Source organism: Stegodyphus dumicola, chromosome 7, assembly GCF_044657685.1.
Source record: "Stegodyphus dumicola isolate Sdum_Otavi_A_Nest chromosome 7, ASM4465768v1".
Taxonomy (NCBI): domain Eukaryota; kingdom Metazoa; phylum Arthropoda; class Arachnida; order Araneae; family Eresidae; genus Stegodyphus; species Stegodyphus dumicola.
This window is the reverse complement of record NC_140774.1, coordinates 41129179-41417536: the sequence shown is the minus strand read 5'-3', so window position 1 is coordinate 41417536 and position 288358 is coordinate 41129179. Positions and strand designations below refer to the sequence as shown.

Below are 288358 nucleotides of genomic sequence, written 5' to 3'. Positions count from 1 at the left end.
AAATATACGTAGCAGTTTTACTAGATTTCATGGCGATACACTCCACGTAAATACAAAATATCCGCGGTCTATAGGTATAGAAGAAAAGCAGTATTTACTGAAATTTTACGCAGAGTGTATTTTTAAAATTCACGCGAAGTTGAAACTTATTTAAGGACATTAACGCGAGCGAAGCCGTGGATAAAAGCTAGTAAAACTATAAAACATGAAGCCACATTAAATTAATTAACTGGAAAACAAGGTGCCCACCAGCGGCCGAGCGGTAACGTCGCTGAACACTGGTAGTTCGGTCCGAGGTTCGAATCCCGCGAACGGGCTGGCTGCATGGGTGTTTTCGTGGTTTTCCCCATGTGTGACGTGTATACGAGCCAGTTGCCCTTAAAAAGTCCTCCACGAAGGCATCCCTCCCTTAATGCAGATAGCCCTCGAGTGCTTTGCCGTAATTTAATAAGCCAAACGAAGTCTGAGAAAAACTAATCATTATTAATAGGAAGAGTTATAGGTATTTTTTCCTCTTTAAAGCGGTCTTTAATGGTATAATCGGAAGCCCGCCCGCCTAGAAATCATGAGGTTAGGAGTTCGAAACTCGGCGAGGGCAACGTATATTTTCCCTGCCTATTTGCGCCTGAAGTAAAATGTGGTAGCCTATAATATGTCACTATCAGGATTTAGCAACTGATCCTTACCTTCCTTGTCGTCCTAGAAGTGGGGGAGAATGCAAGGAATTTTCTCCTTTATTACCGCAATGGAAAATTTGGCTAGGGTATTGCACCTTTTTCATATTCTGGCTAGGCAGAAGAGTACCAGGGGGAGCAGAACAGCCAGGCCACTGATTAAGAGGAGAGGCCTCCGAAGAACCTTAAGTTTTTAAGTATATATTAAAAAAAAATGAAGCTAAAATGTGGTCTGTATTGGGAGAATCAATCCCTAACTCATAATTGGCACTAAAGATATCTTTGGGACGGTGTATGTTTCAGTTGCTCCATGCTAGAGAAGCTTTTTGAAGTTGAAGTGGATTAAAAGCTATCTTCGATCAACAAGGTGCCAAGATTTAATGGCTTGTCAGTCTTTTTGCATTGAACATACGGTAGCTAAACATGTTAATGAATTTTTGACAAAACTATAAACAAACTTTCGTAAGTCAAAATTCACTAAAAACAGTTATAGCTTTTTTATTTTTAGAAAAGTTAACAATATTTTTTAAATCATCAAAAATAGCTGATTAATAAGCATTTTTAAATATAAATTTGTTTTCTAAATGTAATTTTCCCCCTTAATCTTAAGACTTGCTTTTCAAATCAATTCAAATATTTAATTTTAATTAAATAAATGTTAATTTTATATTTGTGTTGACATTTTGTATGGTGATCATTCCGATATAGGGTGACCAAGTGAGATTTCCATCCTGAGCATCGATAATTAAGTCTGGCACTGCAGATAGAATTTTGCATATTTGCCCTATTTCTTACTTTGACAAATGTAATGATTTTACAAAATTACATGTTCTATTTGTACAACTTTTCCATCCTTAGATCAGTCAATATACTACGCATAAAACCTATTTTAAAGATTCTGCGTGTGTGTATTTATGTTTTATTTAAGCTAATAGAAAATATTTAATAATGGAAATTTCCTTCATCCAGAGTCAGTTTACAATCCATAAAAGATAATAAGATTAATACCAGTAATAATGTATAAATAATGTAAATAATGAGTAAAATGCATAATATATTTTAATAAATGAAGCTGGAAATTGCAGATGTGTGAATCTTGAAATAAATACTGATAATCAAAAAAAACAGAATAGAAATTTGTGCTTATTTTAAAAGTGAATAATACAGGCAAAGTTAAAATAAAAATAAACATTATCAATGAAGAGTAACATTACTTATACTACATTAAGGGGAAGCAAATGTGTATATGTAAATGTGTGCATTAGTGGTATTTATGACTTTACACTGAAATTCTGATTCCCCCATGAGGGGGGGGATCAGAATTTTTTTAATAGGTAAAGAAGCTAATGGGATAAATGAAACTAAGGGAATTATTGATATGTTGTCCTCTATTAAAGACATATGTGTTATTTTGTTCCATTGGCTAATTCATTTTCACATTGGACTTGTAATTGAATTTTAAATTAAGAATGAATCTGTGTGCTTTTTCAGGGAAGGGAAGTTATGCTTTATAAAATTATAAGTATGCAATATTTACAATTAAACAGAAAATGAGAGGTGTATGAAAAAATTACAAGAAAAAAAGGGAATTTTAAATTTTTTGACAGGATGAAATTTAAAATGCTTATCAGTCATGGTTAATAAAACTTAGCTGAATATTAAATATATGTATCAAATTTATTGAGAATAAAAATTGAAGCTAACAGAATGATAATAATAAATTAAAAAATTTATTTACATGCATACAATTTTATGTTAAATATACAGAAAATTTTCATACGAGAATACAAGAATAAAGAATTGTTTTATTAAAGAGTCTTGAAATAACTGTAGCTTTTTCTTTCACTTTTAAATTCAATAACTCTTAAAATTATAGTGATATTTATAAAAGCATAATAAAAATAATTTGATTAAACATTCCTTTTACATATTAGGCCAACTAATATTACATATTACAGCTCATGAAATGTTTCTGGTATGGAAAAAAGGATCCTTCTAAAAAATTTTCTTTACATATATATAACTAAAAATGTATCAGTTCATTTTTTCTATAATTATGTTTTATGAAAATATTCTTAAACTATTGAAAAGAATGAAGTTTCCTTCATTTTCAAATGATTATGAGATGGATTTTAATGTAATGCTGATAAAGAAGATATTTTTAACATTAAAACAGAAAAATCTAAAATAGCTAAAACATATACACCTTGGATAAAAATTTGCGAGGAAAAAATTATAAATATTAATGAAAATAAAATTTTCATAGCACATAATTTTAGCATTTTAGTAAAAAATTATAAAAATTGCATCATTATACTTTACATACAGCCACTTTACTGAGATATTTATTTCAATATTAAATATATAAATTTCATGTTTCATTTCCTATTTATCTATTTCACTATCTTCTAATTTGACAAATTTTGTCTCAAATCTCAGATAATGCATTAATTCTAGATTCAGCAGCAATTACTTTCACAAAACATATATGAAATTAACAAGATGCTATTAATTTTGCACGAAGGCTTTCCATATAAAATTAACTTCTCAGATTTTCTACATTTATATAGTTCTATATAAAAAGAGCATTTATTTTGGAACATAATGACCAATATGAAGTAATAATACATAATTTATAATTTTAATAGTCACAGCATACTGAGATATTACATTTGGCTCCATGTAGAACCATAGCCTGCATACCCAGCAATGCAATCATTACCATCCAATGATACAATCATTTTGCTTATCATATGATAAGCTTGCTTTAAATTGATTTCATTAAAGGGTACAATAGAATACCTGCCATAGCTTTTCAGTTTATTGCCATATAACTTTATCGCACTAAGCACAGCAACTGAAAAATTGGTCACAAGATTTGTGGCTTAATTGTCTGATTTTCCGAGATTTAGGTATTAAGTTTTTATTTTGACTGACATTCCTCTTTGGAATGTCACTGGGTTTGCTTGATGCAGCTACTTGCCCTGAAGATGGTTAGCTTGGCTGTTCACAGCTTTAATGAAGCTTGCCGCAGGGTGGTGAATTCTACTGCATAACTAAGCAAATAGCTCCTTCACATTTACAAGTCTGCTGCTTCTGCACACCTAATCAGCTGGAAGGGATAAAAATTATAAACATAAATAATTACAAAATCGATTCACAATAAATTTTATATTTTAGTTAATTTATTTATTGAATAAAATAAACGTGAAAGTAATTAGAAAGCAGCACTGAATTAAAATATTAGTAATACTCATAGTGTAACAACGCTGATACTGCAAATGCTAAATTAAACGAGTATTGGGACTTTAAAGCATTAGAAATGAGTGAGTGTTGCATACAAAGGTTAGCATTTTGGATGCATAAATTCATGTCACACATAGAGAAAATTATGAAAACTTCCATGCAGCCAGTCTATTTGGCAGGATACACAAGTAATAAACATGTTTAATAATGAAACATAATAAAAATATTAATAATTAATGAGGGAAAATTTATAGTTTTGTTCTTTTTATTTAAGTTAATATTTCTATTGTGAAAACTATCTAACTTAATACACTATTCACTTTCTCTTTGCCAGTACTAAACATTAATTCTGAATTATAATAAATTTTCTAACTGCTCTGTTATTCATTCACAATAGTAATGGCTTGAGTTAATTTCTTCTGCGTTTATTTCATTTATAACCTCCCAAAGTTTTCAACTACATTTTATCCTATAGTTCTAATCTGAGGTAATGTGCTGCAAATATCAAGTGTTAAACTGTCATAATAATAATACTATAGACAACTGAAGTTAACAAGCACATATTGTAAAGCTTCAATCATATGCAGAAGTGATTTATATGCAAGTACAGTCAAAAGTCGTTAATCCGGACTCGTCGGGACTTCGGCGATTCCGGATTATCGATTTTTCTGGATTATAGATCATCAGTTTAAATCTGGTAAGATGGCATGCAGAAATTATAAAATTAAAAATATGAAACCATAATTTATGAAATAAAGAACAATTATGATCTAAAGGGTATCAAAATTTACAAAAAGAAAAAGCTTAATATTTATTTGTTTACTTTATTAAACATTTATTTCAATGTAAGTTGCTTCGTTTCATGTGATAACACTTTCTCTTTAATTCTATTAAACAGACATAATTTCTCGTTTAGTTACAAAGTTACACTGTTCAAGTCCTATAGTTGCTGTGTTGAGAATACCGACTAATTTGTCAATGGAAATGTTTTCGTTTTCAATAACCTCTGGGTCACTTTCTTCACTATCGAAAGCAAATTATAATGACGAGGAACTTGATTTAAATCATATCAAAGACGGAGTACATAGACATGAAATACTATACTTAGTAAGGAATTATAAGCCAAATAAAATAAAAACATCTGCCCTGAAGATAAGGATAGTGCTGACAGATCAACTTCCAATCCGTGGCGTGAAATTGATAAACAGATTTCGAATTTCAGAACATACTTTCGCTTTGTAGATATAAATTACATATTAGTAAATATATATCGGAAATTCTATTTGACATAATCGAAAGTTCAAGCTTACTTTTATGAAATTGTTCTAAAAGTCTGCAAAAAATAATAAGCAGGATCCAATTCAAAGATTAAGGAGCAACGCAATGTGCAACATTAACTGAATCAGATAATTTTAGCTTAGCTTATACCTCCGTTACGCATTAAACGCGCATGTGCACAAACATATTCGCAGCCGTAAAGGTCTTACGCGCACTCTTAAACGCCTGTGCGCATGCGTGAACGCAACGCATGCGCAGAAAGTTTGTAGCTTTGAGGTCCGGATTATAGATCATTCCGGATTATGGGTGTCCGAATTAACGACTTTTGACTGTATATCTTTATCATTTGGCCAATTTGAATTCAACAAAATAATCTAATTTTCATAACTTTCTCAATTTTTATTGTCTGCAGATAATCAAAACCATTTTTAAAGAGGGACTACTGCACATTATTGTTAAGAAATATATCACATTGACATTCTTCAGCTTTATTACTTTTTAACTTTAACAAATTAATATTTAAGTACTAAAAATTAAATATAACACAGTTACAGCTCTGAAGCTATGTGACAGATGCAACGAGCGAAAGCTCTGAAGTCAGATTCCAATCAGTCTGGGTTGTATTTATTTTGCATATAAAACAATACATGTGAATTCTAGTTAAATAGAACCAATGACTAAAAAGCACTTGTTTTAAAAAATACATAATAAAAATGTATTTTTCATATTACATATCAATAGAAAATAGCATATTAAAATAAAGTCGTAGCTGCCCGGATGGTATAGTGATTAGGGAAGCCTGAGTACAATACTGAGGGACCCGGGTTCGAATAACGAACAAGGCATGGATGTAAATTATCTGTCCCTTCATAGGAGGCAAAGGTGGCCTGCCTATTAGGTGCCTCCATAATAGATCACCATATCTGATTTTAGGAGTGGCCAATGCCGGCATAGGCAAGCATCCACCATTGGAAACAAAAAGTACATGTGCAAGAAATGGAGTTATTCTGATGCTAATGGTTTCATAAAATTATTCTTTTCTGATAACTCGATTCATAATTATAATGTGGGGAAAAAAGAAGAAATATAGAATATCAAATCCCATTTACTTTCCTGAACCAAAGTATGAAAGTAACAGCACAGTGTATAAAAATGTTGAACAACTGCATCGTTTGTTAACACAGTTATAACTGAAGTACTGTTTTGAAGAAGGGTATGGAGTTTTAGGGCAATTAGCATATACTTTGATGCTTCTTATTTCATTAAAGCTAATTCTTATATATAGGCATAGTAATGTTTTGCTCATCAGCATTTTATGAATTATTGACAATTTCAAAACAACAAGTATAAATATGCAAAATAAAATAAGGAGCTGTATGACTTAAAGCTCATATAAATTGGAATACCTTATGTTGGAGCATTGCTGAACTCATACTTAAAACAGAATAAAATGATAAATGAAAATCAAAACACTACTATATATGCACTGTATGTTACTTCCTTATTAAAGCAGACAGTCTAGATATATTTAAAAGTTACAAGTTACAAATTTGGTGATTCAATCAGCTTATTTTGTTATGGTGTCTTTATTAAACAATAATCAAATGTCACCTATGGATATTCTAATATACTTTAAGAACATTAGGCTTAAATAAAAAGTTAAACTTTACCTTTCTGGATTTTGGAAAGCCTAACAGATTTCAGTTCACAAAAGTCCCATTTATTGCTATTACAGGCCACACATCGAGCAAAAGCTTTCATTGAAGGGCAGTTCAACCTGAAAAAAGAAATTAAATCACAATTTAAAATTTCATGATCAGGGTAACAATACAAAGGTTTAGCACTTGGCTTATAAATAATCCTGCTCTTTCAGAAAAATTTAATTGCCATGGCAATAGATTTAGGTTGGTAACTTATTTCTGTAAAAAAATGTTATGCCCTTTCCAGGAAAAACATGAGCACACATATTTACCATATAACATATTCCTCGAAGTATAACACAATGGCTTCAAATCACATTAATTAGAAAGTTTGATTTCATTTCTACTTTAACCAGGTTGCCTTCATGGCCATATGACATACAATATATTCTTTAAAATAAAGACTAATGTAACAGATTCAAATAACAAATTTAAAAGTTTTGCCCCATAAGTGAAAACATAACTTTGTGAAATAAATCTTGCATCCAATTTAAGGCCATGAGAACTGATGTTTGACAAATACTAAAGAAGGTTTATTTATATTTTTGATGCATTAGACATGAACCTGATTTAATCAAAAAAACTTTAATATGGGGGATAGGTTGGAATAGCTTTAACTTCTTTGATAAGCTGAAGCATGTTTAGAACAAAATGCTTTAATGACAGGTAAATTTCCATCATTTGCAAATCATTATATTATTAGAAAATACATTTTAATGAGATACTAACAACTATGACATTTTATGCATAAAAAGAGTAAAAATTAAACCAGTTATCATTTGGCTTTGTGGTGTCATCGAAGCTTTGCTTCTTCTCCCAGCATAAATTCTTTGGTGGTACACTACTATACTGTCAACAATATTATTTTCATATTAGTTCCACAACAGTAAATTAGCATGTTCCAGTTCAGAGTTTGAATGCATCTGAAATGTTTTGTGCACAGTTTGAATTTAAGAAAAATCTCTTTCCTTCAGACTTATATTTTCAGCTTAATATTCTAATGATTTACTTTTTTTGAAATCATATACTACAGCTATATCCATTTGACTTTGAAGATTAATAATTTTTATCTTCTTATATTCTACCCATATATCTTTCTTTCTGAGTAGCTATGTGCAGAGTTAAAAAATGTATAGATATATAAAAATAAGGATAGCTTAATAATTTTTATTGAGAAAAATTAAATGGGCATAGCTATATATGTAAGAATACATAATTAAATTAGTCCAAATCATATTTAATGCATCTCCATATTTATTTTAATATTTTCATTTAATATGTATTTAAATGCACTAATCATTTTATCATTAGAATTCTAGTAAAAGTAAGAAAAAAGCTATAATAAATTAAATGCTGTTGTTGTTGGTTTCATTTTAACTTTGCCCAGTTTGTCTTCATGGCAATAGCAATATTTATAACATATATAATACTTAAAAAAGGAACTTTTTGTTATGTTAATAATAATAATTTGCTTCATTTTTTAACTCCCAAAACCCCATAAACGTTTTGCGAAAATATAAAAAACTTTATTTTCTTTTACCGTAATGTTCGAAAAATAAACCCCATAAACGTTTTGCGAAAATATGAACTAATAATGATACTCCCAAAACCCCATAAACGTTTTGCGAAAATATAAAAAACTTTATTTTCTTTTACCGTAATGTTTGAAAAATAAACCCCATAAACGTTTTGCGAAAATATGAACTAATAATGATTTGCGACTTTCAAACTTTATTTTCTCTTACCGTAATGTTCGAAAAGTAAACAGAAAATTTCCCTTTTCCTCCTTCAGGAAAATTCCCTGTGTGGGTTGCAACAATTATCAGGGTTACCATATTCTGGCGCACGTACGCTCACTTCCGATGTAAACAAATCCGCAATTTCGCCAAGTGCCGGTTATGGAAACATCCCCTTTGCTTTTACCTCATTTTTTTTTTCGTTATATACATTTACTTCAGTTTTTTTATATGCATTTACTTAATTTTATTTTGTTATATTCATCTGTTAGTCTTTTTGAAAAATTTTTAGATTTTTTGAGTATGGCAAAGGAAACGAGATCTATCAGCCGAAGGCAATGAATGTCTCCATGGACGACTTTCTAAGTAAAACGTACTCATGTTCATGTTACACATAGGGGAAATCACAAAATACAACCAGTTCGTTTGTTTGGGTTCGAATATGAGTCGAAATAGCTATAATCAGATATCTTAGCCAGGAGGGTATTGATTGGGTTTGAATTCCAAAATTCAGAAGAACACGAAGAATTAATATCATGCTTTGATATTAAAAAAATAACAATTTATACAAATAGAAAAAAGAAAATTGTACTTACATTAGTAAATCTCGATTAAGTAGTAACTAAAAAATTTATTAGGAAACATAAAACAAGAACTTAATGTTACACAAAAAAATTATTGCAATGAATTTACAGTGAATTTTTTTGGCTTTAGCCAAAAATTCTTTGGAAAATTTCCTGTCATAACAATTAGTTTTCTCATAACATTTAGCAATTAAAATGTTTTCTAGAGTTTTTGGTGAAATTGAAGAACGAAACATAGTTTTGTTTTTCTTCACAGCACTGAAGACTCTCTCGCACTCAGCATTACTGTGTGGAATTACGGGAATAGCACATAAAACTCTTGCTAGTCTATCATATTTTGGTGTTCCATCAGCTCTTTTATTCTTTTCAAGGTACCAACGAGGACATCAAGTCTGGCAAAGTCTTCAAACTGTGCAGCAGAAAATTGGTTCTGTAGTTCATCTAAAGCATCATTATGGCACCAAATGAAATGCAGTCTGATATTGGGATGTTAAGTTGTTTCAACTCATTAATTACCACGGAGGCAATATTTTCCCCCGTAGCGTTTCCATTTAACAATGGAAGACGCAAAAGATGAGTTTTCATTTCATTAGAAACATCACAGAAATATGTGACAACGATGGGGTAAAGCTTCCAATCGCTGTCGTTGCTGCCATCGATAGACACCGAAAATGCTAAATTCTGGAGTGCAGCTATCGTTTTACTTTGTGCATCGCAAGCAATTTCGTTCACAATAGAAGATGTTTTCGTACGAGCACAAGCATATTTCTGAGCAATCTTGGAGTCAGAAACAGAATGCGACAATCCACGCTCGCTGAGTAATTCCCTTGCTGCTGAAGCGAACGCGAAAAAAATAATCTGGCGTTCCCAAAGAAAATAGTCGGAGAAACAAGTTCAGCGCATTGGATTGGCTGGTTAATCGGCGATTTGGGAGAAACCGCAGGTTACTGGATTCGAAGTAGTCGGTAGTTGGGGGTAAAAGACGATGCAATTGGCGAAAATCGCTGAATTGGCGAAAAATTCTAGAATTTCGACAAAAATCACTAAAAACACTTGAAAAAGGAAAAAAAATCTTAAAAAATGGATTACGATCGTAAAATCGTAAAGACAAACGCATTTTCGTAAAAATTACGAAAAATTCGTAAAAGTTGGCAGGTATGCGTACCTTGCTTTCCCCACAGCAGCACGTGCAAGCAAAATGGTGAAAACCTGTATTGCTTACTTCGAAAAATTACATTTGGCTTCATTTTTTAATTTTGGCGCAAATTACGGTAACCTCTTAGTGTTGCCATCGGTCACGTGAGACCCGCTAACTTCCGTAAACTCTCAGCGTTTGTCGTCGCATATATCTGCAAACCTCTTTCCTTTTCCACGAACATGAAAAAGGGGCATTCATATATGAGGCTAAAATTTTTCTATAAATTTTAACGTGTGAGCTAAATCTTTAGGTGCATTTTTGCAAAAAATTATATTTTCTTAATTTAAAGATCTTCAACATAACTTATTTATTTTCTTACATCAAATTTGTTATTTTTATTCATATCAACACTTACATTAATTTACACAATTTAATTTCTTTTATGAAAATCCTATTACCCATTTAACTGGAATAAGCTGTATATTAAATTTGTGTACTTACTGAGTTTGTTACAATACTCGCCTTATTTTATTTAGCAAATGTGGGCAATTAAATTGGAATAAGACTAGCAAATTTTTCATGTCGAGGAATAGAATAATAAATAGAGCAGAAGATGCTTGAAAATGTTTAACTTCTTGAACAATAGTTTAATGTAAACCAAAGGATCATTAATTATAATCAAAGATATACTAATATTTTTATTTAATAATAATAATAATAACTCTACGAAATTACAAGCTGAATCCTGATATTTTGCATATATTTCAGTTCCTCTAATCTTTGTTATAAAAATCACATGAGGCTAACATTTTTTAATTTTGTTTAATGTACGGGAAAAATGATATAGCGATTTGAATAATTTTTATATGAGGAAAAATTAAATAATGTAAATAAATAATTATATTATATTTTATATTTTTCCCGAAAGAGTTAAAGACATTCTTTATATGGAGATCTACAGAATAAGTACAAGGGTCCAGTTAAATGAACTCAAAATTTACATAGTTAATTTTATGCTAACTTATAAAAATTAATCGGATTTACGATACACTGAGCATGCGCATACACAGACATTTCTATTTTTCGTAGAAAAATTGAATTATTACCTTAATACAGAGATGCTGTGAATATAAATTTATATAATGCAAAAGTAAGTTTATTTCATATGCTAATTTAGAGGCTTTCTTAATATGTTTAATTACAAAGAAAAAAAAAAAAAAGAAAAAAAAAAGAAAAAAAAAGGCGTTGCAATTCTTGTTCACTGACCAATGGCAAAGCAGACACTTTCTACTTCCGGTTGTGGCGGGATATTTGTGAAGTCAGCAATGGCGGTCGAAAAGAATGGTAAATTCGCAAAGAATACTGTTTGTTCGTGGATTGGCGTTTGTGACTGAATCCATTGATGTTACTAAATATTTCAAGAAAGTAAGTGAATATTTTATAGGAAGCACTTCCGCAGAGAACCCGGTAAGTGTAAACATCGCCAACTTTGGCGATAATAGTTCAAACCTGGTAACCCAGCCGATTTATCGTTTTCGCTTTTTCGAAGTTTGCAACCATTTCTCTTGCGTTCATTTTGTTGAAATATCACTGTTGTTGTTCGCATTTGCAGATTTACATTATTCTTCTCTTATTTATTATTATTTTTTCTGAAATTTTAACAACGAATAGATAGAAATATTTTCGTAGATAGAGACCAGTTCTCGGTTCGGGATGAAAGGAAGAAAATACGGCGGGAGGGGTTAATGCTAATTTGTAACACGGCTGTTCACGTTGTGCGTTCTTAATTATTAACAGCTCTAAGAACGATGAGGTTTCCAACCTCTAAAATAATTTGTTTCCGTAGGCCGCAAAAATATGCATGTGCATTTTAAATAATTAAATAATGCTTTTATTTTTATTATTGGTTATTGTCATCTAAAATTATGAGAATAAATCAATTTTTATGGCGTAAAATTTTAACAAGATAATATATTGTTAATGCTTTTCTAACAATAACCTTTCAGAGGATGGTAGGTGTGACATAAATAGATGATTAAATTGAAATAAAAAATATTATTGATTATGTAAGATGACAGAATAGTTTGATGCATCACCATGGTCATCAAAATTAGCAAACCACTGCTGATGTAAGGAATATATTGTTTTCTGTGTTAATTGGAATTTAAGACAAATTTTTTTCGTTTCTCACGTTTAACCGGTTAATTTCAATACATTAATAATAATTTATAATTTTAAATGAATTTTTATTTTCCTTATAAATGCTTATATATTGTCTTATGCTTAATATATTCTTTTCTGTGCTAACTTGAATTTAATTCAAATTTATTTTCGTATATCACGTTTAACCGGTTAGTTTTACATCTACATGCTTATTATCTGTGAATTTTTACTACCATATGCTTGTTTTGTCTGCTAACTTGAATTTACTTGCACTAAAAATCACGTTTACAAAATATCACATTTACGGCATTACGGCTCGGCTCATCGTCGATGAACCGCGAGCTTGGCGAGTAAAAATGCAACGGCGCCAACGGATTCTTTCCCGAAGCGCCAACGGGTTCTCTGCGGATGAAAACCTGAAATGTTTAATACTCGTACTTTCTTCACTTATATAAAATTTTATAAATAGCGTCTGTGTAGGAAATGTGATTTTCCATGTGTTGTTCTTTTGTGTACGTGCCTAATGATTCATTTTCAGGATTTGGTACTGTTAATGACATAGAATACCAAATCAATAAATTGAAAAAATTTTACACTAGTCTGTTTCTTACTGTTTGTGTCACTCCTGTTTGCATGTGTCTCACCTTTTTATAGTTATATTATTTTTACTCAAACGTTTTAATATTTATCTTAAAGCATACTGTAATTAAGCAGGAAATAGCTTTTAATGGAAAAAGAAAGGCAATATTAACATGACTAATTATTCAGAAATCTGTTCTGGAAATATTATACAGTCAAAAGTCGTTAATTCGGACACCCATAATCCGGAATGATCTATAATCCGAACCTCAAAGCTACAAACTTTCTGCGCATGCGTCGCTTTGACGCATGCGCGTAAGACCTTTACCGCCGCGAATTTGCGTGTGCGCAAAATACGTTTACGAATGCGCGTTTAATGTATAACGGACGGGATAAGCTAAGCTAAAATTATCTAATTATCTATTTCAGTTAATGTTGCAGATTGCGTTGTTCCTTAATCTTCGAATTGGATCCGGATTATTATTTTTCGCAGACTGTTAGAGCAATTTTATAAAAGTAAGCTTGAACTTTCGATTATGTCAAATAGAATTTCCGATATATATTTACTAATATGTAAAGGATATACAAAGCGAAAGTATTCTTCGGAGTCCATTAAACAAAAAGTAGAATTGCTGCAAAAAATGAATAAAGGCATATCCTTTGTTTATGTAAACTTTAACGTTTGTTTATCTAAACATTGTTTATCTTTAACACCGGGCGGCGTGCAATGAATTGGAAGTTGATCCAGCACTATCCTTATCTTAAGAGCAGATGTTTTTATTTTATTTGGCTTATAATTGCTTACTCAATGTAGTATTTCATCTCCATGTTTCTTTGATATGATTTAAATCAAATGCCTCGTCATTATAATTCGCTTCGGATAGCGAAGAAAATGATAGAGGTTATTGAAAACGAAAAAATTTCGATTGACAAATTAGTCGGTATTCTTGACACAGCAATTATAGGACTTGAACAGCGGAACTTTGAAACTGAACACGAAATTATGTCTGTTTATAGAATTAAAGAGAATGTATTATCACATAAAAAACGAAGCAACTTAAACAACTTACATTGAAAGAAATGTTTAATAAAGTAAACAAATAAATATTAAGCTTTTTTTTTGTAAATTTTGATACCCTTTAGATCATAATTGTTCTTTATTTCGTAAATTACGGTTTCATATTTTTAATTTTATAATTTCTGCATGCCATTTTACCAGATTTAAACTGATGATCTATAATTCGGAATCGCCGAAGTCCCGACGAGTCCGGATTAACGACTTTTGACTGTATATTTTATGCCAAAAAATAAAGCATGTAACTTTCATATTTATGAAATTCAAAATTTTTTATTTGCTTAGTGTTTTCCCTAAAAATAATTTAATTTCTTATTTTTGAATTTAGTTTTATAAATTTGCTTTAATATATAATCTTTAACTCAAAGATATTGTGCTATTAAAACAGGAAATTTTTTGGGATAGAAACACAGGTACTTTGTTCCAAATCTTTGTTCATTTTATTTTATATGTACTGAATTTTCGTGTACTTGTAATTACTGAAATATATCCTTTCATGAATAATAAGTAAGTCCTTTCATGAATGCATTTCTTTTTTGTTTGTTTGATTTTTTTTTTTTTTTTTTTTTAAAGATCTGCCGTAGTTAAAGAAAGAAAATAAAGTAAGAATGCTTTACTTTCAGTTTTGAATAAATTTATTACTATTTACTGCACCTTCAGGTTTCTCTAAACATAATTTTCAAAGTCAAAACTTGATAGTTATGTTGATTATTAGACTTGCATGAAAAAATTTATTGAAAAGTTAGTATTTGATCTAAAATACCTTAAATTATTTGAATTATAATTTACTAAATCATGTATTTTGATATAACTAGATAGTTAAAAAAATGAAAATTGTAAATGTGCAGAAATGCTTATATAAAACCAAGAAATTGTTTATATTTTTGTTGCTTTTTTCCTTGTAAATTAAATCTATATATATATATTACAGTCTGGGGAGTCGGCACCCTGCTGAATTGTACTAAACGAGACGTCCAATCTACTAGACCATCAAAGACGCAGATTTGGATTTTCTATTTCATAGTTATTGAAATCATAATGGTATGTTTGTTTAAATTAGTACTGTTTATGAATGTGATAAAAATAAATTCTGATAAGCTAAGAAATTATTTATTTTCTATTAATTATGAACTGTAAATAATGTAGCCAGTTTTCTTCATAGTATTTACTAAACATTTTTTTTCTTAAAAAGGGAGGTAGTCTTATTTATACAATTCTTGCACAGTGAGATACCAAGAAATAAAAACATTTCAGGAATTTTCACTCAGTATATCTTGATGTGTAAAATCATGTTGTTCAACGCCATATTACTTTTTCACAGGAAAGTAATTTTATTGATCTAACATCTGCATAAATGAAACTTTTTAAAGGATGATTACAGTTTCTAAGCTAACTTAAAATTTTCAGATTTAGAAAATATATGTTTAATTTAGCATTAGTTTTCCATGGAATAGAAAAAGTTTTTAAAATGTTCAGTTGTTAGAGGGAAATAATATAAATGAGATTGTCCTGATATAGTTTCAGCTGGAAATGAAACTGAATTTTCGGATAGTGAAGATGAAATTCTCTGGATTTAAGAATTCTAATAAAACTGATTAATGTAAATCCTCTGCATTTAAGAATTCTAATAAAACTGATTAATGTAAATCCTATGATTCATGTAGGTATTCTTCTGTTATCAGGACCAGATTCAGAAATGTGTGTCTATATGCATGCATTTTTAAATGTAGGTGCTCGTGTGTGCATGTGTATATTCTTTATGTATGTATGTGTATACTCATACACATACATGCATATACACATGTTTGTATGTGTATACTCATAAGCATACATGCATATACACATGCTTACATATCTGCAGTGGAACCTCGAGATACGAGTTTAATTCGTTCCAGCATTCAACTGGTATAGCGAATTTCTCATATCTAGAAACAAGCTTCCCCATTGAAAATAATGGAAATTCAGTTAACCCGTTTCACACCCTAAAAATATCAACATTTTAATATCAAGTCAATTTTTCCTAATAAATAACACTGGTAAGTAATATAACCATAGTTTAACTTTGTTACCAACTTTTAACTCCTCATTAATCCACACCAACAACAGCTTCTCAACATCTAGGAATACTTTTATGGTGCTTGGAAGCAACGATAATTCCTTTGGCTAAATCAAGTTTCTTAATTTCTTCCTGCTTCTTCAGAATAGTGTAGATTTTCGATGTTGAAAGGCCGCAAGTCTTCACCAATTCCCTCACCATGCTTATGTTTATCTATGATTTCTTTCTTGATATCGATGGCCATAGCCTCCTTATTTTTCTTTTTTCAGCACTATCTGAGGCAACAATCTCCTTGCGAGGCATCTTGAAATAATTATTTTCATGTTAAATGTCAAAACAATTAACTTGCAAGTACACAAACACGTATATATAAGAACACTGAGTGATCTGACGAGCCGGATAGGGAAATGGCGCCACCCATACCAACAGCCTGGCTCATTGTTCGTTACTCGAGTGAATGCTCGTATTTTGCTCATACTTTCCTCGTATCTCGAGGTTTCATTGTACATTTCTGAATCCCGTCCTAATAACAGAGGAGTACCTTTGCCAGTATTGCAACAGAGCTAGAATGAATTATTGTGTTAAATATTTGGAAAATGCATGCTTAAAGTACTGTTATTTTCTAAAAATATTCTGTATGTCTATTTTTTACAAGAAAAAAATAGCTAAAAGCTGTTTATTTATTAGTCCAAAGTGGCTTTGTCCCTAAAGGACTATTGTTTTTGTTTTGCGTTGGTTGACTATAAATATCCGTTTCACTTTTCAAACTGTTCCCACCAAATGTTAAGAGTCCCTAGTGTGGGATTAATACTCTCTATCTTAGTGCCCTCTATAATTATGTTAGGGTTAACCTGTATAACCTACAAGGATTGCCAGTTTAGGCAAGGTATCTAGGTAGTCATCAGAATACGTACCTTATTTTTTATTATTTTAAAATTAAATTGAAAGTAATAAACTAGTTTTCAACAATCTAGTTAAACTAGATTTGCATTCAACTCTGGTTTATTGTATTAATGATGTTTTGCTGTAACAAATATGAATTTTTTGTTTAAGTATAATAATTTAAAATGTTTTTTCTAGAGAATGAAGTACTGCCACTAAGTCGTATTGGATATGTTGCAAGGTAATTTTCTATTCTACATTAACTCAATCTTTATGTTCTGTTACAGATATATTGGCAGAAATAATGAAAACCTGACATTCAAAAAGAAAAATAATAACGTTGAATGTAGTATATTAGATGGTTAACTGCGGTTTGGCAGCTCATTAATAATCTTGCACATATTGAATACGAATAATTTTGACAATTACTGGTATTTTCAATAGTATAAAATTAGGCAAGAAAGCAGCTTTAGTTTAGCACCGATTTTAAATACAACTCTCTTAATTTCGAAGGTGATCCTGCACACACAGGTCCTGTGTAATAGAAGGCTTGACAATAGCCCAGCGGTAAAGTTGCTGAACACTGGTAGTTCGGTTCGACGTTCGAATCCCTCGAACGGTCTGGCTGTATGGCCGTTTCCGTGGTTTTCCCCATGTGTAACATGTATACGAGCCAGTTTCCCTTCACGAAGGCATTCCTCACATTAGACAGATAGCCCTATTGTGCTATGCAGTAATAAAATAAACCTAAACCAAACCTGTTACAGATGTGTTTTTATGTTATTAAAATAGTAAAACTTAAAACTAAACTGGATGGCACAAACAGCCCTTCGAGAGCCATGGCCTTGATATCTACTTTCTAGATGGTGAGCTCTGTGGTTTTTGTGCATAAGTGGTCAGCTTGTTGCAGGCCCCCCGGTATTAAGTCCCCAATGGAACTTGGTACTAAATTTATCGACCCACTCAAGGGATGAAAGGCTGTTTCAACCTTGCCCAGCCTGGGAATCAAACGCCAGACCTCTGGTGCTGCTGCGTGACGCACTAGCCTCTGTGCTACCGAGCCTCCCTAAAATAGTAAATTTATGAAAATTATAAAAAAAATTCAAACTATCAGGGTACTTTTCCGTTTCGCCGGCGCAAATCTTGCCAAGCAGACTTTATTGGCGACAACACACAGTATACACATAAAAAATTTTAACAAATGTTAGTTCTAAGAAATTTTTATTTTAAAGGCATAAACATTTTAATATCGTTTAAAATTTTGTAAAATGGTAATAAATAAAGACAATAAATTTGTAGAAAGACATTAATTTGTATTTGTAAAAGGAGATTAATTTAAGAATTTACTACGCTTTCATGGTACAACATTCTGATTCGCCATTTCGTATCACGTGACCCCCAAGTGATCTCATCTCATGTTAAACTACGCTAATTCTCTCAGTAATTATCTACATTAATTTCAAGTTAAATCTTAATTTGAAATACAAGTTTAAATGCAAGAATTATTTCATTTCGTATGAATAGCTTACTCAGAAATTATGTAAAACCGCAGTGCTTTACTTTGCTAGTGCATTCTCATTAGAATTGATGAATTTAACCCTTGATTTTGCCTTTTCTATATTTTTGGGTGAGCGTTTGATTGCATCCTAATTGATTTAATTACCGCGAATGGCCTTAGGACATAAAATTGAACTATCTGGTAAAAATTCTACGTCATTGTATCCCAGTATTGAAAGAAACATTCAGTCTGATAGAAATAGCTGCGACGTGTTTTGAAAATGAAACGTAAAAGGTTGCCAGCGAGGATATTCTGTTTGGTATCGGTTGTACCATTTTGGGCGACTTTGTCGCTTGCACCGGCAAAATGGAAGAGTATTGGTTTGACAAAGCTAAGATGTAATTGAATTTAATAAGTTGGAAATACTGTCTGTCTTTCCATGAGTTAGAAAAAAAAAATTCAAATAAAATTTCTTTTTTCAGTTTTTCATGTTATTTGTTTAATGTTATTGTAATCTGATTTATCATATTTAGTCACATATTCCATCTCTATTTGCACTATAGTATATAATTCAAAGGACTTATCAGTTTCAGCAATATTTTTTTTTTTTGCCAGCACACATTTTTACCATAACTCTGTTTCTAAATCATATCCTGAAAAATTAAGGAGTAAAGTACACAAAGAAGGAAAATATGCAAGTAAATAATGGCATTTAGTGTTGTTTATGTGTCTAATATTTGTACTAGATCGTAAAAGTTATAAAATTCTATTAGCTTTTATTCTTTTTTAAATTGAGATGCTTCTTTGCACCCAAATGGTTAAAGCCTTCCAGAACTGGTACTTTGATCTAACTTCTATTCCTAATGCATAATCCAGCTGCATACAGTTTACTCAATTTCTGCCATGTGTAAGGTAAACAGTATTAGCTTTTTTTAAATATATCTTTTACAACTATTCCATCAGGTAGATTTCTTTCATATTTTGCCTTAATTGAGTCATCCTGCTAATTAAGAATTTATTAAAGTTAATATGTTAAGTTTTTGTGTGTATAATTCATTATACATTAACAGTTACGTAGAATTATGTTTTGGGTATCAAATTCAGAAATTTTTGGGCTGTTTTTAGAAGATTTATTAATGATTTATACCATATTAATATTGGTAAAAAAATTCTGTGGCTTTTATATGAGAGTATATATTTTAAAATAGCTGCATGATATGGTAGAGGTAAAAAGCTTCATGTGGATCATAAATTAATATTACGTGGGAATTTTTCATTTATTTAATAAAGAAAATATTCAAGCCACAATAAAATTTTTTTTCACTGGATTATTTGCATACAAAGTTTGCAGCAAATATTTCCTGCAACAGAAGTGACAATTTTTATTTTGCCAAGACAGGAAATTTAGTTAGTGAAAGCAGTAACCCTATTTTGGGATGTTAAATAGAAAGGCAAATTTTTTAATTTAAATTGATTTTTGAAGGAAGACTTCATTTAGTCTTGCTATCATTCTACGTGGCTTTTAACTTTTTTATGGTATTTATAATTTTATTGTTATTCAGCTTTCTGTTTGCTTAGAATGCACATGAATGTAGACTTGAAATACTTTATATTGCAAACTGAGATGCCATTGTTATCATGATTAAAGATTTGTGTTCTGATTTTGGAGGAATTTACTGATAACACTTTTGATTGTGTATTGGTTTATTGAAATGTGTAAAATAGCCAGTCAATGCATATACATATGTTAATGACATGTACAGTCAAAAGTCGTTAATCCGGACTCGTCGGGACTTCGGCGATTCCGGATTATCGATTTTTCCGGATTATAGATCATCAGTTTAAATCTGGTAAAATGGCATGCAGAAATTATAAAATTAAAAATATGAAACCGTAATTTACGAAATAAAGAACAATTATGATCTAAAGGGTATCAAAATTTACAAAAAAAAAAGCTTAATATTTATTTGTTTACTTTATTAAACATTTCTTTCAATGTAAGTTGTTTAAGTTGCTTCGTTTTTTATGTGATAATACATTCTCTTTAATTCTATAAACAGACATAATTTCGTGTTCAGTTACAAAGTTCCGCTGTTCAAGTCCTATAATTGCTGTGTCAAGAATACCGACTAATTTGTCAATCGAAATTTTTTCGTTTTCAATAACCTCTATCACTTTCTTCGCTATCCGAAGCAAACTATAATGACGAGGCATTTGATTTAAATCATATCAAAGACACATCGAGATGAAATACTACATTGAGTAAGCAATTATAAGCCAAATAAAATAAAAACATCTGCTCTTAAGATAAGGATAGTGCTGGATCAACTTCCAATTCATTGCACGCCGCCCGGTGTTAAAGATAAACAATGTTTAGATAAACAAACGTTAAAGTTTACATAAACAAAGGATATGCCTTTATCCATTTTTTGCAGCAATTCTACTTTTTGTTTAATGGACTCCGAAAGATACTTTCGCTTTGTATATCCTTTACATATTAGTAAATATATATCGGAAATTCTATTTGACATAATCGAAAGTTCAAGCTTACTTTTATAAAATTGCTCTAACAGTCTGCAAAAAATAATAATCCGGATCCAATTCGAAAATTAAGGAACAACGCAATCTGCAACATTAACTGAAATAGATAATTAGATAATTTTAGCTTAGCTTATCCCGTCCGTTATACATTAAACGCGCATTCGTAAACGTATTTTGCGCACGCGCACACGCAAATTCGCAGCGGTAAAGGTCTTACGCGCATGCGTCAAAGCGACGCATGCGCAGAAAGTTTGTAGCTTTGAGGTCCGGATTATAGATCATTCCGGATTATGGGTGTCCGAATTAACGACTTTTGACTGTATATGTTTCTGAAGTATTTTGTTATATGTATATAGTGTTGTGATTAGTTTTCTGCTTACTCTTTATTTAAGAAAAAGTTATCTGTAAGAAAGCGAATATTCTTTACTATATGTAGGAGTAAAATTGGAAAGGCTAATGCAATATAATTAAGACAAAATTAAGTTTTTTATCGTGTACTTAAATACAAACATAGCCAATAAAGTCTTTCTTAACCTTGCAGTTCTAAACAAATTTTTAGGTATTTTTTACTTGAAATTATAGGCATTGTGTAAGGTATATAATTGAAGTTTAATGTGTGATAGTATGAACTTAAATTCTTAATTACTGAAATGTAAATTTTTAAATATGAAATACTCTGCATTTTATATGCATCTTTTAATACTTCAACTATACTTAAAAACTGAAAACATCTGAAGTGTGAAATTATTACAAATTTTTCTTTTTCTTGTTTAGGAGCTGTTCTCAAAACATTGGGTGACAAAGAATTCACTTTTACAAAAATCGAGCAGGATATTAAAGACAGCGAACTATAGAACAAATATGGCGAAGCTGAATGAAATCTATGTTGAATTTTATTATTGAAAAAGATAATGCTCTCCAGATTTAATGTTAGTTTTTATTGTTTAACAGTAATTGCAGTTTTCGAATACCTGTAAAATAAATCTAATTCTTAAATTAATTTCATGTGTATTTCTTTTGCAAGTGTTACAGTTCATAATACTTCAAACAACTTGAAATTTTATACTTGTTAATTTATGTGGGATATGTTCATAATAATTTTATAATTTAAATAACTCATTGTCATCATATGAGCATAATCTAAAATGCACAGCATTTGACAACAAATTAATCAAAAATTAGCCAACTTCTAATTGATTTCTTTTGTCCAGTTGCCTCCTTTTAAATCATTTAATACCATAAGGCTATTTGATGAAAAAAAATAATTGGCATGTCCACATGAACATGTACATTTATAATGACGTTATAGAAAAAGTCACATGAGATAAATATTAAAAAATTCAATATTCCTAAACAAATTAACTTTTTAAAATTTTATCTGGTATATAAGATAAAATAAATAACATAGATAAAGATAAAATAAAATAAATAACATAAATAACAAGATAAAATAAATAACATATTTAGGTAATTTTGAATTTGCATAATTTTATGAACGTATTTATGAAATTAACAGTTACATTCTAAAAGGGAACTTTTTAAAAATGCCTTGATAAAGCATTTCTTTTGTAGAGGTCAACTTTTAGTACTGATCTAATATATTTATAAGATTTTAAACTGAGAAAGATAACAATAATAGATTACAATACATTGCAAGATTGGCTGATAAATGTAAAATTTTTACATATCATAATTATGTCTGTAATTAAAACAGAAATTACTCGATTAGCTTACATGCAAATTAATATTTTCTTTAACATGTTTTGGATAAACTTAATTTTAATAAATAAATATGTATATATCTGTGTATTATCTGAAGATATGAATGCAATATTTGTGACATTAAACATTCATCTTCAAGGAAAATAAAGTCAACTTCGTAACTAATGGAAAAGGTAAGTTTTCTACACTTTCCTGGTCTATATCTAACAATTTTAAAAGTTAGCACACTCATTCAAATAATCTAAATATATGATGTTTACTGAATTTGGTAATTAATTATATTGTACTTTAGATAGAAATTAACGTAGATATTCCCCGTATTTTATGGTACAAAAACTTATATATTTGATAATAATTGACCTAAATCTTCCCTATGTTTTCTTTGCATATGCGAATGACTTTGGTAAAAATTTAGTCCGATGTCTTCTCCTCTTTACTGTGTATAAGTGCACATTTTTGGTAAAAAATATGCATAAATCTCCAATTACTTATTTACTGTATTTTTCATAAAATGTGCTTATTTTAATCTCATATTTTTTATATAAATCTATGCAAAAATGTTCTGCATATTATGATTAAAAGATAAAATATTAATTTGATATCAAATTTTTACATATCCATCTTTTAGGTATGTACAGCAATATGGAATATATATAACTGGAAAATTTAAATGCAAAAAAATTAATTTCTATTAAAAAATTACGTAACACTTAAAGGCTGAAAATCACTTTTAATATTTCATTTCAAAGTGACTACAAAATATGCAATAAATTTTGTAAACCTGAGTTCTATGTTTTAAATCAATTAATGCTATCGTTCATTTACATGGCATAAGAAAATGTCCTTCGGAAAAGCAAATAATTTATTTAATAATAACAGTTGTTTACTAAATTTAAATTTATGAAATGAATTTAGTAAAAAAAACGTAAATGAATGATAGCATTAATTGATTTAAAACATAGAATTGATGTTTACGAAATTTATTGCATATTCTGTAGTTGCTTTGAAATGAAATATTAAAAGTGATTTTCAGCCTTTAAGTGTTATGTAATTTTTGAATAGAAATTTATTTATTTATTTTTTTTTTTTTTGCATTTACTAGTACATTTAAATTTTCCAGTTATATATATTCCATATTGTTGTACATAACTAAAAGGAGATATGTAAGAATTTGATATAAAAATGACATTTTACCTTTTAATCATAGCATGCAGAAAGTTTTTGCATAGATTTATATAAAAAATATGAGATTAAAATAAGTACATTTTACGAAAAATGCAGTGAAAACGTAACTGGAGATTTATGCAAATTTTTTACCAAAAAATGTGCATTTATACACAGTAAAGTGGAGAAGACAGCGGATTAAATTTTTACCAGTCATTCGCATATGCAAAGAAAACATAGGGAAGATTTAGGTCAATTACTATCAAATATATACGTTTTTGTACCGTAAAATACGGGAAATATATACGTTAATTTCTATCAAATATATATGTTTTTGTACCGTAAAATAGGGCAATATCTATCTTAATTTTTGCCTAATATATACGTTTATATACAGTAAAAAATCTGGGAAATTTACGTAAATTTTTACTAAATATATACGCATACATGAAGCAAAAAATTGAGATTTAGGTATATGCGATAAATACACGTAAATTTTTACTAAAAATACGTAAATCCCTGAAATTTACGTATTATACGTAAAAGTTGCGAATGAACAGCAGTCTCTCGCGTAAATATACCTAAATAATACGTAAAATTTACGTATAGTATAACGTAAAATATACGTAAATATATAGTGGACACTTTTTATGATATTTTTACCTTCAACTTGAACGTTTTTTATACGAAAGACCATTCGTAAATTGCACGTATTTTTCTCGTGCAATTTACGAATGCATGCTGCCTGGGTGTACAGTGATGTACAGCTACATAATTAAAATTATTTATGCATGTAATTCAGTGCTTCATTAAAAAAGGATTAGACTATCCTTTTATTACACAAACAGATCTCTCAGTGCATATGTATGACTAAGATATCAAGAATTGTTAAAATCTTTATTAAAGAACTGGAAACCTTCAATTGTAAATTTAGCAGCATAATGATAGACACATATTTTATTATATGTCAATGAAGCTTAAAATTTACTATATATTATTTTAAAACTACTTAAATGAAATAAAGAAATTTAATCAATGTATTAAAGTTTTAATGAGCTGTACACATTGTATTAATTATTAGAAAATATGTTACAATTTTTTTTTACATTAGACATAAGCCAGATACATTCATGTTATGGATAATGTCTGATGATAATTGTCTCTAAGAATAAATTTCTTGCATTATTATACAACTTTGGGGAATATGTTTTAAGTCTATTTAGCTGGAACACTAGTATTAGTAACTGTCAAATAGAAAGAAAAATATGCCAATGTATAACTTAAAATTAGGCAACTTTAATTGTGTAGATTTTAAATAAAACTGTCAGTTTTTAGAGCAATTGGACACAGGTCCCTCTTCTTCAAGAGGAAAAAAATTCTGCTAAAGGGATCAGTAGCTATTTAAAATCAGTGCCAAAATAAGGTTGTTGTATATAAAATAATCTGTAAATATAAATTAAAATAGACTAAGATAAATTAAAAAAGTATATAAAATACAATGCTCTTAATCTTATCACTACTTCATCCTGTGATAAGGTTACATAAAAGAAGAAGAGACTGAAGATTTATATGGACAAGGATGTCTCGTGAGCATAAGCTGAAAATTATTATTTCTTTTAACTTACAAATACGTTTTCAATAGTTATTAAAATAGTCTTTATTAAAATAATTAAATCGTTGGCAATGTTAAAAACGAAAGCTCGAGAGCCACGAATTGCTCTCGCACGTAAAATATATAGAATTTGATTTTTGAAATAGATAGGTTTTTCTCTGTAGAATTGTATGTAGCCATTTTTTTTTAGCATTCAATAAATTTTATTATGCTGTGTTTCGTTTTCAAACTGATGTCACAACCTAGGTTTTGCATAGCGGTTTCGGCTAAGGCTCCTCTAAACCAGGCTGAATCACCAACTTTTCTCTCTTGGCGAGGGAGGGAACGCGCTACCAATTTTGGCGCGTTTATCACACACGCTGGCTGAATGTCTGCTGTTTTTTTAAAGATTTATTTTATAGACGCGCGGCATTCAGCGCACATAAACTTTTCGGATAATTTATTAATTCTCGAATAGTATATAGACGTTTTCACTTAAATAAAAATTTCGCGTATATTTTGTAAGCATATTCAAAATAACGTATTCTTTAGATGTTTCAGTTTTGTTAGCAGACTAAAATAAATGTCTTTTATAGCAATAAAAGACACAAGTTTCAATAGTGTCAAATGGAGAAATAGTTAAAGCGTAGAGTGTGCAAATAAATTTATCTTAATGACATTTTAACAAAAATTTCCATAAAAACACTGTAAATTCATACTAAAAAAATAACTTAAGAATATGTTGTCATTTTAGTCTGAGGTATATGGAAATAATTGTGCAAAACTCTGAAGAAACACTTTCTTTTAAATGTGTGAAATATTTCATAACATATATGGAAGAAGAAAGTACAGCATTCTGTGTTTTGGATGATTTTCACCAAATGTAATATAAATACGAACTAGAAACCGTAATAAAAAGTCCTTCTTCTCCAATCAGATCACCTTTGTGTTGCATTGTATTTGTAATACTTCTAAAAATCCAATTTTTACCTAAATTAAAAAAATTCATTATTCCATAAAAGATAATAAATTTGAACGTATATAGAATGAATTTTGTAATTTGAGTTATGTTACAAAATAATTCATAGTTTATATATTTTATACTAATAATTTAGATAAAACCTGTCCAATTTAAGAATGTGTGTTAACCACATTCTTAAATTGTAAAAGGATGACTTAATCTCACGTAATTCATTTCAAAGCATAAAAGAAAGCTTATTTTTTATTTTACACAGCAACAGCATTTTCATGCAGTCAAGGTTTTTTAATTGCTAGTTATTATACATAATACTTAATTTTTAACACATTCTTATTAGAAAGCATAACTAAGAAACTTCTTTTTAAAGCACCACAGTGATTGCAAAGAATGTCGTTAAATTTACAAAAGTATTGAAGATATATTGAACAGCATTATAACAAGAAACTACTGTACAAAATATGTAAATTTAGCATAACTTCTTTTTTAGTATTTGCATAGTTTCCTCCAAATGAACCTTAATGGGAAGTTATCTTGCGAAAATTTAAAAGTATTAAAATGGCCTCTATTTAAGATGTAACTGCATTTATAATTATTTTGTAATTGTGAATAGATTATATTATTGCAATTAGATTATGCACTTACAACATAATTGCATAAAGTAATGAAATTAAGAGTTCACAGATACAATGTAATATAATTACAATGCAATTATCTAAATTGTAATTATAATCACTTATTTAATATCACAATGTAATTTAAATTGGGTACTATATTTGTATACCCTCCACTCAAAAGGAGGTACTGATAAGCCTGGAAGTTATTATCAACAAAAAGACTGTTCAGGACAGTTTGATGACAATTTCCACCGGGCGAAAAGTACATTCTTAAGCCCAGGCAAATCATGACAATAAAAATCATTTAGTCTCACGATTCACTATATTTCAAACCCTAAATTTGAATTCTGCACCAAATTATTTACCTGTATTTTAACATACTTTATGAATTATTAGAAGCGATATGGCAAATATCTTCTAAAAATAACTGTAAAATATTTGTATCCATTAATTGATTCAGATGCACACTTTTATTATTTAAGTATATCAAAATAACAGTTTCATGTTCCTGAAATACAAAAATTATGAAAAAAGTTAAAGTAATATTCTTAGAAGCATATATTAGTCACCAGGTGCAAAATAGTTAATTTTTTGCCCTAAATATAAGTTTATTACACAGTAGTCAAACGTGTAACTTAATAACATGTTATATAAAAAATTAATGATAATAAGTTTATCATAAATGAATTAATTCTGCAAATAAACTTTCTGCATTTGAAAATTTTCTACACCTGAGGGGAGGGAGAGATCTAGTAAAATTAGATTTATTATAACTTCAGTTGGACCAAATACCTTCTCTCTATATATATGCATCACTAAAGAAATAAATAAAATTATCATGCTTAAAAAACAGATGTACCATATCAGTTTTTTTCCCTTTGTTACCCTTTACATTGAGAAATAACAAACAGTACAACGCTGAAAAATACTATCCTTGAAATTTTGTTTAAATGAAGAAACACACACCATCTTTTTATTTAAGCATTACACTTCAAAAACAGATACACATACCAATTTATTTTCACTAGCCTTTATACTGATAACATGCAATATAAAAATGAAAAGAATTATCCTTGAAATTTAGATAAAATGAAGTAACACAATGGGAAAATTTATGCACACGGACATATTTTTTCTATTGCATGTTGTCTGACATGATCCACAAGTGCCTAAAAATGTACCCAAAGAAACACACTTCAATATTAACAAAAAATTGTTTACAGATTAAAATTTATTTATTTCATACCAGTATTATAAAGATCATGCATGAAACAAATCTGCTTTCCCATACTTTTAAGTAAAACTTAACTGAAATTTTATACTGGAAAATATGCTATATTTCTATATACAGTCAAAAGTCTTTACTCCGGACTCGTCGGGACTTCGGCGATTCCGGATTATCGATTTTTCCGAATTATAGATCATCAGTTTAAATCTGGTAAGATGGCATGCAGAAATTATAAAATTAAAAATATGAAACCGTAATTTATAAAATAATGAGCAATTATGATCTAAAGGGTATCAAAATTTACCAAAAAAGAAGCCTAATATTTATTTGTTTACTTTATTAAACATTTCTTTCAACGCGCGGATGCGTAAAGCATACCTTACGCATAGCCGAAATCAGAAAATTGCAACCAGAAAACTATTTGATTTGTATTCGTGGTATTTATAATGACGAGGAATTTGATTTAAATCATATCAAAGACGGAGTACATCGAAATTAAATACTACATTTAGTAAGGAATTATAAGCCGAATAAAATAAAAACATCTGCTCTGAAGATAACGATAGTGTTGACAAATCAACTTCCAGTTCATTGCGCGCCGGGACGTCTTCCCCCCCCGCGCAGAGCAACGTGAAATTGATAAACAGATTTCGGAACGGTTAGATAAACAAAGAATATGCCTTTATCCATTTTTTGTAGCAATTCGTTTTTTGTTTGATGGACATGGAAACATACTTTCGTTTTCTAGATCCTTTGGGAGCTCCAGCATCGGAAATTCTATTTGACATAATCAAAAGTTCAAGCTTACTTTTAGAAAATTGCTCTTACAGTCTGCAAAAAATAATAAGCCGGATCCAATTCGAAGATTAAGGAACAACGCAATCATCAACATTAACTGAAATAGATAATTAGATAATTTTAGCTTATACCGTCCGTTATACATTAAACGCGCACGCGAAAACGTATTCTGAACTTGCGCAGACGCATATGCGCAGTCGTAAATGTCTTGGGCGCACGAGTAAAACGCCTATGCGCATGCGTCAATGCGGCGCACGCGCAGAAAAATTTTAGCTTTGATGTCCGGATTATAGATCATTCCGGATTATGGGTGTCCGAATTAACGACTTTTGACTGTATTAGAAACAAGAAAATAATACCATAATAATATACTCATAGCCTAGCAGAAAGTAACATATATAACATCAAACACAGAAATTTATATACTCATAGCCTAGGAAAAAGTAATACATATTACACAAAACACATAAATTATTTAATATAAAACATACATACCTTCTAAAATTATTTTACTTTTTGTTTCTTATTGGCCGATGCTGATGAATATGAAACGTTATGGGCTCTTTTGTTGATAAGATGCTGTGTAAGGCCTTTGCATCTAGTAATAAAAAAATTATCAATAATTACTTTCTTAAGATTACAGCATTCTGGCATGGCCACATGCGTACATTTATCAATTATTCTTTCAACTAATTCTTTTGTGATGGCTGATTGTAAACGAAGGAGTACATCTTTACATTTTTGAAATTCTCGTTCAGCTTCCCTACATATTCGATACATTCCTGAAGAGATGACCTTCAGTCCACCTTTATTGCTGTGTTTTGTAAGAATTGTGCGATGCTCGGGTATGTCAGGTTCCAGCATGTCCTCTGAAATGGTCATAGCTGTTTTACAATTTTCACATATGCTTTTTTTTTTCAACAACTTATTATATATGGCTCCTGCGATGTAATGTATATCATTTTCTTCCACAGCTGGGGGCAAGCGACGTTTCACTGCCACTGCAGAAGAGGTAGATGGCACTACAGAATTGGAGATAGGATGCAAGACCTTTCTGATAGCAACGTCTAATTCAGAAGCATCAAAGGGGCTGTGGTCACTTTCAGAACAATAATTTGGATTATTGATATCTGAAATGAACTGTGATAGGCACACTAATTTCAGTGCTCTCTTGGCTTGCAAAGCAGTAGGCTTTGCGCTCGACTTTCGTCTAATATGTGAAAAGGCATTTTCCAGCGCATCTTGTGTCAACCTGCCTGATAAGAAAAATGTAAACCCCTCGGAAAATAATTCTTTTGAGAGTTTCACAACACTCAATGTGCTCATAATAATGCCAGTTTGAAATGGCTTCCATGCTTTCCCAAACTGAACAGTTTCAGTCACATGAATGAATTTCAATAAAATATTAAATTTCTCATCTTGATTTTTGATAGTGATGCCTTTTTTTGGATGCCTTGCAGTCATAATTGTAAACCATTCTGCTACAAGTCTCAGCCACCATGCAGAAGTTAATGCTTCTTTTGCAGTTATTTTGGTGTAAAATAACTGCTTTTTCAATAGCAGCAGCTGTTTTTACAGAAAACAATTGCACAGCAGATGCCACATTCATCGAGGAAAAGTGTGTTGGGAAGAGATGAACTCTGTTCAAGTGATGTAGAGATCTCAGGGCAGCATCTGATTCTATCTCACTTGACCAGAGTCGTTTCACATACACCGAAGATACTATCCTCGATGGCAAGGCATGCTGCTGGCGAAATTCCTCTGGTAATATTATAATACTTGAAAGAAATGCATATCTCATGTTTTTAATGAGATGTGGTACATCTGCAAGACTGTGAATGAAAACATCAGGTCCTCCAATATCGTAATTTGTCTTCCGATCTGTCCTAGAGACAGATACATCCAATGACGACCACATTGCTCTGTTATTGCTTCCCATATCAGAAACAGAGGCTCTTAAAGTTAAACCTATTTCTGTAGCTGCTACTACAGTTCTATGAATTAGATCTTTCATGTCAGAACCTGATGTTGAAGGCCCTGTTAATTCATTGGCAACAATCTGTTTCCATGATGTTTTAAGGCCTCTAAGCATTACAATAGTGTAATGCTTAGCAAGTGCAGGTTTTCCTAACATAACATTTCCTATGAATGACTTAGACGATGTATCAAAGTCTTGATATGAAGCTATTTCCATTTCGTCAACTAAAAGGCAGCAGTTCCTATCAAGAGCATCCAATGAATGAACTTTTGTCTTGAGGGAAAAAAACAAATTTTCTAAAATGCCGAAATTTATTTTTATGTCCCTAATCCTCCTGTTCAAGGTACTGTTCGATGGTGCTGGATATCCAGTACTTCTGAGGTAATTATATCCATGTTTGACCAAAGCAAATCGCATCTTCAGTTCTTTTATAATGGACTTTTCTGACCAGTTCCTTTTTGACTGCACAGCAAGGGCTCCTACTTGCTCATTGGACAAAAATGATGTCAATTTTGCATCTTTTTCTTGAAGCTGTTGCTCAAGAAATTCTATTTTTTTTAACAACTCTTCATTTGAAACAGGTAGAGTTTCCTAAATTCAAAAAGAAATAGTAAACATGTTATGCTGTGATTATTTTTTTAAACAATGATTGGATGAATTAATATATTTGTAATAACAATGATTTTTTCAACAATTTTTTTTGGAAAATATTAAATAATTTACCACTTCAGTATTTGGCTTAGGACATCTTACTTCTCTTATCCTCTTGTCAGTTACAGATGGTGGTGGATTTGGAATGCTAAAGAGTGTTGGTACTGCAGTTTTTCTTAGTTTTTTTCTATCTTTCCATAGTGACTCAAATTGAGATTCCTCAAAATGATCCTGTAAATACATAAAGTAATAAAAAAAAAGTATACAAAATAAATAAAAGTACAAAAAACAAACCACACAGTGAGGTTGTGCCAAAGGCAGCAAGCATGAACTGTAAGTAAGTATAGGCAATAAATAAATATGCAGGTAATTAAATTAAACCCAGTATTATAAAAAACTGAAACAATAAACAAACCATGTCTAACATATCAGCAGCAGCATCTTGTAAGCTTGGGCAGAATTTAATTATCCAATATTTATTTTTTGCCTATAATTTAAAGTGTTCTTTAGAACATTATCCCAAAATTAAATGAAGTAGTGTTTTGCTATAACATTAAAAACAACTAAAATAAAACTTTATATTTCTTGCTATAGTGCTCTTACAATAGATAAGAAAATAAGAGTTCACTTCACCCAACTTTTAAGATACTAGGCCGATAAATACATTTATAATTAGAGCAGACTATGATTCTTGTTATAATTGTACTAGTAATGTTTATTGCTTTAATTGAAATATTTAATTTTTAATTCTCTAATCATTCAAAACATAGCCCTAATTTCGGAGCACAGTGCCAACATGCATTTTAAAAAGCATCAAGGCCAGTTTAAACGACAAATTTTTAAATTACATCGGCACAGACATATCCAGTTAAAGTTATTAAAAACTCTAGAATGTAGTTCAGTAGCTTTCTGAATTTGTAGGCAATTTCTTATTTAGAGATGACAACACAAAATAACGCTTCAGAAAATATTATTTATCATGTATAAAAATCTGTTTTGTAACACAGATCAGTAATAACTGCTTATCAATGTCATGAGGTTTTAATTTGACGAGATCACATTCTTTAGAAGTATCAAATTCATGAAAGGATTTTGGCTTGGCCTTTGAAATTCATCATTACAGGCAGATTTATTTGATTGTTATGCATGCATTAAACACTACACATGCATTAAAAACACTACAATTATTTTTGAAAAATACACATGCAGTTTCACAAGTTTTCTGTGCTTATTTGAATGTTCTGCATCCATTTCTAAATCTTTACTCCATTGCCAAATTGCATAATACTGCGATTATAAATATATGGTACTTGCAATTATTGAAGTCAGACTATATATATTTTGTCTCATACTATCCAATTTATTCTATTGACTTCAGATGTCAATGTCAAAATTCTGGAAGTTATTTTAACCAAGAAACAGCACCGTGCATAAACAACTCATCTAACTTTTTAACAATAGTGATTATAAAATAAAGAAAAAAATTATATATCATTCCAACGATATTGCAACTATAGTATAATGTTACATATATCTTTAGCAAACATTCAGATTTTATCTTGACTTAAATTATTATTTATTTTTAATAAATTTCAATATGCTAATGATTTTCATGTTACATTAGTATAAATTCCACAATTAGCACAGGAAAACAAAATCTGCGCTTTATATTAGAAGAGAAATTTCTTTTCCACATTCAAAACATCCACATTGGCGATGTTTGGCGACGGGTACATTAACCCTAGACTAATTTAATTATAGCTATTATTACAGAAATTAGCAGAGACTTAGGTTATTGTACACAAGAATTTCAGGTAAAATCCTAGTATACGGTGCAGCCTTGGCGCGATTTTGAAAATTATCGCCAACACCAAAAATGACCCAAAGAACGTCTATGTATATATTATACACTATCACTACATAGTACATACTATATAACTATGTATAACTATATACATTCTTTGAATGACCCGTTTACTACTCATCGTATATGTTTCGTTTTTACTGCTCATCATAAAGTCGCCAAAAGTAGCCAAATCCCGTATGCACCGGATACTAGGATTAAGCCCCACTGGTAAAAGTTCAGCGCTTGGACCAGGTTTCCAATTGTCTCTTCGGCAATTATTTACCCATATTCTTCTTCTTTCTTCATTTTTAGGAAATTTTACCAATGTATGACCTTTCCGTGAATGATTTGAACAATTAATAGCTGCACATCCGCCCATTTTACACAAAAAAACACAAAAAATTGTTGCACCGTAACTACACAGCCGCCATTTAATCTCCCACTTGGGATAGCGAATGCCTGATGATTCAGCCTGGTATATAGGAGCCTTAGTTTCGGCCACTACACCACAGCAGTAAATATTAAAAGTTGGTGGCAGCTTTTAGGGATTGTTCCTAAATTTATATCAGTTTTCACCCTGAGATGGAATCCCAAGAAAAATATTGTTAATGATGGGCTAGATCAAAGTAGTGATATAGAGAAAGCACACGTGGGATATTTTCCTTTACTGAATAACATTTTCCAGTCAATTTACAGCAAAATATATATGCCTACAGTCCATTAAATTAAATATAACCTTTGAATCGCTCTTAATATTATTCTTGTTTTAAAAGTAACTGTTGTCAGTTAATTCTATCAGTAACCTTTAGTATGCATTAGGTAGTAAGGAATATACTTTTTAGACATATAAACATTGCTTGGATTATCCTAAATTTTCACTTATATTTTAAAATACACAGTGTCATTTCCATTACCTATTTCTACTTCATTACCTTTTTTTTTTTTTTTCTTTTTTCTTTTTTCTTTTTTTTCCCCCCTAAAGATGGGGATGATCTAGTGTGAAAATTTGCACTTTGAATGTATTTTAAATTTACCATTAATATTTTAAACTACTTTTTGCACCAATATTTATGTTTGCTCTCCCATTAAGGGAAACATAGAAATAAGTTTTTGTATTTAAATATAAGTTATTAAATTAAAATTCCTGTGTTTAATTCCATCTTTAACAAGAGCCATAAAATATATGGAATTTACATTCTTACCACAGATGTGATAAGTCATGAACTCATTGGCACTGAAAAGTCATGAACTCATTGGCAACGTTGAAGAGCATTTGCAAACTTCTTGGTGAGTTAGGAGAGGAATGTTTGTTTGCATATCTTTAAATTTATTTCAATGATGCATCCACCACCACCTATTGTTTTACATTCTTCTTCTTCAATACAAGACACGCACAATTCTAGGCTTTTTTTCACCGTTGTTTTCCCTATAAATCTTTTTAATATAAAGAAATCAGAAAATTGCAAAATTTTGGCACCAGAATCCTAAAATAAGAAAGGAAAGAGAGGCATGTGATGACTTTTATGTTGTATGCATGCAGAAAGCTACGTCACCAAAGATTTTACCACAGACAACAGAAACTGTGGTATGTGGTCCACCCCAATGCTGAAGTACTGAAATTCCCATAGGAGGGATTATAATCTGCAACCACACTGGTGAAAATATCTGGAGAAGTGCTGTCTGGGATAATGCTATGTGTATACTTGGGTTGCCATATAAATGAATTTTAGTGACAGTTTAGACCATCAATACTTTTTCACAGCATTCTGGTGAGGTTCAGAAAATTAGAAAGTACGAAAATTCATCATTTTAGAATTATTTTGAGTAAGTTATACACTTTGTGAACTGTGATGAACAAAAATTAATAAGCTGTGCTTCCCTCAAACCAATTTCCTTTCTTCCACATAATGATTTATTTGCATATATCAGAACTTTACTATTGCAATATGCTTTTGGAATGATTATTATTTCATTCTATGAGATTTTTTCTATCCCATGACATATTCTAGACTGAAACTAGAAAAAACAAATAGTTTTCTGTTTTCATTATTTTTAGCAAATCAAAAAGACCCATATTTATAAAATGAGAACATAGCTAACAAAAATGAAATATAAAATTACATACACAATTATCAGAAGTCAGTTATGATTATACATTACTGTTACAGTTAAATATTTATTCGCACTTTACCACCAAAGAAAACATGCAGGCATCATTGCTGGGAAATAGCTACCTCTAAAAATCTGAGATATAGTAAATAATCAATAGATACCTTAGTCACAATTTGAAGTATCATTTTTAAAGCACATTGATTCTTTATTAAAAAAAAATAGCACTACCTTACTTGATCTTGTTTTCCTAAAGCTGGGGAATGCTTAAGCATTGAACTTACTAGTTTGACTCATTGATTAAGATAACATACTATCTATATGTATGGCTGTTACAGTTATATTATTCTTCAGCTCAGAACTAAGGGGGTGCTACAGAGCAACTAGTCTTCATATGTACTGGTCATTGTTATCTGCATCATCAAGGAGTTTTTTAAAGTGACCATTGTTTCAGCTACCTTTGTTAGAAAAAATAAGCAGCCCTCGTGTGCTTTGCCATATTCAAATAACCTAACCAAACCCTTGTTAGAACATTATAAGTGATTACAGCTATAGTTATGCATAGAACTTTGCAAATGGAAGGATAAATAATATAAATTCATTTTTTCCAGATAAATCTTAATACATCAACACCATCAAGGATCACATCCATGGGTATGCATCAACAAAATGGCACATTATGTCACGCATTATGCATCCCCATACAGGTACGAAACCAAGTGCAATCGTATGGTGCCATTACATTCCAATTTAATGCTCATCGGTGGACAGGGCAACCTGTATGACTGCAATGGGTGGCAGGACATAGGAGAGTCAAAATTTTTAGAATTTAGGCAGGCATTGGACGGCATAATTTGCAAGCAGCAGTTATTGCATTAGGTGATAAAATGTCTAGCTCTGGCTTCGTTAGCAGCCAAGCAGTAAAGTAGTTGAATACTGATGATTCGACCTGGGTTCACATCCTTGCGAACGGGTTGACTGCATGTGTGTTTTCGTAGTTTTCCTCATATATGAAATAGATATAAGCTAATTTCACTTTGAAAGTATCTCTACCCTTAGCAAAGTTACTACACTGTAATCAAATAAATTAACCCCCCCAAAAAAAAAACATGTTTAATGTGCAGTTGAACGGTCACCATTGTTTCGGGCTACTGTAAATGATTTATCAGATTTAAAAATTCTAATATTGAAAATATTACACATATTATAATGATTGAATCCAAGTAAAGAATGAGAAGTTATCCAGATTTTCTTTACGTACAACAAATGTTTTGCTATGTATGTTATGCGAGCATCAGGTATGAACAAAAATGGACTCCTTAACGTTTGCCCAATGGAAGACTTCAAATGTATTAGATGATGCAGTATGAAAACTCAGGGTACAAAAAATGTGAAATCAATAACCATTTAAAAGTGTACTATGTGATCAATGTTCATAAAATGTTTGTAGCATGCAAGGTAATTTTTTTAGTTTCTAGTTCATTTCATAAATTGATTATTATACGTATACAGTCAAAAGTCTTTAATCCGGACTCGTCGGGACTTCGGCGATTCCGGATTATCGATTTTTCCGGATTATAGATCATCAGTTTAAATCTGGTAAGATGGCATGCAGAAATTATAAAATTAAAAATATGAAACCGTAATTTATAAAATAATGAGCAATTATGATCTAAAGGGTATCAAAATTTACCAAAAAAGAAGCCTAATATTTATTTGTTTACTTTATTAAACATTTCTTTAACGCGCGGATGCGTAAAGCATACCTTACGCATAGCCGAAATTAGAAAATTGCAACCAGAAAACTATTTGATTTGTATTCGTGGTATTTATAATGACGAGGAATTTGATTTAAATCATATCAAAGACGGAGTACATCGAAATTAAATACTACATTTAGTAAGGAATTATAAGCCGAATAAAATAAAAACATCTGCTCTGAAGATAACGATAGTGTTGACAAATCAACTTCCAGTTCATTGCGCGCCGGGACGTCTTCCCCCCCCCGCGCAGAGCAGCGTGAAATTGATAAACAGATTTCGGAACGGTTAGATAAACAAAGAATATGCCTTTATCCATTTTTTGTAGCAATTCGTTTTTTGTTTGATGGACATCGAAACATACTTTCGTTTTCTAGATCCTTTGGGAGCTCCAGCATCGGAAATTCTATTTGACATAATCTTACTTTTAGAAAAAATCTTTAGAAAAAATCTTTTAGAATCTTACTTTTAGTTCAAGCTTACTTTTAGAAAATTGCTCTTACAGTCTGTAAAAAATAATAAGCCGGATCCAATTCGAAGATTAAGGAACAACGCAATCATCAACATTAACTGAAATAGATAATTAGATAATTTTAGCTTATACCGTCCGTTATACATTAAACGCGCACGCGAAAACGTATTCTGCACTTGCGCAGACGCATATGCGCAGTCGTAAATGTCTTGGGCGCACGAGTAAAACGCCTATGCGCATGCGTCAATGCGGCGCATGCGCAGAAAGATTTTTGTTTTGAAGTCCGGATTATAGATCATTCCGGATTATGGGTGTCCGAATTTACGACTTTTGACAGTACTAATAAAAAAGCAGTGTTTTAAAATTTGAATAATTTATTATTGCTCTGAGGTTTTCGAAGCTTACTGCTGTCTAGAATTAGTGATCAACAAAGAATGTCTGGCACATAACAGAGAACAACTCCTAAATTCCCACCATTTTTTTATTGATCTATTTATCCCTCGATCTATGATTTCATCAGTTCTGCTATCTACTGAATATATCAGGCCTATGATTATAAAAAAACTAACGCACCACAGTCTACCCATGGCTACATCAGCTGAACACTGGTAATTGAAATCTCATTTTATCACATATTCTAGGTGCACATCCAGTATCTTTATCTTCATGCAGCAGTTTTATGCAATGGCTGTATAAGGTGGTATATTCAAAGTCTGTTTTCTAAACCATATACTTCAAGTCTAACTGATATTGCTTACACATGTACAGTTAAGTCATGTATTAAAAGTTATCTGTATAATAAATATGATTTTACCTACTGTCTTCTGTAATGTTATGCTTCTAATGGCTGTCAGTGTTTTATGATTATAATAGTTATTTATATTAATGTTAACCAAAAAAAATTTAATCACTGTGGAAATCTACAAATTAGACAAATTGCAATTATCATTTTCTTCTAATATTTAATCTAAAGCATAGGTTCTCAACCTTTTGACTAACGCGTACCATCTAAACAAAAATTAAAAACCTTTAATACCACCACCACTCCTGAACAAAGCTCAAATCACATAAATTTACGAGTGTTAGAAAAAAAAAAAAAAAAAAAAAAAAAAAAAAAAAACTCGGTTAATATTTGGATTATGGTAACTTGGTGATTTTTTGGCGAAAATTTGGCGACCAACCCTGCTACAGCAACCTGCTAGATTTTGTTTGGACGCCATTTTGTTTTCACGAAGTAAAGGGCTTTTTTTTACTCAACATTTTTTTCCCAATAATCTGCTACCCGAATTATGCTTATGCTAGAACTTTTATGGAACAAAAGTGCTTAATCATGACGAAGATTAGGTGCGAAATTGGGACAATGTGCAGAATCGCCCACTGCTTGCCGCGTTTTTAAGAATTGCACATACACGGTATCAGCCATGTACACGTCGACCTATTTTCACTTAAAAAAACATCCCAGAATTGCACAAAAATGACATTGCGCACACTCTTGACTTTATCTATGTACACTGCTAAGTCCTAGTTAGTAACCTTTATCGCCTTACCAAAATGTCGCCAAACTACCGGTTACCATATTCCAAAGATTAACCAAAAACTCAATCAGGATGTTGGGTTTTAATTTTTTAATTTAATAGTTAAAAATACTTTGCTTCTTTGCATACCACCGGTTGAGAACACCTGATCTAAAGAAATGTTCCTATGTTGTTTAGATTCATTCTGCAAATAAATTGTGGAAATTTTTATATTTTTGTCTATTAACAGTCAAATGGTAAGTGCGTTAAGTGATAATATCAGTACAACATATTCGCTGTACTGATGATTTTCATACTTTTTCTCAAATGTACACATAACTACTAATAATTTATTCATAGTAAATCATTAATAGAAGATTTTACTCTTTGATGAAACACATTTTACCTAACTTGTTATCTTTTATGCACTTTTGTAACATACATGTTAAACGTCAGTTTACATATTTTCTAATTAATATTTCTTTCACTTAAATCATCATTTCCTAGAAACTGGTATTGCTGTTTGTTATTAATTTTTCATTAAAATGCATTCATAAGTTTTTTTTCTTCTCAGAATTTTACTTCATGTGATGAATAAGCATTATTTCCATTAAGTTGGAAAATTTGGATCTAGGAAAATATAAATTTTGTCCAGTTTTGTCTGACATCATTCTAAATCTCAAAACAAAGCTATAGCACATTACTTCAGAGACAATTTTGATTAAAAAATCTGTGCAAAATAACATCAACAAGAGAAGTTATCCTAGCTGTATCTAAGCAAATGTTCTGTGATACATATTTATGTAGGTATAATAAATTTATGATATATTTTATTATAAAGATTAAGAGTTTTACTAAACATACATCACTTAACCTAGCTTCATATTTAAAGACACAAAACATTTGTACGCTGATCTCAGGCAGGTCATAACTGGCTTGGTCTTTCTAATCGGAAAAGCAGGTAAGAGACAAATATCATTTAGTAGCTTCCATGAGAGCATCTCTCAAGCAAAATACTTGTCAAAATTAATTAATTAGCTTTTAAAGGTATATTAAAAGCATAATGTTATGAAGAAGAGAAAAGTTCCACAAAGCAGAAAAAAAAATCTAAAGTACAAATTAGCAGGAAATCCAGCCTTACTCCTACAAAGCTTTATTATAGCACTATTATATTTATCGTTTTAAACTCTAATTCATTTACTCAGAAAAACCATTCTATTAAGAAATTTTATATAACCATCTATTAAGAAAAATATATTGTTTTTAATATGTTTTTATACGACTACTTCATTTTAGACAACATATTACTTTATGAAGCCAAATAATAGATATGCAAGACTTAGTTGAATATCAATTGTGTAGATCTTTTGAAATTTTAATATATAATTAAGTGCTTTATTAGTGTTGGAAACATGATTTTGTAAGTAATTATTTTATTCTCAGAAGACATGCTGTATTTTTATCTTAAATCTGGCTGGTATTTTCCAGGGAAGATAATCTTTTAGAAGACTTTTGCTTACATTTTTGTTTGATTTATCCCTCAGAAAATTTCATGAATATCATGATGTTGACTGAGCAATGCTACTAAGGCACTAGTTTTATATCATTATTCACAATGGCAAATGGTATGAGAGCGACTAAATGGCTAGTCAATAAGACAGTGATTATTTCTGGTGCTTTTTATTAAACAAGATCTGTAGCTTTCATAAGTATAATAAAATCTGAGATAGAGTTACTAATTCATCACGAATCAACTTAGACTGCTTTATGTAATCTTAAACAATGCCTGAGACCTATGGAAAAGCCACTTTAATAAGGGAGTATACCAAGTGTCTTTCTAAATTTGCAGCTGATATCACTCAAAACAGTTTTATGTATCGTATCATGCACATAAATTATGTCATGATGCAAAATATTTTCCCAACATGATGATAATGTAAGTCGAGCCTCTAGCAATGGACACTTCACATTATCAGATAATTCCCATTAATAGAGAGTTCCTGATTTCGAAGCAGAGAACCACTGTACACATATATAGCGATCCTGTAACTGTCTAGTAGCGGGTGGTTTTACTATACTATGTAATGATGCCATTAATTATATCTTCACAGATATCCCTGCCACTATGATAATGAAAAACTGCAGTTGCTTATGATAGTGTCAAGCTTAATTTTTCATCTCTTAAAATATTAATTTGATCCAAGACACTCTGATATTTATTAGTAACAAAGTGCTATGCACATATTATGAGAATATAATTATTATGGCTTTGTATATATTGTTAATGTTTATTTCAGGACAGTCTGGCTATGTTGTAATTGTAAGTCACTTTGTTTTTTATTTGCAATCTACTGGTGGTTGGGAAAAGTATAAAAGAAAATCATCTAACAAGAATGTGTTGTCAACTTCATTGATGGCTGCATGAAGTCTTTAAGCGCTATCTATCCTGCATCAATAATTTTTTATACAGAAATATGCAATAGTTTATAAAACTATAAGAAATATGCAATAGTTTTAAAACTATTGCATATTTCTAAGACTTCAAGATATTATGTAAGAGACTTCAAGGTGGTGGTGGTGGTGTATTTAATTATGGCAAAGCACACTAGGGCTATCTGCCTAAGAGGAGCGATGCCTTTCGTGGAGGACTTTCTAAGGAAAACTGGCTCGTATACACGTTACGCATGGGGAAAACCACGAAAACACCCATGCAGCCAGCCCGTTCGCGGGATTCGAACCTCGGACCGAACTACCAGTGTTCAGCGACTTTACCGCTCGGCCGCTGGTGGGCAAGAGACTTCAAGAGTAAGTACTTTACTTACTCTTGAAGTCTCTTAGATAACTGTTAATCAATAGTACACTAATAGCCATTAAAATTGCTACAGCATGAAGGAAAGCAAATTAAAAAAATATTTGTTGTACGTAAATAGTATGGCATGAAGACAAAATGATTAAATTTGTATGCAGTTTAGGGGTTTACAAGGGTGCAAAATCAGTCGAAACAACTGCTCCACCTGGCAGCTAAAACGGCCCTTATCCGGTTAGGCACTGAGTAGAATTTCGCTTGAATGACAGAAATCGGCATCTCATTCCATTCTGATTCAAGTCTATGCCACACTTCATCAATCGTATTAAATGGAGAGGCTTGCTAGCCCAGTCCTCAGCAAACCATGAGCAGGTGTTTTCAATGGGTGACAGATCTGGAGACCGTACAGGCCAGGGAGCAATCAAATACACTGCATACCGAGGAAGGTCAGAACACAATGTGCAACATGTGGTCTCGAATTATCCTGTTGGAAGATTGCGTTTGGCAGGCCTCAAAGATAGGGCACAACCACTGGATGTAAGATGTCACAAATATACCGATCTGGCATTCAAATTACCATCGATCCGAACTAAAGATGTGTGTGCCATGTGCTCAGTGGCTGCCTATACCATCACATTAGGATTCCTATGCCGATATTGAATGCAACCAGGCGATGTGCGGTCTCCTTGGAGCCTCTAGACACTTATACGACCATCAGAATAATGCACACAGAAACGGAACTCGTCTGTAAAGAAGACATTGTGCCCCTCTTATATCCAGCTTTGTTGTTGGACACACCACAGTAGACATCTCTCTCTGTGCTGCATTGTCAAGGAAAGCTAAAGTAATGGGCACTGTGCTGATAGTCCATGTTGATACAAACGTTGACACACCGTATGAGCAGATACTGGGCATGCTGCAAACATGCCCATTTTCTGACTAATGGTCTGTGATGTGGTTGTAAATTTGGAGGGCTGACCTCACAATATGCCTGTCCTCTCGGGTATTAATTATGAGACGGCATTGAGATCCTGCATGCCGTTCAGTATAATCCTCAGCATTCCATACATGCTGTTCAGGAACGTGCACGAACTCAGTTAATACACAATAATTTAATATGTTCATTATAATGTAAATTTTTTGTGGCAACAGTGATGTTGTTTTATATATTACTTCAAGCGTGATAATGCATGGAATGTTATTCTTTTTGTAAAGTTTAGAATTCTAAATAAATAAGTTCGTTGTTAATTAAAAAGGTTTTCTCTGCGAAATATATTACCATTCGTCCGAAGTTATTAAATAAGTCAAGAAATGGATTAATTTCAAACACATACCATATTCGCTTAACAGTGGTTGGATGTCGACTAGTGCAACGGGCGATATCACAGTACGATGATCCACACTGAGAATATCATGGTATTCAAGGCATACCATGATATTCTCAGCACATTCCAACCTTACAAAGTGCTTTCCGAATGACAAATCCACTACACAACGTTTTGAAATTATTAATTCATCATGCCAAACTCTGCCTAGAAATACCATAGTGACTGTTTCCAAGTTTTTGAATGCTTATTTTTTCCTGTGATTCACATAAACTAGTACGCAGCTGAATACCCACATCCAAAACTGAAACAATGTTTTTTGATACATTACTGGTGACAATGACAAAGTAGTGTTCTAGTTTGCCTTTTTGTACCTTTTTAAAAGACGGACATCATCAGAAGTTGCTCTATATTTTTAAATAATCGAAAACAATATTCTTTTTCAGAATATCGGTTATTACTGCAAATATTAACAGTTCTCCATTTTTTAATTTTAGTTCCAGAAAATATTAACATACCAATGAAATAGTAAAAGATTAAACTGTTCTTCTTCCAAAAATTTTCAAAAATACAAAACCAATCTTGTTTTATTATAAAATAAATAAAAAATCCCTTCATGACAAGCTCCAACTCCCTCAAAATTGAATCTCTTATGTTACATCAAAATTCTCTTACATTATTTCACAACCTCTGATATTTGAAAATCTAAAGTACAATAATAGATACTTTTATGCTACGGTAACGAAATTTCTTTTGCATAATTATATATTTTGTTTGATGAAATTTGTCTCCCTTGTAAACGTATCTTATGCCGTCCAAACAAAATACTTCAAGCGTTATGTCTGAAGAGGTTTGTGTTCTATATTCTTTACCAGCTGTACCTTTTAGTGGTTTATTATTAATTCAGAATTGTATATGCATACAAAATTTATTACGTTTTATACAGCAAACTACAAATTACACTTCCATAACACTTCAGAATCCATGCAATCGGCTTGTCAAGTGACAAAACAAGTGACTTTTTTACGTAGCAAGTCGGGCAGCCAATAGTGATTCAGCATTGTCACAGCAGTGGGTAGGGCGAGTACGTTTTAGGAACATGCAAGCGTGATCTAGTGCCGCAAAATAGTGAAATTTCCCGGAAGAATATCCAAGTAGTGCCAGAAGAGTCAATCGAAGGCGTCTTCAAAATTGGTGAGTACCATTTTTGTGATTTTGGAGAGGTTATGCCAGTTATTCGAGACTAGGCTTATTTTGGATATAGAGCAGGAAAAGGTTGCCTCTTAATTAGCATTTTTTTATATACGCTTTGTTTGTAGGCATAGGTATTATCATTAAGTGTTGTAAGGCAATTTGTGTTCAGAATTGTTAGGGAATTATTCAGTTTTGGAGAGATAGACTTGTGGCGCTCCGACAGATACTTCAACTTCTATTCATGAGATGGCGCCACGTGTAAAATCCAGTTCTTAATCGAAGCAGCAAAGCGACATCATTACTCACTCAGACAACTGTACGCGGCGGTAGCATGAACTGTGTTCCGAGCTCTGCGTTGATCTCTGCAATGTAATTTAAATTGTAATTTAGTACTTAATATATTCTTTTGTTATAGGAGATTGTCTACTCTTATTTTCTTTAATTATATCATGCATTAAGCACACGACCACCAAAAGTGGTGACCTTTTGACTGAGCACGCTACTGACAATGGATTTTCAACGACCCTAAGCCACGTGCATCCAAGGCATTCTGAAGAACTGACTAAAAATAACAACGAATATGGACATTAAATGTATGCTACAACGTACCCCTTCAATTATTTCTAGAAGTATTGATATACAGGGGTTGGACAAAAGTATGGAAACACCTTTAAAAAAACATGTTTCTTTGCTTAATATGGTGTAGGAAACCCGCTGGCATCCAACACAGCTTGCAGTCTTCTCGGAATTTATAAATTCAGTTCATGTATGTTTGCCAAGGGAATATTATACCATTCTTCCTGCAAAACGGTGGCAAGTTCAGATAACGATGTTGGTGGTGGATGACGAGAACGCACTTTCCGTTCCAATGTAGACCACAAAGGTTCGATAATATTCAGGTCTGTTGAATGTGGTGGTCAGGGAAGATGGGACAACTCATCCTCGTGCTCAGAAAACCAGTCCTGGACAATGTGAGCTGTGTGAACAGGTGCTTTGTCGTCTTGGAAGACACCATCACCATCGGGGTACAAAGTTTGTACCATGGGATGAACTTGATCGGCCAAAATGTTCACATAAGTCTTGGCAGTCATGTACCCTGACACAGTTATCATGGGGCTAGCAGAGAACCACGATATGGCTGCCCAAACCATAACAGAACCCCCGCCATGTTTCACTCTTGGCAACAAGCAGTCTGTATTATAGGCTTGAGATGGCATTCTTCAGACATAAACTCGGCCAGAAGTGGGAAACAATGTAAAAGAAGACTCGTCAGACCATATTACTCGCTTCCACTGCTCTATAGTCCAGGCTTTATGACTTAAACACCACCTTTTCCTGTTACGGGCATTAGCATCACTGATGAGTGGCTTCTCAATTGCAGCACGGCCAGCAATTCCCTGTTTATGAAGCTCCCTTCTAATTGTTTTGGTACTCACAGGGTTCGGTAACACAACATTCATTTCAGCAGTAACTTTTGCAGCTGTGGTCTTCTTATTTTTCGTCACAATTGCCCTTAATGATCGTCTGTCACGATCACTCAGGACACACTTTCGTCCGCGCTGTGATTTAGCAGATGATGTTTTTCCGCTTTTCAAATATGCGGAATAAATCTTCGATACAGTACCTCTTGAAACACTAAACACCTCGGCTACCTTACTTACGGAAGCACCTACCATACTTGCTCCAACAATTTGCCCACGTTCGAAGTCTGTTAACTCTGACATAATGCAATAACCTCACATAACAGTACTCCGACAACAACTGAACTGTTTAGCACATTTACGAAGTTGTATAGGTGGCGTCAGTAGTCAAAAACGCCAGCGCCACCTACATATTTCATTAAAATCAATCTTTCTTTTCAAACATGCATTTCACAAGGTGTTTCCATATTTTTGTCCATCCACTGTATATTGCTTGTGTTTTTTTCAAAGTCGTGCATATCATCGCAAGGAGCTTCAGCAAATCATCAATGTGATCTGTTCCGTTCCGCTGACTTCTCCAGTCGTGCAATAATTCTTCGATCATTCAACTTTTGTGACAAATGTGATACAATAGTGATTTTCGCTAAATGTGCTACATCAGTAATTTTTCTGCAACGTGCTACGGCAAAATTCTTCCCTCAGTGTTCGAAAGTAGTGAATTTTTTTCCCCATGTGCTACAGGAGTGATTTCCTTTTTTCCTTCGAAAGTGCCTTAGCAGTGTGAAGTGGTGATTTTGTCTGTGCGCAATACAAAATGAACGCATCATTTTTTTTTCTCAAATAGGGGTTTCTTTTCAAATGCATTTCGGTAAAATATTATTTGTGTGTGTAATTGCTGACCCTGTCTTATTTGTGTGTGTATCGTTACTAAATTTTTTCTGCATGGTTAAAATATTTATTGTTATCATGGTAAAATATCCTCATACTACAATATTTGTGTATATGTATCCTCATACTACAATATTTGTGCTGTTAAGTGTTTATTAATTAAAGTGAAAATTATCTATCAGTATGCCCGACGATATTCCAATAGAGCCACAAATCACACGCGTTGCGGTGAAGCCACCGCCTTTCTGGAAAAATAATCCTTCTTTGTGGTTCGCTCAGATCGAAGCACAATTTTCTATCGCTCGCATTAGTGAGGATTCTACAAAATTCAACCATGTAGTTGCAGCAATTGAGTCTGATATTCTGAATTCAGTGCATGACTCAAACCACCTCATTCTGATAAATACTCCAAACTGAAACAGTGGCTCATTGAAATCTATTCAGAAAGTGAATCTTCAAAAATACGTACTTTACTACAAGGACTTGAACTTGGAGATCAGCGACCTTCATACTTGCTGTCACGAATGCGTGCTCTGACAGGAAGCCATTTTAGTGACGACTTGTTGAAGTCACTATGGCTTTCGTGTCTCCCTAATAACATACAAATAATTCTTGCTGCTTCCAATGAAGATCTAACCCGTTTAGCAGCAATGGATGACAAAATTAATAAACTTGTTACTCCAGCTTATGTCAGTGCTGCTAATGCTGCACCTTCCAGTTCATCCCTCGAACAACAAGTGGCTGAATTGACCAAAAAAGTATCTGAACTCTCTACAAGTCTTCATGCTTCACGGAGATACAATCGATCAAATCAGGGCCCACGTAATAAATTTCGTGCCCGAAGCAGGAGTCAATCTCGTCACAATACTCGAACGTAGAACAAAGAACCCACAAGTGGCATATGTTTTTATCATATGAATTTTGGCGCTCAAGCTCGCAAGTGTGCCCCTCCATGCACTTTTGAACAAGCGGGAAACTAAATGGGCGGTCTTCTGCTGGCCAACAGAATGTCCGCCACATCGACAGAATAGTACTGGCTGATCGTTCAACTCAGTTATGTTTTCTAGTAGATACTGGAGCTGACATATCAGTGCTCCCGAGAACTAAAACAAATGCTCACCAACTTAATAAACTTGTACTGTATGCAGCCAATGGTACCCAAATTGCAACCTACGGCACCAAACTATTGAAACTTGATTTAAACTTGCGCGGACTTTCAACTGGCCTTTTATTATTGCGGATGTAACTCAAGCAATTATTGGTGTCGACTTCTTGACACATTTCCACCTTCTAGTGGATGTCAAGAATAATTGCTTAATTGATGCTACAACTCAGCTGACATCACAGGGCCAAGCTTCTCACATATCGAACGTACCTACCAACATAAGTGTTGTATTGGCAGCACACGGTTTCATCGGTTATTAGCAGAATTCCCTGACATTTTAAACCCATCCAAATCAGGGCAGCACACTCATCAGCCAGAAATGTGTCATCACATTGAAACACATGGCCTACCTGTATTTTCCAAGCCTCGTCGTCTTTCTCCAGAGATGCTAAAAGCTGCTCGCAGAGAATTTGAATTCATGCTAGCACAGGGAACCATTCGCCCATCTAAAAGTCCATGGGCCAGTCCACTTCACATGGTTAAAAAGTCTAATGGTGACTGGCGGCCTTGTGGAGATTATCGTCGACTTAATGCCGTCACAGTCCCTGACAGATATCCAGTCCCACATATCCAAGACTGTACCCATCTTTTTCATGGAACAAACATATTTTCTACCCTCGATCTTGACAGAGCATATCATCAGATCCCAGTGCATGCTGAAGATGTGCCCAAGACCGCAGTGACTACGCCATTTGGTCTCTTAGAGTACTTATATATGCCATTTGGCCTTCGCAATGATGGCCAAACATTTCAGCGTTTCATACACCAAGTACTGTCTGGCCTCGATTTCTGCATCTCATATTTTGATGATATCCTGGTTGCATCTACAGATGCGGAAGAACATTTTCAACATCTGCGTCAGATTTTCACTCGCCTTAAAGATCATGGATTAAAACTAAATCCATCCAAACGTGTACTTGTTCAATCCTCAGTTTCCTTTCTTGGATGTCTTATCACCCAGAATGGAGTCAAACCTTTACCGGAAAGAGTCAAAGCAATTAACGACCTACTTCAGCCCAAAACCATCTCTGAACTGAAGCGTTTTCTAGCAATGTTAAATTTCTACCGACGCTTTCTGCCAAATGCCGCAAAAACACAAGCCTGCCTACATGAGTTTCTGAAGAATAGCAAAAAAAGAAAAAAAACGATCAACGAGCTGTCCCTTGGACTGAATGTGCATCTGCAGCATTCGTGCAATGCAAACACGATCTGGCAAATGCAGCCACACTTTGTTATCACTCACCTAGTGATCAGCTCTCTATAATGGTAGATGCATCTGACACAGCCATAGGAGCAGTGCTTCAAGCCCATACCACTAAAGGACTTTCCCCAATGGCATTCTTCTCCAGAAAACTTACTACTGCAGAAAGGAAATACAGCACATATGACAGGGAGCTACTTGCTGTGTACTGTGCTGTTAAATACTTCCGGCACAACTTGGAAGGACACGACTTCATCATTTTCACCGATCATCGATCGTTAACCTTCGCTTTTAGAAAAAACTCTGACTCATGTTCTCCTCGTCAGCTTCGACATCTGGATTTCATCGCCCAGTTTAGTACAGATATCAGATATGTCTCTGGTATTGATAATTGTGTCGCTGATGCCTTGTCTCGGGTAAACAATATCAACCTCACTACCCCAGATTTCTCTGAAATTGCAAAAGCTCAATTGCATGATGAGGAACTCAAGAACCTAATCTCAAATCCACAAACCTCCCTTCAGTTACAACCGCTGCATATTGATCCAACGCTTAAAATTTACTGTGACATAGAGAACAATAGAATACGTCCCTATATTCCTGTCAATTTTAGACGTGAAGTGTTTAATGCCTTGCACAATTTGGCACATCCTGGAATCCGTGCCACCAAAAAGCTGATGGCAGACAGATTTGTGTGGCTAGCAATGAATCAAGACATCACAGAATGGACTCGTTCATGTATTAGATGTCAACGGTGTAAGGTATCCCGAAACACTCACAGCCCCATTCAACAATTTAACCGTCCAGCAAGACGCTTTGATCATGTGCACTTAGACTTGGTTGGCCCATTGCCGCCTTCAAATGGTTACACTTACCTCCTCACTTGTATTGATCGGTACACAAGATGGCCTGAAGCCATTCCTATTGAAAATATATGCGCTGAAACTGTAGCTCGAGCATTCATCTCCCAGTGGCTTTCAAGATTTGGCATGCCTACCACCATCACTACTGACCAAGGCCGACAATTTCAATGTCACTTGTTCGCATCTCTCACCTCTCTTCTTGGCATTCGCCATATTCGCACAACACCATACCATCCATCTGGAAATGGGATGGTGGAACGCTTTCACCGATCTCTCAAACAAGGTCTGAAGTGCCACAGTAGCACACACTGGACAGAAGCCTTACCCCTAGTCTTGCTTGGTCTTCGCACAGCATTCAAAAAGACATTGGTAGCCCTTGTGCTGAAATGTTATATGGTGCAACCCTCCGTCTGCCAGCTGAATTCTTTCACCCAGAATCTACTCCAGTTATCGACCCTCCAACATTCCTTCAACGTTTACGTGAGACCATGAGCAATATCTCGCCAACCCCAGCATCTTCGCATAACCAGCCAAGCTATTTTGTACATCCTGCGCTTGAGACATCTTCGCACGTATTCGTGCGCAACGATGCAATTAAGCCAACTGTAACACCTTCATATGATGGTCCATTCAAAGTTGTCAAACGAACACCGAAACATTTCACCATCATCTGCAATGGCAAACAATCTGTGATTGGAATCGATCGTCTCAAACCAGCATTTCTAATGCAAGATCCAACAACTTCCTCATCAACATCACTCCCGGAAGAAAGCTTACATCCCGTTAAAGAGCAACCTAAAACTACCAGATCTGGAAGAAAGGTTAAATTTAACCCAAAGTACTTATAACGTACCGATGGTACTTGGGGGGGGAGTACTGTGGCGTTCCGACAGATACTTCAACTTCTATTCATGAGATGGCGCCACGTGTAAAATCCAGTTCTTAATCGGAGCAGCAAAGCGACGTCATTACTCACTCAGACTTCTCGTCAGACAACTGTACGCGGCGGTAGCATGAACTGTGTTTCGAGCTCTGCGTTGATCTCTGCAATGTAATTTAAATTGTAATTTAGTACTTAATATATTCTTTTGTTACAGGAGATTGTCTACTCTTATTTTCTTATATTATATCATGCAGTAAGCACACGACCACCAAAGACCTGTTGTTGTTTTTGTATTATTGTTTTTCGGGGTAGGTTATTTTTCTTTAATTTTCCATAATGGGTGAGTTTATGAGGAAATTTACTAAAGCTTTGCTATTGGAGTTAGCGGAGGAGTTTGAAACAAATGTGTCTCAGGCAAATAGAGTAAGAGAAATTAGGCAGGCTATTCTAAATGCCAAGGACTATGAAGAAGAAGCTGCGAAAGAATACGCGGCGAGAATTTGGGCTGCGGCTGAGCAGAGAAAAGCAGAAGAAATAGCCGAACAAGAGAGAGCAGAACGGGAACGTGAACAAGAGAGAGCAGAACGGGAACGTGAACAAGAGAGAGCAGAACGGGAACGTAAACAAGAGAGAGCAGAACGGGAACGGGAGCGGAAGCGAGTTTTTGAATTGGAAAGGTTAAAACTGATGAATGTGGTTCAGACTAATAGCCTAGCCCACGGTTTCGAAAGTTGAACAATCTAGAGAAAAAAAGGTTAATTTGAAAGATCTAGTACCGCGTTTTGAACCGAGTAATATAGATATTTCATTATTCTTTACGCTATTTGAGAAACAAGCTCAAAAAGAGAACGTTAATGAGATTGATTGGGTCTCGCAATTAATTCCTTTATTACCTTACGATGTAGCCCAGTTAATAGTGAAAGAACCAGCCGATAAAGGGGATGATTATCAGCATGTTAAGAAATTACTCATGCAGAGTTTCAAGCTTAGTTCTTGGGCACTAAAAACAAAATTTGGAGAACATTCTAGAAAAACGGAATGTTATGGGTGGATTTAGTGTATGAATTGAGAGTGTATTTAGAGAGTTGGTTGGATTCAGTAGAAGTTCAAGATTTTGAAAGTCTTAAGGAACTTATGCTCACTGAGCAAATTAAGCGGCGAGTCCCTCTAGAAATAAGAGAGCACTACTTAGACAATTGGGAAGAATTTAAAACAGCTTCCATTTTAGCAGAGAAATGCGACAAGTATGAGGCTTTGCGAAGAGATACGAGGAAGTTAGAACAGAGAGCGGGGTTAAAGAAACCATTTGAGAAAGATAGAGAGCGGTATGTAATTCTAACTGTAATTATAATCAGAAAAGTAGTGGTCATCAAAGAATTAAATCAGAAGAGCATAGAAAAGTGGAGGCTCCTAAAAAAAAGCAAGTTTTCAATGAAGCAGGTTTCGAGAAACAGCGGAAAATAAGGTGTTACCAATGTGGAAAGGACGAACATATCCGATCTAACTGTCCATCGCTGGAAAAGAATAAGGCTAATCTGGTGAATAATCTAGGAACGGAGAGTTTAGGAAAATGTTTTGAGCCGTATTTCAAGAAAGCAGTAATTAATGGGATAGAGAGAGAATATCTGAGAGATACTGGAGCTGGTATAGATCTGTGTAATAGTACTTGGATTAATACTAATGACTTATTAGGGGAAACTGTATGGGTGAAACAGCCTTTGGACACAGAATGTAAATGTTTACCTTTGGCGAAAGTCACCATTGAAGGTGATTTTGGTGTGGTCACCACAAAGGCTGCGGTTACTCCGGTAGAGTTAGATAAAGAGTACTATTTGTTAGGGAATAAAACTGCACAGTTGATTGAGGAAATTAGGGAACGACCGGTTCTCTTGAATGCTGTGGAGACTCGTAGTCAGGCGCATGCGCGCAGGAGTTTAGAGAGAGCGAGTGCAAAAGACTTAGATTCCAGATCGGAAGAAAAGAAAGAGATAGAAAATGAAAGGGCCGTCAATAATGAGCATTCGGAAGAAAGAAATTTAACCAGTAATACGGAGGAGACAATTAAAATTGCAGACATCAGTTTAGAAGAAAGGTCTATCCTTGCGGATGTTTCGTCAGCAGAATTCTTGGAAGCACAAAAAACTTGCGCTAGTTTAGCGACCCTGTGGAAGAAAGGGGAAAGTGAAAATGAAAAAGAGTTTATAACAGTCAAGGAAAGACTATTCAGAGTGGCAGATTCTAAAAAAGGGGAAGATAAGCGTCAGCTGTGTGTGCCTCTCGTTTTTAGGAAAGGGATCTTGAAGTTATGCCACGAGGAAATCTCTGGTCATTTAGGGGTAACAAAAACCAAGGATAGAGTTTTGACACACTATTTCTGGCCTAATTGCTACCAGGAAATTGAAGAATTTGTGAGGACGTGCGATATTTGTCAGCGTGTAGGTCACAATAAGGATAAAAAGAAAGCCCCTATGAAGATTGTGCCTGTTATATCAGAAGTGTTTAGCAGATTAAATATTGATGCAGTAGGACCTCTGATCCCTAGTTCGCATGAAAATAAATACTTAATTAAGTCTATTTGTGTTGCTTCCAAATATCCAGATGCCATTCCTGTACAGAATTTAAACTCTAAATGTGTGATTCAAGCCTTGATACAAATCTTTTCTAGATCAGGTTACCCTAAGGAAATTCAGTGTGATTTGGGTAGATCGTTTACCAGTGAACTTACATCTGAGGCTTTTAGCAAGTTCGGAATTAAGGTGTATCAATTAATTAAGGTGTGTCACCCTCAAAGCAATTCTGTTGAAAGGTTGCATTCCACCTTGAAAAGGGTATTGAAGTCTTTGTGCTTGGAAAGCGGGAAGGACTAGGAAGAATGTTTGCCATGTGCTTTGTTCGCCCTCAGAGCACAGGTTTTAGTCCCTGCGAGTTAGTACATGGAAAAAATTTGAGAATGCCTCAAACGATTGTGTATGAAAACTGGCTAGAGGAAGAAAGTTCAGACCCCACTGTGGTTGAGTATGTTCTAGACTTAATAGACAGATTAAAGAAATGTCAGGAGCTGGCTGTAGAGAGGATGAAAGGGTGTCAGAGTAAAAGGAAACTCTGGTATGATCGCAACACTGTTACGAGAAGGTTTAAGGTCGGAGATCTTGTGCTTGTTTTAGCCACGTCTAAACCACACAAAATGGCTCTGAACTGGATAGAGCCAGGTAAAGTAACTAGTGTGATTTCCGAAACCGATTATACGGTAGAGATTCCGGGTAAGCGTAACAGTGATACCAATTGTCATGTCAATTTGATTAAACCTTATTACCAGCTCCTAGTGTTTGTGAATTTGATGAAAGAGGAAGTCGTGGAGGATATCGAAAGAGAAGTTGATATTCCTTATCCTTTGGCTGATTCAACGCAGACTGATTCGAGGAAAATGATAGTTGTCGTAAAAGATTTTTGTAGTGTTCTGTCATTATACTATTTTAACTTCAAAATTGTTTGCATCGTGTGTTTCATTTTCAAAACGGTTAGAATCAAATGTTTTATGTTTAAGTATTAGCATTTTGTAAACTGAAAAGGTTCTTTGTGTAGATTCAAAATTTAAATCTTTTTGTTGTATTTTAGCATTTATGTTATCTAGAAATAAGTGCAGGGTAATGTAACTGGCTTCTCTATTATCACTTAAATGGTTACCACTTGTGTTTTGAAAGCAGTGAAATGTATTTAGAATTTTTCCTTCCATAGTCAAGAAAAATTTCTTTATGAGGGGAGGAGCTGTGATAAGGTTACATAAAAGAAGAAGAGACTGAAGATTTATATGGACAAGGGTGTCTCGTGAGCATAAGCTGAAAATTATTATTTTTTTTAACTTACAAATACGTTTTCAATAGTTATTAAAATAGTCTTTATTAAAATAATTAAATCGTTGGCAATGTTAAAAACGCAAGCTCGAGAGCCACGAATTGCTCTCGCACGTAAAATATATAGAATTTGATTTTTGAAATAGATAGGTTTTTCTCTGTAGAATTGTATGTAGCCATTTTTTTAGCATTCAATAAATTTTATTATGCTGTGTTTCGTTTTCAAACTGATGTCACAACCCAGGTTTTGCATAGCGGTTTCGGCCACTACACCACAATCCCTACTAGTTACACAATTAATTTATTAATTAGTTTTGATCTGAATATTCTATCGCAGTAGTTCACTAGCAATTTGTTAGTGTAAAGTTCTCCAGCTGATGGTACATATACAGTACAGTTAGCAAGATTATTTTACATAGCATCAACATATAATATGTTTATTAGGACATATCACAACAATATGTGCAAAAGAACTAAAAGTTTCAGCATGAAATATGCAGCCAAATAGCATATGACAGATAGAGAACATAATAACATAATACGAATAACAATAGCACTTGATTATTACAAAGGAAAATCATAATTCAGTATCTGTTGACAAACTAGAGTGTGCTGATATTTCTCTAAGTAAATGATTAAAAATGCCACAAAAATATAGTTAGTGCTTTAAAATTCTTAAATTAATATAAGTGTAAATCTCAGAAATTTTGAAAATGCTACTATATTGTTACGAAATGTACAGGCGCGTAAGATGGCTTTCCCGCAAAGCAGTTTTAGGGTTGCATGGCAAAGGAAGGCAGGGTTGCCACATATGGCGAGAAATCGCCCATTTGGCGACATTCGGTGATAAAATTGGCGATATACCATGGACAGATGGAGAACCTTCTGGAACGAATTCTTACCGGTTTAGCCCAGAATGTTCTCGAACACAAGCCGAAAGCTATTAAAACCCTGCTGGTCCGCAGTCAGTTAGTATCGAGTGTGTGCCTTGTGGAGAGGGCGAGTCAGAGTGCCTAGTCTAGAGTGCAAGATAGTTATCGAGTTGCTGTCTCGTCTAGCGAGTCAATCCCTGCGGAGTCGATCGAGTTGACAACCGGCAGCGAGTGCCGCGTGGGTGGTCGAGTGCATCGAAGAGTCTCTTAGTGTATCGCGGTTAGTGCATCGTCGAGAGAGCGTGTTAAGCACCAGGAACGACTGAACCGAAGAGTCGGGAGCTGTGCTCTGCGTGTCGTCGAGTGCATCGCTAGTTGTAGCGTGGAGAGTCTCGAGAGTAAGTGGAGTTCCGAGAACGATGGAGCAGAGTCGGAAGCTGTACTCTGGTGCTTTGCAGTGAAGCTGTCTCCACCGTGATAGCCTGATAACCTGAAGGCTGTGTCGCTGATTGTGTCAGCGTGTTTTCAGTAGTTCTTCAACGACTGTAACGTAATTTCGGAGCTGTCCTGATTAGTACTGGCTAAATAAAGTGTGTTTTGATATTTCATAAAGTGTCGTCGTTATTCACTTCAAATCTACGAACTCCGTACGAACGTTCAGGAAGAAAATAACGTAACAACTGGTGTCAGAAGGAAGAAGAACGTAACAATATTTTGTTACTGAGCATTTTTGAACTGTTAGTGATTACAATGACAATTTCTGAATAGTGAAAACTTAAACTATTATAAGAGAATTGATTAATAAATTTCATACAGTAAATAAATTGTTGGGCTACAAAAGTACAGACTGTCAGATATATGAAGACCAATAACAGAAATAAAAATAAAATCTTTAGAAATTTTACAAAGTGGTGAAGGATGTGAGATCTATTTATCTTGTAAACAACACATTTTCAGTAGAATCAGTATGTTCTTTAAAAAATTGAGATACTTAGGAAACATGCTGCGATGTAGTTGTTTTGTGATGAAACTGTTGATAGGGCTGCTGTGATAATGCTTTTGATGATTTTCTGCACACAGTAAAACTGTAGAATTTAGAACCAGTATATGGCTGTCATAATCCCTAAGGAAGCATATTAGAAAAACAAAAGGGCCTGCTATACGGATATGTATCTTGATAAAGCAAGATACGAATCCATCTTTGGTCATGACCAAACATGGCGCATGACGAGTTTATTGTAAATCATGTGAGAGGCGGAGTTTAAATACGTCAGAATGACTTCACCAGAGCCAACCAATCAAAATTTCCTTCCAAGTTGAAATTTAGTCTCACCCCTTATTATGGCGTTTCTATCACATAACTCTTTTTAATTATTAAATGTGATACGTTGTATAGTGATGAGATTATGAAAGCCACAGTTTTTTCCAAATAGAATTTAATATATCTCATTAAAGCACTTTTTACTGCATTTCGCGCATTTCTTTCACCCGTAATTATTGTACAAACATCTTTACTTTGGTAAAACGGTAAATACTCTAAGCATAACATTTATGAACTTAATTTTGCGTACAAATAACGTAAAATTAAATAAGATTGATAGTACGTGATGCTTTGAAATAAACCAGATAAAATTAAACAAGATGTGATAATTTTTTTTTAAATTTAATGGCGATTTTCAGGCAGTGACTTTCAAAACTATAAGAACATTACAAAACAATCATTTATTTGATTATATCATCATTAACTTAATAACATTAAAGTGGAATATTTATTTTAGTAATTTATAAAATTCGGAGTATAAAATTTTCTGATTGTAATGAAGGGGAAAAAAAGGTAAAATTAAATCTAGAAGCACTCAGATTTTATATTACGTCCAAAAGGAACTTTTTTTTAACGTTTTGTGTGTTACCTATGTTTATTGAATATCATGTTCTTTGCCCGTAAACCACATACACTTGAAAACAGCATATCTTTAGAATTTCCTCACTGAAGATAAAACTGTTATTTTCCCTACAATACTCGCTCTGAACTCGTTGAGTTTGTTAATCAAAAATTCGTTAAAGTTTTACAAAATATGAAATAGATTAAAACAAATTCGGCCCATGTTCTGGTGGAAAATTTACATTATTCAAAATCTGATGGCTCTAGATACTGTCGTTTTTGTCACAGTGCGAGAAACATACACGTATTCATGCAGATTCTTCATTATTGAATTTCTTTAAATATAATACAGGGCGATAATATTTGGTAACAACAATTTGCAAGGAGACACGGACATTTATAGTAAAACACCGCAAAATGCCGCTTCGAAACTAACAGCCTTTCTAGTCTACCGCCCTTTGGGCTAATAAATTAAATTAACAGTAAATAAAAAAAATAAAATCTTATGCAGAACTAAAAATAAATTTTAAGAAATAATCACTATAAAATACAAGCAAAATTAATTATTATGGTTAAATATAATTTGAATATTAGAATTAAATGTATAAAAATTTTTAAGGCGTCAAAAGTGTTTATCACTATGATGTATTATGAAATGTAATTGAAATAAAATTCCTTTATAGAAATTGTGCTATAATACTCATCTATAATTTTAAAAAAGCAACACAATTTAGAATTTTAAACAAAACTTTCAAAAATTTCTTTTTTAAATATTTTAGTATTTTTTACTTATTTACACCAATAAAAAGCATAAAAATTGTAAGAGAAAATTGCCGGTTTGAAATTTTCTTTTAGTTCAAATTTAAAATATTATTTTCTAAAAGAAGTAGTTACAAATTTCCTTACAGCACAGGAAAAGCTAAAAAAATGTCCAGCCCTGAAAGCATGCAATAGCTTTATAATTATTTGGAACGTTAATTATGCTTGATAAATATACTAAATTTTTAAAAAATCAATCTCAATTTCAAAAATAAAAATATATAGAAATTCTAATTTGTGAAATGAGGCGCTACAACCAGCTTTTTCTTCACAATTATACACGCTGCAATAGGCAACCACTGTTAAATTTCTGCAAGTTGTCCCTACTCCTCCGGATGTGATCAAGGTGACAGCCGGGAACGCCTCAGACGAGAGAGAAAACCCGTTTCGGTTAGTCTGACTAACCCAGTGGGCGGGGCGAGCGTCACCAACATGTCGGCAAGAAAGAGTAGGGACGATCTGGTTTACTTTAACACTGAAACCTACGGCGTTTGTATCACATAACTCTTTTTAATTATTAAATGTGATACGTTGTATAGTGATGAGATTATGAAAACCATAGTTTTTTCCAAATAGGATTTAATATATCTCATTAAAGCACTTTTTACTGCATTTCGCGCATTTTTTTCACGTGTAATTCTTGTACAAGCATCTTTACTTTGGTAAAACGGTAAAAACTCTAAGCACAAAATTTATTTACTTAATTTTGCGTAAAAATAAAGTAAAATTAAATAAGATTGATAGTACGTGATGCTTTGAAATAAATAAGGAAAAATAAAACAAGATCTGATACTTTTTTTTTAAAATTTAATTAACATTTTCAGGCAGTGATTTTCTAAACTATAATAACATTACGAAACGATCATATTTATTTGATTATATGATCATTAAATTATTAACATTAAAGTGGATTAGTTAGTTTAATAGTTCATAAATTTTGGAGCTTAACATTTTCTGAGCGTAATGAAGGGAAAGAAAAAAGATAAAATAAAAACTAGAAGCACTCAGATTTTATATTGCGCCTAAAAGGAACCTTTTTTAAACGTTTTGTGTGTTACCTAAATTTATTGAATATCATGTTCTTCGCCAGTAAACCACATACATTTGAAAACAGCATATCTTTAGAATTTCCGCACTGGAGATAAATCTGTTATTTTCCGTACAGTGCTCGCTCTGTTGAGTTTGTTAATCAAAAATTCGTTAAAGTTTTACAAAATATGAAATAGATTGAAACAAATTCGAAATTCGGCCGTTAAGATGCCCATGTTCGGGTGGAGGATTACATTATTCAAAATTTGATGTCTCTAGATACTGTCGTTTTTGTCACAGTGCGAGAAACATGCATGTTTTCATGCAGATTCTTCATTATTTAATTTCTTTACATATAATACAGGGCGATAATATTTGGTAACAACAATTTGCAAGAAGACACGGACATTTATAGTAAAACAGCGCAAAATGCCGCTTCGAAACTAACAGCCTTTCTAGGCTACCGCCGCTTTGGGCAAATAAATTAAATTAACAGTAAATAAAAAAATCTTATGCAGAACTAAAAATAAATTTTAAGAAATAATCACTATAAAATACAAGCAAAATTAATTATTACGGTTAAATACAATTTTAATATTGGAATTAAATGTATAGAAATTTTTAAGGAATCAAAAATGTTTATCACTATGATGTATTATAATATAATTGAAATATAATTTAAATAAAATTCCTTTATAGAAATTGTGCTATAATACTCATCTATAATTTTAAAAAAGCAGCACAATTTAGAATTAAAAAAAAAACTTTCAAAAATTCGTTTTTAAATATTGTAGTATTTTTTTATTTACACAAATAAAAAGCATAAAATTGCAAGAGAAAATCGCCTGTTTGAAATTTTATAATTGTTCAGATTTAAAATATTATTTTCTAAAAGAAGTAGTTACAAATTTCCTTACAGCACAGGAAAAGCTAAAAAAATGTCCAGCGCTGAAAGCATGCAATAGCTTTATAATTATTTGGAACGTTAATTATGCTTGATAAATATGCTAAATTTTTTAAAATCAATCTCAGTTTCAAAAATAAAAATATATAGAAATTCTAATTTGTAAAATGAGGCGCAACAACCAGCTTTTCCTTTATACACGCTGCAATAGGCAACCATGGTTAAATTTCTGCAAGTCGGTGCCTACTCCTCCGGATGTGATTAAGGTGACAGCCGGGAACGCCTCAGACGAGGGAGGAAACCCGTTTGGGTTAGTCTATTTCTTATAAGGCATGGACCTTATAAGAGATAGACTAACCCAGTGGGCGGGGCGCGCGTCACCGACATGTCGGCAAGAAAGAGTAGGGAAGATCTGGTTTACTTTAACACTGAAACCTATGGCGTTTGTATCACATAACTCTTTTTAATTATTAAATGTGATACGTTGTATAGTGATGAGATTATGAAAGCCACAGCTTTTTCCAAATATGATTTAATATACTTATTAAAGCACTTTTTACTGCATTTCGCGCATTTGTTTCACGCGTAATTCTTGTACAAACATTTTTACTTTGGTAAAACGGTAAAAACTCTAGCACAAAATTTATGAACTTCATTTTACGTAAAAATAAAGTAAAATTCAATAATATTGATAGTACGGGATGCTTTGAAATAAATAAGGTAAAATTAAACAAGATCTGATATATTTTTTTTTAAAATTTAAGGAACATTTATTTTTTTTTAAAATTTAAGGAACATTTTCAGGCAGTGATTTTCAAACCTATAATAACATTACAAAACGATTATTTAGTTGATTATATCATCATTAAATTATTAACATTAAAATGGAATATTTATTTTAGTAATTTATAAAATTCGGAGTATAAAATTTTCTGATTGTAATGAAGGGGAAAAAAAGGTAAAATTAAATCTAGAAGCACTCAGATTTTATATTACGCCCAAAAGGAACCTTTTTTTTAACGTTTTGTGTGGTACCTATAATTATTGAATATCATGTTCTTCGCCCGTAAACAACATACATTTGAAAACACCATATCAATAGAATTTCCGCAGTGGAGATAAAAATGTTACTTTCCGTACAGTGTTACCATTGCTCGCTTTGAACTCGTTGAGTTTGTTAATAAAAAATTTGTTAAAGTTTTACAAAATATGAAATAGATTAAAATAAATTCAAAATTCGACCGTCCAGATGCCCATGTTTGGGAGAGGATTACATTATTCAAAATTTGATGGCTCTAGATTCCGACGTTTTCGTTACAGTACGAGAAACATATATGTATTCATGTATATTCTTCATTATTTAATTTCTTTAAATATAATACAGGGCGGTTATATTTGGTAACAACAATTTGCAAGGAGACACGGACATTTATTTATAGTGAAACAGCGCAAAATGCCGTTTCGAGCTAATAAAATAAATTAACAGTAAATAAAAAAAATCTTACGCAGAACTAAAAATAAATTAAAAAAATAATCACTATAAAGTACAAGCAAAATTAATTATTACGGTTAAATACGATTTTAATATTAAGTGTATAAAAATTAAGGAGTTAAAAGTGTTTATCACTATAATGCATTATGAAATATGATTGAAATAAATTCCTTTATAGAAATTGTACTATAATACTCATCTATAATTTTAAAAAAGCAGCACAATTTGGAATTTTAAACAAAACTTTCAAAAATTCGTTTTAAATATTTTAGTATTTTTTACTTATTTACACCAATAAAAAGCATAAAAATTGCAAGAGAAAATTGCTTGTTTGAAATTTTCTATTAGTTCAGATTTAAAATATTATTTTCTAAAAGAAGTAGTTACGAATTTCCTTACAGCATAGGAAAAGCTAAAAAAATATCCAGCCCTGAAATCATGCAATAGCTTTAGAATTATTTGGAACGTTAATTATGCTTGATAAATATGCTAAATTTTTAAAAATCAATCTCAATTTCAAAAATAAAAATATATAGAAATTCTAATTTGTGAAATGTGGCGCTACAACTAGCTTTTTCTTGAGAATTATACACGCTGCAATAGGCAACCAATGTTAAATTTCTGCAAGTCGGTGCCTACTCCTCCGGATGTGATCAAAGTGACAGCCAGCAACGCCTCCGACGAGGGAGAAAACCCGTTTGGGTTAGTCTATTTCTTATAAGGTCCATGACGTCAGAAATGTGACATCACTCATGTGGGCGGAGTTAATGGTGACCCTTATCTGGATTGTCATTGGCCAAACTCAAGCCGTTGTCCTAGCAATGTACATTTTGCTTATATGCCGCCGGGAATCGAAACACGAACCTCTCAATAACGCGCTGAGCGTGCAGACAACGAAGGCTCGCTAAGAAGGCGAGAGAAATACCGTATATACTACCCCTTTTAAACGGCGGCTGGAGTTTTTTAGGGGGCCCAGTCGCCAGCCTGGCGTTTGGGCCCCCTAAAAACCCAAAATCATCATGCAACAGCCTTTTTAGTTCGGGAGCCACTGTAGAGAGATTAGATATTTTTGGAAGCAGGCAAGATGAAAAATAAGCAACCGCCTTCGCCGGGAATCGAATAGCGGACCTCTCAATTACGCCCTGAGCGTGCAGACCACTACATCACGAAGGCTCGCCAGGAAGGCGAGAGAAATACCTTATAACATTTTCAATTTTAATTTCAGTTCCTGTTCGTGAAGAATATCTTAAAACTGCTCAAGGAATACTACCGGAAATACCAATGAATTTTGAATGATAACAATAAAATGGTTTGCTTTTCGCACTTACTGCGGAGATAGAGTGTCAACAGTTATAAAGCAGAAAGATACTTCAAGATTTTAAGATCTGAATGATCAACAAAAAGTAATCGGGCTGATTTTGCACTGCCTAAGACGTTTACCAGTTAAAATTTTTTTGCAGTTCACAGAAATGACTGTTTTATGGCAAAGCATGCTACAGCATTTGCGATCATGATTAGCCTGCTAGGCTTCGAATTCTTAGATCTTGTATTTGATGATCAATTCCCAAGTCTCTAATTTTGTGACGTCTTCTGAGCCTCAAAATAGTTTAGAGAAGACATTAAACCGTTAATTATATATAAATGCATTTACGATTTTGACACTTTTCTCATCAATACATTGATAATTTGTGTTTTCCTTAGGGCATGCAAAGATATAAGAAACGGTTTTCACATAAAATTCTGGAAAGCGATTCTCCATGCTTTGAAACTAATAAATATAAAGATCAATATGTAATAATGACTAGTAACAACATTTTAAAATAAACATTTTATTTAGGGTTGATATTAAAATTGTATTTTTATTTATGTAGTTTCCTCAAGAATCATCAGAATGTGTTCTTAAAATATATCAGTCTCTTTGGCTGAGTGGAAAAAATTATAAAATGGTCCAAGTGTATCAACACTGCCTCCTACGGTAAGTGGAAGTAAAAGTTTTAATTAGCGGCCTTTAACATAAACTCTTCTAGTCAAAAAAAGCTCTCATTTGCTAAAGAAAAGAAAATTATTTGTAAGAGTCACGGTTCAGGAAACACATTTGATTAATGAAATGCAACTTATAGTTCTTTTCCTTCAATTAAAAATACAAGCTACATCTCCAGAGAAACGTTTGTCTTTATACTTCAATAACTTTCCCCTCTCGATTCTCGAGAGCAAAGTTTAATGCAACTTAAATTAATTAGGGCTTTCGGGTCACCTGCATTTGCAGTTAAATTAACTTTTAAATTGTATTTTAATAAGAGAAATAAATAAATATTAGAAAAGCTCGAATTTATAGCAAAGAATGATAAGCGGTTTGAAATTAAGGATAAAATTCTTATCTTTATCCCATCACCTATTAGTCTTTTATAAATTTAAGGATTGAAAAAGCATTACTCCTTTAAATCCATAATTTACTTTGTTCAGTAACACGCAAATAAAGTAGAATTCCAGTTGTAGAGACATTAAGTATTTTTGAAGCAGGAAAGATGAAAAATGAGCAACGCCCTCGCCGAGAATCGAGCCACGGACCTCTAGAATACGCACCCAGCGTGTGCAGACTACTACACTACGAAGGCATGCTAAGAAGGCGGGAGAAATACCTTATATACGCCCTCTTTTAAAGGGAGACTGGGGGTTTAGGGACCTGGATCCTGTTTGGAGAGAATCATTATCCACCACCCTTTTAGTTCCTTTCAGTTCGAACGCCACTGTAGACATATTAGGTCTTTTTGAAGCAGGAAAGATGAAAAATGAGCAACGCCTTCACCGGGAATCGAACCACGGACCTCTGGAATACGCACCCAGGGAGCAGACCACTACACTACGAAGTATTGTTAAGAAGGCAGGAGAAATACCTTATACAGTTACTTGGGATAACTGGGACCACAAGCAATTCAAGTCATTTATATTTTTTCCCCTTTTTTTAAACCAAAAGGTTTTTAATGTGATGCAAGTGACGGATATATTCATTTATGCAATTTATTTCAACAAAATTCATAATTTTAAAAATAATTTTATTTCTTTAAAGTCAAATGCGAAACACAGTATTTTTCCTATAAAATTAAATAACGAAATTTTTTCCCCTTCATAAACACAGCCCTTTCTGACAATTCTAAAACTTATCCTTGTTAACTAAACTAAAAATCTTTTGCTTTCATAAACGCATGCATTTCAAACAACTTGTCAACTAAACTTAAAAAAAAAAAAAAAAAAAAAAAAAAAAAAAAACCCTTTTTGTAAAATTTAGCACGTGATTTCCTATGTTAAATTCGTAAAGAAATTACTTTTGTTGAATAATAATTAATGTAAATCGGAGCAAAATAATAAAAAATTATTCTTTTGCATTATATTTTAATCAATGAAGCATTAGAGGACAAGTAGTAAATAAATTGACAACAAACTGAAATTTACTTTGACAGAAAAAATAAAAATCCATCAATCGTAACTACAAACGACTTTCCCTTCGAAAGTCTTCAAAGAAAACACTGCTCTCCTTAGGCAGATGGTCTTTGTGTTTATTACCTTTCTAAAATAAAAACTGTAATTGGTAAACTTTGTAAATGATGGTTTAATACAAAGAGTAACCTATGAGACACATGCTTCTCATTTATCCGACTGTCTCGGTTATGTGACTATTTTTTCAAGTCACTTTATTAAAATATATTATTTCTAACTTTGCATTAAAATTTGTGTACATAAAAGATAAACCATTACATGTTTTTGAGCTTAGACTTTTTTATATTTGCTAATGGTTTATTGCTACACGAAATTTTTCAACCAGCTCTGTGCTATCGATCTCCTCAATATTAAGTTCTTCCAGTGACTTAATTCTGTTTAAAGCAATGTATGCTTGATCTTCTGCGAATAATGTGCAATCTTCTGCGATAAATTAATAAATAATCTAAAGTGCTCTCGCTTGTACACTATGCATACAAAAAAAAAAAAAAAAAAAAAGACAGTTCTTGTATTTCCCTTTTTACTGGGCCGATTGATGAAATTTAACTTGCTTTTCATGTCTCGAAAGCGCTATAGGTTTACTAATTTAGATTAATACATGACAAGATTAGATATTTTAGATTTATATATTATTCTAGCATAGGTATTTTGACACAAAATCGGACTTTTTCTTAAATGACATAATGAGTTTTTTCCATATTTCGATTCTATGACACAAATTATGCCACAAGTTTCGTAAAAATCAATAAGCAGTTTTCAAAAATTAGCTCTCAAAATTTTAGCTTCTCATTGTTAATTGAATTTGGTATATATTTAATAATACCTCTTTGTTTATTTAACTTTCTTGATTCCTTCTTTCACAGTTCGAAATTTAAGTTCAAGCCAAATAAAATACGCACAGATTTATTGATTTAATTTTAAAACTTGTATTTTTTAGTAATTTTTATAAATTTTTCGAAACATTTTTGAATTATAACTTATAAATTTCTTACCATCACCCATAAGATATATATGAATTTAAATATTGGCTCGTTTTTAAATTTGGCATGTTTGTTCTAAGTGATAATAACGCCAATTGTGATTTAGGCACTTTATTAAAATTATTTGAAAGAAAGAATGATTCACCTTTTTTTCCTTTCATCCAGAGTGAAAGGGAAAGGAAAATAGGTTATTAAAAATTAAAAAGTTAGCCAAGTCATTTATTCTTGTTGCAAACTGAAGATAGTGCGCCAAGATAAATTTTTAAATTTCTCGGGAAGTTTCAAACTAAATTTTACAAAATTTAAGATTTAGACATAAATTGAGTCATAGAATCGAAATATGGAAAAAGGTTGGCATTTCAGAAAAATTTTATGTCAAAATACCTATGTTAGAACAATGCTATATATAAATCAAATATATATCATAAGTTTCGTTTTCGAGACATGAAAAATGAAATTTAAATTTAGTCAATAAGTCCTGTCGAACGGGAGCTGTCCCTCTTTTGTGCAGCATGTATCTTGTGCTGTAGCAGACTGAGATTAAACTTCGGGAAGCACTCTTCTTTCAATTGCACCATAAATGTATTTAACAAGATATTACTTTCATCTGGGTTCAAGAATTTGTAACTCAACTTCATCAAAATCCACATGAGATGGCAGTAAGCCTGTATTGTACATTACTTTTCGACAAAAAGCATTTAAATTCTATTATAAACCCATTAGCTCCATTGACAATTCGTTTGCTAACATCTAATTTAGATTTCAGAATTATTTTAGCTCTTATAAAAACCTCTAATTTTGTTTGCATATCTCTTATTTTATTCATATCATTCGTCTAAATTTATCTTATCAGCGTTTCATGTAGCATCCAGAAAATGATCATGAGTTTTATTTTAGATATTTCTATTCCTTACTTTTGAAGGTATCCTCTGATTATATCTAAAAAAGTCATCATGCATTGGATTAAAATCGTGTGTTGGATAAATTCATGAATTAATGAGATGAGTGAATGCAGAAAAGAAGGGCGAGTTCCCCGTAGAAAATACTGAGAATTTGCCATTTTGTTCTACATTCACTCTCTTCATTAATTTAGAAATATGTTTAGCTCTGAGTTCGTTTAACTTCAAAGCAGTCAGAATGTCAGTGAAAGTAATTCTTCCTACTGTCGCATATTCTGTGTAAGTTTAATAGGGAAAACAATTAGTATAAAAGTATTGCTGGTGCTAAATGATCAGGCTGATGGAATACTTGGCCTTGACTTGACAGGTGGTAGTTACAGCAGATCTTCAGATTTTTGAAACTTTCTTTTAAAGTTCACATAAATTAAAAATTTCGGCTAAAGTTTTTTTTTTTTTTTTTTTTTCCTACGACAAGCATTTTTTGTTGTAATGGACGATTTCCATCTTAAGATTTTCACCTTCTGTCATTTTTCTAAAACCTTGAATTTAAAACCACTTAATAATTTTTAGAAAATTTTCTTACACATTACAACTTACCCATACGCATTCTGTTATAAGCACCTAATAAATATCGAAGAAAGGGTTAAATACTACATTCAGCCTGATCAGTAAAACGAATGGGTAAGAAAAGCAAATGAGTAATTGAGGGCAAGGGTATTTCTTTTTTCTACACGGTTTTATTTTGTATGTAAACTTAGCAATAGGTAGTTAGTTTGACAAAAATTTAAGGAATAAAATATCTCAGTTAATGTGTCCTTTTCTAGGCTAGACTTTCATCTTTTAAACGATTTCATTAAAATTATTTAATCTAAGTATTTCGAATTTTGGTGAAATAATCTTAGAATTCTAACATACATTTTAATACATTTTAATGAACATTTTAATTTCATAGATTTTAAAATGCATAAGCAAAATAATAAAAATTAAATGTTCAAAATTTCTTCTTTAAAACCTTTAGAAGAGGATCATATATTAGGAAGAGAATCACCACCGACAAAAATAACCTGATAACAAAAGGGCTATTGAAGATATTTACAGTTATACAACGAATCTATTAAAAATTTAGTGCTTATCAATGTAAATCTATAAGTTACAACGATAAGCACTAAATTTTTAATAGATTCTTTGTATAACTGTAAACATTTCTTTTAAACTATACTGATTGCAAATAGTGGTTTTGCTTACAATAATTTTGAGAAAAAATAAATCAGATTTAGTTTTCTTTATAACATATAGTATCAGAATATGTATTAATGAATGTGTATGAGTGCGTTGCCCGAATTTCTCTAAAATTATAAAATCATTTTATATGGGTGAATGGATACCTTTAAAGAGAAGATGACATAGGTATATTTGCTCTGATTTTTTGTTTCTAATCAAAAATATGGCATAGAAACAGCACATATTTTTACTTCTTTTAGACTTTGAATACTTTTGCTCTAATCCATATTTTGTCCAAGATTTTTATTGTGGGTATTTCTCGAAAGAAATTAATTTAAAATAGAAAAACAGGAATAAAACAACTAAGTGGCCTTCAGTTAAGAAAAAATACTTTTTCATTTTTACATACTTATGTTAACTTCAGGTTAATGATTATAAAATTTCAACTGAATTTTCTAACTACAATAATCAAAAAATTTGTGACACAAATATTTATGTACATTTCTCTTTCGCCATAAATTGGAATATAATATAATTTCTTAAACATTAGAAGAGTATCTCTTTTCTTCATTTAAAGTCTCGATATCTTGTCTTTTCACAGTAAGTATTCCCAAGTTCACTTACTTTAAATATTCAAGCTAAGAAAGAAGTTTAAGCATTTAAAAGCAATATTTTTTGTACACTTCATGTAGAAGTTCTTATCTTGCACACTTCCTGTTCTCAAATATATACTAGCTGGTCCGTAAATAGTAGATAGCAATTCAGTATTTCCGTGAAGTTAACATGTACCCAAAATATCATTGGTAAATAGCGAGTTTTCGAAGAATCACCTGCTATGGGTTTCGATCTTCGAAGCAGCGGAAGTTTTCATTTCAGATATGAGTTTTATTTTCAATGTCTGTTCCTTGAAAGACAACGGGATTTTTAAAAATTTGATTCACATTTCTTCTATATATTGTGCTTCTAATGCTGGGATTTCTGAATTAATACCCTGGGTATTAAGAACACAAAAATGCTCCATAAGGAATCAAGTGTTGTAGGCTTCAAACTACTTTTGTTCGACACTGAAATGAAATAGAATGTGTGTCAGAATCAATTTGGACCATACAAATTTTCTAGTAGTAAACATGGTTTAAGAAATATTTTTAACACACAGTTATAAATGTTGCATAAATCAAAACATGCACTATACAAATGCAAACAATTTATATAGACGAAAATATATAACTATTTTATAAATTTCTGCCCTTTTATCATTTTGCACACCATTAAACGTAAATGTTAATAAGCTTTATTTTAAAATTTGATTTCGAAGATGAACTGTATATTTCTCAGTTCATACACATTCGAAGTTATTCGCTTTATATCTGCAGTTAGAGAAAACCAGAATTTAAAGAAGGAATTAAAATATTATTAAAAGACAGTATTAAAATATTTGAAATATTATCGAATATCGATTAAAAAAGCACTTCAAATATAACCGAAAGGGCTTAAAATGCTACTGAAAGTTACCACTTAACTCTAATAATTCCTACTATAATGTACTACTCTTAAGGTGTATTTCTCTTAAGGAGAACTCAGTTAATTCTTTATCAGGTAAAATGTTCTGTCAGTATCTCGTTTCAAATAACTGAGCAATCCTAAAATTGCTTCGAATGAGGAAATGAAAAATTCATTCATCTCAAATGAAAAATGATAACACTCATTAGAATTTGGTGCCATATAAAAGTAACGTTAAATCTTTTTTTAGGAGAACAAGACGGATACCTAATCATTTTGTTGCTTAAACATCATTCATCTTTTCGATACAACTGAAGACATTTGTATCGCATACCTAGACTACTTATACACAATAAAGATTTTAATAATATTTCTACTAACGCCATTTTAATTTCTCAAACATAAAATTTATTGTTAGATGGAGCGTGAAAGATTATTCCGCAGGGAAGTATGTAACATAAGCTAATTTTAGAATAACCGTTTATTATGTAGTAAAATGATGTAAATATTTATGTAAATTACCAGAAAAAGTTTCATAAATCCCTTGAATTAATTGTATAATAAATGAAATTTATTAATTATAATCAAATGAAATAAAAATATAAACCATTGAGAAGTGTGTTTATTGATTTTAAACTGCTCAGTTAAATAATATTTTATTTTATATTAAAAAATAAAGATCTTACGGAATAGCGAATGGCAACATTTTTATGTGCCAGCAGTTTACCAGGCTTTGTGAATGATTAACAAAAATAATATAATTTGTAAAATTTTCTAATATGGCCTGCACGGAAAATAAAAGCATTAGGAGGATGGCTAAGCTATGGATATTTTTAACGTGAAGATTCACTAATTATGGTAAAGACCAAAACGTCTACAATCAGTCATTACTAAATCTTAAAAATAGTGTGTCGAATTGTTGTACGACGATAAACTGTATACAAAAGGTCTAAAGCCCTGTTTCCATTAGTGCGTTACCAACGAGTAGCGTATTGGGAGAAATGCATTACGCAGATGGACGACCGTTTACACTATTGCGTTGGATTTATTACACTTACGGAAATTCGGTGGTTAATTGCATTCATTGCCACCAGATGTCTCTGATTTAACTTACGGGACTCGGACTCTTAACATAATTAAATTCGATGTTATTGGAAATATTTAGTTCTGCTTATGAACTGTGAAAGTCAAGCTAGCAATTTTTAGATAAGTACGGTTATAATGCATATTATGAACATCTCAAATTGCATAGAAGCTGGAGTATTTTAAAAAATTTCTTTGCGTTTCCAGAAGCCTTAAATATTAGCGAAATAACATATAATTAAAACTAAAAAGTATTGTTACTGCAAAACAAATAAAAAAGTTAAAAACATTTAAAAATAGCTGGTACTTTAAAAATACAGAGCAACTGTAAAGAAAGTTTCGTAATGTTTACACAAAATTTTCTATGCTTGTATACCGCTGACTGCTATGTGAGATTGTATATTTTTAGAAATTTTAGCATCAATTTCTTCATTGTCATAGCTGGATAATTTATTAGAAATCTTATTTGTTTTAAAATGCACTATGCTCAGTTATATTTTATGAATACCGTAAAATATTAGTAACTAAATATTAGTCCGTAAGGTAACTAAAATGGAAATATTTAATTAATTAATTCCTGTGCTTCAGCTGGAGGTGACTGAATTTTAAAGCAATACGTTTTAAAAAAATCCTTTATTAAAAATATTAAGGGCATTAATACTATCTCATGTTGACTGGTATTGAAAGTTTAGAGCTGGAAACATCCCAGTCTCATCACATGTATGTACATTCACATAAAAGTGAAACGAAAAAAAAATATTTATATATATATGCAGGGATGATACTTTAAATTAGTATTATATTATAACTCTCAAAATAAATTCTTGAGGGGAAATTTTAAATAAATAAGAGCATAAAAAACATTATATATAATGCCCATAATAATAGAAATAATTTTAAAAGACAAATATTGATCAATTTGGAACACGGAGTTAAGAAAGTTCCAAACAAGGTGTAAAAGAGGATGACATTAGAATTCACGACCCCAAAAGTCAAATTTAGTTACTCTCAGCTTTACCACTACGCTATCATCACACTGAGGGAATTAGCAATTTTAGCTTTTATACATCATCAAGTAAATGAATTCTTAAAACTAAATTTTTTGGTCCTATTTCAGTGTGTTATCGTCGAAACAATTCACTAGAGTTTGTTCTTCAGCTTCTAGGACATTTCTTACAAAAAACATTATTTTTTAAAGTGGCGTTCCGATTGAAGTAACGAAAAAAGTGACTGTCTTCTCTCCTCTCTAACTTTTAAACGAGCTGGAAAAAATAATTGAGACATCTAGATCTTTGTTTCTTATTAAAGTGTTCCGATGCATTTTGTTGAATTAGGATTTTTAATTTCAAAATTCTTGAAAAATGTTCCTAAATTTTGTCTAATATCGAACTTACATACACACCTGAGCTCGTATTGAGGTCCACATGTAAATCAGATTTCTGTTGCTCTGAGAGTACCGCTTCTAACGGCTCACTAGTCATTCTCTTCACTTCTGAAAGAGTTGCGGTGCATCGCAGACGCATTTCTTGCTTCTGGAAATGTCTTTGCCTCACTGTGAATTTAAGGCCAAGTACCGTGAGTTCTTCCCCGTCAGGACCCACTGCAGGAGGTCTGTTCACCAAGTAATCATTACGGGCCTAAAAAACAATAAATGTAAACAGGATCTTCTGCATAATTAAAAGACATTCATATTCATGTCAATTTTAGCACTGCTGTTTTAAGAGAAGTTGAATATTTTTGATTTTCTTAAATACTTAGAAACTACAAGAACATTTGGCAAACTTAAAATTAATATCGTTTAATATTAATGAGATAGCAAGAGCATATGGTCATGTAAGGATAGTCTGAACTCAATTTCCATTCAGAAACTAGTTCTTCAAAAAGTAATACAGAGAATCGGCTAATGACCACTGCCTCCCATCTCTAAAATTGCCCAGTACTTTAAAAAATGCAAATAAACATCGGAGTTGATCATCACTTCCACAGAAAATGAATGACATTTGAAGCCATAGATGTAAGTTAGAACGGGTTTGCTAAATAAAAAATCTCTGAAGCTAAAATATAGAAGTAATAAAGAGCAAAGTACTAGAAAATTACTTAAATGTATAATTATATTATTATTTGTTTTATATGTGTAATTTGCATAATAGTTATGCCATTTGGAAGTCTAACTGATTATATTATTTGGTATGTTACTACAAGTAAATATTTAATAATAATAAATACAAAAATTTTTTTTAAAAGATTAAAAAAAAAAACTGAAAGCTTTCAGATTTTACATTACGCCCAGAGGGCGTTTTTTTAACGTTTGCTTAATATGATTTTGTGTGTTACCTTTATCTATTAAATATCACGTTCTTCGCATTTAAACCATAAAATTCAATTCAACAGCAATATTGCATGAGCATATCTTTAGAATTTCCGATAATAAATTCTTGAGGGGAAATTTTAAGTCTCACGGGCTGGAGATAAAAATGTTTTTTTTTTCGTACAGTATTGCCATTGCTAGCTTTGAAATCGTTGAGTTTGTTAATAAAAAATTCGTTAAAGTGTTATAAAATATGAAATCGATAATGCAACAAATTTCAATTTCCAAATTCGGGCTTCCAGATACCTATATTCAGTGGAAGATTACATTATTTAAATTTGATGGCTCTAGGTATCGTTGTTTTATCATAATGCGAGAAACATACATAGATTTTGGCAGATTCTTCATCATTTAATTTCTTTAAGTGTAACATAAAGATCTAATATTTGGTGGCAACAATTTGAAAAGTGAATCGACATTTATAGTGAACCAACGCGAAGTGCCAAAACGAAATTAATAGCCTTTCTGAGCTAACGCCTATTGGGCTAAAAATACTAACTTCAAAGACACTGTACTGAAATTAGGGGACTTGTGCGACGAAAATTTAGGAAAAGTTGTAAATTAGCTGTGAGAGCGGAATCTTTACGACTGCATAACGTAGACAGATACTAGTCATTCAAGAATTGCTAACATAAAAATAAAGCCTCATGCATCGGAACAACATAAATAGAATGACGATGAAGATAATTCGGATACTTAATAAATTTTAACGTAACATAGAAATTGTAAAATTATTTGTTGCAATGAGTTTGAGTTGCTGATTATGAGAAATCTAAACTTTCGAAACGAGACAGCAAGAAAATAATCCACTGGAGTCTTCTATCATGAAGAAAATATATTATTTTTTCAGTATATGGTATTGTCATTATTTGTTTCTGTGTATTTTAATTTTCAAAAATAAATAAATAAATAAATAAAAATAAAAATAAATTTGCTTGATGTAAATTTTCTTGTTCACATAAATTTCCTTATGATTTTAAATTAGTATCTTCAAGAACCAAACGAAAAATTAGGTGAAGTCTGACTCAGAAATGTTAAAAGGAATTTGTATTAAGATTTAAAATCATAACAAGAACTTGATCACAAAAGTAAAAGGAAATCTTAGACACTAGATATATGATCTTAACAACTTGAAAATATTGAAAATTTCGTATACTTTTCTTTAACATATAAATGTTTATTTTCTCGAAAAATATTCATTATTAAAAGAAAACTTGCTTTTTAATACCATTTTTTAATCTGGCTGAAAAAATAAATGGAATCATATGAGTTTGTTTTATAATATGAGTAATCACACGAATTTATTAATTTTGTAGTGTAATTAAATTTGGAATACTGTAATATCAAGTAACGAAATATCATACCTTCTTTTTATTTCCTCTATAAAAATTGAAACTACTTTAGTAAAGAGAAAACTAAAAGAGTAAGATACTGTACAAAATGATAAATGACAATAATTTGTTTTTACATAAAATACTAAAGAGATGGCTGAGGAAGCATCCTTATGAAATATTTCAAGCAATATAAAAGTAATCAATGCACAGAAATCTATAAAACTGTGACATTTATTAACATTGTTTAACTTTCATGACGAAACCTATGTAATAAAACATTTTTATTGAGAATTAAATTTTTAATTTGAACCATTTCAATATTAACAATATTAAGAAATATAAAGGCATTAAAGCATTTGAACGAAGACTTTTATAAAATATGAGAAAAGAAAGTAAAATTTTCACAATTTAGAAAATGCTATTTTGAAATTTAGAAGAATGTTATTATGTTATGTTATTAAGACACAATAACACGCCGAATAAATACTAATTCAGAAGTCAAACAACAAAAATCAGCGTTATACCTACAAAATTTTCACAGGACTAGTTTCGATGGTTTTACCGAACCATCATCTTCAGCTGCAAAACCGCAAATGAACAAGATAGGAAATAATGATTAGATAAGATAAGAAAGCCTGGACAAGAATAAGCAAGTGGCGCCATCTGTTGGCGAAACCAGAACTAAAACATAATTTCTCTAAAAGCCGAAGGCAAATTTGGATTGGAATTAGGATCGTTAACTAGAACAGAAAGATTTTTATTAATGTGAAATGCCTCTAGAAAATCCAGTTCTCCAATGGAAGATGTTTTTTGAATAATTTTGGCAGCAGAAAAATTGAAAGTGTGATTTTCGGACCAACAATGTTGAGCAACAGAAGACTTCTGTGTTTCCTTTTTTCTAACATATGCCTCATGTTCTTTGACGCGAAATTTTAAGGCTCTCCTAGTTTGGCCAATGTAAATTAAACCACACTGGCAAGGAATCCTATAAATACCCCAGGAATTCATATCCGGAATGGGGTCCTTGAGTATAGAAGTTGGAATTTTATTGATGGGAGAATAAACAACCCGAAAGTTAAACTTCTGCAAAATATGTGCAACTTTATAGCTAATTGATGGAAAGAAGGGAATGACAACAGAATTTTTATAATCTCCTAAAATAAGAGTGTGGCTTTTAGTGTGTTGAGATGAGAATTTTTTAACTGCTTGATTAATAATGTTGGGTGAAAAGCCCCTGTCAATAGCTATTGCTTTTAAATAATTTAGTTCTTCATCAAGGGCTAGTTTGGAGGAGCAAACTTGAAGAGCACGGAAAACATAGGAATAAAATGAAGCTAACTTTTGTTTAGTCGGATGACATGATTTAAAGTGTGGTGGAAGGCAAACCGATGAAGGTTTACGGTAAACTGTAGTACTGAAGTTGGATGTGTTACGTGTGACCAGAATGTCGAGAAACGGAAGAGAATTGCAAGTCTCAAGTTCAAAAGTGAACTGAATAGCAGGATCAATAGAATTCATTGTTGAAAGAACTTTATTTAAATCATCTTTATTACCTTCAAACAGGGTAAAAGTATCGTCTACATAGCGGAACCATGCCGGGAAGTTTAAAGTTTCAAACAATTTTGATTCATAATAATGCATGTAGATATCAGCCAGGATGGGACTGAGGGGGCTTCCCATGGCTAATCCCTCAGTTTGCTTGTAATATTTATTTTGGAAAACAAAATGTGTTTGTTTCAAACAGAGTTGAGTGAGAGAAATTAGCTCATCAATTTCGATGCAAGAGAAATGAAATTCGCGAAGTCTGGTTTCTAGACATCTTAATGCACCCTCCACTGGGACATTGGTGAATAATGATTTTACATCAAAAGAAACCATGAGTAAATTACTAGGAGAAATGTTTTTAACCTTTTTTACAAACTCTATTGAATTTTTTATGGTGTAAATGTTATTGTCTAAGAGAGTGGAAAATCTAGAAACTAAATATTCAGCTAAAGGATACGAGGCAGTACCTAAATTTGATACAATAGGGCGGAAAGGAATACCACTTTTATGAATTTTGGGAAGAGCATATAATCTGGCACAATTCGCAACAGATGGGATAAGCGAATGTTTTAAGTTGCTTGAAATGATTTGCGAAGATTTGATCGCAGTTTTTATTTTGGATAAGTCCGAAGGTGAAGGATCTTTAGGGATCGGATTATATGGTCCTTCGTTTAAGAGTTTAGTGACACCATCGATGTAAGTGTTCTTATCCATGACGACTATCTGGCCGCCTTTGTCAGCCTTTGAAAGGATAATATCCGGGTTAGAATGAATTTCGCGCATTGTAGCTCTTTCTCTCGCAGTTAGATTTGGTTTCAAAGGTTTATTATTGAATTTCACATTATGAGCGATAAGATGCCTAATCATTTCTTTCTGTGAATCTGAAACTTTACTGAACTTGAAAGCTTTTTCGATAGGAGCCAAAATCTTTGGAATCGAGGGTTTACAGGTTTGTGAGAAGTTAAAATTATATTTTAGAATTCTCTCTTGTTCTTCTGAAAGACTAACATTAGAAATATTAACTATTGGCTTGATGTTTACAATGGGAAGATTTTTTGAACTACTTGAAATGGAAGACCGCAAAAGAAGTTTTTCGAATTTAACTGCAAGGGTGTTTTTATGAAGGTTAACTGCATTCTCCGTTCTAGACCAAGACTTTTGTTCAAGGGCAGTGAATTTTGGATATGATTTAGCGAGTTCCAGATGAAGCTTATAGAGTTCATGTTCAATTTTGGACAATTGTTGACGTGTATCCCTTATCACGGACCGAAGTAAGGCAAGCTTGCAATTTAACAGAATTCTTGAAACGCGACTCGAAGGTTTTTGATTACATTTGATTTGAATAAAATTAGGGATCAATTTTTTACATTTACATTTAAGTAAAAAGTCAAGATGATTCAGGAATTTTTGCCGTTTCAGGCGTAATTTAGTGAAACGATTAACGGATGAAGGCATGATAAACAATGCAGAAAATCAAACCAAATTAACTGAGCAATAATAAAGTACACACAAAACAGCAGAAAAATCCCTCACTGAAATGAATAGAAAACAAAACGTTTGTAAGCAAAATGCATGAAATCAGACAAGCAAAGCACAATATCCAAATGTACAAAACATAAACACTTGAAAATTGCAAAAATGTACTCACCGAAACTCCTACAATCACAAAGACTTAGACAATAACATTTACACCATAAAAAATTCAATAGAGTTTGTAAAAAAGGTTAAAAACATTTCTCCTAGTAATTTACTCATGGTTTCTTTTGATGTAAAATCATTATTCACCAATGTCCCAGTGGAGGGTGCATTAAGATGTCTAGAAACCAGACTTCGCGAATTTCATTTCTCTTGCATCGAAATTGATGAGCTAATTTCTCTCACTCAACTCTGTTTGAAACAAACACATTTTGTTTTCCAAAATAAATATTACAAGCAAACTGAGGGATTAGCCATGGGAAGCCCCCTCAGTCCCATCCTGGCTGATATCTACATGCATTATTATGAATCAAAATTGTTTGAAACTTTAAACTTCCCGGCATGGTTCCGCTATGTAGACGATACTTTTACCCTGTTTGAAGGTAATAAAGATGATTTAAATAAAGTTCTTTCAACAATGAATTCTATTGATCCTGCTATTCAGTTCACTTTTGAACTTGAGACTTGCAATTCTCTTCCGTTTCTCGACATTCTGGTCACACGTAACACATCCAACTTCAGTACTACAGTTTACCGTAAACCTTCATCGGTTTGCCTTCCACCACACTTTAAATCATGTCATCCGACTAAACAAAAGTTAGCTTCATTTTATTCCTATGTTTTCCGTGCTCTTCAAGTTTGCTCCTCCAAACTAGCCCTTGATGAAGAACTAAATTATTTAAAAGCAATAGCTATTGACAGGGGCTTTTCACCCAACATTATTAATCAAGCAGTTAAAAAATTCTCATCTCAACACACTAAAAGCCACACTCTTATTTTAGGAGATTATAAAAATTCTGTTGTCATTCCCTTCTTTCCATCAATTAGCTATAAAGTTGCACATATTTTGCAGAAGTTTAACTTTCGGGTTGTTTATTCTCCCATCAATAAAATTCCAACTTCTATACTCAAGGACCCCATTCCGGATATGAATTCCTGGGGTATTTATAGGATTCCTTGCCAGTGTGGTTTAATTTACATTGGCCAAACTAGGAGAGCCTTAAAATTTCGCGTCAAAGAACATGAGGCATATGTTAGAAAAAAGGAAACACAGAAGTCTTCTGTTGCTCAACATTGTTGGTCCGAAAATCACACTTTCAATTTTTCTGCTGCCAAAATTATTCAAAAAACATCTTCCATTGGAGAACTGGATTTTCTAGAGGCATTTCACATTCATAAAAATCTTTCTGTTCTAGTTAACGATCCTAATTCCAATCCAAATTTGCCTTCGGCTTTTAGAGAAATTATGTTTTAGTTCTGGTTTCGCCAACAGATGGCGCCACTTGCTTATTCTTGTCCAGGCTTTCTTATCTTATCTAATCATTATTTCCTATCTTGTTCATTTGCGGTTTTGCAGCTGAAGATGATGGTTCGGTAAAACCATCGAAACTAGTCCTGTGAAAATTTTGTAGGTATAACGCTGATTTTTGTTGTTTGACTTCTGAATTAGTATGTTATGTTATGTTATGTAGAAGTGAGGGGGGCTTACTAATATTTACCTTAAGTAAGCAGGTATTAGCCCCACACACTAACTAAAAAACTAACAACATTCTGGCATCATTCCTTGAGTCGTGATGGAAATTGTGACTCCAGTGAGCACTACAAGTACTGCCACCGGCAGCGGCATCAACGGTACTCCTCACTTTCAGCTTTAAATTAGATCAAGTAAAAGGGATTAAATTACATGATATACATTGCGATATACATAGTTGTGCAGGTGCATATTTAAGATGTTATCTATTGTAGTGGCTACAGGCAACATGTTTCAGGACATTATATATTGCATTAAAAAGCTGGCATGATGTTCCCACATAACAAATCATTTTTGTAAACATGATCTGTTTACTATCAAAATTAATTAAGAACTATAAAATTGTTTACAAAGCTTACATTTAAGTACTGTTGTAAAGTTGCGCTGAAACTTTAGCAGCTCAATTTTGACGATTCATTATTTGCTGTAACGTACGTTTTTATGTTAATTGATTTTCAGAAATTATGTTATTGTCTAGCAGTACATTGTTATTTGCATGTAAAAATTGATTTTGACATTATAATATGGTGGCTAGAAGCAACTTATTTCTAGTATACAGATCATGCCTACAATCATGACTGTGTTTACATCATTTTTTACAAACAGCTGTCAAAATTTGAGAAGAATATAAAATAATAAAAAAGACATAAATAAATAAGTCTGAAAACAAAAGAAAAAAAAGCTTCATCTGCATACTTAATGCGTACTACGTACTTTTAGATATATCTGCATACATATGCTGATAGATTGCCAACTTATTTTTGTCAGTTCATTGTACGCAATTACGTGTGTTTTTACAATAATTAGTTTACTTGAATTACATTCTATGATACATTACATACATTGTTGATACTTTACCAACTCAGTGCTGGCTATTTATTATATGTGTTAACTTATCAGGTAATTGATGACCTTATGTTATAGAAATGTAGGGGTCATCTATTATTTACCTGAAGTAAACAGAGAGGAGTCCCTTACCCTACTTGTGAGTGACCTATTTTGTGCTTCATATGTTTTTGCGATGCTTATTTCTTCCTATAAAGGTAAGCCCGCGTATTTATCTGCACTTAATTGCTTTATTTTCCTATTGCTGGAACATTTCTTTGAAGGTTAAATTACACTACATAGCTCTTGACTTCTAGCTGCCAAAAAGTCAATAACCTTCGTAATTTTATTCCTCAAGTGCTTATTCTTGACTGCATATCTTAGAAATGGGAATAAATCGTCTTCTGAATTTGGCTTCTTTAGATGAAGGGAATCTGTTAATGGGTAGGAAAATAGACAATTCTCAGGGTGACCCTTTTCACCACTTGCACAGGAGTCTGATGAAGAGAGATTTCTTGCATAGAGGTACGTGGAAAAGGGGACCGTACCCCGTGATAAACCACGTGATATATCTGGAGAGATGGATTGGAGGAGAGTCAACTGTGGGGAAGAGGTTATAAACTCTTCTGGTTGTATTTGCAGCGCCCCACCATTGTTGCCATAAGTCTTTAGGTGTGATCTGAAGTTTTAGTTTGAGGTGAGAAGCTGGCCAAGGGATGCTTATTTTCTTTGCATTGATTCCCTGTGCTGCCTCCTTAGGCATGAGTTCATATTTATCTCAGGGAAAAGACTTGCGTCACTTTTGAGGTATTTTAATGCTGATTGAGCATTCGAACATTAAATAAAATCCTGTGTAAGTTGACTTCAAATCACTTAAAGCATTTTTTATTCTGTGAACTATTCTTGATGGAAATCTAGACCAATTATACAATTTAAAAGAAGTCGCAGGATATTTCTTACTTCACAGGCTACTATTCAGCAGTATCAGAATTTTCTTGCATTTTTGCAATTTCTAGTAATTCTAATTCATTGCTGTACTGTATGATTTGTTTTAAAGTTTAGCTTAGGTTACGAAACTTTAGAAAGTTATAATACAATTATAGATGGAAAAAAATGGTTAATACATTCACAGTTCATAATAATTTTTCTATTTTCATTATTCATATCCTTTATAGTTTATAAAAACTACAAAAAGATGAAACATGAAATATAATTTGTTAGTATATATAGGGATTACCCAAATGAAAAAATGGAAATGTGCGACTGCAGAATGACTGCAGCTGTAGCAGCGCCAACGAATAGGGATATGAAGAGTGGTAGGAGGTGGGTAACGCATATTTCTGCGGTTCACCCATATGTGGTACATAATTGAGGTTAATTATCCAAGGTTTCCCTAACCGGGGTTATCTGAAGTGCTGGTACAAGCGTGATAAATTTCGCGCTAATTCCATCACAAGTATGAAAGTATCAAAGCACCAGCTTCGGCGTTCAATAGTGAAACCTGCTGGAAGAAGAGGAAACTGATCGAAAGTGCAGTCGAACTGTACGGTCACTATCTATCTCGATGCTGACGACTGTGTGACACACAACATTACCTCCGGTAAGGGATAGCTCGCGGTAGTACGGTTTCTGATTGCCAAAGATGAGCGTAATGCGGACATCTATCGGCGAATGGTTGCATTTGATGGTGAGCACTATTTAGGTCGAACAGCTGTGAGCAATGGGTGTAAAAGTTTTCGTGAAGGGCACTAAACGATATTGGATCTACCAAGACCACTCTATGCAAACATCGTCATCACCAACGACTCCACTACCGCCGTTTATGGAATTATCAGAGCTAATCGAAGAGCTCGGACCTGTGATATCGGTGGCGAACTCAACCTGAGTAAAGGAACGGTTCACACCATCATCCAGCAATAGCTGCTGTACAGTAAAGAGTGTGCGGAATGGGTAACAATACGCCTTCCTTTGATCATATAAGAAACAACGAATGGGCTTCAGTCTCCACTTAATCCGTTATAAGGAGGATCCCGCATTTCTGGAATGCATCGTTGCGGATGTCGAGTCATTGTGTCGCTACTACACTCCCGAATCCAAGAAAACGAGCATGCTATGGTGACACACAACATTACCTCCTATAAGGAAATCGAAAGCGATGACCACTGCTCGGAAAGTGATGCTTTCGTTTTTCTTCGATCACCGTGAACCACTATTGATTGATTTCCTGTTCCAAGGGAGCATTATCAATTCAACACAGTACTGCAGTATTTTGACGAAACTACGGAGAACAATCAAAAGCACACGGTCAGGCCTTCTAACACTACAGGTGATCCTTCTCCATGACATTGCCCACCCACATCCACATGTCTCCCGCGAAACTTAGACGACCTTAAACAAATTTTGTAGGGAAGTCCTGGAACACCCTTCGTACAGAGCGGATTTGTCACCCTGTGACTTTCATATTTTTGGGACACTTAAGAGAGCATTACAGGGGAAACACTGGAAACATTTCCATTCGGATGATGAAGTGAAGGAAGTTGTGCAGGACTTCCTCAATTAACCACGATTTCTTAACAAAGACTGCTGCCGAAAGAATCGGACATCTGTTACAACGTCCATGGTGATTTCCTTGATTTCCAATAAAGGTATTCCTTTTATTCAACTTGTGCACTTTTTGTTTGGGTAGCCATTATATAAGCACACGAAATTCAATGCAACTTGTTCCTAGTGTAATATTACAATACCTATTGGCTCTGAATTTAAAAAATACAGATGAGAAATATTTCTTTCAATTGTATTGAAAATTGTATAGCTTCTTTAATTTTTGTTGTAAAAACGTAACACTGTTTTTACTTCCTTGTACGAAGTAAAGAAAGTATTGCAATTGAGAAAAATTTCGAGCATCATATTTTAGCGAAAATATCCATTTTAATCACTCTCGAATCCATTTGAACTATATTTTTGTGTAACATGTATACCTGTTGACTCTTTCGTTCCAAAAGGGTTGTAAAATTGATTTAAAATGGAATCATAAGGGACTTTTTAATGACGTCTGCACATACGTACGTGCCTATGTATGTATCTCGCATAACTGAAAAATCGATTAGCTGTAGATCGATTATCGATTAGCTCTTCAACTTAGTTTTAAGAGGGAGAGCTCTGCATCGCCACAGGTAAGTTTTTTCTGTTTCTTTTGTTACAATTTTTTCTTGGTCTTAGCAAGACCCACTGTGTTCGTTTTCATCTTAATTTTCACTTAAATTTAATTACAGGTTTCTAAAATCTATAAAAGAATAAATCTTTAAGCTTGCAGGCCCAGCCCGTATGTTTTTGTATATTTAGGACTAATAGCAGACAGCTATTTATTTTTATTTTTATTTTTATTTTTGTCTTGATTTTAGATGTAATCGGAATTGTTTTTACATATTTTCACACCTTAATGTGTCATTTTGTGCGGACGCGTCGGGAAATTGGAACAGAGAATTGAGACTAATAAATTTTTCCAAGACACTTTGTGTAAATTAAAAATTTTGTAGCGAAAAAGTTTCAGTTGTCTGTTTCGGCGAAACTCGTAATGGAGTTAGCTTGATTCGACGTTCAAATCAGATATTTCCCTTGAAAAGCCAGTTTGGAAGCCGAGTTCAGCTAATTTACCATTTTTCGCTTTCTATTTTTATCTGATTTTGTTTGTTTTATGTTTTACTTGTTACTTGGTTTGAATTTCATATGTATTAATTTTTCAAATGGCACATTCATAGGTATTTTACTGTATTTTTTGCCATTACTAGTTTCCAACACTGAGTATTTTACTATGTTTTTTTCCTTTCTCGTGTAGCATATTTCTCACCCTTCAATGACATTGTTTTTGAAAAACGTGTTGAACTTTTTGGAGCCACAGCTCCTGGTAACTTTTAGGCGAGCTTACTACTATTTCTATATATATATACATACACCGACCCTTTACCCGGCTCGGTGAGCTCTATTTGTTTTCTTATAGGCTGGTAAATTGTGCCTTTTTTGTTTAAAAAGTGATTGAATTATGTTGTTGTTACGTTCAATTAAGGTTTTCATGCATTTAGTTAATCTGCATGCAGCAGTTCTAGAATTATCCCCAATTTAAAAATGTAAGTTGCGCTAGGCCTAACGTGGCGGCTATTTGTTTACATTTGAAACTCGTAGTAAAATAGTGAATTAAGACAGTTTCTGCACCAACTTCAGTGCCTTTTTACTCTTTGCGGCCAAAAGTTAACATAAAAAATTTGTGCTCCGAAGATTTTGTCTTTCTGCCAGTTGGCCGAATTTTTGCATAGGGATTCTAATTTTGTTTTTAAATATTTTTAAATGTATTCGAGGTTTTAGGTTTTGCTGTATCTTAAAGTTTTTAATGAAGATGTTTTGAGATTTTATGTATTTTTCCCTTGCCACGAAGTGAGGACTGAATTGATTGAGTTAGAAATATATGTCTAATTAAATAAGTTTAAATGTAGTGCAGCAAAAAATGGGTACAATTAAGTATGCCCTAGAAGGAAGTCATGTGGTACAAGGAAGTCATAACAGATTTCTTTTTCTTGCTTATAAAAAGCAGGATATTGAGGAAATGAATCATCTGACTACTCACTTCTTTGTCATTAATATACCAGTGTAACTCTGCAGGAGGTGTAGATTTGGCCACCGTACAATTGATATCCACTGTATCTCCCACTTTGTAAGCACGTTTACCTCCTGTGATGCTTGGACCGTCCTTCTGCTGATCTAGTAATAAACAGAATATAAACATTTTGGGACAGCAATGTTAAAATTGTTCAGGAAATACAATCATTTCATAGCTAATTCATCAGAAAAAGATAAAAATAGTATATCAGGTAAGGTGAAAATAGAAATTGAACATAAATCTCGCTCTCCCATATTTTTTTCTAACGTAAAATGTGCATTATTCTATAACTCTGGCATGTATCTTGTCCAGTGTTTAATTTGCACCTATATAAATAATGAAGGATACTATTTTGCATTTCTGTCACATCTAAGTGCTTTGTAAGTCAAAGAACATGCTATCCAACTAATCTAAAAATAACAATGAACCTTCATTATTGGGTAAGATTTATTAAAATTTCCTTTCCTCGAACAAAGTTGAAGTGGAAGACCTTCTGCTGTATGAAGATTATTTTCAATAAATATGTCGAAAATTGTCTTGGAGATTTGGCAGTACATTTGAAAAACTATGAAGGGGGAAGGGAGCTACGAAATACTGGCGAATCCCTGCGAAGTAGAATCGATATGCGATAAATAAATAAAATGACTATTCCATTATTGAGTACTTTAGCACTTTAAAACAACTGTAGTAGAAAGTGAACTTCTGTTGAACTTAAGATTGCGCTAAAAGGAATTTCTCAATTTCATATGATAATTCATTCGTAAAAAATACGATATGCTTAGGTCTAGTTAAAAAGGCGAGTTTCTTAGAAAAGGGCCACAATTCTTAAAAGATATTTTACTAGGCTATATTTTGCTAGGACATATGTGGCATACACAACAATCATTAATAACTGACGAATTTATTCTAACTAAAAATGAAACAAGATGCTCTTAAATAAAATTACAAAGTTTAACAACCAAAAGTTTTCATTGCGAATCAAAGTAAAAAGCTTCTAGGTTTTGAATGTTGGACTAAAATGTTGCTTAAACGGCAGTTCTCTCGCCTCCGTATTTAGAAGGAAACGATAATTTTACTCAGAAAGCCTTGTAAAAAATAGGATATCCCTTTAATGTAAAGATAAGAAATGCTGCGGTTTTTAGCATCTCGTTTCGAAAAAAAAATTAAAAGATGTTTGCAGTTCAACAAAATTCAGATCTGGCTTAATGTTAATTTACAGGGAAAAAAAAAAAAAAAAAAAAAAAAAAAAAAAAAAAAAGAAGGCATTTCAAAGACACGTTCTTTTTTTCCAAGACCAAACGAATTCAAACATATTCATGGTCTTTTAAGTAATTTCATGCAAGCAAGGTTTGTCAGATAATCAGGTAGTCGAATTACAAATTTTCCACACAGAAATTATCATTTTCCACCCAGTTTTTTCCAATATAAGTTTAAAGTTTTTCGAAATGTAGATTTCAAATTAAAGTGCTACTTTTTCATATTTATTTAAGATTTCTGTAGTAGTTAAAGTCCGAGGTATCATTTTCTAAACTAATATTTGAAAAGAGAAATTCAGATAAATTGAGTGAACTGAACGAACCACATCGTGAATGTAAAATATTTTGTAGTTTATTTAGGGTAATTAGAGCTCCTGTTCGCTATTACGAAAATCTCAGATTTACTGACGAAAGTTAACACAACCGCCAATAGATGGCGGCAGTTACCGCAAGTATTCTTTGAAACGAAGTGATGTCTGAATCATACTTTGTTATAATAGTACAATTTCTTACCAGGTTTACTGCGAATTTTATCTGTTTACTTCGCTTTCATGACTTAGATTTAAATAATATTCATAATGCATCTGGATATTCAGCAATACTGCCAGGTTTATGAAAGACTTTGATGTAAAAAAACTTAAGTTTTTGAGTTCGTTAGTTTTATTCACTTAAACAGGGGAAAGAAAACTTACGATTAGGCACAGCAACAAGCTTGTGTTTCGCGTAAATTCTAGCCAAAACTCTATCAATTTCGAGGGCGACCAGACACAGGTTCCTCTTCATCGGGAGCAGAAAATTCTACAGAATTTCTTTCTGCACCTGTCCGTCTTCAAAATCGATAAAGTCTTGGTTAAAATCTACGCCAAAACTGTTAAAAATCTACGTCAGAGTCGTAGCTAGGGTTTTCAGCGTCCAGGGACAACTGAAGATCTCGCGCCTCCTACTGGTTGCCAAGGGTGGAAAACATTTAATTCTAAAATGTTGTAACATCAGTTTGGCGCCCCTTGGATTCCGCGTCCGGGGACAGATGCCCCCCTTGCCCCCCTCTAGCTACGCCCCTGATCTACGCCAAACCTGGTTAAAATCTACGCCATACACAAGGTCTTTGTTTTGTTTAATTGTATATGATACTCTAGAGTTATTAACACATTTTACACGGATATTATGGATTATTTAAGAAAATATCATATAGAGTGACTCAACTGACCGTAAGCTCCCGTGGCAGTAGTGGCACTGTTGTTCGTAATAATGATCTCTTCACTTCTCAAGGTGTGAGCCTGCGATATAATCGCTTCGCACTGCACCTTCATCTTGCCTTCCCAGAAGTGTCCAGGTCTGGCGACGAATTTCAGGATGAGTTTTGAGGTGAAGAGACCATCTGGAGATTCCTGGGGTTCGAGTCTGATTATTTGGTCCATACTTGCCTATGAAAAGACAGATATTACGAGCATTGCATTGGATTTAAATAATAATTCCGCATCGAATGATTAAATTGTTATATAATATCGCTTGAAGGAAAATGATATAAATATAAAGAAATTTTATATGGAATACAATATAAGAATTCATAAATTATTTACAGAGAATAAAATTATTAAAATAATAAAAATCTGAAAGTTTTCAGATTTTTTATTACGATCAAGAGGACTTTTTTTAGTGTTTTGCGTGTTACCTTTACTTATTAAATATCATGTATTAATCATAATCGCATTTGAACCATAAATTCAATTCAACAGCAATATCACAAAATATTTAAAAGAGCATATCAGATACACAGTCTGGCGGGCTGGAGATGTTGTTTTCTTTCTTTTTTCCGTATAGTGTTGCCATTGCTCGCTTTGAAATCGTTGAGTTTGTTAATCAAAAATTCGTTAAAATGTTACAAAATATGCAGTCGATAATAAAACAAATTCCAAATTAGGGCTTCTAGATGCCCATATTGTATGGAAGATTACGTTATTCAAAATTTGATGGCTCTAGGTACCGTTGTTTTATCACAATGTGAGAAACATATATACACTCATGCAGATTGTTCATTATTTAATTTCTTTAAATGTAATACAGGGCGATAATATTTGGTGGCAACAATTTGAAAAGTGAAACAACGCTTATCGTGAATCAACGCAAAACGCTAAAACGAAACGAATAGTCCTTCTGGACAAATTGCCCATTTGGACTAATAATAAGTTGCTGTAATTTTATATTAGAAATTTAAATGTCAGTATTCAGTTTGTGGGGAATTATTAGTTGAATTTGACTAATCGTTTAATTTTAACTAAAGCAGCTTTCCTTTCGTTCTCGTTTTCACCCACGTTTTCAATCCAGAATGTTAATCAGGTAGCGCCCGTGTATTGAAATTAAGGGAGAAGTGCTATTTAAGCGAAGGTTTTGGAAGGTGATTTTAGTGCGTGTTATGCCTGTTTGAAGGACACGTTGTTACTTTGAATTACTGGCAATTTGATTTTGTGGTGTTGAGTGCTTCTCGCCATTAAGCTTGTTTCCACCGGCTTCTACGAGTCAGAGCCTTCCTGCACGTTTAAATTATCCTGTGAGCCATTAGGCTAGTTTAATTACATTTAATTTTAAGCTCAACATTACTTGTTTGAGTTAAGCCAGATTTGTTGGCTTATGTAAGCCCAAGTGGGGTCGTCTGCTCAACTTTACGTGATTGAATAAAGGGTTGTTTACACTTTTCTTCTGACTTTGTATGGTGATTTCGAGACTCAGGGATAATTCCTCATACAATCTTTTGAAAGTTCGTTAGTTCTGCTACCAAAACGAATGGAACTCTATAAGTTATTTCAAAGAAATCAAATTGTATATTAATGTTCGCAAAAGCAAAGCGTGATCTGAAAATTTTAGTGGAAGAATTGGGAGGATTTACTGATAGTCGTAAAATGGATGAGTTGAAGAGAATAATTTGAAGAGCAAAGCATACGATGAGAATTGTGTTGACGAGTTATTGAAGACTACTATGGAAGAAAGAAAAAAAAAGGATGTACGTTAATTATGATAAATATGACATGTATTAAGCATTTTCTCTTTTCCCTATGCTGTTATTGCAATTACTCTCTGAAGTAATTTGATTAAAAACATAGAACGCTTTGTGCATTTACAAAGGTATATTATATGTAACTGTTCTTAGTCTACGGTACTGCATATACTGCTATTATTCTATTATATACGATTGTTGAATTTGCTGCTGTTATCTTATTATTATTATTGCATTGAAAAATATTCATTAATATTGCAACTAATTGTTATTTATGACATTTATATTTATTATCATTATTGTACGTTTATTGTATGTTTAGTAAATATCAATTAGTGCTATTATTAATTGTGTACTTACTGTTATCGTATCTTTATTACTTTTATTTTGCATTGCTGCTATATAGTACGTTGATTATTAAACTTATTGTTACTACCATTTTATGGTAAATGTATTCTAAAATTATTACAATAGTTATAGAACAATAAGCAGTAGTTATGAGCGATGAAGATCATAGACTGGTAGAGTAATGAGAATCTAGGAGGTGAGAGTTTAGCAGTAAACGTAGATGAGTTAGAAAATACAGTACGTCAGGCAGCGTAGCCGAAGTTCAAATGAATGAATGTTATCTTTTGTATCATATACTGACCGGGAGGGGGAAAAACAAATTTAATTTAAATTTCTTATGAAAAACTCTTTTACTCTGTTTACATTCTTTTATTAAGCTGTCATTACATTTTTCTTACCTTAGTTATTAAATTTTAATCTTGGTCTAACTTTAATAGATTTCCGTATTTAAATACTCATAATTGCTTTGTCTTAAATCTTAAATTAAAACTAGAAAAACGTATCATGCATTAAATGCCTTTCTAACACTCTCAAGTAATTTATCTTCATAGCAGATTTCCGGTTATCAAGCATAAATATATAAACAGTACATTTCGAATTAATAGTTGCAGTTAAAAGGAGTGTATAACAGTAAAATTTTGGAGTAATAAGGGTTGGTTGAGCATCTTACTTCCAGTCCGTTGATCCACCATTTAAGAAAGGCCGCCGGTCTGGAGGGCGCCGAAATGCACGTCACATTCACCAACTCCCCTGGTGCATAGTAATTCTTTGTGCCTTTTATAATGGGCCTCGTGCTGGGGTTCACTGGAAACAGCAACAAAGCGAAAATGAATATATATTAGAACAGTTACGAAAGAGAACGTTGAAATTAGGAGACGTTATTTAATGCTGCAGAGGAGCTCAGTTCCTTTGTTTAATCATTAACTGGGGCAAAAGGAATATCTTGAGTCACATTTCATAGAAGATGTAAGCCAGAGTTTCTCAAACATTTCGAGTCATTGCCCTCTTATCTGAGCAGTTGTTTTGTAATACCTAAGTAATTTAATACAATAGAGTTTTGATTATCCGTCAGCCCTAGAACCGTCATAGTGATACATAATAGAAACTTCTTCCATCACCGTCATCATATATGTGCAGTAGATAGCAATTTCTTTTTATAGCATAATACATTCTATAATATTAAGGAAGGCATGATTAGAATTGAAAATTGGTCTCAATATAGCTCACTGTGATGCTTAAAAGGAAAATGAAACAGTTAAAGCCACAATTAAAGAACATCAAATATCTTTTGCTTTCTTAGAGTGTTCTTATAGCTCTCTTTTTTTTTCAACTTAATATCAAGTAAAACATGCACTGTATTTTTACCGAACATATACATAGATATGCATATACAGGGTGGTCCTAAAATAACTTCTCCGATATATGAACTACTAGCAGCCTATCTGCGTAACCAATCAAAATGAAATTTCAGATAATAAATGTTTGAAAGTGTGTGCGTTCAAGATTTGATGACTTTAAACAATATTCTCACGGTTATGGATACAGTGGAAACATTTTAAAATTTATGAATAGCAACCATAATTTTTTTCCTGCACAAATTGATTAGCACATTTAAAAACCATATATCGCGTTAGAAGGATACAATGCATGAAAAATATTGGTGGCGCAAAACATTTGAAATGAAAAGCATTTTAAAGTATCACTAACAACACAAAGAGAAAATACGTGTTGAATTATGAAAATTCACTCAGATAGACAGTAGAACGCCATTCACAGACTACCATGTGCAAAGTATTGCTTATAGAAAACCTTTAACCCTTTGCGGCACAGTGTGTCCGGTCTGATCGCACCTAAAAATTTCCTTCTGTACGCACAGAAAAATTGAATGAAAAAGGATTTATAGGTTACTCTGAACCTTCTTTATTTATAATAGATGGCAGCTCAACACAAACCAGTCCATATATTTTACCAAGTTTAGTTTTATAAGACCCTCATTTTTTCAAAGAAATCTTCCAGATTTTTTTTAGGGTATGAAAGAAATTGTTGGAAAAGAAATTTCTATGATTTTTTGGCTGTATGCTAATTTCCTTATTCTACTTTAGTTTTAAATTTTTACCTTGAAATCTTACCTAAAATCAAACGGCGAACCCTAGGTGTGCCCAGACCGAGCTCACCGATAATCTAGGACAACTGAGAGTCTGTATTCTTTGTTTCTCCGCATCTCATCGGTCAGTTCATTGACAACAATGCTCTTTTCAGCACTCTTTTCGAAGCTCTATTCAATCAGTGGGCCCATTTTGGGCACACCCACAGAATTAAAACGATAAATGGTATCTTCACAAAATTTTACTTCTGTACTCCTCTAGGCCTAATTAGACTTCCTAGCTTTTTTTTTTTTAAATCAAAACTAAGAATTTAAAAGGTAGCGTGCCGGAAAGGGTTAATAAGCAATGCGAAAAAAGTGTTATTTCAGTCAGGTGTTCGAACGTGCTGACAAAGTAACAAACAGGCAAACAAAAAGGTAAATAAATAAACTTGGGTTATTTGAATGAGAAATATCCTACCGAAGCAATGCAAGTTTATCAGCGATATCTTAAGCTAAGACGAGGCCCATTTTTCGTACAAAATGTATGTGATATTTGAAGAAATTGGATGCACGTAGGATAGACTGCGATCCGGACTAGCATGTGCTCTTGTTGAAGTTGTTGCGGAAGTGCATAATACGATTAATGTAGGTCCATTACATACTGAAAGAAGTGTTGCCCGGTGTTTGGATGTACCAAAAACGACAGTCCCCAAGCTTGTGCGCTTTATTCTACCGATATTTTCCTTACTGATTCTAGTGCGTCCAGATGTTCCAATCTGGATACGAGCAACAGGTAAAAGTGAGTTTACGAATTTCTTTCTCATCAGATATAATGAAGAGAGAAGACGCCTGTTGCGGATATTATGGATGGATGAGGCACATTTTTTCTTAACTCGTAACGTAAAAACCAAGAAGTGGCTCTGGAGTGTGGCACCAGCGCCTTTACACGAAGTCACAAGCAGTCGCTTTCGTTCTAGGTTAATATTCTTCGAAGAGGTCACTTCCTCAGATATGAAAATGTGTCCATCACAAGTGCTTGCTGTACAACAATGTTGCAGAATTACGCCATTCCAGAAGTGAAGGAGCGAAATGTTAATGACATTGTATGGATAGACGTGGTTTTCCTCCACTCGTCGTCTCATGTGTTCGGCAAGTGCTGCAACAGCACTTTGGAGAGAAGAGTCATTTCCTGTAACTTTGCAAATTCGTGCCCACCGAGATTTTCCGACTTCATTCCAATGGATTTCTGCTTTTGGGATTATCTGTTATCTAAGGTGTGCATATCAAATCCAAGAGATTTGTCAGAATTGAAAGACGCCATAAAATTTGAAGCTTCTGATTCTTCCTGTGATGTTACGTTCGTCATTATTGTTAATAATCTCCTGTATGCAATGCGTTATCATCTGCGAAGTTAGCCACGTTGAAAACTTGTATTTCCTGTAAAAGGAAATACAAGTTTTCTTCCATTTCTTCTCTTGTGTTGTCACTGGCCCTTGACAATGCTATTCTTTTCAAATGTTTTAAACCCGAAGTTTCCGTTCCATGTTTATCGTTTCAACGCCTTTTATGGTTTCTCACTGTGCTGATAATTTTCGTCTTTGTATTGATATTAAAAACTTTCTAAAGTTTTCACTATAATCGTAACCATGAGAGCTGTATTGTTTTAAATTATCAAAATCTTGAGCGCATACTTACAAATAATATCTGAAGTTACATTTCGATTGGTTGAGCAGAGGGACCACTGAGGGTTCATATACCAGGGAAGTCTTTTATACCCTCTATATCCTGTATATATAAAGAAAGTACAGAGTAATAAAACAGTTCCATTACTTGATACAGGTACAGCGTAATTAAATTAACAATACGTAATTGAAATACATACAGAAACTAAATACAATATGCATTTAATGTTACGGCACGTTTAACAGAAATTGTTCTGCGATTTTTAAAGCAAAGTTTTAGTTTTCTGTTTAGTTTTTTTTAACAGTACGATATTGTATTCTTTAAAAACGTTTAGCTTTAGGCACCAGAAGAAAACTTTCGTATTTTATTTTATAATAAGGTCTATTTTAAATTAAGACGTTTTTCCTTGCTTATTTCCCCCCTTTTTTATAGTACTGTATCGTATTTCCTAAACAAGTGATGAAAAATGTTTTTCATACCTGAAGTCAAGCATCTTAAATTCTAAAACACATACTTTACAAAAGCGTTCTAAATAACACACAACTCGGATTTCAAAATAGAAACAAATATTAAGATAAAAGGTATATTGAATTTCAGACACTTGAGAGCTATCAGAAATATGTACATTTACAAGCGCTGAATAAGCAGCTGACATCCATATATCGTATTTTGTTATCATTAAAACTTTCAGAGTGATGATTTTAAAAGTAGATAATCGGTCGCTTATATTAAAAATTCTTGAACAATTTCAATTGGAACAGAGATAGTTATCTCACCAAGCCAACTTTCACTTTTTGGAGTGAGTGAGATTTTTGGCGCAAAACCAAAGATGATTATAATGAGCCAAACACGAGGTAGGATGATCTAATTTGATGAAATCAAAATTCATTAATAAATAAAAAAGCAGACAAATGTACCAAATCCAAAGGATGAAGTCATATAAAAAAACCAGGTAAAAGCACACATTAAAATACAATACACAATCTTCAGAACAGATTACATTAGGTAATAAAAGCCAGTCTTACGGTACTCAAAATATGCGGCTAGCCGAAAGTTGCCTCGGCTAGCCGAGGTTGGTAGTAGGGTAAGAGGGGTGAGAGACCCTCGGACTCGTCTTCCCGGGGGTGCTGTACTTCAAAATCGGGGGGGGGACTGTGCAAAGTCATACTGTCACGTGTATGTGCCCAAGGCTCTTGCCAACAACAGGCGCAATCTTGCCTCCTTGCCAAGATGAATTTCGTGGACTTGTTCTAATTTCAGGCAAGAGAAATTAGTTACAACAGCAGACATAATGAAGTTGTACATTTTTCAAGAGATACTATAGTTATAATTTAATCCTGTGATCAAGGGGTTATAAGAGAGATGAAAAAAGAATGCTGCTGTGAAATGACCATTACAGTTCTTTATAAAACAGATGATACAGATATAAGCATAAATGAATTAGCAAGGAAAACTAGTTTTCTTGATGCACTGCATTCGCTTAACATGCCTTAGAACAGGGTTTTAGAAACGGCAATAAAGAATTGCTCTAATGGTGCCAGTCTTTTTATAAAGGAAGAAATAGGAGAAGCTCAAGAACTTAAAGTCTCCAACTAGCACGATTTGTGAAGAATTTAACAAGTGTGTCGATATTAGTGAAAACACTCAAGTTCGAGCATCAATGGCAGAAGAGGATATCTACCGGTCGTTTCCTGAAACAAATCGAAGCACACCATGTGATAAACGTTTTGAAAAAATGATGATAAAATCAGCCAGTTTCATACAAGAACTGAGATAAGGGTTGCTAGACGACTATTAAGATTAGTGTTAGAGAATCAATCAAATAATTACAGAAACATTATTAATATGAATAGCTCATAAGTGAACTTTTGCGTAACAATTGCAGGCAATCAACTATTCATGATTTTTCCTTAATTAAAATGCTAAGAAAGTAAATATTTACACGTTTTAGTTATACTTGCAATAAATTAGTTAAATTCTGTTGATATTTTAAAGGATATGTTTCTCAACACTTAACAATGCTATAACTTGGTTAACGTTATTGAAATAGTCCTGCGCAAACACGATTACATTAAGCGGCACATACTATATTACATTTTCTTCAGTAACTGAAGCATGACTTAAAAGTAGGCAAAATATCAACCTTATGTTTGGAATAGATTTTAATCAAAACTCTGTCTATTTCGAGGGCGATCAGACATTCTTTTCATTTCATCAGACAGAGGTTCCTTTTCATTTCCTTTTTATTATGATTAGACATATGTAGGTTCCTTTTCATCGATTTAGGCACAGCTCCCTTTTCGAAAAAAGGTACCTATGCCTAAATCGCGCTCGAAATCAATAGAGTTTTGATTAAAATCTATGTCAAACATAAGGTTGCTGTTTCGCCTACTTTTAGGTTTTTCAATCGTATAGTTTTTCTTTTCTCTTAACTGAAGCATTTTTATTCGATGGTATTGCTCTGAAGAAACCATGTAACAAATTATATTTTATACTACCCAAACGTTTTCACTACAGAAGTAAAATTGTTTTCATGAAATGTTTTATCTTATTTTAAGAAATTTTACACATCACTATTTAAGGAAATAATTCCTTATAGTCACCTTATGGGTGTTTTCGTGGTTTTCCCCATGTGTAACGTGTACACGAGCCAGTTCCCCTTAGAAAGTCCTCCACGAAGGCATCCTTCCCCTTAGGCAGATAGCCCTAGTATGCTTTGCCATAATTAAATACACCACACCACCACACCACTTATAGTCACCTTTTACTTCCTCTAAAGCAGCGCTTCTCAGACTTTTTTTCAAGAGGGCACCCCTTTTGTAAATTAAAATAATCTGCAGAATATCTTATTAAAGTTCTCTAGAAAGCAATGTTTTAGCATATGTTACTACCAGTACACTTATATTTAAAAATATAATTAATTAAAGTTAATTTAGTTTTACAATTGTACTAATTCGAGTAATTTGCATTAAGAAATTAATAGAAGAACATTTGTATCTATTTTTAATAATTTAAGGCTCTTAGATTTTGGATAAAAGTTATTTAATTAACTGAAATAAATTCACATTAATGATATAGATAATCCTGTCGATTCTTGCGTAGCTATTATATGTTTGGACTGTGCTGTCAAGCAACAACATGACTATAGTACTTTAAATACCTGTTTTATTGCAGGATAACTAGTAAAAGATTTCATAATCCGTCATTGGGAGAAAAAGTGATTGACTATTTCTATTGCAAGTTTCAGTCTCTGAGATTTATAGCTATAGTATGCTATAAACAGTTAATTTGAATTTAAGTTTTGTCTTTTTTGGAAATCTAGATGGAGCACAAGGCTTCAAAGATCACTTATGATTTGCGGACCACAAACTGAAAAACAGTGCTCTAGAGAAATAAATATATTAATTAACATTTTGAGGGTCATCTGCGAGGTCAGCTCGCATTTCTCTTACTCATCATAGTGGGCGCAAACGAACACAGCGCGAATTTACGACCGACAGATCGCGCGTATTTGGGAAAAAAAGGCATTGCTTAATCTTGCAGCCGCCAAAAGGTTAACAATCAAGTATTTCATTTGCATTATTAAGATATATATTCACTTAGCTCTTTTATCTAATTATTAATCTGCTAAAATAAGAAATACTGAAATTATCCAACTGTATATATTTAATCTAAGATGCAACTATTTAGCATTTCTTTCTTAGTAATTAAAAACATGAAGTTGTCACTCTAAAGAAAGAAACAAGAACTAAAGTAAGCAACCTAAAATAAAAAAGAACTGCATTCAACAAAACTGCTTTGAAGTAATTTCGGACACTTTTTTAAAAACATTTCTGAAATAGTTAAAAATGTTTAGATGCCAGAAGCACGCTTCCTTCAAAAATTTTTCCTGTAGCGTCATAATAACAGTTTTCCCCTATCGACCATACAGCCATCAGCAAAAAGTTTAATATCTGGAAACTAAATAAGCAGTATCTTAAGAAAGAATATTAGTAGCATGGTTAAATATTTTCATCTTTTGAAAAACAGATTTTCTTCAAGGAAAATATTTCTAGGCTCATTATTTTAAACTTTTTTCACAAGCAAAGTATTTTAATTCTTTTAACGATGGATGTTTTTGTATAAATATTTTTAACATTCCAAATCAAATATTTTTTCTTAGAAGAATTTTTTTTTTATCTCTGGATCATTTGACAGCTGGAAAGTGCGTGGTTACATTTTTTTCCTTACCTTTCCCTAGAGTTACTTTTGTTCTTTTAATTATAAGTCTTCTTTTATTTATATAATAAGACATGAATTTGTTTGAATTTAAAAACCATACATTCAGTTGTAATACATGCCATCGTAAATTTACGAATTACACTTATTTCGTTTTTAATTTCAGATAAAATTTAAGTTCCTTTAAAAATATTTTATCAAACTAGTTACAACACATGTGATTGTGAAAATTGCTGAATGTTGAATATTTTCTTCTTGATTAAGTTTTCTGATCTGTAATAAATGTAAATGCCATAATAAGACATACTTTCAATAAATTTCATCATTTTCATAGTATCGATTTCGATAAAAGATAGGATAAAAGCATTTAAAAGATGAATATGTCTTTTTTTTAGTACGTAACAAAAAATATGCAATGCAAATACATTGATCTATAAGGAGTAAGACACTGCATGTGATCGTATCACTCTGTTCTAAGAGAGAATAATTTACTAGATCGGAAGTACGAAAACATTTGGACAGGGAGACATAGAACTAGGTAATTAATAAAATAGAATAAAATAGGTGTAGAAAATATTTATTATCTCCCATATTCAGAGAGGTATACTAAATTTAGAAAGAAATTTATTATTTAATTATAACTGAGCATCTTCTCTGAGTGTGTAAAAGGAACTGTCTCCCTTTCCCCCCAAAAAACATAATGAAATTTCAGTAAATGAAGATTTCAGTTTTATTAAAAAAATGAGGAAGCATTTCATCATTACAAAAGCGCCCATATATTTGTATGAAATGCATTTTCTATACTGCTAGGCACAAAAATTGAGATTCAAAAATGTTTGTGCGCTAAATACATAAGTAAAATTCTTTCGTATACTGGAAGAACTTGAAAATCAAGGGTGGGTATTATATGCTCGAGGGCGGTACGTTACATAAACATATACGACTATACTGGCAGTTTAAATTTTCTGTTAAGCCAGAAAAGCGAAAGGAATAATTTATTAATAACGTTTTTCTGTTAATTTAAATCATTTTCTGCTCAAGTCAGCTTAAAATGTTCCATTTAAAATAATTAATTTGATGTGAGTCTGGGTTAATTAATATATAATTTTTCGGATATGTAGTAGAGTATGTATTTCGACTTTGTTAAAAGAAGGAAAGTTCCAAAGTTCGAGAAGGAAAATTTTTAAAAGAATTTTGTGGGAAATATACTATGAAAAAATATTATAATTAACAGCATTTTGTATAATAAATGTACAAAGTTACAGTTTGAACCTTGTTTGGATATTTAATACTTTACCTAAAAGGTACTTACGTATTATCGCAACCAGGTTGGCGCGATTTGTAAGTTTGAGTAAAAAAGTATGAATAGAAAGAAAATGTACATTTATTAATTACAGATAATTTTTAATACAGTTTTTTATATTACTTTGTTTTAAAAAATAAAATAACAATTAAACCCTTCCGGTTTCGAATTTGAATAAGTTGCAGAATTATTTTTTCGGCGGAAATCTTTTGGCTATTGCTTTTAGCACTGATTGAAAACCGTCTTCGCCATTAACAGCTTGAGCTTGGCGCCATATAAATTTGATAAGGTACGAGTGAAGATGATGACGGGCTGTTCCTCTCTGTTTTTTGTTGCGCCATTTGGCTGAGCCCCACATGCGCTCTACATGTTGTGTGTGAACGCCCGTGTTGGGATCCACAAAGTTATATTTGTGATTAACAGTTCCATGCAGAAATCCAGCATTTTCGAAATCACTTGTATTCAAACTCATTGTATTTACGAAAAACTACGTATAACACGTAGGGTTGCCGTAAGTAGGGTCGCCAAATTTGGTGATTTATGCAAATTTTGGCCTGGTTGCGTTAATACGTAAGTACCAATTAAAATTGCAGTTATTTTGGCATTCTTCGTTAGTTATATTTAACTCGGTAGGTTTCTTTGAAAGAGTCTATCAAATATTAATAATGACATCATATTTTCATAAAAATCATTTTTTATGCGCTATTTCTCATTTCTTCAAAACCTGAATTAAAACTTTTTATTTTTAAATGCTACATACCATTGTAAAGCTAAATGATTAACTATTAGAATTTCAGATTTAATTATAATAAAGTTAGATGAATGAAAATAACCTCTTTTAAATGAAAATAACTCAAATAAGAGGCAGTTATTACAATAAGATATGATATTTGTTTAATTACTTTGAAAAACAATTTTATACTGGTTTTAGAACACTTTGAAACTTCTGTTTGTACTAGTGTTAGTAAGACGTGGAGTTCTCTGTCGAGAAAAAATTTTTACAGTATAATAAGAGCTTCCAGTCATCAGATTAGCTACGACATGAGCATTTCTGTATTAGCGAAATATTAAATTCCCACCCTCAGGTTGAACTGGACTAACAGAAGCCAAGTTGTTAAGACTGTTGAATACTGATAGTTCGACCTGGGCTCGAAATCACGTGAATGTAATGATATATAGGTGGTTGTAGCATGCAACTTGAATACGAGCAGATTTCTATTAGAAAGTCAGGCGGAGCGATTTTTGTGCTTAGCCATATTCAAATAACATAATTTAATCCAAGCTAGAACTTAACAAAACGACGCACGTACACAAGGAATTGCAGCGAGTTGCCGAATTTTTTAGATTTATTCATTTGGTTATTTGTTATTTAGTGTTGCCTAACATTTAAGATTTATCTACTCCAGGAGAAATGCCTTTCTAATAGAATTCGAAAGTTAACTTTCTTACGTTATATGGCATCTCCTCTCTCCTTTCAGCATGCCTTGGTGGTGAAACGGTACCAGCCTCGACACATATTCGAGAGGTTCAGGGTTCCATTTCCAGCGAGAGCACTGCACAAATTTCTTCGAGTCTTAGCGAGGCCACTTTACATCTTTCACGCCTCCTGCTTCAAAATAACCTAATGGCTTCACAACGTTTAACCTGAATGCGAGAAAACCATAAAAACTTCAATTGACAATGTCCACTTGACTACCGGATGTTAATGAATCTGAGAAAAAATAACGATGTTCTGTTTTGGTATAACTATGGCTTTCAGAACAGTCTTCTTGACTAATTTAACTCAGTAAATGAATTGACAAGTATAGTTAGCGATATTTAAATTATAGTTTCAAATTATTTATGAAAATTTTAAAATTTACTTCAAGACTGTTGTAGATAATGAGTTTAAAAACAATATCTTTATGCTTAGTAACAATCTTATTTTTGAACTTTGCACATCTTCAGATGCCGAAGTACCAGCAGTTAAAATACTTTTATTTAAGGGACCATAGATAACAATTATTTTCTACAGTTTGCAGTTTTAGAGCCCAATGATTTGTTAAATTCATTGTATATTTTGTTCCAAATGGCTTTTATGAGACTTTTCACTAGATTAGATTTAAAACTATTTATTTCTAAAACTAATACTTACATCCCATTCACCATTAATTCCCCAAGTCATTATCATTCTTATTGTTTTTAAATTATTCAAGCACTAAACGAAAGTCCAAAAAGTATTTAATCCTATCCCGTTTAAAGGATTTAAATAATATCGTAATAGATTTTTTTCAAATAAACGCTTCCTTTATATCCCTAGTAATTAAACTCACTTCATACACTCGCATAAAACTCTCGTAAAAGAAAATAACAATGAAAAAAATGCAAATAAAATCCTAGCTTTAACGAACGAAGCAGTAAAACCGTTCGCCGAAAATTTAAAGTAGAGGACGTAGAGGCGGATGAGAATCCGTGGCATTAACAATGCATCTACACTTTATTATTCTTCACCTCCTTCATCTTTTTCACCCCTTTTAAGAGAATTTTCAAAAAGGTACAAACATCGAAACGTTTTCGCTCACCTAAAATATGTAACCATGGAGTTCATACTATAAATGACTTCCATCCCTCCCCCTCTTTCATACATCTGGTTGCCCCCTACCTTCCCGGTGTTTGGAAGCAAATGGAGACAATTATGAAGGAACGAAACAAAGTATGAAAATTACCAGGCCTTTCTACATTATTCATGAAGGGTGCTCGGATGAAAAGCGGTAGTCAGAAGAGCTTTGGTGCGGTTGAAGCAATTAAGAACTTCAGGAGGCAAAAGGAGTTAAGGAGAAAGAGGGGGGGGGGAGTCTGAGAAAGAGCACCTCAATTCATTTCGGACGCTGTCTGCTCAACGCATTTCAGGCGGTGGGAATCGTTTAGCATTTGATTTTTATTTATTGGCGAGCGTTAAAATGAGCGTTAGTGTTTGTGCTCGACGGCGGTAGGAACGCCAACATTATATCAGTAATTGTTCAGGAATGCTTGGGAACGTTGGCGGAGTGGCACAGGATGATTTTGGGTGATTTGGAGAGTGTATGTATTTTTGTTTTGTTTGCTTGTTTTTGTTAATTTAAATTTGGCGATGATAATGCACCAGATAAGTGAGTTGGCTTCTCAAATGGCATCTGGGAATCTTTTAAAGGAAGATAAGCTGTTTGATGCGGAACATTTCAATTACACACTTTTAAGGCTGTGATTATGGAATGGGATGTTGCATGAAACAGAATGGATAAAAGGATTAAGGATTAGAAAATGGATGCTTTTAAAAGAAATTAAGAGATTTAAAAAGTGAAGTTCTCTCTTCTGTGTTGATGAATGAAGTGATTTAGTTGTTAAATATTCGGGTATTAGAAATTTCCTAGGAAGCACATTACAGTTTAAAGTTTCAATAATTCTTTCCTTTTAAGTTGCTTGAACTTGTCCATTTTAATTTTTATGATTAATGTCATTCACTTCTGAAATTAAACACTCTACTCAAAAAATTAAACGTAGTGATCTAAGGGGAGGGCACGCAGAAAAGTTTAGGATTATACAAATTGTTATTTTTGCTCTTCTGTCATGTTGCGCTATTAGCGCTGATCACCTTGCGTTCTTGTGTATAGATGTAAACTAGTCGAAGAGGAACTGGAGACAGTAGTGATAAAATAATTGCTGTCAAGTTTACTTTTAAAACCAAATTACGTCTTTTATTTAAACCTTCACTTGAATTTTATTTTAAATTAACGTTACCTCAATAAAAATATTTTTTGTATTTGCTGTTGTACTTAGTTGGAAGGCAAACATGTAGTTACATTTGAAGGCTTAATAGTTACTTTGTTGGACATCCTTTCTGATTGCCAGCTAAGTATTTATTTATACAGCTTAATTTTGGTTACCTGCGTTATTACCATAAGTAGTAGAACTTAGTGAATATTTATTAATTACCAGTAAGATTTACGTTGTGTTCAGTGAAATAGTTTCTCTCTTATATTTTACGGTACTTAATCTATGTTAAGCCTAACTGTCTTTGGCAAATTAAAGAATAGCCAAACTAAGAGAAAGGGTTAAGACGACAATTTTATAATTTATTGTTCTTAAGAATTATAATTAATTACATACTATTGTAATGGAGTATATTATGTATCCTTTTATTTAAACTGATAATAGAAAAGAAGTACAGTACAACTCCAATTATCCGAACTCCGGATATCCGAGTCGCTGATTATCAGAATCGCTTTCAGAATTGAAGAAAAAAATTAAGACTAAAAAAATTAAGAGTGTGGCCACATGCAACTTCTCATTGTCAAACGGATGCATAATTTGGCCGCCCGAAAACGGATGAAGACAGTCAAACAGCTTACGTTGAACAAGATGTTCAGCAAGCAATAGCTTTCAGCATTTATAAGTACTCTACAGTATGCTATATGACATGTACGTAAAAATGTTGCCGTTTCATTTTAATTAATTAAAACCATTTTTTCTTAAAAAATAGCTTTTTTTTTTCTCCCATTTTCAACATACACAGTAATTAATTAAAGTGTACATAGACCCTTTCTTCGGAAAAAAAATGCAATTATCCGAATTTTTGATTATCCGAAAAGGATCTGGTCCCAGTTAATTCGGATAATTTGAGTTCTACTGTTAGAAGAGTTTGGGTTGAAGAAGAAAAAGAAGGAAATGCTTTCTGATAAGCACATCTTACATTTAGGTCAGGAGATAATGCAATAAATAAGAAAACGTAACTCTTGGATCTATATAAAATGACCTTAATGTGTTACACATTTAATTGATAATTAATAATTAATTTACAAGGAAAATTTAACCCATTTGTACAACACTATTATGTAGACTAAGTTTATTAACAACAGTTAACGGGCAAAAATTATTTTCTATTATCCAGCTAACGTTTTCAGAACACAGGTTAATCACAGAAAAAGGATTGTGCAATAAAAGTTATTTCTTTTGTGACAGTTTCAAGAGATTGTCATTTTTAGACATAATTCTTAGATGATTATTAATAAGTTTAAAGCAAGAAATAAGATCATATATATTTGAATTACAAAAATGAATATAAGTGCATGAATTCTAATGAAACTCCGGATTTCCATTTTAACATTCTTCTTGAGTTCTTATTAATACTATAGATAATATTAGTATATTAGTATTTAATCATTTTATTAAATAAAATTATTTTATGAAGTAAAATAATTTGATCCAGCAATAAAAACTTTAAAAATTTAAATCAAAAATTCATAATTTTTAGACAACAGTACAATTTTTAAAGCTTAAGACTTGCTTATGTATAGAAAATTAAGATAATTGGTGTCAGATAATTCCAGTCAAATTAGTCTAATGGTTCTTAAAGACATAGGTTACATCAGGGGCTATCAATAAGGGGGTGTATTACCCCTAGGGGATTTTATACTTTTAGGGGGAATGTGGCCAGCCTTTTATTTACCTTATAAGTGTTTAGTTTTATTTTTCTAATAAAAAAGATACTTTTATTCAAGTTAAAGATACTTTTATTTATTAGCATTTTCTATACTTTTTCTTTTTTTAATTTATAAAACATATTAAAAAATAGAAAGGAATACATATATTATTATTTTCAGTCCAGTCATCAGCTTTGTGTTCTTCTCTTAGTTGATTATCATACTATGCATTATTCCCACACGCATTCTTTCCATACGTAATGTTAGATTATGGTATTATTAGATTATGGTAATGTTAGATTTTAGAGAACCAGTGGTTGGTAAAGGGGAATTAATTTTTCACTTTTCCTGCTCAGTAAAACCATTTCTATGCTTGTACCAATTAGTAATATTTTTTTATACCTACATATTACCACTTGTTGCATTTGTGAGTTATGTTCACTGCTTAATTATCAGAATATTTCCTTTTATTCATTTTGATCAGTTTTCAGAGAGTTTAAAGAAAATGGGGGAGAAAAACAGGAGATAGATAAAGGCAAATATAAATAAAGACGGAATAAAAATGTTCTAATAAAAGTCAAAATACTTGTTATTAAAATATAGAATATTAGTATTTGGGCATTTTAATATACATGAAACGCTCTCAAAAAGCAATTTGATTTCCTTAATCCGAAATCCTAGAAACTGTCATATGTAAGTCTAAAATGCAGGAAAGATAATAAAACCAAAATACCGAGAATGACGACGAAACACAATAGAAAACTATTTTTTTGTGCATTTTTTGACGTATATCATTTTAACTTGCACAGTTAAGAAACTTAACTGAGAAATATTGTAAGAGAACAACGAAGGAAAAGTAATATGAGCCAATAATAAAGACGAAGCATTTCATACGTTAATATTGCAAACAGAAAAGACTAAAATAACACTCCGAGTGTAACGGGTTTAGCTCTGAAATTTAAAAGTCCTCAAAATGTCGTAAATAAATGGTATTTTCTTGATTATAATTAAAAGATGACTCTCTCTCTTTGTACCTTAATTCCTTTTCTTCTGATATACATCTAATCAGAAATCGGATACATTAAAAGCTGGCAGAAATTTTCATATGTACTGAACACGAAAGCCACCCTTCTGTAAGGAATTTTACGTTCTATAGCGTGTAGAGACATTAGGTTATGTGAAAGCAGGAGAGATGAAAAATGAGCAATGCCCTCGTCGGGACTCCAACCATGGATCTCTCGAATACGCATCGAGCGTGCTGATCACTACACCACGAAGGCATGTTAAGAAGGCGGGAGAAATACCTTATAAGCGCTCAAAGGGTTAAATCTCACATAATAGTTATATATTGTAAAATATTAGAAATATTATATATATATTGTAAAATAAAAGTAAATCATTCTCATTTCTCACTCGGAGTAAACAATTCGAAATAATATCGAGAAGCACAGTGACTAACTGAAAGAAAAGGTGCAAAAACAGCGTATAACAAATATGAAAACAGCAAAAGAAAAGAACTTATTTACGTATTTCGCCGCATCGTCGCCATACGGTTGGTGTTAAGAAAAAGTAAATAAATCAGCCTGTTTCAGAACTGATGACTAGAAATTAGAATTTAATACTTCAATAAGCCATAGAAAATTAATCATAGAAATTTTTGCCTTTATCAGTCCAACGGCTATAGGCTGGTGTGGGTAGAGTAAAACTGTAGAACATTTCAAGAGAACCAAAACTGTATGTATGTAGCATCAAAACAATAAATTTATTTTAAAACTGAATTTAAAAAAAATTCGAACAGAACTGAATTTAAATAACAAGCCCAACTAAACATAAGCAAAAAAACACATGAAATATGTGATAAATAATAAATATAAGATACTGTTGCATACGTACGGGCTCGTAATTAATTGAACACACGTAGAACCGACGATAGCTTGATAAAATTTATTTTCACAAAAGAAACACTTTACAGTTCTGGAACTTTCCATAAAAGTACTTGTACAGCATTTCTGAGCATAATCAGTAGTTACACTACAAACTACTACGAACGCTTAACACAATGCAATGAAAAGCGCATCTAAAGAGCGAAGCTCGTACGGAGATCCCTCAGCACTCCAAAGCCAACTCTGAACTAAAAACTGAGAACTGATGCTCTCTCCCGTTTTATACGGTTTTCCTCTGGTCGCCGAGAAGTTTCCAGTACCTTCCATTTCTGGAAATTGCTGGAAGTACATAGTTACAGTTACATAGGCATTTAAGCCAATTATAGTTATATGGGAACTAGACCTAAATATCAACGAATGGTTGCCAAGATGGCGACGTTTTGGAGATTTCTCGCCGAATTCGGCAAGTCTCGAAAACTATCTCCAGCTTTGGGATATCTCGCCAATTTAGAGAGAAAGCCTCGGTGTTAAATAGACTTGCCCCTGTAATCTTATTTTTCCGGCAAAGCTTTACTTTTCTTAAAGTTATTCATGTTATATTATACAAAATTCGTAACAATAAAATAAACATAGAAAGAAAGGGGCAATCAGTTCTCGAAACTGTATGGCAACAATTCTTTTGAAAATTATTATATTTTTAACCATTAAACAATATTATTAAGCAATATAATTTCTGATGGTTTGTTCCTTAGAAACAAGCTTCTAATGGTATATGGGTTGGATTTTAAAGATTTTTTTTTAAAATTTTACAATATTACCACCAACTGTTGCTTTCACAGCATTGCTGTGAAAGCAACAGTTGGTGGATTAGGTTTTGAACTGCGTTTAGATGCTATTATATTAATAATATTTCAGTTAACTTTCAGTTTAGTTACATGATAGGTACTACCATTTTACCATTTATGATCAATATTAGTACGAAAAAAGATTTCGAGACAAAAATAATACTAGCCCACCAGCGGCCGAGCGGTCTAAGTCACTGAACATTGGTAGTTTGGTCCAGGCCTTGAATTTCGAACGAGCTACCCGCATGGTTTTGATATTTTTCCCACGGTTAACTTCTATTAGAATCACTTTCCCTAAGAAAGCGTTCGATGAAGATCCCTTAGTCAGATAGCCCTCGTGGTTTGCCATAATTGAATAAATCAAAAAATAATTCTCTTATAAAACCATGGTTAAACCAACTACATAACACATGCCGTTAAAAATTTTTTTTCGTCAATTAAAACAACGCTGCAAATATTCATTATCACAAATTAAAGATACTTTAAATTATTTAAAAAAAAATGAAATCAAAGTTTAAATTATTCAGAGGTATGCTTACTGTTTCAAATAGCTCAGCTTACCAAACAACTACAAACTCCTTGCATTTAAAAAATAAATTATCGATATCTTTTATGCTTTGTCGAATGGCAACACGGTGAGATTTGGCTATTTGAGAAACCAAGGGAAAAGTAACTTAAAGATGTTATGTTTCTAGCAATGGAAATAATTCAGATTTTGCATGGAGATAATAGATAGCAGCGTAACAAAATGTATTGCAATATCATGTAATATAACATTTCAATCGAAAATATTTGGGAACATTTCCACTAAAGTTTTTAACATTCTTACATAAAAAAATTAGGGATGAAGAATATTCCGCCAGTTTATATCGTACTTTTGCATTTTAAAGTTTTCTTTCATATCTTAAATAACGTAATGATCTGCAAAAGAAATATACGTTCAAATATACGTAGAAACAAACAAGCCTTCGCTCTAAGTACATTATTTGTTAACATAATCTAAGAACTACAGTTTTAACATTTACAATAGATTTAGGAACAGAAATATGTAGTATTATTATTGCAGAAATTCATTGCAGAAATTTTGTTTTTCGTTGACCATAAAACCCGAGAAAGGATTCTGCGATATACGTTTTTTAAGGTTTTCGGTTGAATTGTTTACCTCTTAAAAATTTTTGTTTTTTTTAATAGAGCTCCTTACTAATCTGCCACTCGTCTTAGCACCAAGTCATCATCTGGTAGAGTGAAAAAGTGGTGAAGTGATCGCATGCATATCATGTGTAAGAAAAAGTTATAACGATTTTCTGAGAACTTAAGAGATATTTAACAGGAAATTTTAATGCTTTATAAAAAATAATATATTACGTCTATAGATTTGCCTCGGAGATCGCTTAAAAAGGACTACATCTTCATCATGAAATAATCACGTCATTATTTCATGATGAAGATGTAGTCCTTTTTATCTTCAAAGGTCTGCCTTGGGCAAAACGTAGAGATTTCCCTGGCATAACATTTACAGATTTGTCTCAGGTAATGATGAACAAGTAATCGAGGTCCAGTTAATCATAGTTCCGTGTAACGTAATTTTGTATTCACAATATGTTTGTGCCAAGATATTATAGGCCAAGAGTAAATTATTTATAATCAAACTATAAAAACTTTAAAAATCTGAAAATTGAATGCATGTACTAGAAGCATAAATGTTGATGAACTTTCGATGCAGAAAATGTGCGTGTCACAAAAGAATGCATTCAACATTTACAGAGGTTGATGGTTAAATGTTTATTAACCGCTCAGTTAACAACTACTAGATTTCCAACCAATGGATAAATAAAAAGAACGCATTTTAAGAAATATCCTTTCAAGCAATCGAAACTCCTTTACGTTAACGATTTTCTGGGTGTCCGCTTACCTAATTAGCTCTCTATATTTTTATATTTTATTTTACGTTTCCTTTTCTTTTCCTTTTTTTCAGTCTTCGCTTTTCCAATAAGAAAATCGTTGAATCCTCATTTGGATATGACACGCAACATTCATCAACAATATTTCTTACCTCAATATCGGTATCGGTAAACATTATAGGAAGGTTCTTACCGGCTTGAAAGTCCACATTTCGACGAATAAAGACTACGTATGTTATTGTCTGCTGCTGACAAGTTGCTGATAAGCAGTTTTAAGCACCCTCGTTATAGATAAAAGCGTAATAATAATTGCTTTCGTTTGAGGTCATATATGGGAGCTTTGAAACCATAAATAGGAAAGAGAAGCAATCGGACGTCATTCTGAAATGGTGAATATTATGTCGATAAATTTTAATAATAAACTGAAGTACATGGTAAAACCAGGAGAGAAATTGTAATCATATTATTGACGTTTTAATGTGCCAGTCTGTGGTGAAGTTTGTAATGAAGTTTGTAAAGGGAGAAATTTTATAATTATACTAAAACTAATGAAATTTAAAGAATATTTTAAACTTATTATTAAATTTATCCTTATGTTTGATGATAAGAAGTGATAAATAAAAAGTAAACGTTGAAAATGCAATTTAGAGAAAATAAAAAATTTTCAGTGTTTTACTTCTTACTGCACACTGACGAAGGGCCGGATTTACGTATAAGCTATATGAGTTATAGCTTTGGGACCCCATGTTCTTGAGGGCTGCCCCCAAATTAAAATATAGTATAAATAGTATTAAAATACAAGGTGTTTATAAAGTCCCGGACCCATTTTGATGTTTAATAACTCATAAAATAATAAAGGTAGATTAAAATTAATAACGTAAATGGTTAGATAGACTCAAAAGTTTCATGACCCTTGTCAATGAACTTTCACGTGTGCCCCCTTTGTCGTACGGAGAATATCAAGTCTATATTCAATTTCACTCCAGGTACCGGCAAGCATGTTAGGCATCTACAGAGGCTATTGCGGTTGTAATTCTGGCTTTTAGGCCATCAATGTTCGACACTCTCCTGCTGTAAACGTTGTCCTTTATAAATCCTTAAAGGAAAATGTCCAGCGGCGTTATGTCAAGTGATCTGGGTGACGAAGGAACTGGACCTTCTCGCCAAATTCATCTTCCTGTAAAATGCTCATTCAAAAGAATTACGAACGATGGTACTCCAATGAGGTGGTGCACCATCTTGTTGCAAAAAGACATGTGGCTGAAGCTCTTCTAGTTGTGCAAATATTTAGTTTTCCAACATGTCTAAGTATACGACTGATGAGACCGTCTTTTCTGTAAAAAAGAAAGGTCCAATGACTCGGTCTGCATTAGTCCACACCACACATTAACCTTTGCGGAATCCCTTTGTGCCTCACGGTATTATGGGGGTTTTCAGGTTGCCAAAAACAAAAGAGAGGAAAATGCAATTAATAAGCAGACGATATTTAGACTGGAAAATGAAATTATCTGAAATTAACCACACGCGCAGACGATATTTACAAAAGTAAAGATATTCAAACCTGAATAGGAAAATATATAAGTTATTTCATCAATAAATGCCATAAGTTTGTTTATATCTTCATTATTAAACATCAAAATGGGTCATGGACTTCATAAACACCCTGTATATTATAACAGACTTATAAAGGGCCCCATATCTCAAATAACTTAGGGCCTTATTAATCTTTCAAACACTTTTAACATCTTTTTTGCCAATCTTTCAAACACTTTTAACATCTTTTTTGTCGTCGCCCATTGTATCCATGCGCCCCAAATGATTCTTTAAAAAGCTTCAGCATTAACTTTTATTGAAAATCTTTCTTCTAAATTTGTTGAACCTCTTATAGTACTAATTTTTGATTCTCGCTTGAATTTTCATAGAATAAATTTGCGATTTCGTGGTTTTAGCTTGGAACGCGGTACAGATTTCAGTGCATTATCAACAGTTTCACTCCATTTTCCATCGTTTTATTATAAAAAGGTAGTTAAAAGGTAGTTTATATCAAGGTTTTTTTGGACATTTCGAACACTTAAATTTCTAACAGAACTGGCTGAATTTGTTAATTTGCAGCGTCTTGCCATGATTATTTCAGATACGGAAGACGCCTGACTTACTATGGATATGCACTTATTTTCTAGGTTCATTATTGGCTACTCGATGATTTGGACCAGTGAGCTGCGCCCCTGACCATCCTACTCAGACTCTGATACTCCTCTGCCATTTGGAACTATCGCCGTCAAGCAGTATGCACGCCATTTCATCTTGTGCCATTAATTGCTGATTACAGTAGTTTTATTGCCATTACATTTTCGACATCGTAGCCCGGAGTAACTTAATTACGAAGACTTATCTACGCATCACAAGAGAAATTTATTCTCAATTAAGAACTTTAGATATGTCGTGCTATAAAAAGTTATGCGATTGCTGTCTGTTACACTCAGGATGCGGCTTTAGCCTAGAGCCTGAATCAAGTGACTTTTGTAACTAAGTCTTCAGATATGGAACTTTTAGTATATTTTGCAAAACAAATAATCTCCAAACGCAGATAACAACTTTTGTAATGTATTTTTATTTTAAACAAAAAATATACGACAAGAAACATTCTCTGCCAAAACATTGTAACAAGTATTTGGACGGCATGAATTGTTATCTAAGTTATTAAGCTCATTTATAAGGTATTTTCTCTCTCCTTCCAGCATGCCTTCGCGGTGTAACGGAATCACACTCTGCACGTATTCAAGAGATCCACGTTCGAGTCCCGGTAAGGCACTACCGAATGTTTACATCTCCTGAATCAAAATAACCGAATGATTCTACAGTGGCAACCGAATTAAGAGGCGGTGGACGATAATTCGTCACCACCAGGATTTGGTGATTGGGTCCTTTAATCCCCACTAGCCCTTTAAAAGGGGGTATGCAAGGTATTTTCTCCCTCCCTTCCGCATGCGTTCGTGGTGTTATTGGAAGCATACTCAACGCGCATTCGAGAGATCCAGGGCTCCGGTGAGGGAACTGTGGATTTCTTCAGTTTTTCTCACATCGAAAAATTTTACATATGGCGCCGACCGAAATAAAATCTAGTGGATGATAATTCCTTAAGTATAGCATTTGGTCCCCTAATCCTCAATCGCTCTATAAAGGAAGGAGTATGTAAAACGTTTTCTCCTTCCTTTCAGAATGCCTTCGTGGTGTAATGGTTAGCACACTCGGGGCGTATTCGAGAGATCCAAGTTCAAGTAGCGGCGATAGCATTGCTCACTAATCACTTCTCTGCTTTAAAATAACCTCATATTTCTACAGTGGAGCCCGAACTGAAGAAAGGTGTTGGATGATGATTCTTCACTACCAGGATTTGGCGATTGGGTCTCCTCACCTCCAGTCACCCTTTAAAAAGGGAAGTGTATAAGGTATTTTCTTCCCATTTCAGCATTACAACAAGCAAAACTTAAAATAGAGAAAAAATAATATTTTAGAAAACATAGAAATCTGAACTTTAATATTTAATACAAGATCTATGTAAGAAAATTTCAAAAATATTAAGCGTTCGAAAACAAATGTACGATACATTATTGTAGTTCTTCCTATGTATACGCGATCTGTGGTCGCTAAAAAAGATCAGATCAGTGAACTCCGCAAGCTCGCCTTCTTACGTAACTTTGGTATTGCCCACAGGCCATGATCACGATCTCTTAGCACAGTTGAAATTTCAACGTATCATGCTTTACAAATCATGCTTTACAAATATCTGATTGTAACAAAAATTTTCATCCAAAAAAGTTCCTAATAATGTTAGGGAAAAAAAGCATGAAAGCAATACCTTTAGTGCGGGTAAAATAAAACAGGGTTTTTGTTTTCAAAGTTTGAAAATAAGCTGCTTTACAAATATCTGATTGTAACAAAAGTTTTCAGATAAAAAGGTTCTTAATAAAGTTAGAAAAAAAAGCATGAAAGCAATATCATTAGTGTGGGTAGACCTAAATTTAAGATTTCCTGCCAAACTTTTGGTAGTTTTTCAAAGCCTTCAGCCCAGAAACTTAGTGGGCACGAGTCCAAAAACAGATCAGCCTCATTTCGGACGTCGTGTACAGAATGGAAGATAGCACTAGCAAGATGTAGCTGCAGGTGTAAAAAAAGAGTAGAAGTCCGAAGGAGAGATGTCGAGGCTATATGGTGGGTCTGGCAAAAGATTTCATTTGAATCCGTACAGAGTTTAGACGGTGAAGGCAGACTGCATACGACAGCAATCAAACCAGATATAAAGCATGCTCTTTTTGTTAGTCAAATTGCGCTTTGCGACGCTAACGACGTGCTCAGCGGGCTAAGACCAACCCTCTTTTCGGCCTGTATTGTTAAAGAAAATCAACTTTTCATCACAAATGACGATCCAGTCCAGAATTTTGTCCTTGCTTTGATATTCGAGCAGATTAGTGCAGGCCCGAACACGTCTGTCCTCATCTGCTTGAGTCAGACCATGTGGCATTAACGTCTAACTCCTTAGTAAGCTTGCGGGCCTCATCAACACCAGGCCGTTCAGAGCGCTCTGCTTCTTGAATGTCATAGTCCTTGTTTTTGAACTTTCAATACCAAACCCTGACACTGTCATACGATACAACATTAGTGACTAAGGCTATACACATGATTTGATGACATTCTGTAGCTGACTTTTTGTGACAGAACTGGAAGTAAATCATGCTTCTTATCTGGTAGCATGATAATTCCATTTCAGACGTCTTGTACTTAATGATAATAATATTTTTGTCACAACACTGTGTTCTAAAGCAAGTCTCTTTCTTTCAAATGCCAGAAATCGTTTGACAAAATATGAGTAAACACGCCAACGTGAACTAATTGCGTAGACGATATTTGCGGTGGTGGGGAAACTTTCGTTAAAACCTGATACTAAATAGCAATCAAAAATAAAAAATAAGTGACCGAGGGAGAAATATATTACAAATCCGTTTATTCGGCCAGTAATCCGTTGTTGAGAATAATGACCCTATCGACAAAAATAAGGTGATCGGCATAAAGTTATTATCTAACAATGAAATCACTAAATTTGGTGTGCACCCAATACTTCACTCAAGCCATTAACATTAAACTAAACTTTTTTTTTAGGTCCTACCGTTTTGCAGAATATACTGCTGAGACCTCACGTAGAAATACACTCATGTCCATAAATTAAGGATAATGCAAAATCAGGCAAAGGAAGAGTTAGAAGCAAAACGATTTTGACTTATTTGTAAAGCTTATTTTTTAAACAAAAGGTAAAGAGCAAACAAAGATGCTATACGTTTGATATTATTTAAAAATTAGCAACCTTTTATCCCTGGAGCAAATTACAAAAAAAAAAAACCTATTTACAAAAAACCAATATTACATGGTTGATATGATTGTTAATACATTGTATGTCTCCCAGACAACGCAATACAGTCAGTACAACACATAGGCATCTGAGTATCAAATTATCGATCTGATTTTGGGGGATATTACACCACTCAAAAAGCAATGCTCTCCAAAGTTCCGGTAGACATATAGGAGGAGGTTGACGGGCTGCAACTCGTCGGCCAAGTATGTCCCACACGTGCTCTACTGGATTCAAGTCCGGTGAGAATGCTGGCCAGTCCATACGGGTGATGTCCTCCGATTGAAGGCATTCGCTTACGATGTTTGCACGGTGAGGACGGGCGTTGTCATCCATAAACACAAATTGTGCGCCCATGGCGCCCCGAAACAAACGTACATGTTGTGCCAGAGTGAAGTCCCGATAAATATGGCTTGTCATGGTTCCAATTTGAACATGCAGGTAAGTTTTGGAACCCAGAATAATTCCACCCCAAACGAGCACTGCTGCACTACCATAACGGTGTCGTTCAATGATGTTTTCTTGCTGGTAACGGGTACCTGGAGCTCTCCATATGAAAGTCCGGCGAGAATCAGAATGCAAGCTAAACCTGCACTCGTCGGAAAACAAAACACAAGCCCACTGTTGCGGTGTCCACAATGCATGCTCTCAACTCCAGGCTAACCGCAGGCGACAGTCAGTTGCAGTAAGTGGAACGCGTCTGACAGGTCTACGAGCATGTAGACCAATCTGCCTAAGCGTCTGTACACGGTCTGCCTTGAAATTGTCGTACCAGTGGCTGAAGAGAGCTGACGAGACAGGTCTGAGGCTGTGCTCCGCCTGTTTCATTTGGCAGTAACTGCCGAATACCGGTCCTCATTCGACGTTGTAACTCTGGGGCGACCTGTGCTGTAACGTCTACTCACATTACCATTATCTTGGAATCGTTGCCAAAGCCTGGAGATGACGCTCTGGGCAATTCCAAGTTCATCTGATACTTCCAGTTGGGTACGCCCACATTCCAGACGGCCGATAATTCTATGAAGTAAAAAATCATCCAAATGCGTCCTTTGAGTCATAACTATTCGGTTATTGCACTGAAATGCTTATAAAGCGCCTGCGAACAATTTTACTTCTTTGCCTGTATTCCTTATATATCACTCTCTTACACTCTCGTCATTTTGACGTACCATCGGTGTCATCTGGTTACTTCCTGAAATTTGCATATGAATCTTGAAGATGTGTGTAGTGATTTTACAGGTGATATATTTATTTTAGAGTTCGATTTCCGCGTGACTCCGAAATATCCTTAATTTATGGACATGAGTGTATTTTCTTTAACTTGAAAGTGTTCGATTTCTTCTACTGGCGTCTCTACATGTACTTGGCCAGGATACGAATAAAATTGCTCTGTTACTTCCCAAATAGTGTGGAGGCTTCTTTTAATACGCTGCCGACCATTAAAATATCATCACTAGGAAGGAATGATCTGACGAGAGTCAAAATCATGTAAAAGGAAGGAGAGGTTGTGATATGCGAATGATTAGTATTTCAGTGCTTTAGACGATGCTGGATGGAGGACGAGACTTAGGCGATGCAGGATTCTCTTAAAATTTCAGGAACCAGGCTTTGATTATTATCAAATTTAACAAACACGGTGTCATATTTGCATGAAAAATATGAATCGTACATTAACTGAGTTTCTTTGCATTGTATAAGTTTTCAATATTATAGTGCCAGAGTTTAACCACTTTTGTTTCCAGCGTAATAATATAGTTTGCCTTTAAGTATTATGGTATAATTAATAAAGAAAGAGAAATCGATACTGGAATTATGCTCTATTTTATAACACCTAGACTGTAAAATATTTCCCAGTTCTCGGAAACTGTAAACAACAGCATCAAACTTAGGACCTTCTGAAAAAAAAAAAAAAAAAAAAAAAAAAAAAAAAAAAAAAAACTTGAAACAAGAAACTTTTCTTATGAGATCTCTTGATGAAGCTGTCAAATGCAGTTATTTATATCTGTAATAAAAAAACACCACCGTATTACGCGAAATACTAAGGTCAGTACAAAATACATTGCACTTAAAAGTAAAATAAGTATTTTACGCATCATCTCACAAAAGCAACACTCTTGTTGCGCTCTTTATTTGTTTTGCTAAATTTTTATTCATCCTATGGCAACGTTTCCTCTTTTGGTTTTTATAACACGCTGGGAGAAATTTAATTAATTCACTCGTTTTCCTCTAATCCTATGATGTTCCGTGCACATTTTTAAATAAAAGGCTTGTTGAAAGAAAAAATTAATTTTATGAATTTTTTTACTTTAGATCTTTCCCTTTTAATATATCATCTTTGGTTGAATATCAAGAAATTTGCAGGCTAATAGATAAAAAATTTTAATAAAATTCTTCTGGGTACTGGCATTAGAAACAACATTAAAGTTGATTTTGGAACATATTATATCATAATAATATATTCGTACATAAAAGAAAGAGTTCTTGATCATGGATGGTAGAAGAAATTACTAAAGTATTTATAAGATCTTACTATATAAGAGACATATGTTGGCGTATTTTTCCAACTAAATAACTGTTTATTGAAAGCTCAACTGTGATTTTTGCTGTAATAATTGACTTTGATAAAAGTCAAGTAATTAAAATTTGTATAACAATGTAGTTAACCCCGTTATTTAGTTAACTATTAATTAATTCCTAATGTAATTAATGTAATCAATGATTATTTTCCTCTTAACCATTAGTTAATCATATTCTCTAATTTTAATTTTTAATTAATCTAGTTCAATTAAATATGTGATAAATAATTTATTTCATTTTGGACTTCCTTTTCATCATAGTGATAATAAAGTTTTAATCTAATATAAGACTCATATGTAAGTATTATTTTATGAACTAGAAACTTCAGTTTACTATTAAGACTGTCTCTAAATATGACTAAAGGAATAAGTTCTAACTAATTTTAAAATAATTAAAATTATAACACTTAAGTTAAAATGCCACTACATAAATTATGAAATACATAATTATATTACTTAAATTAAAAAAAGTGTGTTCGCAGCCCAAAACTTAAAAGTGAATCTTTTCCTTTTATGCTGCCAGAGCTTCATTAAGAAATATACAAAAAACCTATTCTAAAATATTTCCAATTTTAAAAGCTAAGGATTAACGCCTTGATACAAATCCAGAGTTCTATTACTTTACAAAAACTTTATTATCACTTTACAAAGAGTGAAAGTTTAAAATAGAAATAAACATTTATCCCTTTTTCAGAAGTAGAATTCCGTTAAGTTCTAGACGGTAATTATAATTAACAAAAAAATCTAAAAAATCTAAAATTTATTTTTTCTTTATTATATTGTTACGAACTTGGTAATTAAATAGTTAATGTTAGTAGAATTATAACTTTATTCTCCGTACAGTGCAGCGCGTGACGAATATTAAAAGAAAGCTAAGCCGGAAAAATTAAAAGTATAACAGCACGTGCATTTAACATTTAATAAATAAATACCTCTTTTTGATTTCGAGAAATTGTTAGAATTAGCGCATGATTTAAAAAGTTTATGAAAAGGAGGAAAATCTCGCAATTCAGTTAGTTGCTGTTTTAAGAGTTTGTTTAGAAAACTACTCTTGTTGAATGTAGTGAATTCGCGGATTAGCTTTCTCTAGCTGTTCAATTTTGAACTAAGTCCTGTTGAACGTTTGAGTAGGTAAAAGATAACTACTGTGTAATATTGAGATACTGTAAGATTATCTCTGAAGAAGTTTAAGCATTTTGTTTTATTTGTTATGATAATAATAAATGTTTGTTCATTTTTCATCGGACTTGTGCATTCAATTCATAACGAACCCGCACGCACCCAACAATTTTTTGTGTCAGGAGTGGTGTTTGAATGCCAATAACAAGAACAATGGAAGAACGACAAAGGCAGTTGATATCAGCCTTTGTATCGTTTAAAGAAGAAATCAAAGCGGGCCAAGAAGAAATGAAAGCGGGACAGGAAACCTTTAAAGAAAGATGGAATCGTTTCAGGAAAAGATGGAAGCTGTTAAAGATAAAATGAAAGTGGGTCAACAGGAAATAAAGAGAGGAATTATTTGCGTAATAGAAAACAAATTTGAGGCTATAGAAGGCAGAATAGACGCGTTGAAAATAAAGTGGGACAAATTAAAGAAAAAGTTTCTTCTGTGAAAGAGCAAATAGAAGAGAAGAGTTTCGGCCGTGGAACAACAAATAGGTTACAGAGTTTCTTCTTTCAAAGAAGAAATCGAAGGAAGAGTTTGTTCCTTTCAACAGCAAATCGAACAACAAATTGATAACCGGGTTTCTGCGGTTGACAAAAAACGTGATACTGTAAAGAAATTCGTAGCGACGGCAGGGAGCAATTCGGATGGTTTTAAATTTTTACCGATGCCTGCTCGTCCGTCTCTGAAGCTATCCAAGTACGATGGGAAGACCTCCTGTCAAGTATATAAGACACAATTTTCTATAATTGCGGATGCGAATGGATGGGATTTCCAAGCTAAGGAGCGTGATCTCGCCGCTTCTCTGAGAGCAGACGCTGCGAATATCCTTCAGACTCTTCCGGAAAACCAAAGGCTGGATTTCGAAACTCTCTTCGGCGCGTTGGAGCTGCGCTTTGGGGAGAATTGTTTAAAAGATACAGCAGGCTTCAATTAAAATCCCGTCAACAGAAGCCCACTGAAACACTTCAGGAGCTCGCCACGGATGTAGAAAGGCTGTTCCAACTGGCCTTTTCGGAGTGCCCGACAGAAACAAGGGAAATCCTGTCCCTGCAATACTTCATCGACGGCATCCGGGATCCTGAAATGCAGAAAGCTCTGCGAATGACAGATGTTAAAGATTTGAAAAGCGCTCTAGTGTACGTCCTGAAATTCGAGGCAGCCCAGCAAGCAACTCATAGAGATCGCTACCCAGTCAGAGCTGTGCGAGTCCACGTGCCAGTGGATCAATTAACGGCTCGTTTAGATGATTTATCCAGACAAGTCGATAGTAGGAGTAAGAACGAACTGGCTCTAACGTGTTGGAGATATGGTGCTGAAGGTCACATGCGACGGCATTGCAGAACACCCCAGGGTACGGAAAATAAAACGAATGATTTGGCAAGACCAGTGAATGCCTTGAGACGGTATATTGGTGGAAAGAAACCGACCCTAAAGTGCTGAAATTGCTACGAACTGCGGTTCGTAGGTGTCTTTCAGGATACCTACGAAGGAACTGCAGAACACACTAGAGCACGGAAAATAAGACAGACAAGTTAAACTGACAATTAAATGCCATGGGACGGAAAATGAGTGACAAGAAACCAAAGTGCTAGAACTGCGGAGCTGAAAGCCACGTGCGAAGGAGCTGCAGAACACCCAAGAACTCGGAAATTGAGACAATTTCTCAGTAACGATGCAGGAAACAAATTATTGATCATATCGAGGAACGGAGGTTGCCAGATAATGAAAAACCATGCTTTAAAGCACTCAGGATTTCTACAGTGAGTGGCAATAGTAACGGACTGTCCATCAACGGGCATATCGATGGAGTTCATTGCAATATGGTTATTAACACAGGGGCTAATCTAACCATCATTCGGAGATTTAACAGTTTAAAGATAAAACTTATTCGGACGCCTTCCTTTGCTATCCTTCAGACTGTGTCTGGAGATAAGATAGACATAGCTGGGAAGACAAACTTGAACATCACGTTTGGAAGTGCCGCCTACCATCACACGACATATGTGGCAGATATTACAGATCCATGCATACTCGGATTTTATTTTCTAAAGAAATACGAATTTTCCTTTAAAAACAACAAACTGCCTTATCATCTGAGGACATGACTATCCATCCTCAAAAGGAATCCTCGCCTGGAACGCAGACGTTTCATGTGAAAGACCCTACACAGCAAGCTGACGAAATCATAGGGTCAAAGAAAAACACCAGAATACCGGCTATTCTCCATCCCAGATGCTCTTCAATCGAGACCTTCGTCTGCTTGTGACCGCCTGTTTGGTCGCCTGTTTGGCCTGAGGAATACATCCAAGATGTCCAGGCCCGGTTTGAAGTAATGCACCGTTCTGCAAGAAAGCGAGTCAACTTGGCGACGGAGAAGATGAAGACCCGATACGACACAAGAGCTACTGAACATCAATTCCACGAATGAATGGAACCCTATTCGACGAAAAGGATTCAGTCCGAAGTTACAGTCCACATGGATGGTCCATATACAGTCCTAAACAGGCTGAATGACGTCGTGGTTCGGATCCGTAAGTCATCGAACTCTAAATCTAAAGTCCTTCATTACGACAGGTTCGCTCATTGTGCTACTTTGGTAGACGGTTGTATGGATTTTTGCGATTTGCATTGGCGCAATTGTTAGCGCGGTTTTTACAGTCGTCAGCCATCTTGAAAAATGCTGTTTTTTCGTATTTTACGCATATAGTAAAGTATTCGAAATTAAAAAAAATAAATATCGTTAAAAATAATGGATTAATTTTTTGTTGAAAACGTTGTTTTTTAAGATGTCTGGCAAATGTAAATAAATACATTTACTAAGAGTATAAAATGCTAAAGTAAGGTTAAATTATTACTTTCATATAATAGAATAAAAACACCGCTATAAAAACATTGCGCCAACATTTAATTCGATTAAAATATTACTTAAATTGAATATCGAATTAAAAGCATCATACCAACGTTTAAAAGAATTGAAATATTAAATTCAAATACTTTAAAATAAGTTTTATAGGATATAATTATTTAACATTAAAAAATATGGGGCAATAAATATCTCAAGAATATTTAAAAACAATGTATTAATTTTTTAATAAAAATTGAAGTATACAATTATAAAATAAAATAAAAATATGTACTTACATTTTTTTAAAGTATTTTACCTGTCGTATATTCATAAGTACAAAAAAAAAAAAAAAAAAAAAAAAAAAAAAAAAAAACGATCTTCTAACAATCTTTCTTCGTCTGTGATCCACATCTCTCGCACTTCGTTGAAGAAGCAATTAGCGAGGTTCCTCCAAAAATTTAAAATAAATTTCCTCTGACGCTTGTAACAATTTATAAATAAATCTTTGATTAGGAAAGCCAGGTTGGCCAAAATAAGGTCTCAAAGGGCAATTGTTTTATTCCGATATCAATAATTCTTAGTAATTACCAATAACAACATTCATCTTCGAAACGGACATATCCATTCCATTTGAAATCTGAGCAATTCGAAGAGATCAATAATGAAATTTTAAAATGGCGCGGTAATGCGCAAATATTCAGTAACCAATCAGGGAGCTGATTACATCACGCACAGAATTAAAATTATTTAAATAACCATTCATAATAAAATCATTTAAAAAACGCAAAATTAAATTGTATTTTAATATTTAACAACCATAAATACTGTTTAAAACATTAGATTAAATTTATAGATATTAATAAAACCAATTACTTTTTAAGTAAGGTGACGTCATTGATTACATCATCCACAACATAAAATTATATCAAATATCATAAACAACAAAATTTTTATTTCAAATAAAAATGCAAAATTAAATTGATTTTTAATATTTTAAACAATTTATGCATAATAAAACGCATTATTTTAAAAATAAAATGACAGCAAAGTATCGGTTACCATAAATAATTTGTCCAGCAATGGGTTTACCATAAATCATATCGCTCGCCAAAAAAAAAAAAAAAAAAAAAAAAAAAAAAACGCCAAAATCCGTGCAACCGTCTACTAAAGTAGCACCTAGCTCATTACTATGGTGATAGTACGTACTGTAAATAATTGTAAATAGTGTAAGACCTTGGTGCATTTTGTTTCGAAATGTGTATTTGATTTGACTTGTATTTAATCGCATATGATTTGTTTAAGTTAGTTATTGCATTTATTGTAATGTTTATTATTGCATTTACATTAGTTGTAAGTTTGGCTTCCTGTCCAGGGACTGTACTGCCTAGGATGTGTAGTACTTGGGGAAGGGGGCAGTGTTACGGATGATTTGGTAATTAAATAGTTAATGTTAGTAGAATTATAAATAAAATTGTTTTATTTCCTGTGAGTGCAGCGCGTGACGAATATTAAAAGAAAGCTAAGCCGGAAAAATTAAAAATACTAGAGCATTTGCATTTAACTTTTAATAAATAAATATCTCGTTTTGATTTCGAGAAATTGCTAGAACAATCTAGCACGTGATTTAAAAAGCTTATAAAAAGGAGGAAAACCTCTCAATTCAGTTAGTTGTTGTTTTAAGCGTTTGTTTAGAAAACTGCTATTGTTGACTGTAGTGAATTTGTGGATTAGCTTTCTCTAACTGTTTTGAACTAAGTTCTCTTGAACGTGAGTAGTTAAAAGATAACTACTGTGTAATATTGAGATATTGTACGATTATCTCTGAAGAAGTTTAAGCATTTTGTTTTATTTGTTGTGATAATAATAAACTTTGTTAATTTTTCATCGGATTTGTGCATTCAATTCATAACGAACTCGTACGCACGCAACAATATTTTACAGAACTCGGTCTGAGCCCACCAGCGGCCGAGCGGTAAAGACGCTGAACACTGGTAGTTCGGTCTGAGGTTCGAATCCCGCGAACGGGCTGACTGCATGGGCGTTTTCGTGGTTTTCCCCATGTGTAACGTATATACGAGCCAGTTTCCCTTAGAAAGTCCTCCACGAAAGGCATCCCTCCCATTAGGCAGATAGCCCTCTTGTGCTTTGCCATAATTAAATACACACACAGAACTCGGTCTGTTTTTTAATCTAGATTTCCATAAGAATAATCTCAAATTGTATAATTGAACACATTTGTTTTCCTATTTATTTTTCTATTCATTATAATGAAAGTAGGCCAAATGCATATTCAAAGATCAGAAAACCGAGAAAATTATTTACCAGTTAAAACACGAAAAACGTTCATTACGTCACGTAAATCACTTTCTGAAACAGAAAATTTTAACATACAAAAATACATTTTGTAAAATATTCCAAACAACATTTGTATAATTTATATTTTAAATGATATGTGAAAATAGAAAAAAGTATGTGAAAATATATTTTTATGATATAGAGTTCCATTTCCAAAGAGGATTTGGCTCTTCTTAGTCTGCTTAGGCTCTTCTGCCAACCTGATCTTGATAATAGAAATTTATGATAAATGTTCTCGTTCGATTTTTTTTTATTTTCTTAACGAAAATCTAAATTTGAAGTCTTTGTCAATACTCAGAATCCCACAAAAATAATAAAATTTAGGTCAGAAATTAATGTAAGCCTTTGAAATATTTACTAACTAATTTAAACGTAATAACTAAGGTTTATTTTAAACATCGTAACGGAAATAATTCTTATGAAAGAGCTCATATGACGGTGTAATAAGAAAGTGAATATATTCTTACCGTATATCCTCATTTCTCTCTCTCCCTTTACTGTCCGGAAAGTGGGAGCGTCGGTAGAAACTTCGCATCTGTAGGATCCCTCGGAATCCACATCGGTCCTTGGCATGAAGATATTGCCCCGATCTGTTTTGCTGAGCTGCCAAAGACATCATTAAGAATAAAAAATATTGCAGTAGAACTCACGTGCCATTCGACATCAGGTCAATGCATCAATACAACTCTTATTTGCTTGTCATCTGTGCTGTTTTTATCAACCACTTGACTTATAGCAGAGACTGCTGTTCAGACAACTCTGAACACAATTACCGATAAATTAACTAATAAAGAATGCATGTTTAGTTTAACAATAAAACTCGTTGTGGGAAAAATACTATCGTATTTGGAATAAATTACATTTTTTATTTTATTAAATACTAGCTGATATCCGCTTGCTTTGCTGGGCATACTCTCTATTTGAATGTAAACCTAGACTTCTTATATAGACGAAATGTCTAATTTCGAATTGATAATTAATGTAAATTTTTTAAATTTAAAAGTCGGGAAATATAGTGCCAGTCAGTGAATCTGTCATAAACAGATTTCCACATCACCCCTGAGGTACTGTGCATTGGGATGCGTCCCCATTATTTAACGTGGTGGGATCCCTAGTAGGCCTACACCACGAAAAATTACCAACATGAAACTAAGGTTTATATATATTTAACTGTTATCATAAGTTTCCAGAAAATAAATTTTATTATCTTTGTTATCAAATTTTTTAATCGACTGTAATTATTAGTCCTTGAATTTTTATGTATGGTAATTTTTATAAATAACAACAACATTTTTATTTTTCATCACAATAATTTATTTCTCTCAATAACAACATTTAATTTCATGAAACTTAGGGTAACAGTTAAATATAAATATTATTATTAACCTTATCATTTAAATGTCGTTTGTATTCATTCCATAGCTGCAAGTTACTTACTGGTTTAATAATTTTAAAGGAAAATGCATTCATTGGCAACATTGTATTTTATATCTAGTTTTGGCAATAATAAAAGACAATTCTGAATTTGGATTTGAAAACCAAATGTGTGACTGGAGGAAACGGCGTTCGCCAAAGTCTTCATCTCCTTTCTTCTTGCTTAAAAGCAAGATTGCTACAGAAATGACTACAAATGTATGAGAAACTTCTATTGTGTAACAAAAATTCATTTTGGACAGGATTTAACGTAAAGTCCGTTCTTAGTGCGCGTCTACATCGTGGAATATGTAAAATTTTAAGTCAATCGGATGTGTAGTTTTGGAGATCTCGTGATGAGTCAGTGGTATTGCGCTTATATATACTATATAGATTTATGCTCCCGTTTTGTTCTACTTTGGGAGTTTTCTGTGTAATAAAGAAAAATTTCGTAAAATTTGTTTATTTTTAATTTCAGTCAGTTATATAGTAGTTGATTCAACAGGTTATAATTATTTGAAATAGATATCAGGGTAAAAGCACAAAATAGGTTGCATCAACAAAGTTCAGTAGGCGGAGCTGTGTGACATCCATAAATGAGTGGGACTAAGCTTGTGACGTCACGATGTAAGTCTCGCATTTACACTACGCCTACTTTCTATTTTTTCTTAAAAACAATAATAATAAATTGTTATTATTGTAAATTAATATCAAATTCTTTACTTTTAATTTACATTTATAATATTTAAGCTTAGGCGTTACTGATAATAAGTATAATAAATTGTTTATATTTAAAATTACCATGATACAGTGAGCGAATTCTACCAATTATTAAAACGATAAACAACGTCGCAGTTTCTAATACTTGTAGAGCTTCAATATTTTCAGAGACTTTTATTAAAGCATTTATACAAATAAAAAAAAATAATTTAAATTCATATTGTGGAACATTTCAATTTTATCATTTTTACAAATTACCTTCTTGCTACGTAACGACATAATTCCTGACATACCAATAATTAGACAATTTTCATTATTTTCTAAAAATTTAAAACTTTGTATTAATAAAAAAAGAAGAATATTTTTTATTGCCTATGAACATCATTACACAGCTTTCATATCAGTTTCTAAAATTCCTAAATCACGCCATATTCTGTGTAGGCATACTAAAATTCTACGCATTAATAAATAAAAAAAATCTAATTTCTCAGAATGAAAGAAAATAATATAATAAAATAAATACTACAAACTTGGAACACTAAGTAATACTTCACATACGCACACACACATATTATCAATGAGCTCATATTATCAAGTGGAATTACGATACCAAACACTACGTATTAAAATATGAGGTAAAACGTTACTTAAAGGGTCAAGTTTATAGTTTTGCCACTGTTGAGTAGATCGTCGGGCTATCGATATATATCGTAAGTCGGAAAGCGTTTAAACATATCAAAGCCAAAAAATTAAAAATACAATTTAAATGAAAAATGACGTCTTAAATATAATACACAATTAGAACAACAATACAAATTTAAAATACACTAACGATATGTTAAACATTGAACATAAATAAAGTTACGAGGGCTATCCAGAAAGTAGATTACGTTTTGGAATAAAAAAATAAACAAAGTATAGGAAACAAATTTTATTATATACAGATGAAAGCCACACTCAAATACTACTTTTCTACATAGTCACCATACAAATTAAGGCATTTATCGTAGCGATGTACGAGCTTGGAAATTCCTTCGTCGAAAAATTCGGCCGCCTGCGCCTTCAACCACTTCGTTACCTCTTCTTGCCTTCCATCTTGCACAAAACTTGTGGTAACCAAGCTTTTCGCTGATGATTTCGTGCAACAAACTTCGCGAAATTTGTGGAAAACTCAAAGAAAGTTCCGTTATTGTGAAATTTCGATTTTCACGGACTTTAGCATCGACTTTTTCGAGAAGTTCGGCGGTCACTATGCTGGGTCTCCCACTTCGATCTTCGTCGTGAACATTGGTTCGGCCATTTTGAAATCTTATGACCCACTGACGCACTCCACCTTCAGTGATAATGTTGTCCCCATACACTTCACGAAGCTGCCGATAGATTTCTATCGGTTTACAGTTTTTTGCAGTCAGAAACCTTATTACTGAGCGCACCTCGCAGCTCGCGGGATTTTCAATTAACGCAGACATTTCAAACCGTCACAGTATCTGAACGGAGCACAGCACGAACCTCTCACTAGCACGGCTAGATGCAGACTGAACGCTCTGACCCCAAGATGGCCGCGCTAGCCCCGCCCCTAGCGGACACAGACGGAAACGTAATCTACTTCCTGGATGGCCCTCGTACATTACTGCTCGGCATCACACACAACCTCGTTTTCCCTTTTACACAACGATCAGTATTCGCTCGAAAAACATCAAAGAATTCCACAAACTCGGTGTCCATGTGCTCATTTTTAAAGAAACATCCCAGAGTCGCACAAACTTGGCATTGCGCACCACATTGGCTTTGCCCATGTGCATATCGATCTATTTTCACTTAAAAACATCTCAGATTTGCACAAACTCGGCATCGCGCACAACATCGGCATTGCGCACCACATTGGCTTCGTCCATGTGCACATCGATCTATTTTCACTTAAAAAACATCCCAGAATTGCACAACCTCGGCATTGCGCACCACATTGGCTTTGCCCATGTGTACATCGATCTATTTTCACTTAAAAAACATCCCAGAATTGCACAAACTCGGCAGTGCGCACCGCATTCGCTTAGCCAATGTGCACATCGATCTATTTTCATATAAAAACATAACAGAATTGCACAAACTCGGCATCGCGCACCACCTCGGCATTGAGCACCACATTGGCTTTGCCCATGTGCACATCGATCTACACTCATGTCCATAAATTAAGGATAATGCAAAATTAGGCAAAGGAAGAGTTAGAAGCAAAACAAATTTGACTTATTTGTAAAGCTTATTTATTAAACAAAAGGTAAAGAGCAAAAACAGATGCTATATGTTTGATATTATTAAAAAAATTAGCGATTTTTTCTCCCTGGAGCAAATTACAAAAAAAAAAAAAAAAAAAAAAAAAAAAAAAAAAAAAGTATTTACAAAAAACCAATATTACATGGTTGGTATAATTGTTAATATATTGTATGTCTCCCAGACGATGCAATACAGTCCGTACAACGCCTAGGCATGGCGAGTATCAAATTATCGATCTGATCTTGGGAGATATTACACCACTCAAAAAGCAATGCTCTCCGAAGTTCCGGTAGACATGTAGGAGGAGGTTGCCGGGCTGCAACTCATCGGCCAAGCATATCCCACATGTGCTCTACTGGATTCAAGTCCGGTGAGAATGCTGGCTAGTCCATACGGGTGATATCTTCCGATTGAAGGCATTCGCTTACGATGTTTGCACGGTGAGGACGGGCGTTGTCATCCATAAACACAAATTGTGCGCCCATGGCGCCCCGAAACAAACATACATGTTGTTCCAGAATGACGTCCCGATAGATTTGGCTTGTCATGGTTCCAATTTGAACATGCAGGTCAGTTCTGGAACCCAGAATAATTCCACCCCAAACGAGCACTGCTGCACCACCGTAACGGTGTCGGTTCAATGATGTTTTCTTGGTGGTAACGGGTACCTGGAGCTCTCCATATGAAGGTCCGGCGAGAATCAGACTGCAAGCTAAACTTTGGCTCGTCGGAAAACATCACACAAGCCCACTGTTGCGGTGTCCACAATGCATGCTCTCTACTCCAGGCTAACCGCAGACGACAGTGAGTTGCAGTAAGCGGAACGCATCTGACAGGTCTACGAACATATAAACCAATCCGCCCTAAGCGTCTGTACACGGTCTGCCTTGAAATTGTCGTACCAGTGGCTGAAGACAGCCGACCAGACAGTCTGAGGCTGTGCTCCGTATGTTTCATTTGGCAGTAACTGCCGAATACCGGTCCTCATTTGACGTTGTAGCTCTGGGGCGACCTGTGCTGTAACGTCTACTCACATTACCATCATCTTGGAATCGTTGCCAAATCCTGGAGATGACGCTCTGGGCAATTCCAAGTTCATCTGATACTTCCAGTTGGGTACGCCCACATTCCAGACGGCCGATAATTCTACCACGTAAAAAGTCATCCAAATGCGTCCTTTGTGTCATAACTATTCGGTTATTGCACTGAAATGCTTATAAAGCGCCTGTGAACAATTTTACTTCTTTGCCTGTATTCCTTATATATCACTCTCGTCATTGTGACGTACCATCGGTGTCATCTGGTTACTTCCTGAAATTTGCATATGATTCTTGAAGATGTGCGTAGTAATTTTACACGTGATATATTTATTTTAGAGTTCGATTTCCGAGTGAATTATCCTTAATTTATGGAGATGAGTGTATTTTCACTTAAAAAACATCCCAGAGTTGCACAAACTCGGCATCGAGCACAACCTCGGCATTGCGCACCACATTGGCTTTGCTCATGTGCACATCGATCTATTTTCACTTAAAATAATCCCAGAATTGCACAAACTCGGCATTGCGCACCACATTGGCTCTGCCCATGTGCACATCGATCTATTTTCACTTAAAAAAAATCAGACATTGAATAAATTATCCGTTGCTTATATACTCAGAAATCTGCTTTCACTTAAAGAAATCAGAGAATTGCAGAAACTCACGCGGAACCAACTCCATTGATTCGAGTTGCAAAAAAATGTGTCCAGAAAAATGATAGAAAACAAAAATAAAGGTGCCAGAATAAAGCAACTACCGAACATCCAAACTATAATATTAGAAAAAGCACCAAATATTTTACTTAAGTCAATAATAATAAATGAAACGTACCTTCAAGTCCTCTCCTTTTGCAGAATATACGGCTGTGATCTCCCTGAGAAATATATGCATCAGTTGGCTGGCGTCGGATTTCTTGTGCTTCCTTCTCCAAATATATTCCTCAAGATAGGAATCAAACTGTTCTTTTGCCTTACTAGAGCCACGGAAACTTCTTTTGATTGCCGCCCAAGTTCCCTCAATACTATTGGTATACGCCCCTGTTTCTGGATCTTTAAATTGCAAGCTATGATTGACTTTCAGGTGCGCATACCCTTCGAACTCTAGACAGTCGTACGCTTTCCAACAATCCGATATAACAATCGATCCTGGTAGAACATTCTCTTTAATGATTTCTAGCAATGTTTCGGCACCTCTGTTTTCAACAACTCTAAAGACGCATTTATCTGTCCCTCTCTCAACCAAACCAAAAACCCATCTTCCTTCGATTCTTTTCCCTCTATGATACTTTTGCTTGCCAAACTTGCTTTCGTCGATTTCGACAATGACACCTTCCCCACCCAACATCACATTCTCCTTCAAACATAACTCCATGCATACTTCCATACAAAAACTTTTCCAATCTGTCACCGTATTTTTAGCAATACGTAATTCCGTTCGTATAAAATCGTTCCCGCACTTACCCAACCACATATAGGTAACTCGCAAAACATCACACATGCTCAATTTACTCTTCGCAAACCAGGAGTTCTTTCGAACAGACCTTGAAATTCGATGCTTACATTCGTCTCCAGTAACTCTGCACATCTACTCAAAACCGTCTACACGGTTTTTTCGCTCTACTAGTTTCCTATTTGTTCCACAAATTGGGCACTTATACGATATTGCAATCAAACCTTTCTCCATACACCACTCAATAACGCTTTTTTTATCTCTTCGCTCCAACTGATAAAAAAAATATCCAGATTCAGATACTCATCCATTCTGCAGTAAGCACCGAATTAGACACACTCATCAATAATCAAAACATTAAGCAAAAGAATTCTTTTCTGTATTTTCAGAAGTTACGGTTATAATTTTTAATTCATTCATTCAATATTTTCATTCGTTTGCTAATGATCGTTTTCAATCGTTTGGTATTTTAATAATACATTTGTGTGAGATAATTCGTTGCGTTAAATGCTAACACAACCACACAACACATAATAGTAGATTTATAATTAAAAAAATCTCGCGCAGAACATTATAAACCTACCATTTCAACTCAGTTAAAATATAATTTAAGTTTTCTTTAACTACGAAGCTATAGCATACTTATAACTTGTTTTTAAGAAGAGGCGTAACCAATATTACGTCATAGAAAGGCGTGTCCAAGCATAAGAGAAGTAAACACAGCATCGACTGATGCAGCCTATTCTGCGATTTAGCCCATATCAGTTCGAAAATTTAACATTTAGCTGTCAATACACTTGAATTGCACAGTGTAACCAAGAGAAATTTCTTGTACGTATCAAAATGTAGATTTCAGATAGAAAATAAATTTGAAATTTTTCCCTTTCGGTATTATTGCCTTTGATGTTTTAATATGAATTTAGTTATTATTTTTTATTACGTTTTGATAAACATCTGTGAAGAAACAGGCATCTAAAGAGAACAGAGAATAAATTAACCGAAAGAAAGTATCTCATAATGTTTGAGAAATAAAAAGGAAGTACAGGTAAAAAATATTGTATAAAATACTACAATATTATTCAAATAAATGTTCAACTAAGCCATGTTAGAGACAACTTTAATTTTAAAATAAAATTTGCAAATGTATTATAAAGTTACATACAAAACACAACACGTCACGCGTAACATCAGATTATAAAGGAGTGATATCCATACATTCATGGTATATAACGGCTCAATATGTGTATTTAAATTCGTTCTCATTTTTTCATTTTCTTAAAAAAGTGCAACTCGTTAGCTAGTTTCAGATTGTTCAACCATTGGTGATATTACATCGACGTTACAGCCAATTTTTTATCTAATGCAAGTATGCCATGTATAAGTTTGACCTCTATATCCTGTTTTTACCGTTTTTCTTCGGAAACTTGGGATTTGGCCAAGTTTGATTTGTTTTGCTTGGATTTGACCAAGCAAAACTTGTGTGGTATTTTCCTTTGAGGTTCCGAACTCTGCTGTCGAGATTTATTTTAAATTTTTAATGTGCTTCCGCAGATAAAACAAATTGTGCATAAGATTTTGTTAATGTTTTATTTTTAAAAAACCTTTCAATTAATCATCATTAAAAATTAGTTTCTTTTTCTAGCCTTTATTCCAATAAACTAACTGACATTAACTGACTTTTAGTAACCTGAGAAACCTATTACAAAAGTCGTACTGTGATGTTGCAATATAACCCGCAATTCTAGTCTGGAAGTAAAAATGTAATAATCTGTAAATTGTAATGAAACCTAAAATGACAATTTGTTTCTTCAACTATTTTTGCTTGTGATATAAGTACTATATTTACCAGTTTTTCAGAAGCAGGAAAAAAATCCTTAGAGGTAAATGCAACCTGTTACTGATTTTGTATCTTCATGTGAAAATACTATGATAGAGTAATGTTTTTTTTCTAATGCCCTTATAATAGAAACTAGACAAGTTAGCTTTTACAGTTCTATTATGACACATGAAAAGTTAAGTCTTTAATGTAAGGAAGAAGATTTTCTTGATAATAGTATGTTATGCCTCACTAAAAATCCTTAAACATGTCATATTTCTTTACGAAAGCTTTTAAATATTAAAACTGCATTATTAAGGAAAAAATATGAAATTTGATTCACATTGCACGTGTTCTTTCATAATATAAGTAACAGATATTTCTAAGTAACTTAGTTTTGCTTTGAATATATTCTTGGGAAAGAAATGAGAATCTTGCACTCACGCAACTGTAAATCAACTTTCAGAGCATGCGTGCAGACACATTCTGTTTAAACTTTTATATCAATTTCCTAAAAGCTAATGGAAAGCTTATCGATTAGTTATTGATTCTAAACATACAAAACGTAAATATTTACAGAATGACAAAGGAAAGTTTACGCAATTCTAAGCCTAACATGAGAAAGGTGAAACTGTAAATGTATAAAAATATAACACTCCCCTTCCCGAGTGGTGTTACGAGTGTTGATGTAAAGACTTTACCTAAATTTTATGTTTATCAGTTTTTAGTCAAACAAACACACATATTTTATAAAATCTAATCATCTTATTTGCGATACTTTTCTATGATAAAAACTAACACAATAACGACAGAAAACTGCTTCAGTGACAACTGTTAATTTTGCAACACTGAGTTTTAATTCTGTGTCATTAAACAATTGAACACTAAATTTTGCGAGAATATTTTATCTTTATAAATATAGGACAATTTATTACTGTTTTAAAATGCGGGACTGCAAAAAATCTGTAACCTTCAAACTAAATCAAAATAGTTGATTAACTTTTAATTTAACGAGAAATTTAATAAATTTAAAAACATTAACTTAATAATTATGGATTCTGGTAAGTGCTTTAAAAACACTTATTACTGAAAATCAAGGTTTTATATTCTCTTAATTTTTTTGTTGAAAATCCTGACAAACACAATTTCATTTGTGGCAGTCATATAAGATTAACATCCGTCTTAAAACTAATTTCTTTCGCTGGATAATTAAATTTTGTTTCAGTTAGACATTTAATTTGAATTAATATTTTCTGTTTATATTGACACTGAACTAGACTATATTTTATGTTGTTGTTGTTTTGACTAATCTCACTTGTCTGATATCGGAGCAAGCCTCCGAAATTCATTTTGGCAAGAAGGCACGATTGCGTCTGTCGTTGGCAAGAGCCTTGGGCACCATACAGCTGACATTACGACTTGATTCAGCTCCGCCCCCTATTTTGAAGGAAAGCAACCGCGGATGACGGGTCCGAGGATCTCCTACTCTTTTCCCCTACCTTCAAGCTTTCGAGAGGACATTCGGCTCGTCACGTATTTTGAGTGTCCCCAAGCCGCACAGAAACTATACATTTACAGACTCCATGCCTTCTCTGGGATTCGTACCCAGGTCCTTCGGTACGGCAATTAGAGTCGCTAACCACTACCTTAGATGGGCGGTAGACTATATTTTATTCAATTATACCGCCAACGAAGAAATTATTTTACTTGATTTCTTTCACTTTTATTATAATTTAGTTAACTAACTTAACCTCTGCCCTTTCTTTGATTATACTAAACTACAGTCAAATTTGCATGATGGTCAAAGGTTGATTAATAGTATTAAGATTACATGTGACGAAACCTATAATGATGCTAGTTTTTATTTAAAATTATTTTACGCGTAATTTTTGATAGTAGCTCAATTAAAATCACAAAGTGTATGTAAACATCCAGACAACAAGGAACTATTCTTCCAGACAACTCCATTCAGGCAACAAGGTCTCTTTTTGGTGTGTTTTTTTGATTTCCATCTTGATATATTTCGAAGACATATTGAAATTTTAACATTGTTCTTATTCAGTTGTTCGTTAAGGTATCCCCGGCAATTAACAGTTCCGACATGGAACATTAAGTGAAGGTGGTAGCCATATGTAAGGAGGCAGATAATTGATTATTCTGTTATTAAGCCATTTACAGCGGACACAGATGTGTCAGATAAAGAAAAGTTTTAATGCAATATATAATTCTTACATGCGTAAATTTTTTAAATTCTAAAATCATAGGAGGCACAAAAATTTAATTTGATAGCATGACTATTAATTTCACATTTCTTTTGGCAAATCTAGTATTTATTGGGATCTTGTGACAAGATACGGAACTACACAACAGCAGATGATCAACATTTTTGTTGCGTCTGTTCTTTCCTCTATGCTTTTTACGTACCTAATGTTTCTTTAGCTATCTAGAAAGGCTATAAAAAGTCCTTCTCCTGATATGATGAAATTTTTATATCTACTGTTGCTTAATAATACCTGTAAAACATAAGACAATTTTTATATTTTTCTTTAGCTGCAACTGCTAGCTATTGATAAATGAATTTTTTAATCGCAAACATTTCACATAACACTGTAAACTGTATTGACTGATATTATACCATTTACAAATAACTTTTCAGGCAAGGGATTTCCTACGAAAAGAGAATGGGAATTAATTTTTTTATCTGATTTTAGCATTTGCATTCATTTACATTTCAACTTTAGTTGTAAGTAATATTTCAGATATTTAATGTAATTTAGAAAGATAACTTCTAGAAAAGATCTCTTTTGGTCATTTATTTAATAGTAATTTGAAATATTCAAGCTTAAGATGTCGAAAAATCTCTTATTTCAAACATGGTTTGTGTTTAAGCCCATGATTACTTTGCAAAGTTAAAAGGTGACTAATTTGAAAATTGGAAGTTCTACGACTTCACTGTTTTAAGCGCAGAGATTTTCGTGATATTTTACGAGTCTCATATCTACTTGTGATTTAGGAAATAAGTTACTGCTTAAATGCGATATTATGCATTAGGTAACAAGCTATAAATACATCTAAAGTATATGCATAACTCAGCAATCTAATAGACCCTAAAACATCTGGAAGAACGACTAGTACAGTTGTAGTGTCTATGAGGCATTTTATTTCGGATCAAGAGGCGTGAAAAATATGAACTGGTCTCGCTGAGCTTCGAATTTCGGACTTTTCGATTGTTATCAGGGCGTGTTTTCCATTCACATCAGAAATACACGCAGTAAGGAGTGACATTAGAAACCTTTAGAGTAACCTGTAGTAAAGTTTCACAATTTAATTCAACATGAGGAGGAACAGATGACCCATAACATCTGTGAGAAGACGCATGTAAGGAAAGACAAACTCATTACAATACCAGTCCCCGGTGACTGAATATCCTTGGAAGATGTGAAGGTCGGTACGGCTACCAAGTATTATGTCTCTCCCAAAAACGAACTCCGTGACCTCCAAACCGGTCCCTTTTGATGATGTTGAAGGGATTATTTCTTGTTCCCCGCTCTCTCCAGGTGTGTATGCGTCTAGAATCACAACTCAGTCTAAATCTGCTCTCATCCCTAAAGAGTACTCGACCTCATTAATTATCTGTCCAGTTCTGGTGTTCTCTGCACCAGAGAAAACGCCTTCTCTAATGAGCAGGCGTTAATAGTATATACCGTACAGGTCGTCGTGCAAACAGTACAGAATTATGCAGCCTTCTGGCCATGATAAAATGCAAATGTACCATGTATCTTGAGATTTCTCCCGCTGTTTGGTGAATGTTCGTTCTTGCCTATAGGGCAATATAACCGGTCGTCCGCTGCTATGGTTTGCTCATGGACGACCACTGCTGAACCTTCAGATAGCTGTTCCTGTAGTTTAAAATGCTCTCCAAAGTCGTGAAACAATTCTGTGATCAATCTCGATTTCCCCAGCCACACTTCGACGTTCGTATTTCCAATGATTCGACCTCGGGTAAAAGCATATAGATGTCGTCTAACAGGTTTATTGTTCGACATTTCACTCTGATGCAGGAACTCGAAGTCACTCAAACTGATATATGCCGTGCAATAGCATCTCCAAAATGCTGAGCTCACACCTCCAGCGATTTTTATACCATTCCAACACTCTCCCAATACACCTAGCTGCATATATGCGCATGTGGTAATGTACCTGACGATACTAGATCTCCTGATTAGCCTTCCAGTCCTCTCTGCCTTTTCGTTCCACTGATAAGCTGATTTTTTCAACTTCGTCCTTAATGTTTGCACACCAGTGTACTTAGAGATGCTTAAGAGATTGATTAGAAAGTTTAGCTTTTGAAACGGAAGGTTGAATTCACGTTATTGCCAAACCATTCTCAGAAAGGCAGAAAGGTACGAGTATAATCCTTCTGAAATAAAGACCTGCCTCAAAAGTTTGAGAAGTTTATTTTATTGCTATTTTAATGAAGCAATAAAGATATAATGAGCCATACACCCATACTTCTGATACATAAGCCCATACTTCATGACCCATACTTCTGATACATACGCCCATACTTCATGATCCATACCTCTGATACATAAGCCCATACTTCTGACGTTTAGAACTCAGGATTGTAAGTCTTCTGAACGGCTATAATTTTCTGTCAGTGCTAAATTCCTAAAGAGTTCATAAGTGTCAGGTTATAAAGCAAGAGTCTCCAACTGAAATCAAATTTAAGCTCTATTCATTGAATCAGATAAGTGATTATGTCATCTTTTCTTTCAATCTTCCTTCATTTATGAGAACAGAGGTCTATAAATAAGTAATTATATATATATATATATATATATATTTTACTAAAGAAATATTGATTATATTATCTCCTAATATTAATTTAAGTAGAAGTATCTAAAAAGAGTGAGCGCATAGGTAGGAAGTTTAATGCCGAAAATTGTTTTAAAGTAACTTGAATGTAAATTGTTAAAAATGTTTTACGGGGACTTGAAGTAAATCATGAATAACAAAATTTCAATTGGAAAAAGAAATTAAATTAGAAGCAAGTAATTATTGATATTGATCGGAAATTAGTTGACTCCTCAAGGAGAACAAACCAACTGCCGTTTAATGAACAATAATTAATAAATAAATATTAAACTGCGCAAGTATTAGAATAACCTGTTTTCGAACTAAGTGAATTTAAGATCATACAATATATATATATATATATGTGTGTGTGTGTGTGTTAGCGTAAGTGGTACTTGAATGTCATACGACATTTCAAGTTTAAAGAGTAATAAAATGAACAAGAATATTCATTTTATTGTCCTTTTCTGTCTAAATATTTATGGATCTACAAGTGGCCGAAAGAATAAGACTACCGAACAGTTGCAATTTGTTCCGGTTTCCTTTTAGAAAATAAGATAGCTACTCAGGAGTTTCGAGGTTTCCTACATATACACTTGAATGTGATCGAAATTTCATAAATATTCCTCTTAAGGCAAGTAGTGAAGAGTTTCCTCAAGAATAATCTCATTTTACCCAATTATTTACATTAAACTCCTGAATTAAATATTACACAATATATACAGTAAAATAATAATATTTAACCTGTTATTTTTATGTAGATCAATGTTAGCGCTAGCAAAACCATTGTCGATTCAAACAAACACTCTGTTAGTTTCTATTTGTGAGAAAACTTGTATTCAATAGCTATCATTTGTGCTACATATATTTTAACAAGCTATTTTATTAGTATCTTTGCATGGGTTAATAACCGACTTGATGTAAGGACTTGAATTATTTATGGCAAACATAGTCAGACGGAACAAAGGTTAGCTTATGAAACCCTAATGTGTAATTTTTTTGTTGCTCTATAAACTGAATAAAGAGCTTACATCCATCAAGTCATCTGTTCGTGACCGTAGCTATTAAGTTTTATGTCCTTGGTTCTCCATTAAAAGTAGTTATTTTTGTAATTTCCTATTGTACTTTGCTGTGTTGGAGTTTTGCAAAAAAAATGTAAGCAATTGGTAGCAATAAACTGATATTTTTGCTAAAAAGAATCAGTTTGCTACAAAAAATGGTCTGTTTAATTATTAGAATTTTACTTGTAAAAGTTTTGTATCAAACAATAAGTGGCTTGGAAGCTTCCTCTTTTTACAATATTAATTTTATAGTATATTAAATTTACGTACAGTCACATCAGCATATGTCTGGATATCAGGAGGTATAATTTAGAGATTATTTCGATTAACTTATTACGCTTATGTATTTTAGACCTAATGTGACATAAATCTTATGCAGTTATGCCTCGTTTTATACCTGTGCTGCATTCTTTTAGTGGAAAAGTATAGAGTAATAGTTTTATTATTTTTAAGGTTGCTGTTTATAATGGTTTTAATTTCAACTTTGCACTAAATGACATGTGACTGAACAGTATTATTCAGAAAGTTACATCTTCGCTTGGGCTACGACAATGAAATAAAGTTTTCAAAGATAATGGAAAACGAGGTTCCAACAGATTGAGGGCGAAAATGAATCTATGGACGAAGGTGGTGAAGAAATATTAGTAGATAAAGGTTACACATTAACGACTTCGTATATTGGTACTCAGAAGATAAATTGAAATCTCTGAATGGGTGAACCCAAATAAATATGCCAGTTTTTTATATAGTGATTAAGAAAATTTCAAGAAATATATGCTGTTCTATTGATTAAGGATAATTCCTTATTAATGGGAATACCTTATGAGCAAACACTGAACTGCTGGTTATATGAGCATTTATGAAACGACGGTTCATTAGCTTGAAAGAACCTGAGATACGGTTATAAAAACATATTTTAATGAAGGCGTTCTTAGATTCCATGATTTACATTAGCTTCCAGAACTGTCATGTGTAGAAATTTGTGATCATTAAGCTAAAGACAGAAGAAGACTAGATACATTTCATACATTGTGACACACAGTAATATTAAACAAGTATCAATTCTTTCAATAAAATGATTAAACTTTCATGAATAAATGAAGCTTTCATTTAACGAGAAATTTTACTTCGCCTTAAAAGACTCAATGTTCTTGTTAGTAGCCATTGTTCACGTTATTACGCTAAAGCACGTTTTTGCGGGGCTGAAGTAATTAAATCTGAAACAAATGTTTATTATAATACAAGGGCATACTTACATCAAGAAATATTCCGTTCAGGTCGTATTTTTGCCCAGGCGGTTTGTCTTCAGGCAGGTACCTGTAAAATTCCACGTTGTTCTTGTGCCACTTGATGGAATACAGCTTCTCGTTCTCCAGATCATATGTGCAGTTCAACCAGACGGATTCTCCTCTCACCACCACCGCTGGGACGACAAGCTCTCGTAACTTCAGGCACGTAAAATCTGAAATAAAATTAAACGATTCTGTAAAGTACATATCTGTAGTATATTCAGAGTTAAAGAAATGAACCAAAAGAATCATACATTGAAGGGAATACTTTTATTATCATAAATCGTTCGGGAATAAATGGAATGTTATCTGACGTTTAGATATTATCCGGGTATGTCACCCGTATGTCCAATAATCTGTGAACATATTTCACATTTTTGACGTAATGATTAAACTTCCCTTTCACATCTAAATGAGGAATTGAGCAAATTTATTCCTCTATCGAAATTATCTTTAAGCATTTGTAAATGATTTACAGAAGAGTTGAACAGAATGCTCCAAGAATACATACCAGAATACGAAAGATAAGTGTGAAATATATAAAACTTTCCTACTCCATAATTCGTCTGCTAAAAGAGTTATTCATTGTTGTAAAAGTGTTTCAAACAAGCCTACAGTTAGATAAAATAATTTTTAGTTTAGAGATAATTAATATAAAATGCTGAACGATTATATTCGAGAACTATTATCCAGGTAATTTTCGCTGAAGGCAAATTTCCCGCTTTTAAAATGAGAGAAATGCTTTCTTTCTAACTTAAAAGAGGAACTGATAAAATCGGTTTTGTTATTAAAAGAATATTAGGATATGTGTATTTTTTCTGGGACGCCAAATGTGCTGAGAATCCTTCACCAAACATATATTCATTCATACATACATATCTACAGTGTTAGGTAATCGTATCGCCCGACCGTTGGCTGTCAGATGCATTTAATAAATCAGTTAAAAGTGCTCAGATTTATTGGACACCCCGCGTATAAAGTCTAAGATTATATTCTCATATGCATACATTTTATATTGAATAATCACAACAATACCTAATATTTTATTACCGCAATAATATGTATACATTACCATATACACGTTGCTTTTAAATTATACCGTTGAAACCGATTTTCTTTCTATATTTATAAAAGCTTATGTATTATAGTTTCCCCGCCTGTAAGTTTTCATTTATCAGTATTATACTCTAAAATATGCACTGTTTAAAGTAGAAGCATATTTCAACGAGAATATCTTCAATAGAAACAACCAAAACAGGTACCTACTACTTTTCGAAAGCTAAATATTTTTTTTTCCCATTTCTTGCCCATTCACATGAAAATGATTCTAATAACTCAAGAGAAACCAGACTTTCGCCTGCTTTCTTGATCTTTTCTCGCATCGAAATGCCAGAACTATCGGATTTCAAAGTACTCTCTTGGCAGTGCTACACATCAAAAGGTTTATATTTATAGTTTATGCATGGATGTTATTTGCTTTCTTGCTGCAAATGCCGTGGTTTTTAGCGTCGAGAATATATTTACAACTCCCAGTCGCATGAATATTATCATATTTATTTTTAGTGGAAAGAATATTTTGTATTTAAGGTAAATAAAACCTAGATGACATTTATAATTAAATATCTAACAGCATTGATGTATGTGAAGCAGGATGAGAGTGTTGACAGCTGTGAAGATCATTTTGAAACCCCTCATGCTGTATGCTAATTCAAAATTTATTAAAAAATAACTCTTTTGAAATAAATTTGTTATTACCTTTGAAGATATCAAAGATACATTTTGAGGGAAGAAATTCCCTCATGCTCGTATCCCTCGTAAGCTGATTAAAATGATTATCTTGAAGAATTAATTAGCAGCTAACTTTCTAACAGCAACATAGTATTTAGAGTGGACACAGTATCATCCATCGAATTTTTTATTGGAGTATTAAAGATTTCCAAAATGAAATATACCAGGAATACAATGGCAATGATTCTAGACCTAACTAAGGCTTTTAAGGTTTAGAACAACCGTCAGAGGGAAAACCATTTACGAATATAATATCCGAAAGGAGGTCTTCCCTTAGACATCAGATTTTATTAATAATAGATAGCATTCGTATAAATTATCACAGCTTATCAATATAATACAAGTTATATCAAGAAATTCTATATTGTTCAGTATCGAGTTTCACATTTTAATTCGTTTATTTCTGAAAATAAAAAATAGTTTCATCATGTCAGATGCTGTATTAGGGCATAATTGCTCAAACATTACAAAGCCTGAATATCTCCTTAAAAAACCCGTACTGTATAAGTACTTAACGTCAATACATGTAAAGATCCATACATATATATGTAAGAAAAAAATCTGATGTGTACACCACATGATTTGCTTGTACGGAATATTAAATTATAACGCATTTTCTTGCATTTCATTTAAACATATTGGATTGAATTAAATATACTTCGTCGATAGCATATAAGATGCAATACAATAAATGCACTCTTTAAAATTCACTATATTTGTTTACCATAGCGACACTCTGGCGCCAGGTTCACTTAACAGCGTTATATTTCGTTCATATTTTAACTCAGAGTGCACAAAACGTATATCATTTGGAGAATTATCTAATCGTTGCCACATGTTCTATTGAAATACTATAATAAATATAGAACGATGCATAAAAGAAATTAAGCAAACAAAACAAAAAAGAAATAGTTTTTCACAGAGGATTCAGTACTTCTCGTTTAATTAATTCAGTTCTCACTTTGCGACAACGCAAAAATAAATAAAAACTCAAAATGTCTATATTAAAAATTACAAACTAAATCTTAAACAGTTATTTCCTCGAAAACATTCCAGAAAGGATTAAGCATGATTTAATTCGCAATAATAAATGAAGGCGTTATATTTGTTGTTGCAAGTTTAGTCTCTCTAGATAGGCTAAACATCTACTATTCTGCTGTTTCAAATGTATACAAACATACCAGCCATGTTATTTAAAGATTAGGCTTAAACGCATTTAAACAGCTTTTAAATTGTTGATAATTCTACAAATATTGCTTGCAGATTTCCTAAAGGCATAGAAACCTTAACCGAAAGATAAGAACAACATAATTCAATCATTTTTAAAGTAAAAAATGCACAATTTACAAACATATAAGAGTAAAGAAACTGAGATCACTGAGCCGGGTAACAGAGTGGATATATATACGTTTGGTGTGGCCGATTGCAACCAAAATACGAGGTGCACATCTACATGTTATAGCAGTCCTATATACAAAATTTGGCTACTCGTTTTTCAGTTATGCGAGATACATACGTAAATGCAGGCACCACGAAAAATTCTCTTCAGAATTCATTTTAAAGCAGTTTTATAATTTTTTTTAGAGGAAAAGAGTCTTTTATTTTGTCCTTACGTACAGATGTCACGCAAAAGCATCGTTAAATTGCATTTGATAGCGGTCAAAATTGATATTTTAGTTGAAATATGCTGCCTGAAACTTTTTGTGATTAAAATACTTCCTTTTTACTTCGTACAAGGAAGTAAAAAAGAATATGTAAAAGATTAAATTTGCTGCGTAAATTAATTTTCCTTCTCTATAAATTATAAAAATAGGAACCTCTATTTGCACAGCATCATTTCGAGACTATTCTATGTCATGTAAGTCTTACGTAATTCTGATGATGTAAATGGAACTAAAACTAAGACAGCCAATAGTAATTTTACAGAAATATTAACTGTCCAATCAAAATGAATTGAGAACCAAAACTAACTCAGCCTTGCTTTCTACTCTTTGGCCTAGCTGGGCTGCTGTCTGTCTGCTCCTGCTATCTTACTGCAAATTTATCTAAAATGTAAACTTTTTTGGTATAGGCACAATTAATGTCCCAGCTTGATTGTGGCCGCAACATGATGCTAAAATAAAAAATGAAGATTTAATCTGTCTTCGATTTAATCCTTGTTCATTATGGATCAACATTTTTTACGCCATTAAAATTCCTGCTAGTCATTACTCCTAAGTTTGTTTTATATCACAACAGGCTTATACAGCTAATTTAATCTTTTACATATTCTTTATTTTTCTTTCATCCCCCTTCAAGGAGAAAAAGGCGTAGCGACAGAGAGGCCTGGTTAAAGAAAAGGTATTAAAGCACTAGAAAGCGAAGTAAAACGTATATCATAAAATTTTGATCGGCAATAATTAAGTAAATAGCTGTAAAATATAATTTATAAATATCAATTTTTAAGAATAAATTTAATTCTTAGAGTCCTATTAAATGTTTCAACATTTCAGTCCAAAAGTCTTTTTGTTTGAGAGTTCACACAATCATTATTCTTCAGGGAAGTTCTTGTTATCACAGAATATCACAAATAAAAACTTTTTAGATAATCATTAGTTATAATTAAATTAACACAGATAAATATTTATGATGCTAATTTCCATATTGATAAATTGTATTTTACACCATAAATATAATCTACATAACATTTTGAGAAATTTTGGATTCACCGATATTATCTTTCGTTTGCAATTTCTGATTTTAACAAATTGAAAGCTTCGCAGTATTTCTAAACAAACATATCCATCAAGCCAGTTACATATAAAGGCCTCCGTTCCTTGTTTATAAGGTAACTGGCCTTTGTGAACTGCTATAGCACATTCCATAATAAAAATATAATAGTAATAATAATATATAAAAAATTACACTCATAAAATGAGAGCCTTCAACAATCTTATATGAAGAGGGTAAAAGAAACAACTGTACAGAGGTAATTGTTGGTGTTGGTGATGAGTTTTGGTGCATATCCCAGTTATGATGCGCCAAGCGTAGAGTTATATATACAAATGTGGAAATACGGAAACAATCGCCAGAATCGCACAAAAGTACTTCTATGCAAAATTACAGTATAACTGCGTGACATAATTGTGTATAACAACAAAATGAAGGTATGAAATAAAAAGACAGCAATGGTAGAAATTTGAAAGCTATGTTTAAAATTATTCTCTGTGTGGAAAACACTTGTCTAAAGTTGGTTTACGTTAAAAGACCAGATGTAGTTAAAATTTAAATGCTATGATACATTTTAATTGCTTTCAAAAAACTAAAGGTATTTAAATGGGGTTGTTCCTCAATTAAATCCATCAATGTCGGATTTGTTTTATGAAAAAACTGTGACCTATGAGAATTAAAAAGAGAACAATTAATTAAAATACGTTCAATGGATAAAAGAGAATTACATGAACTGCATATAGGTTCATTTCCTCCATTCAGTAAATACTGATGAGTTATTCTTGAATGACCGATACGAATGTGAGTCAATAGGACTTCCTTACGATTTCTATTCAATTCCCAGCACTGCACCTGGGCTTTTACTCGTCTCAATTTATTGTTCACTTGAGTCTCCTATAACTTCTGCCATTTATCCAAAATTCTGCTTTTGATGTCCTTCTGAATATCTCTAAAGGGAATAGACTGGTCGACCCTTTCAACAGGCGACTTAGCTGCAATATCTGATAATTCATTTCCCTTGATTCCAACATCTCCAGGTACCCAGCAGTAAATGATGCTGTAACCCTGATCCTTCAAACTTTGATCTAGCTTATCTACTTCCCAAACTAAAGAGTTGTCATTATTATAGAAGGTTTTCATCGACATCAGAGCACTTTTGCAATCCGTATAGATGATGTATTTCTTGCAGTGCTGTCTAGAAATATATATCAGAGCATAGATGGCAAATATTTCTGAAGAAAAAACAGAAAAGGCTTCAGGCAGCCTAAAGCTTTTCTTGGTATCACAACACACAAATACCATTCCAACTTGATTATTGGACTTTGAGTCATCCGTATATAGGGGTATGGCTGTTGTACCTGCATCTGTGCTCTTCAAAGATGTGTCGGAAAACAACGTCGCAAGTACTGCTCTTATCAAAATTACCAAAAATGTTGAGAGTAGTAATTTTTTTATATGTGGAAGGTGGAATTAAATTCAAGATGTTCACCCCAAGCCAAAAACAAACTTGACCAGCCCATTGATACATACGGGGCCAGTATGTACCACCGTTTAAACTGAAGCAGAGGCCAAAACAGTGTGTTGGGGACAGTACCTCGCCCCTCAACTACCAGAACCCTCCTTTCCAGCCTTACGGGTCTCCACGCACGGCAAACACGCGGGCAGTTTACATTCAGCGAGGAGCTGAAACAAAGAGATGTAGCAGTCTCTCACCTGGAGCCCCAAACCTCCGAGAAGAAAACCACAAAGGGAGAAAGAAAGGGAAAAACGGAAGACAGGAAAAGGAGAAAAAGAAAGTGAGACAGATCACTGGGGCTAACAGCGACGTGACGCCCGTCTCACCAAAGCGATCCCCTGAAGGGCTAGCGTACATCGGGACTGCCACACCCGTACTCAAAAGAGTGAGCCCCTGAAGGGTGTACAGATGTAGTAACGTGCCTCTGTTTCTGAGCCAATACTCCCTCAACGTACTCTACACTTAACATACAATCACCCATAAATTTTAAACATGCATTTACTATAATTCCATATTACCTATCTGTACTAATTTCACTTATTTTTTATATCTACCTCCTTTTTAGAATAATTATAAAATTCGTATTCAAAATTTTCAACAAAAATTCAAAGATATAATTATTTATTTCAACAGCTTTCCCTAAAAATAACTAAAAATCGAACATTTCTTTACTTACTTTACTAAATTATTAATATTCTAATTTCTAATGCAATTTTTCACAAAACAATTCTATACTTGTAATCCAATACTAGAATAAACAGCAATATGCATTCAGATTTTAAATAAAATAATAATGATTAGCAATTTCAATATGATATTTTTAGTTGAACTAAATAAAACCTTTAAAAAACATATCCCAAATGTTAGAAATCGAAATAAATCGTGCAAGAAAAACCATTCCCATTTTTCAGTTCAGCTTGGACGACAGAAGCAACTTTGAACTAACTTTGGTTGGACCTTAGCAGAGCCCACACCCTTGACGTGCTCACTTACATGGCGCGTATCGATATGTACATGGACAAAGTCAAGGCAGTGTGCAATTCCAAGTTTGTGCAATTCTCTGATGTTTTTTTAAGTGAAAATAGGTCAATGTGTACATGGATACCGAGTTTGTGCAATTATTTGACTTGTTATTTTCAAGTTGTCGATTTTGAGAAACGCGCGAAGCAGTGGGTGATTCTGAACTTTACCAGTTTGTTGCCAAGGGTGTGGTCTCTCGTAGGATTTTACCCTAACTTTCAACGGAGAGGATTGTTGACGCATAAATTACACGATGGAATAGCTGTAGTACTAAATGATTCACAGAAAGAACGATGGTCTTCAAAGCACTGGAATGATTTGAAACTTTGGCACTCGGAAACATTCGTCATTTTACTATAAACAAACGCTGGATTAATTTTGAAAGGCTGGCACTAGATTTTAAAGAACTCACAGCAATTAAAACATTAGGTTTCACTGACAATGTAAGGCCCTACTCATCTTGTCCTTCTTCTTCTCTCGAATCTCTTTTAACTGCATATGCGGAACAACAGCAGTTAAAATTTATGCTAGTACTCTAGTTTTCAGTACATTTGATAATTGATCTTGATTAATTAATGTGCTTTGTTTTCATTGTTTCATTGTTTTGAATCTTTGAAATTACTAATTGTAAATACAGATTTGTAAATACAGATGTTCGATTTGAGCGTTTAACCCTGCCCGGTGTTGGAGAGGAGACACGGAAAAAAGTCTTTGAGGATGGCTTAAAAATACGTTTTTTTATTAAGATTAGTGTATTGAATTAACTGGGGACTATGTCGAAAACCTGCATTGTAATCCTGATGAATACTGACAAAATTTAAAAATTATACCTAAATTCCAGAACTTTGCAAGCATCCTACGTATTCTACCGAGTGAAGCTTGTTCGGTATCTGTCTCTTAGTTAACGAGTTTTGACAATACTTTTCCAGAATTTATGAATCATATTTAATACTCGTAGTTGCTAATAACGATTGAAAGACACTAAAATAGCGGACTTTTAAAGAAAAACTGAGATAAACTGAATGTAACTTCGTATACGTTGGAGAACCTAGAAAGAGAGATCATGCCATATTTCGTTGCTATTCTAATTAGAGGAAAGAATTTTCTGTGGAAATGATAACATTCGGTTTATTTAAATTTCTCTGCGATATTTTGATTGGAAAATTTATTATTGCTGTTTAGCAGTTTCGTGATTTAATTTTAACTGACCAGTAATGTTATGACAGTAAAGATTTTTTTTAAAATTTTTTAGTGCATTTTACTAAAATTGTGTAAAGTCTAATATGATTTAAAAAATGTATATTGTTTTATATCACATTATTAATTTATTTATGGCATGCATAAATACAATACAGAAATTAATGAACATTATAAAACTTAAAACTAGGAACTTCATGAAAAAAGTTTCAATGTAAGGTATGAGAGGCATACGTAACTTTAATACAAGGAAAATGAGCGTACAAACGGTTCTTAGTAAAGTTTTTATTACCATAATTTCCTTACTAAAAATAACAAAACTTCCATTACGCCCATGACATTTGAAATATTCATCATGCAACGGCAAGAAACCTACGAAATTCCTATACGCCTCTTGAGAATTATCATAAAAATCTGACCTGTCCAAAAATATGAAACGTGCTCCGAAACTGTAATGTCGAACATAAAATTTAGACACTTTGGTTTAAAAAAAAAAAAAAAAAAAAAAAAAAAAAAGAGAGAGAGAACTGGAGGGAAATGGACGCAAAACTGAGCAAATACCTTAACAAAAAGCACGAAACATACATTTATTCATTTAATGCCTCATTTTCGAGTTTTTTTTATGTAATATGTATTTTCATTTTACTGAAGTTACTAACTCTTTTACTTTCAGAATTCATAGGATTCGTGTTATTTTGTGTCGTAAGCTAGAAAGTTAACTTTTATGTAGGATATTCGTAAAATTCGTAAATTCGTATATCAAAAACTCTCTAGCTAACAAATTGGGAAACATAATTGTTCTCTACGTACGGTATAGCTACAGAAACATCTTTTATCAATTACAGTAATGGTAGAAATGCATGTAAAAATTATCAGTTAGTTAGGATACTGTAAACTATATGGATTAATTACGTTATGGATTAAAACAATTAAAGAGATATAATAAATAAATAATTTAAATAAAGAAAACTATATAAGGGGAAATACAATTACTTTTAAATAGGGCTGTTTTCAACAATGTGTGATTTTATAATTTGAAAGCTAAATTAAAGATTTTTTGCCTCACTAAGTGTCAAAACCGGAGAGAAACGGAAATTTACCATTCCGAATGAATGATAAAATAAGGATCCTACGCGAACTTGAATGGAGAAATTAATGAGGCTGCATGGTTGAAAATTGCTTTGGTAGCTAACGTAACATTAAATAACAGGAAATAAAATAATTGAAAAACAAACTGTTAATGTTTTCAATATCAAACGTATTTTCCAATATCTGATGTTTTATTACCCGGAATCTTGTTTTTACATATATTTAGCTTATACTACTGCACCCGTCTAAATTGCTTTTCAGTTTTTTTCTGTAGAAAAACATACTCTAAGCTTTTTATTGAGCATTTAAAGACATTCAGTTTCTAAAAATCTTCAAATAATTAATTTTTAAGCTAGAGTTTTCTGATTTTATTATCCTCCTACAGAAGCTATTCCGAAATGGAATCAGCAAATTCCCGGATGTCATTCAACGGGCAAATTGTATTTCATTATAATTCCATAATAATAATAATAGTGGGACATGCTTAGTTTAAGAGTCACCGAACGATGATACCAATAACAGCTCTGTGCAAATGTCTGCTACCTGCCCCATAAAAAAAAAATTGCTATGTGGGAAGGTATATTACATTTTAAACGTATTCTGAACATAGAAGTGTTGGCTTTAATACATAAATTCTTTCACAACAGAATGGATTATACTTGCATTAATTTCGTTCATAAACGTTATATTTAATATCAGTTATTTATAATAATTTTCTTGACTTTAATTCAGCAATTTAAACTGGATTTATTCTTTAGTTTGTTAAAGTATATACGAATGGAACAAACATATCGTTATTTACCATACGCAATAGCTTTTATTCCTCACACGTATATTCAATAAAGATTCAGCTAATATATGCTGTAATGTTTCCTGTTTTGCAATCATTCTTAAGCGAAACTTTGAGTAGTTTACAATCGATAGTTACGCTTTAAGTAATAAAAGGAACTTACAACCTAACAAGTTTTAAAACCCCGAATTGTTTACGCCCAGATAAACAGAATATCAACCACACACCGTATTTATCTTCTTTTAAAATTGTACCGAAGTCGTAATTACGCCGAATTCTCTTCTGGGCATGCGCAGTATGCGAAATTCGTTTAACATTGATTAACTGAATGTGCAGTTTGCCATTACGCCGCCGGGACTCGAACCTGGACCTTTCCAATACGCGCCGAGTGTGCTACCATTACACTACGAAGGCACGCTGGAATGAAGGAGCAAATATATTATATATTAATTTACTTAGAGGATTACAATAATAAACGAAATATTCCCTGACCCTAAAACAGCGGAAAATTGTTTACACTTGGAAGCGCGAAAGCGGTCTCTTTTGACTACCGTGTTAAAATTTTACTTTATTCTATAAAATATGTAAAATATCTTTCTGATAATTCTTTAACGATATACTAAAAACGCTATACTATATTTAATAAAACTGCTTTAAAATCATTTTCGGAATTTCGGAAAACAATTAGTGGACCAATACAAAACTAAAACGTTAGTGTTAAAACAAAAAATTTGGGAGCAATGGAACGGACTTCTGCCTAGTGTTTTCACGTATAATTTTCCTTCCGCGATTCAGTTATTGTTCTCAAAATGAATATAATTAACGTTCACATAAAAAAATTGAAAGGATACAGATTTTAATGTCATACCAGAGGATGTGCTTATCAATGTATTTTATGCTTTCGCTGAGCATCGCAAGTTAACAATTTGCTTTTGGACTCACTCCTAATGAAACTTTTGTTTTAGTTTTATTATTAAATACCGCTTTTTTAGTACTTACGCTACATAAAATTCAAGAGGGAAATCGCAAAATATTTAAAAAACAGCATATCTTTAGAATTCTCGATAGAATGTTAAGGTTTGTTACGGATTTTTTATAATCACTATAATATTTCTTTTAAAACTAGCCGCTCGTACGGCCATCCACCTAAAAGAATTGCCATAAAATGAGAAAAGTTTATTATGATTTTAATGAACCTAACTGGTGTCATTTCATAAAAATATTTAGTATTTTTAATTAGACATCCCCATGATTTAAATCAATCAGATTAAATCCGACCATGTATTTGTTTTTAAATCAATCAAATAAAAAGCAGAAATTTTTAAAAACTGCATTTGCTGCTTTTCAATTATAAGGTATTTCTCCCGCCATCTTAGCATGCCTTCGTGGTGTAGTGGTCAGCACACTCGACGCGAATTCGAGAGATCGGTGATTCGAGTACCAGGGAGGGCATTGCTTATTCTTCACATCTCTTTCTTCGAAATTACCTAATGTCTATACACAATGACGCGGTTTATTATTTAATAACAGAAAAATTAAAAATTAAATATCTTATGCTTTAATTATGGCAGAACGCTGGTGCATAGAGATAAGAAATATTGTATTTGAAACAGTGGCAATACATTGCATTTAAATAGCTGAAATTGTTAATTAAAACTGAAAAGATTATCTTACGTCTAACAGTTTAAGTATATATTACAGTTTCGCCGTAATTTGGACCGCTGGAAATAAAAGTGTTTCATTTGGAGCAACGTTGCAATATTTCGCTTTCAAAGCGCTGAGTTTGCTAATCAAAATTTAATTAAAGTTATACAAAATATGAAATAAATCAAAAACAAACTCGAAATTAAAATTTCGGACTTCAAGTTGTCCATATTCGGGTGGAGGACTATGCGTATCAAAACCCCGAGAGCTCTAGGTGCTATTTTTCGACAGTGAAAACAGCATACATACATGTATACATATTCTTCATTATTTAATTTTTTTTTAATATTACATCGTGATAACATTTAATGACAACAGTTTGAAAAGTAATTCGGACACAAAAGTGATAAGGACAAAATGTGAGTTTCGAGACTCACACGACCTCTGGTGCTAGTAATGAGCTGTGAATCGATTTAACCCTTTGCGGCACAGTGTGGTCTGGACACACCTAAAATTGCCTTCTATACGCACAGAAAAATTGAATGAAAACGGATTTGTAGGTTACTGCAGGTTACTCTAAACCTTCTCTATTTATAGTAGATGGCAGCTCAACACAAACCAGTCCATATATTTCAGCCACGTTTAGTTTTTTAAGACCCTCATTTTTTAAAGAAATCTTCTAGATCTTTTTTAGGGTATAAAAGGAATTGCTTAAAAAGAAATTTCGATGTTATGTTTTTTTGGCTGTAAGCTAATCTCCTTATTCTATATTAGTTTTAAATTTTTTACCTTGAAATCTTGCCTAAAATCAAACGGCGAACCCTAGGTGGGCCCAAACCGGGCTCGTCGATAAAATAGGACAACTGAGAGTCTGTATTCTTTGTTTCTTCGCATCTCATCGGTCAGTTCATTGACAACAATGCTCGTTTCAGCACTCTTTTTGAAGCTCTATTCAATCAGTGTGCCACTTTCGATACACCCACAGAATTAAAACGGTAAGTGCTATCTTCACAAAATTTTACTTGTGTACTCCTCTAGGCCTAATTAGACTGCTTACCTCTTTTTTTTTTATCAAAACTCCGACTTTAAAAGGTAGCGTGCCGGAAAAAGTTAAAATATCGAAGGGAAGTTTATTTTGAAAATGAGGAAAATGAATAAGTACTTCAAATGATATTTTGATACTTGAAGTCATAGAAATGAAATAAATCATAGGCAAATGAAAACTATATACTATTGTATACATTAAAGAAATTAAAATTAAAGTACGATTTTAAACGCTTTGAAGAGCAATACTATGTTTACGTGTAGTATAGACTAAGTACTGTAGAAACACATGGGAGTGAAAATTAATTGGCATTTGACTTACATACAAAATAATGTTTGCATGGTTGTGGATAATTGTGAATTCTGTTTGTAGGATAAGACAGAAATGACTTCAAAGTCATTTGTAAATGGCTTACCTACAGACTATTTTAATTTAAAGAAATTATAATTTATTCTGCAAAGTTGACCTTAATTTTGAAAGCATATCACTTATGAAAGATACTCAATTTGACTTATTTAATGATTTGGAAAGTTCGAAATGTTGAAATTCAAGTCATGGAAGTTCTGTTTTTCACTTCTGGTAATTTTGATACATCTTTCATATTAATACCTCTAATACGTTCTGAGTTAAAAGACGCAAAATGGAGTATTAGTCATTATTAATTTTATATTAACTCAGATTTAAAGCTACACTCTCACCTAAAAACGGTTTAACGTCAAAATATAATCAACGTGAGTGCTGTGTCTTTTCTAATCCTCCCAAAGACCATAGTTTGTTTAAGATAGGGGTATTGTGTTTTGGAGAGAAGAATAAAAAATAGAGACGACCTTGGAATATGTCAATAAAATGGTAGGATAACGTCAAGCCAAAAAAAAACTATAAAATCAATTCCTAAATATAGTGTGAAAAAAGGTGATATATTGAGTGTTAGTGAAATAAAAGAAATATGTATTGTTAGTCCTGAAGGAGCATTAGCAACAACAGCAGGAACAACTAAAAGTAAGAGAAAGGTTACTACTTTTAGTTAAAACTAAAATTGCCAGAAAAAAAAAGAGAGACAATTTAGAAGAACGGAATTAGTTGGGGAACGCGAATTTGGAAAAGCTCAACTTTATGTGACATAAAGAAGCAAGGTACCAATATCGGATATAACCTGATGCAGACAGAATCTACAAAAGTTCATCAAAGTTGGGAAACTCCTCACTAAACCCGACGTGAAGAAAAAGATCATGTGCTATACGAATACTTTGCCTTAAAAATCTTGCATTTCTGGACCGGTGCTACAGGAAAAGTAATTGCACCGCAAAATGTATATGCAAGGAGAGTGTACGTTTTAGGTATGTTGACTGCATAAAGGAATGCAGATAAAGCGCTAGCAGTTCGCTTTACAGTTCAGATTCAGTCCTTTAGACTAAAATAATATGACTTCGGAATACATCTATAGTGGGAGAGGATGAATTATTGAGGTATCTTCCGTGGAACTGTAGCTTGTGCCATGGAAGCCTTCCCGAGAGAACAAAGATCGCCTAATTGCCATAATATGTTTAAATGCTGCAGGTACGCACAGAGCAGACATGTATCACAATTCATGGTACTTCAAATATTAAAAATTTACCTATCTATTATCAGTCACAAAAGACTGTATGGCTGGATTTTGGTATATTCAAAGAATGGTTCGAGAGCATATTCATGCCAATTGTGAAGAAGTATTTAAGACAAAAATGTTTAGTGCAAGAAGTAAAAGCGATCAATTTGGTGGACATCTGCTGCCCCTGTTCTTCATCTGAAGACTTTTGTTGCACGTTGTTGCATGAAAACATTTGCTGTAAAAGTTCTGTTGCCCAATGTAACAAAGGTTAGTCCCAATCAATGAACCATCTTGTCCATAATATGAAAATGCACCACTGATCGTTTATTTTACCTCGATACATGAACTTTGAATTTATGCCCATAAAATTTAGAAAGAATGCACATAAAAAGATGCTATATTACCTTTGTCCATAATATAAACCATCTTGTCCATAATAATGTCCATCTTGAACATTATTATGGACATAATATGAACCATCTTGTCCATAATATAAAAATGCACCACTGATCGTTTATTTTACCTCGATACATGAACTTTGAATGTATGCCCATAAAATTTAGAAAGAATGCACATAAAAAGATGCTATATTACCTTTGTATCTTGGTCCACAAAGATTAAAGAACATACCTTTACGTAGCTGTGGGCATAAATTGTAACTTATAATCATAACAAGTCGGGAAGGACAACAGAATTTTTATAATCTCCTAAAACAAGAGTGTGACTTTTAGTGTGTTGAGATGAGAATTTTTTAACTGCTTGATTAATAATGTTGGGTGAAAAGCCCCTGTCAATAGCTATTGCTTTTAAATAATTTAGTTCTTCAGTTATAGTTAGTTTTGCAGCTGAGGATGGTGGTTCGGTAAAACCATCGAAACTAGTCCTGTGAAAATTTTGAAAATATAACGCTGATTTTTGTTGTTTGGCTTCTGAATTGGTATTTGTTCGGCTTGTTATTATGTCTTAACAAATATCATATTTAAGGATTCGGCCATTGCCTGACATCGACTCCATAAACCAAATCCTTAAGACGATCTATATTAATTTTATCTACATCGATTACCTAAATATGATAGCAACTGTCTGTCTCCGGCATAATTAAGGATTCGATTTCGATAAAGCAATATATGACGAAATGGCGACAAACTATAAACTTTTTTAGCATTCGAAGACGCCATCTGAGATTTCATTTTCTAATTAACTGAATTACAGAATCGGATCTCGAAATTTCCACATGTAAGAACATTATCGTACTATGTAAAAAACTTGGAACGAGACTGGAATTCAGTTGATTTTTAATTAGAAATTCGATATTTGTAGATTATAAACTAATAATGTTTTTCCTCAGATTGTCTTGTTTATGAGCAATTCTTTTATTTTTAATTATTCAAAAAAGGGCTCGAAACAAGTTTTTTTGCTTTGTTTCACTTTCCATTCGAGTTTTGGCTGTTCTGTTTGGAGAAACGTAAAATTTTATTCTTCCATATTTAATCCGCCTGTTATTCATTAACAAGCAATTTAAAAGCAAGAGATGCAGCTCTAAAAATATTACTTTTTTATTTTTAACCTGATTTATTTAAATAAAAATGCATTCAATTTATGACATATCTATTTAAAAGTATTAAATATTTTTACAGAACTACATTACATATTATTTCACTTTCTAGATGTACAGAAAATATATCACGTTCCCATATTAGTCTGAATACATATTCATCTAATATCCTATGAAATGTTTCTTTATTCCACCTCGGCCATGTCTGAAGACAATCTCTACTAATAAACCATATTAAATAATAAAAAGCCCTTCTGGACGACTGTTAAAATCTGACACTTTTTAATTGCACATCTAGTCTCGTTTTGTAAGACTATTTTCTATATTTTCCTGAATAGTATATTATCAAACACTACTTGGGGGCTGATGGATTGATTAATACGTATCCGAATTCAGGATAAGGCGTAAATATTTATGACTGCCGTCTATTTTAACAGTGCTATCCTTTCTAGCGTGCCTTCGTGGTGTAGTGGTTCTGCACACTGGGTCGGTATTCCAGAGGTCCGTGGTTCGATTCCCGGCGAAGGCGATTGCTAATTTTTCATCTCTCTGGCTTCCAGAAAATCCTAATGTCTTTACAGTGGCGCCCGAACTAAAAGGGTGTTGTATGATGATTCTCCGCACCCAGGATTTGGCGATTGGGACCCCTAAAAAATCCCAGTCGCTCTTTAAAAAGGGGAGTATATGAGGCATTTTCCCACTTTCCTAGCGTGCCTTCGTGGTGTAGTGGTTTTGCGCACTGAGCCGCTATTTCATAGGTCCGTGGTTCGATTCCTGGCGAAGGCGATTGTTAATTTTTTATCTCTCCGGCTTCCAAAAAAATCCTAATGTCTCCACAGGATTACTAAATATATTTCTACTAAAGTCCCTCAAAGTGGCTGTTGTTAGGAGATGAGGATTTAAGAGACCCTCTGGTTCTGCTCCCCAATATCATGTCTGTTAAAGGCAGAATGAAGCTCAGGCAGATATCTCTCGGGTGCATTACCTTAATTAAAAAATTAAAAGAAACTTTTCTTGATTCATAAGCTACTTTTCTTTACAAAATAAAATGACAAATTTAAGAATAAATGAAGATAATACCTCTGTTTTATAAATTATTTTAGGACAAAATGAACATTCTTATTTTAGAACCGATAAGTGTTCTGCTTGAGAGGCATTCTGCTGTTCTTGAGAGAATAAAATGAATGTCGTGCTTAAATGGAAAAAAAATTGGCAAACCTTTTTTCTCCCTTTAGGCCCATTGGCCTTGCGAATCGAGGCAATCGGGCTCGGAGTTTGGGGCGAACATATGGGTCTCGAGAATAAGACAGTTGAATGCTGAAACGTCGTTCTAATTTCGACTCCTAATAAAAACATATTGACTGCATTGGGTGATTTTTGTGGTTTCATTGACATTCAGCTGAAAACAAACATGTATGAGCAAATAACATCTGCTGCAACACGTACGCGCGTCAGACATATCCAGAAATGCACCGAAATAGCTCTTAGAATCTCCAATCGACTATATTATGACGTCCTGCTGCAGCTAAGGGCAGTAAAGTGAAATATCATAAACGTGAAAAAATGCATAATATGCGTATTTTTTCAAAATATTGGTATATCAGCGAACAAAATTTGAATCACTGTGGCAGAGTTTAAATAGGCTGATAAGCGCCATCTCCAAGTAGACAGCTGCCCTACCGATAAAGTAAATTTGCATTTATATGTACTGTATTTTCATTAAAAGGTCATTTGGAAGGCATTCTTCAAAGCTTCAAATTCTTCTCGAGTGTTCTGCAAAAAAAAGGGGGAGATGTCTGTGTAGTGTTGCACATACTTCTCGTTTCTCGTAACACTGTAACGAATTACCACATTTGCTCAGGTGCACCCTTGGTTATGGCTAAACATCTCTAGCAAACTTGGAAGATCCTTGGATGTTAATTCTGGCGAGGGCACTAGAGCGGAACTCGAACTAGAAGTGTAGCGAATGAAACTTCGTCACCATGCTTTTACTTATTCGTGCTTTTTTCGATTGGATTTTGCAAATTTTTAAGTCGATATTTAATGAGAATTGAAGAAATAATCGCATTTCTCTGTGAACACATTCTCTTGGCATTCTGACCCTCTCCCAGAAGTCTGATAGTCTGTACATTGGATTTACAGAATAAGGAAAATAAATATATCCTTTTTATAAAGCTTTATTGGCCTAAAAAATTACAGAAAACAAGAGTATAAAGTTATCTTGCATTAACAGGTTGTTTGAATGTATAATACAGTTTTCTGAAAATAGATATCTTACACATAACTATTAACTTCAGTGGAATGCACAGTCCCATATTAACTTACCAGTTAATACAATAATTTAAAATTAATTAAGTGATATGGAAAATACGAAGCTATTCTCTTCGCGGAAGCTCTATTATAAGTCAATGACTTGGCAATATACTGAAGTCTGATATTAACACGATACAGAAAATTGGCTCTATCTTCTTCCATCACATTATATCATCTTACGATTTAATAGCGTAGAAAATCTCATACTAATTTTAAAGTGTAAGAGCATGAATCAATATATGATTATTTACAAAATCTGTATGGGACTAAAACTTGCTATTATTACTAGTTTGCCTCTAATTTTCTATGCTGGGATGATAGTGAAATCTAGAATTTTAATTCCTGTGAAACTGTGTGTGTACGTGTTTTTCATAAGCATCAGCCGTTCACGCTTTTCGTAAATTACAGTACTCGAACTATACGAAAACAAGTTTAGCGTAACTGTGAAATACAGCAAAACCAATCGCTCTTGCGATAGCTAGAATCAATGCATACTGTAAAATGCACCTGCTAAATTTTAAGACTCAATTAATACAAAAATTCTGTATTAATTATAAAGAAACAAAATATTTTTATTTAGCCTTTTAGATATATTTCATTGCTAAACATAATTCAGCAACATTGCATACATTTCCTGGATTATTTTATAAAAGTCATTTTCTTCAAATACGCTTTCATCCTCTCGTTACGATTTCCTAAAATCGTGAAATCTTCCCAAAATGGCTACCTAAACTTTTGGTAATAGCGCTAAAGACTTTTAATAACAGAATTAATAACAGAATATTAAACAGAAATTTTAATAATTTCGAACTCTGAACCTGGGATATAAAGTAGCATTATGAAAATCTGGGGAATGCATACTTTTTATATCACTTTATATTTTATCACTATATATGTTTTTTTTTAAAACATGCATTTATTTTGCGCAATAATATTCTCACTTGTCGACGTTGAGTCATTCGACCATAAAGACTGATATTACATACTTGAAATCAAATAAAGAGTTTCATTCAAACTTCCGTTTTTAAGCGAACTGTATTTTATTGAAAATCAATTAAGAATTGATCATAGTTGTTGCCATTGATGATTGCTCTAGGACTGATTGAATAAATGCAGAATTAAACTTTTGTAAGTACACTATGTTTAAACGTGATCTCAAATACACTTTGCTTGATTCAGAATAATTTTTCAGTGCTTTGACAGAAAAGCGTGTTTTATATCTGTTCATATTATCTAAAACTGTACATATCAGTATAAAATACCCCCAGATAGCGTACCAGTATTTCCTTACTACTTCATTTCTTGATGTTTCTGTTGCAATATTAGAATCACTTATATGCATAGGAGTAAATGCACATTGTAGCAAAAGAACATATTATTAATTTTTCAATAATGGTTATGCACACATGGTAAAGTAGGTTTATTAATTACACTTTAAACTGCATATGTCTGTTATATAAATGATGAGTATCATAGTGTCCGATATTATCTGCTGTTTCACATAACATGTCTTCAAATAAGTTACCAGGGTTAAAAGAACTTTTACTTTTGGAATAAAGTATGCAAAAAGGAGCTTCATTTATTTACTTTAAGCGCATTTTCTTTATTCAAAGCCATAAAGTTTTAATAATTTATAATACTGCACAATCAAACACTCGTTCATGTACACACACTCTTGACCACACTATTATAAAAAGAGAAATAAACCACTCGCCTTTCAGAAACAGATTTATTCCCATTATTTTCTAGCTAATCGCAACTATGTTCTAATCACAACGACCACACAAATTCCTTCCGGACATCCATGCAAAGTCCGACACACGTCCGCAATTGCCTGCATTCGGCTAAACATCAACGTCGTTAGCGAATCCAAGCAGAAACTAAGCCCTTCCATTAAAGGCCCTTAAGCTCGACATGGCGACAATAACACTTGTTAAATCTTCCGTACTGCCGAGTTAAGTGGTCATCCATTCCTGGCGATGCAGAGATTTAATGGCCTGGGATCCATTTTGTTGCTTGTCCAGCTTTAAAAGAGAAAAGAGCTGACGTGAGGCAACAGCTCTCCCGATCGTATCGTTGGAAAGTACCACCACCTGCGTTGGTTTGTTGTGTAGTTAGCAAATAGAGAAGACGACTATTGATTCCTCTATATATCTTTTTCGCGTTAAGCTGGTCAAAGAGATATAGTGGGGAAGATTATAGTTGCATTAGTGGAAGATCATAAAATTAGATCAGACTTAATGGTCCGAATATTTTCATGCAGCTAATAATTTTACGATTTCTAGGTAGGTTAATTTTCTTATTGCGAATCGTAGTAGAAAAAAAAACTAAAATTAATTAATATTTAGATCAGTTTAGGAAAAATTTTTAAAAACTACCTCATATTCGTATATAGCCGTAATTTCTTTCGAATTACATCTAGTAATCTCATCAGTTTTATTTTATTTATAATCTTCAGCTTCATTAAGTTATTCATACGTTTGCTGTATATTGTTGTACTTGATGTATATTGCTGTATATTCATTCTGTATGTCCTTTACTGATGTTAAACTGCAAAATAATTTTCTGGTGCTTAAAGAATATAGCCCTTGATAACATATGAGGAGGTTAAAAGTAGCAGCATAAAACTTATGATAGTTTAAAGAGGCAGACATTTACAAATCAATAAAGTTTAATATGGCATTTTTAACTTTAATTTCCCTTATAAAACATTCTCAAGTAAGACACCCTTTTCCCGTAAGTATATTTAGAATGCCTTTGTCAAAATTAATTACGCAATAAAATGAAAAAAAAATTATCAAAATGCAAATAATTTGCTGACTACATAGTAATATCTTTTAATGTTATGTAAAAGTAGAAATAAAGAAAAAACAAAAATAAAAGAAAGAAATTATTTAAAAACTTCAGATTAAGGCCAAATAATCTATTTCAAAAGCAAAATTGATTCCGCAGAAAATTATCATTTCAGAAAATAATATCTGTCTATAATTACAAATATCCGTTTTACATCAACGGTTTGTATGCCAATTTCATCGTTCTCTAATATCTTGTAAGGTTATTTTAATTTTACTAACAGTTTTAATTTTGAGTTCAACTTCTTTCCTATCAAATCTTTAACTTCAACTTACGACTTCCGGCCAGAACATAGTTTTAGAATCACGTCTGAATACTTAATGAGGAAGAGCAGTATTTAACCGCGAAGTTCTATTTGCTGAGTTAGAGAGAATCAGAGTTTCTGATTTGCGCGCGTCTGCCTTTCTGCCTACTCTCTCTCTCTCAAAGCTGTTATTACGCTCAGGCGTACTCAGGCCCTTGATAGCTTCGTAGTCAACTAGAGTTAAGGGGTCAACTCGATTAGAATCTTGATAGCTTCAGCTATATCCCTTTTTAGTTAATCTCAGTTTTAATTTATTTCTTAGTCTCTTAAGTTTAAGCCCAAGTGTCGGCTTTTATTGTACACACCAAGACGGAGTTCTGTTAAATCTTATTGGAATAATAAAGGGTTAGTTACCCTTCCATCTTGTTGTTTCTGATCACACGAACTTAAGCGATTATTCGCTAATTAGTTCTTAAGGTTACTCACTTTTGACTGCAATTACACTGTGGTAAACCTCACAATCTGATTATTTTCTTCGAAGCACATTAATAAAATATGCAGTCAATCATTTTCTGTAAATTCAAAACTGGAGATGCTTATACTTTTAACGATGCTCAACAACGTGATTACCATTTTGACCAACGTCAAGCTTTTCCTTTGTGAGGCATCCTGTGAGGTAATCAAAAACTCAGCGCTCACACATTTATTTTACAGTGTTTTCTTCTTGTATGAAGTGTTTTGTCCTGTGAATAAAGAAAAATGTGTTTTGAATTTGAACTATGAAAAACAGTTTTAAAGAAAGATAAATGTTTTATCAGCATCTCGCGCTCTGTCTCACAAAATCGGTTCTACCGTTGGTTATTATTTGTTGATATTGACAGCACCAAGAGTTTGACTTTATGCAACTTGAAAAACTGATTTGTTTTTATATTTTGGAAGTCTAGCAGATGCTCAGCGGTAGCTTATCGTTCAAAATTTCGACTTTGACTCAGAACAGCGTTACTTCGCTGTATAATTTTTGAGTAAGTTCTCAGTTGCGATTAAAACGTTTAAGTGCGAGAAATGACCGAAGGGAGTATAAAAAATGATAGGAGTATATAAATGTTTCTAAATATTAAGAAAGATCAAAACTCACTGATTTATTAAACGTCAAGGAAAACTCGCAAAACCTGAATTACAAATGCTGTGATAAAAGTCTCGAGTTTATGCAAGGATACACTACTAACAATAAGCTGTTAATATGTCTCATTAGTGAAAAAAAAACTATAAAAGAAATTTTCACCTTGAGGAGGTAGTGAATTAGTCATTTCAAAAAGTGCCACATTAAGCATAAGAAACAAAATAAAAAAGGAATCAGATCATTTTTGGAAGCATTTGTTTACTTTTGAATGACAGGTTTAATTGCTAGTAAATATATAATAGTAGTTGCCAACACATGAGCTGTAAAACACATAATAAGGAAATGTTGCCTGCCTGAACAAGAAAATCCAGGATTTCAACGTTTTAGCCCAAAAGGAACGTTAGTCCCTAACGGGATATTATTCTCGAAACGGCATTTTGAGCCAAAACACTTAAATGTGCTGTATCACTTTTCGAACTGTTGCCATCAAACATTATCGCACTGTATTTTATTTAATGAATTTAAATAATGAAAAGTCTGCATGTATGTATGTTTTTCGCACTGTGAAAAAATAACGTTACCTAGAGCCATCAAATTCCGAATAACGTAGTTCTCCACCCAAACATGGACATCTGCAAGCCGAATTCTGAATTTCACATGTGTTTTATTATCTATTTCGTAGTTTGTAAACCTTTAACCAATTTTTGATTAACAAACTGAACGATTTCAAAGCGAACAGTGGCAACACTGTACGGTATAAAACTCTTTTATCTTTAGTTCGTGAAAGTGTCTATTGGAAATTCTATGTTGCTTTTAAATATTTTGTGATATTGTGGTGGAAACGAATTTTATATTACCTAAGATCCAATAACGTGATATTTAAGACATAAAATAAACACACAAAACATTAACAATAAAAAGTTGAAAAATGTTTAATAAAGCAATCTTAGTAAGAAACAAAACATTGATATGATTAATTGAGAAAAGACTGAAAAAAAAACGGAAAATTTTATGTCAACACTTAATGTTGCATCTGGAATTCTAAAGGTACATTGCTATGCTGCGGTTTTTAACATTTTTGAAATTTTGCTGTTGAATTACATTATATATATATATATATTTTTAAGTGAGAAGAAAATGATGCTTAATGAAAAGCAGAAAAGGGGAAAAATGGCTTAATAGGAGTGAGCATAACAGCAGAGACTATGAACACAACGTGAACGTAAATACCTTAGCAAACGCTTTTGGGTGACGGTTAAAACCTGAAAACTTTAAGACCTTTTTTATTGTAAATGAAAGTAAAATATTCTCTTCTCAGAAAACGCATTTTCAAGTTTTTGGTCTCAAGTGAATACATTGATCTTTAGATACTAATCCCTAATTTCTCAAAATTAAGCTGTAACATTGGTTTTTATATGCTAATCTGCTATTTGTTAAGCTAAAGTTGCACCTCGCATACATTTTTCTATTTGTTTCAGTCTTTTCTCAATTCATCAAATCCATGTTCATGTTTCTTAGTAAGATTGCTTTGAAAACGTTTTTTTCTGTCTTTTTATTACTAACATTTTGTATGTTAACATTAGTTCTTAAATATCACGTTCTTCTTTCACGTAGCACTTACGCCTCATAAAGTTAAATTCAATACCAAAATTACAAAATATTTAAGCAGCATATCGCTAGAATATCCGATAGACAGTCTCTTGTGGTGGGTGGAGATAGAAGTGTTCCATACAGTGTTGCCACTGCTCGCTTCCAAATCGTTCAGTTTGTTAATCAAGAATTCATTACAATTTTACAAAACATGAAATAAACACAAAACTAAATTTCAAATTCTAAGTTCGGGCTTCCAGGTGCTCAAATTCGGGTGAAGGACAACGGTATTCAGAATTTGATGGCTCTAACTGCAGTTGGTATTTCACAGTTCGAGGAAAATGCATACCTTCATGCAGATTCTTTATTATTTAACTTCTTTAAGTAAAATACGGAGAGGTAACATTTGGTGGCAACAGTTTGAAAAGTCATGCAACGCTTTTAGTGATTCAACGCAAAACGCCCTTTCGAGATTAATAGCACTTCTGGGCTAACTCCCCTTTGGGTTAAAAACTGAAATGTTTCAAATTTTAATGGTCGCCTGAAAGGGTTTGTTAAGTTTTTTACGCTTTCGCTGAGCTCGCTGTCTACTAGCTGGTAAACTCTCTCTTACTAACCTACTTTTTTGTCTTTTTAGCTTTATTATGAAGCATCAGTTTCGTCGTATTTACGCCATAAACAATTCAACAGTAAAATTACAAAAATTTTAAAAGCGGCGTAACAGTACACGTTTAGAATTTTCAATGCAGCGTTAAGTATTATCACTCCTTTTTCTGTTTCTTTTTTTTTTCCTTTTTTTCCCATTTTTTTCTAAGTTCATCATATCAGTGTTCAGTTTTCTTACTGACATGAGTTTACAAAACGTTTTTGTCTTTTTATTAATAATGTATTAATAAAAAGATGCAAAAAACTTATAATCGTATTACCCTGTAAAAAATCCTATATAATGAAGAATCTTGCTCATTAAGTAACTTCCTTATTTTATATGCTCAATGAAGAAATTACTTATGCGATTTAAAATGAAAATGTGATTTACTTTGCTTCAAATGCAAATTTAATAAAAAGAATATCAAATAACACGTGTACAAGCATTAAATTTTAAGTTCAATAACACTTAAAAGCGCATGATGTATAGTGAAATACTGATATCATAATTGTTTTTAAGAGCGATTAAATACTTATTTTTATTCTTTAGGGTGCTTACTTGCAGCATACTTTTATTTGTTTTAGAAAGTAACGGACATTTACTTTTATCCGAAAGAATAAAACATATTGCTTAAAGCATTAAAATGTATCTTAACTTTCATGTACTCAGCTAAAGAAGGTTAATGCAATCAGCACTCTGCTTCCAAACTTAAAACGCATTCCCTTAATGAAAACAGATGTTTACTTTGCAGCTTCAGAAAACTCGAAGAGGCGACTACGTAGAATTTAAATAAAACGATCAATATTACCTTAAGTATAAATACAATTTAAAATAAAAATAAGACCAAACCGTGCTTTTTAACGAGAATTTCATTTCGTCTTTATGTGGTATAGGGTTTTTTTCTAATTATTGCAGAATGGGAAAAAATTCTTGCATTTACATACTTGCTCTTAAAAAAGTGTTAGAAATAAAATAGCTTTCGGAAGATGCGCATCTTTAAATGGTAAATGCTCGTCGTTTTTTCCTACTTTAAGGCGTGCTTTAAGAATAAAAGGATTTATATAATAGAATTTTGCAAATGTACATGCAATAAAACCATCTGATAAAAATTTAAATTTCCAGCTATTTGTTTCCTTGTATTTTCAAACCTTTTGGAATATTAAGTAGAAAAAATATTTACTAAGCGATATTATTAAAAGTACGCACAACCAATTAATGAAAGCGTAAAAATATTCACCAGTAACATCTGTGACTTCATTCTGTTCAGCAATAACGTATTATTTAAAGGGAAAAGCGTTGTGGAAGAGTATTCCAGGTAACAGCAATTTAAATAAACTGCAGTTTGATCCCTCAGATTAAACTATAACAACTTAGAAGGCTTCTTTTAATTACCTTCCAGCAGTGGACCAGAAGTATAGAACTTGCACTTATTGCATTTAGATTGTGTCTTATAAATACTATGAGTTAAAATATATTTTTTGAAGTTTTAACTAATGATTCAATAAAATTTAATCAGTAATTGAACAAAAAATAATGAAACATTTATGCGTAAAAATAAACGAAATTTATAACGGGTAGAAAATTAAATCTTCTCAACTCTTTGTTATAAAATGCAGCTTGCAACAAAAAATAAAAAATAATGTAAAAGCTATTTTGACAAATGTAATCCACTACTAAGCTAATAATCCTTTTCTTCTACTCGATATCACTCTGCAATTCTCAGGATTAGTATTTGCAACGGAATTGATAATATTTACACTTGCTATGCTTTTAGTTTGCATAATCTTATATTTTGTATTTTTTACAGGTTGATTTGTGAAAAGAACACTTAGCAAATTAGGACATTCATCAGCGTACCAATGATATCAGAAAGCAAATTCGAATGAGATAGTTTAAACATCTGGCAACATTATCTTAAAGCAAATGCAAAGCTAATTAACTCTCTATAGAGAAAAAGAGAATTTTGGAATTGGGGAGTGAATTTTAAGAAGGAGATGGAATAGTTATTTTTTTGTGGTATATTGCGAGATGTAGCTACTTTATGTAAAGCTAACTAAAGTTTTCAAAACGGTATATATGCATAAATACAGAGTGATTAAAAACTAGAGGAACAGACTTCTAGGAGGGGTAGGATACACCTAGACGACTCGGAATCCCATAGCAATACAAGGTCGGAAATGCAGTCCTATCGAGATAGGGGAAATATTAGGAGCTGTCCCAGGAAAACCGTCCACAACCACCCGCAGTGGTGTTAGAATGGAAAATATGAATACATCGTGATCGTAAATTCGCATTTAAGGATCATAGGCTTAGAATAAATCCTGAGTTTTCCAACAATGATATTGCGCGTAGTCTTCTGACTACGTGCGTAGTTCTCACCGTCTACATCAGGCCTCGGCAGCTTCCAAGAAGGGCCCTTCTGTTCCGAAAATAAAGTAGATAAAAATAAATTATAAAGCATAAATATGAAATGAGCGCTTGAAGAATATATAAAATATAAAACGAAAATAAATTATAACAAATATAATTATAATATAAATTAACGAACATGAATTTTGTTATTTTTAAAAATAAGAATTGTAATATAATTTTAAGGAGAAATCGATAGGTTGGGCAACGTCGATTCATAATCCATAATTCCAAAAATTGCTTTCTCATTTTGTCCGCATTCGATTCAGCTTATAATGCGAACAAATATTTTCACGCATGTAATCTATTGTGTGTAAAACAGAAGCAGCGTATCTACCCGAAATTCAGATGCTTGTATTCGTTTGAAAACGACTGACTGTAAGTCAAACTTGACTAAGCTGATGTCACAAGTTTAGCATCAGGTTTAGTTTGTTTCTATAACAAATAAAATTATAATTTCAAGTTTTATCTTAAAGTTATTGCAACTATTTATGAAAAGTTATTGTAATTATTTCCTTGAAGTGTATTCTCTTTTTAAAGCGTATTGTGATTATTTTCTCAAATTTATCTTATTATTCATCAAAAAAGATTTTTCTGAAATGAGAATACCCCTGACCCGAAACGTCTTCTTAATATATACATTTTGGTTGATTTTCACCCGCAGACAGAAAAGCTTCTGATCTATACTTTTGCACGTTTGAAGGCGCTGATTATCTGCCTAAGTTCGCCAGAGATGCAGCTGGACTACAGTATTAGTCATTTCAAGTTTGAGTGCGTACGAAGTGTGTGTGTGTGTATTTAATTATGGCAAAGCACACTAGGGCTATCTGCCTAAGAGGAGGGATGCCTTTCGTGGAGGACTTTCTAAGGAAAACTGGCTCGTATACACGTTACACATGGGGAAAACCACGAAAACGCCCATGCAGCCAGCCCGTTCGCGGGATTCGAACCTCGGACCGAACTACCAGCGTTCAGCGACTTTACCGCTCGGCCGCTGGTGGGCCTGAGTGCGTACGAAGAGCATGGTACAAGTTATTGAACTTGGAAATGGTAGACATTTGCAGTGAGTATGGTGAAGTTCATTGCAACGCAAAGGTTACGGCACGGGTGTATGTTGAACGGCACCTTAACCTGTATGAATATGATACATTTTACAAGAGCGAGAATATAACAGGGTGGCCACGAATGACACATACATCTGCCTTAGAAAAGGATATATTGTGTCGAGTGGAAGTTCCTGATACAAGCTCACGAACTATTGCCCGTGATATTGCAGCATCTCAGTCCAGTGTATGGCGCACATTATATAGTGAGTATTTACATTTGTATCATTTGCAACATATAGTCACTGCAGTCTGAGGATTATCCTCGACGCCTAGAATTCGCGCGCTGGTACGTAGACAAATGCAACCAGAACACTGTGTTCCCATCCTTCATTCATTTCACGAATGTAGCCATTTTCTTTTGTCAAGGAATCTTCACTGTTCTTTTGTGGAGCAACGATATTCACGAAGTATGCACCCATATGCTACCCAACGACGGTTTTCCGGGAATGTATTGGTGATTACGTGAATGTATTTGTTATGAGTGGGTATTATACGTGATTAATCGGGCCATATCTCTTATCACCTTAACTGGTCGAAAATATTGCATTTTGCTTGAGGAGGTATGCCACAATTACTTTAAATTGTTCCTGTTCGGAGTGAATTGTGGTAATTACGGGATGGGGATCTAGTTCATTTTGCCCGTGCGGTACGGGAATACATGATCAATACATTTGCACAGCATGGAACTGTGGAAAATTTTAATTTTTGTAATTTCTCGAATCGTAGAATAAACTTTTAAATTTTAGTTTCCTCTTTAAGTACATATACGGTTATAAGTACAGACTAATTTAGTTGTGAAAGATAATTCGTTTGAACATAATAGGGTTTTGGATATTCATATATGAGATAGCTAAATCAAAGGTCAGTAACTTATATCTGAAATAACTAGAGGCAAATTTAGAGAAAATAACAGAATGTAGACGATTTAACAGGAGCAAAGAACAAGACATGTATCTAAAAAATTGTATCACTTAAGGGAAAGCTAAAATCAAAGGAATATTTAGAAAGTCGATCTAATAAGATAAAATTAATGTCAGATAAATCTTATTCTAAAACCTCTATAAGTATTACTGTTCATATCCTAGAACCAAACTTTGGCAGAGGAAGAAATAACGCCGGGTATGTTTTAGTTGCTTTCATGAAAAAAAAAGTATTTTTTAATTGGGAACAAGAAATTGGGCAGTAAAATAATTAAATTCGCCATTTCATTTCATAGTCTACAAACGACAACTAATTACGCTTGAAGAAGCATCGAATGCAGAAAAATTGCTGTGGTCAGTCGCTTTAGTTTAAAGTGTTGTTACCACATAAAGACGCAAAAATGTTCATTCAAAAATGCAGTGTGACAACAAAAGTGCATTTGTATTAAAAATAATGCTCTATGGGCTATTTTACTAATCTTTGTTTTAACAAACAATATGATTGAGTGTTTGTATGTTTATACAGCAGTCTCCTTTTATCCGATTTTCGCTATCCGACATTCCATGTTATCCCACGTTATCATCGTTAAAAAATAGCATTAATCGGCAACAAGATTTGCAAATTATAAACGTAGTCTTTCTTTATTGCTACTGTATCGTATAGTGAACCTGTCTACACCACGTCTCATGTGTCAGTCTCTGAGTGAAATGCAGTTTATCATTTTATGCGGATCGGTTAATGAGTTATTACTGTTCATGAATATGCGTGTGTTTCGTTTACACAGTTAAAGACAATGTAAGCGTATTTCAGGACCTATTCTACAGCAAAGGTCATTGAAATGCCTCTATAATTTCAATGAAGCGGACCCATAATCATAGTAAGTATCGGTTGGCTCGACCGAACTTCTTCCATAATGGAAGAAGCTCTATATGTTATCCATTATATGGAAAAAGCGCTAGTGTTCGTTAAGTTAAGGGTTTGTGATGAAACATTATCATCAAATTTGAACAAACTGAAACCTTCAAGAAAACATCTCAAATTAATTGAAACTGAAAACCTAATGGATGATCATATATTTAACTGTGATGAGTCAGGCCTTAATTACAAATAGCTACGTAGTGAGTCTTACAGTCAGAACTGAAGTATTCCTGGCAGTAAGTGCAGTGAAGAAAGGATGACAGTTTTAGAATGCAGATATTACTACAGAAAACCTCAAAATGGACTAATGTATGGTTCAAAGTAACAATAAGTTCCAAAATACTAGAATCTTTAAAATAGATTCAAAAAACGGTCTCCTTTAAAGTACTATAACCAGAAAAGCGCATGGATGAGCAGTGAAATTTTTAAAGACTCGTTCTTTAAAGAATTTATTCCTTCGACAGAGAAGTTTTTCAAAAACAAAATTTGCCTAGAAATACTGCTCTGTTGCTAGATAATGCTCCAACGCATCCTGATGCAGAAGAGCTTCAAGATGGTGATATTAAGACAATGTTTCTGCCTCTCTCCATGTCAGCATCATATGCCAGTCTTTGGATCAGGGCCTTTTTGAAATGATAAATTGGAACTATCGCGAAAATCTACGGTCCCCAGTGATAGAAGAAACTGAGGTTGAAAAATTGAAACGCATCAATGTAAAAGATCTTGCTTATTTTGCTGCACGGGTCTGGACTAACGTAGCGGCTACAACAATTGCCAAATTATGATAGAAACTGCAAGACGATAATGAAAATATAAAAAAGGAAAGCGCAGATGAAGCTAAACAAACCATTCTAATTCTAGTGTAAAATATCCCCGGATGTGGAAATGCATATTTGCAAGAAATCGGAATTTGGATGAAGGAAGGTGATCAATATGAAATTATTGAAGAAAGAATTGCTGCTCTTGTCAGTTGTGATAAAAGCAAAATTAAACATTCCGCTGAATCACCAACTGTACAGAGTCGTAGAATTTACATAAGAGAAGAAGTTTAGGCTACAAAAACTGCAATTACATCTATTGAGCAACAAGAATCAACATAATGATGCTGCGAAGATGACAACACTTGGCAGTGAAGAAATGACACTCGATAAGAAAGCAGACTGTAATAAAAAAATTATTTCGGGTGAATGTTAATTAAAACGTTTGGTCTTTATTCAGTTTTGAACGAAAGTTATAACTCTCCACAAAGTATTAAGGTGGAGTAAATAGTAACTAAGTGATATGAAGCAAATATCAATCAAAAACTAAAGACAACAAAATAAATCTTATTAAGAAGTATTTCTTATGTGGGCCACATAAAACCTAGGCTTTTGGGAAATATGGTTATGTTTTTCCAAGAGTTAACACCATTGGAAAAAATGTATTCTATCCTGTAAAAATTTTACTTTAGCTTCTGTAAAACTTATACTTCATTTCTTTTAAAAGTTTAAGCAGAGTTTATAAAGGAAATATTTTAGAAATATTTAAAACGAAAACCTTCGACAGAAACTAACTTCAAGCGAGGTAAGCTAAACTGTCAGTGTTTTCAAACATTAAAGATTGCGACGATTTAGGTTAAAAATATTTTGTTTATAACTTACTTCATGATTATCGAATGCAGTGCGAACACCATGCCGTTAGGAGGTTAATTGGGTAAAGTATAAACGTGAGCGACGAAGTGAGAAAAATGCAGACCAAAGATTCAGTAAACGAATAAAGCTCTTCTGATAACTAATAGCATTTAAGCTAGTAAAAAGTAATAAGCTTTCAATAAAGCCTTTTCTAAATTAAAAAATGGCATTACATTTAATATTTTCTATGGAAAGTTCTACAAAATATTGCCAATTTAAAGAATATATACCTTTTAATAGATTTATTTTATTTTGTACCTTGAAAGAAATCACATTCACTTCAAGATTCTTTCCCTTTAATGATCCAGTTCAAAAACCCTTAATAAAAATTTTGTGTGTGCTTATGATATAAGCTATATGTTCACTTCTTTATTTGAAATAAGGTGTCTGACTAAATCTTTCAATTAAATTTCACATGCACGTAAGAGTATAATTACTATCTATCTGCAATTTTCCAATTATATGGTATGACATTTTGGATGCTGTCCATTTTGTTACTTACAACCTCAATTTACGTTTCTTCAAATTAGGTGAAAAAAATCAATTCTGATGGACGCATAAAGCTTCTATACTAAAAGCTGTGATAACCAAGCACATATTCTTTCCCCTCTACTTCCTAAGAAATCTCGAGTCTTTTCGAGTAACTTTTTCGGCTGTTAAACATCTCCACAAACTCAATTCAGAACTTCAAAATATCTTTGACGAGGCTGGAAGTGAAACCACTCGACAACGGAAGAAGGAAAAGAAAGAATGAAAGAAAGAAAAAGTCGCTTCTAATCTTCTACAAGTCTGCGAGAGTGAGTGTGAGTAAAGGAGAAGAAGGACTTTTCTCTGAGAAACATTGATCTGGTTACGTAGCGTCGTTATCTTTTCTTTCAGTGGCGAATTCTTGGCTGGAAAAGTTGCACATAATAGTGGCCGCGTGGTACAATGAAAATTGATCGTTTGAGCTTTAGAGAAACACTGGGACTTAGGTGGAAGACAGCATTGCGTCGGCCATGTTTGGTCATCCTGCCGTTAAATTCCTGATTCTTAATTTGAAAACAGGAGTAAAAAGATTACCTGCACCTGAGGAGAGATGGCAGACCTGTTACCAAACATAACAATTCTGTGTTTTCAATGTACTACATCTTTCCCAAAGATTACACAGAAAAGAACACAATTCAAGTTTTTCACATTTTTCTCACAGAAGAATCCTTTCATTTAAAAGTTATTCTTACTTTAATTTCGTGCGATCAGCGGAAATTTAAATGAAATTGCAACCAAGCTCTCTTATAACTGTATGACGTATGACGTGGAAAGGGTTGTAAAAATTATTCATATCTAGAAGAGATTTGTACATTTGCCACATCACACCGCTGTACGGAAAATTGTATATCTTGACATGTTTCATATGTTAATAGAACGTATTGTATTTTATAAGAAATTATTAACCGTTTTGCGATCTAGTTGAAATCTTTATGAAGAATGGTTATTTGAAGGTTTCCGGTTTCTTTTCTTTTAGTCACGATCTTCTAATTTTCACAAAGGAATGCGGATCAATTCGTATTTCTGCAATGAAACCGGCTATGGTTTTGTTATGCGCGTTAAGTGCAAATTGATGAACAACTGCAATTTTTAGTTTACTTTGATTTACTTTCAAAGGCTATCTTTGTATGTTTTTGTGGTTTCGAATTATTACTTCTAATTTTGAATAATTAATAAAACAATTTATGTCTGCTTTTGTAAGTTCGAAAAGCGATATTCTAGGTTGATGTTAGATTATTCCTTTTATACTCTACCTACTTATAGTGTTCATATATTAAAATAAAGTTTAGAAATATGTTTTCCTTTATAATATTTCTCTCGGCACAGTAAAAATATAGCTTCAGAGCAGTAAAATATTTACGTGTGAAAAATGAATAAATAAATCCAAATTCTGTGCTACATTTCACAGATTTCATATACTTAGTACTGTTACATTTTAGACTCAAGTTGTCTCATAAGATTATCGATATAGGTTATGTTATTTGAATATGGAAAACGTACGAAAGCTATCTCCATAAGGGAAAGGGATGCGTTCGTAGAGAATTTTCTATATATGATTATCAAATAAAAGCAAAATTTTGAGATTATTCTATTTATATAGCCAAATGTATTATGGTCAACGGCAAATTGTTTTCGTATGATGTTAATTGCATCCGATAATTGAATTATCTTTGAAGGTGGGTGTATGTAATTTTCCAACGTAGCAGAATCAATAATATCTATTGGAAGACAAAAATAAAACATTTTGAACTCAGAATCTGAACTTCGATGGATTGCTTTACTTAATTTACATAACATGGCCTTACTTCTCATTTCGCATGTTCTAAATAAATTTACACATACTTACTTTTCTGGCAACTTTGTTTTTGTGAACTAATAAACACTAGAGTTAAATGTAAGGAACGTTTCATTACTGGAAATTTACCGGGATTTGCGTTTGGAGCCTTATATAAAAATTCATTAAATATTCTTCATTTCATTGAGTATCTTAGAGAAATGTAACTGATAACTGTTTAGTTACATGTATTAATAAATGTAATTAATTACAGAATAGAGAAACATATAGCTATTTTTTTTAATTTAAAACTATTCTGCAAAATATGACTTGAAACTCTAATCTTAAACTCAATGGTTAGTATGAAGTTACCATTTTCACTGTCGTACAAAATAACATTATATAGCAGAATGATAAAAACATACTTGGGCTTCTGACTTCAAATATGTAGATATGTAATGTAATACAACTTTAGGTTTATATGAGTGCAAAGAACTTATCTGTACTCATAAAATAATGCAGAGATGAAGTAGAATACTTCAAATGAAATAAATAATTAAAAACACTACAAGAATTTAAAACTCTTTCACTGTCTATACTTATGTATAAACGGCAATGAAATTATTCCTAACGAAGATAAAAAAGGCTTGAGATTTTATTATTAAGGTTTTGAGTGTTTACTTTATTTATTAAATGTTACATTAATGGCGCTTACGCCACATAAATTCGATTCAACAGCATAGTCGCAAAATATTTAAAAGCAGCATATCTTTAGAATTTCCGATACAGAGTGTCTCGTGCGGAGGATGAAAATGTTTTATTCCCTATAGTGTTCCACTGCTCGTTTTCAAATCCTTTAGTTTGTTAACCCAAAATTCATTAAAGGTTTGCAAAATTTGAAATATATAAATCAAAATTCAAAATTTTGGGCTTCCATGTGCACATGCTCGGGTGGAGGAGGACTACGTTATTCAGAATTCGATGCTGTCGGTTTTTCACAGTGCGAGGAACATACATACATAAATGCAGATTTTTAATGATACAGGAGATAATATTTAGTATCAACAGTTTGAAAAGTGATATATAAATCCGAAAGCTTTCAGTTTTTATGTTACGCCTAAAGAGTCGCATTTTTCATTTACACATTCATACACGTTTGGAGAACATTTGGGCTTAAAATATTTATAAAACAGCATATTTTTAGAATTTTTGATAGTCATTTTCGCTTGGTGGAGATAAAAATATTTTATTCCGTATAGTGTGTTGCCACTGTTCGCCTCAAAATTGTCGAGTTTCTAAATAAAAAATTCGTTAAAAGTTTACAAAATATGCAATAGATAACAAAACAAACTCGAAACTCAAGATTCGGTCTTGCAGGTCTCCATATTCGGGTGGAGGATTACGTTATTCATAATTTGATGGCTGTAGGTATCGTTGTTTTTTCACAATGCGAGAAACACATTCACATACGTTCATGCAGGTTCTTCATAATTTCTTTAAATATAATACAGGGCAGCAAAATTTGGTGACAACAATTTGAGAAGTGACACAGCCGTTTATAGAGATTCGAAGCAAAATGCCGTTTCAAGACTAACAGCCCTTCAGGGCTAACAGTTCTTTGGACTAATAAAAAATAGTTGTATAAATTCAATTATAAAACTAAGATTTAATATAAAAACTCAACTTTTCAGTGATTTCTGTTCATCTTTTAATTAATTTTTTGGATACCGTTTTTGAGGAATTCTTTTGGCTTTTCCGCAAAATATTCATTTATTGCACCTTTGACCTCCTTGCGTTACCATAGAATGTTTTACCAAAAAGGAAATGCCACAGTGATCTAACTAGTTATCGCAAGGTTAAATGTCTGGACGTTAAACGGATAAGTAAGAGTTTTCACCATTCTGCTTTAGAATCATCTTGCTATAGAATGACTTGTACAACAAGTGAGTCTGTTATTATAGATTACTTTGCTTTTGAAGCCCTGTTTAGATTTTCAAAAAGGGAAAATATATGTCTTGTTACATCTTACATTTGAGAATAAATCACAGTTATCATATCCCACAATATGCAGATCAAAACATTCTTTGGATGCATTCTTAGTTTTGGTGCGTGTTCATGTATTCCTTTTTGATCTCAACTACTGTCGTTTTAGAACAACATTAGCATTAAAAATCCCTTTCCATATCCAGTCTCAGTATACCTTACGAAAGGATCCATTTAATTTCTTGTGAGCAAAAAGAAGTGCAAATTGATTCATTTTCTGTTGGTTTTCAGCTGTGAATCCATGTGAAACTAAAATATCCTAGAAAGCGAATTAATTGTACCTATAAAAGTAGTATAGTAATAAATAGTATAATGAAATGAAGGCAGTAAAGTCATCACAGTAAACTGGGTGAACAGCGTAAACATGCCCCTTCTGGACTGGCACTGGCTCCTTCTGTGGACATCAACACCAGCGAAATGGAGAGAAAAACAGCAAGGCAGATCACGCGGAGCACACTGAATGGTCTAAAAAATAAATCATAACATATTTGTGGAATATATGAAAGATAATATAGTTGTTGTACTGTATTATTGTTGATAAAAATATTTAAAAAGTTCAAGTTGATTTGATGTTTGACGCCAAATAACAGATGAAAAGTACCCACAATCTTCGGTCACGACAAGCTTCTGGCACATTAAATTAGAATTTGTTCGTAAAAAATACTTCGAACCCGCGACAGCTAACAGCATAGAATTTCATTATCGCAGAAATAAGATTACACATTTAAATGCGGCTCAATTAAAAAAATATAATATTTTTGGGTCTATAGACATCAAGCTTCTACAGAATATACGCTGTGCTCCCCCGACAAAAAAAAAAGATGACAGTTCTGTATCTCTCGATCTACTGGGCCAATTGACGAAATGCAACTTGCGTTTTTCATGTCTTGAAAGCGCGACTTAGGATATATATTAGATTTATATATAGCATTGTTCTAATATAGGTATTTTGACACAAAATTAGACTTTTTATGAAATAATATGGCACTGTTTTTCTTTATTCCGAATCTAAGACGCAAATTCTGCCAAACTGCCAAGTTTTGTAAAAATCGCACCAGTAGATTTTGAAAAATTAGTTCTCAAAAGTTTAGCTCCTCAGTATTAATTGGATTTTATAGATATTTATCAATCTCTTTATTTATTAAATTGACTTAATTCCTTCTTCCAGAATTCCAAATTTAGGTTCATTCCAAGTAAAATTCAACCATTTTTATGATTTATTTTTAAAATTTGTATTTTAAAATAATTTTTATAAATTTTTCGAAAAAACTTTGGATTTAAAAATTTTTTACCATCATCTTAAAGTACATATTTCTAAGTATACGTGCAAAAATTAGAGTTTTTTTATTCAAAATTTCGGAAGATGTATATGAATTTACATATTGACGATGGTAGACTATTCCTTCGGTGATCCATTATCGCCAACACCGAACAACTAGCATACCGCTGCGACCGATACCCCGGTTCGATCAACCTGCTTCTCTGAGACCTACTATGCGACTCTTCTCAAAAGTTCGACAACTGTTCGTACTGTCGCCGGCTACGTCTCGGCATCTCTAGTTACAATACCGTCAACCCAAGTCGACAGATTCGTTCGAATAGCCCTACGGCATGTGTAATCATAATTGTAAACTCTCCCAGTTGCGCATCTCATATGCGCATAGCACGCTCACCCTTGTCTGACTGGTGTCGAAATTTAAATCATTTGCACATCACTGACCAGACTACATTGCCGAGTTTCGTGATCGTGGCTTGATTAAATTTACTAACACCTGAAAGAAGGATAACATTTGCATACAGAGTAAGATAAAATCGTTGGGCTTATTTTAAGACTTCATTGCTGTGTTCTGTTGTGCGTTGTTGTGACTTACCTCACTTGTCTTGTAGGCTTTTCCTTAGTTCAAATAACCAATTATTTAATTTTTTTTATCTTTCCTGAACTCCTCATATTTCCCTCGCATTTCCTCCCCAGGATGCTAATTTAAAGTTAAGTGAAGTGAGGATTTAAACGGGTGAATATTGAGAGCGTGTTTTCGCTAGCCAGCACACGTTTTGTTTCTGACCTTACTTTTGTACGGAGTTGCTGATACGCATTTTTGCCCTTTGAATAATTAACCGGTATTTAATTCGCACTTTAAGTTAACGACTAAGTAGGTTTGTCGGGTCAACCTAGTTAGCCTTTAGCTTAAGTTCCACCGCAAGTTGTTGGTATTATTGTAAAGCACGAAATACTGTTCATAGTTGAAAATAATGAAGAGTTATTTTCACCCTTCTTCTGTCCTGGTATTAGTTCACGCTTGTGCGAGAAGTCGACAGGTTCATTAGTAGGATCTAGATCTGTTTATGTGGCCAAAGATAGTAAGATCCTATAGTCTGACAGGGACATCAGCACAAGTCCACGAAATTATTATGGAAAGGAGTGCAAAATTGCGCCTGCCATTCGCAGAAGCCTAGATCACCATAGTCTTTACTCAGGTCCATCCCCAGTTTTAATGAAAAGTACTCTCTTCGAAGGGAAGGGGTCCGAGGGTCTAATACCCCTCATTAGCGGCCCCATGCCGCACAGACACTATACATTTACAAATATCCGTGCCTTCTGAGGAATTCGAATCCAGGCCATTCAGTACAGCAGTTAGTGTCGCTAACTACTATCACTGTTGGACGCCACATATCATTGTTTCACATCACAATGCTATTATTAAGAACGATGGTCCTAACTTAAGAATTACATATTAAAATCTTTATTTAACTTAATAACAATTTTAATTTAATTATGCTTAGTGCGAGACATTCTCATTGCAGAGAGCGGCAACATTCATTTTTGCTGCGCAATATGCGTGCGCGCTCGTCATAGTGCGAGAACAAAAACTTGAACTTTTTCGCTAACAGACTCACTTCTTGACGTTTCGTAGTCGATGTTTAACGTCGGACCGTCAGTGTGCTCATTTAGAATTTTTTGCCTCTTGCAGGATGCCGTTTTACGTTTTGAATATTAAATAAAATTTGTTTTGAATTGTTTGTTGAAGATGTGGCTTTTTTGATTCTGGAGTACAATGGCATTAAACCATTGCCATGTACTTATAATTGGTTTCAACTTAAATATGACGTTAAAAAGAACATTAGTTTCTAGGATTCCTCACTCATTTTGTCTAAGATAAACATAGAGGAACCTTATGGACTGTGTAGCTACTTATCGCTGAGTTCAGATAACTAAACTGTAGACTCGAGAAGGGCTAAAATACCCTTTATTTTACTCAAATAAGGATTACAGTCTATCCCTTATCGGGGTTACAGGTAGCCTTTACTCGCAGAATAAGAAATAAGAAACTAAACTATGAGTAACTAAAGGGCACTTAGCTGAAGCTAAACACAAGTATCTAACGTAGTTGGCCATTAAATTAAACTAGCCGGCGAATATCAAACGGCCCGTAATAATACTGCTAAGCGTAACAACTTCAAGAGAGACTTAGCCTGACGGCAAACACGCGCTACTTCTGATTCCTAGCACTCTCTATCGACTTAAGTTGAGTATTCCTTAAATACCTCTAACTCATTTGCATTCAATGGGATTCTAAAAACTCATTCTCGTAGGGAGTTGTAAGTGGAAACAAGAATTGATAGGAAAGGTTTTCCAAATTAAAATGCCTGTTATAAAAGTAATGTGTATTTTACAAGCCTTTTAATATATATTTCAAAATTAACTAAGGACTGTAATAATGTTGCATTCCTTTCTTTGCATTTAGAGAAGATTGCATATGATTAAATGAGGAAGAAACTCATGCTTCCTAGTTTCCATAAATTATTTTTCAAAATACAGGGTAAGATCATTTTTCAAATGAGCTACATGTTGGAAAGGAAAGCCGACAGATGAAGAATGGATATCTTCGCAACTACTTCAACACGTCATGGAGTTGCGTGTCTTGTGAGAGAAATACATCTCAACAGAGAAAACTTTCATTAATATTGGTACTATCAACTACTAAATAAAAATATAAAATAGAATAAAAATAAGCAAAATTTTCCTTCTAAAGGTAATTGGTAATCTGAGATACTTTGTACACTTTCACCCTACATATCTGGTAGCATTAATTTAACTTATATATTAGAATGCTCTTGAAACAAATATTCCTATTCTTATTTTAGAGTCCAATGCAAAAAACGAAATAGTTTTGAAACTTGAATACACGTTTTTAAGTATTCATATGTACGTATTTTATAGTCCTTAAAATTTAAAATAGTAATGATGTCCTTGTATTATATAAATTTATGCAGGAATAGGCAATTAAGTACACATATCTGTAAAATTCTCTTATTAATTTATATTTAATAAATTTGCTATGGCATTATTTTTCGAAGACAAATTTTAGTATTTGGAATAATTTAAATCGAGTTAAAATTACATTTTAGAATAATTCTGTAAACCATTTCTCTCGTGCATCTTTTATGGAATAATGGTTAGGAATTCCAACTAATAGCTACGCTAAGTCTTGCGTCAATTCCTGTAGATGGCGCGATTGATGTTTCAAGATTCCTGCTTAAATGAAACTAAATGACTCTTACAGTAGCACTTAAACTAACATCTGATAGCCGGTAGAGGTCACGCTTTGTATTTGGCCAATTATTCGTCGCCGTCTTGAATCATTCGTCTTCTAAGTGGGAGGCGAGAAAATAAGAAGCTGAAGGTATACTTCCCAAGTTTCCTTAAAGCTCTAAGTAAAATATTTTAGAAGAAGTGCATTCTTACAACGATTTTATTTCTTTCTCTGTTTGCAAATGTTAAATCTTCAAATTAATTTTTGATGACCTATTATTACTTCGATTTTCTCAAGAAGGATTTTTTCTTACACATACATATGTGTAAGAAAAATGGAATATTCCACATAAACGTTTTTAAAATTAAAGACAGATTTATTTTTGTTTAAAAGAATTTCCTTAATAAAGCTTTGTTTATAGGTCAATATAACAATTGTAGGATTTTTACCTTTATACCATCGGAGAGACAGGAAAACAGTCTTCTAAAGGATTTGAGGATTTTCTAACTAAATTGACGAAATTTGTTGATTGTTTTGCGTGGTTTTTCGAACAATAGGCGGTGTTTCAAAGATTATTCTATTTCTGGCTTTGTGCTGTTGTTAAAAACGATAGATAGTTAAATAAAACGATTTAATCCTTCATTGTTAGCAGGTTTGTGATTTCAAGTGACGATGTGGTCGTGTTTCTGTATGAAGCAGAAATTTAAATGAATAAAATTTTACTTCGGATTAGAGAAAATAATTTCAGTATTTCCACTTGCAGCGAATTTTATTTCTTTATTAACATTCTGCATTATAGTTTTCCGATGAAAACGTTTTAATAAAATTAGAAAAAAGACATAAAAGCTGTCCTTTAATGTGGGTAGTTATCAGCACTCAAATCTATGATTTTTGTGCCAATGTTTTGGTAATTTTTCAAAGCCTTCGGCCGAGAAACTGGGTGGCTGCGAGGCCTAACACAAATCAACCTCATTTCGGACGTCTTGTGCAGAATGGAAGATAACACTAGCAAGATGTAGATAAAGGTGTGAAAAAAGATAGAAGTCCGAAGGAACGATGTCGGGGCTAATTGATAGGTGTGGCAAAAGATTCTATTCGAATCCGTACAGAGTCCAGCCGGTGAATGCAGACATATGTGGTCTTGCATTATCTTGATGGAACATTATCTTTTTGCGAGGGAACTCAGTTCGATGTTTTTCCTTGATAGCAGCGTTAACACGGGCTAGCATCTTGCTGTACACCTTACTGTCAAGGGTTTTATCTTTTCCCAGATAGTCTTTGCGGATAATACAACGGCAATCCAACCAGATACAAAGTATGATCTTTTTGTTAGTCAAATTGCTCTTTGTGACGCTCATCGAACGCAGACCAACCCCATTTTCGGCCTGTGTTGTTGAAGTAAATCCTCTTTCCATTACAAGTGACGATCTGGTCTAGAATTTTGTCCTTGCGTTTATATTCGAGCAGATTAGTTCAGACCCGAACATGTCTGCTTGAGTCAGCTTATGCGGCATCCAGCGATTGAAGTTGTGCGTCAAGTTTATGCGACGCATACAGTTACTAATGGACATAGCACTAACGTCTAACTCCTTAGCAAGATCTCGAGTGGTTGCATACTAATCTTATTCCACAAGTTCTCGCAGGAGGGCCTCATTAGTAGGCCGGTCAGAGCGCACTTTTTCTTGTATGTTACAGTCTTTGCTTTTGAACTTTCGGTACCAAACCGTCGCAGTGTAATAATACAACATTAGGAACTAAAGCTGTAAACATGATTTAGTAACATTCTGTAGCTGACGTTTTGCAACAGAACTGGGAGCAATGATAGTTCTAATTTGGTAGCGTCATAGTTCCATTTCAGATACCTTGTACTTCATGATAACGATATAGGTTTACAAATTTCATAATATAGTGTTCTATAGCAACTCTCTTGCAAATACCGAAAATAGTTTGACAAAATATGATTAAATACACCAACGCGAACTGTTTGCGCAGACAATATTTGCGGTGGCGGGAAACTTTCGTTAAAACCGGATATATTAAAAATAATGAAATAATATACATAGCCGTTCCAAATTATTCGATTCTAATCAAATGCACAAAGAAAAAAGATGTAGTATTTTTAATTGTTATATTATTATTGATCTTATGGGAATAAAAATAAAATCTTAGTGTCTACATATATGAATCGTATTAGGACATTAATATTAGGACATTAATATAACTGCATTTATGAATTTCGACAAATAAAATGATAGATTATTCTGCGTAGTTGTTTTCTTGAAGGAATCTCGTTTAGGGGAAACTGGCTTGTATTCATGCTATACATGGGGAAAACGATGAATGTCTCCATGCAACTAACACGTTCACCGAAATTCGAATCTCGGGGTCGAACTACTAGTTTAAACGGAATTAATGTTTGGCGACAAGCGTACCGAACATTAATAGAAATTCCAGAACAATAAAAATGATAGCAATAGACGTAACATCAGTAGCACTCATGGTTTTTTTAGTCACATATGATTAAGAATGTGTATATTGTTATGAATTTTGTATGTATATGAATAATTTTAGTGAAATTATAGGTCAAATTGCAGTACTTTTGCATAAGGTAGCATGAAAAGTGTGAAGAGACCACGCTTTACCTAAAATCTAAGATTACAGGGAAGGTCTATTTAACATAGATGTAAATTGCTATCTCGTTAAATTTGCCGGATGTTGTAGAGTTGGTGATGGTTTTGGCAACCAATTTTTGTCTTCAGATTTAAAGAGAAATCGCCAAAAGTGACCAAACTTGGCAACATTTTGGTCCGGTCCTTATGTAGCTGTAATTGGTACTGTAATTGAATAGCTGCAACTGATCCCGAAAAGTAACCGTAAACGTATCCGGCCTTTATATGTAACTTTAACCATATATGCCTTGCAGTCATTTCGAGAAATGGAAGAGACTTCTGGACGGGAGAATGTTATACAAGCCCGGAGAGAGCATCACTTCTCAGTTGTTAGTTCAGAGCTGATTTCTGAGCATTTAATGGCCTTTTTTTTAATTTAAAACTTTTATTTTAACAAAACAAAAAAATAATAAATTAGTTAATAATATCCGAGAATTCGGACTTTTCCCCATAGACCCAAGATGTCGAACTATACGCATTTGGCTACAACCCATTCGTTTGGCTAATTCTCGAGTGGTTTGACGCGCGTCTTCGTGCAGAAGTTGATTCAAACGCTCTTCGTCAAACTCATTTGGTCGTCCGGAACGAGCAGCGTTTTCGAGGTCAAAATTTCCATTTTTGAATTTGTCAAACCAATTTCTTGCAGTTCGTTCAAGCATTGCACCTTCTCCGTACACTTCACAAATATCTCGGGCAGCTTCTGCAGCAATGGCGCCTCGATTAAACGCAAAAAGAACAAGGTGTCGAAAATGTTTATTTTTGTCGACTTTACACTCCATTTTAATGACCTAAAAATAACAAAAATTAGCTCAGACCAAAGAAAAAAAATACGCTATCTTGTAGAGGGAAAGATTATTTTTCGAAAACCACAAAACATTATGCCAATACATTTTATTTTTACCACGTAATTTTAAACACAGCATAAACGGTCATTACATATGTTTCAACCCAATATTTTATTATTTAATGAAGTTTCACATGTTTATCCTTTAAGATTTGTAAGCTTCTTCAGAAATTATTTGTACAGAATACTATATCTAGTGATTACTGAACTTAATGTTACTTTTTAATGGATATTTTTTTCTGGGTAAATTGTGTAATATTAGTGCCTTACTTTTAAAAATATGTTTCTTCCCTTTTTCTCTAAGATATGATGATAAAATCATGTTTCATTCAGGAATATAGTCTATTTTATATTATGAGTTTTTAGGATTTATTTATGTATTATTTTCCACCCTTTTATGTCCATTGGACTTCTCAGTTGCTAATGGATGGTAGAAACTGATGAATAAGAAAATGAGGGATAATCTATTATCCGAATATGTATAAGAATCTTGTACTTTCTTTTTATATTTAAATGTCCTGTTTACGTCTTTACTACAGATATATGTAATTTGCTATTGGTATCTTAAAAATCCTAAAGATTTCATGTATGCTAAATATTTTGCAGCTTTACTTCGTACAAGGAAGTAAAAAAACATTCAAAATCTCAAGGTGGTTTGACTATAATCATAATGTTTGATTAATATCAAACATTATGATAATACAAGATATGATAACAAAACATAAGACTTTATACCACAGTTCTTGATTTTATATTATATGTTATACCTTTACTTTTACTCACATTGAAAGAATACAATGTCAAAATTGTTTCGATGTTATTTTTATCCTACGTCTTCGACAGCATCTGAAGTCATTGATTATTTATCCCAACACCGAAACCTTAAGCACTTAAATTTTGTTTTCACGTTTCTAAGACCTTCTTTTCTTAACTTTAAAGACCATTACTGAATTTTCGGTAACTTTGTTTCCTCTTGTTTTTATTAAAAGTACAACAAAAATATAAAGACTTTCCGTGTAGAGTTCTTTTAAAGGAATATACGAAGAGTAAACTGTCAGCACTTCCCATGGGAATTTAAGAAGAGCGGGTTTGTAGGTAATATAAGAAGCGTTTGGGACAGCCTGCTTTTTTAGAAGATTCTATCACAGTGTACTTGCAAATAAAATTCCTTTTAGATTTGCCACAGAAATTTGTATAATAGGTAAAACATTTAATCACCAAGAATTCCAAATCATAGTATTATAAAAATATATTGTTTACTTTTATTCAAAATAAAAGGAATAAAAAATATAGCAAAATGGTTACAAAATAACGAACAAATGCATATTTTATAACCGATTAACTTGTTATATGATGTTAAAAAAAGTTCTCTTTATTAAGGTAAATAGCGTAAAGGAAATGAAGATAAAAATGTTAGTAGTTAAATACATTATTTTAGAACCTCTCAGTTTTCTACACTGAAGAAAAAGCTTTCCTTTTAATTTCAAAACTAAATTGAAGATTTTCATCCACAGACAACCAAGTTTTAACGGACGATTACCAGTCCCCGTGATTAAAGATTTTTACCTGCAAAGACTAGCATTAGTAGTCAGATTTAGTAGTTTCGTAATGTATTGATTACAACTCTCATATATTAATGGTATAAAGTTTAAGGAAAGAGCTCATACAGCTGTCATATACTAGTTGTATAAAGTTTAAGAAAAGAATTTTCGAAGACAGCACTACTGAATCTAACAGACGATATTAAGCCAAAATCCTTACAAATAAACCTTATATTTCTTCTATTAAAATATCATCATATTGCAGAAAGAAGTTTGAATCAAATATTTTGTTCGATTGTAAGCAGAATAATTTGTGAACGGCGAAAAGCGAAACCATTTCTTCATATAATGTTAATCCTATCGAACATCTTCTCAGTATACTTTAAATCCTTATCCTACTTACAAGATTTGGCTCCAGTTGGATGTCTCATGGTAATTCCTTAAAGTGAAAGTATTAGAAGGAATCAGTTTGAAAGTATTTTAGGAATTTTGGATATGTAACAAGAAATGTAAGATTTCACAAGTTTTCGTCTACAAAACTACACAGAAGCTGTATGAATGGGGCAAAAATATATAGAATCAAAAGGAATATACGTAGAATGGGAATCGTATTTATGTTATTTTGTGTTAAGAATGCTCTCCTATTCTCTGTACATTCGCTCTGTAGAGTAACAATATGTAAAAAATGAAACGAGTATTTTGGAGACATTTCTGTTGTTATAATATTATCCCATGCAAAGACTATTTCTGTATAACGTGACATACCTACAACAAGATTCCGGAACAGGTTTTCTAGATTAAAATTTTATGATGGAGGCGCCCTACTCTATACAACGCTGATGGAACGGGACAGCTTCCGTCCTAATGCGGCCTAATAGGCACCTATCGGAATTAATGCCGCCCCGCCCTTTGATCAATCCACAATGTTGCGACCCCACATAGCAAGGGCAGAAAAGGCAGTACCAGTACAGTCCCTGCCAAGCCTTACTCGGTTCCTAGAGCCCTCAGGCCTTCTGTGAAGTCTGTTATTATGCCCCCGTGGTTGAGATTGCCTAGGTAGTAGTAGTAGTAGTAATGGAGGACGTGGGAACCCTCCCTCTACCATTACGGTTAATCGGTTCTGCCCACGTCCGCCCTTATCTAGTATTTATAAATCAAAGGTTTTTTTACACTGCCGTATAGAGTGCCATACAGTGCCATATAAAAAAATTAATAAAAATAAAAATCATAAAGTAGTACTTTATAGTCCTTCATGAAGTGTATCTTTGTAAGTAATTCTTTATAAAATGTCGAAATTTGTCCTTAGTAAAATACGTTTGAAACTTATTCCCTCGTTCTTCTTTAAGAAATTCTTCTCTTTCGTTCTTCTTTTCTTCGTTCTTCTCTTTCCTTTAATCTTCCTTTCATTTAAACTTCGTTAAATCTTCCTTTCTTCTATCTTAATTTCTTTCCTCCATTTTACATGTGTTTTCTTCCTATATATCCTTCATCGTTTACTTAATATAGCGAATAAGAAATCCATTTTTATGAATTACTTGTTAACATATTCTTTCCATCTTCTACAGAAAAATTTCCGTTTTCTTTTTAAAACCTTTATTTGTAATTTTATACCTTATCCCTTTAAATCTTTTTCCTTTGAAGCCTCCTTTTTTTGCCTTTCCATAAACGATTAAGTAGTCCTTCATTAGCTATATCCTCTTGAATACTACTCCTAATTTCCTAAATCTTTAGTTATCCTTAGACTATGGAGTATCTTCATCTATATCTCAATTTTTTAAGCTTCTTCTACTCAGCTCATTCTTCTCTTCCTGTAACTTCCGTTATGTTCCCTTCATTCCTCATATATAGGACAAATATGAAATCCATCATTATGAATTATGTTTTCTTAAATTCTCACTTCCCCTTTTATTAATTTCATCTTCTTCTCGTCCTCGTGGTTTCTTCATAAATACCCTAATAACGTAATACTGCCTAGGTACAGATCTAGGTACTTAGACTGCCTAGGTACAGATACTAACCAGTACTTCCCAGGCGTTCGCCTGAGTCAACCCACGAGGGGACCCTACTCTACACAGAACATCCACTGAAAAGGTCAGTAATTTTCAGAACAAAAATACACGTTATTATTCCCAATTGCAACAATATTCTTTAAGACACCCGTTCTTTAATTATAGAAAGATCATCAAATGTATTATATGGTGATAAATTTATTTATTTCACTATGAAATACAAATGCTTTACGTAATGTACATGAAAAAGTTAAATTTTCAGTTTTATTGCAGCAGTAAATTTATTTTTATGGTATACAGTAATTACTTGTTCATTTAATATAGTTTACTTGCTTTTTTGTTTTACTGAATGAAGCACACGTTAGCTATTTACGAGTATTAACGCGTCATATATGTTGTCGAATTGTCGTCGTATATGTTATTGTCGCATTGCCGTTGTATATGTATTATGAAACAGCTTTCTTTGAATGATTTATTCGATTTCTGGGCCGTTTATATTATCGTTTTCATTTTATTTCTGAGCAGCTGATATTGTGTCATAAATCAACTTTGAAAAAGTGCCAAAGGATTTCATTTTCGTTCTTAATGTTATTTCAGTCGGTCGATTTGACTTCAAACATTGATAGCTCAATGTATCTACACATGCCAATGTTAAAAAATCTTCGTAAATTTTAAGTACTGAATATTAAATTATTTTTTCAATTAAAAATTAAGCTCTCAGGATTGTTACTTTTATCATTTAGGAATAATTAAATTTATTTATAATAATCATTGTAATTCTTCGGTAACAAATGATGATGTTATTACCTGCTTATGGGTTGGTAATAGACTGAATGCGCACAGAATGGGTAATAACTTAATAGAAACTTATTAAAAAAACATTTTAGAGTTTTAGAGTTTTTCTAAAAAGTACTCGTACAGCTCTTCTCAGTGTGACAGAGCACAATGAAAATTACCACTTTAAACTACCAAGGACGTTAAAACACAACCCAATAAAAAAGTATCAATTGCAAAAGCTCGCACAGTGATCTCTCAATACTCTCTGTACTCTAAACTATATAGAAAACAGACGCTCTCTCCTGTTATATAACTACCCAGACAGCCGAAAAATTTCCAGTACCTTCGATTTCTCGATATTGTTGGAAGCCAAACAGAGTTACAGTGATATAGGGTCGGATTCAGTTACAGTTACATAACTATCAGACTAGTTACAGCTATACAGGAATCGGAACAAAATGTCGCCAAATTTGGCGACAAAAATTACTTGACAAAACCATCACTAGCTTGGCGATAACCACCAATTCGGGAGATAGCTACTTAAAACCTTTTCTCGGGGGCTGGGACATATATGTCCCGCACTTTCACTACTTTAAATGTGTCTCAAGAAATTTCAGTAAACTATGGAGATTTAAAATTTACTCCTTAATACGTATTAGGAAGAGCAAGATCCTGTCGATTTGTTTTTCTGTGCCTTTCATTTAAAATAAGTGACTAAATGGCCATAATACGTTCAAAATTGGCCCCTATAGCCCACGGGAAAAAGGTTAAATCAATATTGTGGACTTGCGAGTGTAATCTTATTTTTCAGGTGGAGCTTCACACGCTTGAGGCCTTTTGTATTACATTATACAAGAAATACTATAATTTTGCATAAAAATATTCTCAAGAATACAAAAGTTTTCTCAATTATTCACAATGTTCGCTATTTCTAACATTCTGTACTTACTTTTGCGATACTCATGCGCCCTGTGAATAGACAATCAGTTTTTTTAGTTAATGAAAATTACAAAAGAACCGTATACTTGAGAAACTCTGATTTGCGATTACTTCTAACTGAAGTTAGACTTACGTCAAATCTGCTATCAGCTGGGCTTTGTTACCAGGTTTCTTAAAATTAACGTACATTAACATAGCTAATTATTATTTAACTCAGAAGCGTTCGGATGCTTTCAGTCAATTAATATTTTAATAAGAAGGATCAGTGTGTAATGTTGCGCGCTTCCAACCTGCACGCAACAATAGTGGTGACTGCTGAGAACTGGAAAGTAGACAAAGTCTTGAGAAGGGCTTAAATCCCTTTTTATTCAACTTTAGAAATTACAAATGCGTGCTCTTGACGCTCACAAACTACGCCGACCCGGCGGTAAAATAAAAATAAGAAACTAAAAAGAGAATAATAACAAGTGACTAACTACGAGGCTCTCTACACGTAACTAACTTAACCGCGTTCTAAGAAACCGCTGACAATTCAGCAAACTTCTGAATATTACGTTGAAAGATTTAACTATCTACTGAGGCAAGCACACAGGCCGAAACGAGTGGTTCTTCAATTTCTAACTAGCCATCTCCACGCTCGTGAAGCAAGAAAGCACACTTTCGAACTCGTTTCCCTTCTATTTAACTCAGAATACTTCCGCTGACAATTTGAATCCTTGCGCGTTCTACTAAAATTTACATACTCTGGCATTGGCAATTCCAGGGGAAAGTAAGGCTTGACAGGAAAGATAGTTTAAACTTAAAATAAATTTTAGTTAAAATAAATATAAACCCTACAAGTGTAATGTTTAAATCTAAACATACCGAATCTTTCGAAAATATAAATTCTGAAGATGTTCAAGAATTATTGACAGAAGAATAAGTACATTGTCGGATATTGTACTAAATGAAATAAAACCAGCCAAAAGCAGATAACACAGATGAAAACTTTGAAGTTCAAAATTCTACTTTAAAAACGAATTCAAGAGAACCTAGTCAAACACTTGCACTTATATGTTTTAAATGCAAATCACTAAACAAAGAAAAGCAAATTTCAAGAAACTTCCGAAATAAATGGCTATGGAATTTACAGACGGCTGGTTAAAGGGAGGAAAAGAGCAAATAACGACAGTTCTTGCTTGTAAGTGACATGCAAACTATTATCCTATACCGAAAAGGTAAGAGACGGTGTTAAAAACTATGGTTTACTTTATAAAGATGCTGGAAATGTTTAAAAATACACTCATGTCCATAAATTAAGGATAATGCAAAATTAAGCAAACGAGGAGTTAGAAGCAAAACAAATTTGACTTATTTGTAAAAAAAATAGCGATTTTTTCTCTCTGGAGCAAATAAAAAAAAAAAAAAAAAAAAAAAAAAAAAAAAAAAAAACTATTTACAAAAAACCAATATTACATGGTTGATATGATTGTTAATACATTGTATGTGTTCCAGACGATGCAATATAGTCCGTACAATGCCCAGGCATGCTGAGTATCAAATTATCGATCTGATCTTGGGGGATATTACAACACTAAAAAAGCAATGCTCTCCGAAGTTCCGGTAGACATATAGGAGGAGGTTGACGGGCTGCAACTCGTCGGCCAAGCATGTCCCACACGTGCTCTACTGGATTCAAGTCCGGTGAGATTGCTGGCCAGTTCATACGGGTGATATCCTCCGATTGAAGGCATTCGCGTACGATGTTTGCACGGCGAGGACGGATGTTGTCATCCATAAACACAAATTGTGCGCCCATGGCGCCCCGAAACAAACGTACATGTTGTTCCAGAATGACGTCACGATAGATTTGGCTTGCCATGGTTCCAATTTGAACATGCAGGTCAGTTCCGGAACCCAGAATAATTCCATTCCAAACGATCACTCCTGCACCACCGTCATGGTGTCGTTCAATGATGTTTTCTTGGAGGTAACGGGTACCTGGAGCTCTCCATATGAAGGTCCGGCGAGAATCAGACTGCAAGCTAAACCTGGACTCGTCGGAAAACATCTCACAAGCCCACTGTTGCAGTATCCACAATGCATGCTCTCTACTCGAGGCTAAACGCAGGGGACAGTGAGTTGCAGTAACTGGAATGCATCTGACAGGTGTACGAGCATATAGACCAATCTGCCCTAAGCGTCTGTACACGGTCTGCCTTGAAATTGTCGTACCAGTGGCTGAGAGCTGACGAGACAGGTCTGAGGCTTTGCTCCGCCTGTTTCTTTTTGCAGTAACTGCCAAATACCGGTTCTCATTCGGCGTTCTAACTCTGGGGCGACCTGTGCTGTAACGTCTACTCACATTACCATCATCTTGGAATCGTTACCAAAGCCTGGAGATGACACTCTGGGCAATTCCAAGTTCGTCTGGTCCTTCCAGTTGGGTACGCCCACATTCCAGACGGCCGATAATTCTACGACGTAAGAAATCCTCCAAATGCGTCCTTTGTGTCATAACTATTCGGTTATTGCACTGAAATGCTTATGAAGCGCCTGCGAACAATTTTACTTCTTTGCCTGTATTCCTTATATATCACTCTCTTACACTTTCGTCATTGTGACGTACCATCGGTGTCATCTGGTTACTTCCTGAAATTTGCGTATGATTCTTGAAGATGTGTGTAGTGATTTTACAGGTTATATGATAATTTTAGAGTTCGATTTCCGCATGACTCCGAATTATCCTTAATTTATGGACATGAGTGTAATTTTTAGTACACTATAAATTGCACGAAACGGATGCAGTAGGCATTAATTATGGATCGAACTAAAAATAAAATGAAACTTTTTAAATCCTTAAGTATATCTTTTAAATCGCTCTGAGCAAGCAATATACTAGTTTAATTTTATGAAATAAAATAAAGATCTGAAGCAACAACAGACTAAAAGAGATTGAGAAATAGCAGTTACAGCGTAGTGCAAATGATAAATAAGATCACAAATTTCATAGAGTTGTATTACATTCTAGACCACTTGAGAGCAAAATGCTCTGCTGATATAATATAGCCATCTCGTGAAGAAAGCCTAGGTATCAAATGTTCGTAACATTAAAAACAAATTTTGTAGGAAAAGAAATCAGGACACTGCAGAATAAAGCTCAGAAGAAGTATTATTTTAACACTTTGACTGCTACAGCAAAATCGGATAAAATACTCTGTCAGACCACGTTTTTTTTATTTCTAGTGTTTTCTTTTCCCATTCATTGTAAAATCACTTCAGTACCTAGTTTTCGTTTGCACTCGTTATTGTTTTGTTTATTTTCATATTTCATTTCTAAACTTTTATATTTTTTGCATTTATAAATAGATTATAATTTAATTAATCTTAAAATCATACATGTGTACATTGATAGTAAAAATTAGTAATATTAGACTAATAGTATGTTAGAATATAAATAGTAAAATAGCATATATATCAAAAAACGAATAACTTGGTGAATGTATAAACATCTCAAAATGTAAAACTAGTCTTGTACTCCTTCAATAAACAACACAATATCCTTTATTTACAACTTCGTTGTCTGACTTCCACACAAATAATAATTACTTAAAATTACTGCAGCAAAATATATATTAAAATAATACAAACATTTATGAAAAAAAGCTTCCAGAAGTTGGAAACCAAGATTATGAAGCAACTTTCTGAGTGCATAGAAATAATTTTAACCGTATGAAGCGGTGTGTTTATGAAGCACCGGTGATTCACACGGCTTCAGAAAATACAAAACCTGAGAATCACATTCGATGCACAAGCCTCCGAAAAGAAAAGTCGCTGCGAAACGTGCACATGGGCATTTGAAGTATTAATAGAAAGAAAGTACTCTGTTTGAAAGATGCTGATTTATGATGAAGAAGAAAGGAAAATAACTTTTGATGTTAACATTAATATGTAATGTATTTGGTTAATCATATGTACTTTTAATAAACACATTTTTGATAATCATAAAAAAGTATGTCTTAGTTTAAGGTGTAGGGTTTATATTTATTTTAACTAACATTTATTTTAAGTTTAAACTATCTTTCCTGTCAAGCTTTACTTCCCCTGGAATTGCCAATGCCAGAGTATGTAAATTTTAGTAGAATGAGCAAAGTATTCAGATTTTCAGCGGAAGTAAATTTGAGTTAAATAGAAGGGAAACGAGTTCGAATGTGTGCTTTCTTGCTTCACGAGCGTGAAGGTGGCTAGGTAGAAATTGAAGAATCGCGCGTTTCGGCCTGTGTGCTTGCCTCGGCAGATAGTTGAATCTTTCAACTTAATATTCAGAAGTTTGCTGAAATATCAGCGGTATCTTAGAACGCGGTTAGGTTAGTTACGATTAGAGAGCTTCGTAGGTAGTAACTTGTTATTATTCATTTTTAGTTTCTTATTTTTATTTTACCTCCAGGTCGGCGTAGTTTGTGAGCGTCAAGTGCACGCATCTGTAACTTCTAAAGTAGAATAAAAAGGAAGTTAAACCCTTCTTAAGAGTTTTGTGTACTTTCCAGTTCATAGCAGTCACTATTATTGTTGCGTGTAGGTTGGGGCCGCGCAATACCACAAAGGAATTTTTAGTTCTTATCTTCTTTGAAGGAGGATGATATATTTTTTTGTTCTATTTAATTCGAATTCCAAAATTGCGGTGTTTTCAATTAATTTATTACAACTTTATATAAAGCTTACCCTTACCTTACGCATACCGCTTTGCTGCAGATTGTAAGTAACTAAATATTGCTATAATGGTATAGGGTTTTATTTATATTTACCAATAGTTATTTTATTTTGTGAGTTTTTCTGAATTCTCTTATTCCTCTCGCGTTTTCTTGCCCCAGGATGTAAATGAGTTAGAGTGAACGAGCGTATTTAAACTGTTAGAGCAAAAAATGTTAGACAGAGCGGGATTTCGCTATTGTGAGGGTATGTTGTTAGTTTCTGTTAACCTCCATAGTGTTTACGCCTTCTTGCCGCCGAGTTATTATCCTGCCAGAGTAGGTTTTCTGAGACAACTTATTAACTTAAATTGAATTGTGTGATCTCTTATTACTCATTACAATTAAATTTAGTGTTACATTACCTTTTTAAGTTTTCAGTGCAAGTGGTCGGTTATTTTGCCAGTACCTAAGTCCGTGCCATTAGTTAAATATTTTGTGTTGAATAAAATGGTCTTTTACACTCTTACCCTGGTTGTGTTCATCTTCAAGCCTGTACAAGAGTTCGCAAGGATTATGTAGTACTTAAGTGGATCTGGTTACATTTTATGATAGCTGAGGAAACTAGATCTTACAGTCCTAGGTGCAGTTAGGATCCTATTCAAAATTATTTGCTTTTTTTATAAAAAAGTTTTAAAAATTATAAATATTGAGCGAACTTATTAATTTAACTATTTGAGAGTGAAAAATGAAAAATTATTTTGCTTTGTATGAATTACTTAAGGGTAATTCAGTTCATTAATAAATTTAAACTTCTACGCAGATTAATTATTATTATCTTAAATGAAGCAAATGTAAGATAGCTGAAACAAAATATTTAGGAGTTACGTATTTATAACATGATTCTTTATAAAAATCATATTAAATGTCAAGAGTTGAAATGATTTATTTTAGAAATGATTAACAGAATGTAGTTTCTGCCCGAAAAAACATTTTTTGATATCATATATCATTTTAATCATAAATCAAAACACGAAGAATGAAGAAACATCTTTCCAGAAATAAGAGGATATCTGGTGCTATACGAAATAAAATACATAAAAGAACTTTCTGTGTTTGAAGGATTTAATTAAATGCCCTCAAAATGTAAAAAAAATCAGTATCATAATTTTCTTGTCATATACGACTAAAAGTAATTTCGTGGAGCTGCTAAGAATGGTGGATTTTAAATTAAATTCGGAAAAGAGAAATTCAGATGAACTGAATATAATCATTCCGATAAACATTCTCACTTCCATATTGTTATTCCTGTTATTCTTTAGATTAATTTCCTAATACAATTTACATAACGTTTCTGCACTATTCATGTATATAACATTGCTTTATTTATAATAGTAATTTTTTTAAACCTTTCTCCATATTCTCTGTCTCACAAAATGTTTTCGGTTTATGATTTTGTTTTATTCTGTTTAATATTTGGAATGTAGAATGTAGGAGAGTAATTCGCGAAGGAAATAATTGCTTAAGCTATTAGTTTCTGAGCTGCTTAATCTTAAATTTACACTGAATTAATTTCCGTTTCTGTTTGAAAAAATATCCGATTTCATCATTATTTAAAATCACAGAGCTGCTTTCAGTGGAAGATTAACTCTATTAGATTAAAAGTCCGCCATTGTTATCAACTCATAATAACATTTAAAAAAATCCATTGAGTTTTTAAAAACCGTTCAGCTTGGTAAATTATTTTAGAAATACCAGAAAACCTTCATTACTTTTTGACCGTTTTCTTAGGTAAAAAAACCAAAATTCTGCAGTGATTCTGCATTAAATAAGGCTATATGAGATAAGTGAGAAATATTCAATATTAAATAGATAAAGTTTATTTTAGCTAATACGTTAATTTTATGCTAATTAATTTCCGTACCTTCCATTTTTGACATCGACATTCACTAGAATGCAAGTTTAAAAAGTAAGCAAAGTCGTAATTTAGAAAGAATACTGAGGCAACCATCCAGTACATCTTGTCAGATTAAGAAGAAGAGCTGCCCATCTAAATAACTTGTAAATCAATAGGGAAATTTTGTATTTGTTAGATCGTAGTATCGAATTCCTATTACTGCAGCCCCATTGCTAATTTAGGTGAAGGTTTTATTTAGCAGAGTGGCAATGTTAATGTTTAGTTGGACTCTAAGGCCTAGTTTTAATAGACCTTTTAGTTGATTTTAACCTTTTGTCTGTGTTAATGAGGTTTAGTTAAACTAGTGTTTAGTTGTAAAAATAACAGGTCATTAAAACAAGGAAAAGCCAGCAAAATCAAGTAGTGAATTAAGTTTAATCTTGTAAAAAGACGCTATGACTCATTTTTAAACATCCTTGCAAAATATTATATCGTTCCGCCATATATAAACATTTGCATAAAGACGGGTCAACGGAAAAGAGCCGAAAATTAATTTCACCTCAACAAACAGAAAAACTAATATAAATGACACCATATAAAATTAGAGAGCAATAAAAGCAAGGAAAATTCAAGTTATACGGTTAGATTTGAATTTATGGCATTGCTAAGTTGATTTTTCCGTATTAACCTAACTCATTAATCATTCATTCTGGTCTTATTTCAGTAAAATAGAATAATATAAATGTGACTGCTCTTAAGTACAAATCTGCTTCTTTGGCGTATTACACCAGCGACCGAGATGTAAAGTCGCTGAACTAATGACTACCAGTAAACACTAGTTACCAGTAAACACTAGTTAACTGGTAGTTCAGCCCGGTGTTCGAATCCCAGTGAACGGGCCGGCTGATTTCCCGCATTCCCCGCGTATAACCTCTATACGAGCTAGTTTCCCTCAGAAGGTTCTCCGCGAAGGCATCCATCCTCTCAAACAGATAACCCTCAAATCATTTGCTATAAGCAAACAAATCTAACCAAACCTTCTTCAGTATAAATCTACAGATGTTCTGAAGACTGACTATGTTCACGCGAAGTTACTATTCATATCCCAATGTTCCATGAGTAAGTTAAATAAATATCGCTTCTTAGATTCCGATAGCTGTTTGCCTACATGGTATTAGTTTTTTTAATTGATTATCTTGTTTTAGTTTTGTATTTTAATTTTTATAATTTATTAGGTTTCAAATTATGGTGCGTTAGAGTACTGGCAATATTATAGATTTTCGAATTAATGTTGACAAAACAAGCTCGAGCTAGCACTACGTTGAAATGTAATATGTATTCATTCTCAATTCAGTGAAGTCCATCTGGCTTCTGCTGAAAAGAAAATTAGACAAAAAGGAGTTGAACATTGCAATTTATTTGAACTACCGTGAAAAGCTTTCGCTTACATGCATTAATTTACTTTAAGGTTTAATTTCGTTTTTAATAGGAGAATTTAAGAGGTGTAAGTTTCCCGCGTCACTATTTAACACCGAATTATTTAATATTTCTTGTTATCTTTCGGAGCAAAATACCATATCCTAATGGGTGTTATCTTTCAACTTAAATCAGTAAACAAATTGTTGCAATAATTTACATTTGTATGGTTATTATCCTTTTAATTAACCAGTTATTGTAATTTAGACCTTTACTATAATTTCTTCTGTCCATATCCTCACTGGAATGTAAATCTGTTTCAGCGTATTTAAGCCGAGGTTTTGGGATTTTAAGTTAGAGCGTATTTCTGTCTCTCGAGGCCATGCTATTAGGTTTCGACATCTTCGATAAGATTGCAATTTTTCGGTTGTGCGTTATTGTTGCCGATATTTAATTATACCGTCCGTGAGATATTCTGAGCATACTTAGAATATAAAATCAGTTGTGTAGTCTTAGTTTTAGGTTACTATTAGGCTGAGGTTTAAAATTTAGTTTGACTATCACTTTAAGTTTCATCGCCACAAGTTGTGGTTGTTTGTTACCCACGAGATATGCGTTTAAGTTAATGTTCTGATTTAATCAAAAAAGCTTGTTTGAAAACTTTTGAAGACTCTATTGTTACTTCAAACCAAGCGATAATTCGCTCCAAGTCTATTAGGTGTTGATATTAGTATATGCTATCAAAGAAAGTTCAACTCTATACATTTATTCCTAACGAATGTATGTTGATTATCATTTTCAACCCTAATTATAAGCACAAGTTTTAAACTTTCCTTTCGTGAGTTCTCTCTTTCCTAACAATACTAAATTCTCTCTTCTATACTAACCGTACTGTATTCTGTGTTCTATAACAATGACTTTTACGAATACAATAAAAAAATTTATTGTTTTGAGATGTTTGATATTTGGTCTGAACTCCAATATTTGAATTGAATGCTGTCTGCATTAACTATTCAGGCCAAAGAGAATATAAAATATAATTATACCTGTCTGGAAATCATTTTAACTTAAATACGTAATTTCATTTCTAACTTTAAAGCATTTTAAGCAGTTCTTAATAGTAAACCGTTCGTATTTTGTAAATTAAATGAAGATTAAAATATGAAAACAGTCTTTAGCTATTTAAACCATAACAGACTAATGCATTATATAGATGGTATAATTAATAATAAGTGGTTAAAGCTGGGTAAAATTTATTTATTTATTTTGAAATTGTCAAATTTGCATTAAATGTAAGTTTAGCAAAACATTTTGATGCAAACTAAAGATTTAATTTTTGCAGAAGTTTTAGTTGATTCTCTCGTTAATAGAATAATAGATATTTTCCCTTCAGTGTTAATATTCTTACACTGTTCTATACAGGGTAATAGAAAATTGTAGTTACCTAAATATGTGGCTTTTTTTCTTAAATATATTCCTACTAGTACCGTGATTAATTTCCTAAATATACGTGATTTAGGTTCCTAATATATAGAAGCTTTCATAATTATAAAATTCAAGTTTTTATTCAGTCATCTACAGCAAAAGTTTCAATCAATGATGAAATAACGATTATACTTTAAGAAGATAAACACAAAAGTTTCATGGCTTTAAGTGTAAGATTAAAAAATGTGTCAGGAAATAAAATAACTGAGTTTTATAGAATAGCTGTATATATTTCGGCTTAAAATTGAAAAAAACCTTTCAAATATCTTCTAAACGTTAAACATCAATTTAAAAAAATTAGCTTCTGTTGCTGTTGTGACTTATCTCACATGTCTGTGACTTAAGTCACTTGATTAAAACAAGACCCCGAACTTCATCATAGCAAGGAGTGCAAGATTGCGCCTGTCGTTGGCAACAGCTTAGAGCACCATACAGGTGACATCACGACTTTCGTCAATTCCGCCCCCAATTCATGATGGACAGCACCTGGGGAAGGACGGATCCGAGGATCTCCCATTCCTGTTCGTCTACCATCGACCTCTCGAGAGGACTTTTAGCTTGCCAAGTAGAGTGTCCCCATGCCGCATAGACATTATATATTTACAAACATCCGTGCCTTCTCCTGGATTCGAAGCCGGGCCTTTCGGTACAGCAGTCAGCTCCGCTAACCACTATCCCAATTTGGGGGTAAAAGTAATTTCGTTTGGAGACTAATAAAACAGTATTGGGTAAACAGCACAAGATACTGAGACTGTAGTTAGTTACTAGTGCGGACACATTTAAGATATTAATGCGAGAAACATTTTACTATTTGACGTTGATGTCCTCAAAAACATGGAAAATGTTTAATCTCTTACATGAAAACTGTTTTACTCACCACCTTTGTAAAAGCTCTTTTCATAAAAGTTTATATCTTACTTTGTATAGTACTGTAATTGGAGGTTCATGGCTGAAAACAGTGCTTAAGAAAGCCATCATTTGAAACACCCTATCCCATTTTCCTAAAGGCTCCTGTCTGCTGTCATTGATCATACACTTGTCTTACCTTTTAAATATTTCTCGTTCTTTGTGTCATATTTTTAAAAACGACGTACTGATTATAAATTTCTTGACACAAGATTTCGAAACGACTATAAGCCCAAAAAAGCTTTCGAAATGGGATTTTGCATCGAACCACTATAAATGCGTCGTTTCAATTTTCATTCGAGTCTTTTGCCATTCGGCGAAATGTAAGATATTTGACTCTGAAATTAGATCTTTCAATTGTGGGTTAACAACCTAAGCTATTTAAAAGCCGTAGATGCAGTTCTTGAGATTAATTTAAATAATAAAAATGCATTCAATTCATGGTCAATCTAATTAAAAATATTCAAGATTTTCATAGAATGACGTTTTATGTTTTTTAGTTATTTATTTGATATCTTGTAAAATTTTAATGAATTTTTGATTAAGGTATCAACGATTTGAAAGCAGCATGGCAACACTGTACGGAATAAAATATTTTTTATCTATCAGAAATCTTTAAGATATGCTGTTTTTAAATATCTTGTGACATAGCTGTTGAATTGAATTTTACGCGGTTTAAGTGCAAAGAGCGTAATATTTAATATTATATAAAGTTAACACACAAAACGTTAATAATAAAAAGTCAAAAAAGGAGTTTCGTAAGTCATTGTACTGATATGATGAAATGAGAAAAGATTGAAAAATATACAGAATGTATGCAAACCCTTAACACTGCATCGGGAATTCTAAACATATGCTGTTGTGCTACTTTTAAATTTTTTTGTGATTTTGCTGTTCAAATCTGTATGGCATAAGTGCGAAGAAAACGATTTTTACTAATAAAAAGACAAAATGGAAAAGATAATCAGGAATGAAAGCAACAGCAGACGAATAGACTGAGTATTCAGCGAGAGCGTAAAATGCCTTAACAAGCCCTTTTGTGTGACAGCTGAAATTCGAAAACTTTCAGATGCTCTATTTTGATTATTTTAATTTAACTTTGTTTATGCACAGGCCATCATATGTAACATCTGTGGAGCTAAAGTGACGCTATTATTGCTTTCTTGAATTTACAACACATTAGATCCGACTGAAATTCTTTGTAAAGTTTCATACCCCGTTAACATATTATCTTGTAAACTGAAATAGAGATATAAAACGCAGACGAAATGTAATAATTGTAACGAAACCTAGAACATACTTATTATTTTAAAATTCATTTTCGAGTATTATCTGTTCTTTGCAAAGAACAAAAGCTTTTGTGGTATTAATAAATTATAACCGAAAGGCTAATGGTCAAGAAATCATTTACAACTCAATCAGTGTAAAATTACTAAATAAAGACCTGGTGAAGAGAAAAAGTTTTGTATCTATATTTATTTAAAAAAAGTATGAAAATATTTTGGAAGAAACAGGGGAAAAGTTTAACAAACAAAATAATATGAAATATAGCGGAAAACCAATTCATCTGTCAGGATCTGTTGCAGTAAACAAATGAGCAGAGATTACAAAAGTCATTTTTGACTGAGATGGAGTTTTTCCATGGACGTAAGACATTGTTATCTGCCAACTTTCATCAGTTTATGTGCATAATGCAGTTATAAAATTGTGCCTTAATTATCTTTTAAGTTATAAGGGAAATATATGATTTATTTTGGGTTATTTTGAAAGAAATATTTATATCTGAGGAAAACCGCAAAATTCCCTTCGGTATATAGGCAATTATCCCTATTTTTAAATATTTTTAAGCTTTCGCATTTTATGAACTCGTATCATTATCATAACAACTGCTTTTATATCTTTGTTTGACATTTGACATGACCAATCTATATGATATTACAGTCATTTAAAACTTGATATCTAGAATCTTCTGCATCGACATTTAAAAGTTTATCAATCGCATTGTTCTTATAATTAAGATTTATTAAACATTAATAGTATTGAAACATAATATGTAACCAGCTTTCATTTCAACAATGCAATCATTTTCCTTTTTTCGGAAAAAAGAGGACTCACTAGTGGCCCAATGAATAAGACAGCTAAACACTAGGACCTCCTTCAGGTTCAAATGCAAACAAAGAGGTCGACTCATGAGAGTTTTCCATAGGTAGAGAGATAGGTAGGTTCCAAAGGTAGAGTGAATGCAAACTATGAAAGACTTTCGTGGAAATCGTCCATTAGAAAGACTTCCTTGGAAAGCAATTTTCATCTTAAATAGACAGCCTTAATATGGATTGCCATAATTTAATAATGCAGTCAAATTATATATATATTAAAAAAAATCCTCAAATCTTACAGGTTTGCATTTATTTGCTAACTATTTGATCCATTTTGTACCATCTGATCGTGAATTTGTGACGTTGAAAAAATTGGGCATTCCGGTTAATAGGTATTAGAAAAATAAAATGACAGATAAAATGCCTTAATTTTAAACTACTTAAAATTGATAATTTTTTATGAATATTAACAGCATCATTATAACTAATAAATATATTTTAACGTTATATGATAAGTATTTCAGTGTATTTCTACTAGCATAAAATATGTGAGAAAGGTATTTCTTAAAATTCTTTTTCACTGATAATTAAGTGATACAGTGAGTCACAAATTAGGAAAATCATGTAGGATTCGTTTCATCTCCGTACTTGTGAATACCTCTCACCCTGCGTTTGCTGAACAGCTTCACTGCACAATCCCCACTAATGTAAGATAACAGTTTTACAGGGGTATATGTTTTGAGCGTTATTTTGTTAGCTGCGACGAAAAGATCCAACATATGTTTTATTACATCATAAGGTATTTCTCCCTCCATCTTGGCATGCCTTCGTAGTGTGGTGGTCTACACTCTCAACGCGTAATTGAGAGGTCCGCGGTTCTATTTCCGGCGTTGCTAATCTTTCATCTTGCCTGATTCCAAAAATACCTAATGTTTCTACAACATCAATCTCTATTCATATCTGAAGATAAATCTCCTTGTAGTGAGAAGCTATGATTCGACTAATCTGTGAATTTCAAAGCTCAAGATTAACGAATATCTATTTTTATTATTTTGTCATCTTCTACTTCAGCTGTTCGATAGTAGAATAACCTTACATATAATATCAGAATTTTTTATTTATGATAAAATTATTTTTCCTGATTTTTTTAGGTACAATAAAACACACTTTAAAGATGTTTTAAAACTTGACATTTCAGTGTTTTTTGAAGAGATATGCGCTGGGGTATAATCTAATTCACTGTAGACGATAGTAAAAGTGACTTTTGGTGTAATATTATTTTCAGTATTTTTTTAACCTACTGAAAAATTAAATTCACGCTGTGAACTTTTGTGGAATTAAACTCAGTATATATATTAGCTACAGTTTTGATTTATGGTTGATGGAAAGGGTGATTATGTGAAGGTTTTATTGTTTCGTTTATAGGGATATGAAAAATTCAGCATGTCTTTTAGGCCCGTTAAACATGCAATGCGAAACGTCGTAGAATTATTTTATGAGCATTTGCACCACTTCATGGATTTCATGGAAAGAACAATGAAATTTACCAAGATAACTATATGGGATGTTATCGGGAAGAATGTGCTTAACATTAGTGGAAAAAACTTCAAGACTATTTTACTGTTACGTTCAAAAGATGTTTGTTGTTCTTGGTATTAGTTGTAAATTTCAGGTCATAGTAAACAGTAGATATTAGAATATTTACTTTCAGTTTCGTATTATTTAAGCACTGCAGTGCCGATAAATAGCTCAGTCTATGTAAATTTCATTAAAAGAATTGAGCTTATAAGGTAAGTCTAACGAAATGGTAAAACACTTTATTAAATCACGTTTTCTTTAAAGAATAAGAGATTCCAGCGAAAGCAAAAAATAATAGGTCATAAAAAAATCGGGCATGGCCCAGTAACTGCTGTTTGATATTTACATATACAAAGCTGTAAGACATTCAATATTCTATTTTTTTACATCATATAATGTAAGGTATTTCTCCAGCCTTCTTAGCATGCCTTCTTGGTGTAGAGGTCAGCACACTCAGCGCGTATTCAAGAGGTACGAAGTTCTATTCTCGGCGAGAGCATTATGCATTTTTCACGTCTCTCAGCATAAAAAAATCCTAATGTTTCTAGAGTGGTGCCCGAACAGGGTCGGTGGTGGAAGATGACTCTCCACCAGCAGGATTTGGCGATTGGGTCCCCTAATCCCCAGTAACCCTTTAAGGGGGTATATAAGGTATTTCTCCCGCCTTCTTGGGATGCCTTCGTGGCGTAGTGGTCAGCGCACTCGGCGCGTATTCGAGAGGTCCGAGGTTCAATTCCCGGGGAAGGCATTGCTCATATCTCCTCCTTCAAAATAACCTAATGGCTCTACAAATTAACACAATGGAACGTTACAACGAGGGCACTGCTCATTTTCACGTCTCTCTGCATCAAAAATTCCTAATGTCTCTATAATAAATACAACATTAAACTATGATTTTACAACATGTATGAGAAACGAAACGTCAGCGTTTTTATCAAAGCAAAGCATGCTCCTTTTACCATATTTAAGGTCATTTTTTGCACACTAATGTTTTTAATTACTGTCGTGATGTTCCTCATCCTCATGATATCCTCAAGTGTTGGCAGATTATTTGTGTCGAACTTCCTTTAAGATATTTTGCGGGAAACTTATCCTCAAGAATTACAGGTGTTCACGGAAAACGTCGCGAATGAATGCGGCGGAGAGAAAAATAACGCAAGAGAATAATAAAATCACATAAAAAATATCATGGCAGGAAAAGGAGAAAGGAGAAAACATCGCGGTAGAAGTTAAATGGGTTCATACCTTCGCCATTTTAAAATATCATCGTACAATATCGGGGTAAAAAATAAATCAACCATGAATCATCGCATGCTGATAACATAGAAGACATGCATTTTTGGATATTAAATATTTATATTAGTTATCGCGTAATGATTTGAAAAAAAAAAGAGAATTATGAAATATTAATTCTCCATTTAATATTTTTGAATAAACTAATAATTTTTTTACTGAAAATGCAAGAATGAAATCTAAGTATTCAAAATCTGAAATCTTGTAGAAATTATGGCTAACCTAGTTAACTGTCGAAAGCGATTACTTAATTAATTTCTTTTATACAGTTGTATTAGTAATTCTTCATGAAAAATATGCTATACAAAAGTTTAGAAAAAAGTAATATGAGTAACTGCATGACGTTATCCATATTAAAAGCGTTTAAATAATTATTGAATTTTTAGGATTCTTATTATATCCTGAAACTGATGTGCTGCTAGACTCTACTAAACTAATATCGAGTTATCTACTAAACTAACAGCGAGTTTACTTCTGAAAAATTCACAAATACTAAAAATTTTAAATGATATTTTAGTAGAAAATTTAACATAAATGCACATCTTGTGCTACAGACGAACCACCACTTATGAATATTTAAATTAATCAATAATAGATAATTAAATTCAAAAGCAGATAACATAGTCTAAGATTATGCATTCAACTGTTTAAATTAAGCACTAACAGATAATTAAATACAAATACATTCAGTGAAATAATAAGTAAACTGGCTAAGTTTTTTTACAGGAGCGTAGGTGCGTAGGTTTTTACAGGAGCATTGGATAGCGATAATGTCAAACCGCTGTATCACTTTTAAAGACAGTTGGTAAAACTAACAGCAAATGCGAGTGCTAGACACTCTTTCTCTAAGATTCAAAACCCCAGCTTAAATACTCTAAATACTAATTTTCATACTACTTTGAAATGCGGAAGGAAAAAGCTATAATAAAGACCCAGATTATAATGACTGTTTAGTTAACATAAGATGTGGTACAAATTATCTGCGATGGTTTGTAGGTGTTGTATTTTTACCACTATATTTTACACAATGATGTTTTAGTGCGACGGTTTTGAACTGCTTTGGTTGTTTAAGTCTCATTAATGAAAAACGTTACTTTTGGGAAAACAACATGTCTATCTCGCAACACAAAAAGAACGCTAATCCAGGCATCACGCGACAGTTACATAACCCCCCCAGATGGCATGTTTGCGCGTTGTTAGTACCTCCAGAATGTCATCTAGCAATAGATAATAAAACTAATAACAGCAAATAAATTTATAATCAGATGTTTATTTCTTATTTAAGTTGATTTGTGTAAATATTGTATTTTGTAATTTATATAAATACATATGCCACTTTTCAATCTATCTCTCTCTATATATAATCTGTTTAGTATATTTACTGTTATCGAACATGTATTTAAACAAAATTATGGTAATTACGTTGAAACCCAAAACATGGCACATTTTATTTGAATACTTTCCATTTTTGTTCACTCTACAAATTTTATCATTCTAAATTGTTTGAGCGAATGAAATTAATTCGTAAAACTGAGAGACCGATTCTCCACTGCGAGTATTTAAATTTCAGTAAATGTTACTGATGCTTAATACTCGTAGTGAAGTTTAATACTAGCAATTTTAGTACACTCAGTTCAGGTAAACATCAGAAACATTTGCATGTACACTCAGTTCAGGTAAACATCAGAAACATTTACATTGATATTTTATAGCTTTCATGTTCATTAAAGCAGATATAGTCTATATTATTCTTAGTTGGTTTTCCTAAAATTTAATAAAGTCTGTGGACAAGTTATTTTATTCTTAAACTCGATACATTTCGAAATTCATGGTAGAAGCAGAACAAGTGTCTCTCACCACTGACGACTTATAAAACTTTAAAATAAAAAGTGCTTTATAAAACTTGAGCAAAGGCGTTAGAAAAGCATAACAGGATTCTATCATTTTCGGCAAAAGTTAAGAATAAATACGAGAACTTGTTTCGTAGCAGCAACCGTTCGATTTTTGTTTCCTTCAATAGTTTGTTTTTGGAATATATCAATTCTCGACAAAAATTCGAGATACAAATAAAAACTTTAACGTAAACTTTAATTCAAAACATTTTTCAAAATACGATGTGAAGACAGATCGTTGCAGTTTCCATGAATTATTCAAAAACAGATTGGTTGTTAGAAAAGGAGAAGAACGTAATAGAGCTCAGTTTTTAGATGGGTTTATAATTTTTAGTCCATATCGATCATCCGTAAAAACTTGAGCTCTGCTAATATAGTACACTTTCTACTTCAGAAAAGAGTTTTTATTGCTTTACAATAATGACCTAAAGTTATATACTACACGAGTCTTCAGAGAATTATGGCTCTTGGCATAAAGGTCCTACATCAGGATCTTTATGCCAGGGAATTTAGAATGAAAGCAACTTGATTTACTGTAAATCACCGCTTGGAATCAAATTATATATATATATATCTGTTAACATATTCAGATTTGGCTTTATGAACCAAAACAAACATAAGATTAAAATAATACCCGGAGCGACAGTAAGTGTTTCCATAGGTTATTTAAATTTCTTACATAATATATAAATTTTTAAATAACGTAACCTAGATAAAAAGTTCTGCTGAGATTTAAGGGTACATGGAACAACTTGACGGGAGAAAGGAAGCAGTTTTTGTATTCAACAACATGTTGTTAATTGAGATTACTTTTCATAGTAAATATATATATTTCAGTTTATATTGAAATAAAAGAATTTAATAAGCTGCGTAAATTAGTTTGCAAGAGCTAATTAACTTATATAGCTACATGAAATGTTTTGAACAAAATGTCTGTTAGGTATATATTTCTAAACACCGATTGCGTTTATAACCTTAAAATTTGGTATGGTAACAGAAAACATACTATTTTAGTAAAATAAGAAGCAATTTTAATTTGGGCTAAAAAAATAATTAATTTTGCTAAAAAATTGGAAAATTCCAAAAATTTTAAGAAAATGTTTTAATCAATCAGATCTACAACGTTAGGTATTTTTAAAGAAACGAGTTAGTTGTACAATTGGGAAAATACACTATCTTAAATACATTTCTAGAAAAATGTACCGAAACATTAAAATAAAACACCTTTCGAGAAAAAGACAAAAAACTGTGTGCATACCCACAAAGCTTAAAATATACTATTTTAAATTTTTCCGGCACCATAACCATTTTGTTTTAAAATTTCTGCTTCAATTGTTCTCTGTTTTGTCATTTCAGTTTTAACCCTGGCTCATTTAGAGAGATTTTGGAAACTTAAGGATGTTTCCCGAACTTGAGCCTCATCAAATAGTTTTCAATGAATTTTCATATTATATCCTAGTTCAAATCCCAGATATTTTAGAACGTTTGTGTGGTTGTAAGCCCCATCGTTAAAACAAATTACGGCATCTAAAGCACCTATTATCAAAGTATATGATATAAGTTATATGATATGAGATAAAAATAGTTTTAGGTAAGCATTCCCATAAACAATGGTTAAAACCCTCATTTGGATTCTGAGTTCTACCATGTGTGAATTTGCAGAAACGTTTTCTATTAGAAAAATTGAGAAATGTATCAGAAAATTGTAGTTTGGCTTCTTGTAGTTTAACACTGTTTTCTTAAGTGGTACTTGAAAATTGTAGTTTGTCTTCTAGAAAGAAGGGGAATAAACCATAGGGTAAAATAAAATAAGGATTTGTTCTTTTCAGTGAGTAAGAATGCTGAGAAACGTAAAAAGCTTATGTCCCTTACGCGAGGGGAGGGGCGAGGCACTGTTTGTTTACATTTTTATATAACGTATTTTTGGATTTTATATATTCTAAACCTATACAAACTATATATTTATGGAATCATGTGAGTCTGCTCTATTTTTAAGACAATAATTCAAAAATTTGAACCATTTTGTGTTCCATGTGCCCTTAAGCTATATATACCAGCTGAACAAATCTTTTTTTGAAGAAACATGTCCTAAACTTAGAGAAGATTAAGTTAGATTAGAATACGGTTAGCCTACGAGGACTCTGTACTTAAGGGATACATTCGAAAAAGATGTTCTAAATAAAATGGCTCATATTCTCATCATACGGAGGAAAAAATAAGAAAACACCCATGCAGCCATCGTTTTTCGCTAGTGGTAGAGCCCAAGTGAGTCTCAGAAACGGATATTAATTGGAATAAATAAACCATGTTCCACTCATTTTAACCACTCAGCCACTGGCAGGCGATATTAAACACTTTAAGATTTTTCGAAGTTTTTTACACATCGCCCTGTAGTCGTATTTTAAAAATTTGAATTCTTGACGAAACAGTGTTTCACTTTTGTACCTTCGAAAAGACGTTTTTTCAGAAAAAATAATAAATTTCTAATATATTATTAAATAGTAGGTGATAAAAGTAGAAAGTAGAAATAAATTGCACGCATATATATAACATTAATAAACACTGGTGTAGCATAATATAACATTAATAAACACTGGTGTAGCAAAGATTATTAATTTTTCTGCCTCCGGTGCAATTATTTTGCCAAATGGAAAGTATACATTGGATAATTTCATAAAAACCACTGTCAAGGAAACAAATACCTGTGATAGAAAGAGACAGCAGAAACAGATGAGCAATAAACTGCAAATTATAAGTTTTGAAAGACAGAACAGCACTCTATTTCCTATGAGAATGCATTAAGACTACAAGTATGTAACTCAGTTAATGTGCAAATATTTAGCAACTGAAACAGATCCTTTAAAAGCAGAAATTTAGAATGTAAAATAGTACAAAATCAGCTATTTTAGGTCAGTTTGAATTTTAAAGTTATATAAAATTTGATTTAAAATTGGTTAAATATTTTTTTTTTCTAATTTCAAGAGAAGAGAGAAAAATCGGTTATTCAAGGTGGAAAGAATATTTTTAGCTTCCCTGAGTTTGTGAATTATATTATGTAGGATGTGGCAAAAATCATAGCATTCATTGAATCTCGTCTTTCATGGGTATCATGCATAAAGTGAACCAGATAACGCAACGTTCTTTTGCTAATGGGCTGCTTGTTTACTCAACACAAACAACTGGTTCTAAGAATTGTGTTTTAGTCAGTGAAACTTATTTCAAGCATAATGATTATATTGTATCATCATCATACTACCATTTTCAATAATTTCAAGAATGGTTTAGGCAGGAATACCACAAGCAAGGAATTTTCCAATCATGATATGCCACCTTACTGGACTCGATAGGTCTGCATCAGACTTAGCATTACTGGTATTCATGGAAATATGTTATGACAAGTTAACAAAGAGCAAAAGAATGAGTAGCACAGCTAGGAGTCAGATGATATGTATCTTTACATGTTTATGTCAATGCCATTAATATTGACTAATAAATGACATTCTTGTAAGGTCAACCTGACACATAGAATAATCAATACAATTTACTTCCTAATATCTTTTCCCAGTTTTTCCTTATTTCTCCATTTGCTAATCTTGGCTATTGAGATTTTTAGACCAGGTGAGACTTTTCTATAAGATCTTAATTTATCATAAACTATTTAAAAATTTTTTAATTAAAATTAACTCTAATGTAAATAATGTATTTCTCAATCTATGGAGCATCAGTAGCATCAGTAAAAACTATACACCTGAAATAGTTCTAAAGACAAATTCTTTTATTACAAATTACCACTCTGCTAAAACAAAACAGTTTTACTTACTTTTATGTAAACACGGAATAGGTATCATATATTATATAGCAAACGTTCTATACGTTGTTGACATAAGATACATCGTTGTTCGTTGCAAGAACAACTCAAACAATTCTAGTTATACAAGTGCAAAGATTGCCAAGAATTCCTCTTTCTTTTGAAAGAAAATTTTGTTTCACGCAATGTCATGGTTACTGACAGTTTGTTTCCATCGCTGTAGAAGGAAGAAACAAAAAACCTTACGTATTTGGAAACAAAATCTCAGTCAACGCATTTCTATGGCTGAAGGAATTGTTCTTCACTTTGTTTTTGAAGCTAAAGAATTGCAATTTAATAAGAGGTTGTATATGGGAACGCTTCTAACAGCTTTTCTTCTTCGTGTAATTTCCTATTATGTATCTAAAATATAAATAAAATGTTTTCTTTATTTTAATAGGAAAGAAACAAAATATTGAGATGAAGCTGTTACAGATAAATCTATTTGATCATGTTTACATAACCGTACTTAATATAAGTTTGTACAGCAAATATCCAATTTTTTTGCTAAGAAAAGTATTATGTCTTTTTACGTAACACTTTCTTCAAATCGCCGGGGTTTGAATTTAATAATTTATCCCCAGAACTATTCCTTGTTCTAACTATTTAAAGAATATCTAAGAAACGCAGAAATATTAGGAAGCCCGGAAATTTCTTGCGCTCTTAATATTGTGAACGAATATCTTGTATAAAACCGTAAATTAAATATGCTCTGTATTGTAATTGTCTGTCAACTTACAAGCAGATTTCATATTTTCTTGCTGTAAAATTAGAGTAACTTATTAAAAAATTTCTGTTATCCATTCATTTATTTTGACTAAGCTTCCTTGATGAAGATATGCCACTCGAGAGCCAAAGACTGGAAATTGTGAAAGTTCATTCAGGCAAGTAGTAAGTAGCGGGTAAAAAGTCTCCAGCCTTTTCTAGTAATGACTAAAGCATCATTCAAGCCACATGTAGCCTTGCGTTGATTATTAAAATGATAGAGCACCTAGCCCAGATGCTTTCAGTTTTTTCACGAGATGCTATAGTTCCCAATGGGAATATCTGACGACGAAACTGGCGCACAGAGAGAGCTCCGTTTGAGCGCTTATTCTTACGCCACATAAATTCGACTAAACAAAAATATTATACGCAGGTCACATGTTAATTTTCGTTTTGAGTATGCTTTTGTCTTCTTCAAGCCAGTTCATACGGGTTTCAGAAGGATTTGCGTAAAGGCACCTATGAACCCATGGCAGTGGAAATTAAGCGAGGAATAGGTGTAAAAAGTGGTTTTAATCAGGCCACTTAAAGTTCATATTAACAAAACCGAAAAATATGTACTCTCCAAGAAATGTCAATGGAAGTGTAAATTCTTTGGGGGTGGTAAGGCAGGAGAAATTAAAATGCTTCATGTCGCCGATTGTCAGTGGCTATGTTGTCCCCATACTGAAGCTTTCTTCCCAAATCAAGTATTTACAGATAGTCTATTATTCTGAGGTTACGGCCTAATTTTTTTAGCATCGTCTCTCCCGCTCTCGAGCGACCTCTTAAATGGTGAGCTTCTCGGCCAAGCGGATCATAGTGATGTTATGTGATCTTAAAGTCTTTACAACTCAGTATACTATGATGCACTCTTTAATGGAACGTTCAGTATCAATGGCCGTCATCGCGAATTCTAGTGAACCAGCAGCTTGTTCTCTATTCTTTTTCTGTATCTCATCGAATCTGGTAACAATGTGATCAGTAAACCTGAATTTAAAGCCATACTACAGGCAGACATGATGATAATGCTTTCTCAAAAGAGCATACTCATACTTTAAAAATGTAATTAAAGTAAATGCTCTTGTGCGTTGCCAAATATCCTCCAACTTTATGATTATACAGCAGAAATTTTAAAAATGTTTCATTGAAAAAATGTGTCTCTGAAAAATTCTAAAGTGGATAGAGTATTTCCACTTAGCCAACTAATGAATAAAACTAATTACATTTACTAAAAGTCACTACTACTAGCTCAATATTTGACGTATTGCAAGTTAATTAAAATTTTTCGTTACGAAATAAAATCAAAATACTACCTGATCTTCTAGAAGTACACAATACATAATAAGCTGGATATTACGAAAGACACACAATGGCATGGGTTGACTTTCTTTCACAACACGCTTGGAAAAATATAATTAAGCATGAAGTATTTACCATTCAGCTTTTATTAGCAATTGCTCCTTCTAAGTAATTTCCACGCAGACTGCAGCTGCCTTTCTCTTTACGATATTTCTCTTTTACAAAAGTCTAACTACAGAATTTTCTTTCCGCAAATGAAAGAAATACGAAGAGGTTTCCTTTTGTTAGGAAACAATGAACACTCAAAAGTCATTCCATCGTAATGTTTCATTCAGTGATTATGTAAACGTAAACCTTTAATAGTAAAAGATCACGGATTTTAAGGATAGTTTTGCAGAATATTTTGGCCGCTTGTAAAGCATTCCGCCCCACCTAAGGTAAAAAAGAAGTCACGTTAAACAGTCACGCATATTTCATACATTTTATTTCAGCTTAAACAGACAACAAACTTCAAATTTCAACAATAAAATGTGTAATCACAATAAATGCAGAAGGAATGGCGTGACGAATAGAAAGGATATTATTGACTATATTAGCAGATAATCTTCTTGCCGTGACGTCTAGAATTTCGCACCTGCCAATGAGTCAATTTAATTTGACGCTTCATCTCAATGTATTGATTTTCTTCCTGAATACAGGACTATAACGAAATTTTTTAATATTATTTTTTAAGTACATCCTATACTATATGTTTTGATATAAAATTATATTTCCGAATTTTTTAAAAATTTCAGAATTATTTGGTACGATTTGAAAAATGTCTCGAGAAAGCTTCAAAACGGTTTCTCATATTTAAGAGGATTTCCATTATTCGATTGGATAATTCACAGTTTTAGATAAACTGAACGGAATATTTTGCAACTACAAAATGTTGAAATTTCTGTTAACTTTTTCAGTTTGTCAATTCTGTAATGAGAAAAATTCAAATAGGTGAAATTGTCCTTTGTGATACTGAAATCAGTTTAAGTCAGATACTAGTTCCATGAGAACATGCTATTTGGTAACTTAAACTTCCGTGATGTGCACGATAGTTAAGAATTTGCTGGTAACTTTGCACAAATTGACTTCGCACTCTGAGGAGCCGTTTTCTAGGCAATTTCTTTTTGATGCTATCGTACTATTCATATTACAGTGAGGATTAAAGTTGGTTTACTAAATTCCAAAATGAAAGATAGCTCATAATTTTTTAAAAAGCTTCACAATTTTAACGATCATGTTTCCTGTGGTTTTCACAGCCCTTAGAGACAGTTATGAATGATCACTGTGCATTGCACCTTCCGTGAATGGTAGTGTTTGGAATGTTAACGGTGAAATTCGAAGTAAGCAATCTGTGGATCCTTCCTGCTAGTATAAACCAAGTCAGCTTAAACTGATGCTGAATACATTAAAATGAATATAAACATTAAGAGAAAGATACATAGAAGTCTTTTTGTTTACATTTAGTTTAGATGTTTGGGCAAGAAATGCATTTAAATTGGCATTAAATATTTTGGAGCTCTGCACTTAGCCGCTTTATATATTTCTGAAACGCAATTTCATCACCTAGGTTACGAAAAGCATTTTACAAAGGACTCTCTGAAATTATATTCTGATAAGTAGAATTTCATTAATGAAATCTCTTATGTTTGAGACCTCTAAAGACAATTATTCATTTTTGAATTACTATAGACTTTCCGCTTTCATTCTTCAAAAAATGATTTATGCCTTTTGAGTGGATATTTTTAGATAAATTTATTTTTGTTAAAAAACCGTTCATAAGATAGCAATCATTGTGCAAAAATATGATTAGCAAAGTATAAATAATTAATAATTCATTAGATTCGCTCATAGCTTCTCCCATTACGAAGAACAGAAAACTAAAGCAGTAATGATACTAATGTACGCTAGAAGACGATGGTAATAATCTATTGTGAATAAGTAATATTTATTACGAAACGTTATACACAAGTGTTATAATTGTTCATCAGATACTTTTATTTATTAATCAAAATTCTGCATTATCTAGGCGGTAAAACTCGAAGGATATATAATTAAATATTCATAACATCACGCATTTGCTTTAATGGAACATAAAACCGTCTGGAATAAATTTTCTAATATACGTAGATAAAGTACATATTCCTAAAAAAAAAAAGAAGAAAGTGACTTTAAAATGATAATTGCAAAATTCAGAAACTTTCGTAAATATTTCTCTTTCGTAAAATATTAATGCTATAAAATAAATGTCTTAATGGCTGCAGAAAATTTAGGAATGCCCTATATTTTATGTGGCAATGATGTTGAAGGCAATAATAGGGAAACTGAATCTGTGCTGTTTATTTATTCACGTACAAATGAACCTATTCAAAATACGAAATAAAAAAATAAAAATTATATGCACGGAAGAAATGAAGGTAAGAAGTAACAATAGGAACAACAAAAATACATATTTTTTAAATACTTATCATAATTTTAAATGTAAATCTTTTCTATTCTTTGTTATGAGATCTGAGATGGGCGAATAATGTGACAAAATTAAAAACAAGTCTACATTAAAAATAATTGATTTCCAAGTACCATCATTCTAGTAGATTAAAGATGTTCTCATAGTTGCAATTTAAAAGCGACTCGCGTATCTAATCGCTATGTGCAAAACATTTATTTATTTCTTGCAAAGAACAGAAATCTAAATTACTTATATAGCAGAAAGCCGTGAATAAGCAGAAGTTTCGGGGTGAAACTGTAAAAGAACACTGATCATGCAAAAGAGCTTACTCATAAGCAAAATTACAATACAATTAATACAGCGACAAAACAATAAGGATAATTTTAATTATTGTTTATTTTATGAGTTAGATAAAGGTAAATATGTGCAAGAAAAAGTTCAAAAAATAAAGTTTAGATTTCCTGGAAATGGAGATTTAAAATCTGTGTTTCGACATTCGGGTTTTTCTTATTTAAAATGCACCTTTTCATGTTTGCATTCAAAGATTTGCATTCTCATTGCCTTAGTTTTACACGGTCTATAAAAAGTTTTATTAATGAAATTATATGGTATTTTCTCCCTCCTTACCGCATGCCTTCGTGGTGTAATTGAAGCATGTTCGACGTGTATTCGGGAAGTCCAGGGTTCGAGACCCGATAACAGCTTTAGGAAGCTTGATCGCGTCAATTTTCTTGTGTAATTGAGGAGAATATGACAGCACTTTTTTGTAATGGAAATATAGTATTTCACGAGCGAATTTATTATTTATTCATCTAAAACACCTACAAAACAATAACATCTATAATGTTTTGTTACAATTACCGCTTAGCTAAATTTGTCTCAATCTGAATTTCTTATATTATTATACTGTTATCTCAAAAGTGTAGCCTTGCGTCAACTGTTAATTTTTCAAAAGATATATTCAATCTTTCAGACTTTTAGAACTAAATTTAAATCGTAAAATATAAGAAAATCGATGGATCTGCGGCTTCCCTTTATGGATGGTTTCCTTTTACAACAAACGATATCTTAAAAGTTCTTGAAATTGATGCACGAATGACATTTAAAATGCATTGTCTTGGTTTGCCTAATGTAAAAATCGATGATCATTATCACAAGGAGATTTCACACTGAGACATAAACCATAGGAAAACTTCCAAGAATCTCCACTGGTGATTATCTGGTACAGGAAATGTATAGTTTAAATCTTGCCAACTATAAATCGGAAGACAAATCACATTAAATAATGGCGAGAATACATTTACAAAGGGTTCTTGATGATATGAATCATGTATTCCCTTCCGACCGCTTCGGAACGCTCTGGGAAAATGACTAAAATATAATTTTCAATTATGCAGGGTATGTCTCATTTATTCAATGACCTAGTACATTTCCCAGATTCACATATAGCAAAGTATTAGAGTAGAAAGAATAGCTTAATTTAAAAATCCGCACATGAGTGTTTACTTTCGGTTTGTTTCTGGAAGTAAGTAAGCAGTTAAAAAGAATATCTTTAGATTTTAAAAAGTATAACAGATTTTTAAAACTATCATTGCCCAGCATAGTATTGGTATAATCTTCTATTCAAAATGTTTTATCAAGTCCATGAAAATTGCAATATTAAGTATGACTCTTGAAAACGTACTCTCTATGGAAGTCTATAAACAGACATTATTTAGGATAGTCTAGTTTGATGTGTAATGCGAATGGAGTTAAAGCATCGTTCAGTCATTTTGCTTGATTTCGGAAATTGAGCAAAGAAAGAAAGAAAAAAAACCTAAGTTTTGATTGATAAAAAATAAATTAATGTCATGCACCAAACATCGTTTTTTCTTCAGTTATCATTCTCATGATTCGCTTTTTATTCATAGCAAAATTACGGGGTTCAAAGTTTTCAAACTACTCAAATTAAACAAAGCAATGCCACGGCCAGTCTACTATGGACGCGCAAACGAACATTTTTTTCTTAGGGAGGGAGTTTACACAATTCTGGAACAATTTCGATAAAGAATTAAATAAAGGCAAATGTTTTGGAATTATTAAAATTTTTGGCAGCAGCTTGTTACTTGATTATGAGGAATATTCTCTACTGCTTTTATATTTATTCTTCTTTCAAAACGTCGCGCGTAAACAAACTGCAGATTGAAGAATATGCTTTTGTGCTTTCTGAAGGGAAATAGTCCAATTTCGTAATTCAAAAACGTTCTAAAATGCATGTTATTAAAATTTCGAAGTGCAGATATTGCTAAACCAATATTGCTAAAGAGGAAAAGAGTCAATCATCAACTTTACGTGGAACGGAGACTACAAATAAATACCCGAAAAATGTATGTACTGTTTCTAAAGTTAAATCGTTGGCAGCAAGAGAAAATCCGTTGACGCAGAAATCAATTGCAAAGTTTTTAAATATATCTGTAGCAAAAATAAATAAAATAATAAACCACGTTTTTCCACTTAAAGCTAGAAAACAGCACATTTAGCATATTACCAGCTTTTACCACTTAAACCATAGCAGCATATTACCAGCTTTTGCCGAGGCATATGGCTCAAGCAGAACAAGCTGTAGAACCCTGTATGAAAACCATAAAGCAGGAGGTAAATGGAAAAACTGTGACCCTTGAAGAGGTATGGGTTTACCTAAATGACTGAAGCAAGAGAAATAGTTATTTAGAACCAAAAACGAAGAGAAAAAACTGTGCAAACCTAGATTCGTCAATGCAAAGACACTTTCAAGACGGAGTTTATGATTGTCGCAGAATTCTCTTACAATACAAAATTAAAAGTGGGAAAAATGTTGATATGAACTCAAGGTACTACCAAGACAAATTTTACGTCCAATGCAGAAGAAATTACATTTCTTTATCTCATTGACCTTCAAACAGGAAACCTTCATCAAGACAAATTCATGCTTCTAAAAGTACCATTGCGTTTTTTGACAAACTAAGGACTGATACAAGTGATGTCTATATAAAGTTTCAAAGTATTCTTACCGAGTCCCCTGACTTGTTTCATCAATGGACTATTATACTGTCATCTCTGGAAAAGCATCTTTCTAAGCGCTAACCTACCGTGACTCTAGAAAGGAATGGAAATCTGTACCTCTGGAAATTTTATGAAATGCCCTTGCATTATAGAAATCACGATGCAGACGTATAGTCCAAAAAGGCTATCAGACTGAACATTAAAACAATACGGTTTACATTTTCAACATTAAACAGCTTCCAAACCTTTTAAGAATACGTAAACATCTGTACTCATGCTTTCATGAATACCAATGGTCCCAAAGTTGCGATGCATGGCCATTCGAAAATGAGTCTGTAATAATTTTTTACCTTTTAACAGAACTGTCGTACAAGCATTTTCTGTGAACCTTCTGAGATGAGAAGTGTAAAGAGATATACAATCATGAAATCTAACCAAAAATTTAATTTTGATTAAGTTTGAAACATAATTAGTTTACGCTTTAAAATATTAACATAAATATGGCTGAAGAATGGAATTGTAATGAACATATCGTGAAGGTAGTTCTTAAAAAGACTGATAATAGGCTCATGGTTCCAGAATTAGTCAAATAATAGTTCTTCAGACTATGAAAACTTTCGGAATGCGACACTACTGTGGAAATGTAGGCAGTAGTTAATCATTCATACAAACCTTATGTTTTAAGTTTTTATATGAAGGACTTAATAATTAAATTCATTATTAAAATATTTTTGAAATAAAAATATAACTAATAAAGAAATACGAAATTTTACTTTCTATTAAAAATGTATTAAAAGGAAAACCGTTTTTTAATAAGCAGAAATATACCAAAATAGTTACCGAAATTAAATGCCTTTGTAGAGAGATTAGGTATTTTGGAAGAAGGAGACTTGAAAAATGAGCAACGCTTTCGCCGGAATCGAACCACGGACCTCAGGAATACGCGCCCAGCGTACGGACAACCACACTACGAAGGCATACCAAGAAGGCGGGAGAAATACCTTATATATTCCCCCTTTTAAAGAGCAAATGGGGTTTTTAGGGACCCAGTCGCCAAATCCTGGGTGTGGAGAATCATCATCCACCACCCTTTTAGTTCGGGCACCACTGTACAGACATTAGGTATTTCGGAAGCAGAAGACTTGAAAAATGAGCAGCGTCTTCGCCGGGAATCAAACCACGGACCTCTGGAATATACGCTCAGGGTGCAGACTATCACACTACGAAGGCATGCCAAGAAGGCGGGAAAAAAACCTTATACCTTAAGTACCTTTCCCCGAAGAATAGAACTATTAAAATGAAAATTTTAGGAATTATTAAAATGTTGGATTTCGATAAGAAAATTTCGAATTCTACAAATAGGAATTTAAATCTTATATTTTTGAATTACTCTGGCAAAATTCAGAAGGATTTTGCTGAGTTTCGATTTCTAATTCAATATTTAAGCAAGAAGTTTGATATTTAAGTCTACATGTACTGACGGGAAAAAACTCTCAACACGGAAAGAAGGAGTTGTGCTATATAAACGAAAATTGATAGGCGTGCTTATACATCTGAAAGATGACGTCTACTTAAATGTCGCGCTAATGCTTTAAATACGCGTTGGAAAGTTCATCAGCGTTATTTATCATTGAAATCTGACGTAGTGAGTTGCTGTTAATCAAGAATGCCTTTAAGAAGACGAAGAAGCCGTTATCAACAACTCAGTGAGTTTGAATGAGGTTGTGTAATAGGTGAGAAGGTGGATTTTCCGCGATACTGCAGAAAGACTTGGAAGGAATGTATCCACTGTGTATAATTGTTGGCAGCAGCAGCCAAGGGAAGGTACAGGCTCAAGAAGACTGGGTTATAGGCGACGACGCGGCACTACTGAGAGGGAAGACCGCCATGTTCAGCGTATGCCTGTGGTGCACCGCACTGTGTCTGCAGCAGAAATTCCAGCTGCACTTGGCACTACAGTGTCATAAAGAAATGTTGTAAATCTGTTACTTGAAGGAAAGCTCCGAGCCAGACGCCATGCCGCGTGCATTGCACTGACTCCGAAACACTGCCGTTTGTGACATCAACGGTGTCAAGCTAAAGTTCAATGGAGGACGGAGTAGAAATCTCTTATGTTTTCTTATGACAGCCGGTTCTGCCTTAGTGCCGGTGATTGCCGTGTGTTGGTTAGAAGGAGGCCAGGTGAGCGCTTGCAGTCAACCTGTCTGCGGTCCAGACGCACTGAACCTACTCTTCTGAACTGAATTATAATCTGGGAAGCAATTTTGCATGGTAGCAGAAGAACTCACGTGGTTATCCCACGCATCCTAATTGCAAATTTGTACGTCAGTCTGGTGATTCAAAATTTTCGGCGGCCATTCATGAATAGCATTTAAGGGAGTGTTTCCCAACAGGATAACGTTAGACCTCGTACGCTGTTGTAAGCCAGTATGCTCTACAGAGTGTCGACAGAGACAATATGCTCTACAGAGATCGTCTGGTGATCTAGCCTTGACCTGCTAGATCACCAGATCTTTCTCAAATCGAGTACGTATGGGAAATCATTAGTGGACAATTCCAGCGCATCCACAACCAACGTTAACTGTCCTTGTATTGAGCGACCAAGTGAAACAGTCATGAAACTCCATCCCACAAACCGACATCCGGCACCTGTACAACACAATGCATGCACGTCCTGCATGTTTGAATTCAAAATTCTGGCGGGTTACACGGGTTATTAATGTATCAGCATTTCACATTTGAATTGGTTCTTCTCGCGTTTGCATTACGCTGTGATCTTGAAAACTTAATAAGTTAAATATGTTACCTAGAGAAATATATTGCTGAAATTTCATTACTGTATAATAATTTTTTCTTAGTGTTGGTTTTTTCCCCCAAGTTATAAGGTAAGTTATAAGTTAAGTTATAAGGTAAACTTACAAAACAAAATGAAAATGCCATAGAACTAAGTAAAATGTTTCATTCTTTTTGTAGATTTGTAGAGACATTAGGATATTTTTGGAAGGAGGCCAGATGAAAAATGAGCAAAAGCCTTCGCCGGGAATCGAACCACGAACCTCTGGAATATCGGCACAGCGTGCAGAACCACTACACCATGAAAGCACGCTAGGAAAGCGGGAGAAATACCTTATATACTCCCCTTTTTAAAGGGCGACTGGAGCTTTTAGGGGAACCAATCGCCAAATCCTGGGTGTCGAAAAACCTCACCCAACACCCTTTTTAGTTCGGGCACCATTGTACAGACATTAGGTATTTTTTTTTTGGAGGCAGGCAAAATGAAAAATTAGCAAACCTCTGGAATACCACGGACCTCTGGAATACCGGTCCAGCGTGCAGAACCACTACACCACGAAGGCACGCAAGGAAGGTCGGAGAAATACCTTATATATTAAATTTTTAATTTAAATTAGATTTAGTTTAAATCTGCTCATTTCGTTGTAATTTCCACAGTGACACATTATTGATGCCTGAATTGTGCTTCATCTGCGCGACTGGCACATATCAGGATGATATGTCAATCATAAACGTACATATGGATTTATTATAAAATAATTAATTAAAAAGAGAATAAATAACAATTTTTAGAGACGCTGTATTTTATCTCACATTTTTAAATATTCTATACTATCTTTTTTACTAAGTATTTTCGTCACAGAAAGAAATGATTATTAAGGTGCAAGATAATATTCAGAACAGAATTTAGATTTCTTAAACTAAAATACGATTTAAAAATATAAATTCACAACTCTTTTTATACACTTCTATGGATATAATCAAGATTACTAAACTGCAAGATATTTCCTTGTATGACATTACTGACTCTAGTCTGCTCAAAAGCAACTTCTTTGTTTCCTTTCTGTCTTCGTTATTTTCACATCTTTAAGGAAGTGATATCAATGCTGAGAAAAGCCTAACCTTGTTTGTATATTGACTTTGTCAAACTTTGTTGAATATGAAGAATGAAATAATCTCGGAGCAGCCTTTGGCACGGTACGGCACTGCACATTACGTAAGATACTCACTTCTAATACTCGCTAATATTCGATATCTAATACATGCTCCCGCGTTTAGATGATTCTCAGAACGCAGAGTTTCGGCAAAGTATAAGATATTTAATTAATTTCCTAAATTTAACAAATATATATTTTTTTTAATAAATTGAGTGATTTAAAGCAATAAAAGCTTTTTTAGAAATTAAAATCTTTATTGAACTTTTTTAATTATTGTTATAAGTACATTTCATAACATGTACACAACTTCTAATTTGTTTCAAATACATGGAAAATGAAAATATTTTACCTACATTTAGCCGTAAAATGTTTATTAAAATAAAATATGATAGAAAAGTAATAAGTAAAATTTAAAAACAAATCCTTTGCAACTGCATTACTATACTTAGCTGCAGGAGGAAAAAATAAACGATTATCCAACTTTTCGAATATGTGGACGATCCAGTACATTTGAATGATTCCGGTAGAGTTCTTCTCTAATTATAAAAATATTCCATTGCAAAGTTTTGATGGATCTCAATTGCTTAGAAATCCTTAGCAACTGATAAAAATATATGTATTTTTATTTCAGTTTATCTGTACGTCAATCTAAAGTCCAATAGTTGTTGTAACTGTCACATAAATTGACATACGTTGAAATTCGAAATCTAAGTATCTAACTTCACTTTAAGCTACTTGCGTTTTGAAAAAATCTTGAACTAAAAACCTTTCTCGTTTTTATAAATGCAAATTCTAGACGTTTGTAAGTCCTTTCTAGAATTTCTTTCAAAAGACATTAGAAAGAAAAGACATTCTTTGAAAATTTGCTTATAGAAATTGTTTCTGTCTCGAATTCACGGATTAATCGTACTCAATTTTAATCAGTTCTTTTAACGTAAAACAGGTTTTGAATAAGAAAACAAAATATAATAAATGAAATAAAACAATAAATGCAAAAAATATAAAGATGAAGTAATTAGTCAAATAATATTTGACTAAAAAATTCTTATAAACAAATATATATAACACAAAACACAGCGGCACTATTAAAATGATGGTCAATACAGGTGTATCCTATTACTAGGGGCAGGGGTTCGTATTCTGTGGAAGACATGAACTTTTAGAAAAATGGCATATGTGTAAGCACGCAGTTATTTCGATTCGCAAATCCTATCCGTAGTTTGAAGGAAAGGGAAAGAACTTGAAAGACCCTTAAATTCCGGTTCCCAGTGTATTAGACTGGAAAATTTCACAAGTGTATTATGAGTGTTTATAAGTGTGAGCAAGATTTCCGAAAAATTGCGCCATTACTACTAACGTCTTATACGTTTGTGATTAACAACATGTGATTTCCGGCCCATACAAGAATTGGTGGTAATACATAACAACGAATCGAACAGAAATCAGACGTATACGAATAGGATATTTAACTATGATAAAGAATATCAAAACCATCACAAACATGATTCCAGAGTTCTAAATTAAAAGGAAGCTACTCTAGTATTTTTGCTGTTAATGTAATCGATATTTAACGATCAATATTATAAAAAGTATATTATTTGCTTTATACATGCAGCCACTGGAAGCAAGAAAGGTGTTCCGTATCATACTGGCAGGAAGGAGAGGTTATCCACATCAGACTAAGAATACGCTGTAGGGTTTATATTTATTTTAACTAACATTTATTTTAAGTTTAAACTATCTTTCCTGTCAAGCCTTACTTTCCCCTGGAACTGCCAATGCCAGAATATGTATATTTGAGTAGAACGCGCAAGGATTCAAATTATCAGCGGAAGTATTATGATTTAAATAGTAAGCAAACGAGTTCGGTGTGTGATATTCTTACTTCACGAGCGCGGAGGTAGTTAGCGAGAAATTAAAGAACCCCGCGTTTCGGCCTATGTGCTTGGCGGGAAGTAGTGTTAATCGTTCAAGTGAGCTTCAAGTCTGCTGAATTAGCAGCGGTATTGTAAAACGCGGTGAGTTAGTTATTTTAGAGAGCCTCGTAGTTAGAGTCTTGTCTTTAGTTTCTTTTCAGGTTATTATTTTTATTTGACCGCCGAGTTGGCGCAGTCTATGAGCATCAATAGCACGCAATTGTAATTTATTACGTTGAATAAAAAGGGACTTAAACCCATCACAAGACTCCGTCTTTTATACAGATTTCACAGTCACCTCTTGGTTGCGTGCAAGTTGGAGGCGCGCAACGTTACATTGGCGCCCGAACAATTATCGAACTGAAATGGCCGAAAATTGGATGGAAGCCGCTGGACAACACCAAGAAATGACAAGCCAGTTAGAAGGATTTGGATACCTGGTCCAGACTTTGAGAGCGTCAATCAAGCCAAACGTCCATTTCGACGGAAAAAATTCGGTGGCGGTATTTCTAGAAGGTCTAGATAACCACTTTCAGCTCTACCCTGTTCCTGAAAGACAAAAAGTTGCCATCGCCACATCAGCACTAAGAGGACAGGCCGCGCTATGGTGGACAATATAGGCAAATTTTTATTAGGGGAATTTGGAAGCCAGACATATATATTTGAAAATTTCAAAAAATCGTTAGTAAAGGCCTTCCCTATAGTGAAAGATCGCGCACGGCTGGAAACCGAACTATATAGTTTCTATCAACGGGATATAGCAGAATTGACGGACTTTATTCTACGAAAAATCAAGCTAACGGATATGCTGTATGGAAAGAAACCCGAAGCGGAGATTATTGAAATAATATTACCAAGATTGTTACCCGCTGTTCAAGACTACTTTGAAATTAGAAACCCAAGCACATTGCAGGAACTCTTCGAATTGGCGGTGAAGTTTCAAAATCGCAGAAAAGCGGAAAAAGCGAGAGGGGAAACATATTCTCAAAGTACCCGAAGGAAATCTTCAAATGAGGAAACCAGAAATGGAAATCGCTCTTATGGGGGAAAGAGCTATCAAGCTAACGCATCGAAACTCGAAGGTCAAGGCCCAAAAAGAAAATTTGAAAATAAACATCCGCGTACCCAGAAGACACAGATTGAAAGGAAAGCCTTAAACGAGTAGAGGGGCCTGTGAAAGGGAGGGTCCAGACCCCGGAAGTTTTTAAAAAACCCTCAAACAGACATTTAAATACGGTCATCGTAAAAAACTCACAGCTACCAATTATACAAGTCCTGGTTGGCGATGTACCAGTAGAAGCCCTCATCGATACAGGAGCAGAAGGAAATTTTATGAGTGAAAATTTCTTCAAAAAGAATTTTTATAGGGTACGATTATTTAAAACCAAAAATACGGAAATTATAGCGGCGCAAGGAAAAACATGTCACTGCATCGGAAAATTATCATTAAACTTACAGGTAAAAGAGGAAAGTCTCAAAGTATTAATTTTTGCAGTGAAAGACCTGCAAAATTCTCTTATTTTAGGTATGGAGTTTTTAAGGGCCGCGAGGGCCAAATTAAATTTTCAAGATAGTTCCGTGGTGTTGGAGATGGACCAGAGGGTGGTGGAACCTGTGGAGACACCGCAAGTGGACCTTAGCCATCTGAATGACCATGAAAGGAAAGCAATACAGCAAGTGGTGAGTAATTTTTCTCATTTATTTTCAGAAAAAACAGGAAACTGACAAATAGTCACGCACAAGATTCAATTAAATGCCGAAAAACCTTGTAGGACTAAACCTTATCGGTATGACAAACAAAAAGACGTAATCATCGAAGAACATATTCAGGAGATGTTAAAGAATAAAATAATAACGCCCATAAATAGTGAGTACGCGAGTCCAGTCGTACTATGTAGGAAAAAGAACGAGTTTCCTCCTTCGGATAAAAGGGCTTGGAGGTTTGCTATTGATTACAGAAAACTAAATAGTATTACCAAATTTCCAGTTTACCCTTTGCCGGTTATAGACGAGATCATTAGACAGATCAAATCGACAAGATATATGTCTACTTTGGACTTAACGTCTGGCTACTATCAAATAGCTATGAGACCCGAAGATATACATAAAACCGCGTTTATAACAAAATCGGGCACTTATGCATTTTTACGCATGCCTTTTGGGTTGTGTGGGGTCCCATCAACATTCCAGAGAGCTATGGACATTGTTCTAAAGCCTGTCCTAGGAAAGTCAACTTTAATTTATCTAGATGATATAATTATAACGAGCAGTACGTTGGAACAACACATTAATTATCTAGAACAAGTTTTTAAGTTATTAAAAGAGGCCGGTCTTACAATTAACGCCTCAAAATGCAAGTTCGCAACTAAAGAACTTAAATATCTCGGTTATAAAATTTCGCAAAAGGGTATAGAAACGCGATTCAAAAATAAAAGCTATTAAGAATTTCCCACCGCCCAACACCGCCAAGAAACTTTCTTCTTTCCTTGGGTTATGTTCTTACTATCGATCGTTCATAAAAGATTTCGCTAATATTGTTGAACCACTCTTAGTAATCAAAAGAAAAAGGGGTAAATTTACGTGGACAGCGGAAGCTAACACAGCATTTGAAAGATTAAAAGAAGCGCTCATTAATGCCCCTGTTTTAAAATTCCCGGAGGGGGACGAAAACCTGGAAATTGCAGCAGATGCGTCAGACTATGCGGTGGGTGCGGTTCTTATGCAAAATAACCATCCTCTGGTATTTTTTAGTAAAACATTGAATCAGACACAAAGGAATTATACAGCTACAGAAAGAGAAACATCAGCCGTATTAATGGCTGTACACAAATTTCGAGTTTATTTCGGCAAATCGCCAGTAACAGTCTTTTCGGATCATGCGGCTGTTGGTAGACTTTACTCGGGGAAAAACCTAACGCCCAGGTTAATAAGATGGGCTTTAAAACTCCAAGAATATAATATCAGAATAAAATATAAACCGGGTAAGGAAAACAATGTAGCTGACGCACTTTCTCGTATAAAACTGGACGATGAAGGCAATGAACTTAAATGCGCTGTGTTGACTTCAAAAATTTTAGATTCTAGAGATACGGTTATTACTGAACTGAAAGCTGATCCTGAATTTGGAAATATCTATGCTTATTTGAAAGACCCCGAAAGCTTTGAGCACACAGATATCGATGCGATAAGAAATAGAGCAAAAAACTATGAAATAATAGATAATTTATTATTCTATACAAAAACAACAAACGAAAATCTTGAGTATAAGCCAGTCATCCCAGCCTCGCTTCGATTAAGCATTTTGAGTGAGTTGCACGAAAAAAAAAAACAGCGGGCCACCTCGGGGTCAGAAAGACTATAAAAAGGGTACGCGAGGCGGTATATTTCCCGCAATTATACAAAATAGTAACGGCGTATGTCAGGTCCTGCAATCAATGTCAGTTAATAAATGATATTAATTACAGCCCGGCCGGGTACTTAAATAGCATTCGCGCTACATTTCCGAATCAAATTTTAGGCATAGATCTTCTTGGTCCCTTCCCCCAGAGCGAGTTAAATAAACATCGTTTCCTTTTAGTAATAGTAGATCATTTTTCAAAATGGACAGAAATTGTTCCACTTAAACGCGCGTCAGCCAAAACAGTCGCAGATGCATTCTTACACAGATACATTTTAAAATACGGTGCACCGATAAAAGACATTAGCGATAACAGAAAACAATTCATTAGTCAAATATTTGAAAACATATGCAATGGACTTGGCATACGCCATATCAAAATGGTTCCGTATAGACCACAGGCAAACATAGCAGAAAGAGTTAATAAAAATATAGTAAAAATAATTCGCAGTTACGTGAGCACAGATCACAAGCGCTGGGATGGCTACATAAATGAATTAGCTTATGCTTTAAGAACGGCAAATCATGATACTACGGGAAAAACTCCAGCAGAATTATTCTTAGGCCGAAAATTAATTACGCCTTTAGATAAATTATTCTTTGTGCAACAAAGAGAGCAGGAGTTTAAACAAAAAGATGTGCAAAAGCTGATTGATCAGGCGCTTAAAAGCTCGGATACGGCAAGAAATAGGCAGAAAACATATTATGATAGAAAACGCCGTGAAGCAGATTTTAAAGTTGGGGATAAAGTATTGAAGCGGAAATTTTCTTTATCAAGTGCCCAGACAATTTTACGGCAAAGCTAGCTCCAAAGTGTGAAGGCCCCCTATGTAATTCAGGAAATCAAAGGAGTAGTATTATATCTTAAGAACGAGAGAGGGGAAATCTGTAAAGCAAGTCCCGACCAGGTGAAAAAATACTATAATCCAAATGATTTTGAAATCCTTAAAAGTTTCTTGCAGGACTCAAGTCTAAACGAAGTAGAAGATCCAGAGAGAACAACAACTATTCCACCACACAAGAAACAGAGAACTGAAGAGAGACCTAGCACGTCTACAACCCGGACGTCGGTATCAAAAAGAAAAAATAATTTTCAGACTCCAGCGTCTAAGAAAAACGAATCGTTAAAAACAAAAATTTATTGCGTCAAGAAAGTGTAAATTTTAATGTATGTAGAAAGATACTGATACTTATTCCTTCCAGATGCTGGAAGGAAAGACCAAGATTGATTGATGAAGTCCAGGAAAAGTTGCTGTAAGAAGAGAGCTTTATAACGATCAACAGAATTTTAGTATACAATTTGTTACATAAGATTTCTTTTTGTGTAAACGAGGTTCTCGCCAGTTAGTTCAGAATTAGAGAAACTTACAACAGGTCGTTTGTAGGTCCTGTTTCCAAGTTTTCCAAATTCTGGCAGCGGCAAATGTAGGGTTTATATTTATTTTAATTAACATTTATTTTAAGTTTAAACTACGAGGCGTATTCGGAAACTAAGTACCGTTTTGAAAAAAAAAAATAGTAAAACAATTTTTTCGAATCCAATTTTATTTTTACATGAAAATACATGTCTTAAACTATTTTTCAACATAGTTTCCGCCAATGATCAAACACTTGTCATAGCGGGTGACCAGTTTTTGTATACCATCGTCAAAGAAACTTCCCGCCAGTTTCGATAACCACGACTCCACACTTTTCGGTGAATGAGTGTGTCTCCACTCCATCGATTGTTGTTTCGATTCTGGTGTGAAATGACACACCCCAGTTTCATCACCTGTCACAATTTAGTTTAAAAAGTTTTCTCCCTCATCACTGTACCGCGTGAGAAATGTCAGGGCACTACCAAGTCGCTTTGTTTTGTGAACATCAGTGAGCATTTTTGGAACCCATCGGAAACACAGTTTGCGATAATTCGAGCGGTCAGACACAATTTCGAACAAAACAGTACGTGAAATTTGTGGAAATGCCTCTGAAAGAGTTGTCATTGTGAAGCGTCTGTTCTCATGAATTGCTTCATCAACTTTCCTTACCAAATCATCGGTGACAACAGAAGGCCGACCACTCCGAGCCTCGGCGTGGACATTTGTTCGACCTGCATTAAACATTCTTACCCACTTTCTCACCATTTCATCACTTATCGCGTATTCACCGTAAACCTGTGTCACTTGACGATAAATTTCGGCCGGTTTAACATTCCTCGCGTTCAAAAATTTAATCACGGCACGAATCTCACAGTCAGCGGGAGAACTAATTGTCTTAAACATTTTGAATGTGCACAGCAAACTGAAAACACAACATAGAGCAACCAAAATGGCGACAATTGAAAGTCAGTGAACAAGAAAGACTAGTGCGCATGCGCGGGACGCCTACCACGGCGCGGCGACGGCGCTAGAATGAAACGGTACTTAGTTTCCGAATACGCTACGTATCTTTCCTGTCAAGCCTTACTTTCCCCTGGAACTGCCAATGCCAGAATATGTAAATTTTGAGTAGAACGCGCAAGGATTCAAATTATCAGCGGAAGTATTCTGATTTAAATAGAAGGAAACAAGTTCGGGGTGAGAGATTCTCTTACTTAGCGAGCGCGGAGGTAGTTAGCGAGTAATTAAAGAACCCCGCGTTTCGGCCTATGTGCTTGGCGGGAAGTAGTGTTAATCGTTCAAGTGAGCTTCAAGTCTGCTGAATTAGCAGCGGTATTGTAAAACGCGGTGAGTTAGTTATTTTAGAGAGCCTCGTAGTTAGAGTCTTGTCTTTAGTTTCTTTTCAGGTTATTATTTTTATTTGACCGCCGAGTTGGCGCAGTCTGTGAGCGTCAAGAGCACGCAATTGTAATTTATTACGTTGAATAAAAAGGGACTTAAACCCTTCACAAGACTCCGTCTTTTATACAGTTTTCACAGTCACCTCTTGGTTGCGTGCAAGTTGGAGGCGCGCAACGTTACAACGCAGTCTATGAATAGTATTTATGATCCATAACCATAAATGAGCGTTTTCGAATGGCTTGCATTGTTGATCTGATATTACGTGTTATTACCTTTCTGGTTCTTGCATGCACTTTAGTAGTCAAATATTATGCGTATTACTTTGGTAAAGGTTGCATTTACTAAACTCAATGACCATTTCATTTTCTAAAGGACGGTTACTTGCCTCCTTTATTTATTGCCCTTCTACACCCAATAATCGCGTATCGTACGAAAAAATATTTTACATTTCAACTCCCTCGCATCCTTCTGTCAGAAATAGATCAGCTATATAAGTTTGAGCTGAGATATTTCCTTTACAGCCTTTACACGGTGAGTGTTTCATAATGATGAGAAATCTCTTTGACATTAGAGAAGTCTTTGATTTCACGTGAGAAGTCTGGAACCATTATATCGGAAATGTAATACGCAAACTTAGTGTTTTAAAGTCGTTCAGTATTTTGTAATTTTAGCATTTAAATATACGGAATAAGTTGAGCATATTTAAATTAAATGCTCACAATCGACAATAGTAGGTATTTATATTTAACCAATAAATGGGTAACCAAATTGCATGCATAACGTTAATTCTATATTATAATCCTATAATTTCTTTGTTATTTGGCTGTTGAAAAATGTGACTTATTTATCTGTGATGTAAAACAACTAAGAGTTGAGAGAACTGCAACGTAATGTATGAATTGAGACTTTGTAAATCATAAATAGTGAAAATTATCAGAAAAAGGTCTTTGGTAATAAAAAGAGCACGAAAATAACTCGTACAAAAAACAACTGGTAGCAATGTATCTATAGAGATCGTTAGTTTCAAATTTAAAAATCAGAAGGTGTGACGATTTCCAAATACGCTTATTGCCAGAAATAGAAACATCTACCTCAATTTTACATGGAAGTTTTCTGGAGGGTGTATAAGGGATATTTGTTCATGTAGGAATAACAAACACTAAAAATTTACTGTTTACAATTCCTTAACTGAAACTTCTGGAAGTATATTAAATAGTCTTAATTACAGAAGAACGCAAAATTCATGTACGGATTGTAGTTATTTCTGTTATTTCAACTTCCTTAACTTTTCTGTTCACTTCCTCAAGAAGATTACTTAAAACAGAGGGAAAATGGAATTCCACAAATGGCTGATAGGACCTTACAAAAACTTAAAGGCACAAGAAATTTCTTTCTCTTTTTTCCTTCGAGTTTCTCCTTGATTAATTTCTCTAGTAGATAACCCAATGAGAAAAACAATGAGTTTTTTTGTTAGTCAGCGTTTGAGGACATATCACTAATTGCATGTTTTGCAATCATTGGATATCCATCGTGTACTATACTGTAGTATACCAGACCTTCGAAAAATAGATTACATTGTCAGATGTTCAATTATTGCAGCACAATTTTAATATCTTGTAACCCTAATGTAATCCCTGTCACTGCAACGTTACTTGAAGATGCATACTGCTTCTTGAAAAGAAAGAAACTCTTCAGCGCGTTTGATATGAAAGCAAATTCATTGGAAAATTAAACTTATTTTGCCACTGATAGCATAGATCATGAAAGACATAGGTTTCATGATAACTATCTCTTCTTTACAACTGTTATCGCCTTCTGTATTGTATCCATACGAGTCAGTACTCCTATTATTTGCTTAGAGTAAGCAAGAAGTTATTGAAGAGTATCACCTGAACTGTTTCTCACGATGCTAATTTGTATGCTTCTTTCATTACATTGTCATGATCGCAGAGAAGAGAGGAATACATTTCATCAATGTGAGAGCATTCAATCGATCAGACACATACGAGTAGACAGTTGCCTGAATGATCGGTAAATAACAGGAGAGTATGTGTGATTGATGAAGTGTATCGTAGTCATCCTACAGTTTTATACTTGTTTCTCGATTGTTTATTGTGAATTTGCTATTGTGGATTAATCAGTGCAGTTTTAAATAGATAATGATAATTTGCTAAGTATTCAATCTTTGTTTCCGTCAGAGTTTTCTCTGTAGCAGGGCAGTAGTTTTTTTTCAAATGGTTTAACTAATCGTTTTTTTATTGTTGTTCTTCTAATTTGTTAAATGCAAAGAAAATTCTATGGAAATTCACAAAAAAGGGAGGGCAGGAATTAAAAAACATTACATACAGCTCTGCATAAGAGCCTATTGTAACGCGTGGGCTACTGATCGCGGCTTCATGATCATTTTGTAAAACGTTCTAGCTTCTTTGTACTTCTACTTCGTTAGCTTTCCTCGCATGACTCGCTGCTAGCTTTTCGTAAATGTATTCGAAATCTTTTATATCGTTACAGCATTTTAATATATGATCTATATTTTAATTCAGTGAAGCAAGGTTTAAAGAATAAAAAACTTAACTTGAAGAAAAAACATTTATGCAGTTTATTTCACGTGCACTCACTAAAACATTTAACAATTATGCAATTATGAAGCAATAAGTAGACAAATATGCAGATGAGAAATCTGAAAACTTTAAAATTACTTTTGCACAAATTATGTGTCTTTCCTAATTTTAAAATGAGCAACTGATTTATTTATGTGATTTGAAGTCAGATGCTGGTCGATGAAATTGCAAGATTTAGAAAATATTTTAGCTTTGAATAAGAAAATTTAAGCCAGTGCATGCATATGTAAGCCAGTGTCAAGCAGTGTGCTAGAAAGTCAAGAACGTTTCCGAACTTTATCATTAGGGAAATAATATGAAAGTGAAAGTTTCAATAGTATTAGGATTTTGACTCAAAACCTGGAGAAAGAAAAAACGTAAAAGAAGGATAATCAAGGTTCGAGAAAGTATAAATTGCTGTATGTGTTACCAACACAGAAAATCTTTTATATATATATACATATATTTTATCCAAGATGTAGACCTAGAAAAACGAAGAAATTCATTCAGTCGTAGTAGCTGGCGATGTAAGAGAAAGGCATCTAAAAGAATTTTAGAGTATTAAAACACCCAGAAATATACTCACTAATATTATAATAGAACTTGACACTTTCTTGAAATCATCCAGTCAAACTATTACAGAATTAACATTCACAACAGGTCAGCTATCGTAAAAGAGTGGATATCAAGCACCCATGCTAAAAGCTGATTTCAGCAGTGTCAGGAGGGAAATTGTGTACAGCATGTATATAGAACCTGTATTGTTTAATGATCAATTCAACTGCTGGGGACGTTCATGTGCAGAAAAGCTGTTTCAAGTTATATGATCAGGCGGTGTGGTTCTCAGAGTGAAGAACGGAGACGGATTGGCCCTGGCTTAGATTGCCGTACTGAGGAAATTTCTGTTTGTTCATGATTGTCACATCATTATCAAGGGCTACTTATTTATCAAATCCACCGTCTTGCTGAAACGTTGTCTCCGAAAAGTTGTGTCGTGTTATCAGGCAGAAAATGTACTTGTCTGCACCACAAAAAGTGAGTTTGAATATCTCTTATTATGGTCCCATTCATCTCAACATCAGAGTACTTATCTGAAGTACGCTTAAAGAAAGAGTAAAAAATGTTTTTCTGTTCTACAATCACAAAGTTAAATAGCCACTATTTTATTACAGAAACTATTAAACTACCTTTTATGATTGAGCACGATGTGTACCGTATTTGTTCAGTCTGTAAAGAAACTGAAATTTCTTGGAGAAATTCGGAATACCCGAGCTTCATTCTTAAAGCAATTTCAAACTTCATAGGGAAGGCTATTTACATATGTCATGAAAAAATCGTAGCTCGATAAAATTCTGAATAAATGAAAACTTTGATATGTGAAATAAAAGGAAATAAAACCAAGCTACCAATGCATTTCATCGTAGGCATAAAAAACATTATTTTCAGTTTTCGAATCCTAAAATTGCTACTCAGTCCAGTTTGCTCCTTCACTTGGTTTTTTAAAATCTTCCAAAATTTTCCTTTTTAACAATGTTGTAAGTACTACATTCTTAATTTTCTGGACAACAATTAATGTTTGATATTTATTGTTTATGTGTCCGAAATAAGAATATGTCCGAAATAAAAAATAAAATATATGTCCGAAATAAAAAATAAAATATATGTCCGAAATAATCTTATTCTCCTTTCACATATTTTGGCTGAAGAAGTTTACGAAAAATGTATAAACGTTTGAGTTGTTACTTTATTATGTATTTTCGAATTATAGAGCTGATAAGCCTTAAGATTTAAGAGTTTTAACAATATATATACTCGAATTTCTTTTTTCTGTTTGTATCTTCTAATTAAATGTACTTTTCAAAAACGTTCTTTTCTGCTCTATAAGGAGATTCCAAATTCTGATTTGATTAAAATACTTTAATATTAAAAAATTGTTTTACTATGGTTATCTTATTTAAAAGTCACGAGATGCTCAAGATTCGAAAGACAGGAGAAGATCTCTCGCTTTGCTTTAAGATTATTTGAACCTCTAATTTATTCATAATACTACCCTGATCATTAAAGTTTTATTCATATGTAAGCATATTCCATTTTCTTAATAAATTTGAACCCGACTTGAAATTTAAACCAATTTTAACATAACGCTGTTGTATTTATGACATTTAAGTCTCATCTCATACTGATCTTAGATGGTATTATGAATATTATGTCATCTATTTGACGCACTACAGCCCTTAGGTTATAAAGCATTAGCTGAATTTACTAAGGATAAAACATTAATTTTAGTAATTAATGAATAAAAACTTAAAAGTTTGCTGTTGCTGTTTGTGATGATTTTATTCAGAACTCAATCCATTTATATCATATCACTCGCCACGAACTAAACATTAAATTCAAAATTATATCACGAAAATATTAAAAAGACTTAAAAATTACAGAACTAAAATTCAAGTATTTACAATAAAAAAAAATAAGACATAAAAATTTTACAATTAAAATTTTAGAAACGTCCTCAGTGATTAGAGGCGAAACAATTATATGCTGAGTACATAAGATCCCTGGATATCCAATACAGCTGGAGAACATCACCATTATGTTGTAACTTAGGGTCAAGGTCTCGACACACGAGTAAGTGCAGCTTATTTATTGTGTCTGTTTTACGAATAGGGTATTGGCTATCAGTCAGTATGTCTAATCTGCTGAGATATTCGGCTAAGCAGTCGTGCTCCGTAGTCAATCTGAAATTAGCCACTGTCTCTGTACGTTGCCTGCGATTGAACCTTTTCCAGTCATTACTAACTTAAAAGGATTTTCTTTTATAATCAGCTTGAACTAGCAAAGCATTGCACTTAGTGTAAAAAATTCTAAAATGAAGTATTAAGCATTCTACACCACATAGAAGTAAATCACAAAATTGCAGTTAATCTGTTTATGTACTATGAATATTCTTTCAAGTGACAAAATGACGGGTGATTTAGTAATAACTTTCTAAAATCTTTAATGGGTTTCTTGAAATTTAAGTATTTCTACTGAAGTAAAACCCTTACATTTGATAAACATAGATTTTCTGATATATAAGACGAAACGTTCCAATAAAAACTGTAAAACGAAGCGGTGTAAAGTGAAGAACCAGTTACCATTACTTTACCATGCGAAAAATGTTTGAGCAATTTCCAAAGAATTATTCACGAAATCGAATCTCATGAGAACATTTCTCAGTTTTCGACACTTATTGAAATCTTAAAACAGTATTTAGGTTTTAGGAAATGTTTTTTTATTTGCTCGGTAAAGTTTATAAGGAAAGCAGTACACTAAGAAAACAATTCTGACAGAGATTCTTCAGTTTCTACTATATAATGCGTTTAGGTTTTGTTGTGTATCACGTTGTTTTAGTTAATTTTTCTTTTTTTAGTAATGACAAATGAAGATGGCAAAAGTAGAATATTATGGTAATATCATTTAGTAGTTAAAATAATTAGCATATAGAAATTAAGAATCATTGTTCTTGTTAGGAATCATAATTTTAAGATGTTTAACTGATAAGTGCAGTTAAATATTTAAAACAATTTACATAAAATGTTTCATGCAATATTATGAATTGAAACAATGGTGAATGTTGAGTGGCACAAATGATGAGTTTAATGTGAAAAGAAAGGAATGTCTTTTGCCATGCTCAGAAGAAGATCAATATGTATAAGTCCATTGCTCTGCATAATTTAGAATCGATTAAAACATGAATATGATCTGAAAGGTCGCGTATTTTAATTTTATAATTTGAAATGTACAAAGCAATCAAAAACATTGAAATTGATTTTTTTATTAATGAGAAATATTTACTCGCTATTAATTCTAAGTTCCAATTGCCTAGGATGGACCAATATACCATTGGAGAACTACCATTATCCTACCACATAATTCTACCATTAGAGTTCAGACAATGGGTTTTACGACTGGACAGCGTAATCCCTATAGACAGATGATATCACATACGTCAGTAATAAACCACAGACCACAGACCGGTAACACCTCAGACCGCGAAGAATGGAAAAAGCTTCCTATTCTGACAAAACGTATTTTCTGGTATGCAAATCACGCATAATGGAACAACAACATCTGCTTTTAGATTTTTTAAAACTTTGACTTAATAACTTTTTATTTAGTGTTGCCTTTCCGATTTTAGAATTGCTGTGATATGAAGTTTTCTGAAGTTTATTATACTGACGTACCGAAATGGATATCAGAATAAATGATTTCACTGATTTTCATTCTGCAGTTTCACTATAAAAACTCTAAAATATTGTTTGGACTAAATGGCGTTGACTGACGGCAGCTGAAAAATAGCGACTTGTTTTTTCCGTATACTGTTACTTGTGAATGAAAAGAATTGACTGCATGGATATATTCGTGCTTTTTTGTATTGTAAATGAGTCAAATAACGTTTTAATGTTAATAATATGCATGTAAGAGACACATTTAAGGCAAAAAAAGCTTCGCCACATTCATTGTTTTTCTTAACAAGAATGCTTAGAATGCTTAGACACAAAACTTGGGGAGGTTAGCACAATTTTCTCTTTTAGTCACTAGCCGTTTAGTCATTATAAAACAGAAAAACATATATGAATACATTGAGTCCAATAAGTTCAAGTTTCTGTTGATTCAGATAGTATAGTTTCATAAAAATATTTAATGGCTTTAATAATAAATCAAAAGTTTTGCTTTTTTGATTACTCTAACTTAATTGACCATTTTAGGCCTACTATTCTAAAATTTAGATGCAACAGAAATTTTACTCTTATAATAAGAACTATACAGAATATTTCAGATCATTGTCGAATTTCTTGATTATGAGACAACTACTTTTAATTGTGTTCTAAAATTATTTAAAATAAAGAAGAATGTTTCAAAGCATCTTATTGCTTAACAATTAAATAATGGAGGATGAAATATCGGTTAGTTTACTTCTTTTCTTCAGAAATTCTTAACTATATTACTGCTACTTTTGGTATGTTGTTGTATTTTTCAGTATATGTTGGAAAACTAAACAATTGATACTAGTTCAAATATCAAGTGCTTCATTTTATTTTGCTTTTGTTTTTATTGAAGAATTCAATGATAGGTAATAAAATGGTAATATATAATATTTCTATACTAAATTTTGCTCTTTCTTTCTATCTCTGCAACGAAGCTTGGCAAATCTTGCTCAAAACGTTAGGGTAAAATGTCAAGAAAAGAGCTTAAAATGATAATATCGCTTGTAGGCTGGAAAGGAGAGACTAACTATATGCTGAAGAATTTCTGAATTATTAACACGGATTCAGCTAGGCAAGACAATTAAATACATTTTTATTGCTAATTAAATTAAGAATTAACAAAAATATTAATAAGAACTTTATTTATTGCTTTCAAATCAATTACTTTGTTGATCTGTAATACAGAAATTAAATTTGAAAACTGAATATCTAACATTTAGCCGAATGGCAACATACTGGCGCTTGGAAGATAAAGCATGTTTTTCCAGTCTCTGAGTTTGTTCATAAAAATTAATTAATATTCTCACAAAATAACAAAGAAATAAAAACAGTTAGAAATTCAAGGTGCACATTTTCGAGTAGAGGACTTAGCATGTTAAAAATTTGGTAGCTCTTAGTGACAGCGTTTTCCTACAATGCTAAGAAAAGTCATATATTCATATACACAGATTCGATTCTTCATGTTTTGATTACAGAGATAATATCTCTTCTTCCGATTTTTCATTTAATCTGCTTATTTTGGTAAGGATGTGATGCCATCCAGTAACTAAAATGATTAAAATCTCAGCTGATATCTCTTTTAGATTCAAGTAAATACGTCGACCATCTAAATAATATTAATAATCCTTGACATTCTGCTGATAAAGTTTTCAAACTATAACTGCTATAGAACGCCAAGTAGAAATCTTTCATCGCTTACGATGGCAGAGGAGAGCTCCCTGTCATCTTTTGCCTCGCTTTTGATCATGTTCTGGCAAAGTTGTCTGTAATGCACAACATGCAACATTTTACCACTCCCATAATAACATGGCTAGATGTCAAGCTCTCAATGGCTTTGCATAGGTTGTAGAGTCATTAGGTTAATTGGAAGCAGAAAAGATGAAAAATATGCAACCGCCTTCGCCGGGAATCGCACCACGGACCTCTGGAATACCGGACCAGCGTGCTACCGTTACACCACGAAGGCACGCTAGGGAAATGGGAGAAATACCTTATAAGGTATCTTTCTAGAAAAAATTGCGTATTGCCTCATGTATTCAAATAACCGATAGACACGTAAGCGTTTAAAGTTAATTAATAAGACTATAATTGTGTTGTTCGGAATAAGGCTTGAATCTAGGATCTGAGGATCTACGGGTGCGTATAGAAGCTCCCAAATTACTAAAATCGCTAGCTATTTTTCTTACTCGTGAAAGAAGTTGTAGAGACATTAGGCATTTTTAGTAGCATTAGATGTGAAAAATGAGCAATACATTCGGCGGGAATCGAACGGCGCACCTCTGGAATACGCGCCCAGCATGCAGACTACTACAGAACGATGGCACGCTGAGAAGGCGGGAGAAATACCTAATAAAGTGTTCTGATAAATCATAGAAAACAGGAATACCTCATTTATAATTTAAGGATTAATTTATATTAGAAGATAGCAAAGTAAATTACAGCAACTTCCTTCGTCATGTTTTCAGGCAGCATGTTAAGCATTTGAAGTCTAATTATAGTAGCATTACGGACCACATTCGTTGAATTCATTCTAATATCGATGGAACTGAAAAATAACCATTTGCAGTCTACTTTCTGTGATTGAAACAGAAATCTGTGATTGAAATCTACACGCATAAGGAGTTGTATCTGAAAGTAGCGATAAAAAGGATTCATGAAAAGTTAACGCTTTGATTCAGCTGAAGATCTACTGCTGTCCAAGGAACGGAATCTAATGATACCTAAGTTGTAATAAAAGCGGTGCCACGCGTAAAGTAATACGGTAAAAGTTAAAGTGGAGTTTGCTATCATCAGTTGTGACTGAAAAGGAAAGATCTGCAGTTCTGTTAAATAACGAAAAATACGATTAAGTAAACAAAGAAGCTGATTGTCAGCTGTTTAGTTTTTTAAAAGGATTTATCGGAAGAGAATAATGATTCGATTCGGCAGGTCATTCACCCGTAGGTGATTACAAGCCCAGAAAACGCACTTTCAGAAATAAGTTGTACTAAAACTGGTGTTATGATAGAGGAAATGCGTCTGTAAACTTTCTAATGTTTATAAATTTCTTATGTTGAAATGTAACTGAGATACTCATTTTCATTTCTTGTACGATCTGTTTGTTTATCTAGTAACCTTTGTAAAATATTAGAATGGCTTACTTTTTGGTACTTTCTCTTATACTTTTACTAGCGGAAGTATCCGATGTCAGTTAAGTTAGATTGAGAGTAATGTATCTAACAACAGAGGGAATGATACCGCTGTAATCCTTCTCTAATTAAGGGTGCTAAAAATACGATTCATAGTCATACATTTTTCAATTCGATGCGATAGGGAACCCACATAAAAAATTTCGATAGAAAAATAAGCTAATTCTCTCTCGTTATAAGCAACAATGACACACAGTTTTTAATGATTTTCGTCTTTCTAATCAAATGGTCGTAAAAGCTCAAATTCCATCTAATATTTCACCTATATTCAATTTTAGTCGATTAAATGTCACAGAACATTTAGCTGAATCAAATTGAAAAATTTTAATCAAATCAAATTTTAATCAAACTGGATTTTAATCGAATCAAAATCAAATTTAGCTGAATCAATTGATTTAGCTGAATCAAAGAAGCTGAATCAAATTGATCAGAAACCAATAACGCGAACAAACAAACACACAGACTTTCTTCTTTATATGTATAGGTTTTGTAAAACTTGCAAATTTTTGATTAACAAACACTACGATTTGAAAGCGAGTAGTAGCAACGCTTTTCGAAATAAAGCATTTTTATCTCCAACGCCCGAGACTGTTGCTACTCGGAAATATGAGTACGAAAAGCAGCCCTTTCAGAGTTTTTAATTCGTATTTAGGCTTATTAAAATCGCACGAAAATGGGGAATAGTCGAAATGGCTTCCCACGAATTTTTGGAATCGAGAATGATGTATTTAATGTTTGACAGTATTCTTTTTATTTCATCTTAAAACTTCGAAATTTTGTATTAACAAACTCTCGGATTTTGAAAGCGAGCAGAGACAGCAACTTTTGAAATATAGTAGATTTTCATCTCCAGCTTGAGAGACTACTGCCACTGAGAAAAGTGAGGGCGAAAATTATCGTTTTTCCGAGTTTTTAATTAATATATCTGATTTAAGCTAATTTGTTTGGAAAAAAGTGGACGTCGAGCTTTTCTAGGACCCAGAAAAGAACTGTAGAAAGTTTGGTGACGATACCTATAGTAGTGATTGAGTTATCAGATGACAATTATTTATGACTTATTAGATGAGTTATTTCTTCTTCATATTGTAAGGATCTTAAGTTATACTAACGTCTATTTTATTGTAAAACTTTACTATCCTTTCTTATTTTCTACTTCCGGCCAGAATAAACGCGTTAACTTGTTTATGCAACGGGTAACTTGCTAACGCTTAAGTATTTAAGTTGCGGCTATCTGCCAAGAGCAGAGTTAGATAGAAAGTGAGCCGCTTTGCCACTGCATTCCGCACGAGTTTTCAATCAACTGCTGTCTGCCTTTAAGGCTAGAGGTTTTAGTCCTCTTGAAAGCTAAAGACGTATTGAAGTTTTACGCAGTTTGCGTGCTACATACGTAGTAATTTAAAAGGCCAGTCTTAGTATTAGTCATTTGTGTTGTAGGGTTTATATTTATTTTAACTAACATTTATTTTAAGTTTAAACTATCTTTCCTGTCAAGCCTTACTTTCCCCTGGAACTGCCAATGCCAGAATATGTAAATTTTGAGTAGAACGCGCAAGGATTCAAATTATCAGCGGAAGTATTCTGATTTAAATAGAAGGAAACAAGTTCGGGGTGAGAGATTCTCTTACTTAGCGAGCGCGGAGGTAGTTAGCGAGAATTGAAGAACCCCGCGTTGCGGCCTATGTGCTTGGCGGGAAGGAGTGGTCATCGTTCCAGTGAGCTTCAAGTCTGCTGAATTAGCAGCGGTATTGTAAAACGCGGTGAGTTAGTTATTTTAGAGAGCCTCGTAGTTAGAATCTTGTCTTTATTTTCTTTTTAGGTTATCATTTTTATTTGACTGCCAAGTTGGCACCGTCTGTAAGCGTGCCTGTAAGCAAGAGCCTGTAAGCAAGAGAACGCAATTGTAATTTATTACGTTGAATAAAAAGGGACTTAAACCCTTCACAAGCTTCTATCTTTTATACAAGTTTTCACAGTCACCTCTTGGTTGCGTGCAAGTTGGAGGCGCGCAACGTTATATTGGCGCCCGAACACTTATCGAACTGAAATGGCCGAAAACTGGATGGAAGCCGCTGGACAACACCAAGAAATGACAACGCAGTTAGAAGGATTTGGATACCTGGTCCAGACGTTGAGAGCATCAATCAAGCCAAACGTCTATTTCGACGGAAAAAATTCGGTGGCGGTATTTTTAGAAGGTATAGAAAACCACTTTCAGCTCTACCCTGTGCCTGAAAGACAAAAAGTTGCCATCGCCACATCAGCACTAAGAGGACAGGCCGCGCTATGGTGGAAAAATATAGGCAAATTTCTTCTAGGTGAATTTGGAAGCCCGACGTATACATTTGAAAATTTCAAAAAATCGTTAGTAAAGGCCTTTCCCATAGTGAAAGATCGAGGAAGGCTGGAAGCCGAACTATATAGTTTCTATCAACGGGATACAACAGATTTGACGGACTTTATTTTACGAAAAATCAAGCTAACGGATATGCTGTATGGGAAAAAACCCGATCCGGAGATTATTGAAATAATATTACCAAGATTGTTACCCGCTGTCCAAGACTACTTTGAAATTAGAAACCCAAACACATTGCAGGAACTTTTCGAATTGGCGGTGAAGTTTCAAAATCGCAGAATAGCGGAAAAAGCGAGAGGGGAAACATATTCTCAACATACCCGAAGGAAGGAGGAAACCAGAAATGGAAATCGCTCATATGGGGGAAAGAACTATCAAGCTAACGCATCGAAACTCGAAGGTCAAGGCCCAAAAAGAAAATTTGAAAATAAGCATCCGCGTACCCAGAAGACACAGATTGAAAGGAAAGCTTTAAACGACTAGAGGGGCCTGTGAAAGGGAGGGTCCAGACCCCGGAAGTTTAAAAAAAAACCCTCAAATAGACATTTAAATACAGTCATCGTAAAAAACTCACAGCTACCAATTATACAAGTCCTGGTTGGCGATGTACCAGTAGAAGCCCTCATCGATACAGGAGCAGAAGGAAATTTCATGAGTGAAAAGTTCTTCAAAAAGAATTTTTATAGGATACGACTATTTAAAACCAGAAATACGGAAATTATAGCGGCGCAAGGAAAAACATGTCACTGCATCGGGAAAGTATCATTAAACGTACAGGTAAAAGAGGAAAATCTCAAAGTATTAATTTTTGTGGTGAAACACCTGCAACACTCTCTTATTTTAGGTATGGACATTTTAAGGGCCGCGAGGGCCAAATTAAATTTTCAAGATAGTTCTGTGGTGCTGGAGATGGACCAGAGCGTGGTGGAACCTGTGGAGACACCTGAATTGGACCTTAGCCATTTGAATGACCAGGAAAGTAAAGCAATACAGCAAGTGGTGAGTAATTTTTCTCATTTGTTTTCAGAAAATCCAGGAAACTGTCAAATCGTGACTCACAAGATTCAATTAAATGCCGAAAAACCTTGTAGGACTAAACCGTATCGCTATGATAAACAAAAAGACTTAATCATCGAAGAACATATTCAGGAGATTTTAAAGAATAAAATAATAACGCCCATAAATAGTGAGTACGCGAGTCCAGTCGTACTATGTAGGAAAAAGAACGAGTTTCCTCCTTCGGATAAAAGGGCTTGGGGGTTTGCTATCGATTATAGAAAACTAAATAGTATTACTAAATTTCCAGTTTACCCTTTGCCGGATATAGACGAGATCATTAGACAGATCAAATCGACAAGATATATGTCTACTTTGGACTTAACGTCTGGCTACTATCAAATAGCTATGAGACCCGAAGATATACACAAAACCGCGTTTATAACAAAATCGGGCACTTATGCATTTTTACGCATGCCTTTTGGGTTGTGTGGGGTCCCATCAACATTCCAGAGAGCTATGGACATTGTTCTAAAGCCTGTCCTAGGAAAATCAACTTTAATTTATCTAGATGATATAATTATAACGAGTAGTACGTTGGAACAACACATTAATGACCTCGAACAAGTTTTTAAATTATTAAAAGAGGCCGGTCTTACAATTAACGCCTCAAAATGCAAGTTCGCAACTAAAGAACTTAAATATCTCGGTTATAAAATTTCGCAAAAGGGTATAGAAACGCAAGATTCAAAAATAAAAGCTATTAAGAATATCCCACCGCCCAACACCGCCAAGAAACTTTCTTCTTTCCTTGGGTTATGTTCTTACTATCGATCGTTCATAAAAGATTTCGCTAATATTGTTGAACCACTCTTAGTAATCAAAAGAAAAAGGGGTAAATTTACGTGGACAGCGGAAGCTAACACAGCATTTGAAAGATTAAAAGAAGCGCTCATTAATGCCCCTGTTTTAAAATTCCCTGAGGGGGACGAAAACCTGGAAATTGCGGCAGATGCGTCAGACTATGCGGTGGGTGCGGTTCTTATGCAAAATAACCATCCGCTGGCATTTTTTAGTAAAACATTGAATCAGACACAAAGGAATTATACAGCTACAGAAAGAGAAACATTAGCCGTATTAATGGCTGTACACAAATTTCGAGTTTATTTCGGCAAATCGCCAGTAACAGTCTTTTCGGATCATGCGGCTGTTGGTAGACTTTACTCGGGAAAAAACCTAACGCCCAGGTTAATAAGATGGGCTTTAAAACTCCAAGAATATAATATCACAATAAAATATAAACCGGGTAAGGAAAACAATGTAGCTGACGCACTTTCTCGTATAAAACTGGACGACGAAGTAAATGAACTTAAATGCGCTGTGTTGACTTCAAAAATTTTAGATTCTAGAGATACGGTTATTACTGAACTGAAAGCTGATCCTGAATTTGGAAATATCTATGCTTATTTGAAAGACCCCGAAAGCTTTGAGCACACAGATATCGATGCGATAAGAAATAGAGCAAAAAACTATGAAATAATAGATAATTTATTATTCTATACAAAAACAACAAACGAAAATCTTGAGTATAAGCCAGTCATCCCAGCCTCGCTTCGATTAAGCATTTTGAGTGAGTTGCACGAAAAAAAAAAAACAGCGGGCCACCTCGGGGTCAGAAAGACTATAAAAAGGGTACGCGAGGCGGTATATTTCCCGCAATTATACAAAATAGTAACGGCGTATGTCAGGTCCTGCAATCAATGTCAGTTAATAAATGATATTAATTACAGCCCGGCCGGGTACTTAAATAGCATTCGCGCTACATTTCCGAATCAAATTTTAGGCATAGATCTTCTTGGTCCCTTCCCCCAGAGCGAGTTAAATAAAAATCGTTTTCTTTTAGTAATTGTAGATCATTTTTCAAAATGGACAGAAATTGTTCCACTTAAACGCGCGTCAGCCAAAACAGTCGCAGATGCATTCTTACACAGATACATTTTAAAATACGGTGCACCGATAAAAGTCATTAGCGATAACGGAAAACAATTCATTAGTCAAGTATTTGAAAACATATGCAATGGACTTGGCATACGCCATATCAAAATGGTTCCGTATAGACCACAGGCTAACATAGCAGAAAGAGTTAATAAAAACACAGTAAAAATAATTCGCAGTTACGTGAGCACAGATCACAAGCGCTGGGATGGCTACATAAATGAATTAGCTTATGCTTTAAGAACGGCACATCATGATACTACGGGAAAAACTCCAGCAGAATTATTTTTGGGCAGAAAGTTAATTACGCCTTTAGATAAATTATTCTTTGTGCAACAAAGAGAGCAGGAGTTTAAACAACAAGATGTGCAAAAGCTAATTGATCAGGCGCTTAAAACCTGGGATACGGCAAGAAATAGACAGAAAATTTATTATGATAGAAAACGCCGTGAAGCAGATTTTAAAGTTGGGGATAAAGTATTGAAGCGGAAATTTTCTTTATCAAGTGCCCCAGACAATTTTATGGCAAAGCTAGCTCCAAAGTTTGAAGGCCCCTATGTAATTCAGGAAATCAAAGGGGTAGTATTATATCTTAAGAACGACAGAGGGGAAATCTGTAAAGCAAGTCCCGACCAGGTGAAAAAATACTATAATCCAAATGATTTTGAAATCCTTAAAAGTTTCTTGCAGGACTCAAGTCTAAACGAAATAGAAGGGCCAGAGACTGCAACAACTATTCCACCACCCAAGAAACGGAGAACTGAAGAGAGACCTAGCACTTCTACAACCCGGACGTCGGTATCAAAAAGAAAAAATGATTTTCAAACTCCGGCGTTTAAGAAAAACAAAAATACAGATGAACCGGGTAAAGAAACCGTGGTAAAGACGAAAACACCGCCTACAAAGGATGGCAGGAGAAATTACACATCAAGGAGAACGCGCACACGGCCACAGAGTTAGGTGCCAGCAAGGCCGCCGTTCCGGAAACTGAAACGCCAGCAGGAGGCACAAAAATACGAGGAACAGAAGAAATTCAAGAAGGACTCCAGACCGGAGGACGTCAAGACCAGCCGTCCCAGGCAGAAACGCAAAGGCCAACAACCAGACGATTACTCCGTCAAGAGGCCAGCATGTAGAGGAGGCAAAAGAAAGAGCAACGTGGACGACACTCGGAGATCAATAAGGAGAAGATTGACATCCATGAAACCTCTAACTTGGGATCAATTTTGCCAAAAACGGATGACGGAGTTTCAAGCATCGAAAACTCAAAGATAAATTAAAACCTTCTATAAATTTTTTTCTCTTTTGTTCCGAAATGTTATGCATAAGTACGAAGTTCTATGTTTTGACGAAAGTCAATATGTCTCGGTTGAGACTTAGTTTTGTTTTACTTTATTTAGCTAAGGCAAAAGTATTATTTTCTTTAAGTGTAAAAGCTAAAAACAAGCATTTTCTGTTGGTCGAAAGACTAATTCTGTTATGTTAAAGCCAAAATTTGGCCGAAGATAAAAATAACTTCGTATTCTTGTATTAATAAGAATTTTAGTTTCAGTGCCGCCAGCTTGGCGAAGAATGAGTAAAGTAAAAATTTATTTTCTCTTATTCATTTTATGGTAAATTGTAAAAAGCATATGTATTAAAATTTTGTAAATGTATGTAAATACTTGAAGGTTATGTAAAAGTAGAATTTAGTCTAGAAGCATAAAATTGTAGATGCTAAAAGTGAATGCTTAAAAGCAATGAAGTCAAAATTTAAGTATTAAACTGTAAAGTCATGCTTTAGAGCGAAAGCCTGCATGTTTAAAGATGAATGAGGGGGAAGTTAGAATGAATGTGTTTTGTAGGGTTCTCCACCTACATTTAAATTTTTAAGAATATTAAAGTAGCTCATTGAGTTGTAGAATGTCGAGTAAGGTGTGTCTATTTGGTCGTTGAATTCTAACAAATCATGGTGGTTAGGGGAAGTGTTGTAAGACTAAAACACGAATATTCCCGTTTGACACCACACACGGTGGAGAGCCAGGGTAAAGTTAAATTAATGCTTGAAAAATTGAATGAATCTGAAGTAAGCAATAACTAAGAAAAACGAATCGTTAAAAACAAAAATTTATTGTGTCAAGAAAGTGTAAATTATAATGTATGTAGAAAGATACTGATACTTATTCCTTCCAGATGCGGGAAGGAAAGACCAAGATTGATTGATGAAGTCCAGGAAAAGTTGCTGTAAGAAGAAAGCTTTGTAACGAGTAACAGAATTTTAATATATAATTGTTACATAAGATTTTTTTTTTGTGGGTAAACGAGGTTCTCGCCAGTTAGTTCAGAATTAGATAAACTTACAACAGGTCGTTTGTAGGACCTGCTTCCAAGTTTTCCAAATTCTGGCAGCGGCAAATGTAGGGTTTATATTTATTTTAACTAACATTTATTTTAAGTTTAAACTATCCTTCCTGTGAAGCCTTACTTTCCCCTGGAACTGCCAATGCCAGAATATGTAAATTTTGAGTAGAACGCGCAAGGATTCAAATTATCAACGGAAGTATTCTGATTTAAATAGAAGGAAACAAGTTCGGGGTGAGAGATTCTCTTACTTAGCGAGCGCGGAGGTAGTTAGCGAGAATTGAAGAACCCCGCGTTGCGGCCTATGTGCTTGGCGGGAAGGAGTGGTCATCGTTCCAGTGAGCTTCAAGTCTGCTGAATTAGCAGCGGTATTGTAAAACGCGGTGAGTTAGTTATTTTAGAGAGCCTCGTAGTTAGAATCTTGTCTTTATTTTCTTTTTAGGTTATCATTTTTATTTGACTGCCAAGTTGGCACCGTCTGTAAGCGTCAAGAGAACGCAATTGTAATTTCTTACGTTGAATAAAAAGGGACTTAAACCCTTCACAAGCTTCTATCTTTTATACAAGTTTTCACAGTCACCTCTTGGTTGCGTGCAAGTTGGAGGCGCGCAACGTTATAGTGTAAAGAACTCAAAAGTTACTCTTATTTTTAGTTAGTTAGTAGTTTTTGTATTTTTACGTTTAGACCACAAGTGGTTGGTCTTTGTATCCAGAAGTGCGGGAGTGCCTGTAATATCGTGGGAAATAAAGGGTAAAGTTAACCCTTCCTGCTTGTGTCGTCCATTCCACACATATTTGAACGTAGCTTGAGTAAACTCCCTGCTCCCATTCAGGGCACGTCATGTTCCCAAAGCAAATTAAGAGACATACAAGTCCAGATAATATACATAAATTACTGATTTTTAATATCTTGCATGAAGTTCTAAATTTTTAAATCAGAAACGAAAAGTTTCCGATTTAAAAATTATTGAATTATTCATTAGTTTAAGCAATTTTAATTACTATAACATATATATTATCAATTTATATATCATCCATATCATTCCTAGTATATTACTGTATTTCGTAGATCCTCAGACGTCTTATATTGCAAGACACATTTATTAGGTTTAGAGCCACGAACAGATGTATTTCATTGTAAGACATAAAAGGTGATGAACTGAAATACTAAAATGTATCTAGAAACTCATTTTAAAAATTCCTCAATTAATTATGACAACATTATTCCTATTTAAATTAGTAATTTAAAAATGCTTATTATATCAAAGTAATTAATAATTGCGAATTATTTGTAGATCTAACATGCCATTGATTATAAGATTTACTCGTGTTTGACAATCCTTGTACGGAAAAGAATGTGGTTCTTGGAATCGAGAAACTATGTCAACTTTAAAGTTACTGTTATTTATTTAAATTTTTAAAGACTTAAAGTCGTTAAATGTAAAATTTATTTGAGATTTAAATTTCTTAGTCAATGAAACATGTGTAGTTAGTTTCAATAAAAGTATTTTTAATTATTACTTTTTTACTGTTTTAGCCAAATTATTTTATCTCCTCTAATCAATTTTATTTCTTTTTAAATATGTTTGAGTTTTCTTTCTCTTTCTAACGTAAAATCACATTATTTATCATTGGATCTTTTCTAGAAGCTTTTCCAAATTTTCATTTGCTCATATACTTATTTAGAATTCCATAAAAGAATGTTTACTTAAGAAGCAATGCCAGTAGTGACACACGGAATATATTGAAAAGATGGATGAAGTCACACAGATTCTATGTAATCACAGCAAGTTGATTAAATTTCATCCAACAGCCATTAAAGTTTTCTGCTCGCAGCAGAAATATTTTGCAGAGGGAAATGTTAAGCAAAATTTTAATATTTACGATGAAAATATTAAAGTAGCAGACAAGACTTTCTTTCCACAAGAAAGTCATAAAAAAGTTTTTGTTGAAAGCTGGAAGAATAATACAGCTTATGTGCTAATTTGAAAGGATCTGTTACACACTATGATTTCTTGTGCAATTATTTATTTTTCTCATTTAATTGTTAAAGAGAAAAGCTTTATATTGTAATGACGAGGAAGAGCTTTTTCGTTTCTTTCATATCATTCTTAATTATGTCAACAAGAGCGCACATTTAAGTCTTAAAGTACAAATACATATAAAAAAACTGCATTATGAGTTTGCGGTGCTTTTCTTAATTTTGGAGATAATTGACTTAAATCTGATTTCTCTTTTGTTTAAAGAACGAATGATGTTTTCCATATACTGAGTTATATCAGCTACATTGACAATAAACTTTTGTATTGATATAGGCATCTCCACTCAAAACAGGGAACTGCCTGTCGAAAATTTGATCAACAGATATAAGATGCATGCACTTATACAAAAAGAACAATCCAGAAATAATTACCTAAAGGTGATTTAAATGAATTGAAGGTATGCCAAAACTCTCGATCGGAAGCCTCCATCAGCAATAATCACGAAACGCTTCGAATAGGTGCAAGAATTTACTGAGAATGATAATTCATAATTTTGGTGGATCCCAAATGTTTTACCACATACTTCAATAAATGATATTTCTTTGTTTATTTTGATATCAGAAAGATTTTTAGTAGAATTCTTTAACATTTGTGAGCCATCATGTCGGATCACATTGTATTATCCTATCTTGTCGCTTCTTAGCAAATACTGCCTTTGTATGACATATAAGATCTTTATCTTCCACAAGGCCTGGAAAATAGCCATTTTCAAAGGATTTAATTCAGTAAGCCATAAAGTCTTCAGAGACGTAAGATTTTATCTTAAAACTATAAGTGCTCGTAATAAATTCAGAGTAGGAAATTAGTTAAGGTACAACTCTGCTATTGAAACTATTCTAAATGTATGACAACTTCACAGAATCATTTCTATTTCAAGTTATATTCTATATCTCTGGACTCAATCAAATTTGACTTCTAACTCAAATAAAAATTTGATTTCTCACAGAATCACTTCTTCACTATTGGCAAGTTATTCCGAAGACTTTGCCCACAAACACAAATTGCCCACAAACTGGTGCGTTAAAATTAAAGCTAGGATGTACAACGAAAATGGTGGATGGCTTCTTGACAAAAACGTTTAATATTTGGTGATTTGTTGTAGATAGTAGTAGTAGGTAATAAGTAGTCTGAGTAGATGGTCGCCTTAACAAAACTCTGCAAAGGCTGTTACCGAACTTGAACAACAAACAGCAAACGGCTCGTCCTCCGGCAATTATGGCAAAAATCCAGATTGGAGCTGATTTTCACAGTCAGTACTGCAGGATTTCACTCCTACTGACGAATTATATTTACCCGGTTACTTTCCTATTACACTCTTAAAGAAACGTAACGAACTTGCAAAGTAACCTGGAATAAATAAGGCCTCCGAAAATATTATAACTTGATTTCTACTTCTTAACTAGCGTTCTTAGATACTTGATACTTAGCGTACTTAGATACTTGATAGAACTAGCGTTAAATTTGTCCAAAGCAGTAAATGGCATTCACTCTGGCAGGCACACGTTACCGATAAACAACTTAGTTTTTAAACTCTTTTGCGCACTCTTAATTTACAAAAACATCTAAGTTGAGGGAAAAATATTTGTGACAGCAATCAAAGGAAAGATAGCACAGTTTTTTTAAAATTAAACTTAATTATTTGTCGGAAGTGGTTTCACTGTTTACTCGATAGCAAAAAACGTGCTCATATGTTCTTATCAACGTGTCGAGGTATTATGTTATTCCGGAAGCAAGAGAAAAAGCAAAGGAAGCAAAAATGATCAACGCCTTCGCTGGGAATCGAACCACGAAACCTGGACCTCTGGACGCGCCTAGCGTGCTGACCACTACACTACCAAGGCATGCTGAGAAGGCGGGAGAAATACTTTATAAAAGTATACCTTAATTTTATTTTTAGTAATATAGTTATTTGTGTACTGCATTATATACCTTATTGCTAAGTTTTACAAACGTCTGAACCATCAGTGCAGTTTCTAAAATATATTATAAACGATAAACATAATATGATGTACTTATAAAAGCTAGAAAATATTATTTTTTGCTTCATATGATCGGTAAAAGAGTCGATACCTTCGTCTGACTGGAGCTTAAGATAGATAAAAAATATTTCCTTTTTTAACAAAAATAATTGAATTTTTTGTTGTCTTATATCAAAATGGAACATATAATTGGTAAGGACCTGGTATAAAGTACATTTATTAAAATAGGACCCATTTATTATGAGGAACTTTTCTTGGAATGCCTTTTCTTGGAAGTTCATGCTTATTAGTTTCAATTTTTTAATGATAAATAATATTTTTCAATAATAGATTCTTAATATGTTTTGGAAAATAAAGATTTAATAATACCTTTAACAAGTATCTAAGATGATTACTTTCACATACGTTCTTCCTTTTAAATTAACTGAAATTAAGCTTGTAGTTATTTTCGTGCTCTTAACTATTTTAGTTGATTGATATAATTTAAAATAAAATATTTTACATTTATAAAAAGCCATATAATCAATTTAGCTGACTGTTAACATCATATAAAACGAAAACTTATATTCAGCAATTATGTAACCTATAAATATTAATGTTAAAGCATATATTCTGTATATAGACCTACTAGCCTTCGCTCGCTTCGTTAGTGGTTGCTTTTCCGTAACAAGTGCTTACGTATATAAATGGTGTAAGCAAAAATAGTATCAACTGGATATGTTTTTTAATCTTTTTCGAAAGAAAATTCAATATAACTCTTTCTTTCAAAATTGCAATAAATGGGTATTTAGCATACAAAATTGATAACAAAATTATCCTAAATTTTCTACCATATAAAAGACTTACTTTTGAATTAATACGGATACTTTGCTTCTACAAAGCAAAGGATTTCTATAAGAGTTTTAAGTAATATCGGCGAAATTCATCTTGTCTCTTGTAATTCATTTGAACAGTTCTGCATTCATCATATTTATATGTGGGGTGTTTTAGCAAATCGGTTGCAAACTTTCAGGAGAGATAGAGTACACCTAAACGATATAAAATCATACAGCAATGCATGATCGAAAAGGCTTTTCTGGCTCAGTAGTGATAACACGAAATACAAGAAAGGAAGAACATGAACAGGGTGAGGAAACGTGTTTATTGTGCTTACTGTTAACATCATATAAAACGAAAACTTATATGTACAGTAAGAAGTATACAGTAGAAATCAAGAAATAAATCAAGAAATAGAAGTATACAGTAGAAATCAAGAAATAGAAGTATACAGTAGAAATCAAGTTATAATACAGTAGAAATCAAGAAATAAGAACAAAAATAGGCCACAATCATCATCGAAGGAGTTCGAAATTATGCCCCCGGATCCTGACGCAGACGTCACATCTCCTGCACATGCATTAGATGTTCTGGAAAATACCGGCGTGTCCCGGACTTCCCCAGCAGTTGCCATGATGCGTGCGACAAGTTCCTCAGCTTTTCTAAGGGGATTTTCATATACCAGTGTCTTGACGTATCCTTAGAGGTACGTTAAGACACTGGTACCAATGCAAATAAGATCTGGCGATCTTGTTGGCCGATTCACCGGACCAACCCTACTAATCCCATGTTCAAGATATATTTCAAATGTAATTTCGAACACCTTTTTCGATGATGATCATCTGTTTTTGTTCTTATTACTTGATTTTCGCTACACTAAGCATAATAAACATATATTCTCGCCTTGTTCGTGTTCTTCCTCTTTTGTGTTGTGTGACGTCATTAACGCGCCCGGAAAGCGTTTCCGATCATGCATTGCTTTGTGTTTTTCCATCATAGAGAAGTACTTGATCTCTTCTGAAAACTGTAACCAATTTACTGAAACACCCTGCATAAAATTCGAAGCTTTACTCTCAAGCCGCACAATTTAAGATAACTTTCGACAAATTTGAAACCTTATTCTTCCTCAAAAGGAAAAGAGATGATGTTTTCCTGGAGGGGGTTGTTGAAAAATCTCTTCTTTCTTAAAAACAATAGCAAACACTTGTTTCGCGAATTAGTACAGTTCTGAGCTGACACCTTTGTTCCTTTGACAATAGTACAGTAACTATGATTGTCATGTACGGCAATATACTAGTCATGTATGACAAAAATGCAAATATATGCTTTATTATTATTTTTAGTCCAAAAGGAACGTTAGTCCCGAATGGGAGAGTAGTTACAGAAGTGCTTAAATATTAATGAAATTCTGCTATCAAGTTTCTGTCTTAATTGACCAAACGCTTTAGAGAATAATTTGAATTCTATATACTTATGTAAGCCAAATTCTTCTTGAATTTTACATATGTAAGAAAAGATTTTTATTGTTGTTTGTCATACATCAGATCTTTCATTTCACCGAATAATTAGTTTATTTTAAATTTTAAGAATTTGTTCACTGAAGATATTTGACTTTTTCTAAGTATAATAGGTAAGTTTTAAATTTTTGGTATTGTTTATTTTAAATTAGGGAAATCTTCATTAATGGTTTTACTTTGTATTTTGTATTTTTGCCATTTTTCCTTGCTTCGAGGAGGCAAGGAATACTAGAGTTTTTGGCTGAGCTGTTCAGATTAAAAAATATATTGGTATAGTTCATCAGCTAATTCTGGATATAGAAAAGCAAGGATTTCCTTTTGGAAGAGAAATTGTAATTAAATTCCTGAAGACGTTATGTCGGAGTTAATTGGATTCCTCTTCTTTCATGTTCTGGTTTTCATTATTTATTTTCGGTTTTTCTTGTAATGGTTTATTTTATTTTTTTTAACATTTTCAGAATTTAAATTCTACATGTATAGGATTTTTTTTAAATATATTTATTTGGATTTTAGTTCTTGGTCTTTGTGAAAAATTGGTTCTAAATTTCTTTATATATATATATGTTGTATGATCTTAAATTTGCTTAGTTCGAAAACAAGTTTTTCTAATACTTGTTTTCGGAATTAAACTTCCTACATATGGGTTCACTCTTTTTAGATACTTCTACTAAATTTATATTAGGAGATAATATAATCAATATTACTTTAGTAAATATCTATATATATATATATATTCCATTAAGGTCCATTTCATATATATTTAGATTCAAGGTGAATAAGGATTCTATGACTTTTAATATCAAGAACTTGATTTTTTAAATTTTCTTCCTTTCTCAAGATAGATTTTTTAAGTTCTATATTGAATTAATGTACTGTAGATCTTTTACTATTTTTCTAATCCGTATATAGCTTCTTTAACTTCAAGCAAAAGCATTTTGCAATATGTAATTGCTTTTTTCAGGAAGCTAACTGAAAAGTTATAACTTTAAATAAACTATTCGCTTCTGCGACCAACCTTTTTAAATATTTAATATATAACCAAAAATATATCAATAGCATATAAGGCACGAATTTCTATAATGGCGAAAGCGAATGGATGGGATCCCAAACTAACACCTGTCATCTCGCGCTTCTTTAAAAGCAGACGCTGCGGACAGTTTTCAAACTCTTTCAGAAAAACTGAGACTAGACTTCGAAGCTCTACCCGGTAAGTTCGAGCTACTCTTTGGCGAGAAGTGTTCAAAGATTACAGCAAGCTTCAATTAAAATCTCGTCAGCAGAAACCCACGGAAATATTCTAGGCGCTCGCCACGAGTGTTGAAAGTTTGTCTCATCTCGCCTTTTTCCCGACAGAAATAAAGGAAATCCTATTACTACAGTACTTCATCAACGGCATCACGGATCCTGAAATACAGAAAGCTTTACGAACGGCATATGTCAAAGCTTTACGAGCCCACCAGCGGCCGAGCGGTAAAGTCGCTGAACACTGGTAGTTCGGTCCGAGGTTCGAATCCCGCGAACGGGCTGGCTGCATGGGCGTTTTCGTGGTTTTCCCCATGTGTAACGTGTATACGAGCCAGTTTCCCTTAGAAAGTCCTCTACGAAAGGCATCCCTCCCCTTAGGCAGATAGCCCTCGTGTGCTTTGCCATAATTAAATACACACACACACACACACACACACAAAGCTTTACGAACTTAAAAAGCGCTTTAGTGTACGCCATGAAATTCGATGCAGCCTAGCACGTAGCTCGTGGAGATCACCACCCAGTCAGAGCTGCTCAAGTCCAGGAACCAGTAGATCAAGTGATCACTCGTTTAGATGACTTATCCAGACAAATTAATGCTTTGATATAGAATAGGAGTGAGAACAAACTTAAGTTCCTTAAGTTCGCGCAAAATATGAAACAAGTAAAAAGCAATTTCAGAATTCAAAATTAGTGTTCAAAATGTGGAGTTGTACATGTCCGGAGAGAGGACCATGCGTGTTCAAAATCTGGTGACTGCATGCGGTTTTTCTCATTGCAGATATGCACACATACATACATGCATACATATCTATATACATACATACATGCATACATACAAATTCTTCATGATTTAATAACAGAGGGATAATAAAAAATTTTTATATAAAATATTTATGATGAAATAGAATATTGGCTATAGTGAATTATAAAGTACAGCCGCTTTTAAAAGCTGTAATATCTGCTGAATTATAAAAGATTATTATAGTTAACGTAAGATTTATGAAAAATAAAATAATTTGTTTCGGTGTTTCATTTGAGTATGTACTATACCTGCTGATATTTATAGTGTTATAAATTACAAACATATATTATACTTATAAATTATAAAATATACATAATAAAATTTTACTTATAATATTGTCTGGTCAAATTTGTTTAAAATTTGAAATGATCGATTATACGAAGTTTTTTCTTAGATCACATGATTTTTCTTAGATCGGTACAAATCTATTTATCAATTTATTGTTCAGCCAGACGGCTCTTGCTGTTTTTCCATATTACCAAATAAACCAAACCAAACTTTTTTATTGTTCGTTCTTTTCTGATGTTAAGATTATAACTTTTCAATTTTCCGATTCCTATTTCTTAATATTTCATTAAATATTCAGTTTTAACTTTATGCCAGAGCATTAATTCATGTTTTCTTTCTCATATGCATATTTATATTCGTTCTGTAATTATTAATTCTTTTCCTTTTACTTATAATGTAAAGTAATTATAGATATAAAAAGTTTATAGATATAAAAAGTTTCCTAAATATGTAAATAAATTATGTATGTATATTATTGTCTCTATGCCGAAGTCAGATATTGCATTTTGTATGATTTTCACTTACTTCACTTACTAGGTTATTTTCAATGTTTTGCAAAATACTAAAAGACAGACACGTATAAGCTGTAAAATTGATATAAGCATACATTTGGGAGACGTCATAACTAATGTTTCGGAAAATTAAATTCACTTTAAATGTTCAAACACGTTTTTCCTAAAGTAACGTTTTTTAAGATTCAGAAGGTAGATAGTCAAAGAAGAAGAAATTAGCTACGAAATTTCATACTTCTTCTTTTTCTTGCAGAACGGACAAAGATACAAACATAATATTGTAACTAAACATTTCGTTAAAAATTATAAGTAATATTTAAATAGGCCCACCAACGGCCAAGCGATTAAAGTCGCTGAACGCTGGTAGTGCAGTCGGGGGTTGGAGTCCCGGCGAACTGGCTGGCTGTATGGGCGTGTTCGCGTTATGCGTGGCGTGGATAAGAGCCAGTTTACCCTGAACACACCTTCACGGGGCATCTTTCCCTTTCGGTATAGTGTATATTTAATTACATATATATATATAATTAAATATACCTTTTTTAACTTATTACATGCTCCACCCTTAGGCACTATACGGAAAGGGAAAGTTAAATTAAATTATTTAAATTTAATTTAACTTTACTATTTATTCTTATATATATAATTATTAATTAATGTATTTAATTATATATATATACTATGGTTCCGGTGACAATTTTAACATAAATAAAGTGCAATGAAAAATGTAAACATTAAATAAACAATATTAACACTAGAATATTTTCAAATAGAATTCAAAACTAATTGTAAGTAATGTGCTGATCAAGGTAAGGCATACTTTTAACAATAGAATAAAAGTGTGACATAAGACTTAAACTAAGTGTTATGTCACACGTTTATTGTTAAAAGTATGCCTTATCTTGATCAGCACATTACTTACAATTAGTTTTGAATTTTATTTGTAAATATTCCAGTGTTAATATTGCTTATTTAATGTTTACATTTTTCACTGCTCTTTATTTTACTTATGTTAAAATTGTCACCGGAACCACAGTATCTAAGCTTCGTTTTAGCGTAATTACTAAGAATTTTATTTTAACTATTTTTCTAAATTTTGCAGCTTAATGCGCAAAGTTCTTGACCACAAAGGTCTTTTTTAGTTTGTGACTTTTCTTTAATTATATATATATATACATATATATACAGAGAGAAAGCATCATTATCATTATCATTATAAGGGCACAGTCCCGATCCTCCTAGCTGGCATAAGCCGGCCGCACGATAAATAAATGGGACTGGCCAAAAAAAAAAAAAAAAAAAAAAAAAAAAAAAAAAAGTCCAAAATCTGAGTCTCAGTACCGAACTCCAATTCCTTTTTTGTTCGTATTTATAGTTTTCATTATTGTCTCTGCAAAATCTTTCAAATTTGAATAGTTCCTTTTAAAATCTTCCTAAAAATTATTTCTATATTTCTCTCTTGCCCTCTGGGTAAGCGTACATTCATCGACGAAGTGCCTTGCGTCCCCACACTTGTCACATATTAAGCATTTATCATTATTCTGTAGATGCAACCGATTAAAATAAGCCTGGAAACGCCCATGATTAGTCAGTACCTGATTTATATCAACATTATTTATAATATTCACCTTCTTGTTTAACTTTATATTTTTCATTAACTTTTTTTTCTTATTAGATGACTCCCAGCAAAAATTCCATTCTGCATAAATCCAGTTTTCCGATTCAGCAAGTCTTATTTCTTGAATCTTGGATATCAAAGTTATCGGTACCATCCCCAAGTGCCGCCATTTTAGCAAGGGTGTCTGCCATTTCATTTCCGAGAATTCCACTGTGTGTTTTCACCCAATGTAATTTAACAATATGTTTTTTTCTAGCCTTTTTAAACAAGTCTTATATTTCATTAATCAGTCGGTTTTTATGAGCTGGTTGAGCGAGTGGCTGTAGTCAGTATAAATATTTATAAAACATCGAACTGTTAATATTTTATTAATCCAATTCAAAGCCTCTGTCAATGCGCATAGTTCTGCTTAATAAACCGAATTCATTGGTTTAAGTTTTATTCTCACATTGTCTATCTCCACTACATGAAAATAAATTACCTCAGCGCTAGCCACTCACCTATCAATTTCAGAACCATATGTAAAAAAGTTTATTTCGCCCCCAAGAAGGAAAATCAAGATCATAACATAACCCAAATCGTGTCATTGAGTGAATAATATCCTCATTTCCTTGCTGAAAGGCCTTACTCGTCAGTACGTTTTGTCCAATTTCAGTATTTAAAATAATTTTATTAGCCAATAGAAACTTTTTGTAGTATAATTTGAGAGTATGCTATATGCGTGGTGTGCAAGGTAAAAATATAAAAATCAAAATTCTAATTTTAATTTGTAATAAACCCTTAATTCTCCATTTTAATCTGACCAGTTTATCTTTCTATCCTAAAAATAGTAACTGTCTTGAAAATTAAATCTCAAAATTTTATATAGTTAATCCAAGAACAGGCAGCGTTTCTTGCTAAGTTACTTATGGCTGCAAATATCAATAATAAAAAGGAACATTTAAATCAGCCATTGACTGTAACTACGTCTTTATGCTTCAATACGCCACCAATAGCTTATTTCAGCGTTTCCAAAATAAACTTCCAGTAACGAAGTTTGGCAAAGTAAAGCAAAAACCGTTATAGAAACTATTACAGCAATGGGAGTGAAGGATTCCATACATATAAAATCTATATTTTAGTACGATTCAGGGTTTAAAAGTTTAGTCAGCAGAATGCTCATATGATTTACTAAACTAAATACAATAACTTTCTTACAATTCAGTACAAAACTCAAGGATGCATAAAAGAATTTAACGACTTAAATCAGTTTTATTGCTTATTGTTAGGTGGTTGTATTCAAATATGATCACTTAAATAAAAAAATGTTGGTGAAACTATCAAAAAATGTTTGATTGGTTTTGAAGAATAATGGCTCCATAATGCTTAAAATGCCAATCATAATCAAATTTGTAATAGATAGTGTAAAACTATTATTTAGCACTATCTCGCTGAATTTCGTCCTTAAAAGTAATAAAGCTTCTTCATTTAAAATAAGAAACACGATAAACAGTATTTGAAGAAATAGAGCCAAAAGTCATCTTTTTCGAATAACTTACAATATTCACCTATCGGACATATACCCAAATTTAAAAATGGTTATTTTTATAGCTAGGTCCATGCTTTTCCTGTGAACATACGTTTAAAAAAATGCTTTTTATATCCATATATAGAAAATAATTATGCAGTATTTAAACATACATATTGAAAAAACAAAAACTGAAATGTGAATAATTTAAAAGAAATAATATGTATGAGTTTCATGCTCTTGTGTAATATATATAGTATATAAGTAGAATAATTTGCTATAGTAAGAAACGAGAGCTCTTCTAATTTTAAAATACCTTCACACATACTTGAAGTAAAATAAATGTGAATAACCTTTTATATGAATCTAAAACATTTCATAGACTTCTGCGTAATGACAAATGCAATATTGAATACATCTAAAAACCTGTTATCAAAAGTAAACCCGCAAGTAAAATTGAGCATTTTTATATATACTTTTGACATAAATTTTTATTTAGGTGTTTTGCTTTTAAACTACGCTTCAGAAGCCACAAATTGTACCAACTTTTCCACGCAGCTTGGCTGAAATTATCGCCTAAAATATTCAAGCCTCACTCACCTGGAGCCGTGGCAAAGATCACTGCTATCACTAGAAATAACATCCTGCGGATACAGTAGCCATACACAGCAACTTGTCCCTTTCGCTGTCCCACCGACAACTGAATTCAACGCAAACTACGTTCGCCGTCTGACACGCAGAGTTTCGCTTGGTTTCGGCTTCGAGAAGGCATTTGGCGCCACTATCACGCGGATGGATTTGTTTTTCTCCGACAGCGCGAGTTTTATCCACTAGGGGAGTCGTCGATCTATATCGCTAACCGAGTACTGACCATGCCATTGTTTATGATCATTTACTGCTTACATAAGGTGTTTTTAAACGTGGCAGGAGATACACTACATAAATATGTTCTAACATTATATATTTTATTTATATTTACGTTTCATGCCTACATAAGCAACTAACTTTCCTGCTTCATCATCCCCTTCATCATTGCTAGACTATTAGCATCCCCTACTTTTCCAAACTCGGAAAATACATACGCTTTTATGTAATTTTAGACTATTTTTAATGTGTTTTATGTTAAAGAGGAAAAAATAAAGAAAGTGTTGAGAAATACCAAACTTAAATAAAAGTAGTTTTTTTTATATTCATAAACTAAAATGAAATCCTGAGCAGGTAAATAAAAGGCTGACTGAATTCCCCCCCTCCTCCCTGAAACTATGAAATCTCCTCAGGGAAGAATTCTCCTTGAGTCAGAACTCCTCAACTGTTTAATCTATATCGGTTTTGGGCTTCCAACCTTTATCTCACAGCTAAGTGTGTAGGATCCTCATGAACTGATGAGCGAATAATTGCTTTAGTTTAGAAACAGAAACGTAAACTCAAGAAGGGTTAATTACCCTTCCTTTCTCAAAATAAGAATTTAACAGTCAGCTCCTTTTTCAGAACGTACATCAAAGCCTTCACTTGGGCATGAAATCAAAATAGAAAGAAATAAAACTTAACTAATGTTTAACTAAAAAGATATAGCCGAAGCAAGCTATCAAAATTCGAAGTAGTTGACCCCTAAATATTAATTAACTAGCGAAGCTATCAAGGGCCCGAAATACGGCCGAGCGTAGTAATAGCTTAGAGAGAGTGTAGCCAAATGCCAAACGTGCGCTAGTCAGAATTTCTGGCTCTCTAACGAAATCAGTGGAAATTCGACTTAAATACCGCTCTTACTCATTTGCATTAACCGGGATTCTAAAAACACATTCTGGTAGGAAATTGTAAGCTGAAATTAGGAGGGACAGGAAAGTAACTTTAACTAAAGATAACTGTTAAAAACTTAGAATAACCTTACAAGATACGCAAATAGATAGATAGACAGATAGATGCAGATTTACACAACTGTATCATAGCTTTCTCTATATTTATATCAATAGATAAGAATATGAATTTTGCATTTTTTTAGGTCCTTTCTGTTTTTTACTACCGATATAGGCAATGATTTAATCACTTTTATATACCTGCTTGCTTATATCAACTTTATGAACGCCTACCACATTTCTTATTTATCTTACTAGCAATATGTATATACACATACACAAAGGGTATCTGAGATAAATACAAATTGTAAAACAAATATCTTAAAAATGAACGGGAAAAAATTCATTTTCTCTCTCTGCATATCTGTATAAAAGGGAATAAAATCTAGATAAGAAGCTGTGCTAATAACAAATTTTGCCAGTAAATAACCCTGCTTTTAACATCAAAGGACTATGGGACTTCAAAGAAATTTGAATCACAAGTTTTTCGAAATATTCAATATTTGTAAAAATTACGAAATATAATTTTTTAAAGCCTGTCCGTATCCTTATATTCAAGGAATTTTATACGTCTTATAAAAAATAAAATGCAAAGAGTTTAACAAAGAGTCAACATTTTTATCAAAATAAATATTTCAGAATTCTGGAATTTTCTCCAGAAATATTCGTACAAGTGTTCACAGTATCAGACAGTATAATCAGTAGTTACGCTACAGACTATTAAAAACGAAATTCGCAACGCAATGCGAAGCGTATAAAAAGAGAAAGTTAATCAGATCTCAAACTGAACTCGCAACAATAACAACAGCAGCTAACTGAGAGTAGATGCTCTCTCTTCGGCCTTAAATAATTTTCAGACGTCACGAGATATTTCTAGTATTTTCTGCTTCTCAAAATTAGTGCAAAGCAATACGAGATTAGAATTATGGTTACAGCTAACAGAGTGGTCAACTTCAATACAAATTTTTTCAATTTCAATACAAATTACAGAGATAACCATTTACTCAATGATATATGCACGTGCCCCTCTATTCTTACTTTTCCAGCATAGCTTTCTCGTAAACATTTGTCTCGCGCTACATTACACAGAAAAATACAGCAATTTTAATTATATTTCTATTAAAATTACCCATCTGAATACAAATTGGTAACAGTATTCATATTTATATAACCAACGGTTACAAAAATAAAGGATATGTAAATTTTTATGGACACGATGGATATATATATATATATATATATACACACATATATATATATATATATATGCAAGTGTGCATCAGAAGTGCAGGGAGAAAAAATTATTCCTGGTATTTTTATATTATTACTATATATATATATATATATATGTGGTATGTATATATATATATATATATATATATATATATGTATGTATGTATGGTATGTATATATGCACACACGCACACGTACATATATATATATATATGTGTGTGTGTGTAAAATAAAAATCTGCAAATCAAAATTATAACTTAAACTATCGGTAACTCCTTAATTTCCCCTCTCTATTCTAAAATTCTTGATAACCTTTCTTGAATGCGTCATTTCTAGATCAATGCATCTTGCATGGCATACGCTGATGACGTAGCTAATTCGGAATTTGAACTCAAAATTTCGAGAACTGAGACCTATCTAACTTGAACAAAACCTTCTCGTGGTGAGTCTCCATACTGGATAACTGCGCATTTTATATTCAGCTATCTTACTGTGGGGTGCGTATTGCGCCCACGATCATGTGTGAGAAAAATATGTTTTCGATAATTATTTATATCCAACAATAAACATTCAGTTTGGCCACGTCTGTCTACAATTTTCTCCTTCGAGTACCATCTAACTACACAGTAAAGTCTCCCCAGGATATAACGCAGAGAACCATCGTCAGTATATTGCAGCTTACTCTTACTAATACATATATACGTATATACATAATGTAATGGCTCTTGAGTATATATGTAATAAAATTACTTTTATTGTAATGAAACTGTTCCATTAGATGTAAAAATATCGCGTTATTATTAAAATATGATGACTTGGTGGAGAGTTGCAACGGACTGGCGTGGGAGAGGCCTACGTCTTAACTTGAAGACTTTGTTGCAGAGTTAGAACGATGAATGCATAAACCAAAAAACTTTCAGACATGGTTTAAAGTGTACAAATCATTTTATCTCTGAAAGGTAATGCACATTATCACTGTGGGCGCGCTATGCACCCCACAAGTTTCTACAGCTAACATTTAAATCAATGGAAGAATTTAGAAAAGTAAAACTTTGCGTAGCTAGCAACACAGCGGAAAGCAGCAAAAGAGACGAGCGAAGAGAAGAAGAGGGTTTTGGTACGTAATTTACCCTTTTTATAAAGAATTCTATTTCATATCACGTGACTCTTTAATGTACAGGATTTTGGATTCTGATTTCATCGGCAAATGTGCATCAGAAGTGCAGGGAGAAAAAATTATTCCTGGTATTTTTAGAATGAAACGGAAGTTAAAGGGCTATTAATTTATTATTTGAAAGCTATATTTTATATTTTACATATTAGATATTTTATATTTTATATAAATTTTACATAAAGAGTATATTGATATTAGATATTTTATATTTTACATAATTGTTTATATTTTTACATAATTACATAATTACATTACATAATTACATTACGTTTTACATAATTACATTATTGTTACATAATATATTTACCAATTGTTTACGAGGAATTATTTTAATGTGCCTGAAATAAAGATGATAATTTGCTGAACTGGGTGTCGTATCAACTTCCGCACGACTGCCAGTTTTTAAAATACCCGGTTTCCACCTACGCATTCAAATCATTACATATATATAAATTTATGTGTGTGTACATATATATAAATATATATATATAAAGAGGGATTGCAGGCTTATTAAGAGCACTCTGTAGTTATAATTAAAATGCGGATTGATTGGAAAATGTTTAGAGAGACAATTCAAAAAATGCGTTGAAAGATTCCGAAAAAAAAAAAAGAGTAACTTTTAACTAGGGGAAAACTTTAGCTAGGGTTAAAAAGCTTAGCTAGGGGGCGTCTTACAGACAAAATGCTTGAAATGGTGTGCAATAAATAACTGTTGGGTGTTTTAACATTTTTGAGATCACTGGGTAATATTCCTTCAATTACGATGATTATTAGCTTGCCAGAACGTGAGTCAATCGTGAAATTGATTTACAAAAACTAGGGAATTGTTGTAGAAGCTCTTCATGAAGCTCTTCGTGAAGAAGTTGTACCATGCCTTCGTGAATATCACGGATAACAAAACATTCCTCAGCATTAAAAGTTTTAAAGTCTCTACTTGCAGCATAAATGTGGTACCAATTTTCTACTTGTTGCCAGGTTTTATTGATAAGAGCTAAGCAACGGTAAATATTAAAATGCTGTTACTAGAAATCCTTCAGACGGTGATCAGGATAGAGGGTGTCAGAGTTTATAACCTCAAAGTAGTTAACCAAATTGGAATTGTTTGTGCTTTAACTTAATCTCTGTCCTAAGGGTGGGCGAATTATTACTCTTGTTCTGTTTAATTATTGAAGCTCAAGATAAGACTCAAGTTAATGCTAACGCAGAGCTATATTAGGCAAGACTTGTGGTAAAACAACTAAAAATAGAAGAACTTTAAATTTTGCCACTTCCACTCGTCGACTGTTACAACAGCAATTTGATGGTAAGCTCAAGTTACAACGTGATTGCAGAAAAAAAAAAAAAAAAAAAAAAAAAAAAAAACTACTCAGCCTTTTGAGTCGGATAAGAATTAGCTAATATTTTAACACTTACTGGATGTTGCTAACCGTTTTAAATAACTGAAACGTTGACAGCAGTGTCCTTGAGTAAAATTGGAGTACTTCAGATAAAATTCAACTGAGTTTCTGACCAAGATTACATTATAGATTTAAATTATACCCCTTGCCAGAACATGTTCATAAGCCCCTAGTGTCAGCTCTGATAGGTTGGCAAGGCTGATAGGAAATAAATTAACAATAATTCTAACTGTTAGTAAAAGATAAATCTTAAATGTCACAAGATTAACTCATACATTTGAAAATCATTTGTAGTTGACTTCAGTGTTTGCAATTTAAGACCCAATTGTCACCCGAGATGCCTTTTCTTCCGATAATTTGTTCGTGATGACAGGTGGTTGTTATTCGAGACTGTCCTGTAATTTCATTTTAGTTGCACCCGTTTCAAATAACTATTACTAGTTAAGTATTACAATTCTAAATAATAGTGTAATAAAAAATGCAAGTAAATATTAAAAGTTCATTTTTATAGTTAATAGTACAATATGCTGCTGCAAAGAAAGGAATGCTGATACACCTTGAAAGGTTTACAAAGAAGAAGCGATAGAAACCAATTGTTTTAGTACAATCTGGATAGAAAAACACCCTTTATTAATTAAACGTTTGGTGAAATTATCAATTCGTTATACTGTAATTAACATTTATTTTGAATTACAAAAATTAGATTAATTATAATTTCAAAGGTAAATTAAGGATCATATATAACGTAGAATGGCAACGCCTTAGGAATTAGCTAACTGCCCCATCGTGTGGAAGATAAATTAAAGATCATATGCCTCATGGGATGGAACACTTGCCTAGGGATATGGATGATAAAAACATTGCTAACTTAACAAACCGTAATGCAATTGAGAACTACTAATCTAGAGACACCAAGTGATAAAAAGAGCAGTTAAAATGTTTTAGCCCTACTATTCAGCTATAAACACGACTTGATGAAACAAGCAGTTAAAAGTTTTAACTAAGATTAGTAAAAGCTTAAATTACCTTTGATTACAAAAAGTAACAACTAAAGTGTATAATGAGAATTCTGGATATTTGTAGTTCTTCTAATTAGTGTTTCCCTATGCGGATATTAAGTTAGAAGCAGAAAAGGCTGCTCTCAGTGGGACTTCACATTTCAAGAATCTGGGATTTCAGATAACAAACTTTACGTTAATTTATACATTCAAACTTCATGATGAAATGCCTGATGTCTGAACGTAGATTAATGAATTGGAAACAGAGATATACTTAGAAATTGTCGCAAGCCATCACTCTTTAAGTCCAATATACTGCATTTCGCAAGCCTTTTCAATGAATTGCTTAACGACACTGACAGAAGTTACAATTGATGAGGAGAGAAGCCCGTACTTCAAAGATCATGTCGCAAACTTAGACGTAATTTTGACCAGAAAATTGTATTAATTTGAGTTTCAGTCTGGACGCGTATTTGACGATAGTAAACTCCCTTAAAAATTTTAACAAACCGTTAAATCTTTTAATGCTAATTATAAAGTTATTCTAGTTTTAATTTCATATCATTGTTAAGTACTTAGAGATATTATTGTCCATGAATTCATACATTTTATGCATTTCCTAAAAAAACTAAAACATAGTTTATATTGTTGTAAAATATGCACATACGTAAAATATACAACGAAGATTATAACGCACTCAAAGTAAGGAAAATAATTTCCATAATGCTCTTAGAGCAGAATTCAGAGTAATATCATTTTATGTTAATTCGAATAAATAAGAAATCTTCAGTCTTTTGGAATAGAAAAGTAACACCGAAAATATGTGCCAATTTATTGAATATTACACCATATTCAACGATTCACTCATCGGACATTTGGAAGTTATATAAGATCACGTATATTGGGAATTTTATGCATGTATTTAAAATCACACCTGATCTAAAAACATTTATGAACACACTTAGGAAAAGCTTTAAAGTTTAACATAAATATTACAGAATTTATGAACTTCAAGAAAACAAATGAAAATAGATATCGCCCTTAAAATTGCAAAAGTGAGATTTAAACTGGGTAAAATTCAGTGAAACGTAGAACATTTCTAGAATTCAAAATAGTTTATTGAAAAATTATGGATTACATTTTTCTAATGCAGAATATTTTGCATTGTTAGGGAAACTGAAGTATTTTGCACGTGAAGTATATGAACGTTGTTTTTTATCGTTCAAATTACGCATCATTCCTGTTATCTTATTACTGGAAATTTGTTTTGCTTTTATGTATGCTTTCTAAGCAGATTTTATTTTGACGAGAAAACATTTTACTTTGTGTTTTTTTCATTTCCATGGTTATTTTATTTCTTTGCTTTATTGCTAGTTACTTCAGAAAAACTTCCCAATTTTTGTTCTTGAGGAAAAGTAGCTCGCAAGCTTTGACTGTTGATCTGAGATCAGCGAGAGATAGTTGAAATGCCATAGCATTACGCTCCATTTATATGAAGTGCGATGAGCAAAGAAAAGAGACTACTTGTTTCAAAATTATGAAAGGAAAGAAAGGATATCTTTGGAAGTATTTTGATAGAGCTAACCGTTTTAGATCTGACGGTAGAAATCGATAAGTCTTTAATTATCTTTGTTCAAGTTGCATTCTTTAGCCCTCTCTAATGTTTACGTTAAAAACTATTCACTTCATATTACAGAACGCAAATCAATACTATGCTTGCTATAAATTACAGTCTATATCAGTGTAAATCAAAACTTTCAAAATATCATGTCGATCTTAAGCTTCATCTAAAATCACAAAATTACCATTGGGAGAAATTATTGAAGAAAGCATTTTGCTCTGAAATCTTAAATTTATACTTAATGTTTGCATAGCCGCAACAATTACATAGATATAAAGCTGTTGAAAAGATGCATAGAGGTTTAAGATATTGTAGGTTTATAGTACATTTACCATAATTTAAAAGTTTACTATAACTTCTTCTTTCCCTCCCTTTACTTAACTCCCTTTACCATGATGCAAATTACTCGTTTGTGTATTTAAACTGAGGGTGTGAATGTTTAGAGTCAGAGATTTTGGCACCCTTCTATTGCTATTAAGTACTATCCTCAGCTCTGCCAAAGTTGATGTCCCGCTTTAGCATCTTGCTAGCTGACGTTTTAGTACACCCAGTTGACTAGCTTGGACCAGCTTAAGTAGTCTATTGTATGCAGTGTCTTCGACTACGCTACCTACATTTGAATTCAACGTTATGTTAATTTAAATTCCTGCAAGCTGGGTGGTTCATCTGTTGCATAATCTGTGCCTTTCTTTCATTCAAGTCCTAAATAAAAAGGTTTATTTTAAACTTCATATTGAAACTTAAAGAGAAAAAAAGAAAATGCTCGCATTAAAATGATTTAAATTATAATACTGTAGAGTCATTAGGTTTTCTGTTGCTGGAGATGTGAAAAATGTGCAGTGCCCTCGACGGGACCTCTCGATTATGCATCTATTATGATTCCAGTTATACCATAAGAACATGCGGAAAGTAGTTAGAAAAACGCCTTATAATATACAGATCAATTAAACTATTTCTGCAAGATATGACATACGTATATTTGCATATCTAGTTGCTGTAGTAATTTCTTAAATATTCATTTACGATATATTCAGTATTTTGTAAATTCTTAGACTTCCTAATATTAAAAGCCTGTCTGTGTAACACCTGATACTTCTTCTTTCCTCAGTAAATCTTGTTCGCTCTTTTTGTTTGCTTATTTACCTAATCAGATACTGAAAATTACGCAAGGAGTTACTTAGAGAAAAGGATGCTTTTATTTGGCGTTTGTGAGGGAAACTTGTCTCATGCTCATGTTATGTGTGAGAAAGAGCACGAAAACACTCATGCAGCCATATCGTTCGATAGAATTTGGTTCGAAATACTGATCTGAACTTGGGGCAACGGTTGTATGCTTTCATCCACTGTCAGGCCTTATTTTATTTCAACTTACAGTTAATATTAAGAAAAGAATATTTCAAGTTTTAAAAGCTCGTTTCTATCGCTATTTCTGCTTCAGAATCAAAAAGCTATTTGAGTTCAGAAATGGCGTTATGCACATAAATAATTCTCTGTCAATTTTGTGATAGACTTTTAATATTTGGCGGAGAATAAGAGTAGAAATTGATTGCTAAAAATTGTTCCATTACGTGCTTACTGCCGGGAGCAGTTGAAATATATTTTACGAGGAATTCAGAAGAATTGGCTCAAACTTTCCGGTAAGAACCTATTATTTCAAGTAGAAATTCTGTAAACGCCACTCTTTAGCTTGACTGAAAGACATTTGGAGGAAATACTTCACTGAAATTGCGAATTTGAGTTTTTGAAAATGAGTTTCATTTTACACACTCCCTGAACTGAAATGAATAATGAAAGCTGTCTAAATGTAGTTCAATATAAGAATTCAAACCTTGCATTTTTAATCGCCAAGTATTGTTTCGTTGAAGTAAAGTTTATTTTTATATATTAATTTATTAAATAATTCTTACTCAATGTTTTTTGTAATATGGATTCATGTTTTAAGGTGTAAGAGGTATTTTCTAACATAAAGTTAAAACATTTGAAAATTATTACTCTAATGTGGGGCTGATTTCAATATACTTGTATAGATTGTTGTTTTCAAATAAAATAATATTCCTTTGAAATCAACAAAGGCTATTACTTAACTTGAAATCAATAGAAAGTTGGGGACAATTTCTTAGAAATCAACTTAAGACTTAAGTTGCGTAATATCCTAAGGTTTTTTTTGAAGAAGGACATGTGATAAATGAGCTATGCCCTAATCAGGATTCAAAATCCGGACTTCCCGAGTGCTAGCCCAACGTGCTTTGCAATTACAAGAGACCGGGAGACTACTGGATGAGCAGCTGTGCCGTCAAGAAGACTTTCAGCTTCATTGCTTACTCAGTAGGGCCATTTTCCTTTCAATTTTATAATCTATGAAATTTCGATATATGCATTAAATCATTATATATATAAATATATACATTAAATAGAGTTATGAGAAAAATTTTGATATACATACAAAAAAACAAAAATACAGCACGAAAGAACACAATGAAGTGGGAAAAGATACACTGCCACTTTGGGAGCCATTGCTGAGCCATTTTGAGGTTTTAGAACCAGGAGACGTGAAAAATGTGGGACTTGAACTTTGGACCTTACGATGTTAGCAGGAAGTGCTTTCCAATCAAGCCACAAAGGCTTTCTGCAAGTAAGAAGGAAAACCTTACAGTTGAATTAAATCTATGTTTTTTGAAAAATATATTATATTGCCGATTTTAGAAGGAATCAACTTACTTGAAACAAAATAATAAATATGATTTGATTTAAAATCAGCTGAAAGTTTAAAGATTTTCCCAACTTTCTAGATAACTATCATTTAAGAAATTTTATTGGATTGCGAGTTGTTAGTTCAACTTAAGGATAGCAAAGAATCGGAATAAAAACTGAGCTTTACTTTTTCCGAAAATTTTTGTTTTAAATTTAAACATATGATTTTAACTGATATAGCTTAAAACAAATGTTTTGTAGCACTAATTATTTATTCATTTATTCAGCATTTTATTTACCTCTAACTGATGCCTAAGAAGTATTGTTTTACTTCTAGAATACCGTGTTTTCAATTAAATCAATTTATATAATTTATTCAGGGACATCTTAATATTTAAAATTGCAAACATTTTAGTAAAGAGTACGCATTATTTGCCAAAAAATGTGCTTAAGTCATTTAAAGTATAGATTTACGTAGTAGTTTACAACTATTTTTGTTTACCTATATTTACGGTCACCCTTCAGATTGACGAATATAGGAAACCGCGTATTTTTTTAAACTAACTGAAACTTGTTCTATAACGTTTTGACACATTGTCTGGAATTCAACGACTGCAAATATTCTTTTGTTTTGAGCCTAAGCTCTACGTTTACGCTTTAGGCACGTACAATTGATGAATAATCTCATGGGGCATATTCCTTGCTTTGGCGAACAACGATGAGTTGATGTTGGGGTATCGAAAGTTATTTCCACTGAATTATGATTTTTATTTAGCCTGGATGTTCTAACTACTTTTACATTTGTCACCAGAAAAATAATTTCATAAAAAACGTGGTTTATTACGATTAACTATGAAACTAGCTGACCCGTCAATTTGACGGGTATTCCTACTGTAACAGCTTTAATATCGTTATTAATCTCTCGTGCATTTGAAATAGATGAATAATAAATAATGTACAGATTACTGGCAATATTGAAATGCAGGCTCGAGAGCTGCATGCATTTTCTCGCACGAAGCATGTAATTATTTTTTTTAAATAAGTTTATAGAATATGTTTTCTCTTCTTGTTTGTATGTCGCCATTTTTTTGAGTGTTAAATAAAAGTTATTGCTGTGTTCCATCACTGGAGTTGCTTCATTTCGCCAAAGAAGTATCACAGTCTTAATTATTTTGGAGGCACCGACCGAGATCGAAAAATCGTGCGTATTTTTATTTTATTAGTTCATCACTGAACATAATATTAGTGATACCAGATTATTACTTCCTGCTAATAATGAATTGCTTTATGTTATTAGTTCATCACTGAACGCAATATTAGCGATACCGGATTATTACTTCCTTTTAATATTGAATTGTCTTATTTTATTACCGTATTGGATATTATTTTTAATATTCATTTTAGTTGTCCAGACAGTAGATATATATATTGCTCTATGTTGTTATTCTTATTTTAGTCACCTTTAATGTGGTAGAGAGAATGAACTTCATATAATTTAAATATTTCATTTTTGAGGCATACGTATTTAACAGAGTGCATTTAATTTCGTGATTCCTGACTGCATTAATTAATTAAAGTAATTAATTTGAGCTATTTTGAGGAAGTATAAAGAACACAGTGTTCGTTAATTTTAAACATAGAAACAATGTCTTACTTGGGAAGAGCTCGTAAGGAAGATTTGCAAAATCTCGCGGCGGAACTGGGAGTTCATGTGACTGCAGATTTGAAAATAGTCCATTTAAAACAGAAAATTGTTGGAAGTAGAGATTATGATGAGGTATTCGTCAAAGGAGTCTTAGACACAATAATAGAAGAACGGAAAGAGAGGGAGAAAAGAGAAAGAGAGAGAGAGGAAAGAGAAGAACGGAAAGAGAGGGAGGAAAGAGAAAGAGAAGAGCGGAGAAGGAACGAACTGTATGAATTAGAGAGATTAAGACTTGAAGCAGAGACAAAGTCTCAAAATACCGGACAGATCCGGCCGAAAACAGAGCTGCGTCACCTTATGCAGAAATCCGATGACAAGAAAGGAGATATCAGTCTATATTTGCTATTGTTTGAAAGGCAAGCAGAATGGGCTAAAATTGATAAAGAAGAATTTGTATCTCATTTACTAGGACTACTTCCTTACGAAGTAACCCAGTTAATAGCTAGAGAACCCTCCGATAAAGCTAAAGACTATGAACACGTGAAAAATTTATTGTTAAGACGGTTTAAACTGAGCCCGGAAAAGTTTAGGCAGAAATTTATGAAACATCAAAAGAGTACCGAATCCACATGGGTGGATTTTAATTATGAAATAGAAAATTATTGCAAAGAATGGGTGACTGGTCTAGGAGTTAAGAGTTTTGATCAGTTGCTAGATTTGATGGTGCTTGACCAACTTAAACGTCGAGTTCCTCCTGAAATTCGAGATCATTTTCTTGATGAATGGGTAGAGATGATTTCATCTAAAAAATTAGCTGAAAAACTTGATGCCTATGAAAACGTTTGCGGAAACTTTCAAAAAAGGCCTGTAGTGGATCGGCAGAAAGAAAGATACAATGCACTAACTCAAGGTAAATTGAGTTCAGATAATAAAAATAAAACTGAAAAAAAATTGTCATCAGGATTTAATTCGCAAAGCTGGTTTCATAGACCTAGAAGTCCACGTCCAGATGATAAATATGAAAAACGAAAAACGCCACAATGCTATCAGTGTGGGTCCTATCAACATTTAAGACCCCAATGTCCAAAACTTAAGAATAGTACTGAATCTCCTGCTAATCTTAACAGAATTAGTGCAAAATCAGAGGATAAATTTCTATTACCTTATACTAGTATGGGTTACGTAAATGGTCATAAAATTCCTATATTAAGGGATTCAGGTGCTAGTATTGATATAGTTTGTCGCAAATACATCACGCCGGAAATGCTGACAGGTGAAAATGTGTGGGTGCAACAGCCATTAGATTTGAATCCAACCTGTTTACCATTGGCTGAGATCGAACTAAATTGCGATCTTGGGCGAGTAATAACTAAGGCTGCCATTATTAGAAATGAACTCGACAAAGGAAGGTATTTATTAGGCAATCGAACTTTTGCACTGTTGAATAAACAAAGAAAGAAACTTAATAGTCATCCTTATCAGGTTAATGCCGTCTCTACTAGATCTCAAAGGAAAAGAAATATAGCTGAAGAGAAGATCTTGGAACAGATGAAGGAAGAAAATAAAGCATCCAGAGATGTCTTTGAAGAAGTAAAATCACCGGAATTAAACGTGGAAGATGTTCACGAAAAACTGGGAAACGATAAAGAAATTAATATTGAGAATAATTTTGCAATGCAGCGTTATCATCATCTTTCGGCTTTTGATTTAATATCAAAGCCGCTACTAATAGACGAAGAAAACAATTGTCGAAAGCAAATGACAAATGAATATTATCCGAAAGGCACAGATGAACTGAGGAAAGGCTTTGCTGTGAATTATAGCCGAGGAACTGGTCCACCATGGAAGAGATCTAGGCGCCGTCAAGAAAAAAAAAAAAGGAAGACTAATTTGAACACTGTCCATTTTCTTCTTATTTAAATGTGGTGTAAAAATATTTGTTTAAAACTTAAAATTTTCGGCCTGAAAATTTGGAAATTTATAAGAGAAATTACCTTTTCTCTTTAAGCATTTGAGCAAGCCGAGCTTTTAAACTGTCAAATTTTACAGAACTTTTCCCTTCGGAAAAAGTCTCTCCGTTGGGGGAGAGGTTGTAACAGCTTTAATATCGTTATTAATCTCTCGTGCATTTGAAATAGATGAATAATAAATAATGTACAGATTACTGGCAATATTGAAATGCAGGCTCGAGAGCTGCATGCATTTTCTGGCACGAAGCATGTAATTATTTTTTTTTAAATAAGTTTATAGAATATGTTTTCTCTTCTTGTTTGTATGTCGCCATTTTTTTGAGTGTTAAATAAAAGTTATTGCTGTGTTCCATCATTGGAGTTGCTTCATTTCGCCAAAGAAGTATCACACTACAAATAGGTGTACATCATATATAATTCTAAAATTAAAGACTAACGGAGAAATAAATTTCGGCTAGTGTTTGTCTTATTACATCAATAATAGTCAGCAAAAATTGGAAACACCATAAATTAATGGTATTTTGTAATTTTGCTCATTAAATGAGAAATCTATCAAAGTGACACGTCCCATAAATCTAGGGTTAATATTGCTGCTTTTTTTTCTGACACCAGTTGTTACGTTATTTTCTTCCTTCACGTTTGTACGGGGTTCTTGTGGAATTGGAGTGGATGACGACGACGACAGCACTTGATGGAATATCGAAAGACACTTTATTTACCAATATTAATCAGGACAGCTCCAAAATCACGGTTTACAGTCATCGAAGATCTATTATATACTCTCTGGAACAATCAGCGACACAGCCTTCAGGTTATCAGGCTATAACGGTGGAGACAGCTTCACGGCAAAGCACCAGAGTACAGCTCCCTACTCTGCTCCGTCGTTCTCGCAACTCCGCGTACTCTCGACACCCTCCACGCTAGAACTCGCGATGCACTCGACGACACACACAGCACAGCTCCCGACTCTTCGGTTCAATCGTTCCTGGTGCTTAACACGCTCTCTCGACGATGCACTAACCGCGATACATTCAGAGACTTTTCGATGCACTCGACGACCCACTCGGCACTCGCTGACCGACTGTCAACTCGATCGACTCCGCACAGACTGACTAACTGACTAGACACTCGAGACACTAACTATCTCGCACTGACTCTCCGCGTACCAGCAAGGTTTATATAGTGTTTGGCTTGTGTTGAGAACATTCTGGGATAAACAGGTAAGAATTCATTCCAGAAGGTTCTCCATCCGTCCATGGCATATCGCCAATTTTCGCGCCAAATGTCTCAATGGGTGATTTCTTGCCAAATGTGGCAACCATCTTTTCCCTTGCCATTTTATGGCAACTCTAAACCTGCTTTGTGGGGAAGCTATCTCACCGCGCCTGTACATTTCGTAACAATATCGATTAATAGCAAGCAAACTGACAAGGTCCGAAGCATTGCACTCATTACCTACTTATAAGTTATAATATTTAATAATATAATTTTTATAATTTTCTAATTAACTCTACTAATTTTCTACTTATAATATTTAATGTAAATTTTCTATACTTTAAATGACTTAAGTAATTATATGATGGAAAAATGTTTTTAAATTTCCCGATTTAATATTTATGAAAATATACACAGGCACTAGCAACAACATTTCTAACATATTTTGTATTTATGATATTGGATACAATAGTTAAAGGAGAGAATTTAATGATATGTGAACAGTATTTCTGCACAAAATCCAAAAATTCAATTTTTAAGCCATTTATCAAAAACTTAACTTCATAAAAAATCCTTTTTCCGTTAAACTACTTATTGTTTATGTACATATTCTAAAACAACATTTATAAGCAATAAAAGATAAAAATGAATTTATAGGCAACTTTTCTTAAATAATTAACTTTCAGAACAGTATTTCTCAGGAGAATATGTGTCATAAGAAACTGAAAGAAAAAAGATGTAATTTAAAATTCAAATTCTAGAGCAGCCTGTCTCAACTGCGTTCATCGAAGCTATAGTATTTCGAGAGAAATCGCTAGAGCTTTCGCGAGAAATAACGATGGCTTCCCATAGGTAAGTCATGACTAATCATATGTAATATTTATGTAGGTATCCTCCCCGATATGAATATTATATTAATGATTTTACAAGAGTAAACGTTTTAAAAACTTTGGACTAAAGCAACACAAACAAGAAACGCACGGATATTTGATCTTTAATAATTAGTAAAATTCGAAAATGTTTTTGAAGCAAATCTTAAATAAAAGGCCAAAAAATATTGAGACAAAAAAGGAGACATTTGAGACTTTTTCTGAAGTTTATTATTATGCTCAAACACATTAATTTACTACTTTAAACTCAGCATAAGCCAGAAATTTGATAAATTTAAAGAAGAGAATTCACAGTGTTAAGACGTACATCTAGAAAGTGAAAGTAGTAGCTATTTGTTAAAAAAAATGAATTTCTTTAGATCAGTAAAAACTTTTAATTTGAATTTAATTTGAGAAGTACATATTTCGGATAATTACTCTGCTCAAGAGCGTACGCCCTCTGAAGCGTTAACGCATTAGAAGACTCGAGTTTCTATACCTTTATACTTTTACTGCTAATCCATTAAAAGATGCAACTGCTACCATGAAAGACCAAAATCTGCAGAATGTCGACATTTTGCAGTAAATACCAACATTCACCTAGTCACTTAGTGTATGTCTGAAATATATGAAATACCCTTATCTCTCATTTACACCGGCAAATGTCGACATTCACCATGCACTGATAGTGAATGTTGAATAAAGATATTTTTGTTACATTTTTAAATCGTACTCTATTATTAAAGTATATGGTGATGTACTTCAAAATAAAAGAGACTTAAAGTAACAGCCCATGCAAATAAACTATTGGACTTAAAATAAGCAGTACATTCTAAATGAGAAGCGGAAATAACACCAATAATAAACTTGCTTAATTATGTGATTGACGTTATACAGTCTTATTTTTTGCAACAACTTAAATCGTTGTGACGCTTTGAATTCCGCAAAAGGTCCTTGCTTTTGCAACTGCATGTAGTTGTGGAACACTTCTTTTGGCCAATGACAGCGAATATAGCCTTGCCCTCCACTTCTCGAATTAGTTGCAACTGATACTCTTAGCGACGTTTCTTGAGAAGTATGTGTCTGTGTGTGTGTGATTATGGCAAAATCTTCGAGGGCTATCGGCCTAAGTGGAGGGATGACTTCGTGGAGTACTTTCTAAGGGAAACTGGCTCGTATACACGTTACACATGGGGAAAACCCGGGTAAAACCACGAAAACGCCCATGCAGCTAGCCCGTTCGCGGGATTCGAACCTCGGGCCGAACTACCAGCGTTTCTTGAGAAGAAATCTGATCTATGGAAAGTATCATTTCTTTACAAATTACGAACTTATTAAGGGTATACAGCTGCTTGAGGGTACTATTTTTGTTTACTAAATTCTATAGTTTGGTGTCTTCTGTTCCAACAACAACTACCAGCAAATATCGAGCGCCACTCTTTTTACAAAAATAAATTCGTTTTATTCAGTCAGGGGTTCATATGAAGACGTATTAGCTTGCAGCTCCTCTGCAATATTTTACTTTCGAATATCGTTTTGGGTAAACTTCCTAAAAATTGATGCTGTTCCGTTCCTCTATAATTTTCTCCCGGCCGTCGAGATATTTCTAGTATCTTCACTTCTTGAAATGACTGGAAGTCATATGAGGGCTGGAAACGGGTACAGCTGCACATGGGGATCAGTTACAGTTATTCAATTACAGTTGTTATATGCAGTTACACACCAAAATGTCCCACTCTTAGCGATTTTCGCCGAATTTGGCGACAAAAATTTGTCTCCAAAACCATTGTTAACTGGGCGATATCTCTCCAATTTAGTGAGATAGAGATTTGCTCAAAGATCAATAGACATACATCCCCCTGTATTCTTATTTTTCCGGCAGAACTTCATCTCCTCAAACACTTCTTGTTACAATATACAAAAGGCACTACAATATTACATGTAATTTCTTTAAAATTAATTTCATTTATGCAAAATTCGTAACAACATGAAATATTTTGAAAAAAATCAATGCCAACTTATGCTTTGGACAGTCATAGATCCGGCATAATAATGGCGTAACTATTATCAAATCTGAATGAACACAACGTGCAAAGTAAAAACTTAGCATGTCCAACACTGATTTAAACTTAAATTCCTATTTCAATAAAATTAGCCAAAAATAGCAACCTTAATGTGGTTGCATTTTTGCCTAACGTTTAAAAACTTTTGTATAAAACAATGAATCTCTATAGATTTTCTATAAAACTCTGTAGATATCTGACTCTGTAGTAACTCTGTACTAACTCTGTAGTAACTCTGTAGTAACTCTGTAGTATAAAACTCTGTAGTAACTCTGTAGTGAGATCAAACATCAAAATAAGGTACGTTTTATTCAGAAGCAGAACACCATTTGCGAAAATGTTTGAGTTCTAAACCAAAGTTTAGGGACTCTTTCTGTCAGATTAAACTGATGCTGTAAAATGATTTTTAATTCCCTTAGACAACGCAAAGTACTTGAATGAACATTCGCAGATGAACATTTAAGACGACAGGTCTTAATTTTTTAATTTTGAAGTGACATTCAAATTTCTGGGATGAGATTTCATGAAACACTCAGAAGGTCTTGAAAGTCAAAATCAAGCTTAATCAAAGTACAGTGATAAATCACCACTAATTTACGATTATGTCGCCTAAGTCTAGAATCATAGAACTGATTATTTTGTATTCTTCAACGATGCATTATAAAGATATAACAAGAAATTTCAATGGATAGGATAAGGTGCGGTTCGTCGGATTGGAGCTATCAAATTTATTTGTGTGTGAAAAGTAGCAGCAGGCACTTTGGAGATATTTTGTAATGCAAAGAGTTTTCTGGTAACTTATAGGGCGTTTTCGTAACTTAGCCCATAACTTATACTAAATTCACCTTTTTGGCGAGTATGATGTTTCTGGCAAAAAGCATAAAAATATTAGTTAAATATTAGTATTTGCGGTTTTGCAGCTGAGGATGGTGGTTCGGTAAAACCATCGAAATTAGTCCTGCGAACATTTTGAAAATATAACGCTGATTTTTGTTGTTTGACTTCTGAATTAGTTATCTGATTCGACATTTACAAGGCAGGCTTACAGGACTTACGGGAAGCGCAAAAGAACAAAGGGAAGGTAGATGCTTGACTTCTTAAGTTCCATTGCTGCATAAATGACAACGAGGAAAGGAGGAGAAATAGGCCTTCGACGGCTGATCCAAATCAATGATGAATATGATGTATCATTTTTAACTTTGGGTGTCATCACTTTCGCTCTCGTTCAGATATTAGAACGAGATTAAGGAGAGACTCATTAAATTCTCTACACTCTCACCGGAAGTCGAATCTGGCTCACTAGATTAACAGATTTATATTCTGAGAAATGACCTACAAATTACCATGGGGGGCGATTTTTCAGCTTCTTGTAACATGACCGAGTCTCTTTTACATTCATAAATTTGCATACATCTGGATTAAATACTGTCAGTGATATACGAGGAAAATTATGAATTAAATGTCTAAAACTAAGCTACGTATTTAAACTTATACAACCATTCCGGAAAGGATGCAGTTAATTGGCTCGATTTCAAAAACGATCTCTTAATTTTTTTGTCTTGATTTCCTTAAAATATAATAGTACTAGGAAGAAAACAGAAAACCACAATTGCTTGATTATATGTATATTTATCTTCCATTAATCAGTTAACATATAAAGGACTGGATAATTTAAACAATAATTATTTCTTATTATTTCAGATTGGTCCTCGATTTTGTTATTCGGTTTTTATTTGAAGAACACAAATCTAATTATCCTTTGCTGCAGAGATTAATGAGACCTATTGGTAAGGAAAAGGAAACTTTAATTTCGCATAATGGGTTTATAATTGCATTTTTAATTAAAACAAACGTGAACTAATTTTTCATAGGAATGTAATCAATCTGATTGTATTTGCTGTGTGTGATTTGATCTTAATGAACCTGAAGGTTTTTTAACAATGTCCGTTAAGTCTTAAATAATTTTAGGGATTAGACAGAAAATTGGATACATATTACAAAGTAAATTATTTTGGTGTTATTTAAACACAAATGGATTTAAATATAATGATGGGATTTGTTTTTATCACTTTTTCCCCTGAATTTCATTATAAAGCTAAATGAGCTCAGAAAATGAATTTTAAAGAGGAAAAAACATGCTTTGAAATGCTGTGCGCAAATGAAGTCAACAAAAATTTTTGATGTTTGGTTTGTTGTTTGTTTCGCTGTAAGGGCCAAAAGAATTTAAAATGAAACTTGGATTACATGATATATTTAAAATCTCTCAAGAAGAATTTTTTAAAAACCTTTCTTATCACTTCATAGATGCCATTAATTACTCTTTGACACAGAGAAAAAAGTTTTATAAAATGCCCATTTTACATGCATTATGGCATCGAAATATATAATGCATATATGGCATAACACAGTACTTTACTAATTACACAAATGATATAATATTTAAGCTTAGATTATGTTATTTAAGACTGTAGATGTTTCTAATATAAGTAAAATGAAAATTAGGGAAAAAGTTTCATAAATACAATTTAGAAAGTATGTAAATTTATTTCAAGTCTTTGAACTATTTAAATATTCAATCCCTTCAATAAGTTTATTAGAGATACAGTCAAACTGCAAATAACGAAATGGAACGGATGGTGAATATTCTCTGCATTCGAACTTCACCATTATAAATCAGAATTAAATATGTACATTATAGAGCTTTTTTATATATAAAGCGTTAAAAATAAATTTTAACTTAAAGATAAAATTTTAATTTGAAGATAAAAAAATGTGCATTTTAGGTTTATTAATTATTAATTATTTTTATTTTTCTCACTGATTAAAATTTTCTCAAGCAAAGCTTTCAGCAATGAACGGTCAAGTTTTTAATTATCTCTTAATCTGTGAGTTGTAACTTAAAAATTATATTACATGCGTGTGAAAGACAATTATATATTAGAAAAAGAGGTTTTTTTTATTTCTTTGACATTTCTTCGTAAAATTGTGACACCTTGAAATGCGTTTACTTGCTTAAGAAATATAATCTATCAGTAAATGGTTTTCTCTTTTCAAATTATCATCGAATTTTAGATTTGCCAGTCAGAAATAAATAACTTTTGACTAACGCATCTATATTTGTATTATTATTGGCAAAATGAATTTTAAAATTTTTATTCCAAATGCAATTTCCTTCAATGACCAAAGTTTTAATATGCAATAGCTAATAAAAATAACAGCTCTAATGCTGATATAAATAATGCAGGCAATATAATTTGAAATCAAATTTAATGCAGATTTTAAGCATTTCTTGTCTGCATCATCATCTACTCAGCACTGTTTAAAAAGTAGATTTAAGCATCATTGACAAAGCCTGCTTAAATCATTGCACTCGTTGATTTAAAAATCCCTTCTCTAGTTTCTCTAAAATCAAATTTATCTAAATTAAAAAATCTCTTTTTTTTCAGCAAACGGCCACTGATAGGAACATTCTTCACTATAACTCTTTAAAGGCAATGGAAAGCACTGACGTAAATTTCCATTTTTTTTGCTTTTTTTTTTCCCAAACATTGACGATCTGTCATTAAAGTTTCATTTTAATTCTTCTTTCCTTTTTACTATCACATTAAAAAAGCAAGTGAATGCCGAATGCTTTGCTCATTTATATTATTTTTTAACGCATCTCTTACTTACTAAATTTATTGTTTCAACTTATTTCGTTTAAAGTTAAAATAAACACATATGAACTTTTACACCATGCTTTTATGATAAATAAAACATCAAAAGTAATGCTCATTCCACAAGTCGTTTCCCATGCTCAATTTTAGAGCTCCTTCACCGAACAGTGGTAAAGAATAGAGTCTAAGAAGTTGAAGATCTTAAAAATGCGATTTTAGGCAGAAGGACCTGTAGAAATCCTAAAAAATGAAAGAAACTTCGGTTATGGGGTTTTTGAGTAATTTAATCCATTATCAGGGGTTAAAGTAATACGAATTTTTATTTAAGTTCGAGGTATTCAGAAAGCATTTGCTAGATCCAACGTTTGTTTACATGAGTTTCCGTCACATCCAGATTTGACTGCTTTTGTATTTTAGAAGAATTACCATAAGAACACTGATTTCATCCTGCTTATTCTATAAAATCATAAATTATATGCTTGATGTTTACAGTTTTATGCATCAATAAAAATATTAAGGGCTTTTGAGCAAATCCTATGTAAACGAAACAACATCTGTTCATTGAAATTTAAAAAACGTCGAAAACTAGATATTACAATTAGCAGATAGGCTTGTGAGCCAAACATAGTGTCACATGAAATAAAAAATTCTAATCCCATGAATGCATATTATAACATAGTCGATAACGTACAAACATAGACATTCATACCTACATAAAAACGTTTATAAAGTTTTCAGAGAGAATAAAAGTTAAAGTAGAGAGTAAAAATAAAGTCTTGAGAATAGTAAAGAATTTTTTAAATGTACTTGTACATGGCAAATGTACAAGTACATTTGCACATGTACTTTAAATGTACTGTAATGTACTTGTACATGACAAAAAACGTTTCGCTTAAGTACAGGCAAAAATAACAGATGCAGAAAATCTTCGTACTACTTAATTTTCGCAGCCCCCGTTATGAAAACAGTGCCAAGATTTGATCATCAAGTTTGAATTCTTCGCATATAGTTTGTGGCTGCCATATTTCCGTGATTACTTTTACTATGGCATCGAAAAGCTTATCTTTCCCAAAGGATTTCCGCCACAGGAATTCGGGAAGATACGACACTAGATGATGTCAAATCGCACACATATGCCTTTTTTCCCTCCATTTAGCAACATCCCACAATCGTTCCACATTTGGGGTGAGCATACCTGTTGTTAGATCAAAATTAAATGAGTGATCAATAAAATTAAATGCGAGAATCACAGTTAAATGGCTGTAACCAACTTTTTCGAGCTCATCTATTTTGTAGGCTTGAGGACAATCTGAATATACTGTCGTGGTCTACAATCATTGATACTGTTGGCAGTTTTGTATATATGTAATTAATTTTAGTGGAAGTACATGTAAAATTACATTAGTTTTCGTGTAACGTGACAACAAAAGTGTCTTGAAAAAGTGAAGCTTTACAGGAACAATATCATTATAGGGGCAAGTCCGTTTACATACAGTTACAATTCGTGGCCATTTACGCATCTTCGATTGCAATGTAATATGTATTTTTCCTGTAGAAATGACACAGCATCTTCCTCACATCTTCGTAAACAAGGTGAGCACATTGCGTAGGTAGACACTGATAATTAGGTAACTGATTCAGTCTCATATTAGCTAGAGAATTAATGTGCAATATTTCTAGTTTTAGAGATAATTTCATAACTTGAAAAGTGAACGTCGTCACAATAGCAGCAGTTCAAGAATTACTGTGAGATGATCAAAACAAGCAGACGTGAAACGTGAATAATGCACTCAACTTCGTAAATAATGCAACAACTAATATCTTCGTTTTAAAGGGACCTCGTAAAATGTTGACTACTAAAGCACTCTGTCGTACTTTCCGTCATGCAGCTTCTAAATTTACACATTTTAGCACTCCTAATAAAGTTTAAAATCTCAGTTACGTTTCTCATAGTTATTGTACGAGGGTTACATAAAAACGTTTAGTGAACATTTACAGAGATTTGGACAGACAGGATAACTTAATCCCTGAAAATTATTGAAATAAATTGAAGCAAACTAGCCTGTTTTATTCTGAATAGTTCAATATAAAATAGATTACACTCGCTCTAACTTATATATAATAAGCACTGGTGAGTGACATAAATTTGCTATAAATATATATAAATCTCTACTGATTTAGAGAATGTTTTATTCGTTTTCAATATCGGAGTTTCTGATGCTTTCTCGTATTAACCAGATAGACTGTGTTAAGTCTATTTTGTGCTTCCAAACTTTATTTCAAATCATTACATAGACAACGACAAACAAATTAATATATTCAATTATGTTAGGAATAAATAAAAGTTTAAATTTGGAAGAATGTATAAAATAAAATAAAGGACCATAAAAGCCCGTAAAAACCACAGAATATTTTAAGACAGTAAGAAAAGGAAAGTAATAACAAAGAGAGTAGTTCAAAATATACATAATTTAAAGAAACTTCCTTTAAAACAAAACACGAAAGGATATACTTATAATATAAGCTCTTTCATCAGGCAAGCAGAAAGCAGTGAACCATTTCAAAGCCTTTCCTCAGGACTTTTATAGTAACTATACGACCATTCAAATCAAACTGTGCTCCATGTTTGCAAAATCGGTATATTTACTATACTTCACCTGCCCTTTTTGACTCTGTGGGTTCTCTTTACTTTGGACGCCTTTGGCATTTTTACAGTTACTATTTAACTTATATTTATTATGATGCAGGTTCAGTAGTGAGTCACAAAGGGTTAACATGTAAATCCCTTTAAACACTAATAGCTCGATTTGAGTTTGAATCCTGAGAAAGGATTGTCTTATATCGCGTCTTCGTGGCTTTTCTTGTATGTAACGTGAAGGAGAAACAGTGGTTTTAGAAAGCTCTCATCAAAGGCCTCTCTGTTCTTAGACAGATAGCCTTTGCGTGTTTAACCATAATCAGCCAAACAAACAAACAAGCGATATTATTTTTCGACTTCTTTATTATTTCTTTATTCATTATCGACGGAACACTAATCTAAGATATTAAACGAATAACTTAAAATTCAATCTTAAATTGATGCTTATCCTTCAGAAAACTTTGCACTTTGAGTTAGAAACAAGGCATCCTTTTTCTTCGCGGAAAAGAAAATCATCATAATTTAGAATTGCATGTTTCCTTTCAAATGTAGAAAATACCAGTAGCATAAAATTAAAAAAAAAGTAAGCGAATTATCGGATAAGTCGGCCTGTGACGTATTATAGGTTTGGTTTATTTTAATTTTGTTTACTTCAGCTCTAAATAAAGATATTTTAAAGAGCAATTTAAAAGCAAAAGCGCGTATTTTAATATTCAAAATTTTGATTTTATGTTTTTGATTATCTATTCAAATTGCTATGAACTAAAATACAATGAATTTGTATGACATCCAGTTAATAATATTTATGAACGTTTGTAGCTTTGCTGTCATTAATAGCAGATGTTTCTAATACCGAAGAAATAAGTTACTAATACAAAATAATGCTTTTAAACGTTTGTTTGTTTTTTTACATTTTTGAATGTTTATTCCTACATTATTTAGCTTTTGAAATTTTTAAAGATAAACTCTTTCTATACATTAAAATTTAAAGTTTTCAGATGGCGTATTTTGACTTAACTTCATGCTAGCAATTTATTGTTTGACGCACTTATTCCTTCTTAGTAATTAGTGATTATTGTCTGCTTTATTCTTTTCTATTCAAACTTTTGTTGTAAAGAAAGGCGCTGTTATTCAAGAAAATTTCTAGAAAAGAATCACTAGGTAGTCTTTTAGTAGATTTTAGCCCTAATGTTTCCCTCATGTAAAAAAAAAATAGTTTCTTAATTTCCCATTTATGGTTTGTCATACGAATAATTAGCAAGATTCGTAGAAACTTAATAAGAGGCATAATAATGCATTCAAGAAAAGTGTCATGTAATATATTGTCATTTACTATTAGTAAAACAATAAGAAAATACCAGTAGCATAAAATCTTAAAAAAATAAGCGAATTATCGGATAAGTCTATCTAGTTTGCATTCATTAAATCAAATAAAAGAGTGAAATAAATAATGAGGAAGAAATTCTTTTGTTCCGAAATGGCTTCCTCAATGTATCCGAACTATTTGCATTCTATCTAAGCAGAAAATGCTCTTTATTTAACCTTTCAGAAGTTCGATTGCAGAATATCCAATAAGATTCCGAGGAAATGACATTATTAAGACAGTTCCTTTCGTCCACTTATGGGAAGCTTGAGCTAGTACATCCACAGAAAGTTCAAGATACATTTTTGCCTTTATTTTAGGTACCTCGATTGAAGAAATTGCGATTTCATCATCGGTGACCTTAATGCAAATTGGATTGCTGGCTTTTGACTGAGTGTATCTGCTATTTCTCTGCGATCAATCGAAGAGCAGCTATGCAACATTTCTCATGTCAAGAAGAAAAGTACGCCAAGAATAGTAAAAGTATTCTAATTTGGATTTGGAACATAGATTTTTAAACTAATTGGAATACGGACATACAATTCCTTATTTCGATTGGACTCCAGATACCCAACGCATTGCATTAAATTTCATATTAAAATGAGTCAAATGAATATTTTAGCTCTAGAACAGGATGGACTTTTAATTACCCGGATTATAGTTGCTTAAAAGCTCAATTATCCGAAACATTGTATTTTGCTTCATATGAGAAATAAAATTAAACCAGCTGTTAACTTATTTATTTGTTTTTAATTTCATTCTGTGATTTAAATAACTTTAACATATAATTCACAATGAAAATATTTAATTTTTTGAGGAAGTTATTAATTTAATTTAGATGAAATTACTTAAAATAATTACTTAATCTTCCTCGGAGTCAGAATTTAATAATGCATATTATATATTTAATTTTATTCCTTTAAACCATTTAACAATTCTGGTTTAGTTTAACCAAACAACAAACAGAATATATTTTTGTTTTGGGAAAATAATAAAATAAAGCAGCATAGTGATTGGAGTATGGAGCAATGGGTGACCGTTCTGTTAACCGACGAGCCCTGTTTTAGCCTAAACACCAATTCTCGCCGTACTTTCATATAGAGAGAGCCAGGGACCCGCTACCTACCCTCCAATGTCTGCGAAATCAACAATTATAGCGGTGGCGGTGGAATGATCTGGGCAGGCACGCACAGCTCTCCACGTCTTTGACAGAGGCTCTGTGATTGGTGTGAGGTATAAGGATCAGGTTTTGGAGCCCTATGTTCGCCTTTTCCGGGTTCCAGTGGTCCCCAAGTTTCTCTTACAGGACGATAACGCTAGGCCATATAGAGCTCTTCTGGTCGACGATTTTCTCGAGAGTGAGGATATTCGCCGGATGGATTGACCAGCCAGGTCTCCAGACCTCAACCCTATATAGCATGTTTGGGATGCTCTGGAGAGGGCAATTGAAACTCGCAACACCCCTCCGAGAACCATCCAGGAACTGAAAACAGCGTTGCTGAATGAGTGGGACCAATTGCCACAGGCACTGATAAACTGCCTTATTTCCAGTATGACAATTCCGCTGCGAGGCTTGTATGGCTGTATTCAGACTTCCATGAGTGTTACATGCGAACATGTGCGTCTATTATAATTGCTGAATGTTTGTTTTGTTTATATTATATCAACCTATGTTCACACCAAATTTTATTAAAATCTGTCCAGTAGTTCTGGAGATCATAGATCAAATATGAAATTCTCTTAATTTATTTCACCAGAGTATTTAAAATAATATGAAAAATAAGAAAATATTAAGAAAAAGACACAAATCAAATAAATGAATTAGCAAAATGCCGGTTTGGTTAGCAAAATGACAGACCTGATACAATTTTTTATAATGTAATACAGACAGTATTTGCGAAATTCGTTGAAATGAAGTATGTCAAATAGTAAGGTGGAAAATCTGATTGAAATATGTTTCTATGTCAACTTAATCTGAATGCAAACGATAGCTGTTGGACATAAATCCAAAATAATTTAAATACAGGATGAAGTGCAACGAATGTTTCGGCTTGCCAATCGATGTTTTGGCTTTCAGTTTATTAGCAGTAGAAATAATATGTAAACATACACTGAATTTGGTAAGTTTGCTGATTTTTGACAATTGTAGCTTCATTGGATTGTAAGTGGCGTTTAGACTTTTATTGTACTGTCATTAAAGTACTAAATGCAGTTGGTTAGAGTATAATGTTCAGTAAAACAAGGAAGTTTTAAAAATTCAGTTTGAATTTTGTTATTTACTAAACTGATATGTGTTTATTGTATCAATTCCTTTAAACATTAAGCTCTAAACCAGGTGTTGGATTAGCAGATAAATGATCTTCACAGATTT

General features: G+C 33.1%; 1 protein-coding gene and 1 long non-coding RNA gene across 4 annotated transcripts; both read right to left on the bottom strand.

Moving 5' to 3' along the window:
• Positions 1 to 2382: 2382 nt before the first annotated feature.
• LOC118180257 (uncharacterized) lies at positions 2383 to 10100 on the bottom strand. 3 transcript variants are annotated; one of them, XR_015041980.1, is made up of 3 exons: positions 8644 to 10100; positions 6869 to 6975; positions 2383 to 3786 (listed from the first exon to the last, which is right to left on the bottom strand). It is a non-coding gene; the product is annotated as an uncharacterized LOC118180257 (long non-coding RNA). The 3 variants fall into 3 exon arrangements; XR_015041981.1 differs by lacking the exon at positions 8644 to 10100 and adding an exon at positions 8439 to 8626; XR_015041979.1 differs by lacking the exon at positions 8644 to 10100 and having other exon boundaries at positions 6869 to 8432.
• Positions 10101 to 68578: 58478 nt separating this feature from the next.
• LOC118198753 (synaptogenesis protein syg-2-like) lies at positions 68579 to 260352 on the bottom strand. The gene is made up of 8 exons (XM_035370512.2): positions 260202 to 260352; positions 139483 to 139688; positions 124067 to 124202; positions 90565 to 90698; positions 87762 to 87978; positions 85266 to 85399; positions 72752 to 72986; positions 68579 to 69830 (listed from the first exon to the last, which is right to left on the bottom strand). The coding sequence occupies exons 1-8, from the start codon at positions 260242 to 260244 to the stop codon at positions 69730 to 69732; spliced, it is 1206 nt and encodes a 401-aa protein (XP_035226403.1). The 5' UTR covers positions 260245 to 260352; the 3' UTR covers positions 68579 to 69729.
• Positions 260353 to 288358: the final 28006 nt, after the last annotated feature.

Coding starts and splice junctions, on each gene's coding strand:
- LOC118198753 (XM_035370512.2), bottom strand. CDS start 260,244: ATGTTATTTCTAGTGATAGCAGTGATCTTTGCCACGGCTCCAG. Junction 90,699..124,066: donor GAGAGAAATGAGGATATACG/GTAAGAATATAT, acceptor TGCTGTTTCCAG/TGAACCCCAGCACGAGGCCC. Junction 69,831..72,751: donor GGACCTCAATACGAGCTCAG/GTGTGTATGTAA, acceptor ATTTCATTTCAG/TGTCGAACAAAAGTAGTTTG.